Source organism: Nuphar pumila, chromosome 16, assembly GCF_984573655.1.
Source record: "Nuphar pumila chromosome 16, dmNupPumi1.hap1.1, whole genome shotgun sequence".
NCBI lineage: Eukaryota > Viridiplantae > Streptophyta > Magnoliopsida > Nymphaeales > Nymphaeaceae > Nuphar > Nuphar pumila.
Window position 1 is genome coordinate 70,185,588 of NC_143264.1, and position 288,358 is coordinate 70,473,945.

The window sequence follows — 288,358 nt, forward strand, 5'->3', positions numbered from 1 at the left end:
AGTAGTAGTACCATCTCTTGTTGTTTGGACGTAGACTCTAAATGTTAGATCGAACCATGTAGACACGTTTGATATGGGTTGTCATCACCATGTTCCATAAGATTGAAGTAGGAATGCGAATCCCATCATTTGAAATAGGATGGGTTCCATCATACATTCAATCCTAGCCATCCAATCAATGGCTAAATGGTTCTGTTGGATGACTAGGATTGAATATATATATATGATGAAACCCATCCTATTTCAAATGATGGGATCCGTTTCCTTAAAGTAGTAGCTTACAATTCATGAATACAAGCATCGTATAGAAATGGCTCAGGACATCATATATGAAGCAGCTTTAGTATATGAAAATTGTACAAACTGAACATCTCAAATATCGGCCAAGTCTAGTTTCACTTTAGGTGATTGGGGATATGTAAAACAAGATATACCGCAATATCTATGCATGCATGTTATATGAATGTATACGTAGAAAAAAATGTGAGAGAGAGACTGACCTCCATGGACTGCATACACAAACCAAGCTTGGAGTTGCGGTATCCATACTGGCGTCTGACCTCCATTAACGTGTACAGGAGCACCCACCTCCTCATTGGGATGAATTTCAGTTATTATCACCATCTTTTTTTATCTTGGCTGCCCCAATTCCACTTCCGGAAGACCTAATCAGAAGTCCATAATCAAACACGCACAAGGAAACTATGAGAAGTTTTATTTTCCTCTCTTTTTTCTTTTTTGTTAAGAAGCGTATAGCAATGCACAGTTGATTTTCTTATTGCTAAACAGGCGCGATTTGCAGATACATATTTTTACACTCAATCATATCCGAAAATTGTTGGGTAATTAAAGACATGCAACGATTTTATCCAACATTTCGAGAAACAAACTTTATTATTAGAAGAATTAAGTTTCGAAAGTGCACAGTCCATTGCTTATATCAGCAAAAAAAGGAAGAAAACCCCCATATTGTAACCATGCAGCAATACTGACCTAAAAAATAGAAGATTTTGAGAGAGAGAGAGAGAGAGATGGTTCAAACTCAAAGCATTAGCATTTCTGCAATCCCCACTCTCTCTCTCTCTCAGACTCCTTTCTTGGTTACAGGGATGGGATGCGAACGCATGCAATCAGACATGCAGACATGCACACACTAAAAATAAAAACATCATGAGGTACCTGGAAGCAAGATGAATTTCTTAGCTGGGACTCCCACTGTTCATCTAGAGAGATCCAAGAAATAAAACTGCAACAGAGGAAAAATTAAAGGAAAAAAGAAATGAAGCTCAGAAATGGCAAAATCTCTCTCTCTCTCATATATGATTCTCTCTCATATATGATGATACGAAGAGATGTACCTCAGAAATGAAACAAATATCGTCTCTCTCTCTCTCTCTCTCTCTCTCTCTCTCTCTCTCTCTCTCTCGTGTGGATAGGTTTTGGTCCTTGTTAATTGGGAATGATATCTTTTCCTGCCTGGGGGGGGCATACATGGAGTGTACCTTGCTGGGCGTTTTGTCAGCTGCCGAAACAAAGCATCCCTCAGGTGGTGCATTTATTAGGTGAAATAATGATCCCACTTCAACTATAGTAAATGGGCTGGTCCTTATAATCATTAGTTTCCTAAAATTGCAAAATTTCCCATGTTGGGAATTTGACAAGGAGCCTCTGAGCTAGGTTGGTTCACACGCTCTCCAAGCACTTGGGCTAACCTTTCACTTCAATTAGGTTCGATTTGAGTTGCATATGAGACAGTTCAATGACTTGCTTCATGCCCATCCTTTGTAAAGTAGCCCTGCAGTGGGTGCCCTTTGGCTAGGGGGATCGATTGTGGGGGTGGTGCATACCACATGTCATGTATTCAACACCCTAGAAACACGACGAACATAAGGAAGCACCAGCTTTGGGGTTGGGGGTTCCAGCTATAAGTGAGCTTTACAGGTGAGCTCACTGCTTGAGCCCATTGGACTCTGTTCAATTCTAGGGATGTCAATGAATCAGATTTTATCCGACATCAGACCAAATTTGATTCCTTTTAGTTGCATTTGGTAAGCCATATCCAATTATAACTGGATGCAGACATGGTTTTGATTTTTTGTTGCTGAATCCGATAAATATACTTGATTGAACCCACCTCGGTCTAGTCTTTCTGGCTTGTCTTCTAGCCCAATCAGTTTGGACCGAACCATGATTACCATGTCCTGAGAGAAAACTCGTCAAAGCGTTTTCTTTTACTACTGTAAATTCGTTTGTTCTTTCCTTTTTTTTCAAGTGCGTATGTCACAAAGATACGAGTATGGCCCACTCATGGCACGAGTTTGACAGGCGGACTCGAGAATTTTTTTGAAGAGCAGGACACAGAAACACATTTTTCTGATTTTTCATCAATACATTATATTTTTTAATATTTAAATAGATAACATTTGTATTTGTAGTAAGATATTATTAAAATTTATTTTAAAACTATCAATCTATAATGTCCATACGTGTTTGGGTTGTGTCAGTATGTCATAGCTGTGTCGAGTCATGTCATTGGGGAAGTGCAGTCAACATTCCGGTGTCCCGTGTCCCTGTGACTTTGATGAAAACTAAGTGTCATCGGTTGGGTTACCCAGGTGGAACCAGTATGGTATCGGTCCGGACCCTGGTTTAATTGGGTCTACTATAAGAGAAACCATACCCGGATCCGATAAGAATTACATGAACCAGACCCCGGATCATAAATGATAAATTAATATTTTTTATCATTTTTACATTGAAAAATTATAGGTCTTAATTGGAACTCGGGTTGGGTCTGTTATAAAATTTCACAAACTATACCGGGGACCATGTATTAATCGGACCTTCGGGTCTGAACCCAAATCTTAATCGGGTCTTCTTATTTGTCCCAGACCCTATAGGGTTTGGTCCGGCTTAGGTCTGTTAAATCAGACCTGTTGACACCCCTACAAGTAACAGTCTTATCACTAAGTTTATTCTGGACATCATCAATATATAGCGAGGCTAAAAATAATTAAAAAATAATTACAAAATATTTCATGACAATTAGAAGGTGACAAGTGATAAAACTATTAAAATAATATTAAAAATTATTTTTAAGCATTTTTATATTTATTAAAAAATAGTTGATTCAGGACAACATTGAGCAAGACCCAAAAGTAATGATAACAGAAGCGATGGGTACTCCCAAACATTTTCCTTTTCTTTTAGGAAACGAGAAAAAATATTATTAAGGATTAGTAAGCCAAGTAATTTTGTATGTGGCTTACATATTGTTTTTGGTTAGGTGGGGTTGAATGAGATATCTCGACTAGTTTATAGTACTATGATAACCAAGTGGTCTCAGGTTGGTATCTCCATGGGGTTATCTCACAAATAATTTGTGAAACTCATGATGAGTTTCATACAATCACCTGTGAAAATCATAAAATTTACAAAAGTTCAATAATTATGAAATTGCAGACGATTATCTTATGAAGTATTGTGAAATTTTGTATGAGCATAGTATAAAAGCAAAGCTAGGATTTCAGGGAATCGAAGGTTTTTGTGGTCTCCAACCAATGATGCAGTGAGAAGATCGGTGAAATTAAAATCTTCAACATGTTCTCATCATAGAGAACGAGAACGATAATGATGTATCTTCTCATCAACACAAAGTCGGCATATCTCATAGTAAGCATTCGATCACGTGGTATGGGTGGGATATACAACATTCTTAAGGTCTCTGCTTTAACAAACCGTGAGTTTTTCTGGTAAGTGCATCTTATGGTATGGGTGTGATACAAAACCAAAAGTCCATAAGTTATCATCATAAACTATGATAATGTAAAATTAATGGGGGCCTCCACTCTAACGAATTATTATAGCTGGATATATGTGTTTTCTCTCCATCAACATAAAGTTGACGTATCTCAGAGTCAACTTTCAATCACATGGTATGGATGGAATAGAAAAAATCAAGAAAACAATACAGAGTGTAGTGTTTTCTCTTCATCAAAGATGTGGTGATATATAACATTCTTGAGACCCAAGAGATGAAGGTACCTCTACACATACTTTGTTTTCTCTTAATCAAAGAGGCAGTGAAAAGCAACATTCTTGTAAAAGAATTGAATGAATGCAATATATAAGTAACTTCATTTTATGAAAGAATGAAATGTATGAGCAACTTCGCTTTGTAAAGGAATATAATGAATACAATGTATGAGAATCTTCATTTTGTAAAAAAATTGAATGAATGCAATGTATGAGCGACTTTATTTTGTAAAAAATTGACGCTTTATTTCTCAACTCCTTTTTTGCATCTGAATACCTTATTTTTGCAAACTCTGAATTTTGGCCCCCTCCAACAATTTTTTCAACAAATCTTCTACAAATGATGGAAGCAAATAAGAAATTTTGCACTATCAGTGTGATGCTAATAAAAATTTTTGCAATATCGAACTTTTGCAAATCTTCACACATACCTTGCGAAATTCGTCTCTAATTTAAAAGGAATGAATGAAAATTCGCATGCACCTTACAATTTTTTTTTCTAATTTAAAAAGAATAAATTGAAATTCACATATACCTTACGAAATTCTTTTTTTGATTCGAAAAATCACCAGTTGTGAAATTTGCAAGTACCTTATGAAACTCATGTTCATTCTCGGTTCTACACACAATTGATTCTCATAAATAAATCAATCACTTGTCACATAAATAACACATCAAACAAAAAACAAGATCAAACAACTTCATTCTTTGTTATATACATAATTCATTCTCATAAACAAATCAATCACATGTTACATACACAACACATAAACAAATTAATCACCTATTATATAAACAATTTGTTCTACTCAAAAAACAAGAATCAAACTTCATTATCTGTTATATACACAAATCATTCTCCTCAAAAAACAAAAATTAAACAACTTTATTCCCTGTAATTAGCTTTCATTACCACAAGCACAATGGTCGCCTTTATCAGCTTTCATCCACAAATGCAAGTGCATCCTCTAGCTTAAACTTTTTATTAGCTTTTATTATCGCAAATTCAGCCCTCATTTTCTGGTTCGCCTAATACCAAGTATTGCATATACAAAAGAACATATATTTCACAATTATACATGTAACATTCATATACCAAGTAAACAAATATGTACAAAATGAGTTAATAAACATGTACAAAAGTAATTACCAATTTGATTGCTTAAGAATATTTTGCACAACAGTGGTCGACCATTCTGCATAAATATCATAATCAATCCATACTGAACAAAAATGAGCATACAACACAATATTAAACTGGATGAGTACTTGAACAAAAAGAAGCACAATATTCAAAAAATATTATGTAAACTACAAAACAACATGTCATAAACTACTTTTAAAATGCATTGAATACTCACTCATCACTTCCTAATCATGTTTTCGCCTATTGTGGCCAAGCTTGTGACATACCTTCTTGTGTTCCATTCTTTGTCTCTTCACTTTAGGTTGCCTTGTTTTCTTAATTAGCGTTGGTAGTAATACAAGAATATGAGTCAGAGGAGGGACATGTGAGACATTATCAACCATCGAATAAAATTGATAAGTACCATATGCAGCTTGATACAATTCAACTGTATATAAATTATCGCAGTAATCATCTAGAAGATTGCCCTCATACAAAATGCATGTAATGGCATGCTCGCAAGGAATTTTGCTAACTTGCCACTCTTCACAAGAGTATTTCATACTCTCAAGATCAACACAGTAGCCCTGCTTCTGGTCATGGGCTTCGTAATGATGGTTGAGGCAATGCACTACTACCACACATAGCTTTTATGCTTCTATCTAACGCTCTTTAATCTTTGAAATTATCTTAGGCACCACAATGACAACCATTGTCTCTCTGTTAGTCTTTCTTTTTTCGTAAAGTTTTATCAACATTAGATGAAGCTTCTCAATAAATGAAATTAAGGGTTTGTCACATATGGGGAGAATCAACAAATTAAAGCACTCTGCTATATTAGAGGTTAAGCACCTGTACTTTCTAGTAAAAAAATAATTGTCAGCCCAATGTATCAGTTTTACCTTATCAACAACATATTTGTATGCTTTTTCACTTTGCCCATGGATCTTTGAAATATAAAAATGATATTATCATCTTGTGAGTGCTTTGGCAATGCTCCCCCGGTATATACTAAGTGGTGCACCAAATTTCTTTGAAAAGTTGTCAGTCAAGTGCTTCATTCAATATACATAATGACAGTTATGCTATATGTAAGGGACAATATACAGAAACCTTTCATGCCTCTCTAAGATAACTGTCAATTGTTGTTTAACCTTGGATTTATCATCATTGTATATATCTATTTGGTTCTTCAAATGCCCTAAAAATCATTTTCATGACTTCTTTGACTCCTTATCTACCACTCCAAATCCATAATGTAGGCTGACAACCAAATATCCATTTATTTATTTTTTTAGAAATGTGTCATCTACCATAAGAAGTGGACGACATCATTTGACAAATCTATCAATACATGGCCGAAAGGATAGAAACTTGTACTTAAATCTACTATTTGTATTAGTCTCATTGAACGCTACTGACTCGGGGTTAGCCATCATCAAATGATGACAATAAGTGAGAAGCATTCTGAAAGACTTCTCGAATGAACTATATAGCATCAACCTAGTCAATTCACGTTCATGCCATGCTTGTTTATAAGAAACCTCCACACATACATCGTGACTGAGGTCGCTCATGATTTTTCTTAGAGTCATCTTTGAGTTATCATGCAAGGGTCCATGAATAATGCGTGAAATCCACTTCAAATGTACTTTTTCTGCAACAAGGTTGACCATTGATTTACTACATGTATGATCATTTTAATATCTCTTCACTTTAAAGAATGTTGTTCCATGCATCTTTATGCAGTGAATCTTCCCAAGGCGATCTACCATAGTCCGTGGGTTCTTAGTTCTTCACAAATTTTGTTCTAAAGTTATTTTTAACTACATAATCTCTCAAAAGCTCGCAGCACTGCTTAAGATCAATAAACTTTTTACCATAAGCAATTTTGTGATTGTTTGACTCTGTTAATAGCCATTGAAATTGTTTGTATTTATTAATATTTTTGTTATGCAACTCATCATACAATTGAGAAGCCTTTGTATCAATTATTTTTATTTATTTTTTTCATTAAATGAGAATCCGTTCATTGAGAACCAAGGGTCTGACTTTTCAAATGTCATTAACGCATTGTTCTTACCCACTAGCACTTAATCTAAATCATCACTAATTTGGTCCTCTCATATCGTTTCTGGGCCTCATTTAGCCGACATGGTATACTCATAATCATCGTTATCATTTGATTCTATATTATGCTTGTCATCGCTGCTAACGAAAAATGACTAATCAGCTACACAAAGTAAATCAAAATTCATTGTATCTATGGCTTTCTTTGCTTCCAAAAATGCAACATTTCTACATTCTCAGTTTTCAAGATTAACCAAAAACATAACACTTTAAGTTCAAGCATAAATTAGAAAGACTAGCAACTTTTACCTAGATTTGTCATTTGCATTGGAAGGCTGAGTGTCATACAACTTCCTGTGATAAAGATCATTGGAACTGGTTTGTCAAAGTGGTTCTACATTGCTGTTGAGAATGGTGGGATGTTCGTCAGAGGAGTGAGCTTAATAGCTGGTGGTTGAGATAGATGCACATTATCCACAAGATTTTCATCATTACATTCTTATACATCACTTCCAACCATGTCTTGTATATCACTTAATACTGCTAATTGATGTTTAATTATGCATCCTCTAACTTCTTGTTTAACTTCACAAACATTGTTAATTCGTGTAACTTTACTGGCAACTAAGTAAATATTTTCCCTATATAACATTGAATATATGTCATCATCATCCAACAGATGTATCCATATATCTTTACCATCTAATTTTGGAGTGCACTTATACTAGATGACCATTAACTCATTCATATATCCGGTTTTAAGAAACATTAGTGCTACAAATTCTTTATAGTTATTGTTTTTAGAAACCATTATAGATCTCTAAAGGGGTTACTCAGTGCTACAATAATTTATAAATATTGTTTCAGCGTATCACTCAATTAACAACTCTGAAAATCAACAACCCGCAATAAACCATAATACCATAACAACCAATCTGAACCATATCTAATTAATTGAATGCTTTTGTGCACAAATCAAACAGAGATTAATATTGACAAAACCACCAAATATTGACAAGCATGAGACAAAAATAAGTAACAATATTCAAAAATTCTTAAAGATCGTAAACCTTAAATGGTAAATGAAAAAAAAAAGATATTGCAACCATAATAGCTAACTAGAGAAGTTGAAGATAAGGATATCACAACCTTGCACGAGGTGGAGCGAACAACTTTCACAAAAATCATCAAAAGGGTTGGGGTTCTAGAGGGAGGAGGATTAGGGTTAGTGCTCTTTTCGGATACAAACACGAAAAAAAAAACCTAAACGCTATTATATGGGATGGAATTTCACAAGAAAAAAATTGCAATACAGGTGTGATGAAAATAAGAAATTTTGCATTATCAAACTTTTGCAAATATTTTTGAATTTTGCAATACTTTATATGATACTCGTCTATAATTTCGCAATTATCGGACTTCTGCAAATTTTATGATTTTCGCAGGTGATCGCGCGAAACTCGTCATGAGTTTTGCAAATTGTTTGAAATTTCATAATCTTTTTTTAAAAATTGCAACCTCAGATGTGATTTTGTTGACGAGTTTTGTGGGTGTATTATTTTAGCGTCATAGCATGCAAAAATAGAAAAATCGCACCTGAAAGGGATAAAAGCATAAAAAAAAATAGAAACCAGCGATATTGTTCATTAGGTGGATTTGGTAAATTGTAGGGCACTTTTGAAAATGCATCATTTTTTTCGTACAGCACGATCATTTTCCAAAACAAAAAACTTGTATGAGCTAGGTGCTTGAAATAGTTCAAAGCACAAACCTTACCCTAGAAGTTTCATTGCTCTAAGGGTATAAATGGAGATGGCTGAGAGCAAACAAGCACACTTAAATGTGGCAGCAAGTAATCGCATGATTGACATAACACACTAAAGCCCAACCAATGGAGGGAGGATCATATGTGCAATGTGATTGCTCACTTTTAGTGCGAGGACACTGCACAAACCTTTTGAGTGGTGTGCATGGCAAAGTGTTTTTTACTTCATTTTTTGAACATTTGCAGCCTGAGAACTACGCCTGTCCACAATGCTCAGCTCCAAAGAAGCGGATCGCTCAATACGATGTGAACACGGGAAAACCAATAGGAGGTGGACCGTCTCCCGTTGGAGTGATTTTGGGTCTTGTTGCTGGTATTGCAGGTGTTGGGGCGTTACTTGTTTATGGCCTTCCATAAACTTGGAATTGGTAATTTTCTTATTTATTGTCATCTCCTGTATATGAGGAATGAAAACCTACCTAAAAAACCCCATGTCAACCCTACCCACTGAAAAAAAAATGGTATTTTTTTCAAAAGGCTGACCGTAGAGGTGTTTTGCATGATTGATTTACTAGAAATCCACACTTGGATCATGAATTTTGGATATAAAAAATAGTATTTAGAGCCTCAAAATTTTATAAAAATTGTACGCCCTTGATTTTTGAAACTCATAAAATCCTATCCATGCATTGGAATCAAATGCTCCAAGAACTGATTCTTATAAAAACAAGTTCGAATTTTGAAAAAAATACCATAAATCCAATCAAACGTGTGGTGGGTAGGTTTAGTAGGGTTTTTAGTTGGTGGTTTTCAAAATCCTATATATATATATATATATATATATATATATATATATATATATATATATATATATATATATATATATATATATATATATATATATATATATATATATATATATATATATATATTGAAGCATCCAAACCTCCACATATATAGTATAGTGATACCTTTGTGCAACCCAATAGAAGAAGCATCCAACCAATGCCCAGCATAGAGGGAGACACTTTTGTTTAATGGGGGTGTTGGATCTGTTTGGGACTGGGGGTGAGAGGGGAGATGGGGATTCATTGAACAAAAAGGATTGCATCCTGACATAATCCTAACCATCCTGCTGATGCCTCTGGACAGCTGGGATTGAATGCAGGATGAACCCATCCTATGTCAAATGATGGGATCTTAACTGGGGCTGGGAAACAAGCTGAGTCACTTGTGGTTCGGTTCATAAAGAACTCGTTCAAACTCATAAAATAGGCTCAACAAGCTGAATATGAACAATAGGTACTTGGCTCAGCTCGACTCATATAAGCTCCTTTGGTAGTAAAAATATATTTTAGATACATTTTACATGTTTTTTTTTGTAATTATATTTCTTCTAATTCTAAAACAATGTGTTTTTTCTATAAACAAGCCAGATCGAACTCGGTTCATTTAACTTGGACTGATTATGAGCTCGAACTTAGCTTGGCTGGCAACAAGAATGAGCCATGCTTAGACACTTCAAGCTCATCTCGTTCAGCTCATTTACCAGCCCTAATCGCAAGCATCCTAACATGACTTGTTCTAGAACAGGGCTAATGTTCGTAAGCAAGAACGAAAATAGGTTTCATTTAAAACATTTCACATGGTGAATTTCAAGCATGGTAACAAACCATAAATATAGGGGTGATGCTTCAAAATGGCTGGGCCCTCTACATCGTCTTTTTCTTTTTCTGCTCATCGGTCCTTGCTGCTTTTTGATAGAAATGGTTTTCACATTTTCCTCGCCAGGAGCCGTTTGCATGCCAAGAGAAGCCCTTTTTTTTTTTGGAGAAAAGGCCCATTTCCATGGAAGCCACAGGTCGCAGTGCAAATGACTTTCTGCAGGGGAGGCCATCCTTGCTCAACCCGGAACTAATTTTCTATGCTTAGACCCCATTCACCACCAAAACAGAGGCCTATTGTTTCCAATTTTTTTTTTTAAAGGCAAGCTGGGGTTAGACAGACCCCTACCAGTTATACAACTATACCATTGAGTTTTGAACCTGCAACTTCCCAACACAAGGTGACGTGCACTAGTTGCTCCTACCAGACAAGCGAAGCCCCCCATGGTGGCATTTTTCACGACATGCAGATAGTGTTACCTTGGAAACAAATGCACCCTCACCGTACAAGATGGTGCAATGGATTCTAAGGATCTAACAGGCTAAAAGAAAAAAGAAAGAAAAGGAGCCAGTAAGTGGGAAAAGAAAAACGAACTAAACATAACAACCGATACTGTTCGTTAATAACAGAGTAATACTCCCAAATTAAAGTTTTGTCAACAATTTGATTAGTGCTTAAGTGGGACATAGAAGTTGAAGTACTTGAGAAAGAAGAGAAAAACAAGCCAAGGATGATTTGCCAATCACCTAACTTCTTAAAAAAGAAGATAAGCATTTTTGAAGCCAAATAGATGCTGGCAAGACGTAGGTAGGAGTTTCTAACCATATCACTGTCACCAGTTAACAGGAAAGCTGCCACTGAACCATCAATGTTTGTCATCTTGCCAGCAAAGTAGGCTGCAGATCAGAAATGGTGCTGATGATCATCTGCATAGCCAACAGAATTATAGTAGTGATGGCCATGGACCCCTGCACACAGCTCCAAATTACTGCTGACTGCTGAACTGTTCCTTGCACCATTTAGTGAACTTACATTTCCATTTTCTGACTGCATAACCCCAGAAGATGAACTCTCGGGCTGAAGGCAAACCACATCTGAGATTTTAGGATCCTTCTTAGTATTCAGAAACCTACCTCCACAGCCACGAGCTCGTTTCATTGCATGAAGATGACGGGATTCATGAAGATAAGGCTGAAGAAAGAGCCATAATCGCAATGAAAGAAAAGCAGTTACCGATGAATGAGAAGGAAACATAGTAATTAAGGTTGAAACATAGTAATCTCCATAATAAAGCCGTAGTATGGTAGCCTCAAGTACAATTGACAAACAAGGCAGAAAGATGTGTAACATACAGCTATCTCACAAACAGATTGTTATTTGCCAATGAAACTTCTCACCAAAAAAAGACTATCATTAACAGAGGGTTAACTAAATAATGAGGATTAGACCTATGTCACATGGATACGGCTGAAGACACTGGGATGTGCCCATTTTTATGAAGCTTCCAATATGACTTGCATATAAGGGATACAGCAGGGGAGTCAAAATGGAGTATATATCCATGTGACATAGGATTAGACTGAACCATATGGCAATAGCTCCCCGAGTCCTGTTGTACTGTATTGTTAACTTGACACATTTGTTTAGTGAAACCTAACTGAATGAACTAAAAATGCCAAGGAACAAACAGGATGCAGTTGAATCTGGGTTTGATTAGGATGTTTCGAGAGTAGGTATGACATGGTGGGATGCGAAAACTGGCAGAATACCATCAAAGGAGTATGCAGAAAGGATTTAAAAATGCACCAGAAGTCTCCAGCAAGAAGGCATTGAGAGACCAATATCCATAAGAACATCCAGTCACATTATCTTCACTGCCCCTCTCTAGGCTCTACAACACAATCTTGGTAGAAAACATGGACAGAGGAGCCAACTTTTCAACACCCCCCTTAACAAGTTAGAGCCACAGATAACATAATATATAATCAGGATTTGGGGGCTAAATGAGCCAACACCATCTTTGTATTGCATTTTCATACTGAGCTTGCTATTCTTGAAAAACAGGCTCAAGCTTGGCTGATCCAAGGTCAAGCCTACATGTTAATAATATCGAAAAAAAATTAATTATTTCTTTAAGAGATTGAGTGAAGCAGCTGCGGAGAGTGCAGGATATGTGTGTGTATGCTTTCTAGCATGCCTCCGTGTACACATAAAATGAGCTTGAAGCTCAGTTGAATGCAGACTTGCTGATTTCAGTTTTATCAGCTGTCAATGTGGAGAATTAGTCTCATGAGTGACCATGGGCTTGTCTTTAAACTCAGCCAGCCAGTCGTTTTAACACACCCATCCCCACCCCCCAGCCCATATTTATAAATTTGGTGAATCAACAAAAAGATACATGAGTATGCAAATACCTGTCTAGATTTCACAAGTTTGTTCTTTGCCTCTAATTTGGCACGAGATTGTCTGCGTCTGAGAATTGCTCGATACTGTTTTGCATTGACATAAACTGGTTCTTCAGTCAAATCTAGCGGCAAAAGTACGTGTGCATGTTGAAGTGCCAGTGTTTGTGGATGAAGCTGGTGAAATCAACAAACACATATTAGATGTGCAAGCATAAGTGCATGTGAATACAATGAAATATTCATAAGATCAAATGACCACATTTTTATTTGTTTTTAAAGCATAAACAAATAGGTTGTCCCAATTGCATCCTGAATCACCATCAACTTCCATTGTATGAGATGGCATGAACACATTCTAGCAGATCATCAAATGCTAGAGAATCTCGACTTGGATTTGTGCATCTGAATGGGCCTTTCAGCGACCAAAAGAAGACTATGAGGATGCAGCAGGGTTGTGGTCATTGAACACATGCACACACATTTTATTTATATATATATATATATAGGTCATTAAAATATGAAAACTACCATGTGAACCGTGATTTTCATGGGTTTTTTGTTCTTTTCTCCTACATGTTTGGTTTTATAGGAACCAGCTGTTGAAACATCCAATTATGATGCATAAGCAAGATTTTTTAAGGCTTTAAAATCAACGGCTCAGAATCCTCATAAATATTCAATCATCCAGAAATCGTATTTTTTCATAAAAATACACGATCCAACAGCCGATTCCTAGCAAACTCACCATGCTGAACACGTCTGCATGGTCGGATTTGCAAAAAAAGTGTTGGAAATGCCCAGTTTGCACACTAGTTCTTATATTCTAGCAGCTCTCTCTCTCTCTCTCTCTCTCTCTCTCTCTATATATATATATATATATATATATATAGATAGATAGATAGATATATATATATAGAGAGAGAACCTTGTTTTTGATCGTTCATTCTAAATACAGATATCCTACTAGAATATATATCAACTAACTTTCTTTCTACTATTTATCCTAGCCCCTGACTTCTAAATACAGAATTGCTTGGAATAAACAAATACAAACATTTATACAAGGAACAAATAAAGTATAAAGGCTTTAATAGGTTGCTCCAGCTCTCACTTTCAAATAGTGTTTTATTTAAAGATGCAAGATATGCTATAAATATTTGTTCCCTTTGTATGTTTAAATAGTCCTATCTGATTGAGATTGGTATGATCTCAGATTCATTCAGCCTTTTGTTTGGAACTTCCCACGCTTGAGCCAGATCTGACCCTTCTCCAGCACATTTCCAGTTTCATATTATAACAAAACCAGTTTGTGCCTAATTAGGCAAGCTTTATGTTGTGCTAGGTCAGATACATACTTGGATCCAGCAATCAAGTTAATGGACGCTGCTATCAGACAGTCAAGACCATGGTTGCCAGTTGAGGAAGCGAGAAGCGAGGCACTTTCAAAATTTTAGGAAGCGGGAAGTGTGGGACCACTTAGGAGCGAATCGGGAATCGTCTCGGAAGAGACCTAGGAAGCGAAAAAAATAAAATAAAAAATACAAAAAAATTGAAAAAAACGGAGGAAGCGCGGGGGAAGCATGATGGGAAGCGTGCTTCCCATAAAAGGGAAGCGTGCTTCCCATTAAAAAAAGGCGCTTCTCACGCTTTTCGGAAGCGTGACGTTTCGCACTTCCCCACTTACCTAGGCGCTTGGTAACTCTGGTCAAGACCTACCTACTTGAGAACGGTAAAACCTGTTTACAGGCCCAATTCTGAATTGCGCTCCATGATGGGTGCATGTGTGAATGTAAGCACATGTGCAAGAGAGAAAGAGAGGTCCAGCATCAGGATTTGCTTTTCTACATATTCTTTTAGGCAAAAAAAAGAATCAGTCTCTACCTTAAAGGTAAGTGTTGTAGGTCTCCACATCTACGACTTTCTATAATATAGATGAAACTATGCATGCTATCCTGTAAAAGCATTAAAGCACTTGCAGTGACAGCTAACAGCTGCCACCCCCATGATTCTGACCTTAAAATTCACATTACTATGAATGTGATCCTAACATTCTAATAGCCTCAAATTACAAGATTCACTTGGAGTGAAGCAATGTTATTCAGTTCAATAGTGAAGCCCAACAAAATCGATTCAAGGATGTGAAAGTAAAAGTAATGCTAGAGACATCAATTTAAAGCTTCTACATCATCTTGAAAACCAGTAGCATCTACCAGTTAGTTCGTGAGCTTAAACTTGAATCCTGCAGTAAGGACAGAAGAAAAGTTACTTTACCATAACTTGAGGTGCACATGGTGTCAGTACACTGCCAAAGTATGGACCATTACGGAAGTGAGATACTTGCACCTAAGAAAGCATATGATAGCATACTAAGTTAATATCAGGAGAAAAGAAATGATCCTAGTTAATATTCCCATATAATTTGCTTCAACTTACAACAGAATCCCTGTATGAAAGTGGATAACCTTCAGAATTCTCCAGAGACATTCCCATGTTTATGGGATAATGCATAACTTTCCCGTTAGTTAGATCATCTCCTGAAGTGTAGAGAGGAATATGATCAATGGAGAGAAGGTACAAGAAAACCAAAATTTCCACAACAATGCAGCTTAGTAATTATTTCTGTCCTAGTACAGTTAAAAATAGCTACATTATCAGCACATGGAATGGCAGCAAGAGGAAAGACATGCATGAAATGCCCTAGGATAAAGGGCTCCACCTGGCCACCAAATTCCAAACTTCAGTGATCTCAAGAGAGGTAGGTACCTAGCCACGTTTTGGTGTCTATGACTTGCTATAGTGCACACTAAAGGATAGCTTAAATACCCAATGTCTGATAAAAAAGTGTTTTCCATCATTTTTGTAAGATTTTGGTGGTGATTTTAAGGTATTGAACAACAGTTACATGCATACATAAATGTATGTAATAATTCCTGTAATTATTCACTGAACTCAATTGCTTATCCTAAATCATGAGCTGGCAGCAAATCATTTTTGTTTTGCTGTGCAAATGGTCTTACATTTGCATACGTTCTTATACATGTTGACTTGCAGGTTTCTACTTCTGCATTTGTGCATATGGACGCGCATCTGCGCACTTGCATAAAATTTCCCAAACAAGCACGATCTTGGTCGGATAACATGGATGTGCAAGTTGAATATGATCTCGGTAGCATATTCTACACAGAAGCACAAATGGATTGAAATGTAAGCTAGATTCATGTTGCATACATTGCCCTAAATTGGTAGTGGCTAGAGTGGCCCAATCCAAGACTAACCTAGATATGTAGGTGCAGGCACAAGACAAGCTTCAAGCAAGAAGCTAGATCTAGACTAGTTAAAAACCTTGGATCAACCTTACTCATTAATGAGCCAAGAGGAGCTTACTCTCAATCTCAGTTGGTTAAGAAAGACAAGCTCAGACTTGATAAACTTGTTTTATCATTTGTTAGAAAATATAATTTATTGAGCATATGTAATTTATGATAAAGATTTCAACACAAAAGCTACTCTTTCTCCAACTGTAAGTTTGATCACTTTTTGTAGGAAAGATGATGGGATCAAATCATGTCTCCTCTACTTTGAGAAGGTAAAATATGTACCATAGTTACCAGGAAATGAAATGGATATGAGAAGCGATGCAAAAAGCGGAAGCGGGGAAGCAAGTGCTAAAAAGGTAGCATGAAGCAGGAAGCGGGATACGATTATGAAGTGATTATGCAAATGCATAAAAAATGAAAAGGAAACACATAGAAAGCAATATGAAAGGCGAGCGAAAGCAAATAAGAAATTACATGAATGAAAATATAATATGATATTAAACCAACATGCAAGCTTGTTATAAACAAATTACAATTTTCTAATATGAAAAATGTAGGAAGTGAGGGAAAATTGAGTGGAAAGTGACAAGAAGTGAGCGGGAAACTTTAAGGAAGCGAAAGGGAATCAATTTGGGAAACGAAGAGGAAGTGGGCTTCCCATTAAAGGGAATTGAGTTTCTCATATTTTGGAAGTGGATTTCCCAAAGCTTCCCCTCCTTTCGAGGAAGCGAAGAGTTTCCCACTTCCAAAGCGAGCTTCTGGGAAAGTGAGTTTCCCCATGTAGGAAGAAGCTTCAAGTAACTATGATGCGTACATTATATATATACCGACACTAAACATCGAACGATGTCGGACGCGCAAATTGCGCTGAAAAGGCCTTTAGCGGCAGTAAGGCCTCATACTAATGTTGCCAAATAACTATGAGGCCTTTAGCGGTGGTCGCGACTGCCGCTAAATGCCATTTCAGAGGGAAAAACAAAATCATGTCTGATTCTAAGCTCCTTGAGGGGTTCATTAGAAACTTTTTTATATGGATAATCTATATAAATATACAACATGTGCAAAAAAATAAAAAGAATAGAAAGTTGGGTTCAATGGCAATCTTATGTGGGATGGCCACCTTATGTGGGCATGACATATTCATGTCTCTTTCCCTCACCAAAAGTAAAAGCAAATATGTTTCCTTTTTCTGGAGTAACTGACTCATACTTAGCCAAAGCTCAACCGAGAGCTTTAAAACAACACCTAACCTCAAGCTTGAGTTGGGCATGAGCCAAGTTCAACTACACCATGACAAGCTTGAGTTCAACTCATGTATGTCCAGAAATGGCCTTTGGTACAGGCAACACTTGCCTTTTACAGATAAAGCTAAATTTCATTGATACCATTAATGCTATTTTCACCTTCATATGGACACATAAATCATGGCAAAGTTTCACCAATATTACAAATATATCGCATGAAAAGATAAAACATATTGAAGATTCTAAACCTAAATAAAAAAAAAGATAATGTTACAAGCCAGTAGAACTCACATCAGCCCCTCATGCATAAATTAAACAATGAAAACATAAAGGCTAACCAAAAAGTTAAATAAATAAATAATGGTGCACAGCATGTATTTATCATTAGAGACATGAAAATGCAAAATATGCAGTAAACCAACAAATTTGGATCAGTGAAAAACTCATAAATCAGCAACATCAAATGGTCATAAGCTTTGTAACTAGATTAGCTCACAGTTGCTTAGGCCACAGCACCAGAAAAGAATTGGAGACTTGAGAAAAGGGGCAAAAAACAAGAAAACTAGGAAAGACATGACTCAAAAGAATCCTGGCAAAATGAGAAACAAGAAAATAACTCTGTTACCTGGATTGCATGCTTTTGTGTCAGAAAAATAAATCTTAGAAAGAAAGTGCAGCCACAAACTGGTGTATTACAAGCCATCTATGATAAGTACCAGACCACACGAAGGGATAAAGACAATATAGAATATATCAAATTGTTAAATTCTCGTATACATCTACTTTGTATTATACAAACAATAGAAAACACAACAGCTCCAAGTTCCAGGCAATGTATGGTCTTGTTTGAGTATTACCAGATTGGGCCAGAAAAGAATGCACATTAGACCTTCCTCCCATAGCAGCTGCTTCAGGAGAATGGCAAAAGGACAGAGTTGAAGATTGATCATGCACCGATGCCTTAGTTTCTATTTTCTTTATTGAGCTTGGAATGAAGGATAAGGAATCATCATTTAAGTTCAAGTTCTTGCAGCCTGCAGGCTGTAGGGATAGAGATGCAGACAAGCTCCACCATGATGGGTTGTTCTCTCTGCTTGCATAACTCAAATCTGAGACATTGCCACGGACATTCTGCATCTCTTATGGACTTCGTGTGTTCAGAAAACACAGTTTGATTAGGATCTGGAAAATTTCATGAGTGGGCTGTTCCATGCTTGTTAAAATGAGTTCTCATCTACCTACATAGAAAATTGAACAGTTTCACGGCAACTAACATATTTCTATACCAGCACCAAAACTAGATGAAACATAATTACAGGAAGATTTACTACAAGACTGCTGACATGGGCATATCTCTATTTGATTAACTATATTAAGAAAGCAAGAATTTCAATCAAGAAAGGAAGAACTTAATTTTAACAAAGTTCACGAGCTTCATTTGTTCATTATTAACAAGAATAAAGTTCAAAAGCTTACAAATAATAAAGAAAGGCAACTGCATTTCTAAGTCTGTCCCAACTGCCTACATTTGAGGTTGCCACTACAAAATGGCAATTTTCTTCAGTGATTTATCATGGCAAGAGAGAGGTAGCCATCCAACTGGGATGATGTCAGATGGATGCATTTCTGGCAATGCCATGCTCAAAACTGGTAGAATATATTGGCTCTCCCATACACCCAAGTGTGCTAAATTATGCTAGCCACCCAACCATCATCCCCCCCCCACCCCCCCGCCCCCAAAACACATATGCAACCACATGCATGCCAAGTTGCCTAAACCCTCCCCCAACATTATTCAGAAGCTCAAAGTTGCAGGACTGGTATGTAGACCGTTGCTTGAATCCAAGGGCAGGATGGCAAGTATTATTCTTGAAAGAGCTCAAGGCCAGAATATTCGAGGAATGGCTGGTCTTAGTGAAAGTGATTTCAGAATTTAAATCCAATAAGGAAGTGGATAAAATCTGGTGGACATGCAACAGGTCTGGCACATTCTTAATTTCTTTTCTTTTAGAGGACTCTGATAGAGCCACCTACAGCCTCATTTCCAGAAAATATCATACAGGCCCCTGGCCCATCACTAAGGGCCATTGCTTGGCTTTTGTCTTTGGAAAAGGTGACCATAAAGATAATTTATTAAGGCAGGGAGTCCATTTAGCTAATAGTTGTATTTTGTATTGCAGGGAAGAGGAATCTGCTGAACATCATTTTTGGTCTTGCAGCATAGTTCCAAAAATTATCTAGATGACCAGGCTGAGAGCTGAAGTTAATGTGCGATCTAAATCATGGGTAAGAGACTTACTGCTTGGACCAGCAAATACTAGGAGAAGTAAGTGATGGCCCTTGATGTGCTAATAGTTACCCTTCTATATCTTCTAAAAGTTAGCTTATGCAACTGATTGAGTTAAAATTTATAGCAATGGTTGAGAGATGCAAAAAAACTAAGTTTCAGAGGGGGATTTGAGTCAGCAATGGAGATGGATAAGAGAATGAAAAGCACTTATACACAGAAAGTAGCTGCAGAAACTGCTGAATACCTTTACTAATTTAGTAGACAGAGGAAGAGCATCCAGATGCGGACAGTAGATGTATCTGTGGTTTACAAGCGGCTCTCTAGCTTAAAATTCTAGCTCAGTTTGTCAACAGTTCAGGAACTGATGATTGTATCCTTTGACTGTTCCCAGTTTAGCTGCATTTGTCCTTGGACATTTTTAAATAATTCAATTATCCAAGGAGCTGGGACTTCATAATTGAAAGCATAATTAGTGAAGGATTTATATTACTGATATGTTGTAAATGAGAGTGCTCCTGACATTCATGGATGTGATATTTTACTGGCATGTGTGTCAAAGTTTAATACAGGAAACAAATTTTAACTTGCAATGGGATATGAAAATTGATTAAACAATCGCAACCCCATCCTAGAACCTTAGCATGCAGGCATTCAGATACCTCCATTTATCTGCACTTGGCACTAACCATGTCTACTACATGCAGGTCAAGCTTGCATTTGCGTGTGTTTGCACAGTGGTGACATGGATGAAGAAATGAGATTGGGGAGTCGGTGAGTGTGAATAAGTAAATGTGGAATTGGACTTCAATCTCGTACTCGAATCCAAAAAGATGAACCAGAATCCATTGTTAATTTCATGACAAAGCTAAAAGGAGGAATCCACATCATTTCCCAAATCTATCATGAATCGAAGTCATATTCAGCTCCAGTACCTAAAAATAACTTGTTCTCTGCAGATGAAGTATTTCCAGAAATTGTGTTAAAATAAGTCGGACATTAGGGTTGTCGTTAGGGAGTTTACACATAAAGGAGGCATGCAAAAAAATTCCAAGTAGTAAAACTACAATCGCACAATGAAAATGTGAGCTACCAACTCTCAGTTCAGCCTTCATAAATACCTAGATCGTGTCAATGCCCATCTTAACCTTGGAGAAATAAACCTTGTTGTAAGCTGTAGAGCCATTTCCCAGCTAAAACATACTCTGCTCATCCTTCGGAGCTCCCGAAACATTAAAACCAAAAGAAAATGGCAATGTAAGAAATGGGTTTTCCTCACTCACAAGTACTGATCAAACAGACTATAAAAAAAAACCTAGCTTTGCAATGCTAGATTCGTATAAATCGTGACATACAGAAAGGAACTATTAAGATCCCTCTAACGATGACTATATATAAAGTAGCTCAATCTAGATAAACGTGAGAGCAGTTTCATTTGTTCTTGCTATCCTCTTCTTCTCACTTTTTTTTGCGGGTGGAGTTTTCAATTGTTCATACACATGAAGAATCGCGGTAAAAAGACTCAAGTTCTAACTTAGCCCTCCTAAACCGACAAAAATGCACGTAAGAAGTAATTCTACAAAAGCTAAAGCCCACTCTACTCAATCAAATGAAATAAACAATAGAAAAGAAAAGAGAAAAGGACGCAGAAAGCAAGCTTTACATCAAAACAAAACGAAGCAAATTCCATCATCAAAGCATCCAGACAATGGTACGAAGACCGACCATGAAGCTATCAAAAAACTACCAAAGAAGAAAGATATTGGGTTATTGAGAACCAAAGGAAAAGTTCAACCCTTTCTTTTCTGATTGGTGCTAATGGACACAAAGGAGGGGAAAAGGAAGAACCACAAAAATAAAAGAGCAATCATACCTTCCTCAAAGTAGGGGAAAGCAGGCAACAAGGAAAGAAGGAAGAGGGTCGGATTGGGGTTGGTCCTCTGTGCTTCTGCTCGTCGGTTTGGTTGCGCAGAAATGAATGGAAGGAGAGGGAAGGGTGACGACCATTGACGTGACACCTTGTATACTCTCTCTCTCTCTCTCTCTCTCTCTCTCTCAGCCCATTTCAATCAGCGCGCCTAAAATAATCAAATTTGCTCTAGTGAATGTTTCTTGTTGCTTTCATTAAGCAACCCCAAAAAAGACCCCCCATATTTGGGTCATACTTTACATCTAGTTGGTACTTTGTCTACGCTTAAATTTATTTATATGTTAAAATAGTAAGTAGTCCCTGCACTTATTGATGCGGTCCCTACCTTAATCCACCTTTGACATAGCCACAGTGTCCTGTTTCCTGCTCTCTCTCTCTCTCTCTCTCTCTCTCTCTCTCTCTCTCTCTCTCTCTATATATATATATATATATATATATATATATATATATATATATATATATATATATATATATATATAGAGAGAGAGAGAGAGAGAGAGAGAGAGAGAGAGAGGTTTGAGCTTTGATCTTGGGCTTTGAACTGCGGATCCATCCAGTATATGCAAATTGACTATGATAGAGCATTTGTATTTGTAATTTTGTATGTTGGTGAATGGCGTGGGAGTTGCAGCACCATCCATTTTCACTGAAGCAAGTACGAGCAACGCCTCCTGCACAAACAGAATTAACTGCTTTAGATGATCATTGATTATGCTGTTGTGCTTGGCACTACTGTAGGGGGTACTTAATGGTAGTTGGACCACAGCTACCACCTTTGTTTATAAGAGTCCAAGTTCTTTAATGAAAAAATATATTTATTGGAAAAGGTATTGGCATGTGCAATTGGATCGTCTGGCCCGACCAAATGGGGCTGGACGGGCCTGACTCAAATGCTGGCCCGACTTCTATCATGTTTTTGAGCTGGGCTTGTTAAAGACCCAATTAGTAGCAAGGCCGAGTCTGCAATGCGAAGTCCGGAATCAAGTCATATTGGGATCCAGTATCTGATTGTCCATCGAGTACCTGGCCTGATGAGAGGGAGGATCATGTGCAATGCAATTGCACATTAAATTTAATGTGCTGCTGCACCTAATCACCCTCCATCATTGTTTGGGCCCCACAGCTGACAGACTGTATGTCAAAGATGGAAGGTGATCCAGAGCAGCAGCGCACTAAAAATGTGCAATCACATTACACCTGATTTGCTTTCGCCTCGTGACCCCCTTATATAACACATTTTAGCTTAAAGAAAAAAGAGAGACTAGAGGCTGGAGCATCCAAATGTAGACTAAGATATCTACCAGACCCCAGTCAACTAGTCACTAAGAATTGATGTTCAACAACTTTGCTTCATTTCTCCTTCGTCTAGGTGCTTGATAGATTCTTGCTTAGGGGGTGAAGGGCATATTCTATCATTCTTGGGATGTGGTGTAGGAGGACTCCTAGTGAAGGAACCTTGACAATTAGTCGGTTCCTACTCGGATATTTGCAGATGCCCAGTGAAAAAACTAATATTTGCCAAACACGGGACTTACTAAAGACTCCAAGAATGAAGATGGTTGATCAAGAGGCGCTTGGGCACTATTATCTTGAGAGGTTGACAAAGGTTAGTCCACAGCTTCACAAAGTGATTTGATGATTGATGCAATTGAATATGAAAGTATGATCTGCAGGGTTATTTTATTCGGGTTACTCTGCCAATAGCAGAGAACTTTACACATGGAGAATTGGAGTCAAAGTTTACTTCTTCTAGGACTTCCAAGTTCGGATTCCTGAGGGCTACTTTGGTTAGGAACGGCTCTTGTTCTTTAAACCAACATAGAGAAATTTAGTTTAGTAAAAAAATGACATGCTTGGAGATAAACACTTTCTTGAAAAATAAAATCATAACATAAAATAACCCTCATAATTTGTGCCATAACCAATAAAGATGCATGCTCTAGACTTAGGTGTTAGTTTTGAGTCTATATATATGGTTTTAAGTATGGATAACATCTGCATCCAAAAAATTTAAGATGCCAATACCTGGCACACAATTAAGCAATAATTCATATGAAGACTTGTCACCTAGGTTAAAAAATGATAGACGATTTTATCAGATATACAGCAGTACTAAAAGCATCAATCCTAAAATTTATTTTCCTATCAAGGTGATTTTCAACATTAGACTTAAAGTTTTCAAAACAAGACAAGGCATCTAATTTTCTGACCAACACAAAAAAACCATAAAAAACAAAAAAAATTTGTCAACCAGCAATAGATATTTATATCATTCTCTAGAAGGAGAAGGCGTGGCCCCCCACAAATTTGCATGAATATCAGGTTAGAGTGAGCTTAACGTCAATCTGTCAGTGCTGTGCTTACTATGATGCCGCGGCATCCCAAATATCATGGATCCGTTCAGTATCTTTTAGAGCCGTTGATACTTTAGATGAACGACATCTACAGCTTGCAAAAATGAATGGCTGAAAAAACAGTTCAAAATATGGTATTTGGGATGCCCGTTCATCATCACGTGGATGAACAGCATCAAAGCAAGTACCGAGGGATTACTGCCAGAGCTCTGACCTGATGAGCACTGTGGGACAAATGCGTCTATGGCTCACTCAATCAACGTCAATGCCTTTGTTTTTATAAAGCCAAAAGCAAATGCTAAACCTTTATATCAATAAGCAGTTGTGCTTGTGGAATCTGTAGGGGCCCTCACCTCGAATTTTAGGCAGTCGACCCTACAACTAGGGATGGCAGTGGACCGGGGGAAAGCAGGGCCCCGCCCCGTTTGGACCGGGGATGGAGGCGGGGACGAAGGTTAAAATCCATCCCCGTCCGGGGGTGGAGGCGGGGATGAACGTGCACTTTTCCCCACCCCGCCACGATCCCCGCCCCGACCACTTTTCCCCGCAATATCCCCGCCCCGCCTCATCCCCGTTTGAACCAGGGATGGAGGACATAAAACGGGGATGGAGGATAAAATCCATTCCCGGCCGGGGATGGAGGCAGGGGTGGAGGATAAAATCTTGAGGCGGGGCGGGGGTGGAGACCTTGTCCCCGCCACACTGCCATCCCTACCTACAACCGTAGGTATGGAAGGCTGAGCCAATGCGACAAGGTCTTTGTGCTGGGTGGGGTGGTTTATTCAGGTTATAAATTTAAAAAAAATAAAAATCAAACCTTTTCATCAATAAACCGTTGTGCTTGTGTTGCCAAAAATTTAGCTTCATGATCCGTTTCATTTTTCAACCGTTGAAAAAAGAATATATAAAGCAGTGATTGTTGTTATTTAATTTCTCGTGCAAAAAATGAAATGAAAATTTAAAACACTAAAGCTCTAGCTCAAAAATTTTTAGAATGTTATTTTTTTTTTTTGACAGGCAAGTTGGGGTTAGGCAGACCCTACGAGTTTATACAATGATAACATTGGGATTTGAACTTGCAACATCCCAACACAAAGTGATGCCAACTAACTGCTCCTAACAGACAAACTAAGCCCCTGTTGGTATTTTTCTAGAATATTCACCCACCGTTTTTTGTTTCGAAACAAGGCTTTTTGTCATCGGACTTATGGTGAAAAGATCAGGTGCAATATGATTGCACAAATATTTGTGCATTAAGCAACCTGATCACCCTCCATCTTTGGGACTGGGCCTATCAGGTGTGGGACCCAAGACCTGATGGAGGGCAATTGGGTGCTTAATGCACAAATATTTGTGCAATCATATTGCACCTGATTTGAACCCCAACTTATGCGCCTTGTAGCTTTGATGTTATGGTGAAAAGATCAGGTGCAATATGATTGCACAAATATTTGTGCATTAAGCATATGATCACCCTCCATCTTGGGGATAGGGCCTGTTAGTTATGGAGATGGAGGGCAATCAGGTGCTTCATGCACAAATATTTGTGCAATCATATTGCACCCATCCGACATGACAAATATAAAAAATATTTCAAGATATTTTGAAAAATGTGATATTCTAAGATGATGCTTTAAATGGAAAAAATAGTGATACTTACAAAATGACTCAATATAGGGCCTGTCATTAATCACCTCATCACCGTCCGAATAGGGCCTGTCAGTTGTGGGGCCCAAGGCCTGATGGAGGGCAATATTTGTGCAATCATATTGCACCTTATATCCGGACTCGTTGTTATGGGCCTTATGGACATGACAAATATCAAAAGTATTTCAAGATATTTTGAAAATTGTGATATTTTAAATTGAAAAAATCATGATACTTACAAAATGACTCAATATAGTTTTGTTAAAATGTAAATATTGTGATTTTATCATGATATTTATGTTCTTATTGGTGATTTTTCACACTAAAATGGATAGGTGATTTCATTCTTTATCTATTTTTATTTTTTTTATTTTTATTTTTATTTCTATTTCTTCTTAAAAATATATCTTATATTTTCAACTTTATTTATTTATGCTAATATTTTTGCCCATAAAATACAAAATATGGAATTTTTCAGTTTTACAAAAAAATTTAGCAGTTATTATTTTGTCGTCTTAAACGTTTATCACTATGGCGTTCGAATTCCTTCAAGGTATGCCCCCCTTCACGACCAATTAAGTCTGTAGTTGGAAGAACCATAACAATGGGATTATATTAGTCATTTTTCTTTTACCAAGGTTTAATTAATATGCCTATAGGCATGTTGTTAGAGGGTAGGTTTCAATATAAGGAGAGCAAAGGAGAATATTAGAATCATAGTTGCATTGGTACTGGATTCACCTTAGTGGATCACGTATTAGGCATACCGGTACCAAATACCGGTACGAAACTCCTCTCTAAAACCATAGACAAAAATATCAAATGTTTAAGAAACTCTTCTCATTTAAATGAGAAGCATTTACCATCTTACATAAAAACACATTTTCATTACATTATGAATGAGTATCAAGTTCGCTTCTATTAGCATTTTTGCACAAAAACAATAATTTCATTGTATAAAGTCACTATTAAGATTTTTAAATATTATATTATACAAATCTTTATTGCTTGATTTACATATTTTTTAAGTATTTTTACAAAACTACACACTTAGAATCAATTTTTTTAGAAATTTATACCAATTCTTTTAGAAACTGTAGCAATGTTTATTAGAATCTCGTATCAATATTTTTTGGAACTGTACATCAATATGCGTTTCAAATGAGAACGTAGACTTCTTTAACTCTCGACTTACCTGTACCAAGAGTAACTATGATATGAGAACTAAAATTATGGGAATTTTCAACACTTTTTTTGCAAAATCCAACCATGTGGATGTGCTTGGCATGGTGAATTTGCTAAGAATCAACCATTGGATCTGGTATTTTCAATTAAAAAATGTAATTTTTGAATGCTTGAATATTTATAAAGATTATAAACCATTGATTTTAAAGCCTTAAAAAAAATTCTTATATGCATCAAAATCGGATGATTGAAGAGCGGGTTCTTATAACTCCAAACATGTAGATCACATTTCAATGGTTAGATTCAAGATAAAAGAACAAAAAAATTCATGAAAATCGCATTTCACACGTTAGTTCTCACATTTTCAGTTCTCATATTCTAGTGACTCTACCTTCTACCCGACCAATACCTGTACTCCATACTTTTATATATAAGCTACTTGGTGTAAGCATTAGTTGAGCTTGAGCTTCACTCTTTGATGATCTTTTCTATTTCTATTTTTGCCAATAAATTTGCATATATATATATATATATATATCCCCAACTTAGATGACAACAAGGTATTGTTTTAGATAAGTAGGGAAAGTTATCTCATACACTCACGAGCTCATTGGTGCAAAAAACTTAGATCCTTTGCCCACCAGAGAGTACACCTAGCCCTCGCAGCAAGGGACATATATATACCAGTAGATTTCAAACTTATAGCCTTTCAGCTTGGCAATCACAAGTTGCCTTACTAGATTAGGGAAGCCCTAAAAAATATTAGTCAATAGATAGAGCAAACAAGATTTTAGTATGATGGGGCTTGTTATTAGGCTTGTCAAATTTAGCAAGCCAAGGTCAGCATAGAAGGTAGGGGTGTCAATGGGTCAGGTCTACTTACTGTCAAACGGCCTAGGCCCCATCCCACTACCCCAAACCCCTTGGGTCTATCTTTGAAGGTAGACTTGATATAGACCCAAAACTCACAGGCCTCAACCCAAAAGCCAACTGCAAGCTTGCTAAAAGCCCCAAAGTCTTCCTTGCCCACCAGGGAGAACACCCAGCGGCGGCCTCATGGCATCGGACGTGCATCCATGAGTTTCGAACTCGTGACATCTCTTCAGCTTGATGACTTTCACTGGTTGCACCTATTAGACGAGTGGAGCCCTTGTTCTAGACATTTTATTTAAATGTTTCTAAGATGTGCCTATCCAGCCCCAAGGGGGGTTGGTGGCCTAGTGGGGTAGGGTCAGGGTCTTGGCTGCTAGATGGGCAGTCAAGGATCGATTCCCATGGGCGTCGCTCCTCTGCGCAAGCCAATGCATAGCATAAGCTCTGAGGAAAGGGGTCCTAGCCTCGGAGTTTTACTAGGTATGACAGGCGGAGCCAGCGCGACCAGGTCTTCATGGCGGTTGAGGTTTCTTTGGGTTATAAATTAAAAAAAAAAAAAGATGTGCCTATCCAATATTCAATGCAAAAGCCTAATAAAATAAAATGGAAATGTAATTGAAGAAACCTCATGAATCATATTGCTTCTTGGTTACAGCGATAATGACAATGGGAAGATCCTGTTTCCGGTGAGGGTTTTCCTTAGTCATAACATTGTGAAGACCCGGTGGGTCAAAAGCTTAAAGTATCATTTGATTTAACTCTTTGGGTGCGTTTGTGTGTCACTGAAGGCCATGCCCCCGCAGTATATGGGATGGATATGGAGGTTGTCCTAATCCAGCGTCGTCAACATTATTTTTTTTTGCAAATCATTATCAGATTAATATATTTATAACCAAGTCAAAACTGCTTACACACAACCCTTTGTCCTCCCCTTCAAATTTTGTATGTTAGATATTTTTTTAGGCAAAACTGATTATATAGTTGTGATCTCCATGGTTGCGAACACATGATTAGCCTCTTGGATCAAAGTTTTTGATGTGTAGGTAAGATTTTATTACATTAAAAATTTTATAACAGTTGATTTTTGAATCTTTGTAAAATCTTATCTATGATCCAAGGTCCATATATATATATATATATATATGTGTGTGTGTGTGTGTGTGTGTGTGTGTGTCGGGGGGGCATTCAAAATATATATGTTAGATATGTTTTTTTGACAAATCTAATTATATATATATATATATGTGTGTGTGTGTGTGTTTGTGTGGGAATGTGTGTATGAGAATATTTGGTCATGGTGATATAAACACCTCTTCTTTTTTCATGAAACTAACCTAACAGATGAGATCTACATGCTTTTCTTAGTAAGAATCGGCTTTTGGATTGCTCGATTACAATATGTAATTGGCATGATTTCATGGCTTTCAAAAATCTATGGCGTTTAACGTACAATATTTTTTTGAGTTGTAAAATCGTATTTTCATTTAAAAAACTGATTCCTACTATTTGGAACATGTTGAACACATCTATAAGGTCTGATTGCATAAAAAAACCTACACCCATGAGTTCCAAAGGCAACATGATGTCATGGCAATGTTACCAAATGTTCTCTCTCTTTATATATATATATATATATATATATATATATATATATATATATATATATATATATATATCCTGTATCAACTAATACTTTTTGTTAGCCGTTGGATCTCAAAAGATCCAACAGCCTTAACCCATGCAGAAATATGACTTTTCCCCACTTTAAACATACATGCAACTACCTTAAATGGTACTTGCATGCTTTGGAAATCTCAGCTGTTATCTTAAATGACTCTCTTTCTGTCTCTCACCTATATGAATAGGTACGTGGATCTCTCTCTTTGGAAATTCCCAACTGTTAGACATGGACATGGATGATGGCATGCATCTATATATATGGGACTTTTGATTTCTAAAAAAAAACTTGGTTTTCAATCTCTCGCTCCCTCTCTCTACCATATGAATCAATCAGGTTCTGTGGTACCATAGCCGTTAGACAAGGGCAGCCCCCGTTGGTTTTAAGATCTCAATATTGGGAGTGTCCAATACGCATTGTAAAACACACACACTATAAAAAAATGCTAATTAGCGATGGTTATTTGCGATGAATTAACAAGAGAAAATTATCCGTCGCTAACATTCAAAATATTTGCGAAATTAACGACGAAAAGTTTTCTCTCGCTACTTCTATCGCTAATGAGCGACGGATTAACGACAGAATTTTTTCGTCGCCAAACACTACAACAAAAATGCTAATTAGCGACGAAATTAGCGAGTGAATATTTCCATCGTGAATTTGTCGCTAATTAGCGAGAGAATTTTTTCGTCTCTAATCCATCCTTAATTAACGACAGAAAATTTTCATCGCTAATCCGTCGCTACTTTTTTAATTAAACTGTCTCATCTAAGGCGCAAAATTTTTCCTCTCTCCCCATGCGAAATTTAAACTGACTACTTCATGGAGGGCCTCCTTGACTACTCGAACAAGGATGACCTCGTGGCGAAGGAACGCGAGGAAGAAGAGGAGTCGGAGTCGCCCGCCGACACTAGAGGACAAGGCAGGCCCGACCTCTCTGGTCCAGTAAGTGGTTTTCTTTTTCGAGCGTGGCTTTCCGTTCCAGGCCTAACAATTCTGTTGGGGGTTCTGGTTTCAGGTCGACGGACAAGCGAGGGAACCAGGTCGGGAGGGAGCCGGAGACTGCGTCGATTCGGAAGTGCAACCACTGCGTTGTGCAGAATACTCCGCAGTGGCGGGCCTGGCCGGACAAGCGGGGAACCAGGTCGAGAGGAAGCCGGAGAGCGGGCATGAGAGTGCACCGGTTCGAAGGTGCACTCTCCTGCGTTGTGCAGAAGACCTCGCAATGGCGGGCCAGGCCAAAAAAGCAGGGAACAAGGTCGGGAGGGCGCTGGAGAGCACGTCGGAGAGTGCGTCGGTTCTGTGCAAAAGACTCCGCAGTGGCAGGCCAGGCCGCTCGGGTGCAACGCATGTGTGGTGCGGTACAAGTCCGGCCTATTGCTGCCGGAATACCGCCCGACAGAGAGCAAATTTTTTTATATATTTTTTAAAAATTTAACAACGGATATTATCCGTTGCTAAGTTAAAATAGCGACGGACTAGGCGACGGATATTATCCATCGCTAATTTAAAATAGCGACGGACTCGTGACGGATCATGTCTGTAGCTAATCTGTCGCAAATTAGTGATGGAAGTAGCGATAAATCATTTATGTCGCTAATTAGCGATGAGAAATATGCAACGGATGCTATCCATTGTTAATCTGTCGCTAAACTGTTTAGCGATGGATTAGCGACGGATAGCATCTATCGCTAATCCACGTTTTTCTTGTAGTGACATACCCTTCTTTTTTGATGTACAAATGTGATACTTTTTTTAATATTACAATTTTGGTCAACTAAATGTTGTTTGATGACACAATTAGACGATTCAAAGCATGTTCATGATTAAATATGTAGTGCATATCTTATCCATAATTCTGGATCATCGAAAATACTAAGAAAATATTGGAAATCAAGTGGTTTCTACTAGTAAAATTTATTATTGTTTCTCAAAGTTATTCTTGAAAATTTTCAGTAAATTGTCTTGAATATTTTTTTGTCAAAATAAAAGGAATTTGGATACGCAGAAATAGGCTCTTTGGCAACCAAATCTAATTAGATGAGTTCAGGTGATTTGGTATCCAAGCAAAAAAAAACCCATGCTATTGACTTGCTACATCTCGTTAACATCCTTTGTATTCACATTCTATGATTGAATTTCATTTCATGTAGAGGCCAGCTAAAATCACCAACAAATCTCAAGCACATTTTTACGGTTTAGACCATCCACAGACTCTTATACATAACTTCCTCTTCAGTCCATATTGTGGCGATCCAAAGAGCTGAATACCGACACCATAAAATGATAATGGCTGAAAAAAAAAAACTAATTGATGCAGATATCAAAATCATACAAACTTTATCCATCAAGAACAGTGATACAATGACAAAATCAACAGATAAAATAATGTGGAATGATCAACTTATGCTGCTCAACTTGAGACTCGACTCGAGGCTTAATCAGAGTAAAAAACTGGATAAAAGAAAGAATAAAAGATAGAATAAAAAACTATAATGAATGAAACATAATCAATTAATCAATAAGAAAAAGAAAAGAATAAAAGAAATAATGATAATAAAAAACTAGGGTATCACAGAACCTGATTGATTCAGATGGAGGAAGTCCTCCAAAGAGAGAGATTTGTGGAGCTCTCATCGGGCAAGAGAGAGAGATTAGAAATTAAGTTTTTTATTTTTTATTTTTTGAGAAAACTAAAAGGTGCCACCATGTCCATGTCTAAGATCCACCATCGTAAGAGAGTATCATGAGAAAGGATGAGAGAGAAAGATCCACATATACAGTCATAGGTGAAAGAGGGGAGAGTGTTCTGTGTTTTCCCCGGAACACAAATTTGTGTGTTCCGGTGTCTACGGAGGAATATCTTAGGACCGACGATAATTCATATGCCAATGTTGCCCATGATGACTTTATAATAAAATAACATATAAAAAAGGTAGATATGCTTTTGACGGAAATGTCCTCCCGTAAGATAGATATGTGTTGGACTAAAAATGTCCTCCCGCTCTCCGTATATAGATTTGCACATTCCGCCTTTGCTTTTAGCTTGTTCTACAACACATGGCCGCCTTCTTGTTCCTGCCTTGTGTTAGATAGAAAACTTTTCCTGGTTTGTTCCTACCTCATGGAGATAACTATAAATCGAACGACTAGTTCGATCATTGGTCGGCATCAAAGAGGGATTCGCCGGCCATCTCTTTTTACAGTCTTCTCTTCTTCATTTTCGTTAGGCAGTGTGGAAAAAAGCAATGACGCACAAATATTCCAACAAGTGCCATTAAAGCGACGTGAGTACATTTCCATGTCATCGTGTTATTGTTGAAGAACGTATCTCATCGTGAGTGTCATTAAGGCATTGTTTTGTTATTGCAGGTAGATTATATCATTACAACGCTTGGAAACTTGAAGATATTTGTAAGGTGATGGGATCTCCTGACAAGAATGCTTGGTTACAGATGCGAGCAAGGACCTCTACCCCATCAAGTATCGTCCATTCACTCAGTATATGCAATGTAACTAAATCCCGGTCGTAGTAACATGTATATTGATTTGTGAGATATTGTTTGTTTTGTTTGTTAATATCGATTTGTAATATATTATGTTGAATTGCCGTATATCGATTTGTAAGATATTACGTATTTTCTAGTGTCGATTTGTAAGATATTGTTTTGTTTGTTGATATCGATTTGTAATATATTATGTTGAATTGTTGTATATCGATTTGTAAGCTATTATGTTTTTTCCAGTGACGATTTGTGAGATATTGTTTTGTTTGTTAATATCGATTTGTAATATATTATGTTAAATTATCGTATATCAATTTGTAAGATATTATGTATTTTCGATTGTCGATTTGTGAGATATTGTTTTGTTTGTTAATATCGAATTGTAATATATTATGTTGAATTGTCGTATATCAATTTGTAAGATATTATGTGTTTTCTACTGTCGATTTGTGAGATATTGTTTTGTTTGTTACTATCAATTTGTAATATATTTTGCTGAATTGTTGTATATCAATTTGTAAGATATTATGTGTTTTCTATTGTCGATTTGTGAGATATTGTTTTGTTTGTTAATATCATTTGTAATATATTATGTTGAATTGCCGTATATCAATTTATAAAATATTTTCTATTTTCTATTAGTGATTTATGAGATATTGTTTTGCTTGTTACTATCGATTTGTAATATATTTTGCTGAATTACCGTATATCAATTTGTAAGATATTATACTGAAATATCGTATACCAATTTGTAATATGTTATGCTGAATTGTCGTATATCAATTTATAAGATATTATGTGTTTTCTTGTGTCAATTTGTGAGATATGATTTTGTGTGTTAATATCGATTTGCTTGAGTCTCTATCAGCCTCAACCCGAGAGAAATGGTGCAGTGGCATGCCATTACTAATGAGCTCATTTTCTTGGAGATGATGTATCTGCAGCTACAAATAGAATCGCTTTGCAGCAGGAAATGAACTCGATGATAAACGATACGGATGTTTTGGTGATCACTTCTGTAAAAATGGGATTCTCATAGAGATAGATATGTGTTTAACAGAAATGTCCTCCTATAAATAGCTTTCCACATTCCCACACCTGGATTGCATTAGAAGCTCATCACTAATTTGGACGTGGGTTACATACTTGTGATGATATTTGTTTTCTTTCTTGATGATGGCCATGTATTGTATCTAAGCCAAATCATTGGCCATGATGTATTATATCTAAATTCTAATATTTTTTGTATATGAATGTGGTCTTAAATCATGTGGATTTGTAGTTACGAAATTTCGGTGAGAACGATATGTGTTTGTAAAAGCAAATCGCGATAGCACGCGGCCTTCATACATCGTTGTGTAAACCACGATGGTATGTGTCATTCACTTAGACAAAGCTCATTGTCTAAAAGATAGATGTCATTGTATAAATCGCGATGGTATAACGATTTACACAATAACGACTATGTCGGCCATATCTGGATAAAAATTGCGGTGCATGAGTACAGGGCACGTTTGTGCAAATCATTTCAGTTGTTTATCAAAATTTATGCAAAGCGATTCATTACTAGTAGATTGCTTTTACATTTCATAATTTATGCAAAGCGATTCGGTGAAAGAGAGAGTCATTTAAGGTAATGACTGGGAATTTTCAAATCATGCATGTACCATTTAAAGTAGATGCATGCGTAGTTAACGAGAGAGCAGTCATATTTTTGCATGCATCACAGCCATTGGATCTCAAAAGATCCAGGCGTTAATAAAAGAGAGTATATATATGGAAAAGTGGTAGCTGCCTACCACCAATGAATAGGTATATATTTTCATGTTTTTTTTCGCAAATATGACCCTGCAGACATGTTCAGCATGGTCGGTCGATCTTTTTGATAAAAAATATGATAAGCATTAAATATTTATAAAAATTGTAGACCATGGATTTTTAAATCTTATAAAAATTCACTTGTGTGTCGGAATCAAACGATTCATGAGTCGATTCCTATAAAATCAAGCATGTAAATCACATTTGTATGGTCAAATTAAAAATAAAAATAAAGAAAACCGTCAAAAGCCCCATAAGCAGGCTGTAGGCATCAACCATCTATATATATATATATATATATATATATATATAGAGAGAGAGAGAGAGAGAATATGTACTTCAACATTAGGTGCTTGTGATACGTGCTTGATGGGTTTTTCCGTTCTTTCGGTATTTTTTCACAATTTTGACCCCACAAATATGTTAGGCATGGTCAATTTACAAGGAATCCACACTTGGATATTGTGTTTTCAATGAAAAAATGATATTTGGAGCCTCAAAAATTTACAAAGATTTTGGACCGTTGTTTTTTTTAACCTTTTAAAATCTCACCCATGTGTTGGAATCAAGCACTTCAAGAGCTGATCCCTATAAAATCAAGTACATAGATCACATCTATACTGTCAAAATTTAAAAATAAAATGAAAAAAAATCTGAAAAACTCATCAAGCACGTATCACAAACACCTAATGTTGAAGCACCTAAGCTCTACTATATATAGAGAGAGACAGTAGAGTGTAAGCGCTTAATGGGTTTTTCAGATCTTCCGGTGTTTTTTATAGTTGCAACCCCATAATTGTGTCAGGCATGGTTGATTTATGAGAAATTCACACCTGGATCATGTGTTTTCGATGAAAGAAATGATATTTAGAGCCTCTAAAATTTACAAAAATTTTGAACCATTGATTTTCAAACCTTATAAAAACTCACCCATGTGTCAAAATTGAACACTTGAAGATCTGATCTGTATAAAATCAAGTACATTAATCACATCCGTATGGTCAGAATTTAAAAATAAAACGAAAAAACTGAAAAACCTATTAAGCACGTAACACCTACACTCTAGGGTAATACATCGGTACTAAATGAAGTATGCTAAATAAAACATGCTCATTAAGTTTTTTGGCTTTCTCATGTTTTTTTTTTGTGGTTCCGACCCCATAAATGTGTTGGGCATGGTTGATTTACTAGGAATTCATACCTGGATCATGTGTTTTCAATGAAAAATGATATTTGGAGCCTAAAAAAGTTACAAAGATTTTGGACCGTTGATTTTTTGAACACTATAAAAACTCACCTATGTGCCAGAAAAGAACACTTCAAGAGTTGGTCACTATAAAATCAATTACATATATCACATCTGTACCGTTAGAATTTAAAAATAAAATGAAAAAAAGCTTGAAAACCTCATTTAGCATGAATGTATCACCATATATATATAGAGAGAATAAAAAAAAACTATAATGAATGAAAGACAATCAATTAATCATAAGAAAACGAAAAGAATAAAAGAAAAAATGAAAATAAAAAACTAGGGTATCTAGTAACCTGATTGATTCAATGGAGGAAGTCCTCCAGAGAGAGAGAGAGAGATTTGTGGAGCGCTCATCCACTAAGAGAGAGAGACTGGAAACAAAGTTTTTTTTTAGAAAACCAAAGTCACATGGATGCATGTGCTCACATGCCATCATTCATGTCCATGTCTAAGATCCTGCATGGGAAAGGATGAGAGAGAGAGAAAGAGATACCCACGTATGCAGTCACAGGTGAGAGAGAAAGCCATTTAGGGTAACGATTAAGAATTTTCAAATTATGCATATATATATATATATATATATACCATTTAAAATAGTTTCATGCATATTTAAAGCGAGAGCATTCGTAGATCCAACGTTAATAAAAGAGAGTAGGTGCTCCCGGAGTACCGTATCACTATATATATATATATATATATATATATATATATATATATATATATATATATATACGAGAGAGAGATCTTTGATTAGATTGTTGTACAATAAGTTGGATTTACATAAAATCATGGTTGACCTACTCTAAAGTGGTCCGGTGGGTTGGAACAAGGGTGATTGTTTTGCAATTACGAAGTTCTCTCCACACTAAATTTTGGCGTAGTGAGATGGGGCCTACACCGTTTGATGGGCAGTCTAGGTTCAAATCCCATGGGCATCACCCGCCCCCCTTACGTAAGCCGAAGCTTGGTGACTCCCTGGGAACAAGGAGTAAGCCCTCAGAGTTTTAAACTGACATGGACAGAGACCTAAGTACGTCAGACTGAGTCAGTGCTGCTAGGTCTCTGCGCGGTTTCTCCAAGTAAAAATAAAAAGAGAGAGTTGAGCTCCTTGTAAACATGGATAGAGAGTAGTATCTTATAAGCTAAGCATAGGATTGAACCGTTTAATACATCATTGCTCATTTTAATGCTACCATACATTAATACATCATTGCTCATTTTAATGCTACCATACATGTCAAGATTTTTGATAAAAAAGGCTCAAAATGGCTATGCTTGTTGATCAAAATGGTCAAGTAAAATCTAGCTTTCTGACTGAAACTATCAATCAACTAGTTAAACCGATTGACTCTATTCATGAACCCTCAATGGTTAGGCAGTGGCTCATATTCCAGTGTTATGGAGAAAGCCAATTCTGTCAATTGTCAAATAAACATGATTGGTCAACTTGACCAACCCGATCAAGCCCTCAAAAAAGAACATTGAGTGCTTCAAAGTGCCACACTATTTCTAGCTTCATTCACAACTCACATGAGCATACTCACGCCAAGGGTTTTATGTTTAAACAGGTTATACGTGATCCCTTACCTTTAATATGATAATAAACATATCTGAATCAAAGTCATAATTAGATCTTTTAACATGTTTATTATAGATTTCAACTTCTGATATAGATATTAGATTGGATCCAAAAACATGGTTACAAGTATAGGACTGTAAAAACCAGATGCTATTATACAATTTCTTTAGGGGATGTAACAAATTTCTAAAAGAAATCAAGTTGATAACAGAGAAAGAAATTTTCACGGCATGAACCCTCCACTTAAAGAAAAATTCTATCTTTTGAAACCTTTCAACAATTCAACAAGAGAAAATCAGAAATTTTTCAAATTCATCAAAACTGAGCATTTCTAATTTCAAATTAATTATTGCATCTTAAATCCAATATGCACGTCAATGTAAAATATCAAGGTGGAACGCAGTTTTGGAGTCGAGAACCGGTTTGGAACTCGATTCTAAAGTGTGCAGTGCCACCTCAGGCGGAAGGGAGACGATTGGGAAGCGACTTAGGGAATTGCCCGTCTCCCTTCATCAACCAGATTTGGTGAAGGAAAGAAGGAAAAATGAGTGGATGAAGGGGATACCAGATGCAAGTGGCTGCATATTGATGGAGGACTAGAAGGAAGTGTCTGTAAAAGTCCATTAAGGGTGTGTTTGATTCCACGTTCCGCACATCACCCCGAACGTTGGATGTGACGGACATGCTGCCAAATCCTAAAAATGTTGTTTCAGCATTTCACCCCCGAAATGGAGGGAACAGAACAGTGTTCCCAGCGTTAAAAAAAAAAGTTGGGCCGAACCCTTGACGAAGGAAAACCCCGGGGGTGGGGCCCCACGACCACCCTCCATTATTTGGCCCACTTCTGAAAGCCCGCGCACCAGTGGGGTTTGATCCAGTGCCTTCATCGCAGTACCCACTCAGCTACCCCTCTGGCCACACGGGCTGCCTTACAATCCAATCGAAACTTGTGATTCAACTTTGTCCTCTTTTTGCTTTTGTCCTTCAAATCATGCACTAAATCAGGCCTTGATGGTGAAGCATTAAAAAAAAATGTTATAATTGTACTATTCAATGCAAGATTGTCATTTTTTAATATTGCAGAAATTCGTGTTTTAAACAATAATAACATGTGTTTCAATCAATTTAATAGTATCATTTCTCGAACTCCATGGCACAAGCGAGTCTAGGCGTGGAAACCCCTTACCCTCATACCAAATTAATGCAAATTACCAAAAAAAAAAAAACGTTCTTAAAACTCACAAATTTGATGCCAAAATAAAATCCCCACTTAGAGAAATATCAGAAATATAATCTATTATTAACAAAAGAAAATAGCAATAATGCAAACAACAATAAATAACTAAAGCTCAAACAACCTCGTAAGTTAAATATAAATCATGTTCCTTCCCTCTCCTTTTATGGATTAAAGCTGGTAAGACTACTAAAAACAATTGTCCATTTTACTAGATTTCTTGACATGCAAAACTAAACTATTTCTATTTGCAATAAACCTTTAATTATAGAAGTAAAATTTTAGATCTTTTTTAAGTTTGTAATAACTATTGGCTCTTGAATCAGATATGAATCTAAGAAAAATAATTAAATAGTAAATTTAATCCGATATTAGTGAATTGGTCTTCGCTCCACACTTCAAGGAACAAAGGCTCTATGGTTTTAACCATTTAGAGGTGAACCATAAAGCACAGCATCAATCTTTCCCAGCCCCTACCACCTAACCAGGGTTTCTCCTTGAATATATATATATATATATATATATATATATATATATATATATATATATATATATATATATATATATATATATATATATATAAGAGATTTTTTAATTTAATGATCGATCCGGCCCCAATACCTCTTTTTTGAAAGGCAAGCTGGGGTTAGGCAGACCCCTACCAGTTATACAATGATACCATTGGGATTCGAACTTGCAACCTCCCAACACTAGGTGACGTGGGCTGCTCCTACCAGACAAGCAGATACCTCATTAATTTTAATATGGACATTTGCTTCACCTCATGAGAGAAAGAGAGTGGGACAAGTACCCCCTAAAGGGGCATTTGTTTCATCCCCTTTCATACAAAAGCGCCACGTTTCCTATGAAAAGGGGGCCCTCCCTCCATGAGAAAGTGGCATGGGACCATCCCACTTGGGGAATGAGTTTCCTGCATGGGCACTCTTTTCAGACAAAGGCTGTCTCTAGGAACGCAAACGGGTCAGATCCAGAATGAAAGTTTTGCAATTTTTTTGCTGTTCTGGATCCGATTTTGATATGAATGTCCGTGTATTCGGTTGTTCCACATCCGAACCATTTGCATCCCCATGCGTCCCACAGAGCCCTGCATAACAAACACCTCCTAGTTGACACACTATAAGGGTATCCCCACTTTTTCCCCTTGAGATCATTAACGCAAGATTAACCCTGATAGTGAAAGACCTGTACCTATAGTGATTTCAAGCAATCGAAGAGCGCGCGAGAGAGAGAGACTGCTGATTCCCAACGGGACCCACTGGGTATTTCTTCAGCTCTTGAATTGTAGCCAGTTTTCAGATTTGCACGCTTTCCCATGTGTGTCATCTCTGTTTATAGAGATTTCCTTGAGCTGGGTTTGCACATGCAGTCCCGTTGGAGAAAACAGCCTCCTCCTCCAATGCTTGAACAGCTATCTTAATTACAGTTTTGGTAAGTTTTTCAAAACTGATTCCAAAACTTAATTTTGGCAATTAAGATGGGCTTAGGCACATCATGGAAGGGGGGGCCTTCTTCCATAATGTGCTCTTCATGAGCATGTAATGTGATCTTCATGCGCATGTAATCTATACAGATAGTAGGTTTTGTAGTGGAGTTTGCTTCCATGATCTTGCTTAATTACTGCTTGTTCTTGTCATCCTGTTAAGATTGGTACGAGTTAATCGACCTACGGATCAGACAAATATGCCGTAAAGTACCTTCTCTTTGTTGATTATTGCATTAGTGCACACATTGTTCTTAGTTAATTTTACAGATTAATCACCCTTCTTTGAGGAGTGGACATATATAGCAGCCAAAGTTCATAGATTCTTTTTCTTTCTTTCTTTTTATTAACCATGAATAAATGATCAAACACGAGAAATTGTCAAGAACTAGAAGCGTCACCGTGCAGCAAGCGCCCTGTAACATAGAGGGTGTCGCATTATGAATTTCATTGCTAGAGATGGGGACTGTCTCGTGAAATGATAAACCCTCCTGACTGGCATTTTTAATATAACCACAGCTGTAGGTAAAGGAGGAGAGCCTTAATCTCTCACTTTGATAATCACAAAAAAAAAAAAAACATAGACAGATGGAACATCGTTGAATAGCCTATCCTAGTTTAATATGTTATCATCATATTAGAATAAAATCTGGAGTGTGCATATATATGGATCGAACTTGAATTTTCTAAGCCAGATAACCTTTGGATACAGATCAGTACTTTAGGTCACTCCTAATACAGACTTGGATTAAAATCCGATCGGACTGCATTATTTAAAGGGCTTTTTGCATAATGGTTCCTGCCTTATTCGTGATATACAAATTAGTCCTTGATTTATGCAAATTTGCAAATCAGTCCCTGCCTTTTTCACTGTTAGTGCAAAATAGTCCTGCTACAATGAAGTCAAAATTTTCATGGCCAAAAAAGTTCACTATGGTTTAGATGTCATTTAAAATGTCATGATTTTATGATTTGTGGGCGATAGATGCAAAGCTCCGTATCAATGTTATGAATAGCTTTGAGGTGAAACGAGACATAAGACCTGTTCATGAAGCGAGGGGTAAGAAGCTTCAAGGCATAAAGCCTAAGTTTCACAAAAAATATTAAACATTGACCAAATAAAAAAATAAAAATAAAGATACAACATTTATGCATTATTAATGAATAATTAGATATTAAGTGAAGAATCTATATGAAAAACTAAAAAATAATCTTCAAGCAAATCAATAATTAATTAAACCTCCACCACACCACACCAAAGAAAATTAAAAACCAATACAAACAGATTACATGCTCAATACACATACCAAGATCCACAAAACCAACTCCAATTTTAGATTGAAGCTTTTAGCATCGCCCACTTGCAGAATCACTCCGTGTCTTCTACTGTACAAATTATCTGCCCACACCAACACTAGGAAATTCAACCAGCATCAATGGTATTTATTACTTTTCTCTCGTTTTCTTTTCGTTTTTTCTTTTTTACTACTGTAAAATTGGCCTCAATGGTATCCAAGAGGCGCGGGATTTTCTCTCAATTCATGTCCTTGGTAATGTATGTCCTGCAATAATGTGAAATATAAGAATATCAGTACGATTCACGTTCTTCAACTGAAATAATCTTGGTGGGTTACCCGAACCCAGCAGATTCCACTCATCCCCATCTTCGTACCCCTCTTAAATATGTTGATGCAAGTTGTTTTGATCAAATCTAACATTATAGATAGATTCAGCATGGTCGATTTAATGACAAAAAATATAATTTTTATATCACATGATTTTGTGTTTTGTCAACTGTTGATTTTTTAATCTTTAAAAAAATTCTTCACACAAGTCGGATTTGGGTAATTTAAATATCCATCTTCACTAAATGAATGGTGTAGATCACATCGTCAGATTTGATCAAAACAATTCACATCAATAAAATCTTAAGGAGGGGTACGAAGATAGCTAGGGATGAGTGGAACCGATTTGGTTACTTGGGCAGGTCCAGGTAAACCTTGATGCGATACAAACCCGATCTGGCTCTGTCCTGTCTGAGTCCCACTTTCAAAACGGGCCAGGTACAGACAATCAAACTAGCCGAGCTCGAGCTGTTTGGGATTTGGTTTGTTAGGTAAACTTTTGCTCGGGCTCAATCCCCAGGTCGTTAAGAGCCAAGCTTTACTAGCGGATCTTGATCAGGCTGGTTTTCTTTAAAGAGTTGTTTTTAAGTGTTTTTTAGAATTTAATAATAATCAAGCGGACCGTCCATCGCGCTTGTTGGACGGTCAGGCACAAAAAAAATAAAAAAAAATCCGTCAAAAAACGAGTTTTTGCACTAACGGTAGGCGCTTTTTGAGCGCTGCTAAAGGTCCCAATTCCGTTGGGGCCTTTAGCGGCACTCAATTAGCGTTTTGATCCGTTTTTTTTTTTTTTTTTTTTTGGCGCTGGCCGTCCATCAAACGCACATGATCAATAGGTGACCAAGCAGCTACTCATTGACAGAACTTTTACCTGTCCGTACTCAACTCGGATCCCTAAACCTAAACAAGCTGGCTGAACACAATTCCATGAGCCGAGCAATGAGCTGCTCGTCTCGTTCCACAATCCTACAGGTCGGTGTGAGGTCGTCTCTGGATCCACAAGCACCCAGATCCGAGACCCGTAGGCACCACTATCATACGACATATGATGCTATCCGTCCAACCGATGGATCTGGACTTCTGGCCGTTGGTTGGACGGCTAGGTTCGACATATGATGGGATCCCATTATATGTCGTATGATGGGAACTTAAAAAAAAAAAGCAGCAGGGGTAGGAGGGAAGACAGGTAGAAAAACGCACGGAAGCGAAGTGGTTGACGTCCCGGTGGTGCGCCTCGTCAGCGCGGACGACCATGACGACGTCCCGGAGGGTGGAGCCCGGCGGAAGGCGCCAGTAGTCGAGGGCGATGGCCGGAGCGGGAAGGTTCTCGATGGTGCCCTTGTCGATCTCCTTGAGGAACTCAGTGTAGGAGTGGATGGCCTCCTCCTCCAGGTAGCCCACGATCCGGTGCGCCAGCTTCGGCGACGCCAGGTACAGGGCGAAGTAGGCGTTGAAGAACACGCCCTGCACCGCGAAGACGAGCGCCCGCTCGTACCACCTAGGCTGAGACACCTCCATGAAGGTCATGAGGTGCATCCTCTCGTTCTCCGCCTCCTCCAGCAGAGCCCTGATCCAACCCCCGCTGTGCTCGAACCTCCTCAGCGACTTGCAGTGCAGCAACATCCCACCCACCATCCCAGGCACCGCCGCCACCGTCTCCAGCATCATCGCCCTGCACCCGTACCTCCTCTGGAAGAACACGTCCGTCGGCAACCTCAGGGCCTTCACCGTCCAGTACGCGAACCTGTCCAGCAAATTTTTCGGGGTGTGGTGCTTTCGGAGGTCGATGGACAGGTCCGCCTGGTACGTCTCCCACGGCTGCAGTCCAGAACTCATGATTTAATCGATAATTTAAATTTTAAAAAAAAAACTGTCACAGAGATACGAGTACATCACGACACGATGCGAGAAGAAGCGTAGACTCACCCTGAAGCATTCCCACTTCCACTCCGTGCCGTCCTCCTTCACCACCTTGGGCGGCGCTACCCCCCAATAGCTACTCACCATCCCCTTCTCCTCCACGCCACTGCCGCCGCTGCCGGTGGCCCTCGCGTCCTCTCCTACAGCCACCTTGGCCGAAACGGTGCTGCTGAACAGAGTCGGGAGGAGCCTTGCCCCGAACGGCGGCCGAACAGCCTGGTCATAGGCTCCGGAGAGCAGCGAACCGGCCGACGTCGAGAAGGTCCTCGAGGCGTGCTGGATCCTCGAGACAACGAACTTGCTCATCACCAACGTCGACGTCATTTGGCTAGAGAAAGAGAGAATTCCTTTTCCTTCAATGCTTGAGAAGAAGAAGAAAGAAAGAAGAGATCGTTGGGATCTATTTTCGCTTGTTTGCTGCCGAAGGTGAATATGAGAGAGGGAGGAGAACGGAGGATGGTAGCACTGGGGTTTATGAGGGGTTTTTATAATGGCGATGTATTGTTAACCCATGAGGTGTTAAGAGGTAAAACCCACGGTTAGACCCCAAACCGAAGAACGTCCCGAAAGTTCGGTGGCCTGTTTGATTGGAGAAAGAATGAAGGATAGTAGGCGACATCTTTATGACTAAATTACACTCGTTCTTTGTAACTGATGACGGTAGCAACCAGACTCTGAAAGTGAAGCGTGAAACGGAAAAAAGAAAACGTTTTTAAAATGCTTTGAATATGAGAAGCAAAAAAGCAAAAGACTGGGAAATAATTAAAAAATCATCATAAAAATAAAATTGCTTTCAAAACTAATGTTCTTAGAATTGGTTTCAGAGTAGAATCGATTTTCCAAACAAAATGAGAAAGCAGACACTAGGGGAAAAGGCCCTCCGATATAGGCCACAATTCGTTTTCCTGATTTAACAGGCTGGGAAAAAGTTGCGTTTCTCATTCTACAACAACAACTACGCCTTCATCTTAAAATAATTGGGGTCGGCCATATGAACCAAAAAAGAAAATCATTATGGGTCTTCCACATAAATCCTTCTCCTCTAATCATTTCTATCCAATGTCATGTCTTTGGTGAGGTTCAAAGCATTCATATCCTTTCCTATCACCTCCATCCATGTCTTCCTAAGCCTACTCCGACCTCTTTTAACTAATATATTTTCTCATTTCTCTATCCTTCTAACCAAAGCATCATTCTGGTTAAAAAAAAAATAAGGTCGTTAGGTCGTTTTTTATGACGTGGGAATTGGTTTCCTTGGGCTCCAAGTCTTTCGCAGCCTACCAAACTTGAAAGGAACCTTCCTACTTTCTAATATATCACCCATCGACAAGGTGGCCTGCAGCATGTTGGCACGCACGTGGCATCCCACACGTCTCTAAAATGTAAGGTGCCTCAACTCAAGCTTCAGTGGGGGGGAGTAAACGGGGCCGGATATGGTCTGGATCATAGTAGATTTGAAAAATATCCACCATATCCAACTTCGGATCTAAATGGGTTCAAACTGGATCCGACAAAAAAAGAGAGTTGGAGACAAGTTTTTATTTTTCTAAAGAGAAGCTGGGGTTAGGTAGACCTCTGCCAGTTATACAACTATACCATTGGGATTTGAACCTACAACAGCCCACCACAGGGTGACGTGCACTAGCTGCTCCTACCAGACAACCGGAGACCCGTTGTGTTGGGACGTTGCAAGTTCGAACCCTAATGGTATGGTTGTATAAACGGTAGAGGTCCGCCTAACCCCAGCTATTTCTGTCAAAAAAAAAAATCAATTGTTAGGCGATCAAGAAGGAACGTCCACCACAAACCAAATTTCTTGATATCTATCACATCACTTAGAGACTCTCTCTGTATGACCAAGCATTTTTTAGCATCATAAAAGTAGCTTGCTTTCAAAACCAATATGAAGTGGTCAGAAATTAATGATTTTTTTTTCTTACTACTAAAATCAAGATTCTTCATATTTTTTAGGATAGAGAAATCAAGAGTCTTAGATTTTAAAAAAAAATAGGGTTCCGGTTCTAAATTCAATTACTGAACAAATTTTTAAAATTTGCTTAACAAAAGAAGTTATTCATATTTTACAATGTTTAAAGTGTTATTAGAGAATATGTATTAATTGTTACATTCAACATTTATCAATTTTAATACTTTGATAAAAACAAAATAAGTTACTATCAATAAATTTCATTCTTGTCTCAAATATTACGTATACAATTATATAAATTTTGTTCTTGTCTCAAATATTACGTACATAATTATTGCATTTGTGAATTCTAACTTAATTAATTAAGAGTTTTTTTTCACACATATTTTGAAATCATCAAAGAATCAACAAAATAATCAGGGGACATTTGTCTTTCCTATCTTACTTGTTTTAAATATGTCAGAATAGACTTTTACAACTTCCTTTTAGACAAAAAAAATGAGCACGATATAATTGAATAAGTCATTTGTGTTGTTGCATCATTATTTTGTAAAGTTCAACATATCTTCCAAGTTCCACCACCTAACTTGTTATGGTGCTAAAAAAACATGAAAGGATTTCACATTGGATCTGAGAACAGTTTCGTGACATTGTTTTTGGTTTCACTTCCTTGAGTAGCTTTTATACTGACATAAATTTTACCTTGAATGCAAGCTAAAGCCACCTTGACAGTCTTGGATCCGATAAAAAATGCTTAAAAATAGGGTCTTCTCATGTGAAATACATGCAATTTGATGGGATTTTAATCTGAATCCTAATTGGATCTGACTTAAAATACTGATCCGAATCCATTCCGAACTAGGTAATCCAGTTCATCAAATTCTAATATGATCTAAATGCACATTTGGATCTTACTTTATGGATTCAAATTAAAAACAAAAAAAAAAAGCTGGGCTGAGGTCGAATATGGGCGGCCGATTTAGGTAGGGATGACACTGGACCGGGGCGGGGGTGGGGACAAGGTCTCCACCCCCTTCCCGTCTCAAAATCCTACCTTTCATCCTATCACGGGTTTTGATTTTAACCTCCATCCCCGTTTCATGTCCTCCATCCCTAGTCCAAACAGAGCGAGGTGGGGTGGGGCCCGTTTCCCCTCGGTCCACTACCTTCTATAAAGAATGCCATCTCTAAAGAAGGATCGGGGATGAGGCGGGGCGGGGCAAGGCAGGGATGGAGCAGGGTGGGGGAAAGCTAGAGTCCATCCCCGCCCCCTTCCTCGCATGGGTTTTGATTTTAACCTCTACCCCAATTTCATGTCGTCCCCCCCCCCCCCCCACACACACACACACACACACCCACACACACACACTGTCATCCCTAGATTTAGGCTCCCTTATTGTCGTCAATCCGCTGATTCATTTAGTATTGGCAAAAGAATCGATATGAAGGAGCTGAATCGGATTATTTTTTAAATATTTTTTTAAAAAAAAAGGCTTAAAACTCTTTATATTTTATGACACGTGTCATCTTCTGGTTCGGTTCACCCCAAAGTTTGCCAATTCAATTCAGACCAATTTGAACTATGTTTTAAATAAAAAAACATTTCGATTGGAAAACACATTGTGACATTGCTTGCATCCATAATACATGCTCCACAAAACCTCCATTCAAATAAGAATATAAGAAAAATTACGGCATTTTCTGCAAAGTTGTCATCTACGTCACAGGGACACGCTATTTTGTCTGTATCCCTGTTGACATGAACAGACACGCCAACATCGACACTGACACGTATGACATCATTGTGGCATAGATTGACATAGGAGGTGTCTTTTCATTGACAACAAAAGAGGGGGTTGATCATGTTAAATGGCACCATCACTTAAAGCTGAAAAGTGGAGCCCTTAAAAATGGTTTGCAGTAAAAGTTCTCAAGAGTTTGATTCTTTTGGACATCGTCGCTTTTTTTTTTTTAAAGGCAAACTAGGGTTCGGCAGACCCCTATGTGTGCAGAAGGATTCGATCCTTGGCCTTCAGCTTGACACACAGGGCCCCGCTTACCACATGGGATACCACTTCAGTGATTTTGGACATAGTCTTTTTATCCTACTATTGACCGGGTAATTGTGGATGCAAGTACATCTAGTATATATTACTAGTATCACTAAATATGGCCAATAAATTTCATAATTAGGGATGGCAGTAGATCAAGGAAAAATGAGGTCCTGCCTCACCCAGTTTCAACCTCTAAATATGGCCTAATAAATTTCATAATTAGGGATGGCAGTAGACAGGGAAAAATGAGGTCCTGCCTCACCCAGTTTCAACCTGGGATGAAAGACATGAAACGGGGATGGAGGCGGTGATGGAGGTTAAAATCAAAACCTGTGCAGGGATGAACTTATGCTTTCCCCCGCCCCGCCCAGTTCCCGTTCCGATCCTCGCCTTGCGTCGCCCCACCCGGCCTCACCCTGTTTGGACCGGGGATGGAGGTTGTGAATCAATCCCTATTGATATGCCCACAAGGACTCTGCAAGTTGGGTTGACCAACTTAACATTACTAATCTCATTGTTGTGCCTATTCATGTCTAAAAAGATTGCTCTCATCCATGGGAAACAGTAATCAAAGGGAGACTTGGTACCAAAAAGAGTTGAACGAACCAAAAACCGGTGTTCAAGCCAGTGGCGGAGCCAGAAGTTTTTCCTTGGGTGGGCAGACTTCGGGTCTTGGGGACAATGCTATGGTCTTGAAGGACGATTCATTTATTCGGACCAGTGGCGGAGCCAAAAAAATTTCGCTAGAGGAACAGTCATTCGTGGAGAGATAAAACTTAAATAAGCCTTTGAATTAAAATAACAATTGTTACAAACACAAACAACTAAATTTATGAATATAATAAGATAAAACCTTAAATTGTACTTTTAAACTAAAATAAAAATTATTCACTTAAGAAATACAAACAACTAAATTCGTGAAAATTTTATAATTGGCATCTTCTATTTTTCATATTTTGAAAACAATTCATAATTGCATCATCACTGATGGTATCAAATGTCTCCTTCTCTATGTAAGTAACCAAAGCATCATTGATCCATTCATCTCCCATTCTATTATGTAGACGACTTTTGATATTGTTCATAGATAAAAATGCTCTTTCAACACTTGTTGTTGCAACTGGCAAAGTTAATGCTAACTTAATCAATAGATACACGTGAGAAAATACAATGTGCTTTTGAGTTGCTACCATCATCTCTGCTAGCTCTGCTAAAGATTTTAAACTTGAAAACTGATCACTGTTTCGCATGTCTGCAATATATATATCCAATTGATTTTCCAGTCTAATTATGTTTACTTTAGAAAAATCCTTAGGGTAAAGCTCAGCAAGACGAATCAACTTATCTTTATCAAAAGCAGAAAAAGAATTATTTGGACTCAAGCATGCCATTGAAAGGAGAAGCTATGTATTTGCTTCAGTGAAACGATCATTCAACTCTTGAAGTTGCAAATCAATAATAACATAAAACACATCCATACGATAATGATGCAATGTGGTGATCTTTTCAACCTTATGTCTTGGTCGTCCTTAAGGTGTATATGAGTCCCCTAGATCAGGAATCAGAATATCAAATCTCTTACAAAATATGAACACTTTGTTTATGAGAGAGTCACATCCATTGTCTCTCAGACCTTGAAGGCACTGTTTTGATATAGTGATTAAACTCATAGCATTCACAATGTCTTGATCTTTTCGCTGAAGTGCTTGTGAAAGATCATCAGTTATTCCCAAAACTTTACACATCAAATGTAAGCAAAACACAAATTCAAAATCTTGCAACTGATGATATAAAATAATTGCATCTGAACTTTTTCCTGAATATGTATCTTCTGCAATGAAATCTAACACTTGAATAACAGAAGAATACATACTGAGTAAATTAACCAAAGCATCATAATGAGAACCCCACCGAGTATCACCAGGTCGTTTGGAACTTATTTCTTGATTTAATCCTCGTCCTGTTTCAAGTTCACCCAATGCAAATGCTTCGGCAATTCGCATAAATTCTGCTTCTCGAATAAGCTCAGATCTCTTGAATGAAGTGGAGAAAAAAGTTGACAACCTGCCTAATATATTGAAAAACACATCAAGCAATGAATTTTTTTTAGCAACACCAACTAATGCCAATTGAAGTTGATGTGCAAAACAATGAATATAATATGCAGATGCATTTTCATGTAATATAAGACTTTTCAATCCATTAAACTCCCCTCTCATATTACTTGCTCCATCATAACCATGTCCACGCAAACTTGATATGCTTAATTTATTCTTACAGAATGCTTCTTCAACTGCTTGTTTGAGTGACAGAGAACTTGTTTCAAGAACATGCACAAGAGTAAGAAATCGCTCAACCACTCGACCTTTTTCATTAACAAACCGTAAAACAATAGCCATTTGTTCTTTAGTTGATACATCACGAGAATCATCAAGTAAAATAGAAAAAAAGGTATCTCCAAGTTCCATGATAATAGCATTTGTGGTTTGTATAGAAGCAGCCTTGACAATACCCTTTTGTATATCAGGAGATATCAATTTGTTATTTTCTGGAGCACTTTTCAATACAACTTTATTTATGTCATCATTGATCTTTGCAAATATCTTTAACAACTCAATAAAATTTTCTCTATTAAGAGATTCTTCAGCTTCATCATGCCCTCGAAATGCCAATCTTTGACTTAACAAGTATTTGATTGCATTAACAGTTGCTCAAAGGCGAAGTCTATATTCATCTTTTTGTCAAACACTTTGTTGATAAAGTATAGAATCAATATGTTGTTTTTGTTGCATCAAATTTTGACACTTCATTCGTGCTGAATTGTGAAAACTGCCAGAGCTTCCAACATGTTTATCAAACCTCTTCTTGTCTTTCCAGTTATCAAATCCTTCAGATACGAATGCCTCTACACTAATCTTCTCTGTGCTTTTTGGCCTGAAAAGATAACACTACAAACAATATGCTTTATGCTTACTTGTACTATACTCCAACCAATCCTTATACTCATCATACCAAGCTGGAATGAACCTTCGTTTTTGGTGGTTTAGTTTAAACATACAATCTCGAGGTTGACAAGGACCTCGGATCATATATGCTCTACGAACATTATCTTGGATATTAGGATGATAACTAGAAATAGAAGGACGAAGTGTAGGGTCTGCAGGTAACTCTGATTCATCATTTTCTGTTTTGCATATTTTCTGACTTTGTTCTCCTTCTCGAGTTACAGAAGATTTATTAAAGATTGACCTTTTCGTTATAAACTTATCCATTCCTACGCAACGAAAAAAAATATGACAATGTTATATAAGTCAAATCTCATTGCAAAAAAGGATCGAGTAAAATGAAATGACAACAAGAACAAGAACAAGGCATGGGGCAAAGCCCCCTGTTGGCAATCAGAGGAGGCAGTGGAAGCAAAGTCCAGTGTCAGTCCAAAAAATCAAGTTCTTGATGAATGATAATTCATTTAGCCAACTCATAACACATCTTAACTTTTAATAACTTTTTTTCATAAAAGTAAATAAGGTTGAGCCTAAAACTAGAGAAACAAAATAATGAAATATTAGGTACATAAGCTTGCTAGCCAATACTTGTTTACTTAATTAAAAGGAATTAGGCTGAGGGCCCTAATTCCTCCACATCGGCTATGACCAATTACAAATATGTTCCCAACCTCTACTTAGAATGAAATCATCAAACATGAAGAAAAGGGCAGTCACTATGATGAAAAGAATAAGCAATTAATAGCGGAAGAAGAACAAAAGGTCCTTACCTCGAGAGTATTCACAGCAAATTCAAGGGCTGCGTTAGTTTCAGATGGCCCGCTCTGCAGAAAACCAGAATATTCAATAAAAATTCAATATATGAGAATATCTATTCATAAACTGATGCCTTAGGTATAAAGTATTGCAATTTAGAAGAAAAGAATGAATATCTGTCAGAATCCTATAACCACCAAGCAAACAGAGTACCTCAAATGGGGGGACCAAATTGGCAACATTTCGGATGGTAAATGCTTCACCAGGCTAAATTCCTAAGATCTTGGAAGGACAGACTCTGGAGTCCGCACATGCAATTACCATAAACTGCATCCAACCTTGTCATCTCAAAACGAATCCCCAACATTGTTCAGGTGATAAAATGAATAAAAACACCCATCGAGAATGATTGATTATTAGTGCGATGGAAAACATGGCCAGTGCTTAAAATTAGAATGTATCATCACCTTCGGAGCTTGGGCTTCGGCAAGGTTTCCAAAATGGTCCAAGTTTTTTCTGTCCAAATATGCACATGTGGGTGGAAGTTGACTGATAAACCAAAGATCTCTTGAAACTCTCCTGAACTTTTTCTCACTACCACTTACAAAAATTGCTGGTTTTTGAAGGTTAGAAACCTATGCTTCATCTCCTCAAACAGATCCAACCCATCATGGTCCTTGGCGCTTTTGGGTTCAGAAACTGCAACTTCTTGGGTCAATACAGAAACCTCCCTTGAAGCCTTCAAACTCAATGAACCAACTCCCCTGCAAACAAACAAGGCTCTTCTAATCTCAATTGTATAAAATCAAAGACAAAAAAAATCTTGGTCATTGAGAAATGGTAACTTCTGAACAAGTTAAAATCATTTCAGCTTTGACACAATACAACTTGTCAAGGAATTAGAAATTGCAAAATATAGGATCTCGAAAAACATATAAAATAAAAGCTTCTTTACATAAACAGATCGTTCAAGATGATCCCTTTGAAGGCACATGCACCACATTGGGAACCAATTTCTCATTTCACCGGTTATTTACAAAGTTAACCAATTTCACAAACCAATTAGATCTGCATCAAACAAGCTTCAATGCTGCTAATGATCACAGGCAGATTAGACAAAACTCCATCCACGCAATCACAAATATGTGGATTTCATCGAGCTCAAAACCATGTTCTGTGGGTACGCCCACAGAAGTTCCTATATCAAATGGGAAATGCCCCATCTTTGAGCGGCAGTTTGAACCACAAATTGACTGAAGTAACCAATTAGGTAACGTAACGGGAAGAAATGAAACGAGAAATTGAAGTGTATGACTACACAGGCAGGGGGGAGCGAAGCCGACGGCTAGCGATGGGGGTAGGAAGGTTACCTGCGGCAGTGCGACGGCCGACGGCTAGCGATGGTCGCCGGCACAAAAGGAATATGACGGAGGAGGAAGGTTCGGCTGCGACACCGGTGGCTCGCGTCGCCTGAGCTTGCAGCAGAGAGGGAGAAGCTCGGAGGGGGCACCGGCATCGTGGGTTCACTGAAGGAAGGTCGGCGGCACAGTCGCCGGTGGCTGCAGAGCACAGGGGAGGAGAGCCAGCGAATGGGGTTGTCGATGACAGATGGGGAACGCCGGAACGGAGGGGCAGAGCACAGAGGAGAGGGAAAGTGGCGAGGGTTTTACCCCTCGCCCTTTGCGTCTTTAAAACGCAGGCTCTAGACTTATCGATAGCCCGGGTCTCGAGTCGACTCGGTTTCTCAAGTCCTGAGTCAACTCAGTTTTCTGAGTCACGGGTCGACTCGGTTTCAAATGTTAGGGTGGGCGACCGCCCACCCCTGGCTCCGCCACTGGTTCAAGCTCAGCTCATTCTTGTGGTGAGCTGACCAAGCTTGAGCTGATGGTGAGCCCCCAATTAACCATGCCAAGCTTGCGATGGCGCTTTTTAAGTACATTTTTCAAAATTGACAGCAATAGAATTTGTACTCTAAACTTAGTGAGCAAGTTGAAATTGGTTCAACAAAATAAATCACATCATTTAAGAACCGTATGCAATAGGATTTCAACTCTAAACTTACGACTTTCAAACCAATCACTTTAACCATCTACTTGCTAGTTAACGAAAATATATGAGCTGAGCTGAGCCCAGCTGAGCACCCATTAATGTTTGTGTTAGGCATGCCGAGCATATTTCACGAGTTAGAAGGAGTTTTTAACGAACCCACAAGCTGACCCATGAGCAGCTCGTCTCATTTTCCAGCCTTAGTACCAACATGACACAAGCATCCTGACCAGTCAAATCTTGGCAGCTCACCGCAGGCCAATCAAACGAAAAATGGACTGATTTTTGCCAAACAGCTGAACCATGACACTTGGGAGTTTTGTGGGGAATCTCTCGTGAGTTATTCATTGGCAGATGATGAATGACTGACAGCATTAGATCTTGCAAGGACAAAACAAAGATGGACAAACTTTGGAGTAGCACATGAAGCTATCTCAGTGCACCAATGCATTAGCTGATGAATCATGTATAAATGATCCAGTATAAAAAGTTCATATTGCTTAGGACACGTTTGGTTAGATCATACTAGACTCACTTTAGTTTGAATGAGTCATTCTCACATGGACCCAAATCTCATGCTCAACCAAACATGAGATTTGGGGCAAAAGTGAGGTGGAGTTCCCCCAATGTTTGTCTCCCTCATCTTCTTCTCTCTCCTACACGAAGAAGACGAGCACGAAAGAGGGAGGGTGAAGGCGGAAGCATCTTAGCTCACTGGAAAATCCAAGCCTCGTCGGAAAAAGGAAGGTAGCCTAAAATCAGGTAAAGTGAGCTCCATTAGCCCTCTCTGGGTTGTTTCAGTGCTAACTTACCAAACAAAAAAGAAATAAATCTCATATTAAATGAGATTTCTTTCTTCAAACTAATCAAACATGAGAAGTGGAATCACATGAGAAATTTACTTTCATATTTATAAAGAGCAACAAAAAGAAAGTCGTTTTTCTTTGAAAAAACCACTTTGGAGGGAAAGTGCTTCCTCAAGAGGTATGAACATATTTTGACAAGAGAACACATATTTGCATGTATTATATAGGTCCCACCATATATTTCTCATAGACAACCCTACGGTTGATTAAGCTCATGTGGAACCACTGTTCCCTATGGCTGCATTAGAATGCAAGAGTATTTCAACCATTTATTCATAAGAGACAATGTGTGACGCTCCGAAATTTTTAACCAAAAAATTTACTAAAATTTTGATTTTTTTTAACCTTTAAACAGTGAAAAACGATGTTCTCAATCTTGGGGTTAAACAAACTTTGATCAGTCACAGGTGAGAATTATTTACGAAACACTGAAAGTTCAAAAAAGCCAAAAATTTTGTATTTATGTCAGAGTTCATGATAAAAAAAAAAAACTCAGAGTCAATTCAAAACAAAATCTTCCAAGCTGGTCATCCACTGTCTACAATCACTCACCTGAAAACCCCTTTAAAGGTTTAGAGCTGTGACAATCCGGTAAGTAGTTATACCAATTTCAGGTAAAGAAATAGTAACTCAATCCATAGCATAATTACAGTTAACGAATGATTACCCAAGTTAGATGTTACAGTTCATCAACAAATATTCATCAAATTATTCAGCTAAAAGCTCATGCATTAATAATACACAAGCCAAGATTATGTTGCATTATTAAGGCATATTTTCATAATATAAAAGTCTTTGTTTCGATATTTAATTATGTTGCAAGTACTCACAGGGGTAACTCCGAAACCACATGGGGGTTTATTATTTTATCTGTTTAGTAACCCGCAAATTAGTCTGATACAAAAAGCCATATGATGACAGTATAATGACTGAAAAAGAATTCTCCCGGGCATATTTTGGTAAAGATGCATCCTTTCTTTCTACATAAGTTGTGGGAAGTATAAACCTAGGACGAATTTGCGGTAGTCCTTATCTTCTACCTTTGATGACTAGGGAGGTAGAGTTATTGTCACTTGAAGAGTATGTTTCATTAACAATGATGTCAATTGGAGTGGTACAACTTACCTTCTTCAAGATAAGCATAGTTCTAAATGGGTAATATGATTTTTTCTTTATTACAATAACCTATCATTTCATATACCTCTTATAGGCATGTTAGGGCTCAACAGCCAGTGTACTCTTTTCGGGTAGCCAAAAATTTTATAATACAATTATATGTATCCACTCATTCAGAATTGCTTTGATAGTTATAAGCACTTTATCTCTGAAAGCAGATCTCTTTGCTCTTATGAGTACTTTCCCTATGAAGGCTGATCCCTTTTAGTGAGTGTGTATGCATGTTTCATTTATCATTCAAAATTGCTTCATTGTTTTTAGCTTTTATGAGCACTTCGCCTATGAAGATAGATCTCAATTATGATATAATTAAATTCATGCTTTTTAGCATACATCACATGCTATACAGAACATGATGCTCAAATTGCACCTCGGAGGTTCTTTGTACCTTGGCTCCTTATTGTGCCATGTTTTTCTCATGCGGACACATCATACTTTATAAGCTTTACGTTATTTCGTACAAACATGGTCTGTAGGCTTTCACGAACCCTAGTCTTATGGAGGAGCTAAGCATTTATCACATGTGAATTATACTTTTACGTAACTATTGTATGCAATCACAAAATAATACATTTGAACCATAATTTTACGTAAATTGTTGCATGAGAGCATGAAACAATACATGCGAACAATAATTTTAAGTAAACTATTGCATAAAAATATAAAATAATGCATGTGAACCATAATTTTATGTAAACTATTGTATGCGAACATGAAACAATACATGTGAACCATAATTTTTACGTATGTGAATATGAAATAATACATGCAAACTATAATTTTAGGTAAACTATTATAGGTAGGTATTAAACTATAAATTGGCATGCAAAACATTTTAAATATAATTGATCAATGCATGTCAGGTATAAGATTGTTCATGAAATAAAATATAATTTGTTTGTAAATTTAATTATGAAAGTGAGGCAATATAATTTATTCAAAAAAAAATCTGGAATATAACCTATTTTAATGTAAAATAAATGTGCTAAAAGTATCTTTTAACATTAAAAATTTATAAGCATCTAGTACAAAATCCCACCTTAAAGTGTGAGTGTGTGGTGAAAGAAATAGGTATGTGGGCATTCGTTAATGATATTTAGTGCGGGTCCCATGCCATGCGAATGCCACGGGACAACGACACTGCCGTCAACGAAGAACGTTGTTCGATGTGGTCCGCTCATCGAAGAATAAAGAAGAGGCATTAGGTCTGCCTACTTAAGACCACCAAGAGATGTGGTTTTCATCAGGTGGATCCGTTTGGATCCATATGAAATAACTTGTTCGTATACCCAAATCTTTTCAAATTTTCCTTCTGAGTTGGATCTAGCAAATGGATTTCTTATATTATCCATAACTATCAGAGTGAACACCTCGTTAATTATAAAAAAAAAAATCTTGTTTATTTATTGTAAAAGGTACAGAAATTGTGCGGTTGTTACACAGTGTATAAGCTAACTAATCCTGATTGCAGTGGATCCAAATCCTGGTCTGGATCACCATGCACCTAGATTTTGATGCAACGAAGATCATTATGAGTAGGAATGTGAAGTGTCAACACCTCTTATTTGGGTGGGTAACAGACTGAATCTGAATCCGTTTAATCAGATTCAATAAAGAAAAGTGCATCCGATCAACAATCACAGCCAGGATGCAATTAATTTGGATTCAATAAACCTCACATCTGAGCCGAATCTGACCCATTTACATCCTTAATTGCCAGCATAAGGATGGAGCAGTAAGAATGCACTCAAGGCTTTGGAGTTGGGCCAGCCGAGCAAGCAAACAATGGCCTCGACATTCTGCCAACATATATATCGGATGTAGCCGTTACTGAATCCAGGCCCAATTGGATCTCTCCTATTTGGATTGAAGCTCGGATTCTTGTGCTAGAATAGGGGTGTCAACGGGTGGGGTTTAGACAGACCCGACTCATACCAAATCCTACAGGATCCGGATATGTGATAAATAAGATCCGATTAAGACCCGGGTCTGGATCCGAACATCCGGGTATAGTTTGTAAAATTTTATACCAGACCCGGGCGCAACCCAGGTTACGATTCAATGTAAAACTGATAAAAAAATTTATTTTACTGGGTCTGGTTCATGTAGTTCTTATTGGGTCCGGGTATAGATTCTATTTTGGTGGGTCCGATTAGACCCGAATTCAGACCCGATACCATACTTGAAAATCAGGAACAGGTCTGGTTCCACCTGGGTCCGAACCAAACCTGACCCGTTGACACCCTTACTAGAGAGGTAGGTGTTTGTATCTCGCATGTTATCCGGTTGGTTTGGGTTAGCGTTTGAATGTCCGACCCAAATCCATCCACTGGTTGCCCTCTCCACCGTAGATCCGGACCGTTGGGATTGAAAAGGTCAAAACGACAAAATCGTCTCATCATGGTGGACCGGTTGTTGATCGAAGAAGCTCCTTGTCTCCGTACAACGGGAGGTTCATGTCACGGGGGATCCTGCCCTTTCCGTCTACGGGGAAAGAGCAAACCCAATCAAAGATCGACATTCAGTCCACCATTAGAAGCAAAGCTCTAGACGCGGGAGTTAATCATACATTTCCAATCGTATCAGATGTTTCAAATCACATCTTCACCGTCCATTGCTTCGTCACACAAGGACCAAGGTCCTTGTGTGCGTTGTGGACGGTGAGGACACTTTTGGCAGATCACTTGATCCGCTCTCCATTTCAGAGACAAAAAAAACAAAAGGTAAAGGATTAGAACAGGGAGTCCGGTTCAGTTTGGTGAAGCCTTCTCCCAAACGCGATCAGAACTTGGAAATTCTCGACGTAGGTTCCAGCTAAACACGTTTCAGCTTAGGCCGATGTCACTCGTACTCCAGTGGTTCCGGTGCAGACTGGAGAGAGAGAGAGAGAGGGGGACTGGGGAGACGGTTTTAAGAAATGTGATGCACAAAGCGACAAATCAAACACTCGTCTCTTTCGATTTCCCATCATCGCTACTGTCGTCCTCTCTCTCTCTCTCGCCAAACGCCTCGGAAATTGTGCAAAAAAACGTCCCCTCTCGTCACGTCGAATGCGTACCCCACCCTCATCATGTCTTTCTGAGCGCTTGATTAAAGATGCTTAAATATTATATAGATATATAATATAATATCCACAACCCCCTGGAGTCGGTGAAAAGGGGGAAAGCGAGCTTGAACAAAAAGCTTCTAAAAAGGTAAAAAAATTAAAAATCTTTCTTTGTGTTCGTGATGTTCGTCCTTTACCCTTCTCTCTCTCCTGGTCACAAACACCCTCGTCAAGAGGGCTCAATTACCAAAATCTCCGTTCACGACCCTCTTTCACTTTCAGCACGCACACAGTACAAGTGAAATAGACTTTTTCGTCATTTTCTTCGGCCGCTTGGTTAAAAGATCTGCCACTCCTCTCTCTCTGCTTCGTACGTCCCCCGTTTGGTTGTAGCGTTAACAGCGTTCTTCCCCGTTCTGCATTAAACACTAACGTCTTTCTCTTTTAAAGTTGGTTTTCAAAATGCCATCTCCTGTCCCTATAAATTTCGAAATGATTATTCCTGTCAGGTCTGTTCCTACTTGATAATGTTAAAGTATAGGGGAAGCCAAAGACGCTGAGGATCTGAGGTTATGGATCCGATTAGCGAATTGTAAATGACCATCTTATCCCTATCAACGGTTATCGGGCTATAAACGGATCGAATGCAAGACCAGTTCAAGTAATACGTGACCCAATCCGTTTTCAAAGGACCGTAAGAGTGAAAATGGATTGGATAAAAGACTAATTCGGGGAGTAGTACTCCACGACCCACAACACAATCAACTCCCCTCAAAAGTGGGGGCTATTTCGAGATAGCAGTAGATGTCAAAGGTTAGTTCGGTAAACTTGCAGCGTATATCCGAAAGACAGAGGCTCACCGACCGCCATTACAGCAAAGGAGGAAGAAGAAGCAGCAGCAGCAGCTCAGGATGAAGAAGATAGCAGAAACCCTAAACCCTAAAGGAGGAGGAGGAGGAGGAGAAGAGGAAGGAGCAGGAGGAGGAAGAGAGGAAGGAGGAGGAGGAGAATGGAGCGCCCGTCTCTCTTCTTACTTGGGACTGAGTTTCGCGGTGTTCATAGGGCTGCTGCCGAGGGCTCAGCTGCCGTTCGTGTCGTCCCTGAAGTCGCAGAACCGGGGGCTCGCCGTGAAGTTGTACCAGGCGGAGGAGAGACTCCAGCAGATGAAGGCCCAGCTGGCGGAGGACGCTAAGGCCAACGCCAAGGTGGTGGAGATCTTCGCCACTCACCGCATCGGCTGGCTCCAGGAGGAGAGGCGGCTCCGCCGGGAGATCGACGACGCCGCCGAGGAGATCGCCGCGCTCCGGGAGAGGGTCTCGGAGCTGCAGCTCTTCGGGGAGAGGTTGCAGAGGGAGATCGAGGAGAAGGAGGAGTTCATTAGCTTCTTCTCCAGCAAGGCGCTGCAAGGAGATGGTCTCGGTGCAGAAGTGGGGAGCAGTGAGGTGGATTTCGCGAGGGACGCGGACGGCAGTGTCTTGGAAGGCGGAGCGGGTGAGTGGAAGGACGGGAATGCGAAGAAAAAGGCGGGAAGGGTTCCAGGCGAGGGATTTTGGAGAGATTATACCGGAGATCTGTGGATTGCGCAGAATGTCAAGGTTTTGGAGGATTTTGACGCGTCGAAGATACGGAGTTTGGATAAAGGAAGTGGAACTCCATCAGATAATGCAGAAATAGGTGAAAGAGGAGCAGATTTTGTGAAATCGGAGAAGTTTAAGCATTCAAAAAGCGTGGATTCGTGGAGGATGCAGAATTTAAGGGAAGAAAACAGAATAACGGCAGGAGATGGTGAGATAAGACAATTGGCCGGAGACCTCTCCGGCACCGGAAAGAGTAGGATTTTAGAAGAACTCGATCAACGGACAACGCTAAATTTCATGAAAGAAGAGGCGATTCTACAAGAAAATGCGCGAGCATACGGCGATTACGTGCCAGATTTCCAAAACATCGGAAGTATTAGGCCTTTAGAAGGGAATCCGCCGAAAACAGGGCAATTTCCGGTGGAGAACCTGAGAATCTATGGAGCAGGAGTAAGAGGAGCAAGGAATCCCTTCTGGAACGAAAAGATCGGTGTTTGTGAAGCTTCCACCAATGTGCCCTCGATCGAGCTTCTCCAGAAGGAACGAAGAATTCAGGTGGCATCTTTGGGTTTCACTGATTTAGTTTGTGCAGAGACTGCAATCGATCTCCCTCAAAACGACAGAGTTCGGGTTTCCGGAGGCCTAGAGTCTGCAGTAACGGATCCGAGTAAGAACACTCGGAGCAAATTTTGGGTTCCGAATGAACACCGTTGGCCGGAGATCGGAATCGTTGCAGACGAAGAGCTCAGTGTTCCACCGGATTCCGAGAGCCTTGCTGTAAGAAACAGGGGAACCACCAGGGAACTCAAGGCCTCGTTTCCGAGAACGTCGGGTGGTTTAGATGAGTCCGTGGTCGGAAATTCATCGATAGAAAGGAGAATTCTGCCGGAGTCAGTGTTTCCAACGTCAAGTTCAGCCGAAACCACGACAGAATTCCCAGTTTATTCGCCAGGTGCAGGGGCTCCACAGAGCAAAGAGAAGATAGTACAGGAGTCGGGTTTTTCGGCGAATGCATTTGGTGGGGAGTTTCCGTTCTATTCGCCGGGAGTTGATTTTCCGGGGAGAGGCAGCGGGTCCGACCCTTCGGAAGTCTTATGGACGGCTTCTTCGGCATCTAAAGCTTTGATGGATAGATCATGGCAGCAGGTGTGCCTCTTCCTCCTTGCTCTTTCTTGTTTTTCATGTAATCCTTCGTATGATTCTTTAGGTTCTAGACTTCTGCTTTAGATTTGATGATGAGTTTTGGTTTTTCTTACTCTTTCGAGTTCTTGAACAATTCAATTCCTTTTTGCTTTTTTTGGGTTCTTAAACAATTGAATTCCTAGTCCTCCCTTGATTAAGGGAGTCTAGACTAGTGGGTCCCGAATTGTTAACACGACTCGTGTAACTCTTCATCAGTAGAAGGGATTGGTGTGATGTAAAGATTTTGTGTTGATTTGTCACAACTGGATAGTTAAAAGACAAAAGTTGGCTGTACAAGCTTCCTGGTATCGGTACATCTGCATCACGTGAAACGTGTCCGAAGTAATCAAACTTCACGTGATGGCTAGACACGTCTCCGCGAAACGGGGGGTCGAAGATGGTTGGAGCCAATGAACCGGTACGGCTCCGACTAAACTCCATTTTGATTCGAGCCGAACCGAGCCAAGTTACCTGACCTGAGCTCAAAACATGATTTATTTTATGTTGTTCATTGGTGACTCGTTCTTTCGTATATTAAGGCAATTGCATAACATATTGCTTTAGCTTTAAGGATTAGCAAAATTTTTGTTTCTATGTTGCCCGAGATAATAGTACGATGCTTGCTCAATTAGTTTCAAGCTGAAGTTGTTAGGTCGTAGCAAAATAATTTCCTATATTAGATGCAATGTTGATGGCATGTTGTAAATTTGAGATAGGTGCTAAGGGACTTTGTCATCCCTTCAGTATTTGACATCGGTCATGTCCTAAATTAGATGCAACATTGTAATTGTTGTTTTCAGAATGATTGGCATACATTTCCAGATGCCTTCTTGGGCTCCCTAGGTGTTTTTTGCTGCATTTTCCATGTATTATCCACTTGTTTTAAAAGCTCTTGTTCTGATCATTTTGGTGCCAACCCCTATTTTTCTTCTTTTTGTTTTGCTTTTCCTACTGTAAACAAGGTCCAATCCCTTCCTGTCGGACTTTGTTTCCATCCAAAGCAGGTGTCCCATGTTTGAACATGATGATACTGGCATCACTTCAAAAGTTCTCTCTCTCTCTCTCTCTCTCTCTCTCTCTCTCTCTCTCTGACAGAGCCTTGTACATAAAGTAATAGTTGCTCTGAGAACGTGTATTTGGGCCCAAATCAAATGATAGCATGCAAACATGTTTCCCTTCTTTCAACCTACACCCCAAGTTCCACCATCAATAAACTCCTTGGATAATGGTCTCAAAGATCAAACAATGTCCCTGAGTAATAAGACTAGGCACTTGAGCACTAAACTGGTTGCCTCTAAGTAATTACAAACTGATGAAAATTAACAATTGACTGAAATACAAAAATACAAAAGATCAAACACTTTACAAACTTGACAACAAACTGAAAATACATAGTACACATTATTGCTGAATAAGACTTTGACATAGCTAAAATACATAATAAATACAAATATCTCCTGCAATACCCTGGTCCAAACTCAGCTACACACTTCAAACTACACGTGGACCAAATCTTAGCTCCAGATTATGCATGGATTGAGAGATCTGTGTCGCACAAGTTGCCAAACACAGAGTGCTTTGCACAGCTGAGGCACTACTATTCACCGGAAAATTGGAGCTTTAATACAAAAAAAATTTAAAGCACAAGCAGTTCCTGCAGAATGTTGATCCAAAGTGGTTATATGCAAAAAGCATCACATGTTTGCATCCATGCATATTTTGGGCACCCGAAATATCACCATCCATAACGCATAAATGCTTTCATTTTTTCATGGAGTTTTGGTAAGTTCATACCAACAAACAAATGAAAAAACATAGATCATCATTCGGGCACCCATTTTTCACAATAATGTTACATAGTTTGACAAAATGTTCGAGTAGGCTACATAAGAGGCAATAAACAAGTCAACTTTTGCACCGACTACTACACACGACAAAAAGGCCACCAACCCAAAGTCGCACATATCATCATCTCATCTACCATCACATGCCCAAATCAAGTCACTCTCGCAGAGAAAGATCTTGGTTTTGGGCTCTCACCTTTGGTCTTAGCTTTTAGCCTCACCATGATAAGAAGAAAAATATAGAAAAGCTCTCTCCAGCTCAAGGCGACCTTACTCTAACATTTTCTTTTCAAAAAGCTTCCTCTCCCTTCTTCTTTGTTATGCTTCTTTTTCTCTGCGAAGACTTTGCATGATGCTTCTTGCTCTAGTTGTTAGTCGGTCAGCCTTCTCTTAGCAATCCCTACTCTTAGCCCTGATTTGCACTTTATAGTGATGCACATTTCTTGATACGCTATACCCTCCCTATAGAACATTTTGAAGATGGAAACCTCCCACCCTCCAGGCCTCCATCACACCCGAGACATGGAAACCGACCCACCTTGTTGATTTTGAAGATGGATTCGCTGGATGACAAATTTCTGTGCTGAATCAGAACAAAATAAGAAAATTGTTGTGCAGACTACTGTTTTATTGTTATATTTGTCACCATAGTATCGAAATGACTTGAACTGCAGTGAAGTAGCCAAGGAAATGTTGCTCCAAGGATTTAAAACTTGTTTACTGTTCTCATATTCCCCATCATTTATTCCAAACTAATTTCTCTCCAGATCCTCTTTTTCTCATTGGTATCCTCTGTTGCAGGATGATCAGCCAGAGTCCATTGATGCACTCCATCACATGAAACATCTTGTGGCAAGGTAAAGTTGATCAACGTTGCTTTAGTGATATTGATGGTAGTGGTCCTGTAATCTCAAATCCTAGGGTATTAACTTCACTTTCAGGGGTCGAGCAAGGAATCTAAACTAGGGTGGGCATAGATGCACATGCACAGTAAAAAACGAAATTAAAACCTTAAATCCTAACAAACATTATTTATAGATATGCTAATTTAAAAAAAACTAAAATTACCAAAGGGGGCTCTTGTTTGGTAAGAGCTGTTAGTCCACATCACCATGTGTTGGGACGTTGCAAGTTCAAAACCCAATGGTATGTTGTGTAACTGGTGGGGGTCTGCCTAACCCCAGCTTGTCTATCAAAAAAAACCTAAAAGTCTAATCAAAATTGAGCATGCATTCATGGAATCATGTTTAATGTTAATAAAAAAAACATAGAAATACCTAATTAAACGTTTATGTCATGCCTGATGCTAATTGAAAAAAAAATACAAAAAACCTAAAAGGCTAAACCATAACTAAATATTTTTATTAAAAAAATAAAACAACCCTAAATCATAACAAACATCATTCGTAGACAAAAAATCAAAACCCCTAAAATTCTAACTAAAATCAAACATTCATTCATTGAATCATGTTTAATGTTGATTGAAAAAAAAAAGGCCGAGAAATGCCTAATATTTATTTGTTTAGTTTTTCTCGTGATAATATTTTTGGAATACTAACTTATCATTCAATCAGACAGAGAAAATGATTAATGTCCTCGTTGTTCTATTATATAACCGCTAATTTTATGCTTCCCTATGGCTGTATATTTTGAGTTTTGATGAAGACTAGATCATTTTGTCATGCCTTATGATAAAACCTTCATTTGTATCTTGCCGCTGTTATTGGACCACAAAATGTGTGAGTATCTACACTGGTTTAACCTGAATCTTGATTAAACTTGAATGTCATGATTGTTTCCATCATTCTTCATTATTAGCATGTGAAAAGGACTCTTTCCTGTTGTCCAGAAGGGAATCACCTTGGAAAGTTGATGCTGAATCTATGGGGGTTTCTTCAAAGATGAAATTTCTGGAGCAGGAATTAGTGAATCTGGAGCGGATTGGAAAAGGAGAACTTGCTAAGGTTCCCACGCTGATGAGGAAGCAAGCCAAGAGATACCAAACTCTGGCTGGGAAGATTGATGACCTGTGCAGAAGAATGGTATGTCTGTAATCTTCATATTTCTCTTCCCTTTTTAAGGCCTTTCCCATGCATTGGAAATGCTACAAGCTCAATCCAAGTTTAGAATCATGATGAGTGCTATCGAAACTCAATCTACTACACCAAAACAACAGGGTCATAGTTTCTGCTGTAAAACTTTCCATTATTTTGTTATCAACTGACGATGAAACTCTTTTCCACATTTCAGCAAGCGAACGATCCATGCGAACAAACCATAAGCTCTGAATACATAACGCATAGGCAAACAGAGTTCCTGCTTGAAACATTTCGTCTGCAGCAGCGTGCGGTGGAAACAGGGCAGAAATTGAGTGCAATACAGGCAGAGTTGTCATCACACCGACTGAGCGAGGAATTCTCAGGGGTGGCAAAGATGAATACGAAGCGTTCATTGGATGTGATCAAGAACAATCTGAAGGAGATACAGAGGAGCTTGGAGATATGGTTGGCCAGGATAATGGGGGATATTGAAGGTATATTAGCTAGAGATGGTGTGTCCCATGTTAGAGATTACTATACTTCAAGGTATCCCTTTATTCGCTAAGATACTATTCTTATTGAGAGAGAGAGAGAGAGAGGTGATATCGCTGGTGGACCCTGGACCCTGGTGGAGTGACAAAGTTTGAGGGTTAGACTACCTTCCAAGTCTCGTTGTTCCTGATCCTCTCCCCAAAGTCTGCAACTAAAAGTGGTTTACCAGGGTGAACAAGTTGTGAGGTCTAGAAACTAGAGATGACATTGGCATGTGTTTGCTCAACGGATGCATTGAGCTTTGTTGCTGCATGTCTTTTGAATCGTGTCCTGGACTCCAGGCCTATGTTTAGTGGTAGGCCCGTTCTGGTTGGGACCCCGGAGGGCCAGTCGTCCCTGCTGGCCTATGTTCTTCTCTGATAGTCATCGAAATTTAGATAAATGGTCTCGTCCAAAGCAGAAAAGGTAAACCACAGCCATTGATTAATGCGGGGAAAGTGATCTTTTACACAACGGATTTAGTTCAAACTTCACAGAAAGCATCCATGACCTCATCCACCCACGTCAGTGGCCTCAAGTATTACCGCCGGAAGAAGGGGGGTTGTAATCGGGTCACTTTCCACAAACATAGCCATCCCCTGTTTGCTGCAGTGGAGCCTGTGCAGATGTGCGAGGTTTAATGCCAACAGATACTTGAACAGTTGAATCTCATTGGTTACCCTCCGAACAGGACCATAAATGTGTGCCCTTGTAGATCATTATGCTCATCTCTCCCATTAAGTTGTGCTAACCATGATACGATGCTCTACGGACTGCACGTGATTTCAAATCCACATTAACTTTCCACTAAACTCAAAGGGTTTAGCATAGTTGGAACGGGCCTCTGCAGGCCGTCAGAGTTCAATTCCCACAGGCGTTATCCCCCCTTGCGTAAGCAGAAGCCCGTGCCTCCCTGGGATCAAGGGGTGCACCCCTTGCTGAAATCTGGAGAAGAGTTTCATCACCAGTTGATAACAAAATAATGGAAAGTTTTACAGGAGAAACTGTAACCCTTTTGGTGTGCATTGAGTTTTGATAGCAATCTTCATCGTGATACGAAACTTGGATTGAGCTTGTAGCATTTCCAATGCATGGGAAAGACCTTGAAAAGGGTAGATGAACATGAAGATTACATGCATACCATTCTATGAAAAAAGAATCCCTTTCCACTTCAATTTACTTTGTTCCCTGACTATAAGGCCTGGGATCCTTAAGTTTATGGAGAACTGAATATAATGCTGTGTTGCAACATCCTGCATTCCCTGGTTCTGAACCTCGACAGGAGATTTTCCCCAGCTTGACGATTCCATGAAAAACCTGGTATTTCTCATAATTAACCTAACAGTAGATACTAAGCCATTAATCTCACGTGTGCCTCTTTCATTACACGCCTCATATACTACATCAGGTCAGCATCCATGACTCGTATGAACTAGGTGTTGCCGCTTTATCTTTTTTCTATGGCTGACAGTAGGCATATTTGATCACCACACCCCTCGAATACTATGGCAGGTAGACATCTCACATGCCCCATTCATCACCTCAAATACAGTACTACAGGTCACCTAGGTTTCAACTTTCAACTACTATATCTCGTCTTTAATTCCATATAACGTTTGATGCATTTAATGAGAACACGAGGGAAATGTAGAAGAAAGTGCAGCTTCAACACCGGGATGATTGTAGCCATATCAGATCAAGCATCCAACAAATACGAGCTTGATCCAAATTTGGTCCAAGTCCAATCGTGTCAATGACAATCAGAAACCAAGTAATTTTTGGTTTGGGTTCTAGATTTACAATATCCAAACATCAGGCGTAATAGCTGAAGTTGATTAATGTTTACCGACAATCACCAACTTGTGGAGCAATTGCAGAGAGAGAGAGAGAGAGACCAAATAGATAACGATGTCAGAGAGCAACATTTAGCTCAAATAGATAACGATGTCATAAACTTAAATGCTGATAGTCATGAGAGTTTGGTAGTGGATAAGAATCATTCATCTCCTAACAACAAAGATGATAAAATCATGCAGCAGCAGCAGCCTCTTCCAGCAGTTGCTTTACCTTGGTGATGTAGTCATTCATGGCTTCCTCCTTCGATTTCCCTGTAAGTTGATACATTCTTAATGAGACATGAGCAATTTGTTATTATGTGGGATGAAACATTCATCAAAAAAAGAGTGCCACTCTGAAGAAACTCAAAGCATCCAATTCTCCGAAAGTTGTTGGACAGACTACCGAAAAATCAAATCTTTAAGTCTGGAAATTCCTCAATTCTACATTTTGTCCGAAAGTTGTTATCCATATCTTGATTAACTGGGAACAAGTTTTTGTTTGGATTATCTTCCCAAACTTCCTCAGCTTTACGTATAAACATTCTAATTTCTGATGTCAGATAAAAAACACGCTATATTTTATGGTATTTCCCAAAAGTCGATGCATGCGGTGCCTCTAAATTCAGGCAGTAAGTAACCATAATTTGAAATGTCAAGTTCATTATCAGTTACGCTGGTGAAAAGGCTGTAGTTCATGAACTTTGACATGATATATATACTCCAATAAAGGCGATGGTAACTTGCTTTCCAAATGCTAGACATACCAATGCAGATTTCATTGAGAGAGAGAGAGAGAGAGACTATGTTCTTACCTTCAACAGCCTTCCATGCATCCCACTTTGCCCTGTCACGTAGATTAAATATTCCAGGACGGCCTACAGCAAGATTAACAGTTTCAGAGAATAATCTAACAAACCCAGGGCTAGTAAGGTCATTTTTTCATACACCATTTTGAAGCTCAACAAGGGAGCAGACAAACCACATAAGTAGCCCAACTCATAAATCAAGTGTATCATTCTCTGAAGTGGTCAAAAAGTTGTAAAAATAGAGCAAACTTTAGCAGCAAGAACAGAACATGGAAAAAATACTTTGGAAGGTGAAACGGTACAATAAAACACTCTTCCTATTGAACCTCTCCCAACACTAACAAAAAAACTATGAGGGGGTATGAAATCTTTCTTTTCATTCAGTGCTCTGTGTGAAGGGGACTGCACCCCAAGATGTCATGCTGTAAATAAAATTGAATCTTTCCCACCGCTTCAGTTAGGCGTCTCTGTCTTCCGCATCATCTGAAGCACATGCAATCAGATATGTCAATTAGTCAGGAGACTGAGGACTGAAATCTCGCCAGCATCAGTCCTTATCCAAACCAAGTATTGCTGGGATGGGAACTAGTTTGGACTCAAATCAGGTTAGAATGTCTGTTCAACGGCAATTGGTCAGGAAGCCTTGCAACACAAACATTGATAAAGCAGATGGCTGGAGTGTGTTGGCATTGCCTATATGTTAAATAAAAAGGCGCAATTATGGCATGTATTGAGGTCTCATTCCCCATGCATACTCAATAAGTAGGACTAGGCCCAGTTGTACCAAATCATGTTCCTACTAAGGGCACAAGGTGAAACTGATGCTAGACAAATCTGGATCTGCCCAGTTCTATGTTCAGCCTGCTTCTTGGTCAGATGCATTGTCCACTAACGTGATCCACATTGGAGAGATTGCCAAATCAAATCTGATCTATTGATAATCCTCGGCCAAATCTCTATGGAAGAAACTTCATCATTGAAAACATTCAAAGGCAAAACTCTAATTCTGAAGTCTTCTGAACTTTCTACTAATATATGTCACAGGGACACTCCAATTTACTCCCCATGTCGTCCCCTTATAACATAGTTGAAACATTCTGAAAACTACATCGTATATCATGTAAATTGATATGCAGGGGTAGACAGCAAGTATGGATGACCAGACTTGGGTTGCAACCACTGCCAATGCATCCACCCAAGCAAAGTTAGCTCAGTCCTCAAGTATACATGATAAGGTTCTCATACTATACAAACCAGATAATTGCATTTATTATTTAGAGCATCATTGCTTATAAGATATTAATCTATATCATATTATCTAAAATATGTATGCATGTGTGTTATATACTGCAATGACGCTACATACATGTGCACACACACAAGCAGGCGTGCACACACACAAGCACGAGCAAGTATAAGTTCTTGACTAAGCCCTGGCCTAGTAGCCTGCCTTTGATAACCATATAAAGTCCTTGGAACTCTGGCAGTTCATTGTTTGGGCCCAAGTCCATCCCTCTGATTATAGAGGTGTAAGATCCAATTGATTTGAGGAACTCTCCTAGAGTTACACCATATGTGTAAACAATCCAAATCATGTGAATTCTTGAATTAATTACAACAGAACTGGTTAGCATAGAAGCAAGCTTTCCAAAAGATCATTCACCACAGACAACAAGTATCAGTTGGAAAAGAGAAAAGTTTGTCAATGCCATGTGAAATATAGATCAAACCATTTATTAGAAAGAAAACAATGTACATCATAATAGAAGCTTAGCATAAAACACATACTAGTATTCACTGGACCAACTGTCGCTTGCTTGTAAAGTCCATAAAGAATAAGTTTGCTTTGATCTGTTGTTGTTTCTGGGAGAGTTTTGGCTTTTTCAGCATATTCCTTGAACTCTTCCTGCAAGGAAACCCACCACACTTATTACAATGATCACGGGACTGCACAAAACTATAATACTAATGCAAGATGATTGTGGAAAAATCGAAGCAGATATCACAAAGTTGTGAGTAGCAAAATGTATCAATGCCTTGAATAGGCACACACACATCCCCTGTTGGCACAGCACAGCGCCAAAACTCCATCTGTTTTCTCTCTCTTGAAGCTTTATTTGTTTAGTCTTAGCAAATATAAAGTGCAATCCAATTGTTAGAATTCATGGTTTGATCCCAAAGTAGAACTTAATGTCTATGTCACACAGGCATGAAGATGGATAAATATACACATGGACATGCTCACCATAGAAGCATATATATATATATATATATATATATATATATATATATATATATATATATATATATATATATATATATATATATATATATATAAAGAGAGAGAGAGAGAGAAGCTGCTAAGACAACCTTATCTCCTAAACTGTCCTAAACAGCTTCAAAGGGACAAAGGTTTGGGTGTTGGTTTAATTCAAACTCAATAGATGTATTCTCTATAGCTTAGTAAAAAACATATATCAGATAAGATAAGTCATTTTTCGTCTTTAGATGTGTATTTAGAGTGATAAAAAATCGACGGCACGTATTGCACTGAAACTTGGCGAAATAGAATTAGAGGTTTCTCATCGAGGCAACTCGATGTAAAGCATGATTTTCAGTGAATAAGCAGTGATGAATGCATCTATAGGTAAGGGTTAAGCAAAAAACATGTGCAACTATGGTTTTTAGCAGAGTTACCGGAAGCGCCTAGGCAAAAGGGGAAGCGTGCTTCCCCGAAGCGCGCTTCGGAAGCGCGAAACGTCGCGCTTCCGAAGCGTGAGGGGAAGCGTCCCCCTTTTATGGGAAGCGCGTCCCCCTTTTATGGGAAACGTGCTTCCCATAAATGGGAAGCGCGCTTCCCCCACGCTTCCCCCTCGCTTCCCCCACGCTTCCCCCTCGCTTCCCCATTTTTTTCATTTTTTCACTTCCCCCTCGCTTCCGGTTCGCTTCCTAGGTCGCTTCCGGTTCGCTTCCGAGACGGTTCGGAATTTTCTTCTAAGTGGTCCCACGCTTCCCCGCTTCCTAAATTTTTGAAAGTACCTCGCTTCCCGCTCCCGCTTCCCGTATCGCTTCCCGCTCCCGCTTCCCGTATCGCTTCCCGCTCCCGCTTCCTCGACTGGTAACTCTGGTTTTTAGAGGCATTTAGGATGGTTTAGGATATAAACTGTTTATGAGCTACTCATCACTATCTATGTCACAGGGATTCGGCTAGCAGGGTGTCGCACCTGCGTCGATGCGACTCGACGCGGGTGCGGTCAATCCGATCCTGCGTGCGTTGACCGCACCCAGGGTCATTTTGGTTCATTTTTGTTTGGATTTTTTTTTAAAAAAAAATTTGCCTTACGAAATGGTCTGCAGGATTTAAAAAAAAAAATCTGCTGACAGTTGCTTGTTGCTGCTGCTCTTGTTTTTATAAAGGTTGTGTCCACAACATCTGACGAGCTTCGTTGGCATCCCATGCTATTCCTACCTCCAAACAATTAATTCACAGCATTGGAAAACATACTGTTAACTTGGAATTTGGAAATGATGATCCATCTTCCTCAAAAATTAAAAACAAAATTCAAGAGCCTTTTGAAGTCTTTATGCTTCAACCAACCAAATCCCTTTTCGTCAAGGATTTTCTCCCTCCATAATAAATGATAATGGTGGTGGTAGAGCCTTGGCGGCTATTAGTATTCACTTTTCTCCTGACGAGATGGGTGCTCTAGCCGTAGCCTTGTGTAGACCTCTCTTTTCCACATGTCAAATCCAATAAATTTCTTTTAGTTGTCATCTGTGTACAACTGTATATAAAATGAAATTTGAAGAACCCTAGGCAGTGGCGTGGCAATGGCATCGTAGGCCTCGTGAAGACTCTCTCTCCAACAAACCACGTCAAACCTTTCGCTTATATTTTTTTTCGTGAAGACCAGGGAGTTTCAGACATGATTGAATCATGACAGTAAGCAAAACGCAGCAGGCTGGGTCAATCAGATTGTCAATCCTTTCGGTTCATCAATTTTGTCCCGTTGAGCTAAAGTACACAACAAGCAGAACGTGGGTAACAAGTCTTCAAACAAACACACCAGCAAAAAAAATTGAACCCCCGACCCCCTTATATATATATATATATATATATATATATATATATATATATATATATATATATATATATATATTCCCCTGCCGCACCCCCGCACCCGGGTTTTTTGGAAGTGCCGAATCCCCGCACCCGCACCCATGTGACATAGATCACTATATATATATATATATATATATATAAAGAGAGGGAGAGAGAATGGGGATTGTGCTGCCCCTTTTTTCGTTAGGTCACGTTAGGACCCTTCAAAAATTATAGTTTTAGGTGTTTTATGATAGATCTGAACCGTTAGATGTGTTTGTCATTGCATATTAATTAAGAAACAAGCTTTGTTTTGAATTGATTTATGTAAAAATGTGTATACTTTATCATCAATTTTTAGTACATTATCAACCATTGATGTTTTACCTCTTCAACATACACATCTGCGCATAAAGATGCCTAATCAGAAACATGTTTTCTATTGAATAAACAATGATAAACACATTCAACGGTTTAGATCTATCATAAAACACCTAAAAGGATAAAGCTATGAATTTTGGAGGGTCCCAACGTGACCTAACAAAAAAGAGGGCAGCACAATCCCCATTCTCATATATATATATATATATATATATATATATATATATATATATATATATATATATATATATATATATATATATATATATATATATATATATATTGGTGCTATTGAAGTCACTGAACTGTTGAGTACAAAGAACCTTCTGTCCATATTTTTTAGATTTCTTGATATATTGGACCTTATGAATGTGATCGACAAGGTTGGTTTAGTGAAAATGAGTTTCAATCATGTGATTGTGACACGTAAGCAAGTTTTTTCAAAGGCTTCAAACCTCAACAGTCCACAATGCAACTAAAATTTCATGATTCAAAAAGTCACATTTTTCGATCGAAAAACACGACTGAAGGTTTGATCTTTAGCAAACATACAATGCTGAACACATCTATAGCTCGGATTGAGTCAATAAAGCATGAACCTATGATTTCCAGCTCAATAGTTCCATGCCTTCAATAGCACTATATATAGAGATATATTGGTAATGGCGCCATTACATACAAACAAGTTTGGATCTCGTATGTACAAGTTGTTTTGATCCAAACTGACCTCATGGATGGATTCAAAATAGTGGGAACCGGCTTTTGGATCATATTTGTTTGATGAAAAAACATGATTTTATGACCCAGGAAAGTATCACACGTTGTAGGCCATCGATTTTTTAAGCCTTATAAAATCTCACCTATGTGTCATAATCGTAAAATTCAAAAGCCGATACCCACTAAGTGAAACATGTAGATCACATCCATAAGGTTGTTTTTATAAAAAACAACCAAAAAAATAAAATAAAAAATGGGGCATTTGTAGGTCATGGCGACATGACCAAATGTGACCCCTTTATAATATATATATATATATATATATAGTCACCAATATCAGCAATATTTTGAAAATATCGCGAACGATACCAATATTTTAAGGTAGCCGATATTAAAGGGAATATCTTGCGATATTATCACGATATTTTTGGGAAAACTCTTTTTCTTTTAAGTTTGCATTTCCTATTTTTTGTTTCTTTTATATATTTTTTTAAGGCAAGCTGGGGTTAGGCAGACCCCTACCGTTTGTTTCTTTTATATTTTAAAACCTTTACAACAACTACGCCTTCATATATTTAATCCCAAAACAATTGGGGTTGGCGATATGAACCAAAAAAGAAAATCATCCTGGGTCTTCCACATATCATATCCTTTCCTAGCACCTCCATCCATGTCTTCCTAGGCCTACCCCGACCTCTTTTAACTAATATATTTTCCCATTTCCCCATCCTTCTAACTGGAGCATCATTAGGCCTTCGCCGAATATGTCCAAACCACCGCAAACGATTCTCTCTCATCTTATTTTCAATGGGTGCAACGCCTACTTTCTTACGTATCTCCTCGTTCCGAATCTTATCTTTTATTTTAAAACCTTTAAAACATGTTTTTTTATATTTTTGGAAGAAAAATAATGCTAAACTTATTTTCTTAGCTTTTTTGTTGTTATTTTTTTTAGTTTTTTAAACTCCTGAGATTTTCCAACTTTTGAAAATCTCTTTTTTTCAACTTTTGACACTGCTGTTACATGCAATGTTTGTTATAGTTTTCTTGTGGGATAGATGAAATTTGCTTTCTTGTTTAAAGAAAAACATCAAATCATGAATATTATCTTAAGTGCAAACGTTTGATAAGCCCATTATAATTAACAAACATCAAATAACAAATCCTTATTTAAAATTGAAATCATGCAATGAATGACAAAAGTTTAAAGGAAAACTTGCAAGTAACAAAAAAATAAGAGACCAAGATTGTAAAAAAAATACAAATTAAGGATACCGTGCTCACCGTGTTAATGAAATGATACGGTGTGACCGGTGCTGTGTCTTGTCAACACAAGACATGAAAGCTAAGTGAAGTGTCTATGTGATGCAGCTCAAGATTGTAACGATGTACAAAAAACCATGAGTAATTAATGCTTTAATAGCATAAATTTACATATTAATTCATGTTTGTCAAGCGTCCCCTTCTAAAATATAATCTAAAAATAAATAGATGGTGAAACCACCACAAGAAAACTATAACAAGCATTGCATGTAACAGCAGTGTCAAAGCTCATGTTAATATGTAGCTGAATCCCAGCCAAGAAATGTTTACATGGATGCAAACGATAAGCCTGATCAGATGGTTCAGTTTTCATCTAGCCCTAATTGAATCTGACCTATTCAGATTAGCATCATCAAATCAAGAGTTGGATGGTGAAACCACCACAAGAAAACTATAACAAACATTGCATGTAACAGCAGTGTCAAAGCTCATGTTAATATGTAGCTGAATCCCAGCCAATAATTGTTTACATGGATGCAAACGATAAGCCTGGTCAGATGGTTCAGTTTTCATCTAGCCCTAATTGAATCTGACCTATTCAGATTAGCATCATCAAACCAAGAGTTGGATAGGCACTTGCACTTCAGTTATGTGTTTACAAGTTACAACTGAATCCAATGGACTAGCTCCCTAATCTCACTGAGTCTTATAGGATCTAGACACCCAAGTAATTTCAGTTTTCATCTAGCCCTAATTGAATCTAACCTGTTCAGTCAGACTAGCATCATCAAATCCAGAGTTGGATAGGTACTTGCACATCAGTTGTGTGCTCCCAAATGAATCCAATGGACTATCGCCCTAATCTCACCAAGTCTTATAGGATCCAGAGACGCAAGTAAAAAGGACTAACTCTATTCAGAACAGCATATGATTTGGGTCTGAAATCTCCTTATGATCCAATATCATACACAGATCTTCTATGAACCCATCCTATCCAGTTAAGGAAAATCCTGTTTGGCTGTATATCGGACATAAACGTTCACACCATCTTGATTCCATCAAGTATAACCATACCCAATGATTCAGTGATACAACTTGCTCCTAAGACATCTGATTCTACCGAGTCACCCTGGAACCAGACATGGCCGATCGTGTTACACAGTTAAGACTAAACCAAAACCATGCCAAATGCACCCTATCCTCACTTATCTGGATAAACCAACAACTGAAACTTAAACTCTGGGCTGGCTACTGGACTTTGATAGAGCGTTTACTAAACTAAAAGTCACAAATCTGACCCAGAGCAAGTCTGTAGAGACTATTCCCGAGTAAAAACCAATATTCTCCATTATGTCCTGATCATAACTTTGATTTTCGAGAAAGGAAATCATTATACAAAGACGACATACCACAAGATTTTCAGTAAGAGATGATTCTCATTTTAAAAAATTAATACCTTTTCACGATCTCTCTACAAGAGGATCTAACCGTGACAGATCAAACATGAAACTAAATAAATACTAATAACAGCAACAACAATAATCAGCGCATACATGCAAAAGAAAGGACGAGCAATCCATAAAAAGGGAGTAAAACACAGAAAAGCAAAGTTACGAAAAGGAAAAAGAGGAAAGAAGAACTAATATCCGCGATCGCTTTCTTCTCCTACAAAGATCGGAACATTCAAATCTGATTGCAGGAGAAGAGATCAGATCTCACGGACCGGTCGCTGAGATCAAATCCACAAAAAACGGAGGCCAAATAATCTAGCGTTTTGCAAAGTTCGGGTTAGGGTTAGGGAAATATAAAACAAAGAAATAAAGATTCACCTCCAGACCCATTTCCTCCGCGCTCCTTCTCGTTCTTCTTCCTCCTCTCGCTTTCCCTCTTCCCTCCGCGACGATGAGGCCGAGGGAGGGGAGACAGACCGGCTATTTATACCGGCTGCTGTGGCGCTTGGCACGTGTGTAGTACGGCACCCACGCTTCGCATGTGCGGAGAGATTCTCCGCCCTTTTCTCGTCTTCCGCCACTGCGGGTGTTTGACACTACTGTCGTCATTTTCACTCTCTGGTCCACGGTTCGGGTCCGGCCCCTGATCCAATTTTTCGCCTATAACAAGGGCATATCCGAGCACAGTTTCGGGTTAAGGCATGTCCTAACTTTGATCCGGATTCGGATCCATGTGGGTCCAACCTGTTTGCGTCTCTCCCAAAATTCTGTGGTTCCCATCTTCTTTCATCTGGGTGGTATCAGGTTCGAATCCCTCTAGAGAATACTAATCACAAAGAAATACTACCAAATAAATAAAGGAAAAGTGACTGGTCCACTTATCCCAGACTGATCCACACTGCACATCAAGTCTAATAAGTTGGATAAGGCTGTGAATGAGCTGTGTACTTACCAAACAGGTCCGCTAGACGCATCGGCTCAGGAATATGCTTTTATGTGAAAGGTCACACAACAATTCTTAAGGGTCTGTTTGTTTCATTCCCATGAAAGGCCAGCTCAGCCTTATCTAGCTAAAGCTTTCATAATGGTGTGTGTGAAAAGATTTACACAAAAAAATTGGTGGTGAGAAAAATTGCAGCCCGCTTATACCTTTATCACCATGATGATTTGATATTTGTTTTATTCGTGATGAAAAAGAAAAGAAAAAAGATGGTCAACTCAACATTTTTTTTCATGTAAATTACATAAAACAAACTAACTCTTCTAAGGCTTTAGATGATAATAAGGATGGCTTTCTATAAAATAACCTTTATAAGGGAGATGTACTAAAAGATTTACATATAAATAGTGGTTGGTGGTGAAAATAAAATTTACTTGTGCCCTTGTAGTATATTCTCACCATAATGATTTGATGTTTGTTTCACGATGAAAAAGAAAAAAAAAATTTGCCAACTTACATTTTTCCATATAAGTTGCATGAAACAAATAAACCCTAAGGTTTTATATGAGACTAGATATAGATTTCTATAAACCCTTGGGCAACACAGCCTTCCCATGTGAAAACTTTCGGGGAGAGGTACGACTAGGGATGGCAGTGGGGCGGGGCGGGGGACAAGGTCTCCACCCCCGCTCCGCCTCAAGATTTTATCCTCCACCCCCGCCCCGCCTCCCTAGCGGGGATGGATTTTATCCTCCACCCCCGCCTTCATCCCCGTTTCATGTCCTCCATCCCCGGTTCAAACGGGGATGAGGCGGGGAGGGGATATTGCGGGGAAAAGTGCATGTCCATCCCCGCCTTCACCCCTGGACGGGGATGGATTTTAACCTTCGTCCCCGCCTCCATCCCCGTTTCATACCCTTCATCCCCGGTCCAAACGGGGCGGGGCCCGGCTTTCCCCCGGTCCACTGCCATCCCTAGGTACCACACATAAAAAAACAAACTGTAAGTGGTGGAAAAACCTGAAACCCATTTGTACCAACATGATACTTTTTCAGCTTGATGATTTGATGTTTGTTTTATTCATGGAAGAAAAGGATTACATCAAGGTTGCCAACTCATTAGTTTTTAATGTAATTATGAAACGATTGAGGGCCTAAAAGTACTTGGGGTCCGAGCTTGAACACTTCATGTTTAATTAATTGGGCTTATACACCAGTCCTAATTAGTTAGATTTTCATGTCAATAAACAGATTTGCATCTAACTCTGAACTCAATTTGAATCCAACAGATAGTTCGTCCTAATTATAAAATAAAATAAATCTGCTTAGCTAATAAGATTTGGATTCAAATGCACCAAAAAAGTGCCAAAACCTTAAGGTGGAAATGAAGGCATTTATTAAAGGTTTGGGACCATTAAAAAGGTGGGTATATTAATTTTGATAAAAATGTTTGGTAGGAGCCTGACATCGTATTCAAAACGATAGGTAGGAGTACAACTATGGTGAGATGATTGTGACATGGATTATGTTTATCATTTCCCTTGTCTTTAGCAAAATGTTTTGGTTACCTTTGCTTTGAGAAAGTAGAAATTTGGACATTTGAACATGTTTGCAAACATGCGGGCACCTTCTTATTTGAGAAAGTAGCAAAAGATGGAAAGGAGTTATCACAGAAAAAGCTTTCTCATCTCACCAAACGATTGCCGTTTTTCTATTAAGAAAAAAAAAATTGATTCATAAGTTTGTAAACCCTATGAACTACTTTATCAACAAGAAAAAATCTTAAATTTTATATGTGAGAAAATGTTTCAAAAGTTTGTAGGCATGCCCCATAAAATGTTAACGTTAGGAGACAGGATGGTTCAGAGAAAAAACAAATGTTAAATTATAGTTCTGTTAAATATTTTAATAAAACAACTTTATTTGGAACAAAAAAATTGTTATCATTTCATGGATCTAACAGTTGGGAAACTAGGTGACAAAGGATTCCAGATCAGATGCCATCACATGGCATAATTTTTTATAGGGATTGGTTTTGTGGCTGTAAACCCTAATCTCACCCAGCGATTTATAGGATCTGCTTTCGGTTTTAAAAAAAAAATGCAACCATTTTCTCTTGAAAGATTAAATTTAAATATTTCATTTAAGTCAAGAAATATAAAAAGATGAAAATTGTGTGAAAGGGTTTCTTAAACAAAAGCAAAAGAACGATAAAAAACTTATATTAGATGTTTCTTAACGGGGTATTAGAAACCATATTAGGAATGTCATCAAAGTTAACTAAGTTAGCATTTTTGCTTTTTTTGTTTATTACCCGAGGCACTCAGACTTTTAGGCCTCGTTTGGAAACTAGTAGCTTGGATGAGAAGTGGCAACTGTCATAGCCGGGATTTCAGCTACCGCCTTTAAGCCTGTTTGGAATTTGGTAATTGGGATGGGCGTTTATGCATTTGGTATTCTTGAGGTAAAAACTTGGTCATGTTGGTCATATGGGTTTGGGTTCGTGTGACTAGGTTTGACGTTAACGAGGGGTTAATGAACAATTAGTGAGATTTAGTAAGATAGAGGTTATAAGAACGTGAAGGACTTTATATTTTGAACTCCTCCCTTATCCTTCACTATAAATATGAGGCTTGGCTACATGACGAGGGTAGCCTACAACTGAAAGCTTATTGCTTGTGTCCTCGTAATTCTCATTTGGGTTAAGTAAAAGCTTGAGCTCATATGGGTGTCAATAGGTTGAGAAGAACACCAAACACCCACATGTTGCATCGACCATAAAGTCTACCGGTATGTTTTGAATTATCATTTCAGTTTTAATTTTGCAGCATAGGCCAACAAATCAAACTACCCGATTTAGGATTTAATAGTTGTGATGCCAGCTTACATATTTTGGGATGAAAAGTGAGGCTCTTTCTCCCAGTGTTGTGAGAGGTGTACGCCTCAATACCTGAAGCGTACGCCTCAGAGGCAAAGCGCATGCTCAAGGCATTGCAGTGATGCGCCTAAGGTAAATATAAAAAAAGAAATCTGAATATTTGAAGATGGGGGTTTCAGCTTTCCAAATCTGATCATTAAACAAAGGTCGTTCTGATGCAGTCGAATACGTATTATCGGGGTTTCAGCTTTCGAAGGCTCGTTTACCATGGATACTTGAGAGTCTCATGTTGTGAGAGGCGTACGCCTCATAGGCTCAACGCCTCGCTTCGCCTCATCCAATTTAACAACCTTGCTTTCTCCTTTGTATTTACACTAAAGAATGAATTTGACAGCTGCTCCTTTAAATAAACAAATGCACATGATTACATCCCAACAGCTGCTCCTTTAAATAAACAAATGCACATGATTACATCCCAACTACCCTATTCCTAACCGGGCCTTAGTGTAAATAAAATGCCACTTTCCATCCCAAATGCATTAACTCCCATCCCAGCTACTAAGGCGGTAGTTTGACTAACTTTTTGCCTAATGCATTAACTCCTATCCCAGTTCTTAAATTTCAAACAAACCCTTACCCTCCAACATGTTTATAAAAGTGTTTTTTTATATAAACTTTTTAGAAATCATTATATATATATATTTATTTATTTTTATTGCCTCATTTGGATCCCTCTTACCTGAACTCAAGCAATTTGGTTTAACGTTTCTTGATGGTTCATTGGAACCTAAAAGATGAAAGCAAACCAGTCTGGTTCATGACTACAAAAAAAAAATTAAGAGCTTGACAATAAAATGTTCAATCATGCCTTAGAGTTTTACGCTATCAGGACAACAACCATAAGTACGACAGGCAGAACCAACACGACTAGGTATGTGATCTTGAGGCGGTTTCTCGGAGTAAAAAAAAAATCATAGGCAAATTTCAAGAAAACTAAACAGACAAGCCTGCATGAAAAGATATGAATGAGCCCTACTTAATTCGTGGTTCAATGTTTCCCTCATGGTCATGAGTTTCTCTCAAACCATGTATTCACTCAACTGGCATGAAAATCTACATGATGCATGCAACAACGCGAGCATAATATTAGATGAACCAGCCAACCTCTTTGGTAGCAGGGTCCAGCTTGGTCAGGGACTCTAGGCACATGGGCTCATTTGGTAAGATGCTGCCTCAATCCTCAACATGAGCTTCTTAGCTTGCCTAAAATGGAATTTAAAGTGGGTAGCCCATCCTCTTATGTTTCTTTACCAATGACTAGAACTAGGCCAGGTTATTTATAGCATGGCTAACCATAGTATCCCAACTCAACCTCACCATTTGAATTCCTCAACAAATCTTGATTAATTGTAAATAATTGATCAACCATTAATAGATCATTTTTTGGACTAACTATGATTAAAAGACTATATAATAAATTGTGGTTAATCAAATAATCATATTTATTTCAAAATTTTGTAATCCGATTTTTTATTGAGAGCAAAGTTAATATCTACCATTTATAACCCATTACGCAAAAATGCATATGAAAAAAACACAAAATTGATTAAAAATGATTTTGATATATTTTGTTTATTTTAAAAATATTATTTAAATTTAAAATTTTAATATGTAAACAAATCTCGTTTTATATATACAGAGTAATGCATTTCTTAGGCTCCCTTTTTTGTTAGGTCTCATTAGGCCCCTTAAAAAATCACAATTTTAAGTATTTTTTCTCATGTCTAACAACGTAGATATGATCTATAGGTTTTGTTTAGTAGGAACCTGCCTTTGGATCACCGGAATCTGACCTATTTTTCGGTTATCCAAAATCAATGGCTATGAAGGGAGCAATTTTTTTCTGGCTCAAATAAATATGTTTTTTGGTCGAAAAACTTAATGATTGAAGAGTCAATTTCCACTAAATCTGAGTTCAAACCTATCATAAAACACTTAAAAACCTATGACGCATAATTAGAAATGAGGTTTAATATGTTCAGTTCTCATATATATATATATATATATATATATATATATATATATGTGTGTGTGTGTGTGTGTGAATTTTAAAGGCTTCTTGTTTGTTTACATATGAAATGTAAATTCGTTACCATATTAATTTTTTCTTTATTTATGCCATGCTATCTCTCTCTCCACTGCATTTAATGAAAGACTCATAATGGTCATCTTGCAAATATGTTGGCAGTTGGCAAAAGACCAATAATTATTGCTTAGATATGCAAACAAAAGCACATTTATGGTGGTGCATTTGATTACCTTCCACTTGAGATCCAATCTCAAATCGTTTATTTCCACTTCCCCAGCCCGAATCAGAAAACCAAGATTTACCGTCGGAAACAAGGACCTTAGATTCCCCCATTTGAGTGAACATTGGATCTGAGGGCCCATGCCAGATCCGACCTTGTATAGTGTGGTGTTTGCAGTGGGGGCGTGAACAAGTCAGACCTCCACTAGAATTAGGTGGGTCCAAACTTGGATCCGACAAAGAGGTTCAGGTACCAGGTTCAAACATGGGTTCGACTGGATTTTCTACAAAAAAAAACATACCTAGTCTAATAGGGATTATTTGTAAACTAGAATCAGTCTATATATGCCTGATAAAATAATATTTTTTTATGTTTTTCACATTAAAAAAATATTAATCAGAACTCAGGTTGGATCTAGTATAAAATTTCATAAAACCATATTTTCTTAATTGTAACTCAACCTCAAGCTGGGGTTAGGCAGACCTCTACCGGTTCATTGATTGTAGGTAATTACAGTAAATCTGTGTACAAAATCACCCATCCATGAGTGGGTTCCAATATGAAAGGGTGATCCTTCCAAGTTTTTATCATAAACCCTAGCAAGTTTAGCTAAATATATACCAAAAAAAAATCTGATTAAAAAATAAACAAAGCATACCTGGATCCGATCAAAACTGTATAGAGAGTCTACCAAAGAGGATGGGGTGTTCTTTATTTGTCCTCGATAACATGACTGTCTAGGTCTGCTCGACCTGTTTCAAGGACACCCTTCTCTGTTATCTTCGATTCCTTGATGATGTCCACCAGTGTACACCATTCCCTATCCTTCAACCCACCTTCCTTAGTGAAGCAAACCCACATGCCACCCTTCCTTCTAAATGTAGTTAATATTGAGCTTCGTCCATCCCGTAGGGAAGGGTCCCATGTGTGTAGATATCTGCATCTTTGAGCCACTGTTGAGGTTGAGTTCTTATGATGGTCATTACTTGTTCTCTCACCATACCTATTGAAGAGATCAAAAACACTGTAGAAGAGTCACACGGTTTACGTGGTTCGGCCTGTGTAGCCTACATCCACAGAGGAAGATCATTCATCTTTTATTCTCTCATACTTTTGAGTACAACAGGAAGAGGTACTTATAATAACAGTCTCACAGAGATAGGGAAAGTAAGTAAAGAGATATACATGCCAAAAAGCTAATGAGAGAAATAAGGAAAGTGAAACTGCCAGATCTCCCACTATAGGATATTGATCATCACTCCCCCTTAAGTGGAGCATGTATGTCATGACATCCCCACTTACTCATTGCTTGGTGTAGAGCAGACCTCGATATACCTTTGGTTAGTCCATCAACAACTTGCTCATTGCCTTCAATGAAGAGAGTTCTGATTTCTCCATTAACAACTTTGTTCCTCACATAGTGACAATCAATTTCTCTGTGTTTAGTTCTTTCATGATAGGCAGGGTTAGCAGCGATATGTATAGCAGCTTTGTTGTCACAGAACATATAGATAGGTTCTTTTGTGGAAAACCCCATTTCTTTGAGAAGGTTCTTTGTCCAAGTGAGTTCACAGGCTCCATCTGCCATAGCACGGTATTCAGCCTCAACACTGGACCTGGATATAACCTTCTGCTTCTTGCTCTTCCACGTGACTAAGTTTCCTCCGACGAACACACAGTACCCTGTAGTGGACTTCCTATCAAGGATGTCACCTGCCCAATCTACGTCTGTGAATCCAGTGATGTCAGCATTGTTGTTCCTTTTATACCAAAGCCCTTGTCCAGGTGCTCTTTTTATATAGCGAAGAATTCGATCAACAGCATTCATATGAGTCACCCAAGGGTCATGCATAAATCTGCTGGCATAGCTAACAGCATAACATATATCAGGACGAGTTACAGTAAGGTATATTAATCGTCCAACAAGACGTTGAAACCTTTTCCTGTCAACCTGTGGTTCATCATGTTGAGCACTGATTTTACAATTAGAATCCATAGGAGTATCAACTGGTTGTGCACCAATCTTCCCAGTTTCTCGAAGGATGTCAAGTGCATATTTGCGTTGAGATAAGAACAACCCTTTGTTGGAGTGAGCTATCTCAATGCCAAGAAAATATTTGATTCTTCCTAGATCCTTGATATCAAAAGTGACTTGAAGATATTCCTTTAAGTCTTTTATTTCTTTTGCATCATTACCAGTTAGAATGATGTCATCGACATATATGAGAATGAAAGTAGTACTAACTTTGTTCTTCTTCATGAACAAAGTGTTATTAGTATGACATTTGGAATATCCAATTTTCTCAAGAGCTTTGTTGAGCTTAAGATACCACGCTCTGGGAGATTGTTTCAAACCATATATGGCTTTATTAAGCTTTCAGACAGAATCAGTACCTTCTTGAGGATGACCAGGCGGAAGTGTCATATAAATTTCTTCATCTAGCTCTCCTTGAAGAAATGCATTCTTGACATCAAGTTGATCAAGAGTCCAATCAAAGTTACATGCAATAGAAAGTACAATGCGCAGAGTATTCATTTTAGCAACTGGAGCGAAGGTCTCTTTGTAATCAATACCTTGAGTTTGGGTGTAGCCTTTGGCTACGAGACGAGCTTTGTATCGGTCAAGAGTTCCATCACTCTTGAATTTTAATCGATAATTCCATTTGCATCCCACAGCCTTGAACCCTTGAGGGAGTTTCACAAGATCCCATGTATGATTTTTCTCTAAGGCTTCAAGTTCCTCTGCCATGGCTTTGCTCCAGTTCTTCTCATCTTTAGCTTCAAGGTAAGTTTCAGGTTCTTTTCTGCTATCAAGCTCTTTGATGAACATGACATAGCTTTTTGAGATCTGGTTATAACCAATGTGATTTTCTATGGGGCAGGCAGTAGAGCAGTAAGTCTTGTAGTCAGCTAAATACCTTGGAGTGCTCCGAACGCGTTCAGATCTTCTGAGTTGAGAAGAGCTTTCAATTGATTCTCTTGGGTCAACATTCATAGGAGAATTCGTTTGATTAACAGACTGATCACTCTCTAAAATAGTCTCAACTGTCCATAGGAGATTGTCATAGTCCTCCATTGTCTGAGTAGTGTTCTCCTTCTGACTTTTATCCTGAAAGACATCATTTAAGACAAAGAAAAGAACATCTTCATTGAAGCATACATCTCACGACACATGAAGCTTACCACTTTCTGGATCATAGCATTTGTACCCCTTTGAGTTGGAGCTATATCCAACGAACACACACTTCTTAGTTCGAGGACTAAGCTTGTCTCTTTTATGAGACGGAATCCATACATGAACAGTATACCCGAAAGTGCGAAAATAATGGATGTTGGTCTTGGACCCAGTCAGAAGTTCAATTGGACTCTTGTAACTTAATTGTCTGCTAGGCGTTCGGTTAGTTATGTGACAGGCCGTAGCAACAGCAAAGTTCCATAACTGTTTTGGGACCTTACTTTGAAACATAAGACTTCTTGCAACTTCAAGTAAATGACAATTTTTTCTTTCAGAGACCCCATTTTGTTGGGGGGTGTCAACACAAGAAGTCTGATGAATAATGCCTTGATCTTTGATGAATTCCTCAAACCAATGATTTACGTATTCTGTCTCATTGTCAGTACGAAGCATTTTAATCTTGCGAGCATATTGGGTTTCAACCATTTTGTAAAATGCCTTAAAGTGATTGAAAACTTCAAACTTGCTTTTCATCAAATAGATCCAAGTAACTTTGGAGTAGTCGTCAATAAACAGTACAAAGTACCAGAATCCGTGAATGGATTCAATAGGAGTTGGTCCCCATACGTCTGAATGAATCAGATCAAAAGTATTTTTACTAACACTTTCAAAAGTGGAGAAAACAGGTCTGGTCATTTTTGCATGCTAACAAATGTCACAGAGACTATTATTGAATTGAACATTGGGAAACAAAAAATTTAAAATACGAGAGGAAGGATGACCCATCCTTCTATGCCACTTATTTCCTTCATTATTTCCTGCAAAGAGAGCTCTGTCAATCATATTTAAACGATAAAGTCCGTTAGTAAGACTTCCTTCACCAATCATTTTCTGAGTCGTCCTGTCCTGAAATACCACATTTGAGTCAGAAAAAATGGCATAACAATTTAGATCTTTTGTAATTTTGGCAACAGATAGAAGATTTTCTGAAATGTTTGGCATGTATAGAGCATCCAAGTTATGATCAAGCAGCCGAATAGTGCCTTTTCCTTCGATTGGTATATGAGTAACATTGGCGGCAATAACTGGATTACTGTTTTTGGATAGAACGAGATTATCACAGATATTGCCATGGTTCGTCATATGATGAGTGGCTCCCGAGTCCACAACCCATTGAATATTACAAAAAAAATCAGACTTTTGAATCATACCTGCGTTAGCAAATGCCGGCTATGTTGTTTCAACAGCCATACCAGCCGACTTCTGAGTTTGAAGACATTTAATCATCTCAGCCAATTTTTCCAATGTAACTTGGCTATCTTCAGCGTAGACCTGATTTGCCTTCCCTTTGTAGTCATTTCGATCAAAGTTCCTTTTGTGAGTATAACCACCATTCTTTCCAGGACGACCTATAATGAACCAGGAATTTTCTTTTGTATGCCCCACCTTACGGCAGTGAGAGCACCGTGGCTTTCGGTCCATTAGTTGGAACTTATTTTCAGTTTCATTAGCATTTGTTCGTGAACTAGTAAAAGCCGATTTGTCTATTTTTTCAGCATCGTCAGTCAGGACAATTTCATGATGAGTTCCCATTGCTCGACGTCTAGATTCTTCACGCATGAGAGTGGAACAAACAACACTTAAAGAAGGAAGATCTTGGGTTATGAGAATCTGACTCCTGAGTTGTTCATACTCATTTCCAAGACCAACAAGAATTTGAAAAATTCTTTCTTGTTCCTTTATTTTTTTGATCTGCGAGGGATCCGTGGTGGAAGGAATGTAAGAGTCTAGTTCGTCCCACTTTCCTTTCAACGTGCCCAAATACTCGCTTAAAGGAGCTGTCCCCTTTTTTTTTATTTCGGATCTCTTGAGTAAGTTGATACATGCGAGCAATGTTGTATTGCTCGCTGTATAGTTCACGGGCAGCATTCCATATGGCTTCAGCAGTCTCGAGAAATAAGAAACCATCCGCTATCTTTTGTTCCATAGAATTTAGGAGCCATGACATCACAAGATGATTGTTGGACTCCCAATCATCAGACTTAGGATCATCCAAAGGAGGTCTAGGGTTTCTTCCATTGATCAGACCAAGTTTGGATTTTCCACTCAAGAAGAGAGTAGCAGCTTTAGACCAAGCAAGGTAATTAAATCCATTTAAAAGAGTATTGGTGATCTTGAGACTCGGATTACCTTGTTCGTGAACCACGATTTTGGTGGTAGATCCTTCACCATGAGAAATCCGTCCAGCATTTTCACTGATGGAGTGATTGTGGTGATCCGTCATGATTTATCGCACCCATGACGATCAACCTTGCTTAGGAAATGAACCTGACTCTGATACCATGAAGAGATCAAAAACACTGTAGAAGAGTCACACGATTTACGTGGTTCGGCCTGTGTAGCCTACATCCACGGAGGAAGATCATTCATCTTTTATTCTCTCAGACTTTTGAGTACAACAGGAAAAGGTACTTATAATAACAGTCCCACAGAGATAGGGAAAGTAAGTAAAGAAATATACATGCCAGAAAGCTAATGAGAGAAATAAGGAAAGTGAAACGACCAGATCTCCCACGATAGGATATTGATCATCACCTATGATGTGTTGCCATATCTGCTTTTGAGATTTTGGTGAGGCTTTTCTTCAAATTTTTTCTTTCTGACCAAATCCTCCTTTACACTAGTATTCGATCTCCAATTCTTACTAAATAAATTAGCCATCGTTCTCCATATGTGTCGCCCAAGGGCATATGAGAAAAAGATGTGCCTCAATGGGTCGGGTTTGGTTAGGACCCAAGTGGAACCAAACTTGGACCAGATTTTCGGGTACGGACTCAGATTTAATCGGGTCTACTATAACAGAAACCATACCTGGATTCAAAAAGAACTACATAAACCTGACGCGGACCATGCCCGGTAAAATAAATTTATTTATCATTTGTACATTGAAAAATTGTGGGTCTTAATCGGAACTCGGGTCAGGTCCAGGTTTGGTATAAAATATCACAAACTATACCTGGGTCCATGTATTAATCGGACCTTGGGGTCTGGACTCGGGTCTTAATCAGGTCTTCTTATTCACCATACCCGGACCCTATAGGGTTTGGTCCGGGTCAGGTTTGGGTAAACCAGACCCGTTGACACCCCTACTCGGTCTCCTCCTCCCTTTTGCAAAGTTGGCATTTGTTGGTGAAGCCTAATCTTTTCAAACGACTCTGAGTTAACAACTTACCATCCATTGCCAGTCTAAGTGTTATGGCCGCAAGTGAAGGGGCTTTTTTGTGCCACACCTTCTTGAGTAGGCCATTCCGCTGCCCCCTCCTTCCTTATACGGTCCCACACACTCCTCTTGGAGAATCCATTCGCCGAGTTCAATTGGATTTCGAATTTAATCCCAGGATGCCATACTTTCCTCAACTTCCTTTATGACCACAGGGGCCTGCCTTACTCTAGCATCAGTAAGTTTCATGAGTGGCTGGTAGTTTTTATCAATTATCACCTCAATATGAATGTTACTCAGAGTGTTATAAAATTTTCTGAAAATTCATGGGTAGCTCCTGAATAAGTGGTTCCCTCTCTATCCATGGTTCAAACTTGAGTTTTGTTTCATATCCTCCCTCGACAACCCAATGTATACCCTCCTGAAGTGCCATTGCTTCACTTCTGTTTCCCCTTCACCTGTGAGATACTGCCTGCTTCTTTTGAGGTACCCACATGAATTTCTTATTTAAATACTTTGGTTTTCACTAGCAGAATCCACGAGCTACCTTCGTTGTGACATGGCCTCCATGATAGTTTTGATAGGGATGCACTATTGGTATCTTCAAGGATTTTTATTTCAAAGCCCCTCTCCATTCTTGGTCTACAGACCTGTTCACATTTCAGGAGATGTGTATGTATGAGGTGCACGTCATCATACCATAGAAAATTTTGCATAATTCTCTCCCTCTCTTGGATGGTAGTAGCAAGAAGATGAAAACAATCCAGTGGTATGGCAACAAGCGAGAGGTGGTTGTCGGTAGCAGGTGGAAGTGGTTGCCGATGCAAAGCGGTAGCAGGGGGAGATGGTCGGAAGAGGGTGGTGCTCGGTTGAGTGTTGCTCAGGTGGTCTAATTAACAAAGAACCGAGAAGAGGGAGAGGAAGGTGTCAACGTCGCCGATCCTGACGCCGGTGTTGTAACAACATCGATAGCAAAATAGAAGGAGGAAGGTGTCGGTGTTATGCTGGCGTCTACAAGAAAGCCAAAAGAAGGAAAAGATGGGCCCCAAGGATGTTGTAGGGTGGCGTCGGTGGTTGTGTCGGCGTCTACAGAAAAATGGGAGGAGGAGGAAGGAGGGTAGGGTGAGGAAAGACTAAGGGTTCAGGTGGCACCAGAGTGGTCTGAGGGTGATGTTTGGGCATCAGCTCAGGCGGTGCTAGTGGCATCATCAGCAAAAAATTAAAAGACAGAGAGGAGGCGGTTGAGGGTGCAGGCAGCTCAAACGATGGTCGTGTCGGCTGCTTCAGGGCAGTAGGGGGGAGGTGGCACCAGATGGCACTTGTCCAGGACGGCAATGGTGGTGGTGGTGGTTCTCACCACCATCGATGGTAAGTAGGGTGAGGTGGTGTGCGGGTTGACACCCTCACAGTAGAGAGAGAGAGAGGATGAGACTTGGGGGGTATTTATTGTGCTTGGTGGATGAATATGGGAGTGATGTGAAGGCTGGCAGGTGAATGAAAGAGGGGGGGGGGGGGGGGGGGGGGGGGGGTTGTGATGGGGGTGAGTGCATTTAAACATAATTCGGGTCCTTGGACTTAAATCAAATCCACTACTCACCTTGCCCACCGGCTCCAAACAAGGATCCAAGTAGTGCGGTTTCACTGATACTGGGTTCAAAACTAATTGATCCATTTGGATCCCAAATAAAAAGGTTTTGATATCCAATGGGTCCAAGCATGCCCAATTTGACTTTTGTAATTCGAAATTATGTGGGTTGATTTTATTGGATCTTTACTAACATCCAAACTTAATTACTTTGTTCAAAACCTCATAAATCCAATTTTTAATTACAACTGGATAATTCAAATTTTTGCTTTCTAAAATCGATAAATAATTGCTAATTAATTAACCTAAAAATTATAATTTATTTATAAATTGAACTAAATTGCTAGAATAATTGCCAAAAGTTCTCTTTTTATTTATTAAAAATTCTAAAAAATTACAAGTATTACAAAAAGAACATAACTCAAAACCACTATTGTTCATAAATAATATAGATTTGTTTTTCTCAAGTTTTTCCAAAGTCTAAAGGCTAAGATAACCCAACCGACTGTGCCAAATTTTATCAAAAAAACTAAATTGATTATTGCTAACATGAGCAAAACTAATTTAAGAAGGTCAATTTTCTTAACCATGATGCCTGACTGGCTATGGTTGCAGACTTCCTTTAATCGGTCCACTTAGAAGAGTGGTCCCACTTCATTGATTCTTCACATAAATTTATTATAATCAAATTGAAACAAATAATTATTGTCTCTTGAAAACTTATTAACCAACAAAAGATTGCTCTTAATGAGAGGAACATGAAGGACATCCTTTAATATAAAAAATTTATTTTTGTGTTTTAAAGGAAGATTAATTGTGCTGATGATAGGTAAGTGAGAACCGCTTCCAATCATAATGCCACTTGACCCTTGGTACTCTAGTTTCTAGGTACCATGAGGAGTCATGCATGCTATTGAACGCCATGGCTGCAAAAACTTTAGAAATATCATAGCAAGTACGAGCAATATGATTTCAATGACCACAAAACTGACAAGTGACTTGTCCATCTCTCTGTTGGAAATGACCAAAATGACCCTAATTATCCTTATTAATAAATTTTTTAAAGGAATGTCTAGCTCCTCTGGAATGAAATCAAACTCTTCCATGTTTTTTTTAGAAAAGAAGGTTGTGGTGGACGACTCTACTTGAAAAGGTTGCATACAAATCATTTGCAATCTCTTTTCTTGATTCAACAATAGTCCATAGATCTCCACAAATGTGAGTAACTTATTACTAGTAGAAATAAAAGTAATAAAACTCTTGGTCTCCAGAGATACCATTCAAAGTGTAGTGAATAAGATTTTCATCAAAAACAGGTTCACTCACTACACAAAGAATTCGTAAAAAAAATTTAATATGGTTTAGATACTCAATCATATTTTCTCCCTCATTCTGAGGTCTTGGAGGTCTTTCTTTAACTAAAAGATTTTAATACTGGATTGGGAAGTATAGGATCATTCCAACATGACCCATGCTTCATGAGCGAAAGAGATATGTATGATCTGACCAAGAACGGGCTCTGTAAGGGTGACACGAATCCAACCTAAAGTCAGTTGATATGCATGTTTTCACCACATGAACTCATAATTTGGTTTTATCTCTTCTCTTTCTCTTATGTGCTGACTTGAAGCAGGAAAAGATCCATCTACTTACTTGATATGAGACCATGAGAAAACATGATGGATTCTATATGCGACCTTCATAGCAGATAGTTGTGTCTATCAAGCTTGATAGACATCAATGACGAGAACATGTTCAACTAGATAACGTGATTGAGCATGAGTGAAGAGCGACCGAACATGAAGAAAGCTGTGTTGGACCACAATAATCACGACCAAGCAAATGAGGGTTACAAACACTTGAAATCGGTATGATCTGTTTGGCTCTGATACGATGAAAATTTATGAGCACTTGTACAACTCAAACACAGGCACACAATGAACTGACCCACAACCCAAACACATGCACACAATTTTTAAAATAGTTTGGTCGTAAGGTGACCTACATCTACAAAGTCTCTCTTTCTACTTCACACAAAAGAGAGGAGGAGAGGGCCTATCTTTATTTATAAAATCAAGTACATGTCCACATTTAGAGAGGTCTCTCCTGTCTTGAAAAACTTACAAGATTGGTCTTTATAATCCATGTTGATCAACCAAATGAGTGTCCCACCTTTTCTTGAATTTACATTGGATAGAATCATTTCATTAGCAAGAGCCTTCTTCACGTAGGATTCAACGTTGGAATAGGTATCTTCCTCTCTGGACTCCTACGATTAAGATCTGGATCTTGATCACATGTCTTAACACTCAATGGACCCTGTTGGCATCCTTTGAACAAGAGATATGGGATCCACAAAAGGAGGATGAGCTACGCTGGCTATTATATGGTGTGTGGAGCTGGCCAGTGTTTGGTGCAAAGGATCTTTCCCTAGAGCTGCAATAACTTTGAGATTTGCAATTCAAAGGAGAAACCTTTCTCAGGATAGGCTCCTAACCACTTTGGTTGATTCTGTTCAAAGAACCGATTTTGAATATTAAAAAATGATGCAAATTTTTTTGTTTTTTTGCATTTTTTTCTGATTTTTTGAATATTAAAAAATGACTCGATTCGATTCTTTGGCTTTTTAAAGAAACAATTTACCCGAACAACGTTGTTTAGGAGATTCCATACCACAGTCACAAATCTCGAAAATATTAAGAAAGAAAATTCTCACAATATTTTGAAAGGCAAATTTTTAGCTGAAATTAAAAAATCGGTAAGTATAAAGCATATAATATATGTACATAAATAAAATAAAAAAAGTCATCCATTTTTTGCAGGCTGGAAGGTACAATCAGTTGATCCATGCCTTATTGGCAGCATCCGTCAATGTAAAACCCGCCCTGAGGTGGTATCCCACGTGGTAAGCGGAGTCCTGTGTCAAGCTGAAGGCCCAGGATCGAATCCCACCGCCACATTGGGGCAGCTGTTGTTCTGGTAGGGGTCTGCCTAACCCCGGCTTGCCTTTACAAAAAAAAAAAACACCCTAGGTTCTTGCTCACTACGGTGTACACTCAGAGCCGGACCTGTAAAGAGGCCAATGAGGCTTGGGGCTCAGGGCCCCTGGGCCCAAAAAAATTTTAGGGGCCCATTTTTAAGGCCAATGAGTATTGTTTAGGTAGTTTATATAAATATTTTATACATTTTTATTTAATATAATATAAATATTTGAAATATTATATTTGTTTAATGTGAATGCAAATTTTATTGTTATTTTGATTCTTTAAAAAAAATGGGAGGCCCTGGCCCTGAACTCCTAATATTAATAGGTACGGCTCTGTGTACACTCAGCCACTCGCAATATTATTGCCATATTACAAGTTTTTCGCATATTTAACGAAACAAACCAATAAACAACTAAAATGACAAGAAAATTAAAATATATACATTTTATGCAAGGAAAATTTTATAAAAGGGCGTTAAAACCTCATTTAGAAATTAAAAAAAAACTGATCACGTGTTCTCAGATCACGGGAGTAGCTGCCTTTTACAATGCAACGAAGAGAGAGGGAAGAGCCTCAATAAATAGATGCAATAAGGGTGGTTTCCCGCCTCTTCTTCGATATGGGACTATTTTTGGCCCCTTCACATTGTAAACTACGTTAGCTTTTACAAATACAATGTAAACTATGCTAAAGTTTACAAAGCAAAAGCACCGGTACCTCTCCTCCTCAACGAGAGACTATTATGTTTTGATAATAATCAAAACCTTATATAACCCAATCATAAATATTTATATTATATATTTATTTATAATATTATTTTAGTAGACAGAAATTTTTCCGATAAAATCAACATTTTTCAAAATCTCCCATCATATTTCATCGCCGAGAACGACATTTGTGACTATGATTGCATGCAGACAAAAAGTGCATTATTGTGGTCATCTCAACAGGTAAAAATAATGGAATATTTTCAACACTATAATACTTTGAAAATTATTATTTTCCCTGGCATAATATCACTTTTAGAAAATAGCATAAAAAAACCGTGGTATTTTCAAAATACAGGTGATGTTTATGACTATGCTCTATAGCACTTTATAATTGCAGCAAGAAATCATGCCCTTTTTTTTCTTTTTACATGACTCCTATATGTCTCCATTTTTTTAGAATTACGTCTTCTCTGGAATCGAACTTGCAACGTCCCAACACAAGGTGATGAGAAGTAGCAGATCCTACCAGACAAGCAGAGCCTCAGTTTGTACCATGCAACCCTTTTCTCTTGGGGCATACACTTCTCTGTATGCTTTCTCATTTGAAATTATGGTTACTTTATGGGCACGTTTGCAAGCGAGAAAGACTTAGGAAAATTGATGCAAAATTAAAAATTCTTACTGATTTTTCAACTCTTTCAAACAAAAGAGTTTTCTAAAAAGTATACTTTTTGATAGAACATCCCACCATTGGAAAGAGCTGCCAAGATAATTTATTTTTACACTCACCACCACCCACAATCTCACCATCACCACCACCCTCCTCCTCTCTCATTTTTTCACATTTTCACACTCTGTTTTTCTCATGCTACACAAACAAGCTAAAAACTTTTTTTTTTTTTAAACTTCTCATATAAAAAATTGTTGCAAAACTTTGTTTTCCTACTAAAGTTTTTCTGGTTTTTCTCTCTTTCAAACGTGATGGAATCCACTTTCGGAGACCAATGAAAAGGTGGAACCTCCTTCAAAAGTAAGATTGATAGAAATTATAAGGATAAATTTCAAATGTCCCTCAAAATTTGTTTCTAATCAGTAAATAGTTTTTCATCCTTTTCAAATGTCTAAAATATTTGGCACGGTTTACTTATTACCATTATTTTTTCACCATTATCAGCCTAACGGAGAGTTTGACACCATGGACAACTCGTCCTGAACCAGTTTGTCCTGTCAAAATAGGATGCAACACTTGTGTCCTATTTTTATTTTTTCTTGAAATGCAAACTGGGGTTATGCAGACCCTTACCAGATTCAATTAAAGTTTTAGAAATTGTTACAATTGACTAAACAAAACCCTTATTAGGCAACCAATCCGGGGTGATCCTTCCAAGATTTTTGGATCCGCAGTTTGCAAGTTTTGCTAAAATAAACTTGCAAAATCTAGATATGTTTAGAGTTATAAGGAGATTATTTAAAACAAAATCTAGATAAAATTTGCTGAAGCTGAGGGATCTGACCGGTAGTAGGCCTTCCTTTAATAAACTTCTTTGTATACGTGACAAAGTCAGCTCTCTCTGAACTTAAAATTATACAAGCAAATGGGTCTATACGACTCACTATGGGAGGCCATCCACACCGTTCCTTTGCTGTGATGTTTGCTTGCAGTGATAGATTCTCGGCAAAAAGTGTACCTATGTTGGATTCTGGTATAGATCCAGTGTAGTTAAATGGGTCTCACATGGAATCCAATGACCCACTTAGTGGACCATTGAGATATGCAGCACTAGGATAATGGTGAGACCTATTACACATTGGATTTCAGTATGTTTGAGAATTCAATGGGACAGTTAGGGCTGGATAACGGCTACTCAGAGAAGGTTAAATTCTCAACCCCTGCCTCTGCAGAAGAATGTTGAAAGAGGTCTCGATAAGCCTATCGAAGATCCCCCCTTGAAGCATTTCGTCTCGAGTCTTCCTTGCGCACAACCCGATCCTAAATCTAACAATGGTATCATAGCCTCGTTACCTAGTGTGCATGGAGACTTGGCATGCACGAGGACTCGCTCTGACTCACTCTGAAGTTATCCATTGCGTGAATGAAAAAGGTTAGTCTTTTCTTTAAAGTGATAGACGCTAGAAAATTGGCTACTCAATTGTCAAAAATCACACCAAAAAATCAGGTATAAAATAAACAAATTTGTGTATCTGGTTTGCCAGCAAAACCTAGATTGCAATTTGAGTGGGCTGGCAAAAACCCAAACTGATTGTTGTCTTTGTGCCCAAAACCCTCTGGAAAAAAAATACAAAAGGAGAAGAGGAGGTGAATAGGAAATCCCTCAACAAAAAAACTTTCATCGTAAACCCTTCACTGTGAAACCTTTCACCAAAAAAGAACACAAACCGAGAGAACCCCCCTTCAATAGGAACCCCCACTGGAAAACCACAGAAAAACGTCAGCGTCTATGTGAAGCAATTGTAGGTAGAGATCGCTCCTCTATCAAACTATTGTGTTTGGCTATTTTTGTTGCCGGAGTGAGGCAATTGCAAGTGGAGATCTCATCCATGTCGATCGATCGTGCTCTGCGCCTGAGAGAAATGGCTGCAGAGAAGAGGCCTCCATCGGAAGGGCATGCCCATCGGACGGTTGTGCTCCACCGATCGGCTAAGCCTAGCAGAGTTGCAGCCGGAGTCGGTGAGATACGAGGTGCCAGAGGTGGTGCGGTAGCGGAGAAGTCGTGCCGCTTCATCGGGGCAATGGATTTGTATGCTCAAGCGTGAAAGGCGCTTTGCGAGCAATCACGGTTCAAGACACCGGAGGAGGCCACTAGGATCTTGTCGCTGCTCATACGGCTCTCAGCCTTCTTGTCGAGATTTGCTGGGGAGAATAGTCAGCGAAAGCATCGAAGGTCGCACCACAAGGCCTCTGGTTCTAGGTAATTCCAAAAGTTGATAGTCAAAACCTCTGTTTCAACTCAAGTGTGTCGTAGGTCGGCATCACCATGAGTGCATGCGATGAGGGCTCCATCGATCGTCCATTCACCGTATTCCGGCCAACTCTGATGTCGGATCCATCACTCAGCCTGTGTTGGAAGCTAGAAGACGTGATCGTGAGAATGATAGCGTTGATGATGATATAGAGAAGAAGGGTTGCAGAGAAAATGTCAAGTTGTCGGCATAAACGTGTTTGAACCCGTAGAGGCTGGGCTCGACTCACCTTTGATCGAGCCAGGAGATGACATCAGCAATTCGACCCATCTAGAGAGCCCAAGGAGGTACATGCATCAGAGAGAAGGATGAAAAAAAACACTGGGGATCAGCGTCCGACCGGTGATCTGTCTGTAGGCGAAGCACTGTTGCATCACCTATCGTTGAAGAGCATTTTTTCCCTACTAAGGCTTCTCCGTTGGAGGGCTATTTTTTTTTTCATCAAGAGCCTCGTGCATCAAGGGAGGCTGCGCCAGGACAGCTGGATCCTCCACTGGGAGTTGGTGGAGAAACCTTGTTTCATGGGGTGGTTGCACCGGTCGGGCAGTTGCCATATCTTCCTGCGATGGAGGAGGCAACGAGGATGAGATCCCCAAGCTTGCCAAGCAGTTGCTGAATCTTTTGGCAGAGGCAATGGCAAGGGCGACGGTATGATCATTGCAAAAAAATTTCCTTTTGTTTCCTCTTTTTCTTCTCTTTGCATTTTTAGCCTCTATTTCCTTTTTGAAGAGGAATAAAAGATAGAAAAGAAGAGATAGAAGAAAAAAAGAAGAGAGAGAGGAACTCTTTTGCAAAGGTCTCACTTGACCTTAATTTTGAAAATATTTGAAAATTACTCGCCTCCGTTTTGAAAATTTGCGGGAAAATGGAGAGATGGGATTTGCTCGTCGATACGAGGTTCGACCATTCCTAGCGCCTTTACCAGGGGTAATCGAACCAAGGATCGAACTTATGCCTTTTGCTTTGCCTAAATATTATCTAAGAATTTATTTTAAATTTAAAATGAACAAAGAATCATGCTTGCGCAATGCAAATGCAGAGATATATGCTTTTGAGAAAATAATTTAGAAATTTTGGGATTTTCCAAGTGATTTTGAAATAAATTTGATAATATAGTGAATAAATGATTCAGAGGTTTGAAATTGGTTTGAAAAGGTTAGATTTTGAATTTAATTTAGAATTTGAAATAGATCTGGAAGAAGAGACTTGAAATTCCAATTCTTGGAATAATCAGAGTTTGGAAACTAGACTTTGAATTTTGAAGAAATAAGGAGAAAAGGCGATTTTTGGAACTTGAGATAGAATCTTGAGAAAAATGGAGTTTCAAAGTCAAAATGGACTTTGAATGGATCGATCTTGAAAAGGAATTCTTAATTTTAGAACCTAAAAGAGGAATTGAATTTGGATTTAAGAAATAGATTTGAAAATAGCTTTGGAAATAGGAATTGGAAATGAAAATGGATTTAAAATCTGGAATCCTAGATGGAATTTGATCCAAAATCTGGAATCCTAGATGGAATTGGATCCGAAGCCTGGAATTCAAGATGGATTTGAATCCAAAATATGGAATCCTAAATGGGATTGGATCCAAAGTCTGAAATCCAAGATGGAATTGAATATGAAATCTGGAATCCTAAATGGAATTAGATTCGAAGTCTGGAATCCTAAATAGAATTGGATTTGAAAATCTGAATCCAAGGTGGAATTGGGTTCTAAATCTAGAATCCAAGATGGAATTGGATTTTGAAAATCCAAATGGGACTTTGAGGATGGATCTGGATTCTGGAAATCCAGATTTGAATTTAAAAGTAGGCTTTAAACTTAGGGAAAAAATGAATTTTGAGATTCAGAATCAATCTCAAAAATTTGATTTTAATTGAGAATCAAGGCTCAATCTTTAGATAGAACTTTAGAGAGTTTGAAAAATAAAGGATAAACTTGATTTTAAATCTGAATCTTGAAATCAGAAGATGAATCTAGAAATTTCAAAGCATAATTTGAACTTTGAAATATGATCTGGGATATTGAATTGAATTTAAAAATTGAATTTTGAAAAATAAAAATGAATTTGAATTTTTAAAGTTGAATTGAACTTTGAATTTGGATTTGAATTTGAAAATTGAAGTGAATTCGAGTTTTCAAAGTCAAATTGGACTTTGAGATTAAATTTTGAATTTTGAAATGAGATAGAATTGAGAAGATAAGTTTGAATTTATAAATAAAAATTGATTTGAGAAATGAAAAAGGTATTGAAGAATTATCTCAAAATCACTGAGATTTTGAAAACGGATTTTGAAAATATGATGTAATTCTATCCTAAATGATGAATGAATTAAAAGAATTTAAAATTGAATATTGAAAAGCATATTGCATTCTTTAAATGAATTGAAATAAGATTGAAGATATAATACATTTCTGACTATGGTCATAAAATCTATTATATAATAATCATATTTAAATTCAAGTGAAGAATAAAACATATTTTGGTGCCTTTATAGAGTTTAAAATGGAATTAACTCTCAATATATTCTGACTATGGCCATTGATATATATTTTGAGTTAATTTTAAGTTAAACTCTGATAAATGAATAAAATATTTAAAAATATAATGATTTTCGAAAAAGATCCAGTGTAGATCCAATGTTATTCCATAAAAGATGAAAATCCTAAGTTTTGTTCACACCTTGACTATGACCATTGATGTGAATCATCAACTTAGGATTTTATCACCTTTTATTAGAATGGTGCACGTGTCATTCGTGTTCCACCATTTGTGAATTTTGAAAAATAAAGGAGAAAAATGATATGAAACTAGCATTTCTAGAAATATGCATGCTCATACATTCTAATCTAGTGCAAGGAATGTAAATTCTCATTATAATCTAGCTATTACATTTCTGAAATTGAAATAAAAATTACAATTTCTAAGCTAAGAGGAGAAATAACCCTTTTCATACATTTCCTGCAAAACATGATTAGCATAGAAGCATGGAAAATAATGGAAGACATTACACCAAAAGCTATATGTATATATACAAATGAGATGCCTACATGAAAGGAGTATATGTGTGCATATGTTCATACTTTAATAATAAGAATGATGATGTCCACATGATGCCTTATACTAACATGAGAATCATACATGTGAATCATCCAATATGGAATTCTAAAAAGAAAGAGAAAAAAAATGCTCAATTATGTTGCAATCCAAGACTCAGAGTATGCAATTATGAGTTAAATATGATGCTCATGAATGCATTATATGATGGAATTATGTTGCAATATTGCAATGTGAAAGAATATAGCAAAGACGACCAGCAGGTGGGATATGCAAGGAATTCCTAAGATGTTGTAACAATGCAGCAGAGGGTGTAGAAAGTGGCTGTGCAGGTGGAAGTTTATGCTATCGGTGAAATACTATGTGATGGAACGGTGCATTGAAGCATTTAAATTTGTTGACTAAGATGAGTAAACAAAGATTTCAAATTCATGATAAGCAACTAACAGGGTAAGTTTATATTCAAATGATATCGACAGTTTGGAATATTATTGATGAATTATTTGAAATCAATAACCACCATATAAGGAAAAGAGTTGCTAGCATAAAAAGATAAAACTCATACTCAACTGCCTTATCAGAAGTTGTTGCTATACTCACAGGGGTTGTTGTTTGTGTAATGCATATGATAACATATGTTGGTGCGCAGGTGGAAGGCAATAGGTGAAGGTGGGGTGTGTGTGAAATGGAAGGATATGGAGGTGTTACTGTAGTTAATCCAATTGTATGCTTCGTTAGCATAGTATGATTGCCTAAATCATATTGTAGGAGATCAACACTGTGGTAAATCAATCTGTAAAGTGAAATGACACCATTAGGGATGGATGTAGAGCCAGGCATAGGGGCTGGCGCAGGAAGGTGATGTTGTGGGATTAGGTAGCAGCGATTGTGATATAATGGGATGCAGGGAATATGATGAATAGTTCAGTTTGCAGAAAATTGCAAGGGCATGGTGTGGAGCTGAGAGTGGTAAAGGGCAACGTGAATGCTAGAGATGGGTGAAGCTACAGCCGATTTGCAGAAAACATTGCAGCTATTCATGGGAGGGTTATGCTATAAGGAGGCGAGTAATGACAGTGGGTGTAAGGTTATGAAAGAAATGTACAGGGCTGTTATGGGTGCTGACAACAAGAGTGTAACAAGGGGTTATCTGCCAGTGCTGATTGTAGTATGTAGCCAGTTGTAGGGAGGTGTAGTAGTGAGCTTCAACAAGTAGTGACAGTGGGAAATAATATGGAAACTGTATAGTTGCAGGAAGGTGAGAATGAAGATTGTGAGGATTGTGGCAGCGGCAGGTAAAGGATGGACATGAGTGCAAGAAACCGAATGGAGGTTGGATGTGTGTAAAAAAAATGTTGTGGAAGTGATGCCTATGCCGCAGATCAAAATAGGATGCATGGACAAAAAGAAGTAATAGAAATGCAAGCATTGAAACAAGGAAACCTGATACAACTTTCGTGTTTGCAAGTTGATTTGTCTCAGTATGATATTTTGATGAGTCACCTCCAGTAGCAACAATTGGATCGGCTCACCCACATTTAAGCAATTACCCAAGAAGTTATCCCCTTGTGACTGAGTTATTCCTCCTCAACTATTATTGTCACCAATAACAACAGGTACTTCACATCCAGACCTTCCAATATCTTGATCTGGCAGAACCCTTTTGCCAATGTCGATCACCATTTCACCTTGACTATCAACAAGCAAAACTATATTCTCAATATCTCTTTGAAATAAAGCATATATTAACCATTCAACAGGAGCCTTCCAGAAGCCTCGGTTCTGATGGAATGAGTTAACCAGAACAGCCCAGATTATGGTGTCAAGAGTATGATTTGATGAAAGAGTGGATATGGATCATGAGGAACAAGCAACATCTTCTAAAGGAGGAACTTCTGTAATAGTCGAGACTTACAGAAACATGTAGATAGAGGCCCAAAGGGAAAACAGTCTGACTTCTTTCACGGTCTGGAATTAGAAGAATCAACCATTTCTTCCCAACTTAGTGTAAAACTGCAAAGGGTTTAAAACCCAAGCACATTGTCAACCGATTTGGAGTCCGGACCTTCCAACTCCTAGTCTCATGGCCTATGATATGTTCATTAGTGCAATCTGAACTAGAATCGACTCTCAAGCAATTAAGGCCAAGTTAAACCATTTTTATCCTTTCCTTTATGGCTTTTTTTTTGGATTATTTGCCATCAAATGATAAACACATTTATGGCCTTGGATTTGGCAGTATATGACCATCAAAAGGTTGATGCACAGAACACAGTGTAATCGCGTATAGTGCTTAACTGGTAGTTCAAAATGCGATATTTCACAACAAACTCAGATCTGATCCCAGATCCTCCGCAGGGAAAGACTTCACTAACGACTAAGAGACAAGTTCAACGTGAACTAAAACATGATTTATAATATAAATAAAACAGGACATAGTTAAGGGATTGTAATAAGATGTAGAAAACAAAAATGGACGTCAATGTATAAGATACAGCAAAGGAAAAATGTTAGAGGGAGTCATTACACTTGCCTAACTGATTCCAATAAATCAATAAAAGGAATATCGAAAATAACAATGATGAATAGAGCAAATCAAAAGGGATTTTCAGCAGCACACAGTAAATTGAAGCTTCAAGGAAACAAAAAAGAAAAATAAAATAAAATAAAATGAAAAAAATGAAACCTACTAACATTGCAGACCGACGAGATGGGAAGGCAGTAGTTCGGATGGCACTCTGTACCAAGATTCAACCAGAGCCACTTCTCAAAAAAAGAAATTAGTATTCATATCGACGTTGCAAATGTAGATATAAACTGAACAATCCATCAGACTTGAGAAGGGCGAGGTAACATAATGATGTTGTAGACCAGTAAACTAAATAATGAACCAAAATGATACAGATAAACTAAAGGGTATCGAGCAAATGGAATCAGCAAAATAAATTAAAAGAGATGGACGCCACTAAGCAATCCTAACGACATGTAATGGGCGATTCAAAAAAAGAGAAATGGTCTAAACGACTAGTTTTCACAGAGTGAAACCAATGAACCGAATAAAGAGATAGGGGGAATCATGCAAGTAAAATGGATGATGATGTTATAATCAAAACAAATAGAAAAGATATTCAGATATTGCCATTCAGAAGATTTTTAGGAAATGCTGGTCAAATACAGATAAGGCAGTAAACATTATAAAACCGGAAATTAAGATAAATCGGGAATCAGAATCAATCATAAGCAACTGATGATACCAGTAAGAAATCACATACGATGGATAATTAAACTGAAAGTAGGAAATCAACATACGAAAAGGAACAGAAGAAGAAGAAGAAAAAAAAAGCTATCAGAGTAGAACAGAGGATTGAACATAAACAGGAAATCAAAAGGAAAAGGAGAATTAGCATAATACACGATGTAAACTGTAAATGAAACAACAAAGTATAAAGGAAAGTAGGGAAAATAAAATGTCGAAACGGGATCATTCCTTTTTCTATTGCACGAGAGAGGGGTTGATGTTGCACAGGCAACCCAACTCCCTTGAGAGTGCATTAATGGGAGAAAAATCCAAAAAATCAAGAGTAAAACAGAGAGAGCGAAAGGAAAGAGTAAATCTAGATGAATCGGTGATGCCATTGCGAGGCATCATCGATCATCAACACGTAGGAAAAAGATTCAACAAAAATAAAAAAAATCTACAGAAATAAACATTAGAAATCAAAATTGTAGATGATGAAGGAGAAAAAAATGGAGGAAATCAAACTCTAAGTATGTGTTGAAATTCAAAGAAATCCATGAAAATAAAAAAAAATAGAAATAAAAGGGAGTTTCTTACCTCGATTTTGGAGGATTTCTGAAGGAGGAAGGAAGGATCTTCTTCCGTAGAAAGGGGAAACACCAGGGGAGGAAGGGATCGAGAAGAAGAAGCCAGGTGGAGGGGTGAAGAATCGATCCTTTCATCGACTCCATTGCGGTCTCTTTTATAACGAGAGAGCGTTGGGGAGTCATATTGATCGGGTCCTCAGTTTAAAATGATTTTGCAAAATAGTGGTTTTTCAAAGAGATTTTCTTAAAAGAATGGTTTTCACAAAACTCAATCTTCAAAAAGGGGCTTTAAAAGGCCATTTTTTGTATTTTCTTTTCTATTTATATTTTTTTCTTTTTCCTTATATTTTCCATATTTTTTGTATTTTTTGAGATAAAACTCTAAAACTATGGGATTTCTAAACTATTTTGTAAAAATTTACAAAAATTTATAAAAGAAGGGGTTTCTAAGAATTCGGGGTTATCTTTTAGAATTTTCTTCTGAAAATGGGTTTTTGATCTGGGTTTTGAGGAAATATTCGAGTTTTTAACTTTGAATTGAGAAATATAGAGTCGTGGATCCAACTGGATACCGGATGGACTGTTTGAGCCTTTCAGAAATTATTTTTGGTATTTTTGTAAATTTAATTTGAAAATTGGATAATGAGGCCCAGATTTGGATTTTGAACTCGATCCGGATCCGAATATGAGTTATATATATAATGAATTTGGATTCTAATGAATCTGAGAAATAATTGAAATTTAAATTAAAAATGACTCAAATTACTCAGAAAATGGGGGTCAGGGGCAAAAAAAAATTACAAAATTTTAAAAAATTTGGGGTGCTCACAGATGCTCCTCTTTGCTACTAAGCCGGTTGAAAGCTGAGTTTAGTGGCAAAGAAAATACTTCAAATTTTGAAAATGCCCCACTCAGCAGATCTGAACTGGGTGTGGAAGAATTTATTTTGAGAGACATGGTTTCTGAGGCTTAAAACCTTATCCTGAATGACTTTGGGGAGACGAAATCCTCGAAAATGATGACTAAATAACAGAAATGAGGAAATCGTGATGGGACTTTTTGGGTGAAAGTCCCAAAATGGTGGAAAATAAAAAAATTTGATCAAGTCTCATGGGTAAGACAATATCAGATTTTGGAATGACTCAGGTTTAGCCCTTAACCTGGATGAGACGAATTTCAGATTCTACCCTTACCTGAATGGGAAAGGAATACATGAAGACCTTGATGGGACATTTTTAAGAAAAACGCCTCGTGAGATGAAGCTCAGGTACAATCCTTTCCTGGATGGATGTGAAGAGCATGGTTTCCGCGATGGGAAAAACCATGATGGGACTGGGAGAACTACCTCGTCGAAGCGAGGCTCAGGTTCAACCCAAACCTGAATGGAAGATATCTCGTGGAGTGAGGTTCAGGCTTAACCCTTAACCTGAAATGAACGATACCTCGAGGAGCAAGGTTTAGGCTTAACCCTTAATCTGAAAGGGACGGCCATACGGAATCCTCGAATGAAGAAACCATGATGGGACCTCCAGAGTTTGGATGAACAAATCTAAGAGGGGTGTTTGCAAAAAGACAAAAATAGAGGTCCCTAAAGCTTGAAAAGGGGTTGATCTTGGGCGTCTCATTGTTGAGACTGAAATAGCTTTTAAAATTGATGACCTTTCACAGAAAATTCAGGTTTGACCCTTAACTTGAGCGGGTAGTACCTCGAGGATCGAGGCAACTCTCTTTGAAAATACACACAACACTAGATTGCATCAAAATAAATATTGAATATTTATTTCATTTTTTAATAGCTACAAATTTTTGCCAATATGATGAAATTATAGTTGATTCAGATGCTTGAAAAAATGTGCACGTATGTGCAAAAGACATTTTTTCTTTTACCTAGAGTATTTCCTCCAACGAGGTTAACTCCCTGGATTCTAGAGTCAGATTCAAATTTTAATGTTGTTGAGTCTCTTCAAGGAAGTTATCCATTTCCTTGATATGAACAGAAGAAGAAATATTCTCAATTTCATAAAAGCAAGTAATGAAAAGATATTGATAAAAGAATTTCGCATAAGAAAAGATGATTTCTGGCAATTTTGACAGTTTGATATCTGAGTGTTTTCCCATGATGATCTTTTTGCACTCTTTTTGAGTCATTGAGTTTTATTGGGTTTTTACATCATTCTTCATTTTGAAGATGTCTTGACTTTTCTTTTTTTCTGGGAAGGGTACGTCACAAACTCCTTCATCTTGGAGATGCTTCGATCCTTCTTTTTCTTAGAAATTATACTAGTGATATTGGCTCATTGGTCAAAAAAATCTCTTGATGATAGCAGAAATCAAATATCTTTTGGTTTTGTCGGGATGTTCATCCCATTCGCCTTCATCTCGACGGTGATCTAAACTTTCCCTGGAAGGATTCGTCACAAACTCTTTCATCTCAGAGATGATCCAAATCTTCTTTGGCCCCGGGGGTCTAGCTCACATATTCGTCTTCAACTTGACGACAATTGAGAGATCCCTTTTGCAGATATTTGATTGCAGCTTAAATGGCTGAGGAGATATGGATTGAGTGGATTCTTTTTTATAGCTCAGGATATTTTCACTGCCTGATTGTCAGAAAGCCGTCTTTAAACATGCGTCATAGCTATGATCAATATCGATTCGCTTCTGGCTTTTCAATATCCTTGAAATTTCTTTGCTAATCATACTAAGGATATTTCTTTTATCCTTTTGGTTGATTAAAAGGGAAAAATTATGAATTTTACTCTTTTACCCAAAGAGCTTTACCCTTTTGAAAAGAATACTAAAGGTAATCTGAGGTGATTCTTTTGTGCAGTAAATATTGGAATCAACAAATATTTTTAGCAAATTGGCAAAGTTTTCGAGAATCCTTTGTGAAATAATCACTCAATATAGATTTTGATAGAACCTCGAGCTGAAATTTGGAAAATAATAAAAAAATGAGTTTTTAGAAATCCTTACCAGTAAAAATTGGATTTTGTTTTGACGAACCATCTCGAAAGCAAGATTTATTTTGATCGACCAACTCAAAAGAAGGATTTTTATTTTTGAAAGACCAACTCAAAAGCAGGATTTTGTTCTAAAAGACCAACTCGAAAGTAGGATTTTTATCTGATCAACCAGTTCAAAAGCAGGATTTTGATGAAAAGACCAGCTCGAAAGTAGGATTTTGATGGCAAGACCAGCTCGAAAGCAAGATTTGATAGAAAGACCAGCTCGAAAGCAGGATTTTGTTGTTTGACCAGCTCGAAACCAGGATTTTATTGACCGACCAGCTCAAAACCAGGATTTTTTTGTTCGACCAGCTCAAAAGCAGGATTTTGTTGACCGACTAGCTCGAAAGAAGAATTTTTTTTGTTCGACCAGCTCAAAAGCATGATTTTGTTGACCAACTAGCTCAAAAGCAGGATTTGATTTGACCGACTAGCTCGAAAGCAGGATTTTGTTGATCGACCAGCTCGAAAGCAGGATTTTTTTCTTCGACCAGCTCGAAAGCAGGATTTGTTTGACCGACCAACTCGAAAGCAGGATTTGATGGACCGACCAGCTTGAAAGTAAGATTTGTTTGACCGACCAGCTCGAAAGCAGGATTTATTTTGTTCGACCAGCTCGAAAGCAGGATTTTTTTGTTCGACCAGCTCGAAAGCAGGATTTTGGTTGAAAAAAATGATTGACATCGATAGAGTTGTGACCTGAAGGCTTGGAAATGATAGACATTGATGAAGTTGTAACCCGAAGGCTTGAAACTGATATACATTAATGAAGTTGTAACCCGAAGGCTTGAAAATGATATACATTGATGAAGTTGTAACCCGAAGGCTTAAAAATGATAGACATTGATGAAATTGTAACTCGAAGGCTTGAAAATGATATACATTGATGAAGTTGTAACCCAAAGGCTTAAAAATGATAGACATTGATGAAGTTGTAACCTGAAGGCTTGAAAATGATTGATGGAATTGTAACCCGAAGGCTTGAAATTGAGAATTGGATGACCCAAAGGTCGAAATTAGAATTAAAACTTTGAATTTTGATGAATGGTTAGTGCAAAGACTAAACCTGGGGGGGCAACTGATCAATCAGCCAGACACTAGCACGAGTGCTAGGCATACCAATACGAGCACTGGATTTTCCAACTAGAAGTTGAAAAGAAGATCAGCATTTTCAAGATATTTTGGAAGCGGGAATGATTGTCGGGGTTCCAAGGTTATCCCTTATCCTAAAGGTGAATAAGGAAATACCTCAAAAGTCGAGGTTCAGGTTTATCCCTTAACCTAAGAGGGAAAAAGAATACCTCGAAGGCCGAGGTTCAGGTTTATCCCTTGACCTAAAAGGAAAATTGAATACCTCGAAGGACAAGGTTCAGGTTTATCCCTTAACCTGAAAGGAGAGAAGGAGATACCTCGAAGACTGAGGTTCAGGTTTATCCCTTAACCTGAAAGGGGATGAATAAAAAAATGTCAAAATTGATAAAAAGTTGATGAAGGATTAATAAAATTGATAAAAATTGACAAAGGATAAAAAAAATGATAAAGATTGACGAAGAATCAATAAAACTGAGAAAAATTGATAAATAATCAATAAAATTGATAAAGAATCAATAAAATTGATAAAAAAAATTGACAAAGAATAAAAATTGATAAAGACTGACGAAAGTCTGGTGAAAATTGGTAAAAATTTTGTGGAAAATTGAAAATGACAAAAGATTTCAGGATTATCCCTTATCCTGAAGGGGAAAAAGAAATACCTCGACGAACGAGGTTCAGGTTTATCCCTTAAACTGAGAGGGAAAAAAATATTTTGAAGAGAATAAACCTGAGATTTGAATTTACAAGAAAAGATCTTGATGAAAGATTCTTGATTTATGATTTAGATGGACCAGCATGATTAGTTGTAGGTGGTCGGATTTTCAGGATTAACCCCTTATTCTGAATGGGGAAAAAATAAAATTTGAGAAGATAGAAAGAGATAGAATTTGATGGAAGATTGATAAAAATGGGGAAAAATTAAAGAAATTGATGAAAATTTGTCTTGAAAAAGAATCCTCATAGGTAACATTATTGCTCCTATGAGGGGTCTCAGGATTATCCCTTATCTTGAATGAGAAAGAAGGAAATACCTCGAAGGCTGAGGTTCAGGTTTATCCCTTAACCTGAAAGGGGAAAAGAATACCTCGAAGGACGAGGTTCAGGTTTACCTTAACCTGAAAGGGAAAAAGAATACCTCGAAGGACAAGATTCAGGTTTATCCCTTAACCTGAAAGGGGGAAAGAATACCTCGAAGGATGAGGTTCAGGTTTATCCCTTAACTTGAAAGGGAAAAAGAATACCTCGAAGGACGAGGTTCAGGTTTATCCCTTAATCTAAAAGGAAAAAAGAATACCTTGAAGGACGAAGTTCAGGTTTATTCCTTAACCTGAAAGGAGAAAAGAATACCTCGAAAGTTGAGGTTCAGGTTTATCCCTTAACCTGAAAGAGAAAAAAAATACCTCGAAGGACGAGGGTCAGGTTTATCTCTTAACCTGAGAGGGAAAAAGAATTTGAAAGAATTGATGAAAATTTGATAAAAATTTGATAAAATTAATAAATAGGGATAAAACTGATAAGATTGACAAAAGATTAAATGAAAATTAATAAAATTAAGAAAAGAAAAGAGTTTATTTGATCATGCCTGCACATGGGATCTTTAAAGTGAGAGGATGAGGTTCATTTGAGAGACAAGTGAAAAATCATTTTTGGGAAGAGGATCAACCGCGAGGTTGATTTTGAAGAATGATAAACACGAGAGCTGATCTTTAAAGAAGAATTAACACGAGGATTGATTTTGAAGAGAGATCAACATGAGGGTTGTTTTTTGAAGACAATGGTTCGAAACCAATTTTGGAAAAGGATGATCAATGCGACAATTGATTTTAAAAAAGATTGAACCAAAATATTGAACTTGTGGTGATCATGACGAAGATTCTGCAAAAATTTTCAAAATTTCACGATTTTGAAAAACCCTCATAGGTAATTTCATTTCTCTCATGAATGATGTCGGGATTGTCCCTCATCCTGAAAAGAATAGGAATTTAATGTGGCTTAATAAAAGTTGATGATAAAGAAGATTCTCAAAATGAAAATTTTTCAAAAATAAATGCTCCAGTGTGGCAAAAGAAAGAAGTATTTGATATCAAGGACATGAAGAAAATTGACATTTCATTGATAAGCAAAATTGATAACAAAGACTGAAATATTTACAAGTTTTTGACCAAAGGTCACAAAAGACTGAGACTGGCTTGCCCCTATAAGATGACTGAAAAGAAAGAAAGCATAAAACTTTGGCATGGTTCGGGAAAGCTAGGTCAGGACGGCTGGTTGATCTTCTTCTTCATCTTCCACCAGAAGGTTCTTATCAATGCAGTCTTGGACGATGTTTTTGAAGACAAAGCAGTGCTTGGTGTCATGACCTATTGCCCGATAAAATTTACAGAACTGATTTTTAAACCTTCCCATAGTCACAAGAGGATTTGCTACCTTGGAGAGTTTAACCATCTCCTTGGTTATCATGTACTCAAGAACTTTCTCAAGTGGTTGCTCTAAGGAGGTAAATTCACGATCGTATCTCCAACCGTCGTGCTTCGGTCTCCCTTGAGGCTTTGATTCTAATTGGATGCTCGAGGGAGGGATGTCATTTTGCCTGTCGATCCCATTCTTTTGATTGGAGCAATCATTTCTGCCTGATCTGTCGGTGTGGTTCTTTTTGCCACCCCTTTTATTTTTTCCATTGTTGTTGTTGGAGGGACTAGCAGAAAAGGTGAAGTTGATTTTCTTTTTCACATCCTGACTGCCTCTTGCCAAGGTGATGCCGTCATAGGTTCCGTTCTCTAATCTCATTTCGAGTCATTCAACTCGCTCTATTAACAAGCGACAATGGAGGAAGCATTGACAAGTGACCCACCTACTACCACAGTCATTTCAGTCAACCATTCGGTTGGCTATCCGTCGGCAACTGCTCTGGTAGCCTTCACTGTATATCCTTAAATTATGGCTATATACAACAAGAATTGATGATCCGCCAGTGGATCTGAGTTCATTGACGTGTGAGGATCTTTTCTGAGTGATTTGAGCATCATTGGAGTTGTGTGAAGGGATTCCAATGTGTTTTTCAACGACTCTACAGAATTATGGCAGAAATTTGTTTATGCATAGTCTGGTGCCTTAATTTAGGTTTTTTTTTTAACCGACACAAAATTCGGTAATGACATAAAAATGTAAGTTGTTTATAATAAATTTTTGAGCAACTTGTGTTCAAACCTTGTTGGCATTTGAGATCTTCAGTATGCTATATTTTGGGAAGAGTATTCTCAGACCCATTGGAGGTTTCGGGTCTAAGTCTGACCTGGTTGGACCTGGTCCAGAACCCGGACCTGTTGGGGTTTTAGGTGGACCAGGTTTGAGTCTGATCTTGTCGGACCTGATATAGGACCTGAACCCGTTGGGGTTCCAAGTGGATCGGGTCTGGTCCTGACCCGTTAAGACCTCGTTCAAGACCCATTATTATTCTTGGGTGGACCGGGTCAGTAACCATAGGTCGAATCAGGTCGAAAACCAGACCATTGATCCATTAAAGACAGAATCAGTTAAAAAACCAATACAATCCTTCTAGAACTGGTTTAGGGGTTCTTGAGACCGGTTTTGGGGTTTCTAAAACCGTTTCAGACATTTTGAAAACCAGTTCAGTGGTTTTTTAGATCGGTTCATGCACTTTGGGATCAGTTCTGGCTTTTTAGGTACCAATTCAGTCCTTCTGCGACTAGTTCAATGGTTTATGAGATTGGTTTGTGCCTTTTATGACCGGTTCAGGGGTTTTTCTGATTGGTTCAATGGTTTTTTGACCAATTCAAGATTTTTGTGACCAGTTCAAGGGTTTTGTGACATGTTTAGGGTTTTTAAGGACCAGATTAGGTTGTTTTAAGAACTCAATCTAAAATATGACTCATAAATGCATGTCTTTGTCATTGATCTCATACTTCTTTGGTAACTTTAACTTGATATAAGGTGTGCTTCATATTGTTCTTTGAGTTATCCATGATTATTTAAGCGTAAGATTATGAATGTATGAACTTTATTTGTATTATGACATGCTTTACATGAACTTACAGTAAAAGATTTTGATCAACTCACTCTGGTTATCACCAAAGTTATCTGAGTTTTATTGATTGAGGGATTCTTTGACTGTGTTGAGATTGAAATTCGACATTGAGATTGTGTGTGGCTTTATTATATAATGATTTTACTCAAATGTAGGTCATTATGTTTCAAATTCACATAGGGTATAATAGTAGATGCGTACATCAGCCCATGAAGCATGTTTGTACCCAAAGGTACAATGTTGAAGTCTTTCTGATTACCTGATCTAATAGTTTCACAAATTAAAGTCAATTTCTTGAGAATTGAGGAGGCAAAGCAGATTAGAGTATATTTTTGTTTTCACCAAAGTGAAACGATAATGACTCTATTATGCTTGTCTTAGAAAATATGAATAATAAAGGGTTTCATATTTACCTTTTTTATATGAATATTGTAGAGTGATTAATCTTTCACTCATACAGAGAATAGAATAGTCGCTCTAAAAGTTATCTATGAAAAGTGAGAGCGCTTAGAAAAATGTCTATAAAAAGTGAAAGTACTTAAATAATCTTAGTCTGTTACTTTTGCAATCACGAGTAGCTAAGAATATTTGAGGATTCATCTCTAACTGCAGGACGATAAATAAATTTTGAAAGCTATTGAGGCAAAATTTATTGATTTAAACGAGATTTCATCTTAGGTCATATGGGTTAGAAGCTTCATTATGGGTCTTAGTATAGTAGACTCTATTTAGAGGTCACTAAAGATCTTATATGATAATGAAGTTCTGTCATTATCGAATAACAGCTAGAGTTTCATCTCATGTTGACATATGAAGTTAAAGTACTTTATTGTTAAAGAAATGAGTGAGGATCATTTAGTGTATATTAATACAATTGGTACTAAAGGGCTAGCATCAAGATTATATTCTCAACATGTAGTGGGGATAGGTCTGATTAATTCCTTCTGATATATGACAATACATTATGGTTATATGTGATCATATTTATAAAACTAAATTGATTCTAAATAGTTTTGTGCATTGTTGATTTTGTATAAAGTATCTCTCATTTGGGTAGAGAGAATAACAGAATAACAATGTTGAAAATGACCAATAGAAGGGGTTAGAGATCAACTCATTCATAAAGGTAATCTTAACATGTTAAAACACTAAAAATGAATAATATTACAATGCATGAAAATATGACATTTCATACAAAGTTATTCATCTCCTTGACTCATATGATTCATTCTTGTGATACAGAATAACATGTGAAACCACATGAAAATTAAATCGAGTTAACGGTAAAGAATCTCAATTATGTATTTTTCTATGTCAATGGATCAAGTGAGAGAATGTTAGATTTTGGATCGAATTAGATTCAACCTGGATGTGACCCATATTGACATTGGCACATCAAGGAACATGTATGTGAGAGGCTTTTGGGTTTTGGGGGGTTACATGACCATTCATGCCTATTAAGGACTTACATTAGTACCCATTATGAGCCTCCTCCCATATCTCCCTATAAATAAGAGAGATTCACATTAGCTTGATAAGGACTACCACGAGGGCATACCTGGTTGTTGAGTGCCACATTCATATGTGATCTCTCTTTTGGGGTTCAAGAGTTTGGCTCACCTCTCGGCATTTTGGCCTAAGCTCATTGAGGGCGTCGATTGGATGAGGAGAACGCCGACTACCTGCATCCACCAAGGTGTTGTTTGAATCGTCTAAGGCTGCATCCAGTTTGTGGCTCTTCTGTGATCCATTTTATGTTAAGTGTCTCTGTTCTTTCATTCGGTATCAATGAACTGCCCACCATGCACCTCAAGGACACCGAAAAAAATATCCTCAGACCAACATTCAAGGGAAAGATTTGGTAGTTGGAACCAGATCAAAATCGAGGAGTGGATTTCGATCTTTATCGGTGCACTTGGTCTCCATCGATTTGTGACCAAGGTCTTCCTTGCCACCCTCCAGGCCCCTTTGAGCTTAATGATGCTAAAGTGTTCCTCCGACTGAACAATGATAAAAAAAAAAGTTCGTCTTTAAGAGTGGCCAAGGTTCTTCTTGGCATAGCCGACCATTGGGCGTTCAATGTTTCAAACATATATCTGTATGAGATGGGTCTGTCCGTCATTCCTCCTGGAATTCCAGCAATGGCTGTCCACTTCAGTGGTTCCAGAAGCTTTGCATATCTGTCTGCAGGGATGCAAATTTTGGGTTGTATATCACCTTTTTCTGCCTTGAAGACTATCACTAGACTCGTCCCTTCTTGTCTGGACGCCCCCACTACTCGGGCCCACGATGTTTTCACCAATAGATGGAGTCGTTGTAGGTTCTAGTTTCTGTCTTTAGAGTTGTCTGGCGATAGCATTTTCATTGATGAGGCTATACTTAAAAAAAAAAAAAAAATTTAAAACCCCAGTCTTAGCTGAGCCCTGATTCCATATGAAATAGATTTTTATCCATTTTTGTAGCCCAGCCCAGTCCTAGCCCAGCCCTGACTGCAGCAAATAGTTTGATTTGTCCATATGAAATAGATTTTTATTAATAATTGTAGCAATTTTTATTTTATCTCAAATTTTTTTTTTCAGGGGCGCTGCCCCCGAAACCCTCCAACTATCGCACAAATAATTTTTTTTTTTGCTACATCCTAGCTACACCCCTGTACCCAACTGAGGCCATCCTCCTGGGTCGAGGGTTCTCCATCGTCACTCAAGAGTTTCAGAGTCTTCCATTTTTCTTCCGCTATTTGGGAGTTGATGTCGTAACCTCCATGATGAATCAGTCGCACCCACCCCACTTGTGTCCTATTTTTGTGGAGACACAAACATCCCTGGTTTGATGTGCGATGCTGGGTCTACACAAGATGGGACACAATCGTCCCGACGTACAATTGCGCCCCACCATTCAAACTCCCCATAAGCTTGAGTATATGCAGTTAAGATTATTACATCACCCTAGAGCAGCCTGTAAACTGTTTCCTCTTCTGCTTAACAAGAAATTGTCTTTCTAATTTTGAGATTTGTTAAGATTTCATTGTTCTCGGGTGTTGGAAGCTGTTAAAGAAGGTTCGAGTTTTTACGTAGTTGAGATGAAAAATCTAAATGCAGTTCATGTAAAAGTAGCAAATTTGTTTTGAACAATCTAAGGGAAAAAGTCTTATTCATTTAACTACCTAAAATCCTTGAGGGGTTGTTTGATGGCTTGTCCAGGATTGAATGAAATGAACAAATAGAACCGAACAGAACATTGATTTTGTTTGTTTCACTATTTTTGTTCTAAGTTCAACAAATGTCTATTGTTTGATGAGAAAAGAGCGAAGAAGAAGAAACCCTAATCAATGAAAAAAAAAAACCTAATCAAGAAAATCAAACAAAAAACCCTAATCTAAGAAAACCCTCACATATAAAAACCAAAAAATGCCTTAAAAAGAAATTTGATTCAAATCAAAATAGAAGAAGAAGAAATAAAAAAGAAGAAGAATAAAGAAAAGGGGAACCTTTCCGTTGGTCTCATCCCCAGCATCAGTAACCCCGGCAAAGGGGAGAGAGAGAGAGAGAGAGAGAGAGAGAGTAGAGGGACCCCTACCCCTGACTTTTTTTTAACGTGTTCCCGGCATCTTGTTCTTTTTGTAACAAGGGGAGAGGTGTTACAAAAATAACACCTTTTTAAGAATGCAGCATCCACCGCATCCAACGTTTGTTGAAATCACCTTCCCCGCATTCATTTCATCCCATTTCGGATGGAGGACAGTGATTCAAATATACCCTCTCCCTTCTCACCTAGGGGAACAAGTACATTCAACTTCAACCTTACTGCAAGATACACCACCCGTGGATTTCAAACTTGTGACGTCCCATCAACTTGGTGATATTCACAAGTCACTCCTACCAGTAGACAAGTTTGGTAGAAGTCAGTTTTCAAGGATAACACGGTTGTTCCTATCATATTTCCAAGAGGACTGCTCATCTAGCCAGGTCACCCACAATTCATGTCCTTGATCACGATGCCAAAGCTGAATATATTCCCTGGTGGGCCCAAAGGGACCCACGGTTTTTGTTTTCTTTTCTTTATTGGCTAGGTCAAGTTAAAACACACACACATTACCTTGATAAAAGAAATATATACTGACCCAACATTAGTACACCTCTGGTTGGTAAAACCTTTGAAGTCCCTCATGTCTACCAAAAAGTATGCTTAGCTTCAAGTCTTCAATCCTTGCGACAAAAAATGCCCTTCATGACAATCATTCCGATTCGGATTCGGATTGGGATTCGGATTCGGATTCGGATTCGGATTCTCACAATTGCGAGTCTTATTCATGTACTCGTTTTCACACTCTTTTGCAAACATGCAAAGTTTTGCAATGCGTGTGACTTCATTTCACACCAGTTTGCAAACTAGTAAAAATGATTGTCGTGTTTAAATGAATCAAATATGATTGGTTCACATATCTGGTGTGATTCAATCATATTTTCAGTTACGTTAAATGACAAATTTTTCACATTTGGATTCATTTGCAAACAAGAAAAGAAAGCCACCAAACATGCTTGCCTGGTGATCCAAAATCATGCGACTCCAAATTACAGGGCAGATCATCGTGAATTGAACCCAACTTCCTCCAAGTGCAAAACAAAAAGTGTCAAAAGTTGGATATGCATGGTTCCCCACTTTCACAATGTGACAAACAAGCATAGAGAAAACTATTCCCACTTTTACAATATTAAAAAGACAAAAAAAACAAAAAAGTAACTGATTCATGTGATGATGTGTATATTGTGCATGGTGACTCATTTTTACTAGTGATTGTCTTTTGCACGCGGTGGGGACTCCCTTGCCAAACGTGCGCTAATGGTTTATCCCTAGAGGGGGCGTTTGAATGCTGAAAAGAATTGTCCTCGTGAATTATTTTCCTCCCCTTTTTGGCGCGGGTCCTGTGGATTATATGTATCTTGGATTTTTTTTTTTTCGACAGAGAAAGTTGAGGTTAGGCAAACCCCTGCCAGTTATACAACTATACCACAGGGATTCGAACTTGCAACGTCTCAACACAAGGTGACGTGCACTAATTCTTTATAATGCGATCCTCATGAAAGGTCTACAGATTCATATGATTACTTGTATATACTTGACTTCATGTAATGACAAAACACACCAGCCTTGTTCGCCAAAGTGGCGGCAGGCCTAGTAGGGAGCTCTGTAACAAATATTGCATGATTTATAAAAAAAACTTGCGATAATATCGCGAAAAATTGCCCGAAAGTTTAAAACGGTAATTTCTTGCAAGATTTTCAAAATATGGTAAGATTTATGAAAAAAAACATAAACACTGCTATTTAAATGCAATATTTTATGTTTTAAATTGCTATTTATCGTGAAGAAACAGTGTATTTTTATTTTTAAATAATTTTTTATTAATATTTTCTTATAAAAAAACTTTCTTATATTTTTTAATTTATTTTTTTATTGCCAAGATTTTGCCGAAAAACTCAAGATTTATAAAAAAAAAAAAATCAATTTCTCACGAGTTTTTGACATACGAGATTTTGCCGAAAAAAACATTTGTCACTGTGGTAGGTAGGGATGGCGGGGCGGGGCGGGGCGGGGCGGGGCGGGGCGGGGGACAAGGTCTCCACCCCCGCCCCGCCTCAAGATTTTATCCTCCACCCCCGCCTCCATCCCCGGCGGGGAATGGATTTTATCCTCCATCCCCGCCTTCATCCCCGTTTCATGTCCTCCATCCCCGGTTCAAACGGGGATGAGGCGGGGATATTGCGGGGAAAAGTGGTCGGGGCGGGGATTGTGGCGGGGACGGGGCGGGGAAAAGTGCAAGTCCATCCCCGGTTCAAACGGGGCAAGGCGGGGCGGGGGCCCACTTTCCCCTGGTCCACTGCCATCCCTAGTGGTAGGGAGGAGGTGCTAACTCTTTGGTCTTAAGTTCTGACTTTTACAGTTAACTGATGAACTGATCCGTAAAAGCTTGGATGTCGGTGACCCTATTCCAAGTTTCACCTTGTAGGGAGGCTGGCTCATTAAATGACCCGGTTATCGACGAGGGTTCTTTGTCAAAAGAAAAAGGAAAAGGAAAAAGCAACTTTCGGTATTGACAATCAAAATAAGAGTATTAGTAAATTGTATGGCCAGAAGGAAAAATATCTTAAAAACCAACAAGGGGTTCCACTTGTCTGGCAGGTGCACTTAGTGCACGTCACCTTCTTATGGGATGTTTTAAGTTCGAATCCCATTGGTTGGTATGGTTGTATTCTCTATCGAAATATATATATATATATATATATATATATATATATATATATATATATATATATATATATATATATATATATAGATATATATATATATATATATATATATATATATATATATATATCTTTAAGAATACAAATGATGAGATAGGAGCACTAGTAATTGTGCTAGAAAGAAAGTTTCTTTTTAACATTACAACGACGAATTGGACTTGGGATCAAACTACGTTTTGAACAAGATCTTTATTTTAATTGTTAATAAACTACATTTTGAACAAACTCTTTTGGCTCAAGTTCTTTTTAACTTTAATAATATTTTGCTAATAAATATATTTATGTGTTAAATGCTAAAAATACTGTTTTAATCGATTGAACAAGAAAAAATGAGTCTTCCTGTCTTGCTTTTCAAAAAAATTACCAACTTGCATTAGTATAGAATCACAAATCGTGTCCGTCTTTGTAGCATAGGTCAAAGGGGTTTAGTTCCCTGTTATTATGAATTTAACAAAGCACTTTACAACTGTATGATCTTACTCTCCATCTTTGAGATAGAGATTTAGAGCATATTTTTAACACAAAAATGTAATTTTTTATGGGTGTAATTCCGTTTTTTTTTATTTTTTATGATGAGGAACCCATGCCGAAGTGTGAGAAAGCCTTAGGTGGGGCTCACAACCACCCTGCCTTATGCGGCCCACTTTTAAAAGCTAGGGACACACACCTATGTGCCAACAGGATTTGATCGGGCATCTTCAATTCAACACCTTCACTACCACCCCATTGGCCAAGCAGGCAAAACCATTGATTTGAAAACCTCAAAAAAATTTAAAATATGCATTCAAAGAACATAATTCAAAGGTCGGTTTAAATCAAACATGTAGATTACATCTGTAAAAGTCAAATATTTTAAACGGGGATGAAAAAGTAGATTGCATTACCACCGAGGTGGTATCCCATGTGGTAAGCTGGGTCCTGCGCAGGGGCGTAGCTAGAGGGGGGGGGGGGGGCAGGACTGGGCTGTAGCCCTGCTCCTCCTCGCCCAGTTTGGACTCGGGATGAAGGGCATGAAACAGAGATGGAGGTTAAAATCCATCCCCATGCGGGGATGGAGGCAGGGATGGACTTACGCTTTCCTCTGCCCCGCCCTGTCTCAATCTCGATCTCGGCCTTGCCCCCAACCCGCCCCATCCCATCCCTAATCCTTCTAAGGGATGACAATAGACCTAAGGGAAACGGGGGCCCCACCTCTTCTTGCCCCGGTTTGGACCAGGGATGGAAGACATGAAACGGGGATGAAGGCAGGGGTGGAGGTTAAAATCTATCCCCGTTTGGGATGAAGGTTTGGGTTTTGAGATGCCCCGCCCCCGCCCCTGCCATCCCTGAACTGGAGGTGTCAAATACTACCTTAGTTCCATCATTTCTTACAAATGCATCCACCCAAACGACTTTGCCGTATTTCTCACTTCCCACTTCAAACAATGACTTAGAATCCACTAGGGATTCCTACTTCCATGGCCATGTTGTTTTGAATGTAGTTTTTGTCTTAGTAAATGAATTGAAAAAGTCACAAGTCACTGGTTTGGAAGTGACACTGGTGTAGCATTTGATAACTACCACTTCACCTTTGGTGGTAGCTAAAACTAAGAATTGAAACTTGCAAATATCATGCCAGTTCCTTCACTCCTTTTTCTTAGCTTTCAAACAGTTTTGGAAGTGGGATTGCCACACCCGTTACCTCCCATTATTGGCTTTCCAAACAGTCGAGAGTTTTTCACTAGAACATTTAGGGTACGTTTGGTTGCATCATGAGATTTAGAAAATGAATATGATTTGAACAATATCAAAAAATAATTATACATAATTTTTTTTAAGGGAAATCCTAAAAATAAGCTTCGTAAAAACTGAGTTGACACCTAACCTCAAAAGTGAGATTTGGAAAATGAATCTCATTTATATGAGATTCGAGTCTCTTTTGATCAGTATTTATTAAAATGTCATGAGATTTTGAAGATGAATTTACTGATCAAAGTCTCATGAGATTTTATTTTCACTTTCAAAAACACAACCAAACTTACCCTCAGGCTATACCAGCTACCTTCGGAATATTGTTTCTTGTGCCACTGTACGAACTCCCTATTACAAAACGGTTCATCCTCAAGATGGACGGCAATAAGGCCCCTGTTGAAATGTTTATCTTTACACAAACATACAGGTGGGGATATTAGCACGAGACGGTTTTTCTTCGTTCTCTCCCAGGTGGTCGAGAGCCAAACTTCCCTTCCTCTCTCACAATCGAAACCGATCTCTATCTCTTTCCTTTTGATGCAATCCAATAAGCCCGTTAGTCACAAAGAGTCTAGGCAGGGAGTGGGGTGGTTGGTGCCTCTGGTTCGGAATCCATAGGCCGAGAAATGAATCCCAAGTGCACCCATCAACGTTTTCATCAATTTGTTGGGGAGTGGGCTCCGAATCAGGTTCCGCTTGCTAAGTTCCAGATGCCACCTGTTGGTCGGCCTCCCTTCAGATGAACGCGTGGCATATCGTGGTGAGAATCTTATCGACCCATTTGTCCGGCACCCTCTTTTCTTACTCCCTTAAATTCTTCAATCTGGATGTTCTTTTGCAAATTCTAGACTTGGGTTTTCCTTGACATTAAAGGTGGAAGCGGTAATATGGTTTTATTTTTGTGTTCTTCTCATCAGTTAATAGATTTTCTTTAGTGGGGTTGTGGTTGTTTTGAGTGATGGAGGGTGGGGTGTGGGGGGAGATGGGATTTGCTCCTTTCTCCTGTTGTATTTTGTTCTAGTTTAAATTTTTGGAAGCCTGAATTGGGTTGATGACTTGGATTAACGAAGTGGGTATGGAATCTTCTTTGTTCTAGTTTAGATTTTGGGTGCCTGAATTGGATTGATGACTTGGATTGATAAAATGTGTATGCAATCCTCCAGTCATGCATGCGGCATTAGGATGGAAAATTCATGGGTTTTTATTTTCTTCAATTGATGAAACTACATGAGATTGTTGAACTTTTGTTCAAGATTGGCATGACCGGCATCATTTGCTATACTTGACTGCGATTCTTAGCCTTTTTCTTCTTTGGAAGGTTCAATAGTTGGTAGTCATTTATCTGAGGAGGGTAGAGGGTCATTATTCTGTATCATATTTGGTTTAGTTGGTGCTACTGAAATAGTTTCAATGGTCCCTTTTAATATCGCAATTATTAGAGATTGTTGAATGGATGTGATATTGGTGTTTTGGGAGTTCTTATCCGAAAAGGGAAGATAATGGACTCACGGTTTATCCTATAGTTTGAGGCCCAAACATAGTTTTGGATGATTTTAGCAATTTATTTTGGGTTGTTTCAGATGGAATGACTGTTTTGTGTAGTTGACTTGCTTTATGCAAGTGTTAATTTGCCTTTTTTTATCAATGCTTCTTTAGTGACATGTTGAGAGATTATGGATCCATGTATATGGATGTAGCTTACTGGCTGTGCACGTTCAACATGTTAGTTGGTTGAGTTAGTATCGTTGTGCATGTTTCAACTCTAAGAGGCAGATCACCTGCATGGCCTAAATGTTGATTCTGCATTGGAAATTGTTGAATATATTTAACTAGAACGCTAATGCATCTTTTATTTCTAAGGAATAAAAAAAACGCACTCTAAGGTTGTTTTCTCAACTGTAGATGTACTTTGAGGATTTTTGTCATAATAAATGCATATTCAATGAAACTTTCTTTTATTTTGCAGAAACTAAGGAGATTACCAAATAGGAAGTCTTCTTTGATGGGGGAATACTTTGGTAAGGACTTTGATGCAACCGAAGAAGTACCTAAATTAGAAAGCTACAGAAAGGTCGCTGTTCTGCCTCTTGTTTTTCTCATCTACTATGAAGTGTCTGGAGGTCCTTTTGGTATAGAGGACAGTGTTAAGGCCGGTGGCCCTCTTCTAGCACTTTTGGGTTTTCTGATTTTCCCCTTTATATGGAGCATCCCAGAAGCCTTAATTACTGCAGAGATGGGCACGATGTTTCCTGAAAATGGAGGATACGTAGTTTGGGTCTCATCGGCCTTGGGCCCATTTTTGGGATTCCAACAAGGATGGATGAAATGGCTTAGTGGGGTTATCGATAATGCCTTATACCCTGTTCTATTTTTAGACTATTTGAAATCTGAAATCCCTTCTCTGGGAGAAGGACTACCAAGAATTTTTGCTGTGTTATTGTTAACTGTAGCTCTTACGTATATGAACTATAGAGGATTGAACATCGTTGGGTGGACTGCCATAGTACTGGGTATCTTCTCCATCCTTCCCTTTGTTGTAATGGGAATTTTGGCTATACCAAAGATTGAACCTTCCAGGTGGTTGGTGGTTGACTTGAACGATGTCAATTGGGGATTGTATCTAAATACACTCTTTTGGAATCTTAACTACTGGGATTCGGTTAGCACTCTTGCAGGAGAGGTGGAAGACCCTAAGAGAACCCTCCCAAAAGCTCTCTTTTATGCGCTTATATTGGTCATTTTTGGGTACTTTATTCCACTCTTGACTGGAACTGGAGCTATCCCTCTTAATAGGGCATTATGGAGTGATGGATACTTTGCTGACGTTGCAAAAATTCTTGGTGGAGTTTGGTTGTGGTGGTGGATTCAGGGTGCATCTGCTTTATCAAATATGGGCATGTTCATTGCTGAAATGAGTAGTGATTCATTTCAACTTCTTGGAATGGCAGAGAGGGGAATGCTGCCTGAAGTTTTCAGCAGAAGATCATTTTATGGAACTCCTTTGTTGGGAATCCTATTCTCTGCATCTGGTGTTGTTCTGCTTTCATGGTTGAGCTTTCAAGAAATCATTGCAGCTGAGAATTATCTGTACTGTTTTGGGATGATCCTGGAATTTGTGGCGTTCATATATCTAAGGATAAAAAATCCAACAGCTGCACGGCCTTATAAAATACCTGGGGGAACTGCTGGTGCCATTTTACTTTGTGTAGCTCCAACAGCTTTAATTGTTGTGGTTCTGGCAATTGCTTCTCTCAAGGTTATAGCTATAAGCATTGTTGCTGTACTCTTTGGTTGTGCGCTTTATCCATCTCTTGAGTATATGAAAAGAAGGCAATGGCTAAAATTCTCCACAAGCACTGACCTCCCTGATCTCAAAGCTATGGACTCAGAGGGCACTGAATCAGATATAGAACAAACTGGTCTCCTGTCTGATTATGCTAGATGATGATTTCAGCTCTTTTCATTGCATGTAATTGTGTGGCCTTGTCTATTGTAAGTGAGAATAATCTCTATGGTTTAGTTGTTTATGTAATGTTGACCATTGCTTTGCAGCTAAATAAAGTGAATTATAATGTGTCTCTTCTATTTTGCACTAATCACCAATTGTAGTCATTTTCTCATCATTGCTTTAATATTAGTGATACAAATAGGACCATTTGGTTTATTTGGAAATGCACTTTGCTTGGCCTTTAATTCTATATCTGTAATTTTCTTGTTGGATTTGGTTGTCTTATTTTTATACCAACCTGAAACTAGATTTGAAAGAAAATGGCAAGCTAACATTAAAAGGTCAGTGTATTGGGTTGTTCCAGACCTAATTCACATCCCTGAAATTGAACCATGTATTTAATAGTTGAAAGAAGTGTAAAAGTCCAAGTAAGAAATCTGAAAGGTTGGGAATTGAAATTACAAGCCAAACTGACCAGCCAGGTCAGCTGATTAGTATGATGTTGGTTATCAAATGAATATAAACTTAGCTCATTCCTTGGTATTTGTCTTGATTTTGGCAAATCCTTTTCTTTTACTGCATGTTTTTGTTTACCTATGTTTTTATCTATTTCTTTGAGCATTTGGCTATAATCATGTATTAATTCTCAAAGCATTTAGTATACTTATTTTTCAGTTGTTTATTTCTAATATGAGCTACTAGTTTACTTGACTCCATGTACCTTATTAGGATTTCTTTGCAGTTATAATTTCGCTGGTTGTCAACCACTCTACATAACCTTCTTACTGATAATACAAAGATGGTATTTTGTTTGCCCTTCTAGACATTAGAAAATTTGGACCTTTCATGGAATTGGATAAGTTACAAGGTTGTCATGAGTATACCATGTTGATCTAAAAGGGCTTGAGCTAAACTCCCAAGTCAAGCTTGTTGTATACAGTTCTTTTTTGATAGAGACTTGGCAAGCATGTGCCTATCTACTAAATGCAAGCTTGTTAAGATATGCGTATATGCATATCTATTTATACATATATATGTATTTTATTCATTGTAATAGACAAATACCCACTAAGGGTATTTTCATCTTTTCACTAGTCATGTAATAGGTTGTGCCCAATAGGGACACAATAGTATTTTATTTATTTTATGTACAAACTAGGGATTTAGTTTGTAGCTGAGGGCATAATGTGAAAAGCCACATAGAGTCATTGGGACCTCCCCAACAACTCTATTTCTAGCCGTTGGGGAGTGTCCCAAGGGCTCTATGGCTCTCTTATGTGTATAAATAGGGGTGTTTCCCCTCCTTGTTACTTAATGCTTTCTAAGGCATTTTAGCAATACATTTTTTATATTTTATTTGTGCTCTTGGCCCATGTGTATGTGTTTATGTGATTGACCCATAAGTGGTCCTTGTAATTTTGAATATTGTGCTCTTGTAAGCCCATAAGAGGGCACTTTCTTGTTCTTGTTTTTGTTATCATTACACTAATTGTGAAGGCAATACTCCATTGAACATTTTTTTCTCGTCCTACTTTACGTGGAATTATGTTGTGCTCTAAGAAAGAAGCTTAAGTAGAAATACCCTCTTATTCAAAATGTCTAATTTGGAAAAGGTGTTTGTGATGTTTTTCTAATTGTGGGGAGCAAACTATGGGTGCATTAGAAGTTGGAATTAAAAAATGTGTGGGTGATCATGAAGCCACAAGAAGGGATACAACAAAGAGGAAAGTGAAGCGCCCATTGTGTAAGGACCGTATGATCAGGGATGCACACGAGCCGAGCTTGGCATGTTCAAGCTTGGCTCGCCCAACTAAAATGGTGCTCAGGCTTGGCCTAAGCCTAAACCATTGGTGTTCAGGTGTCAAGCCCGGGCTGGCTCGGCTCGGTTCGTTAGCTCAAGCTCGGTCCGGGCTCAGCAAGCAAAGAGAGAGAGAGGGTCTTCCCCTCTCTCCTCAATCGAAAAGAATAAGAAATAGAGAGGGGAAGAACGAGAATGAGGGGAAGAGAGAAAGTCTTCCCCTCAATCGGGAAGAAAGAGAGAGAGAGAGAGAGAGAGAGAGAGAGAGAGAGAGAGAGAGAGAGAGAGAGAGGATTGCCTCCGCCGCGCTCTGTCGTCACTGAGCGAGAAAGTCCTCCACCACCGTTGAGCAAGGGAGAAGAGAGAAAGCGAGAAAGGGGAGAGAGAGAAGGGGGCACAAGAAGGAGAGAAGGGGGAGGGGCTCGAGAAGAGGGAGAGAGATTGGAGAGAGACAGGAGAGATGGGTGAGGGGCTTGAGAAGGCGGATCTCGAGGTGGGTAGTTGTTCATATCGTGTTGTATTGTACGATACGTCGCGATACATATCATTTACTTTTTTATATAATAATACGATACACACTCGTATCAAGTATGTCATATGATACACTTGTGTATCGACCCATATCATATGATGCACCCCGTATCGTATGATACGGGTCTGGCGCATTAAAAAAGACCCAAAATTCGTTTTTTTTTTTTTTTCATTTTGGGTTTAAAAGCCCTCTTAAGGGCCAACTTCTAAACATGAGTAGAGGCTGTTGGAAGGGAACCCACACACCATTGGTTCCGTGAGATCGATTTGGGGGTCGATTCGTGCGCAAGGGAGAGGGCTTTTGCGATTTTCTCAAGACTGTATTTTCACCTAAGGAAATGGGTTAAGGTAAAAAAATTATATTTGTTGCTTGTTATTGAGTGTATTTTGGGAAAGATGACATCGAAAGATCTAGCATAACAATGATGCACTCAAATAACGAGTGGAAACCGATTGAGAATCAAATGCAACTATTACAAAAATAGTTTTTCGAGTGGTATCTCTCTGTTGAAGCATCATTTAGCCGGGACACATCATAATGTTCAAACATGCATATCGTGCAAATTATCGGATGTCATAAAATGGCAATGCCAACAATTATTTGATGATTTGAGAGGAAAAAGACAAAGAGATGAATGAGGCAGAAATGGGGTATGAGGAGCCTTAAGAGTATGTGTATTACGAAGATGAGCTCCCTACTTCTGATCCTACAACCCATAGCATAGGATCAGAAGTAGGAAGTTCTGCAGCGAAGGGAAAGGGCGTGACTGGTGCCAGTAGTAGTGTCGCGGCTGCCGCTGCGGGCACAAAAAGAAGAGGAGGAGGACCAGGAGGTAGAGATAGAGGCTCTATTAGGAGTTTTTTCTCCTCCTAGGACTTTCTGGGGCGCAGCCCGATATTCGTACTGCTATGACTCATCATTTAGTCGAGAAAGCGGATGTCATGGTTGAGAAATGGTTCTGTGGTGCCTGCATTCTTTTAAATGCAGCAAATTCTTTTCATTTTCAGGTCATGACACATACCATAACCAATATCGAGCATGGATACAAGATGCCTTCATATCATTTTTTAAGAAAAAATATTTTAGATGCTAATGTGAAAGAAGTGTTGGCATATTGTGATGAGATGAGGCAGTCATGGAGAGAAACTGGGTGTAGCATCATGACAGATGGGTGGACAAATAAAAAGTCGAGAACCTTGATAAATTTTCTTTTCTATTGCCCCAAGAAACCATGTTTTTGTAATCATTTGGTCTGTCTGATATACCCTAAACATTAGATGTATTACTTAGAGTTTTTTATCATGTTGCTGTAGAGGTTGAATATCAAAATATTGTGCAATTCATTACTGATAATGCAACAAATTATAAGGCAGCTGATAAAGAATTGCAAAATTTTAGGTCATTCTTTTTTGTTGTGTGTGCTGCTCCTTACATAGACCTCATGCTTGAGGACATTGGCAACATGGATGAGGTAGATCAAATAATTGAATGTTGTCAAGAAATTACTAAATTTATTTATAATCATGCATGGGTTTTGAGCTTAATAAGAAAGTAAACTAGTGGTGCTGAGTTGATTCATAGTGCAGTTACTAGATTTGCTACGAATTTTTTGACAGTGCAAAGTTTAGTAAAGAATAAAGCTGCACTAAAAAAACTGTTTTCATTAGATGAGTGAAATGCATATCCCCATGCACACAAAGGAAAGTCCAAAGAAATTATAGATATTGTATTCATAAGTGAATTATGAGATTCATAAGTGAAGTTATTGAGGATAATTATACTTTTGGTGAAGGTGCTTTGATTGGTTGACAGTGAAGACAAACCAACTATGGGTTATCTTTATGAGGCTATGGATAAGGCAAAAGAGGTTATTAGAGATAATTTGAAGGGGGAGAAAAATTTTACATACCTATATAGAACATCATTGATCGGTGAAATGACAACTTCATCAACCTCTTCATGCTGCACTATACTATTTAAATCTTGTATTTAGATACTCCCCTACTTTTAAAATATACATAGAAATCAACAAGAGACTTTTGGATTGCATTGAAAGGTTGAACTTTGATTATAACATTTAAGATCAAATTAATAAGGAAATGAAAACTTATGATAATGCATTGTATGATATGGAGAGACCTGGAGCAGCATGAAATCGTGCCACAATGCGTCTAGGTAATTTATTTTGTCTATTTCAATTTCAATTTTAAATTGTTATTTAATTATGATGTTTTGTATGATTGTATATATGTTATTGTCTTATAATTAATTTCTCATTTTTTTTGTTTTTCTTTCAGACTTGTAGTAGGTTAGGTTTGGAAGTGATGTTCCAAATATGAAAGCTTTTGGCATTCGCATTCTAAGTCAAACATGTAGTACAAGTGGATGCGAGAGAAACTGAAGTGTCTTCGAGCAAATTCATATCAAAAGAAGAAATAGATTGGAGCACAAAATGCTCAATGACCTCGTCTATATTTGCTACAACTTACAACTGAGGCAGAGGTATATAAAATTGTAAAGTTTATTTGTCATTTTCATTCAAAACTCAAATAATTTTAATTTTTTCATGTCATCTTTTTAAGTAAATCGAAAAGTTATCATCTAGGAGGTACAAAGAACAATTTGATCCCATCAGTTTGGAACATTTTGATGAATTGGATGCATGGGTCGAAGAAGCATAGGCTCTTTTGAATGAAGAGGACATTGAATGAATTAACATGGAAGGAGCACAAGAGGTAGATGATGAAGACTCCACATATTTTGGGGACAATGTGGATGTCGAAGAATGAGAAGAAGAAGATAGGGAAGATGATTATGATTATTGATATATCATGCATTCTTGTTTTATTAAAAAACTTGTTCTTGTGAGATGTTTTTGTTTATATAATATGAAAGTATGACTCTTGTGGTATGTAATAGAGACATAAATGCTTCATAATGTGATTTTATGTATATAGTTTGTACAATTCATCATTATTTCATGTCATATGATTTTTTTAGATTTTTTACTAAAATTTTCTGATTTTTTTGATTTTTTATTAAAATTTTATGATTCGATACGGTGTTACTATTGGGTCGACCAATACAAGTAATGATGCACTACTTACAACCTTGGTCTGAAATACTCACGAATTGAGCCATATCGAGATCGGTAGGCCGATCAGGCTCAGCTCGTTTGTTCGGTCCAAGCCTATGAGCTTGTACAAGCTCGGCGCATTTGTGATCCGACCTGAGCCCGAGCCGAGCTTAACCGAGCCAAGAGCTCGACTCGGCTCGGCTCGGCTCGGCTCGGCTCATTGTGCATCCCTATATGTGAAGATCGGAACATAAAATCTCTCCAGACTAGAGGGGCATATACTCTAAGAAATCTCTTGGTCCATTGTTACTATTGGGTCGACCAATACAAGTAATGATGCACTACTTACAACCTTGGTCTGAAATACTCACGAATTGAGCCATATTGAGATCGGTAGGCCGATCAGGCTCAGCTCGTTTGTTCGGTCCAAGCCTATGAGCTTGTACAAGCTCGGCTCATTTGTGATCCGAGCCGAGCTTAACCGAGCCAAGAGCTCGGCTCGGCTCATTGTGCATTCCTATATGTGAAGATCGGAACATAAAATCTCTCCAGACTAGAGGGGCATATACTCTAAGAAATCTCTTGGTCCATTGTCCAATTCCTGTTGGGATGTAGAAATAATGCTCAACTTAGAAAGCAAAGAAGCTGACCATATTGGATGACGATTTTACATATCCAATACATGAAGTGAGCTCTTAAAGAGTAAACTTGGGAAGAGAAGAAGCGTGATTGAATGAAGGGTAGATAAATGGCAGCATAAATAGCACAAACTTTTAATATTCTAGGTTCACATGAAAATAGGCAAGATAACACTAGTCATTTCTATTCGATTATAAAATGACTTGGAAGGACCAAAATTGGCTTGTGCCATGTAGGGGCAGGTTTCCCTTCCCAGCTTTTATAACATTGGCTATATATATAGCCAACATCCTCGTCACATTCTGGTGGTACTCCTTGATCTGCTTCTGGAACTGCCAAAATGCAAGTTGTATGACCCATCTGGCAGGTCTGGTTGTGAGGTTTCATCTGTGCATAGGTCCTAGAGGGTCTTCCATGATGTGCTGGCTCTTCCATGGAGGCATTCAACCCACGATGCTGACTGATACAGCAACAGGGGAACAAGAGAGCACAAACACAAATAGGGTCACTTATGGACGAAGAATAATCCTCACAATGAAGAACTCACAAGAGAACACAAAGTTAAAAGAATAACTTATAATTAATCTCATAAAATGCTTAGAAAAGCATAAGATTACAATGGGGATAAACCAGAGTTACCGGAAACGTCTATGGACTAGGGGAAGCGCGCTTCCCAGAGACGTGCTTCGGAAGCGTGAAACGCGGCGCTTCCAAAATGTGTGGGGAAGCGCATGTGCAATTTAGGAAGCATGTGCGTTTCCCTTTAAAGGGGTACGTGTTTCCCTTTAAAGGGAAACGCGTCTCCCTTTAAAGGGGGACGCGTTTTGCTTTATATGGGGATGCGTACCCCTTTAAAGGGATTCACGTACCCCTTTAAAGGGGGACGCGTACCCCTTTAAAGGGGAACACGTTTCAGATGCTTAACACATTAAAGACGAGTTTGCCCTTTTTTAAAAAAAAATTAACACGTGAGAAACAAAAAATTTAAAGGAAACATTTTCTTAATAAGGGCAAAACGAACATTGTACAAAACTCGTGAAAACACAAAACCAAAAGAGGGGCTTAGGGTTTTGTTTTTCACCTACCATCTAACTCCTCCCTCTCTCTCTTGCTCTCTCGTTTTCGGCCATCGACTTTCGAGTTTCGGCGACCTCCAGAAATTTTGGTGACCTCCACCAATGTCCGACGATGAATATGTTCAGGTACGCTCTCCTCTCACTCACTCTATCTCGATTCTCTCCATCTCTTCTCTCACGCTCATCGCATGACTGCAACCCCTTCACAAGCCAAGCATGGCGACTCTCGTTCAGAGTTTTTTTTTTCTTTTGTTTTTTTTAAGTCAAGCTGGGGTTAGGCAGACCCTAACCATCTCTTAAGCCCCACCAGACAGAGGGATTCCAGCTTTCAGCTTGGCACAGGACCCGCTTACCACATGGGATACGACCTCGGTGGTAAGCCCTCAGAGTTTTATGCTGCCAAGGTAGTGACTGCAAAACCTCTACGTCACATGCCATTTTTGTGAAATTTTCTATTACAAGGGGACATGATATGGGATTAAGTTGGAGTATCTCTGTGACATGTTGTAGCAGCAGGTACTGCAGATGGGTATCACGCCATCAGCACATGAGTTTTTGTTGTATTATGAAAATCGTGCTATGTTACATCTCCATCATTCTAATATAGCATGGAAAGAACAAGCACATTGAAATTGTCTGTATTAATTCTTGAAGAGTGAAAAGGTGTGCATCGGTAAATGAATAGTATGGCTGAATTACATGATGTTAGCATGGTAAAATAAACATTTGTTCATGGTAATATCCTGAGTCAGGATTTGCATATTTCATGTCATATGTGGAATAGCCATCTTTAATCAACCTTTTGCTTCTTAATTTTCCTCAAATTGACATATTCATGTAGAGTATTGGTGTAATTATGTATTAGGAATAAGGGTTAATGCAATATTTTTTTATCATTCTTGTAGGTTTTAAGTCATTTTGACGAGTGCCTAAATCCTGATCAATTGACTGGATCACTTTTATTATTCTTTCACTGTTGGATATATATGGATTATTGTTTTCAATTTCAAAGTCAATGAAAAACATGTTTTGCCTCCACAAGTTGTCTTATGATTTCATTATGGTGTCTGATCTTGCATACTTCCATTCTCTCATTGATCTCTTGAAGTGACTTTGCTTTATGTGAATTCTGAACTTACATGTTGATTAAGTGTACTGAGCATGATAAAAGAAACAAAAGAGATACTTATAAGTATAGTATATAAAAAAATATTATAGGAAAATTCTTGAATTCATATTATAAAAATATATAAGTTATAATATAAAAACATATTATACAAAATGTATACTAAGCATGATTGAGCTTATCATCCCTATTAAGTATGAATTTTTTGATATACCGAGCCTGGTCTCACCCAGGCTCGACTCATTTACTCTATCAAAAGAGTGGGGCAACTAGTATGCTGCAACTAGTTGTTTAAATAAATACTTGAAAGTTGCAAATGATGCATTTGTTAGATAATTGCAACTTATATTATTTATTGTCTTAAATACATGTTTTATTTTGTCAACGATAATATAAATCTTATTTTTTGATAAAATAAAAATATATAATTACATTTTTGCTTTCCTTTCGATTCTTATTCGCTTCCCTTTCGCTTTTCATTCGAATCCTATGTCGTTTCCTTCTTCGCTTTCGGTTCGCTTCCGAGACGCTTCCTAGGTCGCTTCCGCGACACTTCTTGGTTCGCTCCTAAGTCATCCCGCGCTTCCCGTTTTCTAAAATTTTAGAAGTGCCTCGCTTCCCGCTTCTCGTATCGCTTCCTGCTTCCGCTTCCCGTATCGCTTCCCGCTTGGGATAAACCCCTTTAAATAGACAAGCATGGGACAGCCCAAGCAGACATTGGGCTAGCCGCTAGTCCCAATGGCTAGAATTAGTCCAACGTCTAATTGGACTAGCCCAATCAGCTACCAAACAAAAAGTAAAAGACAAAAGATACAAAGAACAAAAAAGAAAAATTAGAATGCAGCCCCTAGCAGGCTGACCCCTATTACAATAAGGAAATGACCTACCAAACAAAAAGTAAAAGACAAAAGATACAAAACAACAAAAAAACAAAATTAGGAAATGACTCAAATACCTTTGATCGGTATTTCAGTTTACATAAAAAAATATTTCAATATATATATATATATATATATACAATGAACAGTACATTAACAGTCTCCAACATGGAAGGCTTCTCGGGGATAAGGATGGAGGCTTGCATCTTTTGGTTACTGAATTCTCACCCTGCACCACAAGAAGGGCATGCTGTCTAATTCTGTGCCTCCTGTTCTGAGCTCCCCAGCCTCAAGGTTGAGTTAGAAATCCTGCATACCCTATTTTAGTGCAACTTTTTTGATGGGACCAACAAATCCTATCCTCGTGAGTTTGATCATGTCTTTTTTGTCTTGCTGTTGAGCTGGTTGACTCTGAATTTAAGATTGCTGGTAGGTTTTGTGTTTCGTACAGAAATGGATCCAATGCGTCTTCTTCAACCAGCTCTTTGAATACATAGAATTCTCATGTTACATAGAATTCTCTTGTAACATGACCTATATCCTGATTGACACTATCTCTGCTTATCTGACCTATATCCTGATTGACACCATCTCTGCTTATCTGTTCTAGTGCATCTCTTTTAGCAAGTACTTTGAAGGAACAAAAACAACATTTTCTTGACCAGAAACTAAATTCTTTATCAAAGTCAGTGTGCATCCCTGAAAAGCCCAGCTACAGCCAAGCATGCCACTGATGTATATATAAATGTTTGTGTCCGCTTGAAATGCATCATGTACATGGTACACTCATGTAATCTTCAGTATCATCCGGCATTGGGTTGGCCATAAAAAACTAGTGGCCAGTGCTTCTCTACTGCTTCTCGGCCAACTCATTTGCAGAATGGTGCTGATCAAAAGGATTTTACCTTTTTGCGAAACGGAATCTAAATGACCCGTGTTTCCATGTCAAGGAAATCCGCATGAGAGATCATGCTATTGTCAACTTTCAACCATGTCAAAGACTAAATATTGATAGTGACACCCTCATGATGGTGCTAACTGAAAGATGTGCTCCTTTTTTTCATGGGAAAAGGAGACATATCCCAGATAACACGGACCCCAGCTTCACTTTGGGATGGAAGTTGTGCTCTTTGTTGGAGCTGTCAAAGTATGACTGACAAGTTGTTTACACATCTGCTGCGACTTTGTGGGACTTCTAGAGTGAATTTTTTCAATTCGTGATTAGCTCTGTGACTTCATCCTCAATTCGGTGTAACTTCTGCATGCACCATTTACTGCAGGAATGCTCATAATTTCCAGCACATGGTTCTGGCAGGATTTGTGCCTAGCCCTATGTTAAATGGCTGAGGGGCTGCTGCGGTAATTGATATCCTGCACGAAAAACAGAAAAAAAGGGAGAGGGAGACGAGAAGAGAGAGAGAGAGAGAGCTGCGCAAAGGCTAGGGCTGCTTTGAATATTTCAACGCACAGCCACCGAGCCCTAAACATTACATATAAACAAATTACAATGGCTATATTACATAAATGCCATTAATGAAAACCCTACGCACGTTAATACGTTAACAACGTCGTGCGTATGGATCTGGATCCAGACCCATACGCATGTTCTATTTTAACACCCTCCCTCAAGTTGTACGTGGTCTTGGAACATATACAACTTGCCTTTTAACAACCAGAATTGATGTCCTGTTAACCCTTTGGTAAAAAAGTCTGCTACTTGGTCTTTTGTTCGAACATGACGTAGTTCTATCTCTTTCATCTCGACTTTTTGCCGTATAAAGTGTTGATCAATCTCAATATGTTTTGTTCTGCTATGCTGAATAGGGTTACATGCAATATTTATTGCGCTTTGATTGTTGCATAGAAGAGATGATCGAATAATTGTCTCTCCAAGATTACTTAATAAGTGCCTAATCCATGTAACTTCTGTTTTGCTTGTAGCCATCGACCTGTATTTTGCTTCTGTACTCGATCGTGCCACTGCTTTTTGCTTTCTATTGCTCCAAGACACTAAATTATGTTCAATGTACACACAATATCCAGAGACAGACCGTCTCTCATCTGGATCTCCTGCCCAATCTGCATCTGTGTAAGTGATGAGTTCATGGCCTTGATGTATAGGTTATTATTCTAGCGATAAACAAGTTTGTCTCCTATAGTTCCCTTTAAATAACGTAGAATGCGCTTCACGGCTTCCATATGACCTTCCGTTGGAGCATGCATAAACTGCGATACTTGATTGACGACATAAACTATATCAGGTGTGGTAAAGGTCAAATATTGCAGCATCCCTACAATACTTCTATACGTTGTAGGATTGACACAAAGGTGGCCATCTTCAGAGCTCAACCTTTGATGTAATACACTCGGAGTGGTGACTGGTTTGCAATTGGTCATCCCGGCCCTTTCTAGAAGGTCAAGTGTGTACTTTTGTTGCATGAGTGTCAATGTGTCTCTTTGTCTGTCAACCTCTACACCAAGGAAGTATCTCAACTCCCCCAAATCTTTCATCTTGAAAGCTTTCATCAAAAACCGCTTTACTTCTTGCACATGATTATCTGAATTCCCAGTGATCACAATATTATTCACATATATAAGAAGTATGACGGTGCCCGACTTCTGGTAAATAAAAAGCGAGTGATCCAGAGAGCATCTTTTAAAACCATAGCCTTGAATTTGCATGGAGAAACTTTCAAACCAAGAGCGAGACGCCTGTTTCAACCCATATAGAGACTTCCTTAACTTGTACACCCAGGTAATAGGATCTTTCTCGGCATACCCAAGATGTTGTTCCATATATACTTCCTCCTTCAAGACCCCATGCAAGAATGCATTTTTAACATCCATCTGACTAAGCTTCCATCCTCGGTCGACTGCCAAAGATATGATGACACGAATTGTACCCATTCTGACTACCAGACTAAAGGTTTTATCGTAATCTTCACCATACTGTTGTGTGAATCCCCGAGCAACAAGTTGTGCCTTATATCTGTCAATAATTCCATCGGGCTTATATTTTGTTTTATAAACCCATTTTGAACCAACTAAATTCTTTCCTTTTGGTCGAGGTACTATTTCCCAAGTTTGGCACTCATGAAGGGCTTTCGTTTCTTCATTCATAGCCTCAATCCAATGAAGAGATTGATTAAAATAAGTGGGTTCATTTTGGTTTGTGAGTTAGGACATAAAGTTATAAACAACTGAAAATCAAGGGAAAAAGTCTCATAACTTACCCATCGCTGAATAGGATGTCTGATGCGTGACGACCTTGAAACCGGATCACTAGAGACGACTTCCACATCCCTTGACCCTATATTTTTGTTCCTTCTAGTGTAAATCTGACCAGAGAAGCGCTCAACTGGAGGTGGCTCAACTGGAAATGGCTTAAATAAGGATGGCTCGACATGCATCTGTGAGTCTCTTGACTCCCTACTCAAATTGAAGGAAGAACAAGTCGCCTGACGTGTCTCCCCTGTATTGGCAAATAGATCCGCGCTCATCCATGGATCATATACTTCTATTTCTCGACATGGCAACCGTTCAGAGTCATTGATCTGAAAATTTTGTTCATCAAAAACAACATTCCTGGATGTCCTAATACGTTTTGTATTAGAGTCATAGCATCAATAGCCTTTGTATTCATCCGCATACCCAACAAATATGCACTTAACAGCCTTGTCCTGAAACTTATTCTGCATGGAGTAATCAATATGCACATAGCATACACAACCAAAAACATGTATCTCATCATAGGAAGAATGTTTTTTCAAATAAAGTATAATACGAAGATTTTCGATCCAGAAGCGCCATAGGGAGACAGTTTATGATATAACAAATGTGTGAAAGGCTTCTGTCCAAAGACTGATGGACACCTTGCTCTCATATAGCATACTCATCACACTTTCAACAATATGCCGGTATTTTCTCTCTGCAACCCTATTTTGTTGAGGAGTGTGAGGGCAAGAAACCTGTCGACTTATTCCTTTATCTTGAATAAAAGCAATAAACTCGTTTGATGAATACTCTCCTCCACCATCACATTGTAAATGCACAATATCACTGGAAAACTTTGTTTTGACCATTGAATGGAATTCTCGAAATATTTGAAAGACTTCATGTTTATGTTTCATGAAATATATCCAAGTATAACGGGAATAAGAATCAACAAATATAATATAGTAACGACTGCGAGAGAGAGAAGGAATAGAGGGGTCCCCAAACATCAGAATAAATAATCTCAAATGGCTTTGAAGCTCTTTTATTAATATTGTGAAAGGGAAGAACATGACTTTTGCAGAGTTCACAAGATGAAAATTTTTTATTCTCTGAAAGAGAACTTAAACTAGACTTTGGAAGAAGACCATTTGATAAGAGATTTTCAATGAAACCTCGACTACAATGTCCCAAGCGACTGTGCCAGATATCTGGCTTATTACAATAAGATGAATCAAAAAATTTCAATGGACTGAAGGACAAAGACTTTGAAGACGAAGAGACTGAAGAATGCTTAGACGGCTCCAACTGGAGAACTGGGACTGAGGGAATCTCCTTGAAGACGTACATGTTTCCTTGTGGCTATCCCTCAACGAACGTCTCCTTCGTTTGTAGATCATTAACATAAACAGAGGAGGGAGTAAATTCGACTGAAGAATTCAAATCGTCAACAAGTTTAGCCACAGTGACAATGTTCTTTTTAATATTAGGAGCAAGAAGGGCATTAGACAAGTGAAGTGAGGATTTCGACATAGGAATATGTGCACTGCCAGTATGACTAATGGAGTGAGAAGTTTCATCTCCCGTAACTATATTACCTCTTTCAAGATAAGGCAATAAGTGAGATAACTTACCCGCATTACCCGTGACATGAGTGGCAGCACCAGAGTCAACATACCATTCTCCTTGTTCATTTTGCTTGATCGTCATCTGTGACGATGCTGATAGTAAAGGTTGTTGCATATCTGCAATTGGCGCTTTTGTGTCCACAGCGGTGCCTGACTTATTCTCAATTTTATTTGTCTTTCCTCTGTTCTGCAGATTAAACCAACAATCAGCTTTCACATGTGCTCTTTTGTTACATAGGAAGCAAGTGGGCACTCTCCTCTGATTCCCTGCATTAAAAACACCCGAAATATTAGGTGTAGGCAAGATACCACGACCTCCTTGCCCAAAACGTCATCGGCCTCGGCCTCGGCCTCCTTGATGTCCTCCATTTCCTCGTCTAAAACCTACAGAAGTGTCCATAGCCAAAACTGAGTGAGAACGAGCTGATTCATTTCCTTTCGCCCATTGTCTCATACTCATCTCTTGTTGAAGAAGCTTCGCCTGGAGGTCATCAAAGTTGGGCAAGCAGGGAAGACAGGACAATGTTGTAGTAAACATGTCAAAATCAGGGCCCAATCCATTAAGAAGTTGTTGTACTTTATCTTTTTCTGAAATAGCACTTCCAACAATGGTCAATTGGTCAGTAATACTCTTCATACGGCCTATGTATTCTATAACTATCATTGAGCCTTTTCTCAAATTTTGAAACTCATTTTTTAAATACATAACTCGAGCTTCTGATATCTGAGAGTATGTCTGAGACAACTTACTCCATAGATCTGCCGCAATGCAATCATCTGAAAGAGTAGCCAACACTTCTTGAGAGAGTGTTGACGTGATATAAGCAACCAAAGACTGATCCCTCTTTCTCCAGGCTGTATAATCTGGATTTTTAACAGACTTAATAATTGTGTCACCCTGCTCATCCTTGGTTTCCTGCAAAATAAGTTGTGGTGGCACAGGAATAGAACCATCCAAATGTTCATCAAGATCCTGACTTCGTATGAACGGAAGTATCCGTCTCTTCCATATCAAGAAATTATTATGTGTAAGTTTTTTTGTAACAAGCTGATTTAAAAAGTTTGCCTAGAAAAAGTTGAGTAAGAATCCATATCAATGGAGCAAGGAGAAAGCAAGGAGTAAACAAATTTAAGAAGTTTAAGAAAGAAACCAAATTATGACACAGAAAATAAAGAAAGAAGAAGGTAGATTCACGACCTGATTCACTACAGAAATCAGAATAAAATCTGTGACACAGAGAATAGCATACTCAAGATATTCAAGATTGTAAGGAAGAAACCAGATCTGCGTCACAGGAAATAAAGAAAGATGAAGACAAATTCACGGCAGAAAAAAAAGGCAATAATAAATGAAGAAGAAGAATAGTAAGAAGGATTAAGGCAGACAAAGGAGAAAACTACCTGTTCAGGGTTGTGATACCACACGGTGGATAGGAACACGAACCTGCTGTCTAGATTCGCAAAATCAAATTTTAGATGCAAGAAAGAACGACACAGATAAAAGATTTTAGATGCAGGAAAAAAACGACCCAATACAAGAAAGAACGACACAACAGATTTTAGATGCAAGAAAAAATGACACAGATAAAAGATTTTAGATGCAGGAAAAGACGAAGAAAGAACGACATAGGAACCAGACTGTAGATGCACGTCTGATCACGCCCAGTCACGAATCTGCTCTGATACCATGTTAAATGGGCTGAGGGGCTGCTGCCGTAATTGATATCCTGCACGAAAAACAAAAAAAAGGGACAGGGAGACGAGAAGAGACAGAGAGAGAGAGAGAGTTGCGCAAAGGCTAGGGCTGCTCTGAATATTTCAACGCACAGCCATCGAGCCCTAAACATTACATATAAACAAATTACAATGGCTATATTACATAAATGCCATTAATGAAAACCCTAAGCACGTTAACATGTTAACAACGTCGTGCGTATGGATCTGGATCTAGACCCATACGCATGTTCTATTTTAACACCCTATATATATATAATGTTTCCTTTGTCCTATGTCACACAGACTCTTCTAACAGGGCACCGCACCCACGTCGCACCCGCACCCAGGGGAGTGCGATACTTGGACACAACTTCCTTTTTGTTAGGTGAAATCAACCATACTGAGGTCCATTTCTATCCAAAAGTAGATTCAGTTAACCCTAATCAAGTCTATTTTTATTTATATTATATATATATATATAAATGCACACACATACATGTAGTGTTAACTTAAAACTGTTAAAATTTATATATATATATATACCCTCCCCGCACCCAAGTTTTTTTAAAGTGCCGCATCGCCGCACCCGCATCCGCACCCGCACCTATGTGACATAGCCTTTGTCATTTGCTTTTTAAATATATGAAGTTCCTTTTCAAACAGAAAAAAAGGAAAGAGTATACTAGGATACGTTTCTGTATTCCTGTTAATAATGTCAACTTTTGCTTTTTCTCCCCTTCATCCTTCTTTCAACTTGAGAAAAGTTGATCTGCTTGAATTTCTTGACTTGAAGGTTAAATTAGCCTGAATCTTGTTAAACTGGACTATCACTAGCACTATTTTTTTTTTACAGCAAATGACAAAAAGGTCATCTTTGAGGAATTAGATGTTCGCTGCAGTGCTGGTGGAACAAGGGGTTCTTGCGAGGGTTCAAGATGTTCAAATTCACTGAAGGATGAGATATTTGGGTTGTTATTTCTTTGCAGAAGATGATTGTTGGCTACATGAAGGGATTGTGTTAAGGATGAAGGGGAAGAAAAAGGGGCCTTGACTTTTTCCAACTTGTTGGTACCCAAAAGGGGGGAAAAGGTTTTATTGTAACTTTTAGAGTATGTTGCTATAGGATTCAGATGCTTCTGTTGTTTGCACTGGTAAAGGAGCATGGTCAATCAAGGGAAGCTTCCCTTTTCTAAGATGGATCTGCGTCCATCAATGAGAAGCCCCAGTCCTGCTTTACTGGGAATGAGGTGGTAAACAAGATTGCTGTTTATTTCCTATTGAAACACAGAAGAATGATATTAGAGGTCAGCGGTTGTAATAACTCTCTTTGAGGTTTGTTACCTTGGTTGTATTTAGTTGTCTATCATGCAATTTATCTTTAATTGGGTTAAACTGTTTAGTGGTCAATAGGTCTCCCTAGAGATTCTTTTGAAGGATTTCATTTTATGTTTGTCCTTTGGGCACATAGGTTTTTTATCTATCTTCAGATCTATGTTGGGTGACAAGAACAAATCATTTTTCGGAGACAAAAATAAGTTTTCGATCATGAAGAGACGAACCATGATATCCTACGGTAATAAAAAAAATTGCAATATTTCTGTCATCATAGTTCTTAAGATTGGTACATCTTTTACCATGCAAGAGTTGCGAAGCAATCTGGGGATAGTGTCTCCTGTGATTCAAATCTGAGATCCTTGGATAGGACAGTGTGACTTCATTGGTATATCTTCACATTCAAATGTCTTGATAATGTTCTCTTCAACTGTTCATGGCCATTTGCATTGCCACAGATGGCCCTTGCTGCAGATTCCCTGAGATTGTAAGTCATGTTTAAGCACTTGTATTGCTTGATGAGAACCAACTTAAATAAGCGGGTTATTTTCTCATTTTGGCATCTTTCACCATTTTGCTTTCAACAATAATGTTGACAGTTTTTCATCATTACTCTGAAGCTATGTCACACTAACTCGGCTTCAAGGTCTATGCACCCGCGTTGACACACACTGACACGGGTGCGGCTCGGACTTGGTCAACCTAACCCTGGGTGTGGTCAATGCACCCAGGGGGGCCCGCGCCGGGGGACCCCCCCCCCTCCTGTAAGGAAAAAAACCCTGAATCAGGCTTCACAACTCATCACGTGTCCCCTAATGGGAACAACTTTGACAGAGTCTTATATATATATATATATATATATATATATATATATATATATATATATATATATATATAGCAGAGTCCCCGTGTCCAAAATTTTTGAAATTACGCCGCACCCGTGTCGCACCCGCACCCATGTGACATAGCTCTGAAGTGTTTATGGAACTAGGTTAAATATCAAAATTTGTGTTGGACGTTTAACAACGTTTGGCTCATTGTCGAGAATCATAAACTATATTTTCATTCTGACACTATTTGTAATATCTGTAAATATATTAATTGCTAATTGGCATGCTGTTGTGTTTCCATATTATGCCATGTCTGGTCTGTATTCTCTTTTCATATTCAATATTGTATTATTTGAGCATTTATTCAAGAAAGGGTAAGCCCTAAAATAATGGAGTAACTCCAAGTGTTGTAAGTATTGTACAATAGAGTACATATCTCAACTTTGGGAGAAACTGATACGAGTGTGTATCATATCCGTATCAGGTGTATCGTACGATACACCCCTATATCGACTTGTATCATACGATACAGGGCATATCTTACGAATCACGTTTGACACAAAAATCAAAAGTTACTTTTTACTTTTTGGGTTTTAAATATTTTTTAAGGGCCGACTCCTTCATTTGTGTAGAGGCCATAAGAGCGATTTGAGGGACGATCTGTGTGCAAGGGAGAGGGCTTTTACGATTTTCTCAAGAGTGCATTTCGTCGATCAGACGAATGTCATGGTTATCGACATTCGTAATAAATTTGTCGAATATTTGTATGCCTATATTTTTATTTGGTGGTTAATTGGTTATGTTTTATTTTAGATCTTTTGATGTCATCTTCATGTTCATCTTATAGAGATGATCCTGCATGATAATACTAAAGAAGCATGGATGATGTACCACGACCAGGGTCATCATTGAGATGCATGTTTTGTGGTGCTATTATTAGAGACAAACTGCATAGATTTAAGTATTGTAGGTCTTCGTCGAAATGTACGTTCATGTGATTATTCATCTATTTTTGCCACTTTTCGTTTTGATGTTATTGATGAAGTAAAAGAAATTCAAAGAAGAATAATTTTGCAAAAAAAAAACAAAGAAGAAGATGATGATGACCCACTTGCAAAAAAAATGGCCAAAGATAAAGAGATCATCGCGCGGCAGTTGAATGCAACACTGAGGAATTACTATCCTAATGTTTGGCAAATAAGCTCTAGAAGATAGTTTAGTTTTAGGATCTTTATAGTTTAGAACTTTAGGGCTAAAGATTGACATATAAGACGGTGGTTAAATGTAATGTTTTTAGTTATTATGAACTTTTAGACTCTTAATTGTTTAGTTATGACTTAAGACATTGTTAGTATGACTTGATCGTGAAAGTATGAGTCTTGTGGCATGTTCTTAATTGCAAGAGTTTTATGTAGCTCATAGAGACATAAATGCTTTATATATGATTTTATGGTTGTATTTTGTATAATTCATCATTATTTCATATGTTATGATTTTATTTTAAATTTTTGCTATTTTTTCTGATTTTTCTTGATTTTTTTTAAATTTTGAAATTTTTTATTAAAAATTTACGATACGATACTGGCTAATTTTTGCCTGACCGATACAGATAACAATACATTACTTACAACCTTTGCCCCAAATAGAATATGATTTGAGTGGCTTTAGGATGCACCCACTCAACCATAAAATTGAGATGAGCTTGGAAGTTGTATATTACTCTACCATAAGGTGATTTATTGGCTTGTCCCATGTTTCTTTTAAAAATGTAAATATACATATATGTAACTAGGATTATATATGTATATAGGTTAGTAACTAGGATTAGGATTAGTTGATTTAGTTAGGTTAATTTTTTTATTTTTGTTTGTATTGAGACTAGTCAAATCAAGAGTCGTGTCGTTGGGCATCCCCAACGTCTCGCTTGGAGCTCCTTTATTGTGTATATATATATGGGGTAAAAACCCCTTCATTATCTATGCTTCTTGCATAGATCAACATCTATGTCACATGGGTGCGGGTGCGGGTGCAGGGGTGCGGCAGGGGCAAATATATATATATATATATATATATATATATATATATATATATATATATATATATATATATATATATATATATATATATATATATATATATATATAAAGGGGAGAGAGAAAATCCTTTACGAAAAAAAGGATTTGAAAAGGCAGGAGCTGTCAGCAGCTGACAGGAGCTGTCAATAGAGAAAATCCTTTACGAAAAAAGGGATTTGAAAAGGCAGGAGCTGTCAGCAGATTTTTTTTTTAAAAAAAAATTGCAGCCCATCAGCAGCTGTCAGCAGATTTTTTTTAAAAAAAAATTTCGCAGCCTATTTCATAGGGAAATTTTTTAAAAAAAAATGGACCTAAATGATCCTGCGTGCGGTCAACGCACCTAGGATCGAGTTGACCGCACCCGGTGCCGCACCTGCGTTGAGTCGCGTCGACGCGGGTGCGGCACCCTGCGGGCCGAATCCCTGTGACATAGATCAACATTAATAAATATTATTCTTTTATCCTTGTGTTAATCCTCTTTTTGGTGGGTTTTGTGTGTGAGCCCATTTGTGGCCTTTTGTATGTTCATTTTGATATTTTTGGTGGAACTCTTTTGAGCGTCCATTTTGGTGATTTGGTGAATATTCTTAGAAGAACTCATTTCCTTTCATGGTATCAGAGCTTGGTGATCAAGCTAAAATTGTTTTTGGTGCATTGGAAAGCATGCTACTCAAATTTGAAAGTAAAGCATTTTCGCAAATCTTCATTCAAGTACTAGTGAGATCGTGATTGTGCTCCAAGCGATGGTTTGGTGGAATTTACTTAGTAAAGGAGTGTTCATGCTCATGATTAATGGTGCTTGCTTGATGGTGGAGTGCCCATGATCTTCTCCTTTCCTTTTTTCTCTCTTCATTTTTCTCTTCTCTTCTTTCTCTACTCTTCCTCTTGGTTCTTTTTGCCCTTTAAAGATGAATGACAATGAAAGCGTCATCATAAAACCTATCAAACTCAATTACTCAAATTATATAACATGGGCTTCAATTATGAAGCACCTTATATGGGAAAAAGAGCTGTGAAGACTAATGGATGAGACCGATCTGGAACCCAAGTTAATCCTCACTAAAGTAAAAGGTGAGAAAGAAGTACAAAAAATCAAGGCAATGGCCACCTATGAAAAAAATAGAAAGGATGAAGAATGAGGCATGTCAAAATCATGTATTGGCTTATTAGTAGTGTTGATATTAAGGAGTGTTTTAGTCTTGCTAAATTCGAGCATGCAAATAATGTATGAGACTATCTCAAGAAAACGTATTCTCTTAAAGATATTGCACATGTGTGCAATTTGCAAGACAAAATATGAAATATAATTCAAAGGGACAAAAATATTAGTGAATACTATAATGGATTGTTCAAACTTTGGGAAGAGTTGACTCTTGAGCAAAAATGACATTGTTTCAAAGATATAGAACTCCGCCAAAAATAAATTGATGCAGAGCATTTTTATCAATTCATTAATAGATTAAGATCAAATTTTGAATCCCCCAAATCTGTTTTTCTTCATCGAAAAAAAGTTCCCTCAATAGAAGACACTATTAGAGGAATTAAATATGAAAGAAAATAAGCTTAAAAAGAGAATTTCAAATAGTGATGATGACTTGTTCTAGCCGTATCTAGATTGAAAATTTATGTTCATACATACAAACCACTATACTATGAAAGTCAAACGATGAATATTATGAAAAACAAGGCAATGAGTATAAGAGAAAAAAAGTTATTTGCTATTATTGTCGAGAACCAGGACATATAAAAATCTATTGTCCTAAGTTAAAAAAACCTTATGAGAAGAAGGTTGTCTCTCTTGGACCTCCACAAGAGTTAAGTGATATAAAAACTACACAAGATCCATCTATTGGAAGTATGTCCTTGACTTCAACCTCTACTCAAAGGAACATCTTCATCAACTGGAGTCGTGGTTTATTCCTTCGGCTTCCCTTATTCGGTAAATTTCTTTGGCTTCTTGACTCAGGTGCTTCTTTTTATATGACACCAAATGGTGGTGTGTTATCTAAATGTCATAACTCAAGTGAATCAAATGTGTTTACTATCGATAGGACATCTCTTGAGATAAAAGGAATAGAAAAATTTGAAAACATTTCTCAAAATTCAAAAAGAATTTTTATTTTAAAAATTAGATATATTCTTAAATTAAATGTAAATCTTTTGTCTGTTTCTTAATTATCTGACCATGGGTATAATGTTTTCTTCTCATTTTATGATTGTAGGATGGATGATCGTCAATTAGGGAAGCTGATTGAGGAAGGCCATAGAGAATGATGCTTGTACTACATAGATTTTTTGAAAATACATAAGAATACATTTTGTTGTAATGTTTAGAAATTATACTGGATTTATGGCATAAAAGACTTGGCCACCCTAATATATTCAAGATTCAGTATTTTCTATTTTTTTTTTTTTGTAAATCTGGAATTTTTATATGTGACGATTGTATTCTTCGCAAAACGAAGAGATCAACATTTCAAGAAACAATGTTTGTTTCTTCCTGACCACTTGAGTTAATACATTCAGATGTTAAGAGCTCAACACCAGTTATATTAGGGTGGTTTTGTGTATTATGTGATTTTTGTGGATGATTTTACGAGACATACTTTGATCTATTTCTTTAAACACAAATTTGAAGCTTTTTTACATTTTAATTTGGTCAAAAATAAAATCCTAAATGATATTTTCATCTTTCGCACTGATTTAGGGAAATAATTCTTATCAAAAAAATTTAAAGACTACCTAGATTTAAATGATATTACACATCAAAAATCTTGTCCTTGCAGTTCACAACAAAATGGTTTGGTTGAAAGAAAGCATAAGCATATTATAGAAACAACACGAACTTTACATATTACAAATCAAGTACCTAAAGAATTTTGAGTTTAAGCCGCATTAACTGTAGTTTATCTCATTAACATAATGTCATATCTTCTTTAGAAAATATGTCACTAATTGAAAAACTTTTCAAACAAATCCCTAATTACTCTAGATGAAGAATTTTTTGGTGTAAATGTTTTGTCTTTACCTATAAAAATGATAAACTTTCTCGTTGTGCTATTTCTTGCTTCTTTTTTTGGTATACAAAAAATCAAAATGACATCCGTTAGGCGATCGATGTCGGTGGTTCAACAAGATGGAGCAGCACAAAATGGGGAAGTGATTTTTCATATGTTGCCATCTCAGAAGGTGTCAAGTTCTCAAGCTTATTCTTCTTCTAGAGGGATATTGGCTGCATTTTTTTGTTCTCTCAATTGCTTTGCATTTGTGTTCAGAATTTTGAGGTTTGTGATTGGTTTCTGCTTGCAGAGATCCAATCACAGCTTGGAGATGATGTTCAGATTAAAGGAGCATCACAAATATGTTGTGACAACAAAAGTTTCATCTATATTGCCAACAATCGAACCTTCCATGAAAGAACCAAACATATTGAGATAGAATGTCACTATGTACAAGAGGAGTATCTACATGGCACTATCGATCTTCTCTATGTTATTTCAGAGTATCAATTGGCATATTTTTTCACCAAACCTCTCAATGTTCTTAGATTTCACTTTTTCTTAGCCGAACTTTCGGTTATCCAACCGTAAATTTGGGGAGTGTTAAAAATGTATATTATATGTATATGTAACTAAGATTATATATATAACTAGGTTAATAACTAGGATTATGATTAGTTGGTTTAGTTAGGTTAGCTTTTTTTCATTTTTGTTTGTATTGGTTCTAATCAACACTTGTTGACTAGTCAAATCAAGAGTTGTTAAATAGAGCCGTTGGGTTGGGTATCCCCAACGTCTCTCTTGGAGCTCCTCTATTGTGTGTATATATCGGGTAAAACTCCCTTCATTATCTATGCTTCTTGCATAGATCAACAACAATATATATTATTCTTTTATCCTTATGTTGATCCTCTTTTGGTGGGTTTTGTGTGTGAGCCCATTTGTGATCTTTTGTGTGTTCATTTTGATATTTTTGGTAGAACTCTTCTGAGTGTCCATTTTAGTGTTTTGGTGAATATTCTTAGAAGAACTCATTTCCTTTCAGTTTCTCGTTAAGGGAGTGCATCCAAACAAACCCCTTAACAGATGACTTTTCTTTTTCTTGGCTTGTGGAAGAAAAAAGAAAAATAGCATTAATATATTAAGGTGTGCATTCATAAGTGATAGGAACACATTTTTGTCTTGTGGAACAATAACATAACCTTGATGTAGAATATCTTGGTGTTCTGGGATTTCTGGGTGATGTATTCACTTGTTTTTTGTGTACATTTTATACTTGTCCAGGCTTGTTGAAATGCTTGAAACATGCTCAAGATAACATTGTCCCTTTTTGGTTATCATTGTGATGCATCATTTGACCATTGAAATCATAATTTTTTTTAACTAACCTAGGTATCTGTTGAGCTCGAGGAAGTTTGATTTATTGTACTTTCCAGAGAGCTGAGTTTAGTCCGGGTTCGGTTGCCAGCTTACTTTGATGGCAACAGTATCATCTCTAAAAATCAAATTGGAGGGTAAGCATCAAACAAATTGTCAAAGCTTCAATGTACTTATAAGAGACTTATACCTTGTCCCATGAGTTTTAAACAATGTCTATATATGCTTCCTGCCACCATTAAATAAAGCTATGGATGTCTTCTGGACCAAATCTAGGGTGAATTTTTGTTAATTCCAAGAGTTATGGTTTTGTATAAATGGTAGCCTTATGATGGAACAGCCTCTAACCTTAGAGGCACAGAGAGCCCAATATCCACCAATATGTTGGGAGTTAAATCCCAAAGAGTTGCACAAGGATGATTCGATGGCGTAAGTAGACTCATCTGGAATTCACATTTAACATACTAACTTTCATGTAGGTTTATCTTTTATTTTTTTGTCTGCAATTTGCTCAGAAAACCGATGAATGATTATTTCAAATATTTGGGATCCATCATTCAAAAGTATGGAGAAATTGATGGAGATGTAAATCATAGGATAAAGGTTGGGTGGATGAAATGGAAAAGTGCAACTGGAGTGCTGTGCGATCGTAGAATGCCATTGCGGTTGAAGGAAAAGTTTTATAGGACGACTATTAGACCCGCTTTACTATATGGTACGGAATGTTGGGCTGCCAAGAGACATCATATTCAAAAAATGAGTGTAGCTGAGATGCGGATGCTTAGATGGATGTGTGAAAATACAATAAAAGATAAGATTCAGAACGAGAAGATACGTAAGAAGGTAGGTGTTGCACCCATTGAAAATAAGATGCGAGAGAATCGTTTACGGTGGTTTGGACATATTCGACGAAGGCCTAATGATTCTCCGGTTAGAAGGTTGGAGAAATGGGGAAATATATTAGTTAAAAGAGGTCGGGGTAGGCCTAGGAAGACTTGGATGGAGATGATAGGAAAGGATATGAATGCTTTGAACCTCACCGATGACATGGCATTGGATAGAAATGATTGGAGGAAAAGGATTCATGTGGAAGACCCAAAATGAATTTCTTTTTTGGTTCATATCGCTGACCCCAATTGTTTTGGGATGAAGGCGTAGTTGTTGTTGTTGTTGTTGAATTTGCTCAGAAAACATAGTTAGGAGAAATAATGAGGTTGATCTAGGGGAGCCAAAGCCTCTCAACTTGCTTCTTAGATTAAGGTGGTCTAAACACAATTATGATATGCCCTTCCAGTGGGAAAACATTGGCTACACTTGCCATGCAATCATGAACCACAAAGTTTTTATTTATTTTTTTTATGATGTGGAAACCCTCACTGAGAACCGGGCCCCTTAACCGACACCCAAGACACACAAAGCCCGGAGCCCACCATTTAAAGGCACCCGCACACCTGGTGAGAGTCGAACATGGGACAAAGGAGTCAGCACCTTCTCCCCTGGGAGGGTGCATGTGAGCAAGCGCCTTAGCAATCTGCTTGTGTCATTTATGCTTAAATTTTATCAAAACTGGACTGTTATATTGATTCCAATCATCCGTCCTAACTAAATGTCTTTTATAACATGACATGAGGATCGTAAGCTTAGAAAATCAAAAGTATTTTTTTTTTTTACAGAGAAAGCTGGGGTTAGGCAAACCTCTACCAGTTATACAACCATACCATTGGGATTCTAACTTGCAACGTCCCAACACAAGGTGACGAGCACTAATTGCAGAGCCTCCGATGGTAAAGCAAAAGTAACTTAATAATTAAGATGATAACTGCTTTTCTTTTCTTTTCTTTTGGGCTAGGCTAAGGGCATATCGGGTGGCTTTCAATTGGTAAAAGTAAAACCGAAGTCTCCTGCCTCTTTGAGAGTTCACCCACCTCTCACCTTCAACCTTGTTGCAAGGGACCACATTGACAAAAGTTAAAAACTGCAAAATCTCATTTTTCAAAAACTTGTGAGAATTTGAAATTTTTTCATAAATCTGGTATTTTTTTGGCAAAATCTTGGTAATAAATACTAAATTAAAAATATAAAAAAATATTTTTATAAGAAAATATTAATAAAATTTATTTAAAAATAAAAATACATGGTTTTTTCATGATAAAAATAGCTGTTTAAAATGTAAATATCGCGTTTAAATCACGGTATTTATTTTTTCATAAATCTTGCGATATTTTGAAAATCTTGCGAGAAATTACCATTTTAAACTTTCAGACAATTTATCGTGATATTATCGCAAGATTTTCATAAATCTAGCGATATTTGTCACTATGCAAGGGACACTTCTCATAGGTTTAAAACCATGGTTGTCTCATGTCATGTAACAAACTATGGTCGCCCTTAGTCATGAAGCTGGAGCTTTTGTGGGCTAGCATATTATCTTAATTGGCATTGTGAAATTGCAAACCCCTAAAATTTAGGAAGGAAATGTAAATGGACTGATAAGTAGAGAATCTCTCTCTCTCTCTCTCTCTCTCTCTCTCTCTCTCTCTCTCTCCTGCCAATTATATCATGATTCACAGACCACCCACCCCTCTCTATCTCTCTCCTGCCAATTCTAGCATGATTCTAAGATCCTATTAGTTCAAAACTTCAGTTTAAAGGCTAAACCCAATGAGAGAATAGGTCTAAACTTAACCCAACGTTATATAGTATTTTATTAATTAGCAGTGCGTAATGGAACAAATCTAAGGTTGCCCAACATGATGCATAACGAATCAACCAACCCAAAAACGGATCATGTGTAGTCAGATATATGATCCAATCTGACGTTATTTTCACATTCGTATGGATAAAATCAGATCTGAATTGCATTCTGATCGTATTCAAATTTGCATAGTCAGAATAAATTCAATTCGGATCAGTTTCAGATCATTATTTTAGATCGGATCTAATTCAGATATGGATCCGAGCAGATTGATTTTTTGCATGTAAGTTTGTTTTTAATACTTTTTTTTCTACCGGATCCAGTACGATGGCATCTGTTTAGGATCTTGATTCAACCTTAGTTCCTCGAATAAGATCCGGGTCTAGATTCGGATTTGTATCTACTATTCGTATTTTGGATTCTGATTCGAATATGGCATGATTAGACCCTATCCGATCCGTTTGGACCCCTCTGTTCCAGTAATATAAAGCAGGACTACCGTTTCTTTGGCGCGCACACACACACACACACACACAGAGGGAGAGAGAATGGTCGGCAATAGGAGGAATTCAAACTTCCATGGTGGCCGGAAGGCGTCGGATTCCGGCGACAATTCTAGTGGAGGCATCCACGGCGCTGCGAGAGAAGGCAATATGGCAGTCCTTGAAGAGATTTGCAACACCAACCCGTTGGCCATCAATTCGAGAGATAAGCACTCGCGAACACCGTATCCATAATTGTGTTTCTTTGCGTGGTCTCTTTGCCTTTGTTTTCTAAGAATTCTTTATGAAATGGGTCCATCTTTTATGCTAGTGATTTTGGTGGTTGTGCTTTTTTTTTAAATATCCGGATTTCTGAGAATGAATTCTGCAAAGAAATAAAGTATTGGTTTTTTGGTTTACGTCGAGCTTGATTGCACGTTCTAAAGCTTGTAATCTCGACCTTTTTTCGCTAATTGATGGGGTTTTACTTTTCCCTGTTTTGTTAATTTTAAGCGGGCATTGAGGGGTTTGGAGATATGGAATTTCTCTTGGTTCTGATTAGTTTCGACTTTCGACTTGGGTTTTGTGTTTTAGTTTGTGAATTGACTAATTTGGGATGCACCTTTACGCCTCTCAATTGATGGGTGTTTAGTATGAACCTCTGTCAGTATGTTTATGTGGATGGTCCTGAAGAAAAACTGGGATTAGGGTTTGTTCTTGGATGCATGAATAACTTCTTATGCAAATGTCTTTTCTGTTTTTTTATTATGTGTATTGTTCTTCTTATTATATAGTGTTAATGTATATGTGCTGGTGGATGAGGAAGAGGGGTGTGGGGCACGTCGGATTATGGACCTCATATTTGTCTCAACAGGTTCTTTGAGGGCATGTCTTTCTGCTGCAAAGGATTTGTTTATTTTGATGATTAAGGGAAGTTGAGGCTAAATCCATGTGAGATAGTGCAAAGCACAAAGACTTGGTCGCTGGATAACAGAAAGAGAGAGGCCGGTGTGGCACTCATCAAGGAACACATGGAGTAGTTGAGATGCTTACTGGAGGACTTAGAGAGAGGGGTTGGGTGGGGCACTCATTAGAAGGCACATGGAAGGGGCAGTGGGTTGCTTTGCCAAGAGACACAAATGAGGGATCAATGGTTTTATTGCCAAAAGGCAGAAATAGCAGTCAGTTGCTTGCCAGAGAACTCAAAAAGAGGGGGTAGTTGGAGAACTCACCGAGAAAAAAAACATAATGTGGGTTGATCGCTTCCTGAAAACACAGTGGGAGAGAGGGTGTGTGGGCTGCTTGCAAGAGGGCATGGAATTTGGAGAGGTGGGTGAAGCACTTTTAGGGAAACCCAGTTGGTCAGATGCGTGTTGGAAAACAGAGATTAGGAGTTGCTTGCTGGAAAATATAGAGTTCAGTAGGGTCAAGCAAAATGTAAAAGTATAGCGGTAATATCTCTAGATTACCCATTGCATGAAACTTTTTTAGTGTGTGTGGTTGAAAGTGAAGATCAGCATTAACTTTGATTCATGGTTGTATGGAGGTCTTCTTATAGTCCAGGTTGGGAGCTGGAGGGCTGTGTGGATCAGGGTTTCTTCTTATTGTTGTTTAGTAGAGGATGCCATGGGTTTCAAAGCAAGAAAAATCCAGATTGGAAGCTACAAGATGGACCGTGCAGGAGAGCGGTGTGGATGGAACATCTTCAGTGGTGTGCAATGGGAGCAAGAGGGTGACCAAATTGTGGAAAACTCTCTTAACTCACTTTAAGAGTTTGGGTTTAAGGTGGTTTATTTGTGGGGGGTTTTGGTTCCTCTTTTTCTTAGTATTTAAATTATTTTGAACATAAAAGTAGATTATTTGAGAGCCTTAGTAGTTTTGTTTATGGGAAGTTGGCAATTCTTGAGGACCTGATGATGGTCCTTAGATGGACAAACAATTATAAGTCTTAAAAAAAAGGCTCTACATTGTATATTGTGTATATGTGCACGAATATCCTTAATTTCTTGAAGTGGATAGTGCAAACTTATGTAAAAATAAATTTTTATCTATCTAGTCATTTAAATAATGTCAAAACATAATAAACAGCATTAAATAGGAGGATCGTTAGGTCACACTATCATAACGGAGGGGTCTTGGGGCTTGAGTCCCATGGGCTATCCCTTAGCTTGACTTTGACAGAGGGAAGCAAATTGGATGAAGGTTTTGTTAGGAAAATAGATATAGATTGTTGCATTTGAGGTTTAGAAATATGGTAAACATATCTGTTTTATTTTATTTTCTAGGTGCCATAAATCATGTGTCATCAGGTCATGCATCACAGGTCGCTAGGTGCCTAATGATTCCAGTATGCTCTACATGTGTGTGTGTGTGCGCGTTGCATGCGTGCGTGTTGTGAACTACATTATATTCTTTTAGATTTTTTAGTGTTTAAATATATAAAGTGGAATATCAAGACATGCAAAAGGTTTAAGGATTCACACATAAAACTCAATTCTTTTTATTTATTCCTTTAAAGACAGCTATACAAAATTTGATTTGCTGATTCCAGTGTAGTAGGTTGCCAACAAGTTGTGCCCGTTTATGGAAACTAGTTTTCAGCTTGTTGGTCATAACATCTGTAATGAAATAAGTGGAAAGCAAAAATGCAATGTGCACAAGCACAACTATAAATCCACGAAGAGATAATACAAAGGCACTACTTAAGCACAAAGTGCATACAATGGCTACAAAGAGCCTAAATGTGCATAGCACAAGTCCTCAAAGGGACAACACACAATTCAATCAATAAAAAATACACAAGATAACAAGAGACATTAAAGAACACATGCAAAAGAACACAAAAAACATAAAATAATAATCTTTTATTAATGTAGAATGCTTAGGAAAAGCATTAGCAACAAATGAGGGGGAGATCCCCTTTATATACACATGGAGAGGCTCAAAGAGCCGTTGGGGAGATCCCAACGGCTCTTAAGGTCTTTGACCAAAATGCCCTTAGTCAATTACAAAATTACAAAAATAAAAGAAGAAGAATAAAATGATTGATGTGCCCCTAATGGGCACAGCCTATTCCAAAAGATGAAAATACCCCTAGGCACAACCTATTATAAAAGATGAAAATGCCCCTAGAGGGTATTACCTATTACAACATTATAAATAATATATATATACATGTACAACTTAACACTCCCCCTCAAACTTCCGGTGTGATTACCGAAAGTTTGAAAATATAAAAAAAAGAACAAGGGGAAGGATCCAAGTCTTAATTGATAATCTTCACCAAATGCCTTCATCGGCTATCTAATTCTTCATGATGCATCAGAATTTCTTTCTCAACACATATCATCTTTAAGGATCTACAGAGAGAACAAAATAGAGGTTCCAACTACACAAAAGAAGATATCTTAGCTAAATAGATTTAAAGAAAACATTTTAATAGTTAAAAATATAGGTTATATGTATATAATTTCAAAACAAATATATTTTGAACAAGAATATATATATATATATATATATATATATATATATATATATATATATATATACGGAAAGAGAATGCTTCATATATATTAAGTTCCATATCAAAAACATAAAGGCAAAATAATTTTAAAAGCGAGTAAGATATGCACCTTAATCAATAAATTTAAAATTTTATAACCATTAGTAACAATTCAAGCAAGGTACAATAATCATTAAGATAGACATAAGGAACATGCTTCATAATCATTTTTTAAGAATTTCTTCTTTAGAGAGTCATAACCATAAAAACAACATATTTTTCATAAATTTTGAACATAGTACAATTTTGATCACTAAAATTTTAAAAAAAGCCACATATTAGAAACCAATGTTGTACTTATCGTACGATACGTATCGTTACTATTTAGAATATCGATACGATATGCACTTGTATCACGATACGAGTGTGTATCGTACCTAGATTGTATGATACATGCCCGTATTGTACCATATCATACGATACAGGGTCAGCACTCTTAAAAAATGACCAAATCATAATTTTTCAGTTTTGGATTTTAAAGACCTCTTGATGGTCGACTCTCTCATTTGTGTAGAAGCCATTAGACAGGTATCCACGCACCCTAGGACTCGTGAAAGCGATTTGGGGGCTGATCTGTGCACAAGGGAGAGGGATTTTGCGGTTTGCTAAAGTAAAAGTGCATTTCCACCATTTTTTCACTCAAAGAAGTGGGTTAAGGTAAAAAAAATTATTATAAGTAAAATTATAAAGCTACCTTCCAAAAAAATTTGCCTCGGGGGCACTGGCCTCCCCATAACCCCCCGCCAACTTACCACAAAGTTGAATTGGCAAAAATTAGATATTTATATCAAGGTAGAAAGGCTCTGTATTCCTCCAACAAAGATGACATCAGATGATTCAACATGACAATGAGGCACTAAAATCAAGTGCAACTATTGTCATAGTATTTTTGTTTATGTAATATGAAAGTATGAGTCTTGTGGCATGTTTTTAATTGCAAGATATTTAATATTTTGCATTGTTGTTGTGAGATATGCATTCATTATTATCTATGATTCTATATTAGTTGATGTTTGATGATGTCTTATGCCTCTCATAGAGGCATAAATGCTTCATATGTGATTTTATGGTTGTATTTTGTGCAATTCATCATTGTTTCATGTGATATGATTTTTTAAAAAGTTTTGCTAATTTTTTCTTATTTTTCTTATTTTTCTTATTTTTAATTTTATTATAAATTTATGATATTTTACGATACGATACAATACAATACGATCTTAATTTGGGTCCGACCAATATGAGTAACAATATGATACTTACAACCTTGTTAGAAACACAAGAGAGTGCCTTAAAGGCTACTATGAGATACAAAGCAAAGTGGTCACTTATGGACTAAGAACACTCTCGTAATGAAGATACACTACTCACTAAGTGTCACAAGTAAGAAATATAAAATGTTTTCATTAACAAAATGCTTAGAAAAGCACATATTAAAATATCAATAAGATATAAACAATTTTGCAATAATGTCTCAAAGGCTTGGGTAAACATTTCAAATAAGATATCACTCATTAATTATACTAAGCAAAACACGACAACATATATATCAAATGTAAGAACTCAAAGGAGTTCACAATAAATGCTGAATTAATTAAATTCATACAAAACATGCAAGACAATCAACATGGAACAAATCTAAATATCCTCAACATATATATCCAACATTTAATTAAAGCATATTCAATGAACATAATAATGCATGAAATTTTTTTAATAAATAAACATTTTCCATACAGAAAAAATGGGCGGCGGAAAAGATTAGAAAGTTCATGAAGCGGTTTTTAAAAAAAATCTAATATTCAACAATTTATAACAAAAGGAATGATATTTGCAAATCTCAACCCCAATTTGCTCATCGGAAGCAATCATCTTAGTTGACCTCCAACTCAACATCTTCAAAATTTAAGTGTATCAACGCATAGGACAAGAGATCAAACACAAATGTTAACAATAACCATACTAGTGACCATGCACTAACAATACTGGCTATCTAAACTGACAATAAATACCAGCTACAACCACAAGAGGTTCACAAATGATTGCAAAACTACAAACAATAACATCAACTACAACGAGTGCACATAACTCACTACAAAAATCTCTTATCCAACAAAAAAAAAGGTCACTCAAATAAGAGGGAAGAGTGGAAAAAGCAAGATAGGCAAAAATATTGTAATGAAGACAAACTGATATCAAAAGGTGAGAAGATTTGAAAACAATATTCAAATCAAAACAATAAATTTTGCAACAATATGAGATTTAATCCATAAGGACCAAAAATGATTACAAGCAAATAATAATTGAGTCATCACTGCAAAGATTGATACGAGCATCTAATAAATAACAAAGACCAAATAAACAATTGAGTGATACAACTCACTCATAGAACCAGAGGTCAATCAACTATCAGTTAGAGCCAAAACATTGACAATCTATACTAACAAGAAGACATAAGTGCACACATAACTCACCTCAACTAACGTTGGGTCCGCAACACTTAGGTGCACAAGAAAAACAATTGAGTGATACATCTCACTCATAGAACCATAGGTCATTCAATTATCAGTCAGAGCCAAAACATTGACAATCTATACCGACAAGAAGACAGGGATGCACACATAACTCACCTTAACAACTGACTCTGGTTTCACAATTAGAGAAGTGCATATAACTCACCTCGATAAGGCCAAACAAATAATAATTGATGCATCGAAAGAAGAGTGATAGATCAAGCCATATAAAGAAGCAAATAGGAAATCCTTGAAAGACATTCCAAGAAACAAAAACCGATTTAAAATATTACAAATCAAGAGAAATCCTCAATTAAGTTTAGTATAAACATGCAATAAATGCAATCATATAAAAAGTCCACCAATGAGAGTCTTTAACATGAATATTCATCAATAGAAACAAAATGGACAAGGACAAAAGTGAACCACAAAGGGTACACTTACAAAACTCACAAACGGCAAACACAAGGAAGGTTCTAAAGAAAACAAATTTTATTAATACCAAGTATGCAAAAAGGCATAATACTTAAAACTCATGTGAGGTAACATGATGTAAAAAAACATGTAAGATAACTTTCATTAAGGAGCCATGAGTCTAAGAAATATCACAATCACAAACCATTCAAGTGCAATAAAACTACCTCCCAAATTAGCACGATAACAAGGGCCAACAAGAAAACACACAATAATATAAATAATTTTAATGATTTTTAAAATGCACGCTTAAAAAGCATTCATAAACCTCATAGAAGAGTTCAACATATATTCCACAAGGATGAGTACATAATTCCCATAAAAGAACAAGTTATACATGAAGAAATCATGCTCAAAAACCTTGTGCACGAATAGACAAACACATTCATCAATGGATATGTAAGACAATCACAAGTGCACAAAGATCATATATCAATATGGAAAAATCATTTATTCAAATTTCTAAAAAATAACAAGATATCCATGATCACTAAGACCCAACCACATATAATCTTAATACTACATAAAGTATTCTAGGTTTCACATAAGAGTACATCAAAGAAAGAAATTAAAAGACATGTTAAGCAAAATCTCATAAGATCATACTTGTGAATAACACACAAAATCATTATTAAAATAAATATTTTAAATCATTTTAAAATATTAAAAAAACAACACTAATATGAGTTCAATAAAGTCGAATATAAGGATAAAAAAAACACAATAAATTTGAAGTCATACATAAGGACATGTTTTGACATTTATAACCATGAAGTGCTCGAAGAAAGCATCTAAGTGTCAAAAACACATGTTCAAGATTACTAAATCACATACGTACATATTAAATAAAGAGAGTTAAAAAAACCTAAGATTCAAAATAGATCTCATAAAAGCATAAACATATATAAATATCATTTTACAAAACCAAATAAATATTATAAACCTTATGAAACATTTAATAAAGATTTTAAAAAAGATAAATTCAACAATAAATTTGAAAAGCATTTAAAGGTTTAGCTTTAAAAATAATGAATAACTTTTCAAAGATAAGAAAAATAAGTGTTTTCTCATGCATAATAAATGAGATAAACAACTCAAGTAAAAATAAAAATTTAATATACATACCGGGTCAAGATCTCTATTAAATCTAAGCCATACATCGATTTAGATTCATTCACGAAGCATGAACTCAAACCAAAGAATCCTAATGCCCAAAAAGGCAAGATACCAAGAAAATTTTCTTGGCTCTGATACTATGTAATGAAATAAGGGTAAAACAAAAATACAATGTGCAGAAACACAAATATAAATCCACAAAGAGATAATACAAAGGCACTGAAGCACAAAGTGCATACAATGGCTACAAAGAGCCTAAATGTGCATAAGCACAAGTCCTTAAAGGGACAACACACAATCCAATCAATAAAAAATACACAAGATAACAAGAGACATTAATGAACACATGAAATAGAGCACAAAAAACATAAAATAATAATCTTTTATTAATGTAGAATGCCTAGGAATAGCATTAGCAACAAATGAGGGGGAGATCACCTTTATATACACATGGACAGGCTCAAAGAGCCATTGAGAGCATCCCAACAGCTATAAATATAGCTGTTGGGGAGCTCCCAACTGCTCTTAGGGCCTTTGACCAAAATACCCTTAGCCAATTACAAAAATAAAAGAAGAATAAAAAGACTGATGTGTCCCTAATGGTCACAACCTGTTGTAAAAGACGAAAATACCCATAGGCACATCCTATTGCAAAAGATGAAAATACCCCTAAAGTATTACCTGTTACAACATTTTATATATATATATATATATATATATATATATATATATATATATACATGTACAGCTTAACAACCTCCACTCTAAATCATGGTTCTAAAGTTAGTGGAAAGTTTGCATGAAAGGTGGAGAAGAGAAATGCTTCTTTGAAGTTGGGAAATTAGGTAATCCTTCTTGTTTCCCATAGTGAGAAGCAAGATTCAACTATAAGTTGGGAATCGTGAATCCCAATAGTTGCAATCTATGTTACTTGGACACTGTCGGTAGGGGTGGCAATCGGGTCAGGTTGGCGGGTCGACACGACGGGTTGGCGGGTCAGCATACCTCAACACGAACCCGACCCGTTTATTAAACGGGTCGGCTGTGGCAAACACGAACCCGACCCATTTATTAAACGGGTAACCCGAAACGACACGGTTAACCCGTTTAATAAACGGGTCGGGTCGGGTAAACGGGTTGGCGGGTCGCTTTCGGGTAAGCGGGTAAACTGGTTGGCGGGTGGATCGGGGTCGGGTAAACGGGTTGGTTGGCGGGTCGGGTCGGGTCGGGTAAATGGGTAAACGGGTCGACGAACCACTACCGGGCAGTGCTCCAGTCCCTGCCGTCCATCTTCGTCGGGAAAGTCGACCGGCTCCACCAAATCGTCACCATCGTCTCCGAGGCCGCGAAGCAGTCGCTGAAGAGGAAGGGGCTCCACTTCCCACCCTGGCAGAAGCCCGAGTACATGCGCGCCAAATGGCTCTCCCCCTACGAGCAGACGAAGCCGAGTCAGGGCGAAGAGGAGAAGAAGGCCGCCACCACCATCGCCGTGAAACCCTCCGGCCTCTCTACCACTAGATTTTTCGATGAGTTCGAGTTGCGCTTTAGCGACAATCTCGGACAGGGAAAGGACGCCACCGGTGGTGGTGGTCAGATGAGGGTGGTGGTGACGGAGTGGACGCCACCGACGATCAAGCTGAAGAGTGCCTACAAGGAAGGCAAGATCGTCGCCGGATTAGCCTCCGTTCTCCGAGAGAAACCCTAAATCCCTAATCAAGTATTCAAAAGAAAAAAGGACCCAAAGGTAAATGGGTAAAAGTGTTGGCGGGTCGGGTTCGGGTAAATGGGTTGACCCGCCCGCCTAACCCATTTATTAAACGAGTCAGGAGGGTTGGCATACCCCTAACACGAACCCAACCCGTTTAATAAACGAGTTAGGCGGGTCGACCCGTTTAAGCCGAACCCGGACCCGCCTAAGAAGCGGGTTGGCGGGTCGTGTCAGAAATTGCCACCCCTAACTGTCGGTGTCGGACATGGGAAGAAGTGTCGGACATGGCGGGTCTTAAAAAACTAGATATTTTTACATGGAAATATATATAAGAGATAAAAGAGAGATTTAAAGAATTATGCAAACAAAACCATAAAATATAAAATGCACATTCCTTTCCATTTGTAATTTGACCCTTGATCATTTACAATTTTATGAACATGTAAGATTGTAAATACAAAAAAGGCAAATACAAATCATTGAGACTAATGGCAGTGTCAATGCATGATGGATACTTCCGTAAGTATCTTCTACACCCTAGAATAGTTGACACTTCCTTGAAATGTCCATAAAGCTGGATACTCTTGTCCTTTATGCAACAAACTGGACACGGCGTGTCCAAACACAATTTAAAGTGTCGGACACTCTACCCGCGTGTCCAAATTTTTGGAAACTTCTAATTTTAAAAATTGTGTATTGGTGCCATCTCCAGAAGTGTTGGTGTCGGGAAGTGTCCAACACCGACACTTCAGTTTAGGTGAACTGTGCATGTAACATAGGTTGCAATCATGTTTCCCATGAATCACACATAGTTCTCACTAGGTTAACTATGAAATTGATCTGCTATCTCCTATGGAGATTGTAGGTCCGCTTGATATTGATGCTATCCTTTTTAATGAAATGATTTAGTGATTTTTTAGTATATTTTATGTGTTATGATTTTTATTGGTTAAACTGCTATTTATTTGAATCCTCCCTTCACTTCCCCCTGCTCCCTTTACAAATCCTCTCTTTGCTTTTAAATGGTTCCTCATAGTACTTATCTTGAGTTTTAAGGCCATTATCTTGAGTTTTAAATGGTTCCCCGCTATAGGAGCTATACTGATTATAAGTATACATTTTGGATATTCATTGCCTTGATGGTTGCATGTGTCCTTGGCATAAGCATTGAATGCTATGATGAAGTCATTTCCCATAACATGGATGGATAACTTACTGGTGACAGTTGCTAGATTTTATTTACTAAACACTACTTGATATTGTTGAACAAACATGTGGCAGAGTTGCATGAGACTATTGGATCACCATGACTTGGTTATCTCTATGGAAAGCTGCATGAGACTAGGTCATTTGGTTCATGTGGCCGAGTTGCATGTGGATTAGGATGGAATCAAACTCTCAGCATAAGCCACTGACTAGGTTCATTTGTGACAGTTGGTTGTGTATTTCGCTACCTGGCGAACTGTGAGCCAACTTGGGACGTGTATCTGATCCTTGAGCCTTGCAATATTAAAATCCTTGAACGAGCTATGTAACCTACTAGAAGAGCATGACTTGCCAGTGTTATCTAAAGAAAGCATGCATAATTTGTGCATTTTATGTCCTTGTTACTTGTATGTTTAACCAAATGCAATAGATATGACGTGTGGTATTTGAGTTATAAATACCTTAAGATCATGATCTCCAAAAAAGAAAACCTTAAGCTCATATTGGATTAGAAACTTGCATATTTAATATGATAATTTTAGCTTAATTACCTATAGTACTACAGAAGATATACTAATGCACAACAAAAGTTTAAGAACACATGGCTAATCTGAGTTTCATGAATTTCTTTGTGGTTTATAATAACTAACTTCATGGATCCATCTTGGCAATCAAGTAGATTATAGTGATTAGTTGCCACAGGCCAATCATGTATCCTGGCTCCAGTTAAATCTTCATGAAGTTGTATTGATCCTTTCCATTCATGCATGTTGATTTGTAGTTTTCTTCTCTTGGTTCTTTAGTATGATTATTTCTGAAGATGCGTTTAGCAGATTGTTCTGGCTGTATTGAGCCAATATGTAACTTTAGGTTACCCATTAACTGCTGCAGCTCAAACACTGCGTAAATCATGTTTAATAGAGCTTGATGGAAATGTATTTTATCTTCATATTCATGGACTTTATGCGGATGGGTTTCTTATTGTTCTCTTTTCACTCGTGTTTCCTTAACGTGATTATTTGTAATTGAGGCTGCATTTAGCAGCTTGGTCAGGCCAGACTGAGGCAGTTGCATTTCTCTGCAGTCGCAAAGCTGATGTAGGGGCGGCAGCAATTGATGACACGGGAGCAATACATTTTGCTTCTCAGAAAGGGCACTTAGAAATTGTTAGGATCCTTCTTTCTTCAGGAGTTTCCATCAGTACATCCACCAGGAAAGGCTTTACACCACTGCATTATGCTGTCCAGGGATCCCACTTAGAACTTGTGAAGTACTTGCTGAGGAAAGGCGCAAACCTAAGTGTCAAGACAAAAGCTGGAAAAGTTCCTCTAGATCTCGCTAGCAAAGAAGAAATCCAGAGCTTCCTTGTGGATTACAAAGAGCCTCCAAAGCAAAAAGCAGATGCAGTTGGAAGTGAAAGGGCTGAAGATCAGACACCCAAGCAGTCATATGTGCATGAGAGTACTGCAGAAAGTGAAGTCAAAGAGATGACTGAGGAAATGGGCGTAGAGCCAGAAGAAAGCATTGATGCAAGAAAGAAGCGTTCAATGGAAGCCAAGGATGAAGAAGATGCACCTGAACCCAAGAGAGTTAAGGTTGCTCTTAAACACCTTGCCTGTGATGACAATGAAGAAGAAAATGACTAGAAAATAGACCCGCAAGGGCGTTGTATCTAAGGCAGCATTTTATGACTGATTGCCAACTTGATGCTAACTGCCCTCTCATCCCAGCCCTGGCCAGTGTAGCTGGATCTGTCACCTGCAATGAGTTTTAGCTTTAACTGAAAGGGATTAGTTGAACTCATTGTGTTAGATGCTTGGCAAATGTGCCCACAAAAATGATCATGGAGAAAAAGTTTTTTAAGCAATATTTCCCTTCTGGGCTGATGATTGAATATTTGATTTTTTTTTCTTTTGGGTTTATCGAATTTTAACTGAAAAATGCGATAGCAGATCAAGTGATCTTCCAAATCACGCAATGGACGGTGAAGATGTCAAATCATAAGTGATTTGACAGGTCACCTGATCTGCTCTGGAAAAATAGGTTGCAGGATTGGTTGAAGACTTCTGATGGGATGTCCGTCAGGCTGGATTCTCTTTCAGTTCAGTGTGTATCACAGAGAGAGAGAGAGAGATAGTTGTCCCGCACCTCAGACACCATCTTGTTCCAAATGTCCATTATGGGTTTTTGCCATATTTAACCTGGGGAAACCCCGAGCCCAGACCAGGAGACATTGTCACCTTACCAGGGCAGGAAAACGTCAGGGCAAGTGGGGTTACAGTTAACGGAAGTCGAATCCCAATTGCCCGTCTGACAGCCGAAACCCAATTCAACTACATTAACCCTTTTGGGTTCCAAATGCCTACTATGGTTAAGGATGCACCTCATTTTCTAACAAGAAAAATGGACGCTCAACGGCATGCTAAAGTTAAGTCGCCTGCTTGAGTATAATATGATCCAAGGCATGTAACATGGTTGCACCATTTTTTTTATTAGCATGGTTTACCATTTTGATTCTTCTCCGGTGTCTGAACCAAAATTTTTGTGGACTCGATGCTGCAGATGTTTGATACAGCATCTAACAGACATTAAACTTTCAACTGCGAAAGTAACAAATCAAAGTTATTTATTTCATAGCCAAACTGGGGCATGACCCTACTCTGGCTATCTAACAGGACGTATCCACCCTACTAAGAATGAACAGTGTATACCACGGTCAAGAGGAAGAATTCCATGCAAATGATCACTCAGGAGGTCACCAATCCATGTCAGATAGACAAGCCACCTAGAAGCAACTGGAGAAGTAATGGATAGGATTCAGTACCTATCGGACTATAGCAAAGTCAAAATGCTGGGATTTAGCATTATCCGGTTCTAACTTATTTTTTTAGATTTATAACCCGAAAAAACCACACCCGACAAGAAGACCTGGTCGCACTGGCTAAGCCACCTGCAGCATAAAACTCTGAGGCTAGAACCCCTGCCCCTAGTGCCTATGCTACGCACTGGCTTGTGCAGAGGGGCAACACCCACGGGAATCAAACCTTAACTGCTCGTCTAGCAGACAAGGCCCCACCCCACTACGCCAACCCCCCTGGGCATCCGGCTCTAACTTGGATTGGGAGATTCCCAGCCAAATCAACATACAAATAGGTTTCAATCTTAACATGTAAAATGCCTTGTCATGATTTCAGAAATCTTTTACCAGATCCAACTATTTACCAAATATGGACTGCCAGCTACCACATACACCACCTCTCTCTCTCTCTCAGCATGAACGAATCATCTTTTTTTCCAAAACTGATTTAAAGAGTCAAACCCATGGTACTCGTCGTGCAATCCACCTTGCAACTAAAAAATGTAAATGCTTTAAACAACACTAGAACTTCCTCCAACACCGCAAAATTTGGAGCGCATGTCCACATGAAGGAAAACTTCATCGAAAGCCGAAGGGAATATGCCACCTCAAGCACCAACATCGATTTCCTTGACAAGAATCGGCTGCACATATTCCTCTTCCTCTTTCGGAGTGTGGATGGTGACCAGATCAGGCAAAGGTGTGGTTGGTCCTTGCTTTCCTTTTGGATCCCAATCCAGCTCACTTTGATACCAAGAACACCCTGGTTTGATTAAGAGAAATTATCAATAACTAAATCTTGACCATGTTATCAGTTATATGTTAACAACAGTGTAAGCACATCAGCCAAAACAAACAAGCTATTACACATCCAGATTTTGATAAATAAAATCAAAATACCACATGTTTGAACATGGAAATTGTTAGTTAAAAGAAGACACCTTTTTTCCACTAGAATCAACATCAACCAACAAAACTGCACAATATATATTGGAGATTGACTGAGTCTAGCAAATCAAGCATTTGATGTGGGTTTTAAAGAACAAAAACTGGCTCATAGGAAAAAAGCATATACCATTGAAAAATTATCTACAATTTCTCCCTGCAAGCAAAATAGTACAAGTTAAAGCTCCACAATCCTGTAAAATTGTTTGGTGATTAGAGCCAAACAACTACTGAAACATTGATTATGATTGCTGACTAGAACACACACACCTGTTTGTGTGTGTGTATGAAAGTTTAATAAGCAATAAAGAAACACTTGTTGCAAATCACTTACCGAAGTAATGATGCTTCATTTATATATAATTCAGTTAAAAGTTACCAAAAAGCTCCAAAGCCCGCAGAGTCAATAGCAACAAATAGAGTCAGTGGATTTCATTTTTTTTACTGTTCCACGTAAACTGCATGCTGTCACGTTCCTCTTAGATGCAAGTGGAAAACCACAAAATTGAAAAGCCAAATTCTGTCATTTTTTTTAATATCCCCAGTTGTTTAATGTAAGTTCATGAAGAATCTATCAAAGAAAAAGTTCTATCAAAGAAAAAGTTCATGAAGATGGATAAGATCACATTAATTGTTTTCAAACACACAATCTCCACAAAAAATTTACAGAACTAAGAAAATTCACTGAAAAGTTGACAAGTACTTTCTAGCTCATTGCATATTATGGAAGACACTAATTGGGCAGTTTTTCTTGTGCACAAAGAAGTAACTGATAATAACAGCACTGACGCTGATGTTAAAACTGACCTGTCTCAACAAAACTGTTAAATTATGTATTCAAACCATGTAACCTATTATATATATAAGGTAATACATATACATATATTAATATATATGTATATGTATCTACTTTATATATATATATAATATTTTATAATAATAGTCATAGGGGTAGTTTGGTCTTTTTATGCATATTCAATTTCTTGAATATGATTGTAATTTATTTTTGCAATTTCTTTTTCTTTTTCTTTTAAATCTTTTTATTTCTTTTTAGTACAATGCACTTTACCTTGGGGGGCCAACACACTAGTCGTTGTGTGACCGTTGGAGGGGCTCCAACGACCGTGTGGAGCCCCTCCCAAGGCTCTCTCTTGCCCTATAAATAGGGGCCTCTTTCCTTGTATTTGCAAGCTTGTGGGATTATAGCCCAAGCTCTTTTAGTGGAACTTATGACTTTTGGGTTCACATTTGCGCATTTGTGAGTTTGTATTGTGCTCTTTGTGCACAAGTGTTCTTGTTGTGCTCCAAGAATATCGTAATATTGTTCTTGGTATCTTGTTGAAGATACTTTTACAAAAACATGCTTCATAACTGAGTCAATGTACTCATTGACGGGTTGACCAGATGAAATCATATACCCATCCTTAAACTTCATTGATTTGGCACGTTGAGCCCTCAGCTTTCCACTGACAATGACCTGACATGTGATTTTAGTTAGTTTCAAAAGCAATCAATCAACTAATTATGCACACACACACAAAGATTAACAAACCTCACATCCCTTTGCACCACTCTCCATAACGAAACGTAATACTCCATAACAAGCCCTGGAATAATATCAGCAGAATGAATCCCAAAAATAAGCAACCTGAATTAGGCAAAAAAAAGGAACACTATTTCTGTCAAGTTTATCTCAAGCAAACATTTACTAGGTCACGAACAAAGACAAAAACTTGGGGGAAACACTACTGTATTTTTTACTTCACCATTGGTCTCCATGGCTGTATTGATTGACTCAACAAAAAGTTTTCAACTTTTACAAACATTAATTTTTTGGCATACCAGGCAAAATATGGATCTCCAAATGAGATTTTCCTACAAAACACCTCATACACCTTGGTTTACACTTATTAGGATATTTTCCCAAAAACAGATTTTCCCTCTGTTTTTCTTTTTCCAAAACCATTTAAACATTATAGGTAATTTTCCCCAAAACACATCTGCTCCTTTCACTTATTCCAAAACCAAAATTCAAAACCATATCACGCTTTTATCTAAAGCCAAGACAAAACAATTAAAAATAAAGTTGCAATTTGCAAAAGGATTTCCGACATTTAAAATCCAGAGACAATCTTTCCTATTGAAAATAAAAAAATTGAGCAAAATCAGTCCAAATTGGAATGGGAAGCCAATATTATCTGTAACAGGGCATAAAAAAAGCAAGCTCTTCAATTCAATCTGCACAGAAAAGAAAGAGAAAATGAACAAAAGAATCCGTTTGTGGGATCAGAGATTTGAGAAAAAGTATCAGTCAGGATTCGATCAGAAACACGGACCAAAATAAGGATGTCATCATCTCCCCACGGATCCATTTGTGCTATTGAAGAGAGAGGATTAGAGAAAAAATGAGCAATTGGGAAAAGAACATTAAGAAGAATTCTGTAACAAAAGAAAAATCAAAACCCCAAACTCTAGGAACAAAAAACAAGATAATCAAAGAAGAGAGAACATGCCATCAGACTTAAATACGAAGTGAATCACCTTTGATCATATTGTTGCAGTATTTTCCTCATCACTTGACAGATTCTCTTCTATGCTCTTATAAGTTTTTAGAGAGAAAGAGAGGTTGCCACAGGAGGGCTGAAGAAAGGGGAGATAGAGGAGAGAATCGGGAGGGTGAGAGGAGGGTCAGGTGGGGTATATACCTCAGACCCCCCGACTCCTTGATTTTCATTAAACATAAAAAAACCTTGTCCCCCCCTGTCCCAGACATTGTTGCTAGGGGAAGGGGTCACCGTCTTGTGGGACACGCAATCAAACTAGCCCTTGAAGAACACAATGGATCATGCTACCAGGTTCTCTAATTGGGCCATGATCTACAACAACCAAAGACATAAGATCATATAGGCACCACACCCAGAAACCTGTAGCTCATGGAGCTAATGTTATTCATTAATGTATTATAATGGCAAACTTTGCATCTTTACATATTTATCAGTGATGAAGACACGGATGCATATGAGAGCTATGTATACAAATGACATGGATGACACAAAGACAGAAAGCATTACAACTGAATGTGACACTGAGCCATGACATCAATGTTTCGTTCAAATGCTTGCAGGGCAAAAGAAAAATGAGAAGACGTCCCAAGTCTCACACGAAAGTACTTGCTCATTAAACTATCAACTTGTTACATTGGTTTTGATACCAATTTCTGGAGACAAAAGTGTTACACCATATTCCAAGCACAAGCTTAGACATTTCAGTATCATAGCATAGGCTACTCAATTCAACAATTTAAAAACTAATATTTAAGCTTTCACGTTTGACAATAACAATACCTTGATGGCTTGTTTTATAAAAACATGATCTAGCCAATGATTTACAGTCCTAAAAAATTTATTCTCAGTATTAGAAAAAAGAAAAAAAGGACCAGCATATCACATGGAAATGAAGGCTTAGTACACAAGAGCACAAGCAGAAAAGATGGTTAGACAAACAGGATTAGGGCGTTCACACTTTCTTGAAAATCAAGGGGCCTGACAATACTATTAAATGGCATAAGAGAGGACATCCAGAGGAATCAAGAACCGATCAGTAATACTATCAATAATAAGAATAGTAATTTGAACAAGATTTTTATATCAAAGAAGATACTGTGTGTTTGTAAGGTTATATTTTACTTGTAAAGTGACACGTCAATTAGCTTAGAAAAACTGATACCAAATGGAATAGGGAAAGAGAGAGAGAGAGTTGCTTCAATTCCAAATCAAGGCCTTGTCCAATAAAGTTCTGTTATTCTATGGCCACTAAACTCACCTAGGTGCATAATGTGAGCACATAACAGACACGCTACGGCCCAGTTCATTGCACAAGATGGAACTTCACTTTTTTCCTTTTCTGACAACTCTGTTAAGCAAGGAACCCAACATGGTAAGAACAAGATGAGCTCAGCTTGCCTTTGATATGATCATTATTTTATTACATCAATGAAGATTTTTTTCCACACCTTGAGGACAAGGTGTGTACCAAAGGAGAAGAAATGCTATGACCCTATGCTAATGAGATGGACCCGAGAACAAAAATAAAGTCACATTATAATGAAATAGGTAGTTGAACTGGATATTACGAGTGGTCAACTTTATATAGAATCTTTAAATACAGGGTCTACCATATAATGATGAATTATGGTCGTTGAATGCTAATGTAAGCTCACCCCCTTTTAGGGAAAGTTGGATCTCTCTCTCTCTCTCCACCATAATTACGGATACGGCTCATAACAATTGGTATCAGAGCAAGAGCATTCTTGAGCAGAGGATGATAATTGAAAATCACGAAGGGTTCATTGTCACATGGACTCTCTGTTGCGTGCAAAGGCCACGAAAACGCTATTGCACACATAAATTAAGCATAATCAAGTATTAAGGATATGCTTTTGATACTCAATAGATTAAAGCAAAATTTCAAAAAACATTCTTGTCTTGTAATGGTTGTTCTGGGTGCTATTGAAGTGTTCATCACACTATCAAAGAGTTTGCTTCTTGTCCCAATAAATTATGGCTTGAAATATACACCAAGAATTTATGGCTGACAATATTTTTGTGTTTTAAGCCTAACAAAGATGAGTTTGAGCATGAACGGTTTACGATGATGAACCTTTCAGTTATGCTATTGTTAGATTGGGGAAATGAATATGAATCAAACAAGATAAACACTATGTCACATGGATATGGGAAAGTCTCTCTCTCTCTCTCTCTCTCTCTCTCTCTCTCTCTCTCTCTCTCTCTATATATATATATATATATATATATATATATATATATATATATGTGTGTGTGTGTGTGTGTGTGTGACATTTTTAAATGAAAGAAAAGAAAATAACATTTTAAATGTAAAAAAGGGATAAATCAATTGTTTCCTATTATTATAAAAGGGAAGGAACTACTTTGTAACCCCTACTCCCACCACCTTTCTCTCCCTCTATAGATACGAAGGATGTCATTTTAAAAAAGAATGTTAATTCTTCATCGTTTTGTGATAGAATGTGTTTTTTAGATAGTCCAGTACTCGAAAGCCACGAGCCTAAACATTATTAATAATTTAATACGACCTTAGAGGAGACGGGTGCTCGTCGGCTTGAAAACATGTGTTACAAGCATTCAGATATCAACTCATGCATAGCTGTGTCATTTTGGTGAAGATTGTACTATAGAACAAGAGACCAACAACATACAATTACCTTTCTCTTATCCACTTTATCGATGAAAGCCACAGTATCAATAGCAAAGTGTAATATATTTTGAGGTACAACTAAAAAAAAAGTCTTGACACCAAGCAAGAATGACATCCTTGTCATTAAGTAATCTTAAGGCTGAGAGACAGATATAGGCTTTGATTTCTCAACCACCACTAAGAAGTCGCATCTTACTTCAACAAGGCACACATTTGGTTTATCATAGTATCCACTATCCTTGAACCTTCTTTTGTGAACAGTGTTGTGAAAAGCATTGAGGTGTAGCAAGGTGCTCCACCAAAAACTGAGGAGAGGCATAAGCCTTGAGGCATAATGCATAAGCCTCAATTTTTTTTTGAAAACTTTAAAAAAATTATTAAAAAATTATCTAAAAATACAAATAAATAAAGAAATGCTTTATTTATCTTTAATATTAACATTCTTCTTCTTCTTCCTTTCTTTTTTTCTCACGCCTCAGGCTGGCGCCTTGAGGTGTGCCTTTTGCGCCTCAAGGCATGTTTTTAATAACACTGTTTGTGAACAACAATGAAGTCATAAGTATTTACAGGTGCATCATGAAACAATAATTGATGAAAAAATTATGGGCGGCAAATTCATGTCGTGCAATATATCGAAATATCTCATTGTTGTCTGAGAATCTATTTTTGAAGTCAACAAATCTTTTAGCAGCCTCTTCAAGGTAACAAGCAAATCAGTTGCAGCAGCTTTAATAGATTTAGGAGGATATGACATAAACATTGCAGGGAAAAGAAATAAAAGTTCTTCCGCTTAAGTGTTGTTGTTTATCATGTCACACTGACACTCCATTGCACTTGCTGTACCCATGTCAACACAGGTGCGGGTATGCGCCGGGTCATCCAATCCTGACCCGAACAATTTTTTTTCTGCGTGTTGACCTGGGTGGGGGAAGAGAGAGAGAGAGAGCATTCAATAAACCATAATTAATTACATAGTACATCCCTTTATTTAAGGACCTCACCCTAACAAAAACCATAATGCATTACATAGTAAATCCCTTTATTTAAGGACCTCACCCTAACAATACGCATCTAAATCATCCTTAATACTTTATCAAACTACCTATCCCATTAAAGTATGGTCTTTGTTCCTATCACCACACTCCCCTTATCAATCCAATGTTGTAGCATCCTTCCTTCTGCCTTAAAATACACCTTGTCCCAAAGGTGTTGAAAAAAAAATCTTTGCAAATGCAACAAGCAACGACCAAAGCAAAGGCATACTGTGCATCTTGTTCTTTGTGTCCTGCTTTTGTTGATTAAACTCAAGAACAATAAGAGCACAATAATGGTACATCTGTATAATCATTGTTGACAAGTCTCTTTATAGCTTACCAAGCAATTCTACAGCCATCAGCTTATGAGATCCTTCTTCAAAAATAAAAAAAAATAACCGTTTTTGCACTACACAAAAAGATCTTGGCAAGACCCAAGCCCAAGCAATAGGCATTGTTGACAGGGTTGTTATGCATAGCCTCAAGAAGCCCAGCAACAATTTTGAATTTCAAGTTTGAATCTGGTAAAAACCTCAATGAACAACAAGTCACTGCATGCACAGATGGAGGTAAAATCAATACCAAAGCACTACTAGCAAATACCATGTTAACATAAACGGATCCATTAGCCAATTCACAAATAACCTTGAGATAATGCTCAGCAAACTTATTAAAGCCTTTATCTCTAATTTATGATGACCTTTTATAACCAAGAAGCACTATAGCTCTTCTCATCCAACAGAACATGAATGATTGCCAAGATTGCAATAGCAATGTTAAGTGAAATATATTTCTTGACAATTGTAAAGAATCAACCATTTCCATATTACTGAACCATCAAATCATGTCTGCAACTTAGCCAACTCATTAAGAGGCCATGCACCTTCTGCGCGTAGAGAACTAGGAGACGAACTCAAGCAACTCAAAGTTGCACCTGAAAATTCCCAGCTTCTCCGCTTGAGCTTCCTGACAAAAACAAAATATGTGGATAGACACCTAGCATCTTATCAATGCTACTAACATTAATTTTGTTTTCCTTTATAAATCTATGTCTTGCCATGTGCTCAGGAGATATAAGCCCTACCCTCACACATTTTATTACCTTGAGTAGTTCTGCATCATATTCAGAAGTAAGCAAACTCACAATGCTACCCTTAAAACTGGGAATTACTCATTGAACAAGTTCTACCTCAAAAGGAGAGCAACCCAAAAGCATCTTACATGAGCATATCCATTAAAATTCATGATCAACACGTCCAGGAAATACAACTTCTACATACACTTCTTTTAAGGCTTCAAGATATCCGCTGACATCCATTGCTCCACAATATAATGGGATAAACAAGCTATTTGCAATGATAGGTTCCTGAGAGTAGCTTAAGACCTACGTCACACGGGTACAGATACGCATACGAAGGATACGACACGGCAATTCCAAAAAATGTGGGTACGGGGACACAGCGATTATATATATATATATATATATATATATATATACACAAAAAAAAAATTCAAAAAATAAAAATCCATTTTTCCAACAAGACAACAACATAAATTAATTTAACATTTAACAACCAACTAAACCAGTAACAGGCTAACAATTTTTATTCAAAGAATCAAATTTCAATAACAAGTAAAGTCATAACCAACAAATTAACATTTAAGAAACAAGCTATAACAAGCTAATTCAAAGCAAAAATACCACATAAGATTCAAACAAAATCAAGAACCAACCTATGTAAACTGATATAAAAATGAAATAATCTAAATATATTCTGAATCTGAACTAATTTATATTCTGAAAATATATAAATATATTCAGTCTGAAATATCTAAATAATCTATATTCAGTCTAAAAATATCTAGAGTGTTAGATATATTCAGTAGAAAATATCTAATAATCTATATTCTGTCTGAAAATAGATAATTTATACAGTTTGAATATCTAATAAATAATAATCCATATACAGTCTGAATATCTAATAGTTTACTATTCTTAATGGTGCGGAAAATGTCTAAATAATCTATATTCAGTCTGAAAATATTTAAACAAATATGCTATAGTGAATATAAACTGATAATATATAATAAAATGAATACAAACTGAAAATATATACTAAATACAAAATGAAAATATAAACTGAACATAATGTAAATTATAAACTGAAAAATGAAAATATAAACTAAATGTATGAAAATATAAATGGAAAACACCGTAAAAAAACTGAAAACACCCTATATCAGTCGCCAAGAGATGCTCCTACCTCTTCATCGACCACAGGAGGTCGCTGGGGTGTTGGAGGTCGCTGAAATGTCGAGAGAGAAAGAGAGAGAAGGGGAGGAAGAAGAGAAAAAGGGGAGAAACAAGATGGGGAATCGAGGGGCAGACAAAGGAGGAAATCGAGAGAGAGAGATGAGAGAGGCAAATCGAGAGCAAGACCAGGGAGAGAGAGGGTCTAGGGCATCGGAAGAGCGGAGAGAGAGGGAGGGGGTGGTTTTATCGGGTGAGGTGGGACCAAAATGGCCCCACCGTCAAACCAAGTTTTAACGCAGACCCGACCTGGCGCAGTGCGGGACCCAACCCGGCACAGTGCGGGACCCAACCCGTGGTGTACCCGCAATGCACCTGGTACCCACTAATCATGTCGACACGAATACAGCGACCTCCCAGGCGCGTCTATGTGAGATAGTTCAAGACATGCTCCACAATAAAAATCCATGTGATACAGGAATCAGCTTTCCAAAGATGACCAAGGCCTTCAAGTCCAAGACCTATAGTTGGAGTATGGCTCTCAATGCATGCAGATACAAATAAGACTGGATCAACACATTTGTCCACATCTTTCTTACACATGTCAAGGATAGAAGCAGCAATGCTAATGCATGCATCGCTCTATGAGGTGAATTTAAGAAATGTACCATCATGCAATTCCTTGGAAATTATCAAAGACATTATTTGAGGCCTCCAATGTTGGACAAAGCAAGCAAAAAAGAATACTGACTTTACACCCTTGCAAAGCATTGGAGATAACATCTGAAATCAAGGGTGACACAAGAGAATGTGATGCCAATGATGAAAAAAAACTCAAGTTTGAGCAAAATCTTGAGTGTGCCTTCCGGTGGCAATATTCAGGCTACTCTTACTATTGGTATGACAATAAATTGATGACTTTCCATGACCAAGATTTAACCAAACCCATGCTCTACCCAGCAAAGATTTAGACCTTTTGCTTTCAATACTGGAAATAAGAACATAAAGGGATCAGGATGTATTTGCATCATATAATGTATGAAAAGCAAGACCTAGTAGATTAAAGCAGGAGGTGGGCAATATTATGATGAATTTGTATTGTAATGTATGAAAAGCAAGGCCTAGTATATTAAATCAGGAAGATTGGTGGCAGGTGCAGAAAAGTAGGATTAGGGGGTCTATTGAAAATAAAGAGGTTTGGCAAGAAAAAGAAATTTGGAACCAATCAATAATAATACCAGCACTAATAACGCACGGTATTGTTGTATCAAAGAAATTAGGGCATGTTTGACAAGAACAAGGTTAACTAGTGACGCGTCATTGCAAAAGGTGAAGATATAATTATGAAACATTATGTGGGTATAAGTGCCTGTATGTGTAACTAGTTTTCTTTCTTCTTTTAGCAACTCCCACCGTCAACATGCATGATAAGATAATAGCAGGATATTGCACTTTAACCAAGTTGTGTCATATTCAAACATCACCAGGGCTTATCCCGCAGACACCCGCCCATCTTCGCTATAGAGAGAGAGAGAGTGAGGAGCGTGTATGGTAAGCTACTATCAAGCACCTTCCAAGATATGAAAATGGTGCTATCAGCGAAACTTCCACCATTATTTTGTGCCTCCCATGAATCAGACAAACACATAAGTTGGTCTGGGATTATGAAGGCATGACATGTGGAAATGTTAATGACAGAAAAGAAACAACATTGAGTGGAAAAATCATCAGAGATACAGACTGTCACAGGGATTCGGCTAGCAGGGTGCCGCACCCGCGTCGACGCTACTCGATGTGGGTGCGGGTGCAGCACCGGGTGCGGTCAACCCGACCCTGGGCGCGGTCAATGCACCCAGGGTCATTTTGGTCCAATTCTCGGACTTAAAAAAAATTGCCACGAAATTTTTTTTGCCTTATATGTCACAGGGATTCTCCAACTAGGTGCCGCACCCGTGTCGCACCCACACCCGATGCAGTCAACCTGACCCTGTGTGCAGTCAATGCACCCAGGGTCATTTATGTCCAACTTTTGGACTTTATATATATATATATATATATATATGTATATATATATATATATATAATTTTTTATATTTTTGCCGCACCCCCCACCCAGGTTTTTTGAAAGTGCCGCACCCCCGCACCCGCACCCATGTGACATAGGATGCAGATGATAACCAAGAGTCAAGATGAACAACCACCATCAATAATGAGAGTTTAAATTGCTAGAAGAACCACATATAATGTGTTCAATAGTTATGAGGTTAAAGAGTTATTTCAAACTCTAGTTATCATCATCATATTCAAATGTCTTGCATTCTTTTGTCCTTTTAGCCAGCAATTAAATTAAAAGGAAAGAAAGATAAACCATTGACAATCTTCAGGCGTCGTATTTTCAGATATCACAAAACTTTGGGCTGCTGCTAAAACCTGTCAGGAGTTCCAAGCGAAAAGCCTATTTGAGGTGGTCACCTCCATATTCAACATTGTTCTCATTCAAGATGGCATGCTTTGGTTTGTCACTCAATTTCTATGGCATATATATATATATATATATATATATATATATATATATATATATATATATATATATATATATATATATATATATATATATATATACACACTCTCTCCAAGCAGGTATTCACAATCAAACAGTTACATGAATGGTAAGAATCGTAAGATAACAGCAGAATATCACACCATCTTTAACCAAGTTATCTCATATTCAATCCTCACCACAGTCTATTCCCCAGCTTCGCTGAGAGAGAGGGAGAGAGTTTGTATGGTAAGCCACTATCAAGCACCTCCCAGGAAATGAAATGGTACTATCAGGGAAACTTCCACCATCCTTTTATGCCTCCCATGAATCAGACAAAACACACAAGTTCGACTGGTATTATGAAGGCATCATGTAAAACAAATGTTACTGACATAAAAGAATTGACATTGAAGGGGGGAATCATGAGATATGCAAATGATAATCAAGTCAAGATCGTTACAAATGAACAACCACCAAAAAATAATGAGATTAAATTGCTAGAAGGCCCATATATAATGTGTTCAATGGTGATGAGGTTAAAGAGCTATTTCAAACTTTAATTCATCATCATCCTTTCCAAATTCCTTGCATTGCTTTTCCCTTCAGCAAGCAATTAAAAGAAAAGGAATGAAAGATCAATCATTGAGAATCTTCATGGATTGTATTTATTGTTAACAGAAAACCTTAACCTGGGGATGTTTGCTACCATAGTCGGCAAACCAGCTGACTCGATTCTAGTGGAGACCCAACCGAGTCACGGTTTCTGTATTACTCGTTTTCAACCCAAACTCGATAAGGACTCGGTCTAAACGGGTTCACTTGTCTGGGACTCGGCCTAAACCGGTTCATTCGGCCAATTTAAGTCTCTTTTATTGTTTGTCTTTTTAGAAGTTTGTGACCTTTGTTTTGGAAAGGAAAGTACTCAACCCAATCCAAACGAGACGTTTGTTGGGCTTCCAGCACATACATTTTGGGATTCTAACTCATGCATATCTTTATTTCTAAAAACCACAAGGCCATTAAATCTCTATTTCCAAAAACCAAAAAGCTATTTAAAGAAAGAAGCAGAAACCCAATGCAAATGAGACGTTGGTTGGGATTTCAACCTATGCATTTTGAAATTTTAGCCCATGCATATTCCTATTTTTAAAAGCAAAGCCTCCTCCTCGCCTTTCTCATGCAGTCCTTCTAGGCCTACTCTTTGTGCAGTTTTGGGAGGAAGGAAGTAATTAAAGCCTTGCAAGTTTTTCATGTTTGTGAAGAAACAATAAAAGTGCATGCAATTTATATTTTTCTTGTTTTTTTAAATGTATTTTTAAAGGGATTTTATTTTAAAATATATTAAAAAAAATAATTTGAGTCCTCCAGTTGACTCGTGAGTTACAACGAGTCATGATTTGGACCCCAAACATCTTTTACCTGGGTCACGGAGCGGGCCAACCATGTTTGCTACAACCAACAAGGAGTTGCTAAATGGAAAGACTATGAGAAGGCCACCTCCATATTGAATGTTGATGTTATCAGCAGCTGTTGTCATTTAAGATGGCAAGCCTGTGAGAAGGCCCACAATCTCTATTAGCTTACATTATTACATATAACTTTAACATATTTTGAAAATATAAAAGTACATAAGAGTTCAATTCCTATAAGTCAAAATTCAAGTTCATTAAGAAATACAAATGAAAGTCATACTAATGATAAAGCAATAGAAAAGAAAACCAGCAAACGGGTGCGGGTGCGGGTGCGGGTGCGGGTGCGGGTGCGGGTGCGGGTGCGGGTGCGGGTGCGGGTGCGGGTGCGGGTGCGGGTGCGGGTGCGGGTGCGGGTGCGGGTGCGGGTGCGGGTGCGGGTGCGGCACCTAGTTCTCTGTACGCATTGGAGTAACCCGTACTTCAACACCGGAGTACCCATCTTCTGCAAGCTCCCTGGTAAGGAATTCATTTAGCTCAGCATAGAAAACTCCATCTGCAACAAACTGAAGCAGCGAATTGCAAAATTATAAGCGAAGCAGGAGAAACTTGCAATAAAAGACACCGAACTAATAAAGAAACTATGTTGAAGTCATGCCATAGTTTATATCATCCAAGTATGCGGAAAGAAGTAAACAATAATTGCATGTACAGTTAAAACTAAACAATTAAGGACAGTGGTATACATGGACAGTGCGAACCTGATCTGACAGTAGATAAGTAAAACATGTACAACCTATCTTGACGATCTTTAGAAAGAGAAAAGAGCAACAAAAAAACAAATTAAAAGCAAGAGTGACACTCTTGCGTTATTTTCAACAACTAAAAATAAGTTTCAGAAAAATGGTGTGGCTTTTTTCATATAAATTGAGGCACCGAACCACCATGATTTATGGTGGTACATTCTTAATTTACACAGATCTAATCTCCAAACGCAAAAAAAAAACTTTGGACCATGTTTAGCATGATACATTTACTATTTTCATGTGTTCAAGTAGGCTCCAACATGCTGATCTCGGCCGCTCACAAAACAATAACATTTCAGAACCCATTTGTAGCATAAAGCTTTGAACGAACAAAAACAAATGAATAGTTTTAAAAAGAAAGGGAAAAGGACAAATAGCATCCAAGAGAATCATCTAATTCATCATCCAAACAAGAAAGAGATCAGGTCTACGATCTGAATCTCGCCTCTTGTGGGGAGCTTGCAATTTTCAAATTGACTCGAGCAAATCAGGTTTTGAGAAAATGAAAGCATATATGAACCCACAAAGAGAGAGAGAGAGTCCCAAGGGATTTTAGGGATAGGGAGAATACCTTCCGCTTCTTGCTAATCTGAGTCGCCATTAAGAGAGAGAGAGAGAGAGAGAGAGAGGGGGGTCTTGGGATTTCCGAAGACGAAGAAAAAGAGTCAAAAAGGGATCACAAACCCTAGCGGGAATCGCGTCTTCCGGCGTCGAAAGGGTTTCATCTTATTGGCCGGGTTGATGACGGAAATGCCCCTACGCCGGGCTGATTATTTACGAAACGAAGAGAGGAGATCGGGTGATAAAGCATATCACCATCCCGCTCGCGGTAAGCCATCGCCGCCGTCCACTGTAATGATCGGTGGAGCGCACTACAGATGGAGCAGGAAACAAAATGGGTCGGCAAGAGTCCGATGTCAAGTGAAAGAGTAGATCGCGGCCTGGGTTGGATCCAAAAGCTCGACTATACAATTGGTTCCACCGACCGTGTTGGAGCTCATTAACGTACTCAGTCTAAAAAACATGTTCCTGTATCCACATTTTTTTCGAAAACAATGCTATTTTTTGGAGGGCAGATCCACTGATCGGACCCGGTCTGATCACTAGCAGCCACGCCGCCCCTCCCTCCTGTGGGGATTTGGGATATGGCAATCAGTGATTAGGCCGAGTACCTTGGCAAAGGTCCACTCTTTCTGATCTTTATTTTTTGCCGCACACAGGCTCAACATTAGTTTCAGTTAGGTTTGGATCATATGTCAATTTTAATAGTGTGAATATTTAATTAAGGTTTTTATGTTTTTTTCTGAAATTAGCATTAGGCATGACATAAATATTTAATTACTATTTTTCTTTTCAATCTGCATTAAACATATTTCATGAATGCATTCTTGATTTTTGTTAGACTTTTAGGGGTTTTTTCAATTAGCACATCTAATAATGATATTAGGATTTGGGGTCTTTTATTTTTAATTGCATAAATATTTAGTTATGTTTTAAGGTTTTTGTGTTTTTTTTTTCCAGAAAGCATTAGTCATGGCATGAATATTTAATTAGGCATTTTTCTGCATTTTTTTTCAATAAACATTAAACATGACTCGATGAATGCATGCATGATTTTTGTTAGAATTTTAAAGGTTTTGATTTTTATCTAGGTATGGTGTTTGTTAGGATTTAGGGTTTCTTTTAATTTTTTAATGCCATAAATGTTCATACTTCAATTATATATTTTTCAAGCAAAATGGTACGAAGAACATACACTTAAGCTACAACTATTAGAAAAACGCTCACCTGTTCATTAAATTACGAAACACATAGAACATTCGTTCTATTCATTCTGTAACAAGCCCAATGTTTGTTTGACGGTACACAGAAGTTGTGTTCCAAAGAACAACGTTTGTTTTATGTTGTGCAGGGACAACATCGACACGCATGTATAATGCGTTGGATAACTTTGTTTTGGACTGTACGACTCGATCCGCCCATTATCATTCATGTTTTAACAAGTTTATTATGGATTTTAACCTTAGATATGGATCTAGAATTGAATCTAAATATGAAAAAAAAATAACCATAAAACAAATACGCAAACCATTTTTTATTGATATTTTAAGACTAAAATCTCATATTGGATTGGATTTAAAGCTCCAATTGTTTGATGGATTGGATTTAAAAACCCTAATTCAAATCATATTAAATCCTAAAACTATAAAAATCAAATTAACTATAAAAAACCTTAATTCAAATCCTATTAAATCATAAAACTACAAAATCAAATTAAACATAGAAACAAAAGAAATTCAAAATGTTCACCTTTGTTGTGTTCGGTTTATTAGATTAGAAGCCTTTGCAACTTTGTTCTCTTGATCACTGAATTCAATGAAACCACAAATTATGAACTAAATCTACAAATGGAAACCAACCAGTTCATAATTGAGTTTACCCAAAACTAGATAAGCCCTTCCAAATAGGTTGAGACACCATCAATTTGGTTTACCACATCAGGATTGGAGGCTTATTTGCAGGTTTCTTGAAAATATAATTAGCAAAAGAATCTCAAATAAACACTATTTCAAACTCCAAAATAAACACAATTTCAAAGTCCAAAAGAATCTGAACCGGGACGAGAAAGAACACAGCACCAAGGAAATCTTATGTCAGATACAAGAAACCAAAAAAAATATGTTGGAGCAAATTCCACAGGTTCAGATATAGTCCAGTTCCGTATTGGATCAGGCTAATACATAACTAGGACTAGAGTCTGCATATCTCTAATCTTATATGTCACCCAGTCAAGGCTACCCAGATAGGCCTGTACATGAGTTGAGCTGCTTCAGAACCTGGGCTATTTGAGCTCAGCTCAAACTTGGCAAACTCAAGCTTACGTATTACATAGAATTTTTTTAAATGACTGTACTGTCCTTGTAAAATAGTGCATTTTCTTAAATACCTAAAAAATTGACAAAATTTTCTGCATATCTAAAATTTTGACTCTCCATTTTTTAGTACATTTTACTCTTCCTCAAATACAACAAGACCTTTGCAACTGTGATACTTGAGAATGTCCACAAAATGTGCGAACCTCCTTGAAAAAAAGGCACAAGCAAGGCACGTATTGTATTTATAAATGTCTTCCTACATGTGCCATTTTTTTTATAAGGACATTCGCAAATGTATAATGCATGACATTCATAAATGTGAGAGTATTCACACATTTGGGGGACCTTCACAAAGGTCCCAAAAATGTGTGAACCTCCTTTAACTAAAAGCTCTCACAATAGCAAAAAAAGGAGATCAGGTTGTATGTTCTCCCCGGAACACGAAGCCGCGTGTTCGGGTCCGAATCAGTGCCACATGGTACTCATCCAGCTGTTTATGTACGGTGAAAGATCTTGGGATCCACAATATTCCTTCATACACACTCAAACAGCCGAATGAGTGCCAGACCCCCAAACACGCGGCCCCATGCTCTAGGGGGAACATACAACCTGCTCTAGCAAAAAAATGGTATTTGCATAATCTTTAACTACTAAACATAATGTTCGTGCATTGACCAATAGACGGTCAACATGCAAAAGTGCTTTAAAACGTAGAAATGACTTTTTAGTGGCACTTCAAAATGCCATTAAAATCTCTTATAGGGATAAGCCCATCGTATTTTCAATTGGTTTTAGCTTTGAAGCGCAACTAATGGTCCCAACAGAACTTGGACCTTTAGTGGCACTTCAAAAGCACTACTAAATGACAAATGTCCTGTCACACATTATTTCATGCGAAATTCGCATGTTGAGGAGTTATATGACATTCACACGTTAAAATGTGTGAACTTAAAATCATATTTGTGAATGTGGTCACATATTTATGAATATAAGAATTTTTGTGCAAAATGAGTTAACCTAATCAATTGGATGACATTTGCATATCAGAATGTGCGAACTTAAAACCATATTTGTCAATGCAGTCACATATTTATAAATGTCCATCTTTTAAAGTAGTATTTTACAAAATACACCAATTTGCAAGGATAATACAGTCATTTTTCATTTTGCCTTTTCCCCCTACTGCTGAATACTTGTTAAAAGCAGTCAGGCAGGGCTATGAGACACTACTTTAAGAGCATAAACTGAATCTATTAAGCATAAGCTTGTCTTATTTGTATAAATAAACCAGCTTGAGCCGAGCTGGATCCGTGGTCAGAGTCAAGTTTAACCCATTAAAAGCCAAACCATATCCGAGCACTGCTGCGTCCAGCTTCAACCGAGCTTGAGCTACTCAGCTCTAGGGATGCATATCGGTCAGACACACAGGATGGAGGTTTTGCAAATTTTAGCTGTTCCAGATCCAATTCCGATCCGAATCTTCATGTAAAATTAGCTGTTCCGGGGCCGAGCCGTTTGCACCCCTACTCAGCTCGATTGTGCACACAGATTCGATTCCGAACTGGATTCATATCCCGACTGAGTCCGACCCGTTTAAAGCTCCATATCCGAGTATCGTTGCGTCCCATTTATCCTCTTCAATCTTGGCACACTCCAACACGCAGAGAAGAAGACGAGTCTGTGTCTGAGAGAGAGAGAGAGAGAGAGAGATGAACTCGCTCTCAATATCCGCCCCCTTCTCTGCTTCCCTTCTTCCTTCCCCTTATAAAACCCTAAACCCTCGCTCTGCAACCCACATCTTTCCTTCCCCCGTTCTCTCCGTCCGATCCCTACTCGTTCCCTCCGCCTCACCACGCTCGAATGTGTCCCAGCCGAGCCCCCCATCGCTCTCTGGAGATTTAGGGTTAAGGATGGGGCTTTCTTCCTCTTATTCTTCTCCATTTTCGTTATCGTCTTCAGTCTTCGCCTCGTCGCCGCCTCAGACGCACTCGGCGGCGATGAGAGGGGCTGAAGCGGACGTCATGGGACTGTTGTTGAAGGAGCGGATAGTGTTCTTGGGATGCAACATCGACGATTTCATCGCCGACGCGATCATCAGCCAGCTTATCCTCTTGGACGCCCAAGACCCTACTAAAGATATCAGGCTGTTCGTCAATTGTCCTGGCGGATCGATGAGGTTTCCTATTTTCTCTTGGTTTTCCTTCTTTCTTTTCCTTTTGTGCGAGCTTCTTCGGCAGTGGCGGTTTGTTTAATTCGTCTTCTGTTCGATATTAATTTGCACCGAGAATTATCACGTTTGTGGCTTACTCAGTACTTGATAATCAATTTTCTATGTTTTAAATTGGAAATGTGGGTACTTCTTTCGGCTGGAAATAAGTATGACATTAAGGCTTTGTTTGGGAGAGTTGCATTCAGATGGAAACAACCATTTCTATGTGCTGCCCAAATATGGTTATGCCAAAAATTGGTGTTGAGGATGGAGTTGCCAAAAACACCCTCTTGTGAATGGTGTTGAAATATGGTATTGGGGCTGCCAACTCCATTCCCAATGCAATGTTTTTGACAACACACTTCTCGCAAACAGCAGAGAGCATGAGATCACTAGGGGAAACCACAACATGCCTCCAATTCATGGCTCCCAAACAGAGCTTAAATATATATTTGAAATCTAGTATCACACATTCACACTATTATTAAGGGATCTACCTTATCTGCAAAAGTGTTCCAATCAAGCTGTTCATGTGTTAGTGGTGGAACTCTTTTGCCAGGATATGTGCATTTTCTCCTTTCCATTTTCATGATAATTCAGTGAATTCATCACAGATTACTTGCAAGTGTACCTTATCACAGTTACCTATGCTAGCTGAAGATCTATATACCTCGTATATCAACTCATGAGACTATAGAAGACGTTACACCTTGTTTGTTCTTCTAATCTTCCTTGCTTTGTAAGTTATGTCTATCAGATTTCCATATCTGATACAGCGTCTGCAGGAAAGAGAGAGAGAGAGAGAGAGAGAGAGAGAGAGAGAGAGACCAATGGCTGGGGTGGCTCACAATGCTCGACCTCCAAGCCCTAATCATTTAATATAAAACAGCAAATATGCAACTATCCTTGTAATATCAGAGATATTACAAGGATGCCATTAATGATACTAAAGCAACATGTGTTTCATTAACATACCATGCGTATGGATCTGGATCCAGATCCATACGCAAGCTATATTTTAACACCCTCCCTCAAGTTGTATGTGATTTTGGATCATGTACAACTTGCTCTTCAATAGCCAAAATTGACGTCCTGTTAACCCCTTGGTAAACAAGTCTGCCACTTGATCTTCTGTTCGAACATGACGTAGTTCTATCTCCTTCATCTCGACTTTCTGTCGTATGAAATGTTGATCAATCTCAATGTGCTTCGTTCTGCTATGCTGGATAGGATTACATGCAATGTTTATTGCGCTTTGATTATCACATAGAAGAAAAAATCGAATAATTGTCTCCCCAAGATCACTCAATAAGTGTCTAATCCATGTGGCTTCTGCCGTGCCTGCAGCCATCGATCTGTATTCAGCCTCTGTACTCGATCGTGCCACTGCCTTTTGTTTTCTGCTGCTCCAGGACACTAAATTGTGTCTAATATATACACAATATCCAGAGACAGATCGTCTCTCATCTGGATCCCCTGCCCAATCTGCGTCTGTATAAGTGATGAGTTCGTGTCCTCTATGCAAATTATTGTTCTTGCGATAAACAAGTCCATCTCCTATAGTTCCTTTTAAATAACGTAGAATGCGCTTCACAACTTCCATATGACCCTCCGTTGGAGCATGCATAAACTGGGATACCTGATTGACAGCATAAACTATATCAGGTCTGGTAAAGGTCAAGTACTGTAACATTCCTACGAGACTTCTATACATTGTAGGGTTGACACAAAGGTGACCATCTTCAGAGCTCAGCCTTTGATGTAATACACTAGGAGTACTGACTGGTTTGCAATTCGTCATCCCGGCTCTTTCCAGAAGGTCAAGAGTGTATTTTTGTTGCATGAGTGTCAATGTGTCTTGTTGTCTGTCAACTTCCACACCAAGAAAGTACCTCAACTCCCCTAAGTCTTTCATTTTGAAAGTTTTCATTAAAAATTGCTTCACGTCTTGCACATGATTATCTGAACTCCCAGTGATCACAATGTCATCAACATATATAAGAAGCAGTATAACAATGTCTGCCTTTTGGCAAATAAAGAGTGAGTGATCCAGAGAGCATCTTCTAAAACCATAACTTTGAATTTGCATAGAAAAACTTTCAAACCAGGAACGGGACGCCTGTTTCAATCCATACAGAGATTTCCTTAGTTTGCACACCCAGGCAGTAGGATCCTTCTCGGCATAACCAGGAGGTTGCTCCATATACACTTCTTCCTTTAAAGTTCCATGCAAAAATGCATTTTTAACATCCATCTGGCTAAGGCTCCAACCTCGATCGACTGCTAGGGATATGATGACACGAATAGTACCCATTTTGACTACCGGACTAAAAGTTTCATCGTAGTCTTCACCATATTGTTGTGCGAAACCTCAAGCAACAAGTCGTGCCTTATATCTGTCAATGCTTCCTTCAGGCTTATACTTTGTTTTATAAACCCATTTTGAGCCAACTATATTCTTTCCTTCTGGCCGAGGGACTATTTCCCAAGTCTGGCATTCATGAAGGGCTACCATTTCTTCATTCATAGCTTCAGTCCAATGACGGGATTGAAGAGCTTGATTAAAACAAGTGGGTTCAGCCTGTTTTGTGAGCTGAGACATAAACAACTGGAAATCAAGGGAGAAGGTCTCATAACTCACCCATCGTTGAATAGGATGCTTAATGCGTGACGGCCTTTGAGCCGGATCATTGGCGATGCTTTCCACATTCCTCGGCTCTGTATTTTTGTCCCGTCTAGTGTATACCTGCCCAGAGAAGCGTTCTACTGGGGGTGGCTCAACTGGAGATGATTTAACATGTATTTGTGAGTCATTCAACTCCCTACTCAAGCCGAAGGAAGGACAATTTGTCTGACATGTTTCTCCTGTATTAGCAAAAAGATTTGCGCTCATCCATGGATCATATACTTCTAATTCTCGAGATGGCAATGCTGCAGAGTCATTGACCTGAAAATTTCGTTCGTCAAAAACAACATTTCTGGAGGTCCTAATACGTTTTGTAGTAGGATCATAGCATCGATAACCTTTGTATTCATCTGCATACCCCACAAATCTGCACTGGACAGCCTTGTCCTGAAACTTATTTCGCAGAGATGAATCAATATGTACATAACATACACAACAAAAAACACGCAGCTCATCGTAAGAGGGATGTTGCCCGAATAAAGTATAATAGGGAGATTTCCGATCCAAAAGTGCCATAGGAAGACGATTTATGATATGAACAGATGTGTGAAAAACTTCTGTCCAGAGACTAACAGGCACATTGCTATCATGTAACATGCTCATCGCGATCTCAACAATATGCCTGTGTTTCCTCTCTGCAACACCATTTTGTTGAGGAGTATGAGGGCAAGAAACCTGTCGACTTATTCCTTTATCCCGAAGAAAGGCAATAAACTCGTTCGATGAATACTCTCCTCCACCATCACATTGTAAATGCACAATATCACAAGCAAACTTTGTTTTGACCATCGAAAAATATATCCAAGTATAACGGGAATAGGAATCAATAAGGATAACATAGTAACGACTGCCCGAAAGAGAAGGAATAGGTGCGGGTCCCCAAACATCAGAACAAATAATCTCAAATGGCTTTGAAGCTCTTTTATTTATAATATGAAAAGGAAGAACATGACTCTTGCAGAGTTCGCATGAGAAACATTTATTTTTATTATCAGAAAATGAACATAAACTAGATTCTGGAAGGAGACCATCAGATACAAGGTTTTCAATGAAACCTCGATTACAATGTCCCAAACGACTATGCCAAATATCTGACTTATTACAATGAGATGAATTAAAAACGGCCAATGAAGGAAAAAACAAAGACTCTGAAGGCGAAGACACTGAAGAATGCTTGGACGACTTCAAATGGAGAACTGGGACTGAAGACGAAGACACTGAAGGGATCTCCTTGAAGACGTACATGTTTCCTTGTCGCTCCCCCTTAGCGAACGTCTCCTTCGTTCGTAGATCCTTAACATAAACAGAAGAGGGAGTAAATTCGACGGAAGAATTCATATCGTCAACAAGTTTAGCTACAGAAACAATGTTCTTTTTAATATTAGGAGCAAGAAGGACATTGGACAAGTGAAGTGAGGACTTTGACATAGGGATATGTGCATTGCCAGTATGACTAATGGAGTGATAAGTTCCATCTCCCGTAACTATACTACCTTTTTCAAAATAAGGCAATAAGTGAGATAACTTACCCGCATTACCCGTAACATGCGTGGCGGCACCTGAATCAACATACCATTCGCCTTGTTCATTTTGCTTGATCGTCATCTGTGACAATGCTGATAACAAAAGTTGTTGCACATCTGTGGATGGCCCTTTTGTGTCCATAGCAGTAGCGGATTTATTTTCAATTTTGTTTATTTTTCCTCTATTCTGTAGATTGAACCAACAATCAGCTTTCACATGTCCTCTTTTGTTACATAAGAAACAAGTGGGCACTCTCCTCTGATTCCCTGTGTTAAAACCCCCTGAAATATTAGGCGTAGGCAAGATACCACGTCCTCCCTGCCCAAAACGTCTGGGGCCTCTGCCTCCTTGATGCCCTCCATTCCATCGTTCAAAACCTACAAAAGTGTCCATGGCCAAAACTGAATGAGGACGAGCTGATTCATTTCCTTCTGCCCTTTGCTTCATAATCATCTCATGCTGGAGAAGTTTCGCTTGGAGGTCGTCAAAAGTGAGCAAGTGAGGAAGGCATGATAAAGCTGTGGTAAACATGTCAAAGTTAGGACCCAATCCACTGAGGAGTTCTTGAACTTTATCTTTATCTGCAATAGCACTTCCAACAACAACCAATTGACCAGTAATACTCTTCAAGCGGTCTATGTATTCCATGACTGTCATGGAGCCTTTCTTCAAACATTGAAATTCATTTTTTAAGAACATAACTCGGGATTCTGATATCTGAGAGTAAGTCTGTGACAACTTACTTCACAGATCCGCCGCAGTGCAATCATCTGAAAGAGTAACCAACACTTCTTGAGAAAGTGTTGATGTAATATAAGCAACTAAAGACTGATCTCGCTTCCTCTAAACTGTATACTCTGGATTCTTAATGGAAATAGTAATTGTGTCACCTTTCTCATCCTTGGTTTCCTGCAAAATAAGCCGTGGTGGTATAGGAACTAAACCATCCAAATGTTCATCGAGATCCTGACTCCGTATAAAAGGAAGGATTTGCCTTTTCCATGTCAAAAAATTAGAATGAGTAAGTTTTTCTGTAACAAGCTGACTCAAGAAATCGGTAGAGGGACCGGATGATGAAGACGAAGAGTAATCCATATCAGTAGAATAATGAATAAGCAAACAAGATGAATGAAAAAAAATAAACAGATTTGGGATCACTTAATCAATCAGTAAAACTGTAATAAAGCAGATACTTGTATGACCAAAAAAAAAATGTTGCACAAAGAACACTAAAACAACAATGAAGGAAGGAAAAGAAACTTGTGGAATCAAAACTGGTTTGAAATAAAAGGGAAACAACAGTCGGTGATGTGTAAAAAAAAATTGGAACCAACACAGATGATAGAATGACAGAAAAGAGAGAACTTAGGATGAACACAGTCGATGAGTACGCAGAAAGAGGAACACGCTGAAAGGAGGAATGCGCAGTTCACGATCTGCGAAAGTAGGAACACGCTGCTGCTGTTTTAGAGATTTTATATCTGGTACGTTGAAAGTACCAACTTTCAGAAGGGGGAACTGGTACGCTGTGAAGATACGCTGTTTCAGTAGGAGAGATATGTTGTTTCAGACCTTCTTCACGCAAGGAGAGATCTGCTGTGAAGATACGCTGCTTCAGAAGGGGGAAATCTGTTGTTTCAGACCTTCTTCACGCACAGGGAGTTTTCTTGTTCACGCTGACCCCATCTCGATGAACACGCTGTGCTCTGATACCATATCAGATTTCCATATCTGATACAGCGTCTGCAGGAAACAGGGCGCGCGCGCGCGCGCGCGCGAGAGAGAGAGAGAGAGAGAGAGAGAGAGAGAGAGAGAGAGAGAGAGAGAGAGAGAGAAACCAATGGCTGGGGCGGCTCACAATGCTCGACCTCCAAGCCCTAATCATTTAATATAAAACAACAAATATACAACTATCCTTGTAATATCAGAGATATTACAAGGATGCCATTAATGATACTAAAGCAGCATGTGTTTCATTAACATACCATGCGTATGGATCTGGATCCAGATCCATACGCAAGCTATATTTTAACAATGTCTTGGCCTCTTTGATCAAGCTTAGGTACTTTGGTTAGCTACTTTCTCTAGATGAATTTCTCTTTGACTCTAAAAGTTTCGTGCTTTTCATTTTTTGAAAATGAAAAAGATGATTGGATTGGACACTCCAAGATGCTTTGAAAAGGGACTGGGAATTAGGGATCCCACGATTTTTAGTTGTGTAGTTTGTGTAACTGATACTAGAGGTACCTTTATTGTTTGCCAGAAAAGAGATATTTGTACCTATGAACACAAAAATATTTTAGTGTACATTGACTGCCTTGAAGAGTCCCTCGTATTTTGTGAGAAATTTTGTACATGTTCAGGATTATATCAACCTTCAGGAGGTCTTACAACATTGAAATTAGCTATTTACTTGAGAATGTAGCTCCTTTGAAGCTATGTCACAAGGATTCGGCCAACCAGGTGCTCCACCTGTGTCGAATGTGAATTTTTTTTTACTGCCTTAGAACACATATATGCATGATTTAATCACTACAAAAGATTGAATGACTATGAATTTTTTTTTACTGCCTTAGAACACATATATTCATGATTTAATCACTACAAATTTTTTAACATAATGTTCGTGCATTGACCAATAGATGGTCAACATGCAAAAGTGCTTTAAAACGTAGAAATGACTTTTTAGTGGCACTTCAAAATGCCATTAAAATCTCTTATAGGGATAAGCCCATCATATTTTCAATTGGGTTTAGCTTTGAAGTGCAACTAAAGGTCCCAACAGAACTTGGACTTTTAGTGGCACTTCAAAAGCACTACTAAATGACAAATGCCCTGATATTCACACATTATTTTCATGCCAAATTCGCATGTTGAAGAGTTATATGACATTCACTCGTTAAAATGTGTGAACCAGAAATCATATTTGTGAATGTGGTCACATATTTATGAATATGAGAATTTTTGCGCATTATGTTTATGTGGTTCTCACGTGTTAAGGAGTTAACCTAATCAATTGGATGGCATTTGCACATCAGAATGTGCGAACCTAAAACCATATTTGTCAATGCAGTCACATATTTGTTAGATGTCCATCTTTTAGAGTAGTATTTTACAAAATACACCAATTTGCAAGGATAATACAGCAATTTTTCATTTTTCATTTTTCATTTTCCCCCTACTGCTGAATACTTGTTAAAAGCAATCAGGCAGGGCTATGAGACACTACTTTAAGAGCATAAACTGAATCTATTAAGCATAAGCTTGACTTATTTGTATAAATAAACCAGCTTGAGCCGAGCTGGATCCATGGTCTGAGTCAAGTTTAACCCATTAAAAGCCTAACCATATCCGAGCACCGCAGAGCATTGCTGCGTTCAGCTTCAACCGAGCTTGAGCTACTCCGCTCTAGGGATGCATATGGGTCAGACACAGGATGAAGGTTTTGCAAATTTTAGCTGTTCCAGATCCAATTCCGATCCAAATCTTCATGTAAAATTAGCTGTTCCGGAGCCGAACCGTTTGCACCCCTACTCAGCTTGATTGTGCACACAGATCCGATTCCGAACTGGATTCATATCCGGACTGAGTCTGACCCGTTTAAAGCTCCATATTGCGTCCCATTTATCCTCTTCAATCTTGACACACTCCAACACGTAGAGAAGAAGACGAGTGTGTGTCTGAGAGAGAGAGAGAGAGAGAGAGAGAGAGAGAGAGAGAGAGAGAGAGAGAGAGAGAGAGAGAGAGAGAGAGATGAACTCGCTCTCAATCTCCGCCCCCTTCTCTGCTTCCCTTCTTCCTTCCCCTTATAAAACCCTAAACCCTCGCTCTGCAACCCACATCTTTCCTTCCCCCGTTCTCTCCGTCCGATCCCTACTCGTTCCCTCTGCCTCACCACGCTCGCATGTGTCCCAGCCGAGCCCCCCAACGCTCTCTGGAGATTTAGGGTTAAGGATGGGGCTTTCTTCATCTTATTCTTCTCCATTTTCGTTCTCGTCTTCAGTCTTCGCCTCGTCGCCGCCTCAGACAAACTCGACGGCGATGACAGGGGCGGAAGCGGACGTCATGGGACTGTTGTTGAAGGAGTGGATCGTGTTCTTGGGATGCAACGTCGATGATTTCATCGCCGACACGATCATCGGCCAGCTTATCCTCTTGGATGCCCAAGACCCTACTAAAGATATCAGGCTGTTCGTCAATTGTCCTGGCGGATCGATGAGGTTTCCTATTTTCTCTTGGTTTTCCTTCTTTCTTTTCCTTTTGTGCGAGCTTCTTCGACAATGGCGGTTTGTTTAATTCGTCTTCTGTTCGATATTAATTTGCACCAAGAATTATCATGTTTGTGGCTTACTCAGTACTTGATAATCAATTTTCTATGTTTTAAATTGGAAATGTGAGTACTTCTTTCGGCTGGAAACAAGTATGACATTAAGGCTTTGTTTGGGAGAGTTGCATTGAGATGAAAACAACCATTTCTATGTGCTGCCCAAATATGGTTATGCCAAAATTTGGTGTTGAGGATGGAGTTGCCAAAAACACCCTCTTGTGAATGGTGTTGAAATATGGTGTTGGGGCTGCCAACTCCATTCCCAATGCAATGTTTTTGACAACACACTTCTCGCAAACAGCAGAGAGCATGAGATCACTAGGGGAAACCACAACATGCCTCCAATTCATGGCTCCCAAACAGAGCTTAAATATATATTTGAAATCTAGTATCGCACATTCACGCTATTATTAAGGGATCTACCTTATCTGCAAAAGTGTTCCAATCAAGCGGTTCATGTGTTAGTGGTGGAACTCTTTTGCCAGGATATGTGCATTTTCTCCTTTCCATTTTCATGATAAGTCAGTGAATTCATCACAGATTACTTGCAAGTGTACCTTATCACAGTTACCCGTGCTAGCTGAAGATTTGTATACCTCGTGTATCAACTCATGAGACTATAGAAGACGTTACACCTTGTTTGTTCTTCTAATCTTCCTTGCTTTGATTTTGATATCTGCATCTTAGAAATAAATAAAATTGCTGAACAATTACGTTTTTTATCTCCAACACAAAAATATTTTAGTGTACATTGGCTGCCTTGAAGTGTCCCTCGCATTTTGTGAGAAATTTTGTAGGTGTTCAGGATTATATCAACCTTCAGGAGGTCTTACAACATTGAAATTAGCTATTTACTTGAGAATGTAGCTCCTTTGAAGCTATGTCACAAGGATTCGGCCTACCATGTGCTGCACCTGTGTCGACGCGATGCGGGTGCGGTCAACCCGACCCTGGGTGTGGTCAACACACCCAGGGTCATTTTTGTCCAACTTTTGGACTTGAAAAAAAAGGGGCTCAATGAAATGGGCACGACAGCCAGAAAACTTAGGAACTGGTTTGTCAGTATGGCGAGTTTCGAGACAGAACTCTTCAACTTTCTTTACGGCAACCACATGTCGTAGCCCTCTACCAAGGAGTCTCGTCTCCGAATCATTTTTAAGGGTCAAGCACAGGCTAAACCTGCGAAGGTGCCTGGTTCAACAGGAATCGATTGACAGCGGTGAAGAGATCGGTTTCTTCTAGCCGCAAGTGCGACTCGCCGAGCTTCTTTTGTCTCTTGAGTTGCTTCGTGGTCGAAGGGAAATGATCCTCATCGATTTCTGCGGAGGGGATTGTGGTTGGGAGATACCTCCATCTCTTGGACAAGATGCTGGTCCTCACCACAACTTTGATGGGGAGTGAATCAGGCAATGCATTGATACTGCACCTGGTGGCTTTCTTCATCATTCTTTCCTTTTACTGAAGATCTGACACCTCTAGTAGTTGATGAGAGCTTAACTTTTCATGAAAATCTGGATTGTCTCAGAGAACAACCATATTGTACCCTGAAAATTGAAGAGAGCACATATGGTTCTGTTAAAATAGAGGGTTCACAAAAGGAAGGCAAAAGGGTAATGATGCCCATGTTGGCCCGTACAGATTGCAGTCCACTGTACCTGCCTGCAAATATCAAATCAGATTTTGATTTCCTTCTGAGATATGCGTTGGAGGTTATGTACTACAAAAATTAATACAAAATATCCAAAGCCAATGAGCTGCCAGATTTTGGGGCAGGATGTAATGATCATGGACAATACAACCTTTCTTCAGGGATGACCAGCTTGGTTACCATTCAAAAGTAGCTCAGTTACGTAACTAGGAGAGAATAACTAAAAGAGTCGGATGGGAAACCAAACATATATGTCCTGGCCAGGGGGAAAACGGGTTCTCACCCCGTTTGGACCGGTGTCCGTGCCTTATTTGGTTCTTTTACATGTAATCAAATTTCCCATCAAATCCCGATATTTGTCTGATTCAATAGCAAAAATCTAAAAACATATATGCATCTAGCAGTGCTCGATTAAACTATTAAACTCGGCTCAGACCAGTAGAGCTTAATGAAGCTTTGTAACTCGATTAAGCTTGGTTAATGCAGTCTTATAGTGATGAATTTTAGCATATATATAATTTTTATTTCTTAAAATGTACTCACGATAATTGTTTTTTATTTCATTAGTGTTATTGTTGTTTAAAACTTCAAAATTATATATATATATATATATATATATATATATATATATATATATATATATATATTCCCTTCCGCAACCTCGCACCCAAGTTTTTTTAAAATGCCGCATCCTCGCACCCACACCCATGTGACATAGCTTTGAAGATAAGTGAAAAAGTCTAGTGATGTGAATGACACCCATCTTTAAGAGTTCTGAAGAAAGGTGCTGATTCCTTTGGATGCTGCATCCTTTGGGTTAGAGTGTTATGCTTTATTGATATCACATTGCACTTTTGTTGCGTGTTTTGGTTCTTTTCAGTTTCAACGGAAAAAAAGGTGAGAAGTTCTAATTCGTGAGGGTACTTGATCATGTTTAGGTGTCAATGTCTAGTTATGCTAGTTTGGATTCTGTAAAAAAAATTAGTATATTATAAGAATCTTAAGTTGCAGTCTTTGTGCTCCATCTTTTTGTTTCATTGCAGTCTTAGTATATAAGGGGCAAATATTTTTGTGTGGTTTGTGAACTTAACTGAGACATTGTAAAGATGTTTACTGAGATTCCTTGCAAATACATGTAGGTAACATGTAAACAAGGTTAGAAGCCTTTATATGGTTGTTTAATTGAACTTTCTTTGATTAATGTGATATAATTAGATAGACTTCATTAAACAGTTTCATCTTTGTCCTAACCAACATATTATTCTGGTTTTACATGTTATTGTAGTCTCCATTGCTCCAAAGCTTGTTTCAAAGGAGCTACCATGCATTTCATCCAGAAATAGAAAAATACTTCAAAACATAGTGCTTATTATGACATTAAGGAACACTGATGACCATCCTCAGCCTGTTAATGTCTGGATGCAGGCAAGTGTTTGTTCCCTGTTCTTGGTGTCTTGTGTAAGGTGAGGTGGTTGGATTAGTTCAATGTTGTGGAGACTACTTCACTCAGAGCTAGGCATTCAAAGCACATTAAAATCTTTTTTGAGTTCAGATGATTCTATCAAATTATGCAATCCGCAACTGGACTTGCGGGTTATGGGCCCATAAGTGATATTCGATCCTGGGCCTGTGTACTGGATCGTGCCACCATAGTGCATTGGTGTTGTGTCCTTGCTTGGCGCCATTCTCCAATCACCATTGTTATGGTATGATGCCATAGAGTGTCTGTTCTGCTGCTTCACCCTGAATAGATCTTGCTCGGTGGTATCCCGTTGCATTGGCGGTGAACGAGATGATGTCGTGTGTGAGCAACAAGAACTGCAAGAAGTGAATCAGCTACTTGAGCAGCAGCCAATGGAGCCTATTGCTATGCAAGCCATACTCGGGCAAGTTGCAAGTGTAGAGATGGCGCAACCACTCCCTACGATTGAGAGTCAGGAGGATCTTCTCCCTGACTCGGAGAGGTGTCTAAGTGATGAGAATCCTGTCCCATGCTGTCGAAATGCCTAGCCTTCATCCACTCTTGTCAAGAGAAGGTGAAGTTAAAACAGAGACAACGAGCGGGAATGTTTCCAGGGTGGTGAGTTGTTTGAAACTGCTCACAATGGAAAGCATACTAAGATTATGGGTTCTAATGTCAAGGCAAAACAAGGAAGACATGCCTAAAGAGAATCCCGAGTCCTCCAACATTGATGAAAATATAAGGAGGCAAGAAGTGCACATGATAGAGCCTCACAAGGGTGATTTGGCTCCCAGGAGTTGGAATATCACTCACACAAGAGTGATAGTCCAAAAGCATTGCAGGAGCGGTTCTCTTCTTCACTTGAGGAGGCCGACGGCTAGCAATATCCAGGCAGATCTTGTCTTTTCTTGAGTGGTGAAGGTACCCATACATGGGAGGTGCCCTACTTTCAACTGGTGCGGCCCTTTCCCAGGCGTAAGGTGACAGGTACATTTCTTCTGCGGGTTTTGCGTGGTAATGAGTTCTAAGGCAGCGGACAGGTGGCCGAGTTCATTTTTCGGCCTCAATATGTCAAGAACACACACAATAAAGGTCAATGGTTGAGTTGGGGTTTCCTCTAGCGCACGACTAGGTTACAAGACTGTTTACACGGGTACGCAGGCCCGAATTACAAGCCCAAAAGAGCAAATCCTTGCACACACTGGTGCTTCACTTCAGTATAAGTGCGCTTACCAATTTTGAGAACAAACGCACGCATGGTTAGGAAGGGAGAGTTCGGACAAGGGGAGGTTCTGGTCGGCAATGCACAGGTTGCTGCAGGCCTGCTGCACACTGCAGTAGTGTGCAGGCGATTGCAGGTCGTGCTGCCCTTTGCAGTAATGCGCAGGCCTTGTAGGGTCTGCAGCCGTGTGGGAGCAGGCTGCAGGGCTTGCAGGCAGTGCAAGGCACAGGGCACATGAGTGCCTGCAGGAGGCGCAAGTGCAGAAGGCACAGCACACACAGGCACGCAAGTGCAGCGCGGCAGCACACAGGGTGTAGGCGTGCACAGGAGCTGCAGGCGCAGGTAATGCGGTCACAGGGTGCACAAGCGATGCAGGCGCATGAACAGGGATTGTGTAAGGCACAACGCGACAATGCAGTGTGTGGCAGCACGCGGCACACGCTATGCACAACAACATCCGCAAGGGCGACGCAACACCCAGTGGTGCGCATGGCCATGCAATGCAGAGCGTTGGTCAGCGCACACAGCACGCAGATGCGATGCTTGCAATATGAGGCGGCAGCAGGTGCCAGGTCTTAGTGCAGGGCGCAATGCAGCGGCAGGAGCTGTGGCAGACGCAGAATGCGACTGCAGTAGGCGTGTGCTGCGGCAGGCGCAGGAGTTGCTGCAACAGGTGTGGGCGTGAGGCGGCGGCAGGAACGGGACACGACAGCGATAGGTACAGAGGTGTAATGAAATATGCGGAAAAGCAAAGAGTGCGTTAAGCACTTACAACATCCACTAATGAACAAACAAAAGGGCTAACACCCAACCCCACAAGAGACAACACAACATAAAAAAATATAAATGTCTCTTATTGAAAAGAGAGAGAGCTCTCAAGAGTGAAGAATACAAGAGGGGTTCACCCCTATTTATACACAAAAGAAGGAGAGGAGGAGTGGCCTTATGGCCTTAAAAGGAGAGCCACCTAGGGGCTCCCATGGAGTCGTTGGGAGCCCCTAACGGTCACAAATGTAACCGTTGGGGGCCCCATCGACTCCATGGTGGGGCCCCTTTTAGGTGGGCAAAAATACAAAAAAAAAAAATTTACAAAAAAAATAAATGCAAAGAAACAAGTACCCCTATCAGGTACTTGTGAAATGACTAAAATACCCCTATTGGGTATTTTAGATAATACATATATATATGTATATAAACATATATATATATATATATATATGTATATATATATGAATTACATGTATTTTAACACCCTCTCTCAAGCTTTACGGGGATATAACCGAAAGCTTGTTAAGGAGAAACAAAAAACGAGGAGCAACAAGGGCCTTAGTGAAGAAGTCCGTCAACTGATACTCAGATGTGACGTAAGGTAGTGCTATGGTTCCTCTTAGGTATTCATCACTTACGTAATGGCAGTCCATCTCAATATGCTTAGTACGCTCATGGAAGGTGTGATTGCTTGTAATATAAATTGTGCTTTTGTTGTCACAACACATCTTCGAAGGAGTGGAGATGACAATGCCCATATCACTGAGGAGACTTCTTAGCCATACAAGTTCCATGGTTGTAGTGGCCATAACACGATATTCCGCTTCCGTTGAGAACAATGATACTTTGTGCTGCTTCTTGCATCTCCACGAAATCATAGAGTCACCTAAGAAAACATAAAATCCCGTAGTTGAGACTCAGTCATTGGGATTTTCTCCTCAATCAGCATCAGTATAAGCAATTAAATCAAGTGATGAGGAGAAGGAAAGAAAAACTCCCTTAGTTATGGTGTTTTTGATATATCTGACGATCCTTAAGACTGCACTCATGTGCACGGTTGTAGGTGCATGTTGAAACTGACTGACAGAGTGGACGGCATGAGCTATGTCTGGCCGAGTAATGGATAAGTAGGTTAGAGACCCAACAAGTTGCCGATAGAGAGTAGGATCCTCGAGAGGTGTTCCATCTTCCAACCTTAATTTTGCATTGATGACTTCAGGGGTTTATGTCTTCTTATCATCGGAGATACCAGATTTTGAACAAATGTCAGCAGCCAGTTTCATCTGAGAGAGAATGTACCCTCGAGGAGAGTACGCCACTTCAATCCCTAAAAAATATCTTAAGAAACCAAGGTGAGACATGTCAAAATGTTCTTTTAAAACTTTCTTAATATCATAAATTCCTAGTGATGATCATATCATCAACATAAAGTAGTAAAATCACTATTGATGACCCTGCACTTTTCACAAACAAAGCAGTGTCAGTATAACATGAACGAAAATTCAAACTTGTCATTACATTACTAAATCTATCATGCCAAGCCTTTGGGGCTTGTTTTAAACCATATAATGCCTTTTTAAGTTTGAGAATTTTATTTTTACCAATAGATACTCTTGGTGGGGGATCCATGTAAACTTCTTCATTTAATTCGCCATTCAAGAATGCATTCTTAACATCTAGTTGATAGATAGGCCATTTTTTGACTGACGCAATGGCGATAAGAGTCCTAACACTAGTCATTCTAGCAACAGGTGCGAATGTTTCTTCATAATCTATACCATATTCTTGAGCATATCCTTTAGCTACTAACCGGGCTTTATAACGTTCTAATGAACCATCACTTTTAGTTTTAATTTTGAAGACCCATCTACATCCAATTGATTTCTTTTCAGTGGGTAACGAAGTTATTTCTCAAGTTTTTGCCTTTTCAAGGGCACTAAGCTCTAAGTTCATGGCTTCAACTCATTGGGGAATGTTTTTGGTCTCATTATAGTGTGAAGGTTCATGAAATGAGTGCAACGCAATTAGACACGCTCTATACCTTGGAGTTAGGGACTCATAGGAAACAAACCTATTAGGAGGATTGGAGATCCGACCGGATCTCCTTAAAGAGGTTTCTTCTATGTTGGATCCTTGAGAGTATTTTTCTAAGGCGCTCATTTGAGTTTGTTGACCACGCCTAACATAGGTTTGGATTGGTCTATCACTTTCATCTACAACATTGTCAAGAGGAATATCCTCTAGGTCATTCAAAGACTCATTAGAGATTTCCTCTTCTTGAGGAGTCTCATCTTCTTGAGATAGAAGATCAAATAAAAAAGCATATTCACTTTCGTCAATATCTTTAGTTTTCACAAAACCATTTTCATTTTCCAAAAAGGTTACATCTTTGGATACATAGAGTTTGTTATTTTTCAAGTCAAAACATCTAAAACCCTTTTGATTTTCTCCATATCCCAAGAAAACACATTCAATAGCTTTAGGAGATAATTTGTCCCGTTTATGTGTAAGGACAAAACATTTACACCCAAAAATTCTTAATCTATTGAAATCGGGTGTTCTTTCAAATAGTTTTTCATATGGAGATGTATTTTGTAAGGATGAAGATATCATTCTATTTATTAAGTAAGTTGAGGTTAAGGCCGCTTCGGCCCAAAAACTCTTCGGAATTTCTTTGGAAATAAGGAGTGTCCTAGTGGTTTCCATGATGTGTCTATGCTTTCTTTCAGCCAAGCCGTTTTGTTGGGGAGTCCTAGGACACGATCTTTGATGACAAATTCCATTTACTTCTAAATAATTTTGAAATTCATTTGATAAATATTCTTCACCCGAATCGGATCTAAGAGTAGAGATATTACTTAAAAATTGATTTTTAACTATCATATGAAATTTTTTGAAGAAGTCAAAGACTTCGGATTTTAAATTGAGAAAATAGATCCACACATACCTAGTGTAGTCATCAATGAAAGTAACGTAATAGGAGTACCCTCCTTTAGACATGATCGGGGAAGGACTCCAAACGTCCGAATGGACTAACTCAAAAGGTCTTTTGGACACAAAAGTTCGGTTTGGAAAAGGAGTGAATTTCATTTTGCCAAAAATACAACTCTTGCAAACAAAATGTTTCTCATTACAAAATTTCTTTCCAAATGGAAAGGAATACATTTTTGAGAAACTTGGATGTCCAAGTCTTTGATGCCAAATTTCAATATTTTTATCTTGGACATGGTTACAAAAAGAGTTAGTGGGGAGTTTCAAGTTGCTCATATAATAAAGATCTCCCCTTCTATGCCCCTCGCCCAATCTGCTTCCCGGATCGGAGATCCTGTATAGAGCAATCCTTAATTGAGAAGGAGATTTCACATCCATTATCACATATTTAAGCAACAGAGAGGAGATTTAAATTAAGTTGAGGTACAACTCTCACGTTTGGCACAAAGAAATCTTTGGAAAAGTTTAAAGTTCCAAAACTTTTTACTTGTAAAGATGTACCATCGGCAGTTGAAACATAGGAGTTTTTATAGTTTTTACCTATGTCACAGGGATTCGGCTAGCAGGGTGCCGCACCCGCGTCGACGCGACTCGACGCAGGTGCGGCATCGGGTGCGGTCAACCCGATCCTGGGTGCGTTGACCGCACCCAGGATCATTTATGTTCTTTTTTTTAGATTTTTTTTAAAAAAAAAAAATTGCCCTATGAAATGGGCTGCGAATTTTTTTTTAAAAAAAAATCTGCTGACAGCAGCTGTCAGCTCCTGACTTTTCAATGATGGTGGTAGCCTTGCTTGTGCTATCGTATAGCTGTATATAAAATGAAATTTGAAAAAACCCGCCCCCGACCCTTTATATATATATATATATATATATATATATATATATATATATATATATATATATATATATATATATATATATTTACATTTTTGCCCCTGCCGCACCCCTGCACCCGGGTTTTTTGGAAGTGCCGAATCCCCGCACCCGCAGCCGCGCCCGCACCCGCACCCGCACCCATGTGACATAGGTTTTTATACAAATCGGAAAGCTCATTTTCAAACGGGGTCATATGAAAGGAAGCTCTAGAGTCAAGGATCCAAGAAGACATACCTGGAAGAGAAGAAGCTATGGCGGCACCCGAGGTTGATGGTATCTTGAGTAGAGTTTGTAGTGCTTCTGATAGTTGAGAAAGAGAAAAAGATTCCTTCCCTTTGATGGTTTCCTCTTTCTTTTGAGTAGCTTCTTCAACGGAAGCAACCTTATTTTTAGGTGCTTCATTCAACTTAGGGCAATTAGGTCTTATATGACTCGGCTCTTGACAATGATGGCAAATGGATTTTCTATAGTTGCCATTAAAATTATTTTGCCTTCCAAAATGTGGAGGTTTGTAAGCTTTCATATGGTTGTCGGGTTTTGATACGGCCAAGGCATCATCTCCTCCTTTAATCATGCCAAGACAAGTTTCTTCTTGGCATATTTTGGCTATGGCATCTTCCAAGAGAAGAGGCTTAGATCTATGAAGAAGAGAAGATCTAACTTGTTCATATTCGGGCCTAAGCCCATGTAAAAATTGGAAAAAGTGTTCTTTTTCTATTTGTTCTCTCCTTAATTCCACATCCACACAAGAAACCCATTTTGGTTCTAGTAAAGATAGTTCATCTCATATAAGGGTCCAAGAGTGCTAAAGTAATCCCTTACACTCATTTCTCCTTGCTTGATAGTCCAGATTTTTTCTTGAAGAAAGAATTGATGAGCAAGGTATTTTTGAGTGAACATGCCTTTCATAAAGAACCATGCTTCATTAGCCATCCGAAACTTGGCAATGTTGGCGCAAATCTTGAGCTTCACGTTGTTCATGAACCAAGCAAGAATCTTGGCATGCTTACTTTCCCAATCTTCCACTTTAGATTGGTGATCTTCAATGGCCTTCATGCGGGCATTTTCTTCAAAAGCTTTTTCTTGGTCACCATCCATCTTGGTTAGTTGGAGTTGTGGTTCCGGAATGGTGCCCATAACGTATCCCCAAAGTTTTTTACCTTTGAGGTTGTTCTCCATGGCGGCGGTCCACATAATGTAGTTGGAGCCATTGAGCTTGAAGGAGAGATCAATCTTTTGTTCTCTTTCCATTTAAATCACTCACAAGAGGACAAACAAAGAGAGATACAACAAGAGAAAAAATATAGCTACACAACTAGCTATATTAAGAAGAAGAATATACACAAGGCTCTGATACCATGTAATGAAATATGCGGAAAAGCAAAGAGTGCGTTAAGCACTTACAACATCCACTAATGAACAAACAAAAGGGCTAACACCCAAGCCCACAAGAGACAACACAACATAAAAAATATAAATGTCTCTTATTGAAAAGAGAGAGAGAGCTCTCAAGAGTGAAGAATACAAGAGGGGTTCACCCCTATTTATACACAAAAGAAGGAGAGGAGGAGTGGCCTTATGGCCTTAAAAGGAGAGCCACCTAGGGGCTCCCATGGAGTCGTTGGGAGCCCCCAACGATCACAAATGTGACCGTTGGGGGCCCCATCGACTCCATGGTGGGGCCCCTTTTAGGTGGGCAAAAATACAAAAAAAAAAAAGAATTTACAAAAAAAATAAATGCAAAGAAACAAGTACCCCTATCAGGTACTTGTGAAATGACTAAAATACCCCTATTGGGTATTTTAGATAATACATATATATATATGTATAGGCGCGGCTGGAGTGCACTGCAACGGGGTGCAGGGCAACACACAGGATGAACAGTACCGCAGGATATGGGGCCTCCAAAGGACGGGGAGTCGCGGGTGACCCGTGTTCGTCCAGTCCAAGGGAAAGTCCTCCGGCAACGTGCCGTGTGAACCCGTTGTAACGTCGGCACTTGGGAGCGAACGAATGTCAACGGAGAGAAGTCGGCAAGGCCAACTCGAAAAACGTCGAGTTACTTGCGTAAAGGATTTCGAGGGAACGATGACCACTACGCAAGATGTGCAAACCCAACTTGAAAGAGGGCTTACCGAAGTTGACACTCGTACGCGGTTGAAAGAAGAGCTTCAGATGCGTGAACCTCGTTGGTGATCAGCCCAATGCTGTAAACCTCCTTCGGTGAAGGGGGAAGAAGAAAGCCCTTAGACCGCCGTCCGGTTCCTTGGCTCACCGGGCGTGCGCCTACTCCACCAACGTCGTCGATCATTCACCGTTGATGGCCCAAGCAGACCCAAGTGCTTCGCAGCACTTGCGTGAGCCGAAATGGCACAGTGAGAAAGATCTCACGGCCTTATGTTGAAAAACATCTCTTCAGCGGAGGGGAAAAGGAGGAGTCTGCAGACTCTCCTAGTGGGCGTACAAGAGAGAAAGGGGCGGGAAAGAAGAGCTGGCGCACTCACGTGGCGCAGCAACTGCCTACGCACACGTCGCACATGGAAACCACTCACGCGGGCTTTGCTGGCCGAAGGCGCGCACGTCGCACAGCAACTATTGCCCGCGTGGCATGCGGCAAGCGCGCACGTCGCGTGGCAACTGTCGCGTGGCAAGCATGAACGTCGCGCACGCAGTATCCGTGGCGCACGGCAGCCCACCCACGCGCATTACATGTGGCAACTGCCACACACATCATGCAGCAACCGCACGCCAGCGTGGCGCTACAGCGGGTGCACATGTTGATGATTGAACACTGAATGGAGTAATCAACTAAAAGCACAAGGTTGAAGAAATCACCTTGTGAGTTTTTTTAGTATCTTTTTTTTTGTGTTATATTGATGCATCTCTCTCTATCTATCTACACACATACCTACCCCTAGAGAGGGTTTAAATCAAGGACTGTAATTACCTTTAAGCAAAAACAGTTGCTTTTTCATCTAGTGGTCAATTTAGGAAGGAAGATTCTCATTTTTTTAATCCCTTAAGATTAGGGTAAGAATAGGCAATGTGCTTTATATTCCTACAGAAGAGATGGATATCCCTAATATAAACATAAAACCGATAACCTTATGACCCAAAGGGTTTTGGTGTCAATTTCCAGCAGATCATAGTAATTTCCTTTTCATTCATATTTCTTTAATACTTACAAATTTTCCCAAGTGCAGTGCCTCTCCTTAAAGGTGGTTTGTCATTTGCAACTTATTTTACTATGTGCTACTCCTGAGCAAGTGATTAGATTATTGCATGTTTTCCTTCCAGTGCTACCATGGCAATTTATGACGTGATCCAGCTTGTAAGAGCCGATGTTTCCACAATTGCTCTTGGAATTGCAGCATCAACCTCATCAATCATCCTTGGAGGTGGTACAAAAGGCAAGCGACTGGCTATGCCAAATACACGTATAATGATGCACCAGCCATTAGGAGGTGCAAGTGGTCAAGCAATTGACGTGGAAATCCAAGCAAGGGAAATCATGCACAGCAAAGAAAACATTACCAGAATCATTGCTGGCTTTACTGGAAGATCTTACGAGCAGGTTGAGAAAGATATTGACCGTGACCGTTACATGTCTCCAATTGAAGCCGTGGAATATGGGATCATAGATGCCGTCATTGATAGAGATACTATTATTCCAACCATGCCAGTGCCAGATAGAGTTAAACCGAAGCTGAGCTATGAAGAAATAATGAAAGACCCACAGAAGTTTCTCAGGCCAGAAATTCCTGATGATGAGATATACTGAATGATATGCATTTCATAGTGTATGTACTTTCATTGATTTCATGAAGCAACTTGGCACCTTTTTGGCTCCCCTTTTATGGTTTGAAAATAACAATTTGGATTCTCCTAATATGTTTACCTGTACAATAGATAACTTTTTTTTTCGAATTTATTGTTTGTTTGGCTTTTGGATTATAACTTTTATGGTTTGTATAGCTTGCTGGGTGGCTTGTTCACTTAGTACTCTGCAACAGTTTTGACATACTTTTTGTGTTGTTTTCTTGATTAGGGGAAGAGAGTGATTTACTTGTTGGATGTTATTACCAGAACTCATTTGACTTCATATTCCATGACTTGATTCTCCAACTAGGGTTTTAGTTTCATCCCTAAGATAGGGTCTGATTAGTCAGTGGTGGTTACTGTAGCTGGCCAAAATAATACCTTTCCTGAATTGTTTATACTAGCCAAGGCAATATTCAGTGTAAAATTTGGATGTATTTCTAAATATTTGGGCATGGTCTTTTTGAGTAGGTAATAGCTTTAGTATATTAAGGAAATGATTATATATGTCATAGGCCAACCTCACATTCATTGTTGGGCACTCCAACGAAAGAGGGCACCCGATGTTTGGGGGTCGATGTGTATGCATAGTTTCAGTACAGATGAACATTGTAGTGTGCAGTGAGTGTTGCTAGCAGCATCATTGGCGCAATCATAGTGACAAATCTCGAAAGTTAAAAACAGTAATTTCTCATGATATTTTCAATTTCTCACAAGTTTTTCATCAAAAACATAAATATCACTGTTTAAATAGGATATTTATGTTTTTATCAGCTATTTATCATGAAAAAGCTATGTAGGTTTTATTTTTATATGTTTCTTATTTATATTTCCTCATAACAAATATTTTTTATATTTTAATTTATTTGTTATACTCAAGATTTTGCCAAAAAAAAAAGAGATTTAAAAAAAATTCAAATTCTTGCAAGTTTTTAGCTGTCGATATTTTGCCGTTTTTAACATTTGTCACTATGGGCACAACCAATTGTGCAGGTGATAGATGGCACTCAACGTTCAAGGAGGCGACAAAGACATTTGGTAGAAGATGTGTGTATATTATCCGGTATTGCCGGCGTCAGAACCTGGCAATGTCATTGTGAAACACCATTGAATAGAAAATGCATCAGGTGTAGTAGCAGGCAGTATGTGTTGAGCTATCAATGATGTGCGATAGTAGCATGGCATGCGATGGTATATGACAACATAGACGTAGTTTATTGTTCTGAATTGTATTAGGCAAAATGCCTTTAAAGATTTGGTTAAGTATCTCTCAACTTGTGATAAAGAGTATTTCATATATAATGTTTGATATGTATAAGGGTGTGTGTGAGTTAAGGCTAATTCTTTTAGGGATCACATTAAGTGGTCCCAATACAAGTGAGAGCGATTGCTTACTAAGGCATATACTTATTGCTTACTAAGACATATACTTATTAATTGGCTGCAAGGGCAAGAGTCAACAATGACTTTTTTTTCAACCATGAAGTACCTACAGGTCTGATGCTTTTAGGAGGCTGCATCACAGTTTGAGGATTTGGTTGTTGGTTCAGAGGTGCGTGAGCATTGCCTCTTTTTTAAAACTTGAACGATAACTATTTTCACACATTTGTGAATATCACAAGGCATTGTGCATGGGATGGTGTAAGGGGCCGTGACCTGGTCTAGGTCATTGCATGAGTTGGTGCGTAAGGCCAAACATCCATCTAGGTAACAGAGGACAAGGTGATGCGTAGTGTCAATGATCATTTCGGTAGTCTCACATGAGGTGATTTACCGAGCTAGGTTGGGTTTGCCTATGCCACATGAGCTCATGAAAGATTAACCCATGACAATATAAATGGAGATCAGAGGTCATAAATATTTTTAGTTAATTGGGTTTTGTCAAGATAATCAGCTTCACAAATTTTTGTTTCTTAATTTGTTGTACCAGAGAAGGAAAAATTCATTGAAATATGTTTTTTTTTTCGAGAGTTTTGATTTGTCTTCATCAATCCTTGATAGCTTAATGTAATCGGGAGTGGCTATTCAGAAGCATGAATCTGACTTTGAGGTGCTGGAACTGGATCTGGACCCAAGTTTGATTGGACCCATCGTTAGGAAAACCATACCGGGTCTTATTTGTGGTTTCCAATTTAAATACAGCCTCGGCTAGTTATCAAGAGTTGCAAAGAGAAGGCTAATAATAAGTGGCAATGAAATAACGTAAAAAAAGTAAATAAAACTTGTTTTCTTATTTAATCGCATCATTTAAGTTTTTTTTTTAACAAAAATACTCATTTAGAAAGAACACAAGGAAACCGGCATGAGGTTGGGAACTTGGGACCGAAGTGGCTAACTGCGCTTGACGGGGTCGAAGTTGGCGACGCCGATGACGGCACCGATGATGAAGAAATTCTTGAGGGAGGGCGAGGCCCCCGGCTGCGCGGCCTCCTCCACCTCCGGCACCACCATGGCCGCCACCTCCACTCGCTTCCTCCCCTGGCTCTGCCACCACCACTACCATCCTCTTGCTGCCGGCTCCTCTGGCTCAGACGGAGGGGATGGGCCCCACCTTTTGCCGGCTGCACTTGACGGGCAGCCGCCTGACGAGCGGGGAGAGCACCACGCGCAGCGCCACGAAGAGAGCGGAAGCCGACGCCATCGTACGGGCTGAAGGAGCGCGAAGCGAGAGAGAGAGAAATGTTGACACGTCGGCAGCCTTCGAAGGAAGCTCCGTCCTGATTGGCTGTTGGATTCATCTTTATCTAACACGTCAGCAGGGACCAATAAAGGCAGAAAAGGATAGGTCATATGACGGGGCTCCCATCATATGCTGACCTGACCCAGTGCTTAAATTCTTCCACGTGGCCCGGGTTCTAGACAAGGAATGACTTAAAAAAAATCTTGGGAGCCCAGATTTCTCTTAGGAGCAATGTTATCAGTATCGGTGCGTTGACCGATACGCATCGTATCGGCAGAATTTCGATACGATTCAGGGCCCATTCAGCTATTTTTTAATAAATGTGAAAAATATGAAAAATGTTTTTAATATTAATTTTAAATTATTTTAATAATTTTAACATGTGTCAATTGACAAGTAAATGATTTATTATTATTTTTGAGCTGATACCGAACTATTCACCTGAGTATAGATATTGGCCGATACAGCTGAATGGGCAGCCCAATGATTCAGAGCCCATACCGATACTGACAACATTGGAGTCACCAAGGATGCCAACCGGTAGGATCTAGGCATTACCAAATCCAACTTAATCCGATTTGATCTAATTGGATTTGGATTTGGATTTGGATTCAGATTGGGAGTCGAATGAAAAAAGCTAAAACCGAATCCAGATCCGACTAGTCCAAAACCCGATATTTAGACTTAATCAGTCTCGGATTCAGATTTTAATGAAAAATTGATACCGAATCTGATTTTTAATCCGATCCGGATTTGGCTAATGAAACTGACTAATCAGATTTAGGTTGGATATCAGGTTACATCAGAGTCGTTGACATCCTTACTTAAGAGGTGTTTGTTTCGCCCCAAACAGTGGATACTGGATACCCATTTTGGGTTTCAGGTGAAAGTGAGTCTCTTTCCTGCTGTGGGTGAAACGAACACCCAAACAGGAAAGGGGATGAAGGGCCCACATATTTAGACTGGGTTCCCCATTTTCAATGGAAAATTAGGTCAACCATTTTCCCTCCAGGGGCCGTTTTGATGGAAAGTGGGTTCTCTAGAGGTGGCATGCAATGTAATTACACACTAGAGATGTCAATGGATCAGATTTTATTCGGTGGGTAACCGACCGAATCCAACTCCATTTAATCGGATTAAGTAAGCCAAAAAGCGTGTCCAATGTGGATATGATCTTGATTTTTTGATACTGAATCTGATGATTATTCGGATTTCAAGGATATTCAAATCCAGTTACATGTAAAAAAAATAGGACTTGGTATGGGCCTTTTACCATCTGAACCGGAATACACTTAGCTGACATTCGATTAGTCAGACCTGGTATTGGCCATATCGGACCCAAATTTGAACCATTTAGTTATTTACTTCCTATTACGGACCCACCTAGGGGAATGCACTTTCTTGTGGAAGCTTTGCCCATGTGGGAAAGTGCTTTTCACATGGGGGGAGGTGTGACCTTGTCTGTAACAGGAAAACGGGGATTTTTGCATTTAACTGGTGGCTCTGCCTAGGGCTGTTAATGGGTCGGGTCTGGGCTAGGTCAGGGTTGACCCAGACCCACTCATATAACTAATAACGGGGTTCAGGTTTTATTGGGTCATGAAAATAGATTCCCAAACCTGGACCCGTATATTTTTAAAAATGTATTTTTATTAAAAACACATATAAAATACTCGGATCGGGTCAGGTACCTGGCAAAAAAAAAACAGGTCTGGTCAGGTACCCAGCAAAAATCATGACCTAAACCAGGCTCACATATTGCTCTCCTCGGGTTCGGGCTAACCCTATTATTATTCGGGTCAGCACTTTCCATGCACATACTTAAAAATTCAGGTCCGGGTACTGGATACAAACTGGATCCAGTGACAGCCCTACGTCTGTCCACCTCTTTCAACCAAGATGCATGAATTTTCAGGTAACAAAAGAGTAAAAATATCAAGAAAAAGTAAATTGGCCAATTTGTGAAAAGATCAGGTGCAATATGATTGCACAAATATTTGTGCATCAAGCACCTGATCACCCTCCATCTTGGCGACAGGCCTGTCAGGTGTGGGGCCCAACACCTAATGGATGGCGTTCAGGTGCTTAATGCACAATTTTTGTGCAATCATATTGCACCTAATCCTGACTCCATGTTTGCTCACAGTCAAGTATGGTATTGCGTAAAAAAGTAGTGAGATCTAAGTCATTGTTAGTTATAATTAAACATGATCTGCTGGATTTAATATCATTATCATTGGTGACCATTTAAAAGAAATTATAATTTTATGAGAAATTTATGTTGCTATCGCTTTTGAATTCTAATTATGTTTTATTGTCTTTTAGTAGTTACACCCAAAAATAAAATGTGATAGTATAATAGAATTCAGACACAAAGGAAATTATAATTTTATGGGCAATTTTTGTCACTATCACATTTTATTTTGAATTCTAATTATTTGAATCCACATTAGAAAAGATAATGAATAATTGACTCTTCTTCAGAAAAACAAAGTTGCTAGAAAATATTTTCATAGCTTAATAATCAAAATAAAGATGTTTTGCTCTAAGTTTCTAACATTCCTTTTTTATACTTGAGATGAAAATGCCTTTTACAGTTTGAAAATGACATTTTCCTTCTCAAGATGGACGAAAATAACACTGGGTTAGCCTTTGTTTTTGAAAGGCAAGCTGGGGTTAGGCAGACATGAAAAGATCAGGTGCACAAATATTTGTGCATTAAGCACATGCTCACCCTCCATCTTGAAGACATGCCTGGTTCAAGGCCTGATGAAGGGCAATCAGGTGCTTAATGCACAAATGTTGTGATATGTGATTGCAGCCAATCCGGACTCTTAAGCAGATCCCTACCAGTTATACAACTATACCATTGGGTTTTGAACTCGAGGCCATAAACCCCATTGAATAGTTCTGAATAATGTAGTAGGGAGCAAATATCTCTGAAGTAAAGCACAAGCGGGAATAGTCTTGTGTAGGGTTTTAAACGGGTCGGATTCAAGAGAGGCTTTTGCAAATTTTGGCTGTTCAAGATCCAACTTGATCTGACTTTCCAATGTATTTTCTGATCCTAAAATCGAACCAATTTGCATCCATAATATTGTTCAAATCCATTTTTTACAGGAGTTGCAAAAAATGATATTTTTTTAATGAAAAACATTTGCGTTGTAGTATCATTTACTTTTTCGTTAGGAAAGAAATATTTAGATATATTTTAGGGATGTAATTACATGAGAGAGAGCTACTTTTATTTATTTAAAATCAATAAACCTTGCCTCAATTTGTTGCTTTTAATAAATAAAAATAATAAAATGCTACTTTATTTACTTTTGGAGTACCCAATCACTTTTCTCCTTTGATTTGGGTCTTGGGTTATGCAAAGAAAAGTAAGGTTTTTTTCATTAAAGTGGGGGAAGGGACTGACCAACCAAAAGAAGATCTAAAATTTACAACTAATGATAATTGATGGCGTTATTTATCTAAAGATGGAGGTTTTCATCAATTGGACTTTACATATTGGATTTTTATCATTCATTTAGTGGGCATCAATGTTTTGAATTATGAAATTTTTATGTTTAGAGATACGTTTTTTGAAAGCCAAATTTTTATGTTTCTAAAAACATTCCTATATATGTTATTAATAAAGTTTCTCTAAAGCATATTTCTTACTAAATAAATTATAAAGAACACATATATGAGTCCCATCAATGAGGCGCTCGATCATTAAAGAAAGGAGCCATCATGTTGGTTGTAGATTTTGGGTCTTCTTTTTGGTTAGAGGGTCCTCCTTTTCCATCTAGTGTGAATGGTATCTCACTTTGGAATCCAAGTCTGACCCGTTGTGCTATTATCTATAATTAATTAAATTAATCTTTATCTATAATCAATCACGCACACTTCTGAATCGGAATCGTTCCAACCGATCCGTACAATCCATTGGGTTATCTCTCTGCTAAGGTTGCCAACGCTCCTTGAAATGAGTATTCACAATCATCGCTTGAAACGATTTAATGATGTCGACTTTTAAAAAACAAAAATTGGTGGATCATGAAAATAGTAATGATAAGAACGACCAATGGAGGCTCCGCTTGTTTGGTAGGAGCTTTTAGTGTACGTCACCATGTGTTGGGAGGTTGCAAGTTCAAAACCCAATGGTATGTTAAGTAACCCGGTGGAGGTAAGCTTAAACCCAGCTTTCCTATATATATATATATAAAAAGTAAGCACAGTTGATCGGTTGGCTGTTGACCATAGAGAGCTATTAGCCATAATAATAATAAAAAAAAAGGAGAGGTATTAAATGCATGGGGGCCGAGAGAGCAGTTTGGTTCTACTCATCCCCTCGTCTTCATGCCCCTCTTAAATCTTACGACGCAAGTTGATGGGATCAAATCTGATCCGATAAATGGATTCAGCAGGGTCCATTTAATGAGAGTTGACCTTTGGGTCATATTTCTCTAAGAAAAATGTGATATTTAGAGAGAGAGAGAGCATGTCACAAATAAATGAAAAAACAATCAATTTAATTTTACAAACAAAACACGAAAAGGTGTAGAGCTTTTTAATATATATGAATGAGATTTGGTAATATATTAAAAAATAAATAAAATTCAAATGATATTTTTATGAGGAGAATGATATTTTTCAAAATAAACATAAATATATCACAAATTGTTCTTCTCATCAATTTCTATATTTTTTTGTTCATGTGGATTTTGCGTGATGGGTTTACTAAAGGTAGACATTAACTTTTTTTTCAGCATTTTTTTTTTGTAAAATTCAGAAATAAAATATAACTATTTAGTTGATTAATCATGACTTACCAAATAATTAATTATAATTACTCCAATAATTGACCTACTAAGGTTGATTTTTTTTTGTTGATTAAACATGACTTTTTTTTTTCATCTTATCGATTAATCACAATTTTTCAAGGAGTCCAAACGGCAAGATTGACTGATTTTTTCACCAATTAATCACGATTTGCCGATGAGGGTAGTTCACCAGGAATTACGGAGGATGAGTTGGGCTAATATGGATATTAGAATAACATTCATAGCTGCATCTATCACCAACCGGCATGAGGGGGTGTCAATGGGTCCAGTTTACTTGGACCCGACCTATACCAAACCTTATAGGGTCTGGTGATAAATAAAAATACCTGATTAAGACCCGGGTCCGGATTCAAAAGGTTTGATTAATATATAGACCCAGGTATAGTTTGTGAAATTTTATACCAGACACGGGCCTGACCCAAGTTCCGATTTAGACCCACAAATTTTCAATGTAAAAATGATAAAAAAAATATTGTTTTACTGAGTATGGCCTGGGTCTGGTTCTTATAGTTCTTATCGGGTCCGGGTATGGTTTCTCTTGTGGTGGGTCCGATTAAACCGGTGACCAGATTTGATACCAATGTTGTTGGATCCATGGATTAACCATCATGGAAGAATGAGTCTTATAACCAGTGATTGTGAGAACTCCGTATCATTCCTGTTGGCATGTCCACAAAAAGAGTTGATGCCAGTATCGGCAGATACTTATCATATCGCCAAAAAATCGATACGAAAAAGACCCAAATAAGTTATTTTTTAATAAATATAAAAAAATAGCTTAAAATCAATTTTTAATATTATTTTAATGGTTTTTAACACGTGTCACCTTCTTATTGATACATAATATTTTTTTATTATTTGTTGGCCAATTCAGAACGATTCACTTGAGAATCGGTATGGGTCTGAACCGTTTTGGCCAAACGATACAGGTCTGATTCCGATACTGACAACATGGGTTGATGTTACTCAGTGTCCATGAGACCAATTGACAGCTTCAGCTTTAGGTTTTAGGGCTCGTTTGTTTCACATGCTGTTGAGTTTGGTGTGAAACTCGTTTTCCAAAAAGGAGGGGGTGTGAATAGGGGTGGCAAAACCTGAACCCGCCTCTTAGGCGGGTTCGGGTTTGGAAAAAATGAACCCGTTTAATAAACTGGTCGACCCGCCTAACCCGTTTATTAAACGGGTTGGGTTCGTGTTAGGGGTATGCCAACCCGCCAACCCAGCTGACCCGTTTAATAAACGGGTTAGGCGGGTGGGTCGACCCGCCAACCCGACCCGTCAACCCGCCAACCCGTGAACCCGACCCGCGAACCTGAGAACCCGTTTACCCTACCCAACCCATTTATTAAATGGGTTGGCGGGTCGTGTCGTGTTACCTGTTTATTAAACGGGTCGGTTCGTGTTTGCCAAGGCCGACATGTTTAATAAACGAGTCGGGTTCGGGTTGAGGTATGCTGACCCGTCAACCCGTCGGGTCGATCCGCCAACCCGACACGATTGCCACCCCTAGGTGTGAAGCACTTTTTTTTCTTTATATAATACAAAAAATAATCTTCCGTGAATAAAATATTGACTCCGCCTCTCTCACAAAACACGTTTGTTTCAACTATCATGAGGAAACAACTATTTGCATATGAAAATGGGGCATTTTCTCATCACATATCTTGGGCATCCTTGGCAAACTCGGATCAACCCGCGACTTGACCGAGTTGCCTTAGATCACTCCTAACCATGGGGGTGTCAACGGGCCTGGTTTACCCGAACCAAACCCTATAAGGTTCGGGTATCATGATAAATAAGAAGACCCGAAGGCTCGACTAATACATGGACCCAGGTATAGTTTGTGAAACTTTATACCAGACCTGTACCCGACCCGAGTTTCGATTAAGACCCACAAATTTTTAATGTAAAAATGATAAAAAAATATGGTTTACCGGGTATGGTCTGGGTTTGGTTCATGTAGTTTTTATCGGGTCCGGGTATGTTTTTCTTATAATGAATCCGATTAGACCCGGGTATAAACCCGATACCATACCCAAAAATCTGATCCAGTCTGAATCAAACCTGACCTGAATTTATGGTAGTTTTACATATAAAAAAAATATCCGATTAGCTAGTTGGATTTGAAGCCAATGTTACTTTTCCAATTCGACTCCCAATTGGATTGGACGAGATCCGATTAAGCTAGATTCAGTAATGCAGAACCAAATCTGACATGATTACATCCCTATTTGATAACCACAATTTATAAATATCACGAACATGGTTAATTTATTGGACACTTTTGTCTTTTGTGGCCTAAATTTTTAGGCATCTGATTTTTCAGGAGAACTTTCTGGGCGTTTGATTTTTTCAGGCGGCGTTTGATTTTTTCAAACAACTTAGACAAGTGGTTCAACAAAGATGTCTAATTTTTTAGGCGACAAAAACGTAAAATCGTTAAAAAAAAAATCAAGTGATCATGTTTTGACACATTTTGAGTAATGAGTTGGTCATGTATGGCATATTTCGATAGCCTCGAAGTACCATATCTGTCATTGTCTATTTATCTTCCAGACTCCTTTAAAAAACATACTATATTGGTTGCTTAATCCAAATTTATATACATGCTTATCATTATTTATTTACTAAGAACCACACTTTAATCAAATCAATTTAGCACCAATTCTTCATTTTTAGTTAATAAAAAATCTGGTGTAATAAAAACTGTTGATTTTTTTGAGCTATAAATACATGTAAACATGATTTTTTTTTAAACTAATACATGTTTTCTACTAAATTAAGCCTAAATATCACATTTATAGGTTTAAATTAATTAAAAAACACTTACAAATATGTTTTTTAAAGGAGGCTGAGACGATAAAGATAAATGATCTGAACCAATCAATTATGTTTGCTTGTATGAACCAAGATTTTCATAAGCTTTTTTATTTTTTCAAAAATTTCACCTTACCTATGTGATCTAGACACTTGGTTTTATATAAACAGACTCTTGGATCATCCAATTAGGATGCATAAAAAGAAACTTTTAAGGGTTGAAAATCAATGGCTTAAATTTTTTATAAATATTCATGCATAAAGAAACACATTTGTTGTTCTGATTACAATGATCCAACAGTTGATTCCTAACAAATGGTCCACTCCCAATGCATCTGCAGGATTAGATTTGCAAAAGAACTTATAAAAATCTCGATTCATACCAACAAACATATTTGGTCGGTAAATATATTTCAGTTTTCCTATATATATATATATATAACTTTATGTGTATGCAAATTCATTTTTTAAATGAATATCTTTTTTATAAAACTTTTAGTATTAATGAAATATATGTATTTGTTATTTATTTTTAATAAACTAAATTGAAAACGGTAACTCGCACCCGAGCCACCGAATCAGGTGTGACCGATTCGAAACTGATTGCCCAAACCGCCAAATGTGATTTTTATTTTTAAAGGCAAGCTCGGGTTAGGCAGACTCCTACCAATTACGCAACGATACCATTGTGATTCGAACTTGCAACGTCCCAATACAAGCAGATCCTAACAAACTTTGGACACTCGACTAACAAACAAATTTTCCAGTCAAAGTCGTGAGCGTGGGGCCCAAACAAAAGTCAGACGCCACCTAACATCTAATATCCTACCAACTCCTCCACCTTCTCGTCCTGACCCTCACTTTATTCACTAATAATATTATAATAAAAAAGTCCTCAACCCACACGTAAATGAAAGGGAAATTTTCAGGTAAAGACTATATTTTTAAGAAGGGTTAATATTTAGTGCTATTGGCAGTACAAATATTTTTTTAAATACTTTTAAATAATTTAATTTTTGTAGTTTAAATCTTGTGATCTACAAGGCTTAGTTTAGTAGAAAATAAGTTTTGAATCATATGATTATCACGTGTAAGTATGTTTTTTCAATAGCTTAAAAAATCAATAGCCTGTAATTAAGGGTGTCAATGGGTCTGGTTTACCCCGACCTGACCCAGACCGAACCCTATATGGTTCAGGTATGGTGATAAATAAGAAGACCCGATTAAGACTTGGGTTTGAACATGAAGGTTCGATGGACCCGGGTATAGTTTGTGAAATTTTATACAAGACTTGAGCCCAACCCGAGTTTGATTAAGACCCACAACTTTTCAATGTAAAAATGATACAAATATTATTTTATTGGGTATGATTCGGGTCTTATTCATCTAGTTTTTATTGGGTTTGGGTATGATTTCTCTTATATTAGAGCTTATTAGACCTGGGTCTGGACCCGAGACCATACCTAAAAATCTGATCCAAGTCTGATTTCACTTGGGTCCCAGCCAAACCCGACCTTTGACACCCCTGCCTATAATTAGGGATGATAGTGGACCGGGGCGGGGGTGGGGGATGGATTTTAACCTCCACCCCCATCCCATTTCAAAATCCAAACCTCCATCCCCGCATGGGGATGGATTTTAACCTTCACCCCCGCCTTCATTCCCGTTTCATGTCCTCCATCCCCCGTTTAAACGGGGGCAAGGCGGGGCAGGACCCCGTTTCTCCTTATTTTATAGTCATTCTTTAAAGGATTGGGGGCCGGGTGGGGCAGGGCGGGGCGGGGTGGGGAAAAGGGTAAGTCCATCCCCGTTTCTCCTTATTTTCAAAACACTTTTTTTGTGTGACTAAGAACCCTCCCCAAGAACTGAGTCACTTAATGAGCCTGCCTCCCTACTAGGTAAACCCCAAGTGAGGTCACTGACACCCAAGCTGTTGCTGAGCCCACCAGTTAAAGCACATTTTGAGGACTCAACTTTTCATGAAAACGGTAACAGAGATCTAAAGGTGAATTTTCATGGTTAAAATCCAAAGGTCCGACCCGTTTACGACACTAGGTTGGGTTCTCGGCCTTTGCGTCATTGTTGTAAAAGAGTAAGGGTAATTTCGTAATTAACTTTTTACGATACTTACCCCTAACCAATTGCCGGCAACCAATCAAAACTGTCCAAATATCGCCGGAGGGTATAAAAGAGGGGGAGGGAGGATTCCTCGTGTTCTCCACGCGACTCGGTGAATTTTCCGGTGAGAATCACAGGGGAGATCCGAAGATCAACGGTCCACATTCGTCCTCACCCATCGTTTTGCTCGAAAGCCACGTACGCGAGGTAAAACCCCCCGCCGGATTCCATTTTGCACGGAATTTTCGCCTCTTTGCTCCTTAAAAACCGGAAATTTCACACTCTCCGACGACGAGGAGGGTTTTGCTCGGTTTCTATGGTTCTAGATGACGATTTAGAGGCGGTTCCTTGTTTCTGTCGTCTCGATCGTTCTTATCGATGAGTTAAGGAGATTTTTTTGGTTGTTTTGGGTCCGATTCTGTGAAGAAACCCTAATATTCCCGAGATGTTGTAAAAAACTGAAATTCAAGTAGTAGTAGGAGGTGCCTGCGTGACACGATGTGAACGATTAATGTGATTCTAGATGATGATTTAGGGTTGAACCGTTGATTTTTATTGTTTGATTGTTTTAATTGATGATCTTGCGGATTTTTTCATCCTCTTCTTGTTTTTGTTGCTGATTAGGGCTCTCTTTAGCTCATTTTTTTACGAATTTTTCTATGTTAAATCCTAATTTTGATGGATTGTTGATGTGAAAAGTGAATCTTGAGTAGACTACTAGGAGGGTTTGCCTGCTGTAGGCTACCTGAACTATCTTAGATAATTCGTATGACTTTGAAATCTCACGATTTAGCCTTCCTTTTGGGTTTTTCTAGGGGGTGTTGATTTTCTGTCTTTACTTTTTCTTTCATTGGGTTTTTTTTTTTATCTTTTCTTTTGGCATTTTAAATCCAAAATTTTACGATAAGACCCTGGTTTATCTCAGATCTTCATGGATAGCTAAATTTAGCAAAAATTCAGACTAAGAAGGCGCTTTTCCTTATTATATTTTTCTGTAACTGTACACTTCGAAAGAGAATTTTGTTTTGGAGGACGAGAGGATCCTAATTTTTCTCCTTCCAAAGCCCTAAATATTTTTTTGCGTTGGATCAGGGTTTGATGCATCAAAACCTTCTTTCTTTCTTTCTTTCTTTTCTCCCTCCTGGATTGATTGTTGCGTGCTTCTTTTATTTCCAAATTCTTTATTCATGTTCTTTTGATTCTTTCCCGTTCTCCATGTTTTGCTGAGCTTTATTGATATTATGGTGCATGTGGATGAGTAGGGCCGCTTAGAAGTATTTGATAGCTTTGAATCCATGCAGCTTCTTCCTCTTTCGATGAAAGGCATAGTGCCCAGGTTTATCCTTGTTTTCCCAAGAGAAACGTTTAGTCGAAACATGCCCAATAAGGACCGTTCTGATGCATTTGTATGTCCAAAAGAAAAGGAGATGAGATGTAGTATTGCATTTGCGCTATACAATGCTACATCATCCCCTTTTTCTGGATCACTGAGTGCTTCGAAACCATTTGGGTTGCAGACTTTTTGGCATCAGCCTTTCCTTGTATCGTTTCACATTTTGAAGGTTTTAGGGTGGTCTAATTCTGTTTTTCCAGTTGTTGTCTTAATCCCTTTAATATCATGTCCCTGGAATTTAAGGAGCGATAATTTAGGCTTTTCATCTCCCCACCTCCTTTCTTTCACGCGCATAAGATTAGATGTTCTACTTTTTTCCTTTAGGCTCTGTTTGGGAAGCCGCAGCTAAGGATGCAAGTGAGGAATCCACGGTTTTTATGGCTTTGTCAAACCCATGCGGTTGTTTGGAAGGTCTCTTACAGTTCAGATGAGGATTCCCCACTTCTGCTTTCAAGTTGTTTGGGATGCAGCTTGCTTGGTAATAAATAACACAGTAAAGGCTGTTGGGAAGGTCACTGAGGAGCGTCCGAAGCTCCATTGCAAGGGCAACTGATGCAGCAGTTGCTAATTGCCACCTCGTTTTCATGGCGTTGTGGAACTGGCACATGCAAATGCACTCTCAAGTGCATCTTTTCCTACTTTTCACTCTCCCAAACAAGAGTTGGTGCTGGGGATTCCCCAGTTCTTCTCTGACGGTAGGCTCCCAAACAGAGCCTTAATATGCGCTGCGCTGTGGTCTTAATTTTTCTGTTTTCTATCTGCATTTAATGTTTTCTGTTGGTTGTTTGAGCGTTTCTAATCTTGATTTTTTTTATTTCTGGTTTATGTTTTTCTTTTTTGTTCGTTGTTTATTTTTGGGTTTTTGCTTTCCGATTGTTTTGACATTTTTTTTCCGTTTCCTTCGATGATTTTGATCGCTTTAATGCTTTCTAAATTTTTTAAGGTTTCTGTCATTAGATCTTTGGTTTATTTCTATGAAGCACTGTTGTGGGTCAGTTAACTTCCTCAAGGGAACCAATAATATGTTGGCTTGTTATACTCTGAATTTTTTGATGGTTTCAAAGTTTCAAACAGACTGGCTGCAGGTTGACATAAACACTATAGAGCATAAATCTGGTGTATTTGTCTGTTGTTACTACTTTTTCCTTTTCATTTTTCTTCCAGTTTGTCCTTTTTCTTTTCCTCAGATGAGGTTACTTTGCTTCCTCTAGTGGTCTGTTGACTCTGTTCTTTTATTTGTTGGTCACTGTCTTTCTTTTAGTTCTGTACTATTCTTCAGATCATCTTAGGTTAATATAATGCAAGAAAAATAAGCAATCTACACGTTCTTAGTCTGTGCTTGAGTTCCTGAGAACAGCATGACATCAGGTGGTTTCTCATGTGGAGTCTCACTGGAACAATCTTTGGATGAGTGACATGTGATTTTGCATAAATTTGTATGGCTGAATTGAAGAGTATGCATGAAACAGTACAAGCCTCCAGCACCATTTGAGCCTGAGGTTACGGGTATACATGATACTCCAATCGTAGCAAGATGTCCTGGCCCAACAGAGCAATTTAGTATGCGCAAGATGTTTGCAGAAATTTAACCATGATAATGCAATGCCAATATAGAGTCACTTCAAGAGAATTAAATTTTAAAAAACTAATCTTCACATGTTGAAAAGTAACTGTCAACAATAAGCTGCAGTTCCTGTGATGTTACTTGGATTATTCAGAAACGGTATACAAGGACTGATTTTTGCAAACATAGTGATGACTTGCATAATCGAATCGATGGAAGGTCATCATTTAGTAGCTGTATATCCAAATAATAAATTAACACTTTGAATTTCAAAGTCCTTTTTCTTTTCGAATTTCAGTTAATTGAAAATTAAGCCCATGAATCTCCACTGGCTTAAGGTACCCACATGAGGGAAATAATTGATATATAAATATATATTTATGGTATGTATGATGGGCTTTTAAAACATAAAAAACACATGGATTCAATCAGGGTGATCAAATCTAACGTTGAATCGTTTTAGCTCCTAGATTAACAAACATTGTTTGTTGAGATGTTTTCTCAACCTAAAAGGACTTTCCCAGCATATGTTTTACATATTGACTATGTATGTGATGACATCATCCAAATCTTGTCATGCTTGGTTGCCACAAGATGCATCTTCCTTGTATTTCAGGTGTTGTGATTACTCGGTTCAGTTGAGTTTTGAACACAAGTCTACACTACTTTAGATTTTTTTTAGAAGATTATTGGAATGATGGAAGTATCTTATGTCTTGGACACACAGTGTGATCCATAGTATGTGATTTTAAATGATTGGTACAACCAAGTTGTTTTAATTGTATCTTATATCAAAGTAATTGGGTTGGGACTAGTTTTGATCAGATGTGCTAGCTTTGGTTAACATTTTGTTCCTTAGGTGGTAGTTTCAGTCACATGAATCTTGTGTTGGGGTAACTTTTTAGATTATGAGCCAGTCTTTCATGCCTTTTCTCTTGCTGTTTGAGGCTTGAGCGACTGTGGTCTTCCGTATCTTCAAAACTCATAATGTGTACTATTTAGTGAATAATTTTTGCATGCGGTTTTAAAGATATGTATGAAGGAGTAGTAACCAATGTCCGCACTTGTGGAGGGGTGACAACCAATTTTTCTATAACGGTTGGGTTACATCAAGGATCTGCTTTAAGCCCTTTCCTATTTGCTATAGTGATGGATGAGCTTACGAGATCAATTCAAGAAAATGTGCCGTGGTGTATGTTGTTTGCTGATGATATTGTTTTGATTGATGAGTCTAGAGCTGGGGTTAATGCTAAGTTAGAATTATGGAGGCAGACATTGGAAGCAAGAGGTTTTAAGTTAAGTAAGAGTAAGACAGAATACATGGAATGTCGGTTTAGTAAGCAACGAAGTAGTGATAGGAGTGTAGTGAAGCTTGGTGAGCAAAAAATACCGGTGGATGATTTTTTCAAATATTTGGAATCTATCATTCAAAAGTATGGAGAAATTGATGGAGATGTAAATCATAGGATAAAGGTTGGGTGGATGAAATGGAAAAGTGCAACTGGAGTGTTGTGCGATCGTAGAATGCCATTGCGGTTGAAGGGAAAGTTTTATAGGACGACTATTAGGCCCGCTTTACTATATGGTACGGAATGTTGGGCTGCCAAGAGACATCATATTCAAAAAATGAGTGTAGCTGAGATGCATATGCTGAGATGGATGTGTGGAAATACAATAAAAGATAAGATTCAGAACGAGGAGATACGTAAAAAGGTAGGCGTTGCACCCATTGAAAATAAGATGAGAGAGAATCGTTTACGGTGGTTTGGACATATTCGGCGAAGGCCTAATGATGCTCCAGTTAGAAGGATGGAGAAATGAGAAAATATATTAGTTAAAAGAGGTCGGGGTAGGCCTAGGAAGACATGGATGGAGGTGATAGGAAAGGATATGAATGCTTTGAACGTCACCGAGGACATGGCATTGGATAGAAATGATTGGAGGAGAAGGATTCATGTGGAAGACCCATAATGATTTTCTTTTTTGGTTCATATCGCCGACCCCAATTGTTTTGGGATGAAGGCGTAGTTGTTGTTGTTGTATGCGGTTTTAAAACAAAACTTTCTTCTTATATCAGTTGGATGTTTTTGGTTGGCTGATTGTCTCTACTGTCACCATTTTGATAAACTAGTTTCGTGATCAGGACATTGATGGGGCTTCTTTTTTAATTCAGATGTTTTATATAACTTTGAAAAAATAAATGACAATCCAGGAATTCTGCTAATTTTTCTTATTTGAGAAGAAAAATCAAAAGGCTAGAAGCCTCAATGCCTGACAAGTTGACAAGAAGCTAATCAAAATGATGTTCATCTGCCAATACCAAACAAGTTACTTAAGATGGCCATTTTACTAGCAATTGAAAACTGAACAGAGAAATAAATTGTTTTTTTTTTCTTGTTCTTATTTACATCTTTCTGGATAGTGGATCTGGCAAACGAACCCTGCATTTGTTGCATTATTCATGAATCAAATATAAGCTGGAAACCATATTTTTTTGTTTATGAGACTTCATGCTGGAGTTGACATGTAATTATATAGGGAAAAAAAATCAAATTACATGACTCCAAATTCACTACTTCCGATTCTGAAATTGCTGAAATTGTTTGCAAAATTGTTGTGGTAGGCAGAGCGTAGCTTTATTTCTTGCAAGATAAATATTTTATGAGAAAATGAGAATGTGGGAGAGCAATATCAATACAAGAAGACCAAGGTTAATAATCAAATACCAAAACTTTTTAACAGGTTTTCTTTCCATTTTTATTAGTCAGGAAAGAGGGAAAAAAAAGAACACTAAGATGAGGAAACACTAAAATTTGTCTGCAAGCTCAGGTATCCAGCCTCAGCTTGTGGCAAGGTTTGCAGGGCCTGAATTCAGATATTAGCAGGTTGCAGTGCTCTGCAATGTAACAAACTTCCCAGATGTAATTTATAACTTCATTCAATGTTCCATTACTCTGCATTGCTTTTGTAACTGTTCAATTACCATAATCACGATCCTCAAGGAATTAGATGTATTACCCTGTTCATCTCTGACATTCTAAGCAGTTTATTGTTATTGAATTCTCGCTTGTCTCCTTATTTTTCTTTCATTAAGATTTTCTACTACCATGACAGCTCCTTGAGAGTAAGCTTGCCGTTAGATATGATGTCTAATGTTCATCCTGCAAAGCTTGATCTTATGCATGTTTCTGTTGAACAGGCATCATTGCTCAGAAATGGAGTTTTTCCTTAGAGGCTTGAACGAGGAGTCCTCATCAGAGTTGCTCTTTGCTCAACAGGATATTCAGAGGTGTCCATTTCTGAGAAACATCAATGTGCCCACAAACTTTTCCTTCTCTTCAACTTTGGGTTTCCCTGCACCTGTAAGTTTTAAATGATCCTTTTAGTCCCTGTTGAGTTACTGAATGCAGTACTAGAACATGATTTTAGGATCATTTATAAGATAGGGTTTTAATTGACTTAGTGTTGCATGAGCCCCTTCACTTTCTTGCTATTTTAGAAGGCAGTTTTGATGACCTGATCGACTCGACCAACTCATCCTAATATACAGTCACAGTGCATAAATGAGGAGGGTTGCGGTAGGCCTGTGACAGCCAGCATAAAAACTTTGTCATATCCTATGAAAATGAACCAATATGAGAATTTCGTTGGGGCGTTCCCTACAGAGCGACGCGCTGTACTCTCTAGGCCCGGAGGCAGTGATAAATGTGCAAGGGTTGCTAGGTCGTCGCCCAGAAGCGACGCGTCACACCGGCGCCCGGATGTGGTGTCAAATAGGCAAGGGTTCCCTCACTTTGTTGGACGGGTGGGGGTAAAGAAGTTAGTCCAAGACCATAAAATTAGGTTAGCCACTTGGAACATAGGGTCTTTAACTGGTAAGTTGGTAGAGTTAGTAGATGTTATGTGTAGGAGAAAGATTGATATTTTATGTCTTCAAGAGACCAAATGGGTAGGTGAGAAAGCTAAAGTGATAGAACCTTGGGGATATAAGATTTGGTATACAGGAATAAATAGGAATAGGAATGGAGTAGGGATTGTTATGAGTCGTCAGTTTATAGATAATGTAGTTGAGGTCCGTAGGAAGGGTGATAGAATTTTACTTATTAAATTAGTATTAGGTACGGATATTATTAATATTATTAGTGTTTATGCACCTCAAGTAGGTTTAGATGATTCCATTAAGCATCAATTTTGGGAAGATTTAGATGGAGTAGTACAAGAGACATCTTATGGAGAAAAGCTTTTCATCGGCGGTGACCTTAATGGACATGTAGGCATTAGTAGGGATGGATTTGAGAATATCCATGGAGGCTATGGTATAGGAGAAAGAAATGAAAGTGGAGAAAGGATTTTAGATTTTTGTTTGTCCTATGATATGATCTTAGCAAACACTTGGTTTAGGAAGAGGGAGTCTCACCTAGTAACATTTAAAAGTGGGGTTAATATGAGTCAGATAGATTTTTTCCTACATAGAAAGAGAGATAGGGGTTGTTGCATCGATTGTAAGGTTATACCAGGAGAAAGTGTAGCTACACAACATAGAGTCTTAATTTTAGATCTTAGAATTAGACAATGCCGCAAAAGGGATAGACATAGGATAGATCCTAGAATTAAGTGGTGGGCACTGAAAGGAGCTAAACAAGGAATGTTTGTAGAGCAGGTAGTTAAGGAAGTTGATTGGTGTCTCGAGGAGGATTCAGAATCAATGTGGAATAAGATAGCGGGTGGTATGAGAAAAGTAGCTAAGGAGGTATTGGGTGAGTCTAAAGGCGGTGCACCACTAGGTAAGGATACATCATGGTGGAACGAGGATGTCAAATTAGCTATTAAGGTTAAAAGAGAGTGTTATAGAAATCTAAGTAAGAGTCGTGATAATGAGAATTTGGAGAAGTATATGATAGCAAAGAAGGAAGCTAAAAAAGTTGTTCGAAACGCGAGGGCTAAGGTATATAAGGAGGTTTATGACAAGTTGGATACCAAAGAAGGCGAGAAGGATATTTATAGGCTTGCAAAGATGAGAGATAGGAAATCGAAGGATTTGGGTATGGTTAGATGTATCAAAGATGAAACGCAAAGGGTTTTAGTCAAAGATGAGGAGATTAAGGAGAGATGGAAAGATTATTTTGATAAGCTATTTAATGATAGTCATGCTCAAGATCTTGGAGACTTCTCCATTTCTTTTCATGAGATAAATCGTGACTTCATGCGCAAGATTCAAAAGAAAGAAATTGCAGAGGCTTTGAAGAAAATGAAATCAAGAAGGGCAGTTGGCCCAGATGGTATACCTATCGAGGCTTGGAAATGCTTGGGAGAGAAAGGTTTAGAATGGTTGACAAATCTTTTTAACTTGATTTGGCGAACAAATAAGATGCCTAATGAGTGGAGGAAGAGTACTTTGGTGCCTTTATATAAGAATAAGGGTGATATACAAGATTGCACAAACTATCGTGGTATAAAACTCATGAGTCATACTATGAAACTTTGGGAGAGGGTGATTGAGTCTAGGTTGAGGAAGGTTGTCATGATATCGGAGAATCAATTTGGTTTTATGCCTGGAAGATCAACTATGGAAGCTATACATCTTCTTAGACAACTTATTGAAAGATATAGAGAGAGGAACAAAGATTTGCATATGGTTTTTATTGATTTAGAGAAGGCATACGATAGAGTACCTAGGGACGTTCTCTGGTGGACAATGATGAAGAAAGGTGTTTCTCTCAAGTACATTAGTATAATTAAAGATATGTATGAAGGAGTAGTAACCAATGTCCGCACTTGTGGAGGGGTGACAACCAATTTCCCGATAACGGTTGGGTTACATCAAGGATCTGCTTTAAGCCCTTTCCTATTTGCGATAGTGATGGATGAGCTTACGAGATCAATTCAAGAAAATGTACCGTGGTGTATGTTGTTTGCTGATGATATTGTTTTGATTGATGAGTCTAGAGCTGGGGTTAATGCTAAGTTAGAATTATGGAGACAGACATTGGAAGTTAGAGGTTTTAAGTTGAGTAAGAGTAAGACTGAATATATGGAATGTCGGTTTAGTAAGCAACGAAGTAGTGATGGGAGTGTAGTGAAGCTTGGTGAGCAAGATATACCGGTGAATGATTATTTCAAATATTTGGGATCCATCATTCAAAAGTATGGAGAAATTGATGGAGATGTAAATCATAGGATAAAGGTTGGGTGGATGAAATGGAAAAGTGCTACTGGAGTGCTGTGCGATCGTAGAATGCCATTGCGGTTGAAGGGAAAGTTTAATAGGACGACTATTAGACCCGCTTTACTATATGGTACGGAATGTTGGGCTGCCAAGAGACATCATATTCAAAAAATGAGTGTAGCTGAGATGCGGATGCTTAGATGGATGTGTGGAAATACAATAAAAGATAAGATTCGGAACGAAGAGATACGTAAGAAGGTAGGTGTTGCACCCATTGAAAATAAGATGCGAGAGAATCGTTTACGGTGGTTTGGACATATTCGGCGAAGGCCTAATGATGCTCCAGTTAGAAGGTTGGAGAAATGGGAAAATATATTAGTTAAAAGAGGTCGGGGTAGGCCTAGGAAGACTTGGATGGAGATGATAGGAAAGGATATGAATGCTTTGAACCTCACCGAGGACATGGCGTTGGATAGAAATGATTGGAGGAAAAGGATTCATGTGGAAGACCCAAAATGAATTTCTTTTTTGGTTCATATCGCTGACCCCAATTGTTTTGGGATGAAGGCGTAGTTGTTGTTGTTGTTGTTGTTGTTGTAGTGCATAAATGTGACCCATCTCACTCGTTACATACGAGTCAGATTTGTTGACTACAAGACTTGGTGGCTTGCAGTTTAACTATTTATCTTTTCGACACCTCTTTGGCCTCTAGTTATTCTTTTGACATCATTTTTCAGGTAAGAGGAGCTAAGGGGCCTATTTTTGAGGATGGGCCTAATTTTGACTTGGCATTCGGGCTTTTCCATGGCCGTGATGGAGTTGTTCCACTTACAGGAAGATCCTTTCCTCAGCCAGATAATTTGGAGCCTGAATCTGTTCCCCAGTTTAACCCATTGGCAGCTAAAGCTGCAACAATCAGCCTTTCAGCCTTTGGACCAGGGGGCCCATTCAGCTTTGATTCCTTCTCTGAGAAATGGAAGAAACAAAATCAGAAGCCTTCATCCAAGAAAGAAGGTTCTCAACAGGTACAGGCTTTGTTGAGTTAATGTTTGTTTATGGCTTTGTTTAGAAGATCTGAATTTCATAAAGGCCTATTTTCATGCTTAACTTCAGATGCATAAAGCCTTTCATATTGAGTTGAATATTAAATATATTAAGTTAATATCTGGAAAGTCAGTGAAGCCTATTTTCCAGGTTTGTGATTTAGTCTGATAAGACAGGTTGCCGAGAAATGCAACAAAGTGGAATCTATTAAAACTTGAAGAGGATGGAATCTTGGTTAAGGAAAAATAGGTTTTACATGGATCTAATAGGTTTTGATTATACAATTCCCACAAGAAATGGTTTAAAAGGAAAAGAGACAGCTTTCATCCAAATAATCTTTCATAGGCGAAATGCTTTAATGAATTTGCGTAGTTAGGTTGTTAAAATGGTTCACTTGGCTTGTTCAGTCATGTTCTTTGAACATGTCAATTACCTATATCTTCATGTCTTCAAATAAACTTCTACCATTTTATTTTGATTGATTCGATAGGAACCATAGTGAATTATGTGTTCTCCAGTTTGTAGGAGTTTTTCCTTAGGGAATCTCCTTGGTTTCACTTTTGCTTGCATCTTTCTGGTTAAGATCTGTTCTAGTTTGATAAGGGAACATTTTCTGATTAGCCCTTGGATCGGATTCATCTCAATCGAGAACTTAGAGAATAATGTCTGTAATTTCACAAAGCTGGTAATGGAAAACAACCTGTTATGTTTTGCTTTCAGGGAAACCCTCATGAAGCAATGAGCAACGAATGGCTTGAAACTGGTAACTGTCCTATAGCAAAATCCTACCGGGCAGTAAGTCACGTCCTGCCGCTCATTGCCAAAGTGTTGCAGCCACCTGCAGGCATGAAGCTCAAGTGCCCACCTGCTGTTGTAGCTGCTCGGGCAGCTCTAGCCCGAACGGCACTCGTGAAGACCCTAAGGCCACAGCCACTGCCTGAAAAAATGCTTGTAATTGGCGTGTTGGGCATGGCTGCCAACGTTCCGTTGGGTGTTTGGAGAGAACACACCAAGAAATTTTCTCCAGCTTGGTTTGCAGCCATTCATGCTGCAATCCCATTCATAGGCATGCTGAGGAAGTCAGTGCTTATGCCGAAAACGGCAATGGCATTCACAATTGCAGCTTCAGTCTTAGGTCAGGTGATTGGCTCGAGAGCGGAAAGGCTCAGGTTGAAGACGGTGGCAGCAAGAGCAAGCACAAAATCGGCAGTAATGCCCACAGAGGTGTTCCAAGTAACAAGCAGCGGGAATGGGGTTGGTCGTGGGCCTCTTCCAACTGGAGCTGATGGGAGGAACCCCAATCCTGAGTACCAAAATGTGACTTGTGGAAGGTACGTATGGGACTCACTGCCGTTGGGGGCTGCTCCCGAGTCTTCTGCAGGGGACGTTTGCTTCTAAGGTTCGCCCATGGTGAGTTATTCAAGGTGTTTCTGTTTGTTTGGGGTCCCACATGCATCTTCATGCTTTTATGGGATTGACAGAATAAATAAAACACCATAATTTGTTCTAAAGTATGGTGCATGTTTTACTAGCTTGAACTTCTGTTTATTGGTTGAACCTGCGAAAATTCGAGTCTCGTTTTGATTGTCTGAAATGTCGACTTAAATGGGCGGTAGCCTATGCAAAAGACGGTGTGATTGAAATTTGGTTGGATAGTGTGTGTGTGTGTGTGAGAGAGAGAGAGAGAGAGAGAGAGATTTGGCAAAAGAAAGTACCACAATATATATATATATATACAGGTAATATTTGGTAATGATGACATGAAGTACAGACGCCTCTCTTTATTTTCATTTTTTGGCTGTTTTTCATGAAACTAACCTTACAAATGTGATCTACTTGGGGATCAGCTCTTGCATCATCCATTCATGACACGCAGACAGGTTTTTATAAGGCTTCAAAAATCGATGGCCTGAAATGTGCAATACTTCCTAGGTCTTAAGTTGTGTTCTTTTTTGGTGAAAAAATATGATTCAAAAGCCAGTTCCCATTATTTTTGACATGCTGAGCACATCCACGAGATCGAATTGGATCAAGATATCTTGTGCATGGGGATCCAATCCAGAAGCGTTTGTACGTAATGGCGCCATTACCAAATGTTTGTGTAAACACTTTTAGGTCACTATGGCACAGGTTTATATCCAATGAGACCACACGGGTGGATTTAGCATGTCTTTTGGTTTGGTTTATTGGAGGGAGGGGAAGCCCACCCAACGGCTATAAATAGGTGTCCTCACTCCTCTCTAATACACTATGGGTTTCGAATTCATAACGTTCCTTCAGCTTGGTAAATTTCACGAGTTGCCCTTGCCAGATGAGCAGAGCCCTTGTGGATCATCTGTTGAGATCTGCTCATAAGAAAATGTGCATTAAAATTAGTATAAAAAACTTTAACATTAGTCAAACAGGGGGCTCCGCGTGGTTCGTAGGAGCTGTCAGTGCATGTCTCCCTCTGATGGGATGTTGCAGGTTCAAAACCCCAGTGGTACGATTGAATAATAACTGATGGGTCTGCCTAATCCGAGCTTGCCTTTCAAAAAAAAAAAAAAAGGGTTGTCCGAACAAGGTTGAACGATTAACTATGCGATTAATCATGATTTCCGGCGAGGAACGATCCCGATGGAGTGTCGATGACAAATATGGCTGCATATGGTCTAATCACGTCCACCATTTCTTTGCATGTTGTAAGCATACATCGCTTGGCTTACCATATCAATGGAAGATTGAGGTGAACTTCCTCATGTCAAGGTACAGATTATCTTTGGATTAATAAAGAGGCAAACAAACGTTTGTTTTCTTTCCTGTTTTTTTTCTCAGTTCATGGCAATGTTTCTTCTGTTGAGAAAGTATCTGTTTACCATTTTATTTTAAAGGCAAGCTGGGGTTCAGCAGACCCCTACCAGAACAGCCACAGCCCCATGTGGCAGAGGGATTCGATCCTGGGCCTTCAGCTTGACACAGGACCCCGCTTACCACGCGGGATACCACCTCGGTGGTATCTGTTTACCATTTTGATGGACAAGGGGTTATCATTGAATCGTCAAGAAGAGAATTCAAAGTAGCTGGAATCCTGGGAAAACATTTGCTTTAATTTTAGCAAAAGTTTTTTGTCCTTTTTTTGGCAAATACAATGTTCTAGATATGATCTACATGGCCTGTTTTGTGAAGATTCCAATTTTGACACGTCAGCAAAAATCAATAGAGGACTTAATGCATCTGCCTTCCCAAACTTTTTTTCAGGGGACCATGTTACCTCTTCATGCGTTTCCAAACTTGTTTAACCGATTTTGTGAGCGTGGAGAGATGATTACAATGCTGTCCTAAAAGAAGATAAAAGATGTTGGCAATGGCACAGTGGTGGTGAAAATGACCAAAGTGATCAATAATGAACAACTTAACTCAGATGAACGCATTCTTCTGTATAGTTTTGCAGTGGCAATAGCATATGAATGGATGTTGTGGGGGAAAAAATAGCATATGAATGGAGAGAACAAGTAAATCGGAAGAGTCCATGCATAGGGAATAATCACAAAAAAATATGCATGCAATGAGAATAAATCAGTAAGGAAGCTCCAATATATTACAGAAAAAGCAAACTAACAAAAGGCAGCACTTCAAATGAGGCTGCTTGGTTGGTTGGAAGCCCGCTACAGAGCTCAGAAACTTCCTTTTTTTTCCTTTTTACCTTTTTTCAGACCTTTTGTTCGATAGGACTTAGGACTTCAGAATTCCAAGGCAATGATGCCAACCAGTTTCCCTGCAGGGCCACCACAGTACAAACTTCGCTGTACAAAGAACCCAAACTACAGCAACACGCTCACTTGTTGAATTTCATAATTGGCCTGGCACCTGCTTGCAAAGCTGAATCATTTTCTAACGAACCTAGAACCGCCCACCATAACTATTGCTTCTCATGCCATATCCACCAGCAGCCCCTCCGCCTCCATAGACAGAAGTAGCATTTGGTCCTGGGCAATCTCTTGCCCAATGTCCACTTTGGTTGCATTTGTAACACCTGTCGGCAGCAAGTCCGGCATCTGAACCAGCATTAGGGAGTCTATTTCCAAAACTTCCCATTGTCTGTGCATTGGTAACCCTTGGCCCTGGACAATTCATAGGATTGTGATCGGTACTGCCACACTTGTCACAGGACTGAACATAAGGCATACCACTAACACGTCCACCACCCATATAGACTGCTTGATTTGCTGATGGAGCATTGTAGCCTTCAGTGGTAATACCAAAATTGTTACCAACAGAACGTCCACCGTATCCAACATTTCTGTAGCCACTGCCATTGTTGAACTCGTGAGTGTTCCTGGCATGAGATCCCATTGCAGGAAGAGCATGGGGTTCATCTCTTGAGAGCCTTTCAATAAAACCCAAGAGGTACTTGCTTTCAGCTGCAAAATTCAGTCTCTCTGCTTTGACAACAGTTGACTTCACTCGCTGCTCATCACTGTAGATCTCCTCCTTCACTTTAAGCTTGAATACATGCTGATTGAAGAGAACAGTCTTTATAATCTTCCCAAACTCAACATCGTCCTGCTCTTCATGTTTCAACATATACAATGCTTTGGCTGTGACACCCATAATTTCCTCTCCAGCCTCCTGAAATGCTGTTACCCATGTTATACCAGTATGATCCTGTATCTGAAACTGAAGAAGGTATCTGTAATCACACTCCGGGAAATCCTGATCACACCTATCACAGTGCCATCTCCCATCACCATTATTTGTCACCTTCTTATTGCACTGTCTATCTCCAACCATCAAGGGACATGCCGTGTAGCAGAAGTTATCCACCTTTACAAATGCAACAATTGCTTTCACTGTGATCCAATCTGGCTTCTCTGCTCTTCCAAGACCCTCATCCTTAATCTGTGAGACTGTTTTACGAACATCCATCCTTCCCATCCCTGAGCTGTCTTTCGAAATAGATGGAGTAGCCACACTTTTCCCCTCCCTATTGAACCATTCCCTCAACCTATGCGCCTCTGGAAAATCAGGATTTATGAACAGCTGGCTTGTAGAAATTGTCCCAACTGATTTCCCACTGAAATCACTTACTCTACCAGCCTTCACAGCCAAGACAGGGCATGACCCAGAATCACACAGCTCTTGCAGCTTTTGCCCTTCCGTGCTGCAAAAATTGCCCCAGATGGTCAATTCAACACTTCTCCCTGACATATCCTTCAACTGAAGAGTTCTCCTCTGAGTTTCTGTACCATTCTTTCTCATGATTGTAGAGGAGGGATGTACTGAGACAACTACACCAATCAAATCAACCATGGAATTGTTCTCGATGCTCTCAATTTCGCTGATAGGCCTGAAGTTAAACTGCTGCCTGGGGATAGAGTTGTCCTCCTCTAAGCATGGCTCTATTGTTGAAGTTGACTCCAAAAATATTTCCCACTCATTATTAAGGTGGTTGAAGTTCTTCTGAGCAGGCTTTAGACTTCCCTTTGATATCAAGTACACTTTGCCAACATCAACCCTATCATAAAACTGGTCAGCTACCAAATTGAAGCAAGTCACACGAATTTCCCCACCATCAGAGTCAAGAAGATCAAAAGAGAACACCTTTCCCTCGCCTCTGGGATTATTGTACCGCCTAAGATCTCCTTTTGAGGTTACTCTTGCTTTGATCGTCCATCTTCCTTGGTAGGGGTTCAAGGCAGCAATTGGAATAATCCGAGCAGGAGCTTCGTTTTTGGCAATAGGCCCCCTATTGATGTATGTTGGAGGTTGCTGATACATTGATGGTGGAGCAGATCTCCCATATGTATTTGTAGTCTGATTCTGGTTGGTGATATTATTATGCGATGGGACACCATAATTTCTGGATGCATTTGCATTACTGAAAACAACTGCCCCAGATTCAGCTTTGGGATGGAGAGGAGATCCTCCAAGATTTGGTCCTTCTCCAGACCGACCAGCAGCATAAGAGCCACTGTAAGGCTGAGGATTTCCAGTTGGTGCTCCGGTTTGAACAGGAGGCGATTTTGCAGGAACAGAGTCAGCCTGTGGTGCAGCAGGACCATTTCCAGAAGCACCCACATAGAGCTTCGGCTCACCAATTATATCAAACTTCTCAAGTACTACTTCCAAGTTGATCACGATAATGATCCTAATTCAGCAAAAGAAGATGGTCAGTTGCAACAGAAGACAAAACAATGGAAATAAGGAGCTGCAAATAACCAAGAATATTGTGTGCAAACCTTCACAAGTTCACATAAGACATGAATATGAGATGATGAGGAACCAATGCAGGCTTTTCCCCCCTTTTTTTGCAAAAGGAAGATCAGCTACAACTTAAAAAGACCTCAAAAGGAAATGAATACTCGAAGATGCATTTACATTTAAAACATCAAACTTTAATTCATTCTTCAAGCTTTAATTATTAACTTTTTTCAACAATAAAATTTCCTGTTTCTCCATTACCAGCACCAGCTCCTGAATGATGCCCAGTATTTGCCCAACATAGCAGGCCAACTTTAAAGCCATGCAAGTGAGTTGGCTGCTATCGGCTGGGTAGTGGGGGAACGTTATTCCGTTTTCATGTACAGAAGGCTAATGGTTTGCCCTTTTTAAAGTCCAGGGAAAATCCCATTCTGTTCTGTCCAATGTGCAATTGGAAAACAGTCATAAGATAGAATAATGAGTACCACCTCAGAAGCTCTAGTTTGATGATGGACTCCAGCAATATAAATTTCCCAATGAATAGCAAACATAAGCGATACCAGTAAAGGTAAAAAATAAAAAACTAACAAACAAAGATAAGGATTAACCCACTTGCGATTCTGTATCGTATTGCAAATATACTCAATCATTTGAACTATAGTCCCTTTCTGCAGCTGCCCCGACTTGACATAATGATTCAGCTGAGACGCAAGCATAGATTGCTGCATGTGGGTGCCATCTGAGAGCAGCAGACGGTACCGGTCGTTTGTGGCCTGTGACATGACCAATTTAATGTCATAAACCTGAAGGACAGGCTTTATATCCTGCTTCCCTTCGCTCACCAGAGCTATTGCATCTCTTGTCAAATTCACAGCCATCTCTCAGCACCAATTATATACTGCACATAAATAAGAAAAGATATTTAGAAATGAAGAAGAGGAAAGCATTAGAACTGAAACATTTGGACTACCGGCTCCGCAAGCATGTTCATGTGTGAGGTTGTGAAATGCAACCACAACGGCCAAGAAAATGAATATAGATCATGCTTCATTCTCTCCAATTCTCTACCTAGACACTAATCAGTCCACGACAAGTGCATCCTAAGGACTGCATCCATTAATCGGATATCAGGTACATCTGACTCAAATCAAACTGGCGAAAGGAGGCACCATCCAAAAGATCGAAAGTGAGAGTTACATCAGAGAAGCCTAAAGGAAACATATCAGACGATTCGGAATCATCTTGTTGAGGTGCACTGATTTATATGATTTGGCTCCTCCAATAACCATTCAGAGTGGACGCTCAGCGCAAAAATCAAAACTTCAATGTCCGAGCAAATGAATCTAGATCATGCTTCATTCTCTCCAACTCTCTACCTAGATACTAATCAGTCCACGCCAGTTGCATCCTAAGGACTGCATCTATTAACCGGACATCAGATTCAAACCAAACTGGCGATAAGGTGAGAGTTAAATTCGCATTCACCTATCAGAGAACCTTAAATTCTAAAGGAAACACAGCAGACGATTCGGCCTCTTCTTGTTAAGGTTCGCCGATTTATCATCACACTCCTCCAATAACCATTCCGAGTAGACTCTTAGCGTCCAAAATCAAAACATTCTTTCTCTCCCTTTCAATAACCTCACCATAATTAACAGGTAACGATACGAAGCCCTAATCAAGAAAACCGATCCATGTACTCTCCACATATTTCTTTCTATTCGCGACGAACATACAAAAAATCATCAAAAGGAGGGAGAAGAAGAATCCAATCGCGTTTAAAATCCCTAAGAAGCTCGTATAAACAAAACTTACCTGAATCCGTTTTTTTTCCCATAAAACTAGAACAGAAAAGGACACAGCAAGGAAAAACGAATCCAAACCCCTAGAGAAATGGAAATAGAGAGAGGAAGAAGAAAGTTTCACACATCAGGCAGCGCCACGCGCGATCGATCTCTTATCGTTGGACGCAGATGGACGGCCAGGAGACGAAGATCAGAGAGTGTTTCAGAAGAAGAGGAGGGGGAGGGAGGAATGGCGGGAGAGAGAAAAAACCCTAGAGCAGGAGAAAAGGGGAACCGCCCAGGTTTAGGATTTTAGAAAGGCCCGCTCCTTTGAGTTCCCGCGATCGGAGTCGGACGAAGTGGGGCCCGGAGGGGCAGAGAATAGAGACAGAGAGAGAAAGGGGTTTCGGCCCCAATGCATGTAATGTACGATGAAGGGGCAGCCCGCAGCCCGCAGCCCGGCCCGAATGGGTCGGGCTTGGGCCTAGTTTTTCTAAGAAGGCCGACCTAAACCGTGCTTAAACCCGACCCGGAAAAATCACAGGTCGGGCTGGGTCTGCCTGCGGGCTTTATATATATATATATATATATATATATATATATATATATATAATTGAAATCGAAGTCAAGTATGTGGTTCAAAAAATAGATCCATCTTGTGTAGCATTTATTTTTTTCCAATTCTTTTTTTAAATTTTGTTAAAAGAGTCTATGAATTCAATGAAACAAATGAGAAATGTGTATATAAGATGACTTGCAATATGACGACTCTATCCGAATTAGGCCCATGGGTCAAATGGGCGGGCTGTGGGATTACGTTAGACCCAGACCCGGGCCCAGCCCAGTGGGTCAACTGTTCAGGCTTGACCGGATTCGGCCCGTCAGCAGCCTTGTCAAGCCCGTCCACTAAGATGGTAGGCCTGGCCCAGACCACCCATTATCCAGCCTTAGTTAACAATGGGGCTGCTAAATGGGCTGAATGAACCAAACAAAGGATGTTGGGGCTCGACCCGCCAAACAGTGGATTGAGCTCGTGCCTATGTTTAGCCAAGTCGAACTCAAGTTTGGTTGATCGCTGAATGAGATGAGACGGCATGAGTTGGCCCGTGTAAAAAAAAATATGTAATATTTATATATTAAATATATACCTTTTGATATATTTACAGTGAGTGGAAGATGCCTGACCACTTTCGTACCTGACCAAAGCGGATGCGTGCTGAGCATCCATTGCGCACGCGCGCTGAGCGTCCATCGCACGTCGCGATGGTGGGAAAATCCCGATGAAATACTTTTAGCAGCGACAAAAAAAAATCGCTGCTAAAGGACTGATACTTTTTGGCGCGACAAAAGTCGCTGCTAAAAGCCTGGCACCTTTGGCATTCTAAAGTTGTTTCATCGCCATCGTGCATCGCGATGGACGTGCACAGAGCATCCATCGTGGGTTGCGAAGGACGCTCAGTGAAAAAATCCTGATGAAATACTTTTAACGGCGATTTTTGTCGTTCTAAAAGTTCTGCTGAAGTCATCGCTAAAAATCTGGCACCTTTAGCGGGATTTTTCCGTTGAGCATCCATTGTGATGCGCGATGGACACTCAGAGCGCATCGGTTTTGGTCAGGCACGAAAGTGGTCAGGCAGCTTGCACTTTTCTTGTATCTATATATATAAACGAGCTCACTTGAGCCAAACACCTTGTGTTTGGGTTCGTCTCATTTTAACCTAATCAACCTGCCCGGGGCTTGGCTCACCTATACAAGTCGGCCACAAGCCAGTTTGTGACATGTCGAACCGGGCTGAGTCATGGCATAGTGACAAATATCCCAAGATTTATGAAAATCTCATGATAATATCGCGAGAAATTGCTTGAAAGTTTAAAACGACAATTTCTCGTGAGATTTTCAAAATATCACGAGTTTTATGAAAAAAAACATAAATACCGTGATTTAAACATGATATTTATGTTTTAAACAGCTATTTATCGCGAAAAAAATCATGTATTTTTATTTTAAAATAATTTTTATTAATATTTTCTTATAAAAGTAATTTTTTGTAATTTTTTTTATTGCCGAGATTTTGCCAAAAAATATGAGATTTATGGGTTTTTTTCAATTTCTCACAAGTTTTTGAAAAATGAGAAATTGCAGATAAAACATTTGTCACTGTGAGTTACGGGCGGTTGGATTATTTTATCAACCCTAGTTACAAAAGTAAAATTAAGTGCACCCACGAGGACTCCACTCACCTAATATGAGCCTAGTTATTGGGATGTCACAAGTTCGAAATCTATAGTGTATCCTTTTGCCTCTAAGCTCTAACCTGAAGCTGAGTGTACTCGATTTCACACTAACGGACTCATTGAACTGCCAATAAAAAAAAAACTCAACGAGCCAATAGGTTAGGTTCGCCAGATCCAATATAGAGCTTTGTCTTAATCTTATGGGTTATGAGGTAAATAGAGATCCACACGGGATGATGGTAAAGTAAGGTCGGTTCGCTACGAGTTGAGCTCGATATGACAGGGTAGGTCTAGGTTAACATGAGAACAGGGTAAGTGGTGCAAGGTTTAGGCTTGCCAGGTTCGTACACTGCTAGATGGGCTCAGCTGAGAGGTGGGGCTGGGCTAGGAGCGTGAAAGTAAATCGGGTGGAGGCTGCGATAAGGAGGTTAGGCACGTTCGCAACACTGCCCCCACCTCGGGTTTATCTTATTAGGTCTAGGTACAAGATAGTGAGGAGATGTTGAGGGCCTTAGATACACCAAAGGCAACGGAGATTTCAAACTCAAAAACAGAAAAATAAAAATAAAAATGATTGTATCATCCTTAAAAAATAGTGTTCGAAAATGCCAACTACTTTGCTGAAATCCTCCTCATGCTCAAAATTGTTGATTCTTGACATTTTTAGGACATTTTTATATTTCACATAAAAGAATCTGCTGATGTTGGCGTGACAGTTATGTATGTCGTTTAAAGATCGCAATATTTCAATAACAAGGAGATTCACATGAAAAATTTGTGAACCTTGTAAAATTTGCATGAAAAAATTGTGAATACTTGAATCTCAACAAATGAGATTTCTTTTGATATTCGCAAGCCTAATGCAAACCCTTTAGAATTTAAAAGTTAGAGCTCGATATTTTTGCATCATACATTTGCGGACGTCCTGACTTTCATGCAGACGACATGCAAACTTCTTTTATCTAAAAACTCACATAAAGTCAACATGTCCACAAATATATGTTCGCAAATGAAACGATGTTTTTTAATTTATGTGCAATATAATTTATTTGTTTATTATAGACTTTGTGCAAGATTTTTGAAAATGAGCGGGATGTGAAACGACATTTCCTTTATAAATGAGTGACACATTGCACAAGTTCAGGAGGGTGTTGCTTCACTTTGTTTCGTGAATAAGAAACAGACGAACCAACATTTTCTTTATAAACGATGTGTTCGGGGGCCGAACATATAACCTACTTCATCGCAAAGGAGATATCGATGGCGAGGAAGAAGATGACGACAGCTACACAGCCAGTGGTGGTGAATCAGGCGTATATTTTATAAATGCGACAGATCGTGTATTCGATTTGTCTATTTTCTGTCGTATATTCAATTTGTTTTGTGTACTGTAGAAAGGAATTGCAATATAATGCGACAGATCATTTATTGAATATTCTGCTAATGTCAGTGAAACATCTATAAAAAAAGGTACCCAAAAACTCAACAAAGAGCTCAAAGAGAACATTAATCGGTTGCGAGGTGAATTTATACATGAAAACACTATCAATAATTTTGTATGTAGAAAATCACTATTAGTTATACATTTACGTATGACATGGGCATGTATGTTAACGCGTGAATATTTGTTGCAAACAGACTATATACGATTTCGTCATGTATATTCAAAGCAACACAACAACCAATACAAGACACGTCGTCAACCCTTATTTCATGGTATGTCGGTTCTCTTATATGTTTAGTTTTTTTTTTATTTACTCTTATTGTTTTGTGTTTTAACCTTACTATTATCACGATTTCATTCAACAGAGTTTCGTTTGTCGACTGTCATATGCCATTAGATTTCAAGATGGACTACAATGTTGGCGTAACGATGATCACTGCATAGACTTTTGGTCAAGTAAAAAGGTAAGTGAAGAAACCTGTTGTCCAAGGTTTATGAGGCATAACAGTCCTAACACGATTTCTATTATCGATTTGTAAGATATTATATCGATTTAAGATATTGTTTTGATTCTTAATATCGATTTGTATGTTGATTCTTAATATTGATTTCTAAGCTATCAATAAAAATTTCCATATCGTTTTGTCAGATATTTTATCATCGATTTGCAGATATTGATTCCTACATTGTGGCGATCGTCTGAGCATTGGGTCTTATACACGATGGATTTACGAAAACAACAACTATGGTACTACAACTCATTGGACTTTCACACTGGTATACAACATGATATTATGTATTTGGTGAGTTTGCATCTATACGTGTATCGTATCTTGTACGGTGACCCATAATTTACTTGCTTTTACATTAACCACATGTGGTATTCCTCAAAGACATCTTGGGTGTCTACATTGGCGAGTGGAGGTTTCACTGCACACTCGATGCTTCTTTACAAAATAATGACATTGATTATGGCGTATTTGTAATGAAGTATATTAAAGCAATATACAATGGACAATAACCTGATTTCAACGTTGTATGCTCTACACTTAAACATGTTTTATTATCTTATATTTTTGGGAACTCAATTCTATATTAGTCTCACATTACCTTTTTTATTGCAGAATGATATACCTGAATTCTGCATAGAACTATGCAAAGAATTGATAGAGTTTCTAATTACGAAAGAAATAAAAACTCAGACGGCAAGAATACCTAGAAGGCAATGAACAACGCGACCCCCCAGGAGTAATATGATGTAAAGAGATATGTAGCAGATTTTGTAGACTGTGTATACAAAATTTGTAAGACTGTATACAAATTATATAAATCTCTATGGGTATTACCAAGTAATAAGGCCTCCCATGACCCAATCCAACTGGGATCATAACCATTGTTGACCATCCTGCATGTCACCTAAAATGCTATATACATGAACCTGAAAAAAAAATGAACCGCAGACAAAAAGCTTATACTAATCTAATATGAATTTTGGACTAGAATTAAATCGGCTCAATCCAAACAGGTTTAGCTTTGCATCCACTATCTAGACCTAATGCAAGATCAGGTCACATGGAACATGAAAAAAACCTGATGAGCTCTAGGCCACTTATACTCCTAAAACTATTACACCAGAAAGGACAAGTAGACAACCACATCTTGAATCTGGCTTGCTCCTTGTTGGATTTTCACATGACTTCTTCCAACCTTCTTTAGAACAAACAAATGTCTTTTTCACCATGACACCCTATGCATTTTTTGATCAAGAATACCTTCTAACACTGAAGCCAAGTTTTAAGGCATAATCATTGTAAAATTTGTATACAACTTCCTCATTATTAAAGTGCATTCCTTCTACAAGAACAAAGTCAAGTGTACTATCATGTATATTCTTAGTGCATGCACTTTTATCAAGTGTACTGTCATGATCCTCTACCTCATTATCAAATTGTATTTCTTCTGCTGAAACATTCAAGTCAAGAGTGAATCCAATGCCTGCACCCTTCTTATCATGTGCATCATTAGTGCGCATGTTCACTTCTTCAGGTGCGTCATTAGTACAGATGTTCACTTCTTCATAACTTTCCAATGATTGAGATACATCATCTTCACTATAACCAGATAATAAGTTCACGACTGCCATAAACAAGATATCAATTTGTGTTAGCCAACGCATATGTTTACTACGATTTGTTCAATATGCATATAACAACGGATACTGATTAGTTAAGCAAGTCAAACCGAGAAACGAAGAGAGAAGCATTTGGACTACTGATTTTGCTAGCATGTTCATGTGTGAGGTTGTAAAATGCAACTACAACGATTGAGAAAACGAATTTAAATCATCCTTCTCTCTAATTCTCCACCTAGACATTAGGGGAGTCAATGGCTCAGGTTTGGTTTGGACCTAAGTGAAACCAGACCTGACTCTGACTTTTGGCTCTAGACCCGGGTCTAACCAAACCCACCTAAAAATACCATACTCGGACCTAATAAGAACTACATGAACCATACTCAGTAATATATATATATATATATATTATCACTTTTACATTGAAAATTTAAGGGTCTTAATCGAAACTCGAGTCAAGCCTCGGTGTGGTTACAACTGTTTTCACATATCAAGCCTAAAATGCTAAAAGAAACATATTAGATGATTCAAAATCATCTTATTGAGGTGTGGTGTAAGTTTTATAAATTAGATTTTTAAAAGATATTTTTGATAAAAAACGATTTTGTGAAAGTTAGACACCAAATAATAAAAACTGGCTCACACTAGGGTGAGATCCGGGTCAAACTAAGGGAACGAGAGAAAACTTTGTATTCCAAACAAATTGCAAGCTTTATTGCCTTTAAAATAAAATAAATGAGGATAACCAACTATTACAATGTATTACCCTCTTGAAGAGGGCTAAAAAAGAATAATAAATGGCCTTATACAAACCCAAATTAATGAATTAAATAAACATAATGTAAAAGAAAAGAAAAATGGGTCTTCAGTTGCTTGAGCTTTAGTCTCTTTAATCTCCACTTCTTTCCTTTTGACCTCAGGATGCTACAAAAGGCTTTTAGTGTTTCACTATAGGCTTATTTACTCTTTGCTCACTTGATAAGGGCTCTTTGACGAGCCTTTTAGGGATATTCAAGGAACATTTGAGAGACCACAAAGGGCTCTTCAAGAGTACTTTTGAGGGACTATCACATGTCCAACGACTTTTTTGCAAAATAAAAACACAGAACGAGCAGAACCAAGCAAAGAAACAATACCAAAATCTAATATTTCAATCAAAAAAAGCAAGAAACTAATCTAACAAACTATAACAAACTTATAACAAATAACTAAGATGTAACAAACTATATTAACTAAATAACAGACTAATTAACTAACTATATAATCTTGAAACTAATTAACTAAAAAAATTATTGAAATCAAGCTAACCAAAAATCAAGATTTGAACTATCTAAAAATAAGTAACTAAATAAAAACTAACAAACTAACTAATATACTAAATGACAAACTAGCTAAATAACAAACTAAGCCAACTATATGACAAAATTTGAAATTAACTAAAACTATTCACTAAATGACAAAAAAAAACTAACTTCTAACAACTAAAATGTTGTACGGTATTAACAAATTAGCTAATCCAACAAATCTGAAACAAACTAATGAAGAACTAGCTAAAACTATCTACACTAACTACTTAATTTAACCAAGTTAAATCTAAATGCAAGAACCGGCTAATGTATATCAAACTCACTACTCTCTTTGTAGGATAAAAAAATATCAAGATATGAATTAAACCATTAACTAAATTGACATGAATTAGACTGAACTAAACTAACTAATAATGAATTAAAAACTAACTTTAAGCTACAAATATTCATGTTTACATACAAATAATATAACCTATTCTAGGAGACCCGATAATTGAAATAAAAACTAAATTGGTTAGCCTAATTTCACAAACTAATTAATGTGAATCTATTCTATTTTCTAATTACATTAAACAAAGATATCTTCATAATCTAATTACTGGAAAAAATAGGAATTAACATAATTTAAAATTGATAATAAAAAAAATACCAATTAACTAAATTTGGCTAGCAATTAATCTACTTAATTAAACGATAATTAATCTAAAATAACTATTATCTAAACTAATTACTAGAATTACATTTATGGGATTAAAACTAACTTTACTACTGAGAAAGACAACAAATTAAACTATCATATTTGATGGAAATAAAAATTAATTATAAGATCTAATTATTCTATCGATTAATTTAATTTAATCTAATAATTGAATAAAACTAACTAAAACAATTAATGAATATCAAGAGCATGAATTAAACACTAACCAAACTATTCTATTACTGAAAATAAATAAAAAATATTCAGATCTAATTGATAAAAAATAAAAAGATTATAAAAACCCTAAATCGGCTAATTTATTCTAATCTAAATAATTAATATAATAAATTCTAACAATAAAGAACCTATTCTAAATTAATTCTACACTAAATCTGAACCTAAACTATCTAAAAATCATGAAAACTATAAAAAAAAACTATTTTAAACTTTACGATCTGTGTTAGTTCGCATGCGATGACACAACAAAAACTAAACTACGCTATATGTAATGCTAGATATGATATTTATATATATATATTTTTCTTTTTATTTTTGCAATGAATAAAAGCAAGCAATCTAAACTAAATACAACGCGTATACGAAAATTAAACTATGTGATATGCCATGATGAAATATGATGCATGTATTCTACAGGATAAATAAAAACTAATCTAAATAATAATTTATGGAGAGATGGGAGAGAAGAAGCAAACCTCATGATTCACTTTTGATGGAGGGATTGATTAAAAGAAGTGGTTGCTCTCTCCGGGCTGCACGTACCTTTGACGATGAGGATAAGAAGAAGCCGACGATAGCAAATGTTAGAAGTAAGATGAAACGAAGAAGGATAAGGAATAACCGAGGGAGAAACCGGCCATGAGAGAAACGAGAGAAGAAGAGAAGAGAGGAAGGAAGGTAGAGGGAAGTGAATTCCAAGAGAAAAGATGCCCCTTCTTCTTGAAAATTTGATTTAATACTTAAAAAATTAGGTTAAAACACATTTTTTTAAAAACTCCAATTAAGTTTCAAAAATTCTAAAAACTATACCTCTAAAAATATATTTTAAAAAATAGTCAATCATAAACTAATTAGAATACTAATTAAAAAACTCCTAAAACACAATAAAACACGCAGAAGAGGGTTTAAAATGTCTGTTTTTCTTCATTTTGATTTTAAAGAAATCTCTTGAAAAACATTGACAAGAATGGGTTTTTGATGCATTTTTTCGACGGATCATGCATATATATATATATATATATATATATATATATATATAATGCAAAAATTATGCATGATCATGGTGTACTGATTTATATCATTTGGCTGTAATAACCATTCTGTGTAGACGTTTAGCGCAGAAATAACAACTATAATGTCTGAGCAAATGAATCTAGATCATGCTTCATTCTCTCCAATTCTCTACCTAGGTACTAATCATTGACATTGGGTAGCTTGTGGCCTGGAGCCTAGTTTTGAAAAAAGACCTGACCCAAATTAACTAAGCTTAAACTTGACTTGACAAAAGCTTGGGTCAAGTCGGGTCTGCATGGACCACTGCCACAACGGGGAGGCATGGCGGTGAGAGGCTGTTTGGCGGAGCAACAGGAGGGCCGGAGGCGAATGCGGCTGATGGCTAGGATCGGTAGATGGTGGAAGTAATGTTTGAGGTTGTGGGAGGCCTTCTGGTGGGCAGTGGAGGTGGTGAGAAGAAAAAGAGGAAAGAAGGGAAAAAATAGGTGAAAGATAGGTGACGGTTCTTGTTGGTTTCATAGTGACAAATATCGCGATATTTATGAAATTCTTGCAAAAAAAATGCGAGAATTACTTTGAACATTTTAAACGGCTTAATCTCGTGAGATTTACAAAATCAAGCGAGATTTTTTTTTGTGACATTTTCTCGCGATAATATCGTGAGATTTACTAAATCTCGCAATATTATCGTGATATGTTTGTCATCCTTTTTGTTTAACATGGTTCTTTCATGTTTCAAGTTTCAAAACTGTTAAAAGTTAAAACTTAAAATCCTAAGTTTGCAAAAAACACAAAAACGCATACTCTGCTGCAAGGGGCGACAGCCTACGACTTCAACCAACGACTGCTGCAAGGGGCGACAACCGACGTCTTCAACTGGCTACGACAACCGGTTCATCTCTCCCTCTCTCTCTCTCTCTCATTGTTTGAGCTTTTTATGATCTTGGTTACTTTTTCATTTTTTCTAGGATTCGTTTAAGGTTTTCTTTTTTTAACTTATGAGTATTATTCTAGTCTTCTGTTTAAGACTTTAAGTTGTGATTTTTTTTTATAACATATAAAGATTGGTTATATCTCTAACTTCCATTTGCACACAAAAAGAAAAACTCATGCTAACATTTATCAGAAAGCAGTATCATGGAGCCACTATATCACTTTGACACATATCTCTTCAGTTGGTGTAGCACACCAGAAAAGTTTAAGACATTTACTTGATTTGAAATCTTTCTGAGCAAATATGAAACACATGTTAGGTGTAAGAAGGAAGGGAGAAAAAATTCAAAGAAGAAAATGGGTTGTTTAAAAAAAGTGGTCTTGATGAGGTGGAATAGTCTCATATTGCTTTTGCTTGAGTTTTCTGAGGGCTTTATAAGCAACTAGTAAACTCATACACTTGTTCCTGAGAACAAGGGATTTGGGATGACCACCACACACACGCGCGCGCCCGCCGCGCCGTGTCGTGTCGAGCCGGGCCGGGTTCGGGTTCGGGTTCGGGTAATTGGCCCTTTAGGGCCATATCCAATCAAGACAAAGTACATTTTTACCCAAAGTTTCTTTGGTTATTTGGATTCGGTAACGGGTTATGGGAATGGATAACGAGTCACGACTCCTCGGATTCCGTAACGGGTCTCAATCTTTTGAAGACCGTTAACGGATCACGTCTCCTCAGAATCCGTAACGGGTCCTTCCACGTTTCATAACCGTTCGTGGGTTATAAAAGCGTGGTGAGGGCTGGGGTTACGCATAGACTGAGACAGACGAATTTCTGAAGCTCTGCGATTTCCCATCTCCCCTGTTACTCTCTCTCTCTCTTTTCTGTGAGTTATCCCGAAAGGGGTTGTTCTGCAACTTTGGTTCGAAGAGGCTGTTTTCGAAGGACGATCTGCCGGAGTGCACCGTTCGGTCCATCGTGACTATTGTATCCTGGGGGAAAGACGTCGGACCCTGATTTGCACTGTATGTGGGGGCGAATCTTCTCTAAAGGGAGTACTTTCGTACGCCTTAGCCTTTTACACAGTATTAACATGTTTTTGTTGTTTTCATTGTGTTCTATGCAACTGTTTGTCGATTTGCTGTGGTCTGAATTTTGGTTGCTTGCGAAAACCGACATGCCTGCACCCTGTTATTGTTTCGGTCGTCTGTTGATCATGCTATATACTTTGTTGTATTTCCTGATTTATATCATGTTTTATTTCATGATGACGACTGTGAAACTGTGTGATCCGAAAACTTATCCAACAGTCTTAGAGAAGATTCTAAGCATGTCGTCTTCTTTTGCGTTTGTACCAAAAGTGGACATGTCCGGTATGCCGGAAAAGTTTGTCGGTTAGAATTTCAAGCATTGGCAGCAACGCATGAAGATCTGGTTCACCACTATAGGGCTGCTGTCCGTTCTGGAAATCGACTGCCCTTCGGTTTCAGATACGGACCCTGACCCTGCTGCAGTGACTGCAGCAGTTCAGTGGAAAGAAAAGGACAGTATATGCCGTGGCTGCATACTGTTGGCTTTGTCCAACACATTGTTCGATGTGTACTGTTCTTCGTCTACCACTGCTAAGGGTCTATGGGATCAACTTGACAAGAAGTACAATACCGAAGACCAAGGTCTTGAAAAGTACTCTGTTGCCAAGTTTCTGAAATATCAAATGGTAGAAGGCAAGTCAGTCACTGAGCAGGCACACGAGTTTCTGCTACTGCTCCATAGTTTGGCTGAGGCTGAAATGAAACTTCCTGAGAAGTTTCAAGTTATGACCATCGTAGAGAAATTTCCTAAGTCTTGGGTAGACTTCGGTATGTCTCTCAAGCACCGTAGAGGGAAAATTTCCCTAGATGATCTTATGGTAGCCATTGCCATTGAAGAGGAGCATAGGAGCCAGAAACAGATCGTGATGCCAACTGAACTGCCTAAGGTGAACATGATGACCGGAGCTTTTAAGGGCAAAGGACAAAAACCCAAATCTGCAATGAAAAACCAGTTTAAACCTAAGGCCAAAATCCAGAAAAAGGCAAAGAACAAACCTTGCTGAAACTATGGGCAGGTTGGGCACTGGGCTAAGGAATGTCCTTCCAAGAAGGCCAAAGCTCATGGGACCACAGAAGGAACGCCTCAAGTCAACATGGTGACTGAGGTCGTTGGGACCAGTACTGGGTATGTTTCTGTTAACCCGCAAATCTATCACGTCTATGAGCCAACAGAGTGGTTGGTTGACACTGGGGCTAATGTGCACATTTGTGATGATAAGTCTGTCTTTGTCTCATACCAGGCTGCTGCAGGCAGATCCGTGACTATGGGCAGTTCAACAGCTGCAAAGGTGTTAGGGATTGGACGCGTGGATCTAAAGTTTCTTTCAGGACGAGTTCTATCTTTACACAGAGTGCACCATGTGCCTGTAGTTAGAAGGAACATTCTAAGTGGTTCATGTCTGGTTAGAGAGGGTTATGAATTTAACTTTAAATGTAATAAAATTGTTATTCTACATTCTGGAACTTTTATTGGCAAGGGGTATTTAGATGATGGTTTATTTAAACTTCGTGTTGAACATGTTTGCAGTGATAAATTAGAAAATGATGTTTCTTTTGATTCATTGTCTAATGTTGCATATAACATAGAATCATCTGACTTATGGCATAATAGATTAGGTCATGTGAATTTCAACTCTGTGAAACGCATGATGAAATTGAAAATGATTCCTGAGCATTCCATTGATAAAACTAAAAAATGTGAAATTTGTGTGCAAGCAAAACAATGTAGGAAACCATTCCATACGATTGTTAGAGATTCTGAAATATTGGATCTGGTGCATACAGATATCTGTGAGTTTAATGGAGTATTAACCAGAAATTATAAAAAGTATTTTATCACTTTTATAGATGATGGCACTAAATACTGTTATGTGTATCTGCTAAAATCAAAAGATGAAGCTTTTGATAAATTTTTTATTTATAAGAATGAAGCAGAAACACAAACTGGTAGAAAACTTAAAAGATTGAGGTCTGATAGAGGGGGAGTATATACTTCTAATAAACTCGATGAATATTGCAAGTCTGTTAGAATAATTCATGAGTTTACTGCTCCATATTCTCCTCAATCCAATGGGATTGCAGAAAGAAAGAATAGAACCCTAACTGACATGATAAATACTCTACTTGGGAGTTCTGGATTACCTACCTATATGTGGGGGGATGCTCTGAATACGGCTTGCCATATTCTGAATAGAGTACCTCAGAAGCATAAGGATAGTAGCCCTTTCGAACTATGGAGAAATAGGAAATCCAGCTTAAAATACCTTAAAGTGTGGGGGTGCCTTGCAAAGGTACTTGTCCCAGAACATAATAGGAAGAAGTTGGGTCCTAAAACAGTAGATGCTGTCTTTTTGGGTTATGTAGAGAACAACTATGCCTACAAGTTCTTAGTAATTAAGTCTGAGATATTTGGCATAGATGTTAACTCTATTGTAGAGCTTCGAGAAGCTACATTCTTTGAGGATGTATTTCCCATGAAAGTTGGTGTACCTCAGAATCTTTTTTCTTTAGATATACCTTCAACTTCTGGTTCCATTCTCGAACATGTGGAAAGGATGACAGATGTGGGGGTAGAACCATCTTGTTCCCATCCTAAACCCGGTGAGTCTGAGGAAGTGGTTGAACCTAGAAGAAGCAAGAGACCAAGGATTACCAAGGATTTGGGAAGTAACTTTATCACTTACCTTATCGAAGATGATCCTCCCACTTTCCGAGATGCAATGGCTTCACCTGAAGCAAAGCATTGGAAAGATGTCATCAAGAGTGAAATGGACTCCATTATCTCTAATGGTACTTGGGAACTGGTTGACCTCCCTCATGGTAGTTCCATAATTGGGTGCAAATGGATCTTTAAGAAGAAGTTGAAACCAGATGGATTTATTGACAAGTACAAGGCGAGACTGGTTGCCAAAGGGTTCAAACAAAAGGAGGGAATAGACTATTTTGATACCTATTCTCCGGTTACCCGGATGACAGAGTGCTTATTGCACTGGCTTCCATTTATGATCTCTCGGTCTATCAAATAGACGTGAAGACCGCTTTCTTGCATGGCGATCATGAAGAAGAGATCTATATGGATCAACCTAAGGGTTATGTGGCTCCTGGTAATGAAGATAAAGTTTGTAGACTTGTTAAGTCATTATATGGACTAAAACAAGCCCCTAAACAATGGCATGAAAAGTTTGATAATATTATTTTATCATTTGGCTTTGTTGTCAATGAATCTGATAAGTGTGTTTATTGTAAAGTTAAAAGTGATGGTTGTATTATTTTATGCCTGTATGTAGATGATATTCTACTGTTTGGTTCCAATATGGGAATTGTTATTGAGACAAAGTCGTTTCTTAGTAATAAGTTTGATATGAAGGATATGGGTGTTGCAAATATGATCTTAGGCTTAAAGCTAACTCGTTCAGCTGAAGGGTTAACCATTTCTCAATCTCACTTTGTTGAGAAAGTACTTGTGAAATTTGGCTATAACCAAGGGAGATCTGTAGCAACTCCATATGACCCTTCTATCCCTCTTCATAAGAATACGACTGGTGTTCTTGTGTCTCAATTGAGGTATTCCCAGATTATTGGAAGTTTGATGTATCTTGCAAATTGCACGAGACCGGATATCTCGTTCTCCGTGACAAAATTAAGTAGATACACAAGTTGTCCAAATCGCACTCATTGGAAGGCATTGGACAGGGTACTTAGATACCTGAAAGGAACTATATCCTTGAGTTTGCATTACAAGAGATTCCCTGCAGTTCTTAAGGGATATAGTGATGCAAGCTGGATCGCCATGAACTCTGGCAGTTATGGCGTAACAGGGTATGTATTTACCTTGGGTGGCGGCGCAGTCGCCTGGAGATCAGTAAAGCAGACCATCTTGTCTCGGTCTACTTTTGAGGCTGAACTCTGTGCTTTAGCTGTCACAGGATTGAAAGCTGAATGGTTAAAGGGACTTTTTGAGGAACTTCCTTTAATGTGCAAGCCAATTCCTGCGATATCTGTGCATTGTGACAATATGGCCACTATTGCAAAGATTAAAAGCACAAAATATAACCAAAAGCAAAGAAGACACATCCAAGTCAGAATAAAATCTGTAAGGGAACTGGTGTCTCAGTTAGTGGTTGCTGTGGACTATGTTGGATCCAAAGAGAACACAGCTGATCCATTAACGAAAGGACTAGATAAGTCGTTAGTCCTAAAATCCAGAGAGGGGATGAGACTGAAACCCATCAGTAGTTCATCTGCAGTAGCAACCCAACCTATCTGAGTGGAGATCCCACAAAGTAGGTTCAATGTGGTAATAACAAGTTGTAGGGTGAACTGGATAGCACCTTATTAAATATGATACCTTGTATCTGTGTATGTTCCCCTGTTTACTCTGGAAAGGTGTTGTAGCTGCAAGTTAAGGAAGAGTTAAAACTCTGAATGAGTTCAAAGCCTTCTAGGCAAGATATTAGCAGTGCATCTTTGGAGAAGCCCACCTATGTGAGTGTGACTGTGTGGCCGCAGTTCAAGGAATTGGGTTATTCCTGAAGTCACTCATGAAACAGGATTCAGGCGCATGGCCTTTAACGCGCCGCCCCTAAAGATTACAACCAGAACCTTTATCATGTTGTTGCTGATGGACACTCCTACACCAAAGGTTCAAGTTCAAGACTTCAGTTCACTTCATTCCTGTGGGGGTAAAGTTAGTCAACTAAGGTAGTGGTTCAAACCGGAAGGTACCATTGCTGAAAGCATGATATGTCCTATTACAGATTGTCTCATTTTGCACCTTGGTTTCCTCCCGTTTCATTATTTGAATTTGTGGGGGAATGTTAGGTGTAAGAAGGAAGGGAGAGAAAATTCAAAGAAGAAAATGGGTTGTTTAAAGAAAGTGGTCTTGATGAGGTGGAATAGTCCCATATTGCTTTTGCTTGAGTTTTTTGAGGGCTTTATAAGCAACTAGTGAACTCATACACTTGTTCCTGAGAACAAGGGATTGGGATGACCACCACACACGCGCGCGCGCGCCCGCCGCGCCGTGTCGTGCCGAGCCGGGCTCGGGTTCGGGTAATTGGCCCTTTAGGGCCATATCCAATCAAGACAAAGTACCTTTTTACCCAAAGTTTCTTTGGTTATTTGGATTCGATAACGGGTTATGGGAATGGATAACGAGTCACGACTCCTCGGATTCCGTAACGGGTCTCGATCTTTCGAAGACCGTTAACAGATCACGTCTCCTCAGAATCCGTAACGGGTCCTTCCATGTTTCATAACCGTTCGTGGGTTATAAAAGCGTGGTGAGGGCTGGGGTTACGCATAGACTGAGACAGACGAATTTCTGAAGCTCTGCGATTTCCCATCTCCCCTGTTACTCTCTCTCTCTCTCTTTCCTGTGAGTTATCCCGAAAGGGGTTGTTCTGCAACTTTGGTTCGAAGAGCCTGTTTTCGAAGGACGATCTGCCGGAGTGCACCGTTCGGTTCGTCGTGGCTATTGTATCCTGGGGGAAGGACGCCGGACCCTGATTTGCACTGTATGTGGGGGCGAATCTTCTCTAAGGGGAGTACTTTCGTACGCCTTAGTCTTTTACACAGTATTAACATGTTTTTGTTGTTTTCATTGTGTTCTATCTATTTGCTGTGGTCTGGATTTTGGTTGCTTGCGAAAACCGACATGCCTACACCCTGTTATTGTTTCGATCGTATGTTGATCATGCTATATACTTTGTTGTATTTCCTGATTTATATCATGTTTTATTTCATGATGACGACTGTGTGATCCGAAAACTGATCCAACAACACATCCTCTGACAAATGTACAAGGGACATCACCAAACAACACCGGACAACTTCCCAAACATGCTTTGTCTTCTTATTTATGAGAACCCATGGTCATCTGATTTTGAAAAGTATTCAGATTTTCTTAACAAAGACTTCATTTTAACAAAATCTGAGTGACATCTAATTTCTTGACCAATAAATCATTGAATTTGAATTCATATTTTCTGATTTCAGACATCTCAGATGGACATTGGTTCTCTTGGCTGGATTATGTTTGCATCATGCTACAAACTCCCAAGCTCAATGCAAAAAATATTAAATCATGTGACTGTCTTAGCAAAAATATTTCAAACAGAACAGTCAACCTGATGCAATTATAAATTTGTACCATATATAAGTGCTAATTACATACCAAGTCTTCAGCAATTATACTGATATTTCCAATTGCTTCGGCTATTGCATCAAAAAAGGCTTCTTTTGGTCCAGCCTATATCCAAAAAAAAGATATTAGTATACAACATAGAATAAACAGTTGAGTGTAAAATTTAGATATGGTTAATGAGATTGAAAATAGATTTTATATTTTTTTCATGTAAAATTTAGTTAGTTAATTTTATTTGTTTTTTTATTTTTTTTTATTTATTTGATCTTTTAATTTGTTCCTGAGATTTTGCCGAAAAAACTTGAGAAATATGCAAAAAGTTGAAAATCTCCCTAGAAATTCATTGCCGAGAAATTGTCGTTTTAAACTTTTGTCACAATGGTTGGTTCAACCAATATATATTTCATTGGTTTACATATTTAAGTTATCCTATATATATATATTATTGAAATTAGGTCAAGTATGTGATTCAAAAAATAAATCCATCTTGTTTCCCATATACTCCTTTGCAATTTTTTTAAAAGTTTTCTTTAAAAGAGTATGAATTCAAGGAAACAAATGAGAAATGTGTGTATATACATGACTTGCAACCGGCCTGACCCAATCCAAATTAGGCCCATGGGTCAAATGGGTGGGCCGTGGGTTTTGCTTTAGACCTTGGCCTAACCTGGTTGGTCAACAACTCAATCAAGGCCGTCCACTAATCATACCAGGCTGGCCCAGCAGGTCCATTGTTCAGCCTTATTTACCAGTGGGGCTGCTAAATGGGCTGAATGAACCAAACAGAGCATGTTGGGTCTCGATTCACCTACCGAAGGACTAAGCTTGTGATTCAGCTCATTCTCATGTTTAGCCAAGCCGAACTCAAGTTTGGTTCATCCCTGAATGAGACGAGCCGACATCAGTTGTCTTGTGTAAAAAATCTGCAATATTTATACATGGAATATATATTTTTTAGAGTAATGCTCTTTTCTAAAATCATAGTTTTTGGTATTTTTTTCTCACATCTAGCACCATAGATGTAATCTATAGGTTTTACTTAGTGTAAATGGACTTTTGGATCACCAGAATCTGATCTGTATGTGATCTATAGGTTTTTCTGGCGATCCAAAATCAATGGCTACCAAGGTATCATTTTTTCCCAGCTCATAAAAAATTGTTTTTTTTCGTCAAAAATACATTATCCAAGAGTTTATTCCCACTAAATTAAGCATGTTAAATACATCTAACGATTCAGATCTATCGTAAAATACTTCAAACTATGGGACCTAACATGGCAGAACAAGAAAAGTCGGCATAATATATATGTTCAGATCACATATTTTTGATATATTACATTATAGTGAAATGTGTAGCTGCTTGATGAATAGGTGCTTCAGCACCTACTTAATCGTACTGATCATCCATCACACGCATTGATGGACGGTTAGCGCACAAAAAAGAAAAAAATGCATTTTAGTGCAAAAATGGGTAAAAATACCCTTTCACGGCGCTTCAAAATCACCGCTAAAGGTAAAAGGGAGATGCATGGCATTACAAATTTATAATGCCGCACACATCTTTTGGCTGTTTAGCGGCACTTTTTCGCTGACCGCCCATCGTGGATGATCAGCGCGATTAAGCATGGGTTCAGCACCTATGCATTAAGCACTTACTCATCACTCTTACAGTATATGTATAAACTAGCTCACCTGAGCCTAACACCTTGTGTTTGGGTTTGACTCGTTTAAGCTAAACAAGTTGCTCATGGCCGGCTTCACCGGCTATACAAGTCGGCCACTAGCGAGTTTGTGACATGTCGAACTGTTCGGTTCAAATGACAGGGTAGGTCTAGGTTAATTGGAGAACATGGTGAGCGGTGCAAGGCTGAGGCTTGCCAGGTTCGTACACTGCTAGATGGGCTCGGTAGGGAGGGGTGGGGCTGGGTTAGGAGCATGAAAGTAAAATCGTGTGGGGGCTGCGATATGGAGGTTAGGCACGTTCACAAGACTGGCCCATCTCGGGTCTATCCTGTTAGGTCTAGGTACAAGATAGTGAGATGTTGAGAGCCCTAAGGCCTTGGGTTTGGTTTATGAGAGGACTAGGTCGAATATGCGTAAGGCCGATTAGTGGGAGGGAGATAGAGAAAGACGCCTGTGCGGTTTAGGTTAGCTAGGTATGCATTTGCCATGTTCGTGCTTGGCTCATTTACCTAAATAAGCTAGCTAATAGCTTAGCTCGCTATGCTCAATTTTTGAGTCGAGCCGAGCCAAATGGCAAGTTATGTCATTTTTCAACCATAGAATTTGTGCCCACCCTAGTTCAGATTCCTGGCTCCGCATGAGTGGGTTGTGTGCCTTAGGATTTCCTTTAATCTAATATGGGGGGTATTCATGATTTGTTCCAAGAACCAACCACCTCATAATGTGGATATGGATCATTGCTATAACTAAATAGATCCAATCGATGTGCAACCCACCCATGGAAACAGTTATGGATTTGCTCATCCCATTCAATATATTTGGGTCTTACCTATAATTCCTAAACTACCTTAATGCTATACTTAACCTATTAACCAACTAAACCAGACAAATACAAGCTGGATCTCAGGATTGGTTTTCCAAAACTAGATTCAGTCCAAATACAACTTAGATACCATGATCCACTCACTGATTGAAATCCCTAAAATGGTCATTTGAGCTTGGCATCACACCTTTTGGTCCGTTCTCAAGTCATCCCGATCCGCGCATGCATGTGGCTGATCCGCTCCATTGCAAATTGGTGTGTATCACTAATCTTGAGTTTTTACTTGCAAAATTAAAATCATTGTCCATGCACTAAGCTTGCTTTAAAGAAATCAATTTTCAATAAACTATATTCAAAAGTAAAGTGTTAAAAAGAAAAATCATAAATATCATCCCTCATATGCGAGCTGGAATAGGCTTAAGACCTGGTCGCACTGGCTCAGCCTGCCATACCTACGTCGCGCTGGCTGCATAAAACTCTGAGGCTAGGACCCCTGCCTCCGGGGCCTATGCTACGCATTGGCTTGCAGAGAGAGGTGATGCCCATGGAAATCGAACCTTGACTGCCCGTCTAGCAGCAAAGGCCCCACCCCACAATGCCAACCACCTTTGGGGCAGCTTATGACATATTTTGGCTAGAAGTACATGCAAATGCATTGGGTTTGATCGGACTTTTGATCCGAACCAGACACTCCATTCTTGAAATAAGATGTGAAGCTATGCCACAGGGATTCTTCAACTTGCCCTCGTGTCGTATCTCTTTGTATACTATTTTTAATAGATAAGCAGTGGGTGATTTATATGCTTCACGCAGAAATTATATAATTTTTGAACTTTTGCAAATTTCTCGAACAAACCAAGCTAAACAATAAGACGGTTCTTTTCTTTTTCCTTTTTTTTAAAGAAACCACTCGGCTTATGAAATAACTGGGCTCAAAAGACAGGCTCGTCTAGGGCAGCAAATGGATCAGATATAGTAGTATATCATATCCATATCCAACACATCATCCAGATTTGGATCCTTAAATAAGACTGAAATGTACAATTGAATTGGATTCAGATTTGCTAAATCAACTTTCGTTTAGATTCGGATCAGGATTTTAGGTCAGATGTATCAGATTTGAATCAAAATTCCCATCTGGTTTGTTTTTCAAATGTAAAGAAAGTTTATAATTTATTTTACCAGATCCAGTATTACCACATGTTTTTTTTTATCCGCATTCAATCCTATCATATCAGGTCTGATTCAGGTCCGGATTCAGATCTACATTTTACATTTTGGATTTGCTTTGTATCTAGCAAGATCTGACCTGTATCCGATCGGTTTGCAGTTGCACCACTACCGCTCATCTAATAGAATACAGGCCTTGTTCACAAGCTGGAATTAGATCGTGTTGATCAGCAAACCTCAAATACCAGAGGAGAAGAGGGAAAAAAGGAGAAGTGAAAACCTTTAAGTCGGTATAATATTATCTTTTAAGTTCTTAATATTTTGCTAATTATTATTTTAAACTTCTTTTTTTTTACTCTGAGAAACCGCTAACCGTGCTGGCTCAGCCTGCTCCGAGAGCTTACCCCTCAACCCCTATTATTTTAAACTCATTTAGACGTTTGAATTGCAGGGTACACACCTGAGTGGGATAGACCGGTCCTTGCCTGAATGTTGTCCCGTATTTGATATGCAAGGCTAGCGGCATCCAGGACATGCAACATCCTATGCATCCTTGGCAATACTTTGTAAAGTGTCTGCACAGGATGCAACCCCATGGTGCGACTGGCCAGTCTAGGATAAATGCCACACATCCTGTCCTGTGGGCGTTTGTATTTGAGAATTATGATACATTTGCCTATGCATGCTTGTTTCTGAGGCGGGTCTAGATTTCAGACCTGGCCTGGATCCCTAGGTGTATGAAGATTGGGGGATATGATGTTGGGAAAAAGAAGCGCAAACCGAATACAACCACTTCTTAAACGGAGGCGAGGGCAACAAAGTACTTAGAAGAAGAATACTTTTATGCCTTGCACATGATAAATAGAATAACTCCTTTCACCCGAGCTCCAAAATAAATCCCTTATCATTTAAGGGATACTACAAAAAACATATACTTCGATTCACAAGAGCAATGAATAATAAAGAAAATAAAGAATACAATAAAAGAGAGAGACACACCAATTTTAACGTAAAAACCCTCTCAAATGAGAGATAAAAACCATGGGGTTGAGAGCTACCCGACAACAATTTCACTATGTGATATAAAGAATGATAACAAAGCGGTATACACAATGTCTACCCACAAATCACCATAATAGAGAAACAACAAAGAAAATAAAGAGATGAAAGTAGAAGAATATCAGCTAATCAATAGTGATAACCTTCTCATAATAAAAGCTTTATTTCTCTTGCCCTAATCTTTACAAAATAAGAAGGGGATAATAAAGAAGATGAAGGACACCAACAATCAAAGCTTTTCTTCCTTCATCCTCCATCTCTCCCACCCTCTCTCTCTATCTTTCTCATAATCCTGTGCAAGCCCCACACAAAACAAAAGGAAGAGACCCTCTTCCCTCTCTTTCTTTCTCACATTTCTTCAAAAAGCAAACCCCAAAAAAGGACTTCACTAAGCATATGGGCCATCGTGCCCTCTTTTCTCATTTTTCTTTCTTTTTTTCACTTTTTTAATTTAGTCCCTCACTTCTTTTTATTTTACTCTTTTTCAAGCCTCAATAAAGATGCAAGGTGAAGTGCGTCTCCTCACCTTCCTTGGATCGGGTCCTCCACATGAAGGAGACCCAAATCTAACACATCTACCCCACATCAACTATGTGGAGGACTTCGCCAAACCAACGATAGAGCAACATACTTCAAGCGTACCATGAGGCAACTCTTTGGTCATCATATCTGCACCATTATCATTTGTATGAATATTCTCAAGCTCAAGTAGCTTTGCATCTAACACATCACGTAACCAATGACACCTCACATCAATGTGCTTCGACCTTGCATGAAAAATAGAATTCTTGCCAAGATGAATCGCACTCTGACTGTCACAATACAAAACATACTTCTTTTGAGTAAAACCAAATTCTTGCATAAAATTTCTTCATCCACAGTAACTCTTTACTTGCCTCTGTAGTCGATAGTGCTACACATTTCTGAAGTCTCGACTGCCAAGACACTACACCACCTGCTCAAGTAATCAAATATCCAGATATAGACTTTCTAGAATCAACATCACCTGCCATATTTGAATTTGTATAACTTACTCAAGCGGGTTTTTGCTCACCAAAACAAAGACACAAATTGCTTGTGCCCCCAAGATATTTCAAAATCTATTTCACAACATTTCAATGCTCTCTACCAGGATTTGAGAGAAATCTGCTAACAACCTCAACTGCATGAGCTATATCTGCCTTCGTACACACCATTGCAGACATCAAATTGTCAACTGTTTAAGCATAGGGAATCTTTTACATATCCTTTTTCTCTTTATTTGTAGAAGGACTCTGCTTCACACTCAACTTGAACTGTGCTCCAAGTGAGGTATTCATTGCCTTTGCCTTGCCATGTTGAATCTTTAAAGTATATTTTTAATGTACTTCTCTTGTGATAGGCATAACTTCTTTACCTTTCTATCACGAACAATCTTCATGCATAAAATCTCACTTGCGGCTCCCAAGTCCTTCATGGCAAATGATTTGCTCAACTCTATCTTTAAGTTGGCAATTCTTGAAGTGTTCTTGCCCATAATGAGCATGTCATCAACATAGAGCAACAAAATAACAAAATCATCATTTGAAAATTTCTTTAAAAAAACATGATGGTCTGAAGTAGTCTTCTTGTAGCCATGCTCTCCTATAAAAGACTCAAACTTCTTATACCACCGTTTGGAAGCCTGTTTCAAACCATACAAGCTTTTTCTCAATCCGCAGACATAGTCTTCCTTTCCTTTCTTCTCAAACCCTTCAGGTTGTACTATGTATATCTCTTCCTCAAAATCACCATGGAGAAAGACTGTCTTCACATCCATCTGCTCAACTTCCAAATCAAGACTTGTTGTCAAGCTCAAAATAACTCTGATAGAAGACATTTTAACAACTGGCGAGATGATCTCTTCAAAGTGAACAACTTTTTTCTAACTAAAACCTTTTACAACCAACCTAGTTTTATATCGTGGGTGTGACGAGTTCTTATCTCGCTTCACTCTAAAAACCCAACAATTCTTCAAAGCCCTTTTACCTTTAGGCAACTGTACAAGCTTAAAAGTATGGTTGTCATAAAGAGATTGCATCTTATCTTTCATTGCTTCAATCCACTTCTCTTTCTGCCCATCTTGCATAGTTTCATCATAGCTCTCAGGTTCTCTACTATCAGTCAACAAGACATACTCATGTGAGTGGATGGTTGTCTCTCTCTAGTAGATCTGCGAAGTGGCTCTGCAGAAGAAGAGGAATCTGTTTCATGCTGCTCAACATCATCACCATCAAACATATCTCACATGTCAACATTCTGTTGTAAATCTTCAACATCCTCATGTGTGTCATCTTTAACTGAATTTGGAAAAGATGACAAAGGAACATGATCCATATCAATCAAGTTGTCACTGCTCTGAGATTTTTCATTCACCACTTTCTCAATGTCTTCAATGGTTTGGTCTTCAACAAAGACAACATCTCTGCTTCTGTCAGGCTTCTTCTCAATAGGATCATACAACCTGTACCCAAACTCATCCTGACCATATCTCAAGAATATACACTATCGTGTCTTTGCTTTCAACTTTATCTTTTCAACCTTTGGAACATGCACAAAAACTTTGCACCTAAAAATATGCAAATGGTCATAGGAAACATTCTATCTAAACTAAACTTTATCAGGAACATCACCATCTAAAGAAACAAGAGGAGACAAGTTAATAACATGAGCCACTGTACACAATGCTTCCCTCCAAAAAGGTCTTGACAACCTTGCCTCTGACAACAAACATCTTACTCTTTCAGCAAGAGTTCTATTCATTCTCTCAGCTACACCATTCAACTGAGGAGTCATTTGATGCCTTATACAATGCATCTTGTAATACTCATGAAATGGTCTCAAATATTCACCTCCATTGTCAGTTCAAATTCACTTCAACTTCTTCTCCGTCTCTCTCTCAACAAGAGCATGAAAATGCTTGAATGTATCAAACACTTGGTCTTTTCTCATCAAAGCATAGACCCACAACTTTTTTGAATGATCATCAATAAAACTCATAAAATAAAGTGCACCTCCAGGCAAACTCTCTTTCAAAGGACCACATACATTTGAGTGTACCAATTCTAAAAAAAATTTCTTTCTTGATGGGGGATGACTCTTGAAAGATACTCTTCTTTGCTTCCCAACCAAGCAATGAGTACATCTTTTAAACTTCTCTTTTTTCACTTTAGAAAGTAAATTCTTCTTTATCAAACATTCAATGTCATTTTCGCTCATATGACTCAACCTCTTGTGCCACAATTCAACTGACTTCTCATTTTCAGTCACATTCATAACATCCTTTAAAATTGATGCCTGCAAAATATATAAATTGTTGCACTTTTTTTCACGAGGCATAACTAATGAGTCTCTAGTGAGCTTCCATTGTCCATCATTGAATGTACTACAAAAGCCTTTATCATCAAGCTTTCTCGATGAAATTAAATTCAAGCAAACATCTAGCACATGCCTAACTTCTTTAATCCTCAGCATAGTTTCATTGGTGGTTTGCAAATTTACATCACCAACACCAACAACTCTAGACAAACCATCTTTGCCCATTCTCAACACTCCAAAGTCACCCAGAGTATAAGTAGTAAAGAACTCTCTATTTGAAGTAACATAGAGAGAGGCACCACTGTCTATCACCCAAATAGTATCATGACTAGTCAAGTTCACCACATCATTATCATAAACAACAACTAACTCAGTCAAAGTAGTTGCAGTGATATGATCATCATTCTCATTATTCTTCTTTTCTTGCTTTTCATGATTCTTATTCTCTTTCTTTAATTGAAAATAATATTTCTTAATGTGCTCCTTTTTTCCGCAAATGATGACACTCTATATTCTTGTATCTTGATCTTGATTTGCTTCAACTTTTATCTTTACTCTTCTTACCCTTAAATTTACTTCTCCCCCTATTCTCAGTGACAAATGCCTATGACTGTGGAGAATAGCCTTGAGATTTTCTTCTCATCTCTTCATTGAGGACACCAACTTTAACAAGCTTCATAAAAATAACACCATTAGGAGCAGAGTTGGTGAGTGAGGTCTTAAATGTCTCCCATAAATCCGATAGAGTAGCAAGCATCCAAAGCCCTACATCTTCATCTTCAAATTTAATATGCATGTCAGACAAGTAATTAATAAGCCCTTGAAACTCATTCAAGTGGTCTACTATAGAGCTTCCTTCTTTATGCTTGAGTTGCATTACCCGTCTAAGCAAATATAATTTGTTGTTGCCGGTCTTCGAAGCATATAAAATTTCAAGCTTAGTCCACAATTTTCTTACATGATTCTCATGTTGAATATGATTGCAGACATTCTCATCATTAAATTGTTGAATAAAACCAGACACTTGCTTATGCTTAAATTCTTATTCTTCATCACTTTTATATTCAAGTTTTTTAATTAGTAGCAAACACCTAAAGCTGCATAGCCTTAATAAATAGATGATCTTTCATCTTGTTATTCCATAAATTGCAATTTGTGTCATTTAAACTAATCATCTTATATTTATTCTTCAACCTGAGGCTCTGATACCACTGATATTGGGAAAAAGAAGCCCAAACCGAATGCAACTACTTCTTAAATGGAGGCGATGACAACAAAGTACTTAGAAGAACACTTCTATGCCTTGCAGATAACACATAGACTAACTCCTTCCACCCGATCTGCAAAATAAAACTCTTGTCATCCAAGGGATACTACAAAAAATATATACTTCGATTTACAAGAGTAAGGGATAACAAAGAAAATAAAGAAGACAATAAGAGAGAGACAGACACATACCAATTTTAACGTGAAAAACCCTCTCAAATAAGAGGTAAAAAATACAGGGTTAAGACCAACCCAACAACAACTCTACTATATGATATAAAGAGTGGCTACAAAGGGGCATACATAATGCCTACCCACAATAAGCTCACAAATCACCACAACAGAGAAACAACAAAGCAAATAAAGAGGTGAAAGTTGAAGAATATCACAGAATCAATAGTGATGACCTTCTCACAACAAAAGCTCTTTTTTTCTTGCCCTAATCTTTATAAAACAAGAAGGGGATAGTAAAGAAGATGAAGAACACCAACAATCAAAGCTTTTCTTCATTCTTCCTCCTTCTCTTTCACTCTTTCTCGCAATCTTGTGGAAGCCCGACACAAAAGAAGAGAAAGAAACCCTCTTACCTCTCTTCCTTCCTCACATTTCTTCAAAGAGCAAACCCCCAAAAAGGACTCCACTAAGCATACGGGTCATCGTGCCCACTTTTCCCTTTTTCTTTCTTTTTTCACTTTTTCAATTTTAGTTCCTCACTTCTTGTTATTTTGCTCTTTTTCAAGCCTCAATAAAGAGGCAAGGTGAAGTGCGTCTCTTCACCTTCCTTGGATCGGGTCCTTCACATGAAAGAAACCCAAATCCAACATATACCTGACCCAGTTACACCCATACAACTACCTACATAGATCATGTTTTCATCATGGTGATCTAAATGTGCATAATTACATTATTTTTCCAACATTAGTTGGCAAGGTATTTTCAAATGTGGTTAATTCACAAAGTCAAGATCGTTTGAGTGAAAAAATGTGCAGAAAATTAAATGATGACCAAGTTGCCACACAAATTCATGGTTCAAAACTCCAAGGCACAGAAACAAAAATCTTTAATATTGAAAAAGATAAAATCCAAAACAAATTTAATGTTAGTGAAATCTAGATATCATGTCTCAATTACTACAAACTAAATTATGCATTTGTCATCAACTCCTTCATACTAAGGTCGTTGTTTCCCTTAAAACTAAAATAATAGAAAATTTTGTGTTGATCTTCTCCACCTTCCTACCAAATATTCATTGCTCATGTTTGGTTGCATGTGAGGGAGTTGTGTTGATGATTTTCTCAACAATTCTTCATCTTTTCTTCCCTTGAAGGATACTTTTATATGCCAGCCATGTGAAATTATTGAAGCTTTTTTTATCATTAATTTGCACTATTAACTATTTCATATCATCCTCCCACAATTTTCAAGCTTACATAGGGCTGCCAATGGATCGGATATCTTTTCCATCCGGGTCTACTTGAACCACCCCAAATAACAAGCACTGGCGTTCAGGTTCAGATTCGTGTTAGGTGAACCTGAATTTGACCCAAAGAACGTGCCCTGGTGTGGGTTGGGTTTGGGCTATTTTTTTATGTTCATACCTGGTTATCCAAGTCTGGGTCAGGTCGGGCATCTGAGACAAACCTGAAAATTTGATAGCCCTACTTACCAGTCCTTCTCTCCCTCTGACTTTGACTACGGATAACTTGTTTGTCCCAGATCTAATCTTGTTGGTGTTTGATGTAATATAATTTTTGAAGGTGCAATTAACAACTCTTCTTGAGTTGTGTTTGGTTTGGGAGGAGAGTGGGGAATTTACTTTTTCCTTTTGCAAACATGGGAATCACTTTTTTGATATGGGTAATTCATAAAGCCTCACCACCGAGGTGGTATCCCATGTGGTAATCAGAGTCTTGTGCCAAGCTGAAGGCCCAAGTTCGAATCTCTCTGTCACATGTTTATGTGATATTTGGCAAGGGTCTGCCTAACCCCAGCTTGCCTATCAAAAAAAAATCATAAAGCCTCTTATCCAAGTTTTCACCTTGTCTCGACATCTATTACCATAGAAAACTACACACATCTCAATATCTCACACATCAAGTAAGAATTCCCAAAATATAGCAAACAAGGAATGGAAATTCCATTTCCCTCTGATGAACCATAACAAGAGCATGGATCCCATTATTCATCTTACATTTAATTCTAGCCGTCTAATCAACGGTTAGGATTGGTCAATAAAACATAATAGCTTTTAACTGTATATTGCGCTTACTAATGGTTTTTATACATCATTGTTTCTTAAGTCTTTAAAAGCCTAATGTCTGGCTGCCTGCCACCTCTTTCTTTTTTACTTTCTTCTTTCTACTATTGACAAAGCCATCCCTAAATGGTAGAAAAAATGGTTTGGCACATCAACTTATAAAATTAGGGCCTATAGTAGTTTGGTCAACAGGTCACAATCAAACTATGGGTGGGCATCTAACTCTTATTCATGTTCATAGTTGAAAACTAATATGTTTTTTAATGCATGAAAATCCAAAGGATGAACATTTTTTGTTCTGCAGATAAAGAAGTCACAAATGTGATGCAAAGTATTCCAAATCTAAAAGGTGCAAGGAAACAACACGAACACACACACGCAAGAGAGGACGAAGCTTTTTTATTTCCCTACTTCTGTATCTATTTCACTTCCTGGTAACTATGGAGGGGACAAAGCTTTTCAGTTGTAATAAAACTGAGACAGAGAAACATCACAAGTTAGAATCACACCACGTACATCCTCCTCCAGCTTCACTCTCAAGAAAAAAAAGGTATAAATGAGCATAGCAGGTGATATCCCAAATCACCACTCATTAATGTTTTGAATCATCAGTGTATCACCCTCCATCATTGTAAAACCCATAAAAAAATAAATAAAAAATTTATTTGGACCCAAGTCGGATCCAGACCCAAACCCGACCCAGATCCGTCAGGAGTTAGTCGGCTGCATGCTTATAAAAGCGTGAAGCGGCAAGGGGGGGGGGCAGAGGTTTCTCGAAACCTCCTTTGCCTATGTTCTCTCTCTCTCTCTCTCTGCACCCTCGCCACCGCCTCTCGCTCTCTCGTATCTCTCTCGGTACCCGACCCCCTCCCTGTACCCCTTGCCCCTTGTATGCAAGGGAGGGGCTGAGCCCCTTCCCTGCGTACCCTTTGGCAGGGATGGGGCCAAGCCCCTCCCTGTGCACTCGTTTTGCAAGGGAGGGGCCGAGACCCCTCTCTGCGCCTTCTTCTTCTAGTAGGCATGGGTGTCGCCCCTGCCTCCACTAACTTCGGCAGGCAGGGGTCTGCCTCCCGCTTTGTGATTGATGGGCAGGGGCCTCGCCCCTGCCTCATTATTCCTTCGGCAGGCAGGGGTGAAGCCCCCTGTCTCCCTTGTTTTTGTTAGGCAAGGGCGTTACCCCTGCCTCTCTTCCACCTTGTCAGGCAGAGGCATAACCCCTGCTTACTCTCACTTTCGAAAGGCAGAGGCGAAATCCCTGCCTTTGTATGAACCATCGTTAGGAAGGGGTGTAGCCCCCATGCCTCCCTGTTTTATGCATTCAGCAGGTTCACAGGAGCACGATGCTCCTGCCTCTGCTTCTTTCACGTCAGGACAACGACAACGCTCCTGTCTTCTCTACCTTTCTGGTTGAGATAGCATGTTGACGTCTCACTTTTGCAGCTCGTACAACGGATCTCGCTCGTGCCACACATCCCAAGCCGTCAATCGCTTGCAACTCCCCAAGGTAGGGGAAGATTGCACGAAGGACTTGGATAATTTGATTGAGTTCAATTAACTAAAAAGGATAATTAAATATATATATATATATATATATATATATATATATATATATATATATATATATATATATATATATATATATATATTTGAATGAGTACGCATTTAACTCAAGAACGAGGTTTCACGATCCTTGTCCTTTACTTTCTGCCATGACTTTTGTTTGCCACCACGCTTTGCGCCTAAGCTTCGCTTACACATTCCTGCTTTTAGTCTTTCCTCTACAGTCGTGCCTTGCGCCTAGGCTTTGCATTTTCACTTCTGCTTACAGTCTTTACTTTGCCATCGCACTTTGCGCCCAGGCTTCTGCTTTTGCAAATGTTTCGTTACTGCCTTGCCATTACAGATGACACTCAAGTTTTTGCATATTGCATGTGCTATAAAGGCATCCTCGCGGAGGATGCAAGGGGCATTTACCGCTCTCCCTCTTGCAATTAGAATTGAGTTAGGGGCTTAACGATACATCCTCGTTTAAGGAGAGGGATCCCTAGCAAGGGATCATGACTTTTCGAGTGAGCAGTCATGCAAAGTAGACTTGACAATTTAGGGAGCTGCGCAAAAGTATCAAAGACTGCCCAAATTGAAGTATTTGGAAGGATGTGATTGACTGGTTCTATTTATCTATTCGACATATCTTAGGTAACCCCGAATTGGGGCTTGAGCAAACTTCTTAGTGGGGGTTCTGTTGAGAAACCCATATCCTATTTATCGAGGCCAGTATCAAGTCATGCGAGGCATGTAGATACCACGATAGCGGATGAGATTCTAGAAAATCGCAAGCCAAATGTTGGCACACGTTGTTGGTTGTTTCAAAAGTTAAAGAATGTCAAAAGTAAAGTTTGAGAAACATTACATCTTTGTGAAACACTTTTGTTGAGGTTTCTATTGAGAAACTATATCCCTTTCATACTAGAGTACTTATAGTCATGCACTGCATGCTAGTACTGTGATGATCGAATGAGACGGTCGTGTGACCTCGAACAATGCTAAATACACAATGTTCTATTCTGCTTGTACTCTTGACTGCACAATCACCATCTAGATTGTGGTTGTCTTACTCTTGTGTTTCTCTACCATCCAATATTCTCTTGTATTTTGGTAATGTTGAACGGTGAATGTTCTCTGTCTCTACAAGAGATACGTGGTTAGTACTACTTGTCCTGTTTAACCACAGCTGAACACGTGTTCAGCTGCACCCAACTGAATGCAAATGCTCTTGTGTCATTTAAAAACTCTCTTTCTTTCTCTCCTACGTGGCCTTAATTTGGACGATTTTCGTTCACATCAGTGAGGGACATAAGTTTATGTATGTGCCAAGTTGCCCAAATGCCACTTGTACCATCTATTGATCGTTCTTCTCATATTTTTTTGCTCTACTAATCGTTCTTCTCAGATTTTTTCTCTCTAAATTATGCACAACAACACAGTCCAGGTGTATCGAGAAGTCAGAAAATGACCTAAAAGGATGATCATTCATAGTCGTTGCATTTCCCAAATAAGGTTTGTCCTCTTGGCTACGTGTCATCAGTTGTTTGGGCATAGAGAGCACAGAGAGGGACCATTTTCTCATCTTATCACCATGAATGCCCTCTCCCTCTATGTTACCTGCGCCACATACAAAGGTTACATATATGGAGAAGCCAGAGGGGCCCCTGCCGTTGTGTTTGCTCAGCCGATAGCCCCCCCTCCTTGTCGTTGTGTTTGCTCGGCCGGTAGTGGGGCTCGCCCCCCCCCCCCCCCCTGTCGCTGGTACTTTCCGGCAGGGGGCCCCTCCGCTAGTACTTTCTGGCAGGGGGCTCCGCCTCCCTACTCTTGTTTAAGCAACAACGGCAGGGGGATTCGCCTCCCTGCCTTTATGTTTGCTCGACTGGTAGGGGGGCCCGCCCCCCTGCCGCTGGTACTTTCTGGCAGGGGCTTCGCCCTCTGCCCTTGTTTAAGCAACAACGGTAGGGGGATCCTCCCCCCTGCCTTTATGTTTACTCGGCCGATAGGGGGCCCCACCCCCTACTGATGGTACTTTCTGGCGAGGGGCTCCACTCCATGCCCTTGTTTAAGCAACAGCGACATGGGGGCCTTTGTATTTGCTCGCCCAACAGGAGGCCTCGCCTGTGTCTTTGTCCTTGGTCGACAACCTATTTTTTATGCTTCTCCATGTGTTTTTGGCCGGCAAGAGTAATATACATTGCAGGTGCGTAGCAGAGCAAAATGCACTATGCTTAATGCTAGACATCACATGCAGTTTAAAATGTCATGCGAAAAGAAACAAGAAAAATGCAAATGCAAAAGCATGCAAATCAAGTAAATACTTGTGGTGAGTAAGTGATGCAAGCGCATCACATGTTATTTATTTTCTTGGATGCAACACTTTCTTGCTCACACACTCACTTAGTTGTGGATATCTAGGATTGTTTTGTTGGAGTTTGGAGATCATGTTGAGCATGATTTTAATGTATGAGAATAGAAGTGTTCTTATTTTTATAGTTCGGATTTCATGCTAGTCATGGTAGTAGTTAGCAGGATATTGGAGTGTGTTTGTTGCAGGTACATATTTGATATTATTGTAATATGAATGATTGAATGCTTGCATGAAGTTATTTTCTATTTGATTATGCATTCCATGTAAAATTATATCATGAAAATATGCCCAAATTGAATGTATCGTGTTTGTGAATATGATTTCATCTTTCTAAATATCCTTATGATGTATGTAAATATGATGTGATGGTGTCACACATGAAAATATTGAATTATCAATGCATGCATAATAGTTCATAGAATTGTAATTTATGTAAAACATGTTTGTGGTAGAGAGAGGAAGAAAATTTATGCATTAACTGAAACAAAAAAATTACTCATCAACAATCACCAAACAAGAATTTTTAACAGATTTGTAAACTACAACAAAGTGTTAACCAACTCAACATAAGCAACAAGCAAAATGAAGACTTTATGACCTACAATATGAAAATTATATCAAACCAACAAGGAGAAATCAATTATTATATATATATATATATGTGATATATATATATATATATATATATATATATATATCAAATCATTACATTCACCATCAATGCATGATAAATTAGATATTTTCTTCATCATAGCATTATTATGATTCTCTTTTAACTGGTGAAGATAATATCTGTAATATTATAGGACAAAATGGTTGTAAACCGTGAATGAATGTACCATAGGATAGTTAATAATGAGGTGTTGCTTGAATATATGGATGGTGTTGACAGTTTTATTGAATTTGCAATGGCAAGTGTCAGTATAATGGATCCCACCGGTCGGATCAGGTGCTCATGCACGATGTGTAAGAACAATCGATTTATAGAACCTCATGGCGTTAGATATCACCTATACAAGAAGGGTTTTATGAGTGGTTATCAGAATTGAATGCTTCATGGTGAAGACTTTTGGAACAATTTCGATGCATGGGTGGATGTGGTGCACTATAATCCATATGTAAATTTGATATTTGATGCCGCAGGACCAGAACTGGGTTCTGCTATGGGTCGTAGTGATGTACCATCTGGGGTAGAGAAAGAAGCAGCAAACGATGCAGCTAGTAGATTTTATGACTTAGAGATATTGATGATCCACTGTGGAATGGTTGCGAGAGTCACACTATCTTGTCTGCAGTTCTTCAACTACTGAATTTGAAATCAGAGTAGAATTTGAGTCAATCGTGTTTTGACCGTCTGTGCTCTATTGTAAAGAGCATATTGCCCAAAGATAAGAAATTGCCATAAAATTTCTACCGTATGAAGGTTATGGTCAACGCTCTAAGTATGGGGTATCAAAAGATAAATGCTTGTTTAAATCACTGCATGTATTTCAAAGATCAAGAAAATAACAGATCATGTTTGTCATGTGGGCATCATCGGTTCAAGCCAAAGATAAGGGGCAATGCTAGCACAAGGTCAAAAGAAGTACCATACAAGTCACTCTGCTACTTCCCTCTCACCCCTAGATTACAACGATTATATATATCTTTGAGGACAGCTAAACACATGAGATGACATACAAATAAAGTTCGATGTGATGAAGACAAGATCACGCATCCTGTTGACGCGAAACCTTAGAAGCACTTTGATCCTACTCATCAGACCTTCGCAATGGAAGTGAGAAATGTTAAGCTCGATTTATGTACAAATAATTTTAATTCATTTGGGGGTAGATCAACCTCATACTCGTGTTGGCCGATATTTGTCAGCCCATACAACCTTCCTCCAAGCTTGTGTATGAAGCGTTAAAATCTTTTCTTGTCTCTATTGATCCCTAGTTTGACGTATATGGGCCAAAATCTTGATCTATATTTAAGGCCATTGATTGATGAACTTAAAATATTGTGGGATAACGGTGTTCTCACGTACGATGCCCACAAAAAAGGAATGTGTTTGGTTTGATTGTCACCATCAATTTCTACCCAGCGACCATCCATTCCGACGATAAAGGAATGTGTTTTGAGCAGGCACAACTGAAATAGAAGGTCTACCTACACGGTTGTCTGATACAAAGATCTTAAGACGATTGTGATTCTTTCTATATGGACTGACAGATGCCCGTAGTGTGATGCCCTTCCTTAGATTTGGGAAGGATCTCAATTGGACAAAGAATTTTATATTTTGGGAACTATCATATTGGTCGACCTTATTAATACGACATAATTTAGATGTAATGCATGTAGATAAAGATGTGTTTCATAATGTGTTCAATACGGTAATGAATGTCAAAGGAAAAATGAAGGATAATTTAAAGGCCCATATGGATTTAAAAGTAATATGTAAAAGACCAGAATTGGAACTCCAAGAGTACAATGGAAAAATTCTGAAACAAAAGACAAGGTACGTGCTTGGACTAGATCAAGTTAAGTAGGTATGTCAGTGGTTAAGACAATTGAGATTTCCAGATGGATACATCTCTAACATTGCTGAGGCTGTGAAGATAGACATGGGATAATTATATGGGTTGAAGATCCATGATTGTCATGTCATCATGCAACAATTGATTCCCCTAGCATTTCATGATATGTTAGACAAACCTATATGGGTGGTATTATCCGAGTTTAGTTGATTTTTTAGAACATTGTGTGCATCAAAAGTTGTAGTAACTGAGGTAAAGAATTTTGAGGATTTTGCCGTCACTATTTTTTGCCAGATAGAGAAGATATTTTTGCCAACATTTTTCGACGTTATGGAACATGTGATGATATACTTGCTATATGAACTTAGGGTTGGTGGTCCTATGCAATATCGGTGGATGTACCCATTTGAAAGATATATTTTTATTTATATTTTTATCTCTAATGCTATTGGAAAATTATTGTATTATGAGATGTATATTGTTGACATATGCATGTCTGACCTCAAAAAAAAGGTTCAGAATAAAGCAAGAGTGGAGGGTTCAATTTGTGAGGCGTACACTTTAGAAGAGATTTTAAATTTCTCATCTATGTACTTTAAGGCTCACATTCTAACACCTTACACTTGCTCACCTCATAATGATGATGAAAAACAAGTTATTGTGCCTAACAAACTATCGATATTTAAACCACTTGGAAATGCCTTTGGCAGTTGTCGGTCAAGACTCTTGTAAGATCGAGAGCAAGACGCAACATAAATCTATATCTTTTTTAATTGCTCAGAGATTGACCCCTACATCGAGTAAGTATACATAATATGTTACACTAAGTTCTCTACGTACATAGTTCGGTAATATAATTATTTGTTAAGTGCAAACAATTTGATCTAAAGTTACGAAGAGAAGAGAATTTCCACATCTCGCTGATTAAGAAGTACAAAAAGAACATGAAAATAAGTTTGGGGCATGGTTGAAAGAGTTGGTAAAGATGATGACATGCATTATTTTCGTGTAAACAACAATATATTACTTAATTTGTGGTGTTTACAATCGTTGTTTATGCTTATAGGTCCGCCATGGTGATGTTAATAAGTAAGAAATATGTGATTTACAAAATGGTCTGACCAAAGTTGTGCAATATTACAACGGGTACATCGTAAATGATTATCGATTCTATACAAAAGACTACGGTGTAAACAAGTCAACGATGAATAGTGGCTTGTGTATTAAGGGCAGCAATTACGGTGAAAATGAACTTGACTACTGCGGTGTTATAGAAGAAATAATGGAATTGACTTACTTAGGCATAAATAACAAGGTAACTTTATTCAAGTGTCATTGGTTTAATCCCACAACAACAAGAATCGACAAGGCCTCAGTCATTGTGTAGGTGAATCATAAATCAAGGTTTGGAACATATGAACCATTCATATTAGCATCGCAAGCTCAACATGTTTATTATACTTCATATTCGAATACAAGAAAGTCGAATAGAAATGAATGGTGGGTCGTTTGCAAGGTGAAGTCTAAACTATACCTCGAGTATGATCAGTTACAGAAAGACAAGATTGTTGAAGAGGATGATTACTATCAATCAGATGATATGTATGACTTCTTTTATGGTCACAATGTCACACATGGTCTGCATGTCACATCTCCATTGTCCGATGGCACACGTATGGAAGAATATGATCCGAATGATATACCAAGTGGATGGGCGCCCAATGAAGAAGAAGACGAAGAGGCGGAAACGAAAGAGGAAGAAGAAGAATATGAAAGTCAAACAAGTGATGGAGAAGCATACTCGAGCTAGTAAAATACATCTTATAATATATACCACATCAGTTTCTCATATGCTCTTATTTTTGTAGTTTGGAGACCATGCGAGTTATGGTTGTAGTTAGCGGGATATTGGAGTGTGTTTGTTGTAGGTATATGTTTGACATTGTTGTAATATGAATAATTTGAATGTATTTTCATGTTTGATGTGATTGTATTCATGCTTGTATGAAGTTATTTTTTATTTGATTATGTATCCCTATTCATAAAATTGCATATCATATTACATTTCATGCATACTTAGCATGTACATGCACAGTTTATGCATAGTTATAAAGTTGATTCATGTATATGTCCCTTTAAATCTTTATATTTCATGCATATGTCATGTCCATGCTAAGATCAAGAGTTATATAATTGATCCAAATAACATTTTTATTTGTTAGAATATGGTTTGTGGAGGTCACAGTGGTCGAGCACCTAATGGTCGAGGACCAAGTGGAGGTCGTGAGACAATATTAGGTAGATGTCTTTGTGTTATATTTAAATATAGGCATTCATTATGTTTTTTGCTTATATGTTTATATAAAAATTGTTACTTGTTAATCATTTTTATAAGATCCCAGCTCAGTGATAGTTAGTCTCAGCCTTCGTCTTCACGTAATGCTTCGATAGGTATATCACTTAAATAATTATACATTTGATTAGTTTAAATATGCATTGTATGAATTTCTAACTCATTGTTCTGTAAATGATGTTTTGTATGCACATGACCCACCTACACCAGCTACTCGTACACATCACGAGACAATGCCGGATGTAGGGTCTTCTCAATCTTACACACGATGACTCATTCAAATAGTGTATATCGATAGTCGACTGTAAGTATTTTATTGTCACTTGTCCAATACTTATCTTATAAATACTGTATATCGATAGTCGATTGTTAATGTGTGTCAATTCATGTGCAGCGCGAGGTTCGAGCCACAAGAAGTAATATAAGAAATTAAGAAGTCACTAGTTTAGCATCTTTCAGGACCGGTCGCTCAATAGAAAGAGTACCCAAAGGAGGTGGTTGACAGATTATGGTCCTCATTCATGGTATATAATCGTTTATCATAACTAATGTGTTTCATATTTCATTTTTTGTTTTAGTCATGTGTACTAACTTTTTGAAATTATTTGTAGGCTTTGAATCACTTCGCGACTGCTAGTGTGGCAGAAAGTGGCTGCCAGTCGATTTGTCGACATGTTGCACAATATGAAAACTGCAGCAATAAAAGCAATTGGTGGGATAGATGATCCACTGCAATGGAAGGGCCATGACCCTTCTACTATCAGGACAGATTATTAGGATACAATGTGCAACAAGTGGGCGAGCCATGAATTTCAAAATCGCTCAGCAAAGGATGCACAAAACCGAGCGAAGATGCCCGATGCTCATCTACACACAAGTGGATCTAGGACTTTTGAGAGCCACCAAAAGAAAATGGTAACTCATCAATATATATATTGACAAATTTATAAGTATTTCTACATATTTTCTAATTAATTTTTTTATCATTTAACCTTGCAGAAAGTCGAAAAAGGAGGCATTGTGTCTTATAAGAATGTGTTTATTGAAACACATAAACGTAAGAGCACGGGAGAGTTCGTATCAAAGAAGGCGAGAGCGACACTGGTATGTATTTATTGTATTAATAAACATTATAATATACAAGTTACCATGAATTATATTATCATAAATATTGTAATTCTTAATTATCAATTCATACTATAATCATTACTTTGTAGGAGTCATACGAGCAGCAGATAGTAGAGCGATATGGCAATGATTTCACTTAGCATCCGCTTTTTTATTCTGCAACATGGGTGACTACAACCGGTGAACTAAAAAAGAGTCGTGTGTTCGGGTTTGGGAGTAATATGAATATCACACCAGTCATTGCCTCCTGCAGCTAGAGCTCTCAGAGTTCTCCTGCCAGCATCAACTCTCACCGTCTGATTGACCTTGCTATTTCTTGGGATAGTGTCCACTAGCTTCTTTAGGACACAATGCATGACTTTTTACATGAAGAGATTCTCAACCTTGTCCATAATGAGTCGTGCAACTTTTTTGGGGACAAGAAAACTTTGTCTGCATTCAACATACGCTCTGGTACCTGTCAGGTATAAAGTTTCATGTCATTAGATTTCAAGCTAGTATATACATGATTGAATACATATATGCATGATTGAGTCACTATAAAAAAATTTTTACACCTTTAGAACACATATATGCATGATTGAATCACTATACAATTTTTATGACAACCTTAGAACACATATATGCATGATTGAATCACTATAAAAGTTTTTTGACAACCTTAGAACACATATAAGCATGATTTCATCATCAAAAATTTTTTTTGACAGCCTTAGAACACATATAAGCATGATTTCATCACTATAAAATTTTTTGACTGCATTATAACACATATATGCATAATTAAATCACTATGAAAGTTTTTTAACAACCTTAAAACACATATAAGCATGATTTTATCACTATGAAATTTTTTCACTGCCTTATAACATATATGCATGATTGAATCGCTATAAAATTTTTTGACTGCCTCATAACACATATATACATGATTGAATCACTATGAAAGTTTTTTGACAACCTTAGAATACATATATGCATGATTTCATCACTATAAATTTTTTTTACTGCCTTATAACACATATATGCATGATTGAATCACTATGAAAGTTTTTTGACAACATTATAACATATATAAGCATGATTTTATCACTATGAATTTTTTTTTACACATTTAGAACCGATATATGCATTATTGAATCACTATACAATTTTTATGACAGCCTTAGAACATATATATGCATGATTGAATCACTATGAATTTTATTTGACAACCTTAGAACACATATATGCATGATTGAATCACTATGAAATTTTTATGACAACCTTAGAACACATATATGCATGATTGAATCACTATATATATTTTTTAACACCTTTTGAACACATATATGCTTGATTGAATCACTGTAAAATTGGTATGACACCCTTAGAACGCATATATGCATGATTGGATCACTATGCTTTTTTTTTACAACCTTGGAACACATATATGCATGATTGAATCACTATGTAATTTTTTTGACAACCTTAAAACACATATATGCATGATTGAATCACTATGAACTTTACTTTTATTGAGAGCCTTAGAACACATATATGCATGATTGAATCACTATGAATTTTTATTGTCAGCCTTAGAACAAATATATAAATGATTGAATCAGTATAAAAAAAATTTGACAGCCTTAAAACACATATATGCATGATCGAATCACTATGAACTTTACTTTTATTGACAGCCTTAGAACACATATATGCATGATTGAATCACTATGAATTTTTGTTGTTAGCCTTAGAACAAATATATAAATGATTGAATCAGTATAAAAAAATTTTGACAACCTTAAAACACATATATGCATGATTAAATCACTATAAAAAAAATTTTTGACAACCTTAGAACACATATATGCATTATTGAATCACTATGAAATTTTTTTGACTGTCTTATAACACATATATGCATGATTGAATCACTATGAAAGTTTTTTGGCAACCTCTGAATTCTGTTAATGTCCTTCACTTTATTGCTAGTTTATGTGTCATTCAACCATGTTATTTTGATTGCCTTAGATTAGGTACATTACATATAATTTATTTCATTATATTTTGTTTATCAATACTAACATTTTGGTTCTCTTGTAGGATGCTGGAGATGATCAACGTAGATGAGCTGATGGAGACATGGATGAAGGGGCAGATCAACACAATGAAGAGGATGATGCTCTAAATCTTGGCGAGGATTAGATTCATGTGTTAAATTTATTTCACGTACTTGTTGTTTCAAACAAAACTCTTTGTATATGTTCACTTGTAACTAATTAGAACTTTGTGAGGATTATACTGGGTTGTTAAATTTGTTTCACTATGTATTTTTTATGTGTACTTGGTTTTTTATACAGGTTATATAAATTATATAAAAAAAATTCTCGAATTTATATTTCAAACAATTTTTTTTTTAATTTATGATGGATTAGTGACGGATATTATCCGTCGCTAATATCTACTGCCAATTTAGTGATGGATTAGGGACGAATATTTATCTATCTCAAAAACTGAATCAGTCGATGTTTTGTGACGGAATATAATCCATAGCTAATCTGACGCTAAATTAGCGACAGATACATATTCATTGTTAAATTTTAGTGATGGATATGTATCTATCGTAAAACCAAATCAGTCCTTATTTAGCGACGAATTAGCGACAGATCATAACATTCGCTAATCTGTCGCGAATTAGCAACAGATCAGTTTTGTTGCTAATTAGCGACCAGGAAATTGCGATAAATGTTATCCATCGCTACGCCATCGTCAATCCATCGCTAAACAGTTCAGTGATGGTTTAGCGTCAGATAGTGTCCGTCGCTAATCCGCAAAATTCTTATAGTGTAATTGCAACTAAGTTTTTCTCAAACTGGTATGATAGTAGGAAATGTTTTAACTTCGGTTTAATCTCTGATATGACCCATATATCTTCAGATGAAAGTATGAGAATGTGTTTGGTTGGGGTTTTTCTGAGAAACCCATACTCCTTTTATCGTAAACGGTATCGCGAGACATGTGTTGCATGTTTGATACTACGATAACTAGATAAGAGATTCGTGGCAATCTTGTATCATGTAAAGTACACAATGATATAAAAGTGTTTTGAAAGACCAATTCATGTCAAACTAAACTAAAACGGTTACATCATTTCTTTCACGAAACAATTAAGTTGGGGTTTCTTTGGAGGAACCAATACCCCTCTCATCGTAGTAGCGCTATCAGACATGCACGACATATTAGTACTGCGATGATTGGATGAGAAATTTATGAAAACCTCATAGCTTGCAAATTGCACATTATTGAAATCACATAATGGTGATGATCACCTTCATAGGCAAGATGCTCGAGCTGGTTTGAAAGATCAGAGCTTATAGAATGGGTCTTCAATTAAATAAAATCTGACATACTCATTCGCCTATTTGTTTTCGTAAAAAGAGAGGATGGGCTGGTACAAAAACTTTGATGAACAGGTTGTTAACAACTGCCTTTCAGACAAATGACTCGGTATCCTCAGTCATCGGAGTTAGAGGACGGGACTACAAAAAATTATCTTAGGTGGTGAATTCCATGAACTTCTATAGAAGTTGGATGCATCCTTTGTCATGAATGCCTTTGGAGAATCTTCTCTCGATCAATGACCGTCCCCTTAGGAATAGACTTAGTAGTTGTTCAAAGTATAAAAAATACATAGCATAACAAACCCCCGGACAATCTCAGTTGTTTCTACGTTTCGCTCATGTGCGTACCCTCAAGATAACTAATATCAAAACAAAGTTATCTAGTTCACTTTAATTATGTTGAATTGCATATCATGTATGAAATAAATGCATGTGTTAGATTTGTTTTAAATTATTATAATTATATATCTACCAGTTTTTCATGAAACTGACTCATTTTATGGGTACAAGTGTTGATTATGACTGAACGACAGGTGATAGCGTGATTGTAAGATGACATCAAGATCTCACTATTTCTTCTGGCATTCTGCATCTTGGATACATCTTTTTTGTTTAAATTTTTGTATAAGAATTTCCTCAAAAAATCTCATTTTGTATAAACTTGAAATTATCTTTTAATGCATATGGTTTTAAATGTTGTTACGAAGATGTAAATCTATTGTAAAATAGAAGTTTCGCGGTAATGTACCCAAGGTTGTTGACTTGTCATTTTGAAAATCGTTTTCGCTGATTTGCTAAAACAAAAACTCTGAAAAAACAAAGGATTTTCTAGTCTCTTTAAGTTCTTTTAAAAGTTTACCAGTTTAAAATTTTGGGGTATTACATTTTTACATTAAACAATTGTGAATCTTAATGGTACTCGGGTCGGGCCCGAGTTTGGGTTAAATTTCACAAACTATTCTTGGCTTCAGGTATTAATAAGACCTTCGAGTATGAACCTGGATCGTCTTATTTATCACCATACCACCCAGACCCTATAGGGTTTGGTATGGGTCGGGTCTGGGTAAACCCGGACCGTTTACATGACTAATTCTAATAGGTCATTGGAATATGAAATTCTCTTTGACGAAGATGTCTGAATGAGAAGAGGCGGTGGACAATATGGCCCTTGATACTATAATTTAAGCCATTGATTTTTAATTACATCAAGCAGGGACTAGAGAAGTTACTCTGATTCTAATATCACTTCACCAAATGACCTAAAAGACAAACATGGGACTAGGGATGGCAGTGGACTTGGGTAAACGGGGTCCCGCCCCTATTCGGCAGGTTAAAATCAAAACCGGTGCGGGGATGGACTTACGCTTTCCCCAGCCCCGCCCCATCCCCAGTCCTTCTTTAGGGATGGCAATTGATTGAGGGGAAACGGGGCCCCACCCTACCTCACCCCGTTTGAACCAGGGATGGAGGTTAAAATCAAAATCGGTACGGGAATGGAGGCGGGGATGGAGGGAAGGATTTTGGGACACACACACACACACCGGTCCACTGCCATCCCTACATGGAACAGAATTTTGTCAATATTTCCAACTAAAAAAAAGTCATTTTTTATTATAAAACTAAAAGTTGGCCAGTGGTAGTCAAAACGATTGTGTTTTGCGAATTAAACTCATTGGTCTGTAAGGCATTTTTTTTCTAAGCAATTCTGGCCATTTTTTTCCTTCCAAAAAGCATCTTCTTCTTAGTGGGATGCCAACAATGTTTTTGTTAAAAAATGTGGATGGCATGCAATTCATTTTCTTTGTTTGGTGGAGTCCACGATAAAACCTCTGTAAGTCAAACACCAAAAAAAAAAAAAAGGGTTCTTTTTTCTCTTGGGCACATTCGGAAAAGGAATTCATTTTCACATGAGAGTAAATTGTGTATGAAAATGATTCATATAATTTACAATCCTATGCATTCGTTCCTTCTATTTGTCCTGACCTATGTATGAATTGAGATGTGATTCAATTTGTGGAAAACCAACCATTTTTCAAAATTGGGTTTGATTCCATAAACACATAGGTTGGATACAATATTATTCATTTAGTTGTATTTTGATGAAGTCAAAATTTAGTCTTCATTAAAATAAGATGAAGTCTAAATTAAAATGTATTAAATGCAAAATTATATGTATTTGAATGAATAAATGTTTTGTTTAGCATCGAATCCAAAAATCAAGGTTCTATTTTATATAAGTTACATTAGGTTGATTTTGACAATGAAAAAAACGGGTAAAGGTGTTTTTGACTGGGAACTATACCATTCCATTCTTAGGACGATAGAACCCATGTTTGATTTACACGCGTTGCATGAGAAAGTAATCATTTACATATGAAGATGAATCACTTTCTCGCTTTCCAAACATGCTATTTTGGGCACACTGATTTCCTAGGAGTTAAAAGAAAAGGTAAAAATCTAATTTAAATTTTTTTTGGACAGAGAAAGCTGGGGTTAGGCAGACTCCTACCAGTTATACAACCATACCATTGGGATTCAAACTTGCAACGTTCAAGGTGACGTGCACTAACTGCTCCTGCAATTAGTCTAGTCTACTTTAAAAAATTTAATAAGGGAAAATAGAGAATGCTACACTTGTTAAATTTGCGAAAGACTATTTTAATAATTGCAAAACACTAATATTATTGATACCCATGGCATCTTTACAGCATCAATGAAGGTTCCTGAATATATATATATATATTTTAGTTACATAGACAAACCACACCCGGGATCGAAGACCTGACCTCATTGGTTTGGGAATGCAATCCCCATCTTGGGGGCATAAAACTCAACGGGCACCCTCCTCAACCCCGAGGAAAACCTCGTGTTTCACTTTGCATAAGGGAATCCGTTGTACTCGAACGAACTTGGAGTAGGGAGTAGGGATGGCAGTGGACAGGGGGAAAGCGGGCCCCGCCTCGCCCCGTTTGGACCGGGGATGAAGGGTATGAAACGGGGATGGAGGCGGGGACGAAGGTTAAAATTCATCCCCGTCCGGGGGTGGAGGCGGGGATGGACGTGCACTTTTCCCTGCCCCAACCCTGCCCCGACCACTTTTCCCCGCAATATCCCCGTTTGAACCGGGGATGTGAAACGGGGATGAAGGCGGGGATGGAGGATAAAATTCATTCCCCGCCGGGGATGGAGGCGGGGGTGGAGGATAAAATAATCTTGAGGCAGGGTGGGGGTGGAGACCTTGTCCCCCGCCCCGCCCCGCCCCACTGCCATCACTAGTACGAAGAGACCTCTCTATCCACGAAGATGGTACCATGTGGGAAACCCGTTGGGGACCTAATAGAAACGTACAACTGGTAGAAGCAGCTTGTGCACGTCATCTTGTGTTGGGGACGTTGCAAGTTCAAAAATACGATGTACAACTGGTGGTGTTTGCCTAACCCCAGCTTGCCTATAAAAAAAAAACTTTGGGTGTAACTGAAAATAAATGTTTTAATAACATATAAATCCAAAAAAGAAAAAAAGAGTTATTGGTTATCACGGTGTGGATCTAAGGAAATCACAGGTATGAAAACTGGAACATAAAAGGCATGTTGTATTCTTTGTCTAAAGAAATAAAAGTCACGTTGTATATGGATTGATGCCAAAGATGCGACCCGTTTGGATACTTTTATTTTATTTTATTTACTCAGGTTTGGCATCTCTTTCTCAGTTCTGCTTTTGGATTTCGAGGTCAGCAAACAGCCGGCGAAGGGGACAAAGATGTTTACGCGTTTACTGGCCATTTTGTGTGCCTAACCAAAACTTACAAATGTTACCCATCGTAACGTTAGGGATGGCAGTGGACTTGGGGAAACGGGCCCCACCCCGTCTCACTCTGTTTGGACCGAGGATGGAAGACATGAAACAGAGATGGAGGCAGGGATGAACTTATGCTTTTTCTTGCCCCGTCCCCCTCCCCATCACGATCTCCGCCTTGCCTCTTCCTGCCTCATCCTTAATCCTTCTTTAGGGATGGCAATGGACGAGAAAAAACGGGTCTGGCTCCTTCTCGCTTCATTTGAACCAGGGATGGAGGACATGAAACGGAGATGGAGGTTAAAATAAAAACCCGTGCGAGGATGAAGGGGAGGACGGAAGGCAGGATTTTGAGATGGAGCGGGGGTGGAGACCTTGTCCCCCCACCCCCGCCCCAATCCACTGCCATCCCTACATAACATATCACAGATGCATGAACCCCAACACTACCAATTTCAATTAGACTTCTTTATTATTATTATTATTATTATTATTATTATTATTATTATTATTGTTGTTGTTGTTGTTGTTGTTTTGGATAGGCCTCCGGTTGATAAAACACTTGGACCGACCCTTTCATGCCTCGCATGGTCGGTGTAAATTGGATGAGACCCGGCCTAACCTCTCTATCGAACCAAGGTGACGGAGAGTTGAAAATTGAAATTGAAATTGAAATTAATTGCATGTAGATAATGGTGCATGCACACAAGCCGGGCATGAAGGATTGTGACAACAAACAGAGTTGATAATTTGGCATTGGTAGAAACAGAATCTTGGGGTGTGGAAAAAATTGAAGGAAAGAACAAGAGAGGGAGATGGGGACAAAGGCAGGCAGCATGAACGTCACGTTTTCGAATCAGTGGGGGATTGTTAGGCTCGTCCTTAATTAGAAATGTCAATGGGTCGGACTTAACCCGATATTTGACCTGAATCCGAATCCCACTAATCGGATTCAGTTTCAGTATCAATTTATTATTCAAATTCGATTAAAACCAGAATCCCATTAAGTGTAAATATTGGGTTTTGGATTAATTGGATCCAGATTCAGTCCTATCATTTTTTCATCTGACTCGGAATCCGATTAGGTCAGATCCTATTAAGCCCGATACCAGAATCCCACCCGTTGACATCCCTACTCGTCCTGCATTCTGCGTGCTAACCTTTTTATTGTGGGCAGATCAGGACCTTTCGAAGAAGCCATCCAGTCATTTCGCTTCCAATCTGACCTTAAATTCTCTAGGTTGGTACAGATCCACTGAAACAAGATCCTAATAGAAACGTACCAGACCCGATTGCTTCACTTGGTCAGATCTGGTAGGCTTTACTTTTATACATATAGTCACTTAAAAAGTTGTAGAAACTAGTTTAAGTATTTAGCTCAGCGAATCAGATTAGAGCACTATTCTTTTTTAGTTTCTGTACTTTTAGGCATTTTTGAACAGGGATTCTGGATTCTCCTCCTTAGACAAAATCTATCATATAGAGATTCCTGACATTGATAAAGAAAATATATAATGTCATTGCAACATTAACCCCAGTCCGTCCATAGAGGAGTAATTATGACCATAGTGACAAATACGCTCACTTTTTTTCAAAAAAAAAATAAATCACCACATTCTGTCATCTTAAAATATAGTAAATATCACCTAAAATTTAAAAAATTTATATTTTAAATAATTGTTTTCATTGCAATTCATTGTTACTGATATTTTGCTGTTAAAAATGTGAGAACAATAAAAAAAAATCTAATTTTCGTTATTTTCCCATTTAAAAGCTTTGTCACTGTCTATCACACTAGAATGCAAAATAGGTTGCCCAATGCCCTAATAAAAATTTTCCTTCATTCTCAAAAAAAAAATAAAGTTGCATTCCGGTGCACGTGCACACGCACACATGCATGGATCGAGCTAATCACGTCCATCCCACTTGCACCAATGAACGCGTCGATGCTGCTCACCGTACACGGTATGGGCCTTTTTGTTTTCTATTGAGAAAGTCAGGGTCGACTTCCATTCACTCGTACATGGCTCGCACTTACACACGCAGAGAGCAAAAAGAATGACCAGCACCCCCCGCATATACCACAATAAATCTTATTAAATCTTTTTAATTGGTGAGGGCCCACACCGCCAGAGCGCCCAGTATGGCCAGCACACACGAAAAAACGTTCCCATGCCAGCCAATCCCAGCTCGAATCCGCTTCAATTTTTTATTTTTTTATTTTGGTACTAGATGGGCCCTACAAGTTCGGTCTCGAACCAAGCCCACCAAGTCCGTAGCCACATTGAGTTTCAACCGTCGAGCAAACCTTGTGCGCTTACACCAACCGGGGGCTCGATTGTCTCACAGGAACAGTTAGTCCCGACGTTGCAAGTTCGAATCCCAAATGGTATGCATGTATAACTTCACGTTGCAAGTTCGAATCCCAAATGGTACGGTGGTATAATTGGTAGTTAACCGGTAACCCCATCTTTTTTCTCTGTAAAAGAAAACAAAAAACCTCGCGCGTTACACCAAGTGGTCAAGGAACACATAAAAAGAAAACCCCAAGGCCTAAATGGGGCCCACATGCCTCAATCTTCCAAGTCAATCACTCCCACAAGTCCCAAACCATGGGTCCACTTGACCAACCTTGGGCCCCACCCGTCTCTTGCTAGAGAAAGGGTTTCTTGGTGATGGCATTATCTGCGTTTTTTTTTTAATCGTTTTTTAATAATATGAAAAAAAGGGTGGCCGTAACAGTAAATCATAATAATTTAGGTGGGTGTGGTGGGCACCAAGTGCATGTGCCATCCAGGGCCCAAAGTCCAAACCACGTGATGGCAAATCGCTTTTGCAAAACGCCCGAAGGCGCGGGCCCCACTCCAACGCCATTTTTTGAATTATTCTTGCTCTACGCGCTTTTCTATTTAAAACTATTTGCATTTTACCGCGGTATCCGTGGTTCAATTTTCAGGGAGAGGGTTAGGGCCCCACCGGCCATACCCACACCGACTGAGCCAGCTGGCCTACCATGTGCTTTATGGATTTACGGAATTGCTCCTCCCACCGTCTAGAGCTGCAAACGGATCGGATGCGAGTGGATCTTGTTAGATCCAAATCCGAACATAAAATCTACAACTTAGATCCCAAACCAATTTTGGATTTTGTGTTAGATCAGACGTGGTAAGATTGAACACTGATCCGGGGCTCCGCTTGGTTGGTAGGAGCTGTCAGTGCACATCTCCTTGTGGTTGTGGTGGGACGTTGCAGGTTCAAAGCCCAGTGGTACGTTGAGTAATAACTGGTAGAGTGGTAGGGGTCCGACTAACCCGAGCTTGCCTTTCAAAAACAAAAGGATTGAACACTGATCCAAAGTATATGTGATAATTCTGGATCTCATAAACAACATAGAAACTATGCTCTTTATGAAATAGGATTGGATTCTAATTCAGATCCGAATTCGATCCAAACTGAAAGAAATCTGGTTTAGCAATTCTGAATTTGATCTGAAACCATGATTTTATCTCGCTGTAAGGATCTGAATCAGAAAGTAATATGTCAAATCTTGACCGGATATCCAAATCTGTTTGCAGCCTTATCCAGGTCCTCTGATTAGAGGATCACGGATCCAATAATCGGAGCGATCATGTTCTTAGGTGATTGATCCTTCAGATATTGACATTGACGCATGTCCCTTTCCAAAGAGTAATTATTGGCGTTAATTTCGGGTCCGGTCCGCAAAACTCACTAGTTGGAAAGCGGTTCACAATTAAAATGAGCTTGTTTTTTTCAACTTTTCTAAGACCTATAAAAAGTTTCATATGAACCAATAAAGGTGATGCCGTAGCCACTTTTTAAGAAGAGGACATGTAGGGTTAGGGATGGCAGTGGACCGGGGGATAGAGGGGCCCCGCCCCGCCTTGCCCCGTTTGGACAGGGGATGAAGGTTATGAAATGGGGATGGAGGCGGGGACGAAGGTTAAAATCCATCCCCGTCTGGGGATGGAGGCGGGGATGGACGTACACTTTTCCCCGCCCCGCCACGATCCCCGCCTAATCTCCGCCCCGACCCCGTCACTTTTCCCCGCAATAACCCCGTCATGCCCCGCCTCATCCCCGTTTGAACCGGGGATGGAGGATGTGAAACGGGGATGAAGGTGGGGGTGAAGGTTCAAATCCATCCCCGCCGGGGATGGAGGTTCTAATCTTGAGGCGGGGCAGGGGTGGAGACCTTGTCCCCCGCCCCACCCCGCCTCATCCCTGTTTGAACCGGGGATGGAGGACGTGAACGGGGATGAAGGTGGGGGTGAAGGTTCAAATCCATCCCCGCCGGGGATGGAGGTTCTAATCTTGAGGCGGGGCAGGGGTGGAGACCTTGTCCCCCGCCCCACCCCCACTGCCATCCCTATGTAGGATCACTCCAATTGCTCGGCTCGGAAAGAGCTTGTTTGAACTCGGAAAATAAGCTCGGAAAGTTGTATATGAACAATAGGTACTCGGCTCAGCTCGACTCGTATAAGCTCGTTAGGTAGTAAGAAATGTCTTTTTGATATATTTTACATCTATTTTTTGCAATCCTATTTCTCCAAATTTAACAGTTTTTTTTTTTTTTTACATAAACAAAACAGTTCAAACTTGCCTCATTTTACACTTGGCTTGGCTCACCACAAGAATGAGCCAAACTTGAACACTTCAAGCTGGGCTCTTTTGCCAGCCCTACGTACTAACATTACATCTGGATCTTAACCAAATCTAATATGATCTGGGATCATTGAGTTCAGATTTGGACATGGACATGGACTTGCAGCACAACACTCTTCAACATTTACGGATCTGATTTGCAGATTAACATCACCACACCTGATTAAACTTGATTTGTGAAGAAAGTCTAGTTGAATTCGGATCTTTATCATAGTCGGGTACTTTTCATATTTTCATAAAAAATTGTGTTTTAGAAAACATGGTTTATCTACTCGTCTAATCGGATATGACAGGGCTTACAGAACATGGATAAATGGATCCAGCATCGTTCTATTATCCAACTGACTCTTACAAAGTTAGGCACTGCCATAAATGTGAGAATATCGTTACTAAAAGTTTTTAAAAATATTGGGATGAACCTTGGTGGTGGAGGGGGCTTGTCCACCAGAAGGGTGGTCAGCATCTCATTATCATGAGTGTGTCAAACCCCTTGAGGTTAAGGGATAAGTCATTGCTAAGACACAGCTAGACAACTTTAGGGAGGCAAGGGGTGTGCCACCGGTTTATACTGTCGAGAAAGCGACCATAAGTTTGGTAGGCTGAGTCGACGTGGCTAGGGATGACAATGGACGGGGGAAAATGGGGCTCCGCCGCACTTCGCCCTGTTTGGACCGGGGATGGAGGACATGAAATGGGGATGGAGGTTAAAATCTAAACTAATGTGGGGATGGACTTATGCTCTCTCCTGTCTTCGTTAGTAAAATAACTAAAAATATCTTTAATGATTTAATAAAATTCCATATAACTTTCTTTTATATATTCTTAATTTTTAACCCTAAAGCTAAATGACCCTCTCCTTTTTTGGGTTGCCACTTCTCCAATAGGCTCTCCTTCTAGTCGGTGTGATCGACCCTTCGACGGTTCAACCTCCTTCTTTAGGGATGACAGTGGACCGAGAAAAAATGGAGTCTCGTCCCGCATTGCTCCATTTGGATCAAGGATGGAGGACATGAAACAGGGATGAAAGTGGGGATGATGGCAGATATGGAGGATAGAATTTTGATACGGGGCGGGGGTGGAGACCTTGTCCCATGCACCACTAGATCTCCAATTGCCAAGGTGGTTTCTCAGTTCATGAAAAAAAAAAACTTGGGTGGTGCTTCCGGAATGCTAAGGCAAATTTAAACCCCTCCTCTTTTTTACAGGGATTTTGAAAAACCTCTTCAATGGAAAACCCTCCCAAACCCCTCAAATTTACGTTTTATTAAATTTTTCTAATTTTTTTCAAAATTTTGACCGTTAGAATGTGATTGTATTTATAAGAATCAATTTGATTTTTATACATGAATAGGTTTTTATAAGTTTCAAAAGTAAACCGTGTATAATTTTCATAAACTTTTGAGGCTCCAAACACCATTTTTTCTATCCAAAATTCATTATCCAATTATAGATTTCTATTAAAATCAATCATGCCGGCACATGGTTAGAATGAATTTTGAAAAAAATACCAAAAAACTTTCAGGTTTGGAACCGTTTTCATTGTTTTTTCATCCCTTTTTACACTACTCATGAATGGGAATGTAACATTAATGTGAGGGTGACTTTTTTGCCATAAATGTCCACAATGCCTATCCATGAGATACGTAAGGATGAACGGGTCTCATACCACATCTAACAAACAAAGGACCTGTTTGGAATCTATTGCTGGGATTGGC

General features: G+C 38.4%; 9 protein-coding genes, 2 long non-coding RNA genes and 4 other non-coding genes across 21 annotated transcripts; 5 read left to right on the plus strand and 10 right to left on the minus strand.

Annotated features, from left to right (window-relative positions):
- Window positions 1-11,239: 11,239 nt before the first annotated feature.
- On the minus strand, window positions 11,240-21,890 carry LOC149813464 (nuclear transcription factor Y subunit A-5-like). Of its 2 annotated transcripts, XM_089991437.1 has the most exons (7): window positions 21,788-21,890; window positions 21,036-21,128; window positions 18,485-18,865; window positions 15,500-15,600; window positions 15,338-15,409; window positions 13,076-13,240; window positions 11,240-11,852 (listed from the first exon to the last, which is right to left on the minus strand). In XM_089991437.1, exons 3-7 carry the CDS (start codon window positions 18,762-18,764, stop codon window positions 11,565-11,567), a joined length of 906 nt encoding a protein of 301 aa, XP_089847563.1. In that variant the 5' UTR covers window positions 18,765-18,865; window positions 21,036-21,128; window positions 21,788-21,890; the 3' UTR covers window positions 11,240-11,564. The 2 variants fall into 2 exon arrangements, with proteins under 2 accessions (XP_089847563.1, XP_089847564.1); XM_089991438.1 differs by lacking the exon at window positions 21,036-21,128 and having other exon boundaries at window positions 21,788-21,866.
- Window positions 21,891-41,934: 20,044 nt separating this feature from the next.
- Window positions 41,935-44,373, minus strand: LOC149813465 (ubiquinol oxidase 2, mitochondrial-like). Of its 2 annotated transcripts, XM_089991375.1 has the most exons (4): window positions 44,026-44,373; window positions 43,784-43,917; window positions 43,300-43,693; window positions 41,935-42,036 (listed from the first exon to the last, which is right to left on the minus strand). In XM_089991375.1, exons 1-4 carry the CDS (start codon window positions 44,341-44,343, stop codon window positions 41,977-41,979), a joined length of 906 nt encoding a protein of 301 aa, XP_089847501.1. In that variant the 5' UTR covers window positions 44,344-44,373; the 3' UTR covers window positions 41,935-41,976. The 2 variants fall into 2 exon arrangements, with proteins under 2 accessions (XP_089847501.1, XP_089847500.1); XM_089991374.1 differs by having other exon boundaries at window positions 43,300-43,917.
- A 7,248-nt stretch (window positions 44,374-51,621) lies between these two features.
- LOC149813466 (uncharacterized) lies at window positions 51,622-52,163 on the minus strand. Its single transcript, XR_016428240.1, has 3 exons — window positions 51,975-52,163; window positions 51,776-51,829; window positions 51,622-51,676 (listed from the first exon to the last, which is right to left on the minus strand). It is a non-coding gene; the product is annotated as an uncharacterized LOC149813466 (long non-coding RNA).
- Window positions 52,164-64,206: 12,043 nt separating this feature from the next.
- Window positions 64,207-67,247, plus strand: LOC149813467 (uncharacterized). Its single transcript, XM_089990756.1, has 3 exons — window positions 64,207-64,355; window positions 65,348-65,540; window positions 65,749-67,247. The coding sequence occupies exons 1-3, from the start codon at window positions 64,336-64,338 to the stop codon at window positions 66,100-66,102; spliced, it is 567 nt and encodes a 188-aa protein (XP_089846882.1). The 5' UTR covers window positions 64,207-64,335; the 3' UTR covers window positions 66,103-67,247.
- Window positions 67,248-67,992: 745 nt separating this feature from the next.
- Window positions 67,993-77,076, minus strand: LOC149813468 (acyl-CoA-binding protein). The gene is made up of 4 exons (XM_089991376.1): window positions 77,005-77,076; window positions 70,501-70,618; window positions 68,719-68,781; window positions 67,993-68,176 (listed from the first exon to the last, which is right to left on the minus strand). Exons 1-4 carry the CDS (start codon window positions 77,014-77,016, stop codon window positions 68,097-68,099), a joined length of 273 nt encoding a protein of 90 aa, XP_089847502.1. The 5' UTR covers window positions 77,017-77,076; the 3' UTR covers window positions 67,993-68,096.
- A 43,843-nt stretch (window positions 77,077-120,919) lies between these two features.
- LOC149813469 (putative polyamine transporter At1g31830) lies at window positions 120,920-148,338 on the plus strand. Of its 3 annotated transcripts, none has more exons than XM_089991670.1 (3): window positions 120,920-121,238; window positions 122,445-123,970; window positions 148,237-148,338. In XM_089991670.1, exons 1-2 carry the CDS (start codon window positions 121,218-121,220, stop codon window positions 123,921-123,923), a joined length of 1,500 nt encoding a protein of 499 aa, XP_089847796.1. In that variant the 5' UTR covers window positions 120,920-121,217; the 3' UTR covers window positions 123,924-123,970; window positions 148,237-148,338. The 3 variants fall into 3 exon arrangements, with proteins under 3 accessions (XP_089847796.1, XP_089847795.1, XP_089847794.1); XM_089991669.1 differs by lacking the exon at window positions 148,237-148,338 and adding an exon at window positions 128,554-128,725; XM_089991668.1 differs by lacking the exon at window positions 148,237-148,338 and having other exon boundaries at window positions 122,445-124,063.
- A 3,108-nt stretch (window positions 148,339-151,446) lies between these two features.
- On the plus strand, window positions 151,447-163,858 carry LOC149813470 (Ankyrin repeat family protein). The gene is made up of 2 exons (XM_089992399.1): window positions 151,447-151,643; window positions 163,005-163,858. Exons 1-2 carry the CDS (start codon window positions 151,465-151,467, stop codon window positions 163,618-163,620), a joined length of 795 nt encoding a protein of 264 aa, XP_089848525.1. The 5' UTR covers window positions 151,447-151,464; the 3' UTR covers window positions 163,621-163,858.
- Window positions 163,859-165,162: 1,304 nt separating this feature from the next.
- LOC149813471 (uncharacterized) lies at window positions 165,163-179,745 on the minus strand. 2 transcript variants are annotated; one of them, XR_016428371.1, is made up of 3 exons: window positions 179,625-179,745; window positions 178,697-178,813; window positions 165,163-165,594 (listed from the first exon to the last, which is right to left on the minus strand). It is a non-coding gene; the product is annotated as an uncharacterized LOC149813471 (long non-coding RNA). The 2 variants fall into 2 exon arrangements; XR_016428372.1 differs by lacking the exon at window positions 165,163-165,594 and adding an exon at window positions 178,258-178,389.
- LOC149813472 (small nucleolar RNA SNORD18) lies at window positions 168,059-168,137 on the minus strand. Its single transcript, XR_016428413.1, has one exon. It is a non-coding gene; the product is annotated as a small nucleolar RNA SNORD18 (small nucleolar RNA).
- LOC149813473 (small nucleolar RNA Z199) lies at window positions 168,287-168,358 on the minus strand. Its single transcript, XR_016428389.1, has one exon. It is a non-coding gene; the product is annotated as a small nucleolar RNA Z199 (small nucleolar RNA).
- On the minus strand, window positions 175,839-175,959 carry LOC149813474 (small nucleolar RNA snoR83). Its single transcript, XR_016428407.1, has one exon. It is a non-coding gene; the product is annotated as a small nucleolar RNA snoR83 (small nucleolar RNA).
- LOC149813475 (small nucleolar RNA snoR83) lies at window positions 177,076-177,196 on the minus strand. The gene has a single exon (XR_016428408.1). It is a non-coding gene; the product is annotated as a small nucleolar RNA snoR83 (small nucleolar RNA).
- Window positions 179,746-183,573: 3,828 nt separating the features above from the next.
- On the plus strand, window positions 183,574-205,573 carry LOC149813476 (ATP-dependent Clp protease proteolytic subunit 4, chloroplastic-like). Of its 2 annotated transcripts, none has more exons than XM_089992401.1 (2): window positions 183,574-184,105; window positions 204,942-205,573. In XM_089992401.1, exons 1-2 carry the CDS (start codon window positions 183,639-183,641, stop codon window positions 205,423-205,425), a joined length of 951 nt encoding a protein of 316 aa, XP_089848527.1. In that variant the 5' UTR covers window positions 183,574-183,638; the 3' UTR covers window positions 205,426-205,573. The 2 variants fall into 2 exon arrangements, with proteins under 2 accessions (XP_089848527.1, XP_089848526.1); XM_089992400.1 differs by lacking the exon at window positions 183,574-184,105 and adding an exon at window positions 191,986-192,568.
- A 12,396-nt stretch (window positions 205,574-217,969) lies between these two features.
- Window positions 217,970-229,720, plus strand: LOC149813477 (uncharacterized). Its single transcript, XM_089992323.1, has 4 exons — window positions 217,970-218,117; window positions 224,067-224,229; window positions 227,771-228,058; window positions 228,798-229,720. The coding sequence occupies exons 2-4, from the start codon at window positions 224,083-224,085 to the stop codon at window positions 229,473-229,475; spliced, it is 1,113 nt and encodes a 370-aa protein (XP_089848449.1). The 5' UTR covers window positions 217,970-218,117; window positions 224,067-224,082; the 3' UTR covers window positions 229,476-229,720.
- Window positions 229,721-231,628: 1,908 nt separating this feature from the next.
- LOC149813478 (replication protein A 70 kDa DNA-binding subunit A-like) lies at window positions 231,629-236,409 on the minus strand. The gene is made up of 3 exons (XM_089992324.1): window positions 236,186-236,409; window positions 234,870-235,155; window positions 231,629-234,204 (listed from the first exon to the last, which is right to left on the minus strand). The coding sequence occupies exons 2-3, from the start codon at window positions 235,133-235,135 to the stop codon at window positions 231,957-231,959; spliced, it is 2,514 nt and encodes an 837-aa protein (XP_089848450.1). The 5' UTR covers window positions 235,136-235,155; window positions 236,186-236,409; the 3' UTR covers window positions 231,629-231,956.
- Between the last annotated feature and the right edge of the window lie 51,949 nt (window positions 236,410-288,358).

What these genes read in the sequence shown, in the direction of transcription:
- LOC149813467 (XM_089990756.1), top strand. Translation starts at nt 64,336, where the DNA reads ATGAAACATCTTGTGGCAAG. An exon ending in ATGAAACATCTTGTGGCAAG is followed by an intron (nt 64,356 to 65,347) that starts GTAAAGTTGATC and finishes CCTGTTGTCCAG; the next exon opens with AAGGGAATCACCTTGGAAAG. An exon ending in ATGACCTGTGCAGAAGAATG is followed by an intron (nt 65,541 to 65,748) that starts GTATGTCTGTAA and finishes TCCACATTTCAG; the next exon opens with CAAGCGAACGATCCATGCGA.
- LOC149813478 (XM_089992324.1), bottom strand. Translation starts at nt 235,135, where the DNA reads ATGGCTGTGAATTTGACAAGAGATGCAATAGCTCTGGTGAGCGAAGGG. An exon ending in AATACGATACAGAATCGCAA is followed by an intron (nt 234,205 to 234,869) that starts GTGGGTTAATCC and finishes TTGCTGAATTAG; the next exon opens with GATCATTATCGTGATCAACT.
- LOC149813469 (XM_089991670.1), top strand. Translation starts at nt 121,218, where the DNA reads ATGAACGCGTGGCATATCGTG. An exon ending in TGAACGCGTGGCATATCGTG is followed by an intron (nt 121,239 to 122,444) that starts GTGAGAATCTTA and finishes TTTATTTTGCAG; the next exon opens with AAACTAAGGAGATTACCAAA.
- LOC149813464 (XM_089991437.1), bottom strand. Translation starts at nt 18,764, where the DNA reads ATGCAGAATGTCCGTGGCAATGTCTCAGATTTGAGTTATGCAAGCAGA. An exon ending in TTCTTTTCTGGCCCAATCTG is followed by an intron (nt 15,601 to 18,484) that starts GTAATACTCAAA and finishes TCTACACTTCAG; the next exon opens with GAGATGATCTAACTAACGGG. An exon ending in CATGTGCACCTCAAGTTATG is followed by an intron (nt 13,241 to 15,337) that starts GTAAAGTAACTT and finishes TGATTTCACCAG; the next exon opens with CTTCATCCACAAACACTGGC.
- LOC149813476 (XM_089992401.1), top strand. Translation starts at nt 183,639, where the DNA reads ATGAACTCGCTCTCAATATCCGCCCCCTTCTCTGCTTCCCTTCTTCCT. An exon ending in TGTCCTGGCGGATCGATGAG is followed by an intron (nt 184,106 to 204,941) that starts GTTTCCTATTTT and finishes TTTTCCTTCCAG; the next exon opens with TGCTACCATGGCAATTTATG.
- LOC149813470 (XM_089992399.1), top strand. Translation starts at nt 151,465, where the DNA reads ATGGTCGGCAATAGGAGGAATTCAAACTTCCATGGTGGCCGGAAGGCG. An exon ending in GATAAGCACTCGCGAACACC is followed by an intron (nt 151,644 to 163,004) that starts GTATCCATAATT and finishes TTTGTAATTGAG; the next exon opens with GCTGCATTTAGCAGCTTGGT.
- LOC149813468 (XM_089991376.1), bottom strand. An exon ending in AGTTGGTCCAGTGAATACTA is followed by an intron (nt 68,782 to 70,500) that starts GTATGTGTTTTA and finishes ATCTTGCTGTAG; the next exon opens with GCCGTCCTGGAATATTTAAT. An exon ending in TGCATGGAAGGCTGTTGAAG is followed by an intron (nt 68,177 to 68,718) that starts GTAAGAACATAG and finishes ATCAACTTACAG; the next exon opens with GGAAATCGAAGGAGGAAGCC.
- LOC149813477 (XM_089992323.1), top strand. Translation starts at nt 224,083, where the DNA reads ATGGAGTTTTTCCTTAGAGGCTTGAACGAGGAGTCCTCATCAGAGTTG. An exon ending in CTTTGGGTTTCCCTGCACCT is followed by an intron (nt 224,230 to 227,770) that starts GTAAGTTTTAAA and finishes ATCATTTTTCAG; the next exon opens with GTAAGAGGAGCTAAGGGGCC. An exon ending in AGAAAGAAGGTTCTCAACAG is followed by an intron (nt 228,059 to 228,797) that starts GTACAGGCTTTG and finishes TTTTGCTTTCAG; the next exon opens with GGAAACCCTCATGAAGCAAT.
- LOC149813465 (XM_089991374.1), bottom strand. Translation starts at nt 44,343, where the DNA reads ATGACGTCGACGTTGGTGATGAGCAAGTTCGTTGTCTCGAGGATCCAG. An exon ending in GGAAGTGGGAATGCTTCAGG is followed by an intron (nt 43,918 to 44,025) that starts GTGAGTCTACGC and finishes TCTGGACTGCAG; the next exon opens with CCGTGGGAGACGTACCAGGC. An exon ending in ACGTCAACCACTTCGCTTCC is followed by an intron (nt 42,037 to 43,299) that starts GTGCGTTTTTCT and finishes ACATTATTGCAG; the next exon opens with GACATACATTACCAAGGACA.